The following is a 288,358-nucleotide window of genomic DNA, read 5'->3' as shown; positions in this document are numbered from 1 at the left end:
GTGCAGAAAAGAAAACTATCATCAGAGTTTATATAAGCCACAAACAAATAAAACCATTTGCTCCTTAATTAGTGCAAAAATTGCATTTTTATTCAGGAACAGTCACTTCCCAAATATATGACTACTTATATCAGATAATCTGCAGTGCAGACAGGCTGGAATACCTTCTTTTATGCAAAGTTAAACTATGAAGTCAACCAGCACCTGATAATTTATATTTACCTTCTCACAACCTGGCTTTAGCATGATCTTCATTATAGCTTTAAAGTAGCTATTTCCAATAAATACACTCCAAACATACATGGATGTAAACAGAAGACTAGACCTGGCCCTTGCTGTGTCTTGGTGTCTTGGAGTACCTGTAAGGACCTATGCTCAACACAGAGGTTGAAGGACCATTGTTTTCCCTATGATCCCCTGCTGTTGGAGTTTCTAGAAAGGCTCTGTAGAGCAACATTACTTTCTGTGCTGATCAACACTAAATCTAGAAATTCAGTCACTTGGAGAGTCATCTACAACAGATTCCTCTCAGTATTTCACATCCAAATGTACACCTGACAGTCATTTTTTGTGTCCATTTAGATTTTCTTCCTCACACTTCAGAGAGAAAAAAAAAAAAATAAATGACCAAGTTGAAAAACCAGCACCATCATTGTGTTAGTGACACAGAATATGCCAGGAGGAAAAATATTTTTTTTCTGTCCAAACTAGATCCAACTTAAACCAAGAAAAAACCCACACATTTTGAGGAAGTGTCACCCATCACTGTTTACTGCCTTTGTGACACAGACAGCTGATAGAGCAAATTGCTTTAGTGCTTCCTGGTCTCCTCCAGCATTAAGTCACCAGGGCGAGCAGTGAAGTTCCAGCCGAGGCAGCGAACCGCTGTGCTGCATCAGACCGGCATCAGGCACTCAGCTGCAGAGGCAAGCTATAATAAGAGTTATAATTCTAACCATACCCACAAAACCACATCTGACACATGACAAGACAAAAATGCGAAGTTATAACATAGACCCTCAAAAAATATCAGCAAAACCAACTTGCTACCTTCTGCTGACCACAAAAGGCCTTATAGTTACTGGAAAACAACAACAAAAAAAAAATTATCTCGGTGCTTTCTTCAGAAAGGAGCATCAAGACAGAACAACCAAACCATTGAATCTCCCCTGCTGCTGCTGCAGGAAAAGGACAAAATGCCAGAAGCCAACAGACTTATCTAGGCAAAAGATTCACTCAGCTCATGTTGTGCCATCCCTCATCCTACACATCTATAAACTAAGGAGAGGTGACCTTCTTTGGCCAAGGAGATCTTTTCTTTCCCATACTTTTCACACACACTGCCCCCCCCCCCCCCCCCCAAAAAAAAAAAAAAAAAAAAAGATAAAATATAGAGGACCAAAGTGGAGAGCTTGGGAGGCTTGAGAAAGCCGCATACAAAACCACAACTGTGAAACACCTTACTTGGCCTCATTTTCCTGGAGCACATGCAAGGCAAAGAGAAACTACAGCCGCTTGCTCTGCTCCTACACACAGGCATTCAAGGAGAACTGCAGGTTCCTAAAGCACTCGCACTGGGGTCTCTAACAGAATACTCTGTAGACAAGTAATTGTGCAGTAATTGCAAACAGCAACTGCATCAGAGAGCTCTGCCTTCTCTCTGTAGTCAGGTAAGTTGCTTTGCAAAGCCTTTAACAAATAATAATGTGATGCGGATACAGTCTCAATCTTCAGAATGACAAATAACTGCAAAGAAAAAAGCTTCGCAGATCCATAGTCCCTGTGCAGATATACTTTGATCACTATTTGATTAAACTGAGAAACATGTCATCCCCCCTCAGAAAAGTTTATGAAGCACAGATGATATCAACATCATCCTAGGTACATTTCATTTTGTAGTCTAATAATGCCTTAAGTACGAAATCCCTGTACAAAGAATACTAGTCAGTACCTGAGCTCAGAGGAAAATGGACTGATGTCATAAAACGTTTCTACTATCAATTTGTACTCTTTGTCCTACCTACCTTGAAAACAAAATGCCCTGTTTGGGCCATTTCCAATTTTAGCATAAGCAATTTAGTAAGTTATCAAAATATGAAGATAAATTGCTTGCTTCCCCCAAAATTCCGAGCACTTCTGTGCTCTTCCTACAGCTATCTCATATTGATCCTTGCTATAAAAGGACCGAAAGCCAGGCAGTATGCTAATAGAGCACTGCTATATACTCCAACATGATTTAAGATGCGCTGCTTCTGGACACAAAGTCCAGAAAACCTCTCCCACATCAAATGTTATGTGCTCGTATGGATCCTTTCTCTACTTTTCTACCTCGATTAATTAAAAAAACCCAACAACCACCAAACAAAAAAAAAATTCTGGCTGGAACATCCAGGGTTCTTCTCAAGTCCTCCAAAAGTACCAAAATATATTTGAACTTCAGGTAAATGGCTAAAAGGCATCTTGTTTGTGATTTATCAGACATACTGCAAACACCTCAGGGGTTCTATTTACATTGAATGCTACCAATTGCTGAAAACATCCACAACAAGAAGAGACAAATATCCCTCATGGCTTAGTAAAACAAGGAAAGCATTCCTTAAAATGAAGGTGCCACCCTTGAAGCTCCCAGTGGTCTAACTAATGTACTGCAAATAAGAAAAAAACACGTGCAAATAGCTAATCCCGAGTATTTACATAATCGGTGCTATAACCATGGGCAGGTAGGTAGATATCTGAGAGCCTAAATAACTCATACCATCGAGACATGAAACCACGGAGGTAATTGTGAGACGCCTCCACAAACATGGGTGGAGGGTGCTACTCCAGAACTACCCATTTAGCATTTCAGTGGGAATCCCAAGGGAAGTCCATGAAGCGACACACCAGCGTCTTCCTTTTTGAAACCAATCACATAAACAAGGAAAAGATAAACACCACAGTAAAGGCTGCAGGAGATTTATAAAGCAGAAGTAATTGCATAAATCGCCTTTTTGCTGCAAAAACAAGATCAATGGTCCAGATCATTTCAAGCAGAAAGGAGGCTGCCAGCAGGTTGCCGAAAGCAGTCCATCACTCCCCCACAGCAAGTGCTTCTGCTGAAAGTGTGCTCTGAGCCGCAAATGAAGCCCAATAGGGCACGGAGGGCTGGTAAACAGTGAAATCCATCTTTTCATGGGAAACAGTCTTCATACTATGCAATACTCCTCATTTTTGCCTTAAATTGTTTCCTTAAATATTGGGGGGAAAAATTAAGTCAATTGAAGAAAACTATTTAACATACCTGAAATAAAGGGAGAAAAAGAACTGTAAATTAAACCATAATTTAGTTTGAAATGTCCAATTCTGGAACTTTAAAATACTCAGAATCACACTATTCAAAGACTTTAAATCATTTCCACCTAGTTTATATAATGAAGCAAACTGATTACAAAAAGAGTAAAAATACACTAAATAGTTCCCTGTTTTACAGTTACATTGTTTGTCATGTCACTTACCCATGCTTCGTGCCACACATCTCCTTTTCTTTTCCTTTGCCCTTCTCTTTTATTTTTTCTTTCTCTCTGCCTTTACGCCGCTCTCTTTCACGAGACCCGCTATGAGTTCTCCTATGACTGGATCTTTCACTACTTCGACTATAAGAACGTTGACGAGGTCTTGATCGTGATCTACACAAAATCCATAGTATTAAAATTTAGCAGTCAGGCATTTTTCACTGTCACCGTATGTTAGGTTTGTTATACAGTCCAACTATTTTAAACACATTTTGAAATCATTTAGTAGCTTAATACTTTTTAAATAAAAAACTACCCATTTATCAAAAGAACTGTGAAAAAGAAAGCAGTGCTTCTACTCTGAAGAACGCAAAATAAATTAAACCAAACTATGCAGCATCCACCCTCCACCAACATAATCTGGCATTACCAAAGGACTCCTTGGAGCTATTTGATGAGGAAAGGAAGGACATTTTTTCTTGAACATTAAATTTTAAATTCTTAAGTTCCGATCAATTTAACTTGGCAGATAATCAAAGAATTTGCAGATGCTACTAAACGCTTGTATTTACATATTAAATACTTCACTAACAATGACATACCAATAAAAACCAGAAGAGCCAGCAGTGACGTGTCCAAACCCCTACGTCCTGCCTGCAGAGCTGCTACTTGCGCACAGCTTCTTAATATCAAAATCAGATTTGAAATACAGTTTGCAGAAAACCCATAAATAGGCCAACCCTACAGGCCCAATAATGCAAGAAACAGCATACGGGTGCAAGCATTTGCACATGTATTTGGTTCTTGGTTACAAGTTCCTACAAGGCTATAGGATATTCTGGTCTCTATCGTGTTACCCATTCCTCTGTAATAAATGTATGTTGTTACTGATCTACTTGAATGAAAAAAGATCAAGAAGTATTACAGCATGACTGTTACTCTGGGTACCCAAAGAAAACTTTTCATTATTTCTTGTAGATAGTTTTCCAAATTTTAATTTATAATTTATCAGGGATCGCTACATCTTTTCTATGGTACACGAGTAGCTATAGACAACAAACCCCTAGGAAAGCAGCAGTTGAAGTTTGCATTAGTTTCTTTTACAATGTACATCTTCATAAAAGGTCTGACAGCACCTCATTGAAAAGTTTCATTAAGTACTAAGAGGGCTAGAGGGAAGGGCATTTTTCAAAAGAGCATAAAAAAATTATTTAGCACCTCTTGGAGCGCAAAACTCCAAAGGCCTTTAAAGGCAAAATCACATACAAAAGATCACTCCATTTAAAAGGTAACAACTGTTTTATAAAACTCAACAACAGAATAAGCAAAAGAAAATACTACATCCAGATGAAGCTATAAATTACATTTAGGAAGAATGTTGTTACCAAGTCTGGAACTTGTCCAGCAAGCTGGGGTTAACATATCTATTCTTGCCGTCGAGCCTTTCAGACTAGCGCTAGAGGTCAGAACCTCCGTTTTACGTTTCATTCAGCAGATGGCATCTCTTGCAACACAATATCTCCTATTATCAGTCACACTATTAGCAGTAATACGACAGATCAAATTACCACTTAAGTGGTGTATTATGAACTATAGAACGTTTTCTGTCTCAAAATGGATTTTTATTATGTCATCACAAATTAAAAAGCATTCATCCATTCTTCTTCTCAGGCAGAGGAAGTTTTGACCTAAAAGAGTACTCTGGACATTAGAACTATATTTTGGTTGGCACAAAGACACTGGTTTTACAAGCATCATGATGAGGCGGGCACAGATTTACAGACCACTTACAGACATACACTATTCAAAGGCAACCTTGATTTCTGAGAACTCTGCAGGTAAGATGCAAAGCCAGAAACAGAAAAAAAAAAAAATAAACAAAGAAAACCTCTGTAGCAACACAAACCACCTTCATTTGATGCAAGGCCTCTCCTTACCTAAGGGTGTAGTCCTTCAAACGGAAATAACTGAGGAATCTAAAGTATTTATTGCTAGAGAGCTTACTTGCTCTGCTCAAATTTGAACTTGATTTCACATCTACATTTCACAGGTGCAAATAACAGCAAATTCAGTTCAGATTAGCTGGATGCTCAAATCCTAGATTTCTAGCCATTTGCATGTCTTAAGTAGAACAAACATCAGGTATAATCGATATACAGAAGAGCCGCTTTTAAAAATTAAAAGTAGACTTGTCACATCAAATCTGTAATAATGTACTTATAACAGCATTGACAAACTGATAACATTTGCTTTACAGAAGCTGTCCCTGTTCTTTCATTTGCAGGCTTTTACATCCACAAAATTTATTAGCCTAGAGTGATCACCAATCATAGCTTATCCTTTGGGGTTTACGGTTATAGAAAATAGCTGATACAGCTCATCTTCCCTGTCCCAGTCCCGCAGGTGAGGCAGGCAGATGACTATCAATGGGATATTGCAGTGAAGACCTTAACAAAAATGTTAAGTTCTACTCCACAGAATCCATCTCTGCAGGACACATGAGTTCAGTCAATCCTTCAATTACCAGAGAAGTTGATCGGGGCTGCAGATAAGCCCAGAGCACAGATGCAGGCAATCCAGAATTGGCTTCATGCAGAGACAACTTCACTCTGGTCAGACTTGTTAGCTCGGATAACAAGTTAGCACATTTAGAAGGGTCTTCAGGGCAGTTCAGGTGTGAAGTCTGGCTGCCTCCATGGGTTGCAGGCTCCAGCCTAACCCCAACTGACTGCGATGCCCTATTTAGGGGATCTACAGAGAGAACAGTGCAGAGAAACAGTTGCAAGGCGGATCTAGTGTATTCTGCTGCACCTGAATCCCCTTGCAGGGTCTCTCCTGTACATTTGCTCTCCAGTAGCTAAGACGTACACAGGGTTTATTTGCTTGGTACAGGACTGAGCAGCCAAGGCAGGAGCGCTGAGAGCAAGAGACAAGCATGCCCTAACAGAGCCCCTTGGTGCAGCACCAGGTAAACATCAGCCACACTGACCTGGATCCACACAGAGACATAGCACGACCTCCAAAGATTAATTTTCCTGGGTTTTCCGTCATTGTACAAAGTTCTTTGCAAATATTTTTCATTATTTTCCCTTAATGCTTCAGAGCTACAGCCCTCCCAAATAAAACTAACTCTGCCTGCTAAGTTCCTTGTATTTATATTGATCACAAACAGTATTTATAAAGCACAAATAAAGCAACACAACTCCAGAAATACAGAAAGATGCCCTAAGCCCAGCCATGAACAGTTGGACTTGATGTTCTTAAAGGTCTTTTCCAACCTGAATGATTCTATGAATAGGGGTGAAGTAAGTAACGAAAACCAAGGCAAAGAAAAAAGGAACAGTCTAACATTAATGCTCCCTTCAATTTCCAAATGCTAGTGACACTTAGATTCTGTTAATTATCTTTAAACCGGGGTAACTACTGTGTTCCCAGTGTTGTGCAGCAACGAGTATTTTTTATAAAAGCTTACCTGGTATTAACCTTTCTCCTTCACAATCTATCCAAAGTCATAGTAATGGAGGACTATTAGAAAAACCACTAGGCAACCACAATCCACAGTTTTATTAACAAAGTTAAGTTGAACTTCAACTCTTAAGTGTACTAGTAGGCTGAAAAAAAAAAATCTTAGGAACTTCTCACACAAGTAAAAGCATGAAAATTTTAAAATGTATTTGCTTAACTATCTAAGTAACAGCTTCGTATATTATGAGTTAAGACACATTGTGTAGTTTTACCACACTTCGATGAAACAAAGGAAGCACAGAGACTAAATACTTCAATATACAGCCTTAAGATGCCAAAAATAACAAACTCTGCAGTATAATTCTCTAGAACAATTTCATCTTACATGATAAAGTTCTGCCAGCAATACTGCCAAAACTGAACCGGAATTAACAAGAAGCCAGCAATAAACCATGTAAGAACTGCTGGGCTCAAGCAGGTAAGACCACAATCTTCTTGATCTCTGCTACTGTGTGCACTCTTAAGAGAGCTCTCAGTTTCTGTGAAGTGCCATAGGAAATGATGATTAACTACGACTGAAGCAAAAGCCACAATTATACTGATACACTGCATGAACACTGCATCTCTTCTAGAGCGCATGAAACTGTAGCTCTTTAGGCCATGCCACAGGGCAAGCACCAAGATGGATAGGGACCCTGCACCACAAGTCTCACCGGCACAAGCGGGAACTGCAAAACACTCAGGAAAACAAACAGACAATGGGTTTTGCCTACAGATTTTCCGGGCCTTCCAAAAAAAAAAAAAAAACACCCTAAGACTTCTTGCTCCCCAAACCGAAAAGCTTAAGGAAGGGATAGACCAAAACAATAAGCAAAGAAGAGACTCGCTTTATCTTTTAAAAATGGCATAAAATGTAATCTTGGGGGGGTGTGGGGGGGGTGTCAAGCATTTCGAACATGAGAACAAAAATGAAATAATTGATTCAATGAAATTAAGAAAACTTAAATAACTTAAGATAATGCAATTAGATTCACAGCAAGAAGGAAGTGAAAGGTATACACCACCATATACTGACCAAAAATATGTGTTCAGAAAGCAAAGAAATTATACGAAAACATTTTAAAAATACAAAGAAGGAAAAAGCACAGCTTTCCACAAAATATGCAAAAGGATATGCTGTGTTTCATATATACAAGCAGATGTTACTACTCTTCCTGAGTTTTTATTTATTTGTAAGTACGCCCAAAAAACCTGCTACTTAAATCTTCCCTCTTAACATACAACTGTTCCAAGACCTCAGAATCTAAAACCGGTCTAATTTCCCCCAGCTCTGAGGGAAGCTCCAATCTCTCTTACACCCCAAGCTAATACAATTCGAGACTAATTCTGCACCACCACGCACAAGTTCCAACAGACCAGGTGACAAGAGGACTACTCAATGGAGAAGCCACGATTCCCCATGTAGCTTGGCCTTGTCCGAAACCTCCACGTAACAGTAAGTGACTGTGAACACATACCTTCCTACAGACATCAGCACGAAATTAAGACAATATTTAAAAGCAAGTCTGGAATGCTGTAAGCTTCAAGTCTTTGACTTTGCAATCCAAACAGCTTTCTCCTCTTATTTTCTATGCTGTTTCTTCCCCCTCTCTTTCTTTTAAAGAAAGAGGTAACATTCAATCTCTAGTATCTGCTTTTCTGTGGCAACTGCAGAATTTGAACAATGAAACCTTAGAAATTTAGATCACACAAGGCTACTGACCCTTCTCTAGTACACCAAATTAATTTATTAAGACCAAGACCAACAAGAAAAACGATGCTTCATATTGCCTGAAATACACCCCGTACCCAGCGGCCACAAGCCCCGCCAGCACGGCTGGGTTCACGGGCACAGCCTCCCGGTGGCGGGTGACGAGCGAGGGCTAACCCCGACCCAGAGCACCGCCAGCACCGTCACAGTGCCAGGCTTAAGCACACTGAAAAGCTGCACTTAAAGCCACAGAACTTCACTTGAAAGTACGTTACCATTTTAATGAGATAGCTTTTTCTAGGAAAGGACTTTTTTCCTTGCCTGTAAGCCCAAAATCCTAAAATATTTGTCTTAAGAACACTTTATGCAAACTTCTGTTAAGACCTACATTAAATCCAAAATGCACAATAGGCTCGTGACACTGGAAGACAATTTCATAAAGTGAAAATCAAAGTATACTAGATTTGCTACTCCGTGTATAACAAGCTACGGTACCTTTCCATTTGTAGCATAAATGAATTCACCTGTACGTTACCATGAATTACTATTAAAATATCTTATGACAAATACAGAAAGAAAATATACAATTTCATGAAATGGAGCTACAAGAAGTCATCCGTGCCAAAATTCATCAGTAAGCAAGAACAAACATCCACAGATCTAGCAGAGAAATAAGGGGGTTTTTATTTTATTACTGTTGAAAAATAGATACAATCCCGGTTATTCCTATTAAAGCAAGTCCCAAAGTGTCCAAATTATAGAACTACTGGAGGGGAGAGAAAAAAAAAATAAAAAAAAATCAAGCTCGAGAGTCGACTGCCAGCATGCACACCCCCTTCCCCCCAAACCAACACACACAAAACACCCACCCACCATGCCAAAGGTTAAGTCATTTAGTCAAGTTCAAAGATCTTCAAAGAGTTCTTAGATCCAGATAAGCCCATATGTTACCAAAATTCTGTGAAAAGCTATTACTTTCCAATCTGCTTTTCATGTCTAAGTTACAGAACACACAGATGCTTGGCATCACTCAGTATCCCTAAATTCTCACACCAGATAATCAAGGCTCACCAATAACTTTCCTATCTAAAATCCTAAGAAATGTCTTTATTCCATCAACACTTAGTCCACTTGTAAAAATTGAAAGTATCCATAAAAGCCCATTCAGTTACTGCACAATAAGTGATAATTTGCTAATTTCTTCACAGGTAATCAATTAAAATGTAAAATATTGGATAAAATTAGTTGCACTAAATTTAACAGCTGCTCCATAAGCATAATTAGTTTCACAAGGGCCATATGTATTCTGAGCAGAGACAGAGTTGAAACAAATAAGCAGATTTTAAAACAAGTTTGAGGAAATCTGCATTTAATTAGCAGGTGGGCGCTACAACTGCATAATGTTTTTATACATTTATATTTATGAAGTGACAGAAGATCTAAAGGCTTTTTAAAATGGCGTTTATTGTTTGAATGGGAACTGTTTTGCTGCATGCTAAAGTGATTTAAATCCTTATAGCTCTGCTTTGAAAAAATCATAAATGGTGAAAGAAAACATGTGGAAAACTGTAAAACTAGAAAGAATTTGCGACAAAAAGCAGATACACATACCATAACCAAAAGGAAACTACACTTAATTAAATGTACACTACATCTGGAATATCAGCCTAATAAAACGTGAAACTATTAATTTTCATTGTTCTAAAGGAAATGAGGTCAGTGTCGTTTAGTATTTCCCCAATTATATTGCTCTAAAGCATTGAACTATATCTTATAGGTACAATCTAATCTTTTCAAAACACTACAATTTGAAAACAGTCACTGATATAGACTTTTTTAAATGGAAAAAGGAATTAAGAGTACAAGAACAAGACAGCTCAAACAGAAGAAAACAAGCGCTCTTTCAGTGAAAAGTAAGTTCTTGAAAAAATAAGTTGTTCTGTTGGCAAACAGCAACCACCGCTCAAATGAAAGTTTTGGAGATGTCAGGTTCCTCCTTGGCATTCTTCTAAGCATCTCTCAGCTGATACAATTCCTATTAGATTATTGTTAGCTCAATAGCCACAAATTCATGCCTCTCTAATACTTCAGCAATAAATCAAAAGTCTGAGAAAGAACAGTGGAACACAACTGCGTTGCATCAAACCTGGATACTCATATTGGTAATAAAGACACAGTGCAAATGCACAAAGAATTGCAGCAAAATGACATGTTCTCTTTCAAACCATATTAGGAGAAAGTTTCTTGTTTAACTCAGCTTCACTAACAGGGAAAAAAAATAAAAAATAAAAAAAACCCACAGTACAAGTTCCTGGGGAAGGTAAAATAATTTCAAACATCAATTGCAAGTGTTTGGTGTAGAAATTATCTACTTTTTTTTAAAAAAAATGCAAATATGGATACATTTCAGGTCACCATCAGCTTGCAATTTGAAAATGCATGCATTTGAGGAGGTTAAATATAGATAACATGTACAGTTTGTTTATTTATTATTAAATACAAGGTAAGTGAAAATAAAACTAAGCAGCAGAGTCAGCTTTTTAGTCTGAAACGAGACTGGTGCCAGGAGGAAGGAAGTTCTTTCAAGCCAGCAGTTTGGTAAGTGATAAAATAGAGGAATATTAATATTATCCATAGTGCCAGAGAAAAACAAGGTGAAATATAAACAATAACCAGGACAACTGAGAACCCCGTTCACAGAACTGAGAAAACAGATTCACCAGATACAGGCATCAACTTAGGTCAGCAACAAACAATTCTCCCCCTATAAATTATTTATATAATCAAACATTTGAGGAAATAATACTCAAAATTCCAAGGTGCTGTAATTAAAAAAAAAAAAAAAAAAAAAGATTGCAGTTACTGAAAACTTGGCATGAACAGCCCATAAACGCAGCCGGGCAGAAGAACAGCTAGAGAAGATGCTACTTTTAGGTTTTGTTTATTCTCAAGCAGCCCAGCACAGATTTAGTTCTCCAGACTACAGCCTTCTTTGGAAGCAAGGAGAAGTGCCACTGTTGCCTAGACCAGCCTACAACGAGCCCGCTCGCAGCAGCTAAAGATTGCAGACCCAGTGCCGCCACGGACAGCGTATCCCCCGTTCAGCACGCCGACACCACCACAAAGGGGCCGGAAAACCTACAGGACATCAACAACAGGCTGAAAAAGAACTGACTCTAAAAATACAGAAAGTTGATGCAAATTGAGCTTTTGTGTCAGCAGCCCTTTACTCCAAGACTTGCTCCTCGTGGAGCTGGGGCAGAACGCCTTGCCTACAGAATGAGCGATGGAAGAGAAGCTGACTACGTCCCCATCAGCTGCAGGAGCTCTTCCACAAAGGCCTTCATGGAAAGCTAAAACCAGAAAACAGACTTTACTAAGTATTATCTGAACACCAGAAATAGAAATCATAGATTCAACAGCTGCTATTCGAGCATGGAGATAAACCATTTGGTTTTGCTGACGTGCTTGTACAAAATGCCCAAAGCAGCCAGTTGCACTAACCTGTACGTAACCGTTGCGCGCCTCCTTCACCAAACGGCTCACTTGAGGAGCATTGCCTCACATGCCTCACAGAAGTGAGAGCTGCTCCAGAAGGCCAGATGCACGTTACACATACGTATGTAAGTACATAAACTAACTGCAGTGTTATTGGATACACATTATTTTTGCATTTGGCACAGAAAACTATATGTACTATTTTTCAACAGGCTTTTTTTATGCAGAGGCAGGATTGCGGGAGCAGCTGTGGCCAAAGTAAGCGCAATGAAGTGTGCTGGCTGGGATTTGGGAAGGGAGAACAGCTGTGTGAACAGCTCCCACTGATCTACTGGAATTGCGAACTGCTCTGCTCCGTTAGTGATGGCAGGAGGGGATTCTCTCCCCATTTCGTTCCTTCAGCTCACACAGAGGTCACTAATTGTCCTTGATATAACTGGTCCAAAGGAGCTGAGGATCTCTGGCCTCATCTTTACTGGGGAAAAAGATGCTGCATCATTCATTTCCCTTGGTAATCTGTGTGAAGACTCTGAACTGCCTCTCTTTGCTTGGATTTCACCTCAAATTAGGACCATCAGTTTAAGAACACATCTGTTGTTATATGAAGTGAATTCCTCTCACACCTTTCTTTTCTTAGAGACTGCCTCAAAACAGGAATTTTTTCTAACCCTATATTCACATAGCTATCTCATGACTGAGCAGAAAAAAGCTAAAATTTAATTCTAACAACTTTAGGTAATAAAATAACAAAGGAACAGAAGTTGGTACGCTGCTCTGGCTATTAAATAAACCAAGAAATATTAAATAAACCAAGAAAAAAGCCAGCCCTCCGATTCCCTGTCCCTTCTCATTCAAAGCAATCTTGAAGTTCTTGACTTCAAGGGCATAAAACCACACACCTACCTACACAGATGTATGTAACGCCCAGCTGTGTGTATACTATATATAAATTTCCACATAAAAACAAAGTTAAAGTTGATAAGAGAAGTAATTATTATTCCAGTAATCCACTAACAAAAAAATAATAAAAAAATAAAAAGAAAGCTCAAACGAGTTGAGAATACCCAGCTTGCCTTCTGCTCATACAAGAGTTTAAAAGCTGCTCAACTGCAAGGTGAGGCAAGAGCAGAACAGTTGTTCGTTCGCCACACAAAGATACCAGCAAGGAGGATTCCTCCGGCTCCTAAGCAAATTCCAGAGCTGCCACTGCTTAGGCTGAAGAAAAAACAACCAGGAAGAAAATGTGCCGTATGAAACTTCTGTCCTTTAGATTGTACAATCCTCTAGGAAAGACATTCTGTATCTTTTTTACGTCCTTTAAAAAAAATAATGGAAAAACATAAATTCTACATGAATGAATAAGGTAACGTACTATTAGCAAGTACATTCACCAGACTTTGTAATTAATGTACACATACACATGCAGTTATTCTGTTCTTGATACAGCTGGAATCTATTTTAAAAAAACAAGGGTCTATCTTGTTTTTTAATACTCTTTTTTTATACACTTTGGTTTTTTATACACTTTGTTTTTTAATACAAATTATTTGTTTCTACATCATGCAGGCATCAGTGACCCTGCAGCTGCTATTACAGGAAGATCTGGATGTATCACACAGCAGTGAAAAAGGGTCGAATTCATTTTCCAGATGGAATCACTATCTGGGTAATTATTTGTTGTAAATTTGACAACACCTCCAATATTATGTTAAAACGCTAAGGAACATAAATGAGAGATTTCAAGGCTGAATTTTTCACTTCCCTGGGGCTGTTGAGACATTCAAATTAGCTATAGGTAAGAGCTCCTCTTCTGTCTCTCTGACTGGGCCACTGTTTTATTTTTTGTGACTGTAAATCATCTAAGACTGAGGCCCCAATCATGGTTTGAGCTTAAACATGCTATAATATTTATGTATACTTACATCTGCAAAGAGATACTAGACAGCTGAAAGAAATTACCTAAACAGATGCTTGAAATCAACTTACACCAGGGGATACTAACTGTTCTCATAAGCTAAAAAAAAAAACAACAAAACAAAACAAAAAAAAAACACCCCACAAAAACCCCAATCCAGAGCATTACAGCACTGTCAACACGAGGCACTCAAACTGGCACGCACCACCAGCATGGACCCAAAACTGAACTAACAGAAAACATGTCAACATTCCTCATTCTTCAACAATGCAGCAAGCTGCAGAACCCTCTAAAAGGTAAAAAAAAAAAAAACAACACAAAACAAAACAAAAAACCCAGAAAAAAAACACACCAAAAAACCCAAACCCTGCTTAAAGACTGGAACTATTGAGACAGACTCGATTCCCGTGATGAACAGGGGTCTCAAATGACGCTGTGTGAAAAGCTGTGTGCCTACTTTTACTTGACTGGTAACAAACTAAACTATTACTCTGACCTCACAATTAAGAAAAATGGAAACATTTTTCTTTAATTCAGTCACAACTAGCCACTTAGGTTTAAATTTTGAGATGTAAGAAGTTTGAGGTATTCCACCTATATTTTTTACTTCATAGGTTTATGAAGAAGATAGAAAGATTTTTAGAACACTATCTTCTTTCGCCAAGTTAAAAAAAAAATATCACCACAACAACAACAAAACACAACACAAAAACACAACCACACCACACTAAATACATTCAATGAAAATAGCCATAACTTGACTACAGGATCAAGTCTCTGAAAATCAAGTCATAAAACGGCTTTAGAAACGCCTAAAGTGCACACACAAAAAAAAGCAAAAACATATGATGCCATACTGTCAAAGTCTTTTAAGTCTTTTGAAGACACAACATAAACAGTTTGTATATTTTATGACTATCTTCCAACACACAGTCTATAAATGCAAAGATAATTTTTTAATTTACACATAAGTTAGATGCACCTTACTTTAATATTTTATATTTTCCAAACACAAAGTAGACAGAGGAAAGCATGGTATTTTTTTAATATTCTCCTAGGTGAACATTGAACAGCTTATTTGCTGGAGACTGATGAATACGTAGCGGACAGGCTTATCAGCTGCAGAATCTACTTTACTGGAAGTTGTCAACTATAAACCCTGGTGTGTCTTTCCCAACCCCCAACTCTAATGACTAATTACAAACTCCAAGGAAGGGAGCAGAAAAACTCTGGCATTTTCACTTCGTATTCCTCACTGTTTTCTGAGGAATACTCTCTCTAAGGAGAGTTTTCCTCATGGAACCTGCAATTGTTACATAAAATATTGCAAAATAATACACACCAAAAAGAAACAACAAAATCTGGGTTATTTTAAAAAAATACATAAAGCAATACAGCTACTTGATTATTATACTTCAAAATGTATTATAACTGTTCTGATCAATCGATAATACTGATTGCAGACTAACTGATATTGGTCCCAATTTAAACAGACAATAAAGCTCTATCACCATGTGAGTTTTGCATACCTACGCCTTTGTGTATAAAAAGATTCTCAGTTTTACAATGGAATTTTCTTCTAAGCTTTGCTTCTCATTTAAAACATAAAATAAGAAAACCTCACAAAACCACAGCAGAAACATGAAATAATTACAGACCAGCTTTGCACAGCCTTCCCAAATCTGCAAGAAGCCTGCAATGGCAGCTATTACATACTATCCTCATCTCAATTTTGAAACCTGAAGGCCAGAATTAAAATGTAAACTGTATTATTTCCATCACTGAGAATATTACCAAAATTGTGCAGTTAAACCAACTCCAAAAATAAAACACTACCTACTGCATCCCCCAAACAGCAATTACCTTCCCAACAGCTACATCATGACTCCTAGAAAATTAACACCATTATAGGGAGTTGGAAGAGGGGGAACTGGAACATAGTGAGATTTCAGAACTGAAAGGTGTAATATATGTATGTTAACAATGTACTAAGCAAGGAAATCCTGCCTGCCACCCTTCTGGTACCTTCAAATGCTTTTTCAGTAGTCACTGATATCCCCATGCCTGCGATGACACTGCTACCTGCCCACAGCCCACCGTGCTGGCAGGCAGTTGTGCTGTTGTGCATCTGTCCTCTCTCTCCAACTTTGTTTTTTCCCCACACCTATTCTTTCCTGCTGCTAATCGAACTACCAACTCTTTAGGGCTGAAATTCTGTTTTGAATACTCATCGATACTGCAGACAGCACACAGAGCTTGATCCCTGCCTGGCACTTTCCTATTATAAGTAACATAAGGGTACGTTGACTAACCACAGGCAATCAAGGTATTATCATCTCATCTGAGGGATGGTATCATCTCTAAATCTATTGCACTTCACAGTTGCAATGCATAAGAAACTTGATAACTTTGGTTACCAAGCTTCAGTTTTCTAAGATGCACCAGTCCTTGTGATCATATTGGATTACTCTAAGATACGTGCCAAAATAAGGTCAAGACTTCCTTGTATTATTCAGATAATTTGATCTTTTTAATGTAGCTGAACTTGGGAATACTCCATAATTCAGATACTTTACCACAGTCTTCAGGAAAGCTCTCACCAGAATACTCTAGATCTTTCTTTGTCCTGTTGCCAGCTGCGCAACATTCAGACTTCTCGTGCTCCTTCCAGGCTAGGGGTGAGCAACAACACACCCCAACAGCCCCCAGTGAGGCTCTACTGACTTGGATTTAAGATTAGAGTTGCCACCTAAGGCACTTTCGCAGTCTGCAGCTAGCAATCCGTTAATACACTCTGATCTTCGCAAATACTTGCTCAGTGGATCTAGTAGATCTGACAACCCAAGGCGCAAGGCAGGTAGCACGCAGATGGTTTGTCTTTATTCTGCAGATCAGATACAGCTTTGGACTCGTCAGGACAGGTCGCCGTTTGTCCTCCTCGGCGCAGCTGAGCCCTGGAACGGCACCGACGCACACGCTTGCCTGCCTTCGTGCTCATGCTGACCCTACTGCCTAGCTCGCTTTCGGTTACAAGGTTTTCACAAGTAAATTTAATGATAGACTGGAATCATGAAAAAAAGGACCCTCATTCTGATTTGATAGTTAAAATTCCTGATGTCAGAGACTTAAGGAAGAACAACCAGCACACCTGAAATTAATAATGGAAAATAAACAGGTAATTTAAGTTGAAGGCTTGCTTGAAATTCCCATTTCTCAGATACACTTTCTCTTCACTCTTCCAGTGCCCTGTCCAGCAGCTGTTGTTTGCCTACCCATTGGAAAATAAGACACAAAGTAACATTACAAATAAAAACACCTAAACTTTCAGTATATTCAGGCTTTTGAGAAACTGACATGTTTTAAAAAAAAAAAAACACTTTCAAACTTTTCACAGACAAACAAAACAAAAGATTAAGGGCAAGAATAGCAATAACAACTTTTTGATTGTTTGTTCTACCATTTGTTTATTCTATCATTTATTTGTAAGTGGTAGCATATAGCAAAACACTCGGAAAGGACTGAGCATAAGCAGCAGCAGTGGGAAACAGTACAACTTTGCCATTTTTCATTCATTTTCTGAGGTGAAAAACCAAACAAACGAAGAGCTATTTAACATTCCCTGATTCAAACCTTAAGGAAAATAAATTTATATCAATACCTTGGCAACAAGTTTCTCCGAGTGGACAGCTCAGCCCACAGGGACCTCCGGCCAAGCCAAAGCCAAGGGAGATGAGCCGTGAGCAGCGCGGGATGCAGACTGACACCGTCCCCAGTGCCACCTGCAGCAGTATCAGCTGAAGAGGGACAGGACATTTGCCACGTTCATCTGATTCCTCTAACTGGTGGAAGGAGCGTGACCAGTTTGCTCAGTGTGTGAAATTTATATTTTTTATTTTCTGCTTCTGTTTAGCCATCTACTTGAAAAATATGAAATTTTCTCTTCTCTGGTTTAGGAGTCAGGTCCAGATAGATTTCAGATGCTTCCCCTAGAAAGGGAACAGCTCTACATAAAATGAAACAAAGTTGTTTATTTAATTCTTTTGTAAGGTGCACTTAATTTTAAAATATGCCAAAAAAAGATTTGTAACATCCCGACTAAAAATCCTTTCCCAACACACCTTCTTGGTCTGTAGTCCTCAGCTGCCATAACAGTACAATCTTTAATTGTACACAATATTTTTATTATAGGATAAAGCATCTTTACTTAAACTGTCAAAATACAGTGCGTTAAAAGGATCACAAAAGATTCATGACTTCTAACTAGCAAAAACTGCTTTTTGTTGGTCAAAAATGAGATACAAATTTATAAACTACGTGTCAATGAAAACAGGTCGTCATATTTTCTCCCAACACAGAAAAAACCCAAAATTTTACCTAGATCACATTTGCTGTGAATTCCACATGGCGTAACCCTATCCACCAGTGCCCCAGTGGTGGGTAGTCCACAGAGAAATAGCACAACATCAATACCGGGTAATAAATTCAAGTTACACTAGAAAAGATGCCTGTTTTAGACAAAGAAAAGTCCAGAGGAATGGGAAGCACTGGCCAAAGCTGCTCATCGTTCAAAGCATGCTGAAGGTCCCCACCAGCAGTACTGTAACAAAGCCTCACGGAACACAAGCTGATGTTCCAAAGCAAATCCTGGGACAGCAGAAAGGACCTCCTGTTGTCAGGGAGGAGGACATTCAGTACAAGGAGAGACTTTATAGAGCAAGGTTGGTGATGGCGTCCACCCAGAACCCCAAATTCAACACAAAAGTGTTTATGCTGAAATTTGGTAGTTCCATAAATGTATGTTTAAAGTTCTCACTGTGAACAGTTTTTGTAACTAACATGACATCTATACTTGGGTGGGTCCCATTGTACTGCTATATTACATCAATGAGAAAGATACTCGTCAGGAGTTACAATTTTGACTATCACCAGAATTTCCAATGCAACCAATCCAAAAGTTCAAAGGTAGATTAACACTGTCATTCTGCCCTAAAATATATTTCCTAGTAATAGCTTTGATAATCTACAGAGCAGCATTTCCATTACCACCTATTTGATGGGACTTTCATAAAATAAAATTCCTAATGACTATCAATAAGAGAGGCTATTCGTATTTTACACAGCTTTTCTGTCTTGCATATTTGTTTACAAACGTGATCTCTTCTCAAAGACTACAATTACAAAAGTGTCAAAATTAAAACAATTCAAAAAAATTGAAGGAGTTCTGCAGCTTACCTTATGGATTAGTTTATATTTTACTTTACGCTACCACACTTCACTTGCTTTAGCCCCTTATCTGTTACTTGAACTAGTATTTCATGAATAAATGATATTTTTTGCTTTTTAAAAATTAGGAACTATTTTCAATCTTACACTTTAATCATAATTTGAACAATGTTTTTAACTTACGTTTTAATATTAAATTACTAGAACCACATTTTTTGTAGTAAAAATGGCAAAGCTGACCTTTATTTTATTAGCCTACAATTTGCTCACCAGTGTTTTCTTAAGCTATATGAATGGCTTATGTATGCTGACAACATCCCACAGATGGTTATGATTATGTTCAACAGGACAACGCACCCACTTGAAAACTTCCACAGACGCTTACCTAATGGGATGTCACATTAAATCTGACATAGTAAGATAAAATAAGTACATACTAATTATATCATCTCAAAAAGGTCATTTTCAAATGATAAGTCGCAACATTTCTAATGTAATTATTGAGAGAACCGCTGCACTAACGTTCATCTAAGAATAAGTTTCTAAGCAAGTGTGATTATTGGACAGCTTTCTTCTGCCAGAAGATGTCCTTGAATATACATAGCTGTCAACATCTTGGAAATAGATGCCCCTAACTACAAAACTCTGGTAAACGTCAGGATTCGATTTGACTACTACTTGCTTCCTCTCTTAATGCTTAATGACTAATCCCTCAGAGATACCCTTAAAAGCCCTAAAATGTTGTCCTTGGGTAGAAACTTTCACTCAGCAATCAATCGGGAGCAAATTAGATGATTGTGTTGAAATGTACTGCACTGTTTAAGCTAACAAATGAATGAAGAAAGGTAGTATATCGGAACATATGCCACTACACTGAAGTTGCTAAAAGGGTCTGTTGGAAGAATATTTGGTTTCCAGTGAAGCTAATATGCTATAAGAAGGGACAGTGATGAAAGAATACCAAGTCATATGGAAATCCAAATATAGTGACAGACACAATTATTTTACTAATTGCTAATGAATACAGTCAAGTGGCTTCAAAAAGCAAAACTTTGCTTGGACTACTTCAGGTTTTGACCTCTGCATGAGCAAATGCATTTCAAACTGAAGCCCACCAAAATTGATTAACGGCGCCAGCCAAGGCCAGCATGTAGTTGAAGCTTTTTTCCATCTATCACATGGCCCCAAGGATAGTTAAATGAACCTTAAAATGGCTACAAACAGCTCAATGACTACACAGACTACTGCCAATTAGAAATAATTAGGCAGTCATTTTGGTGGTAAGTCTTTTTAAGTGCATACATAATGATGCAATGATGCTTATTAGCGATCTCATATGAGCTATGCTCAAACAGCCTGGAATAATTATGCAACTATCACAAAGCCTTGCACATCTCTGTACTTCACCTTAATGCATTTAAAAATCCACTTCATTACCTCCAGTAATTAATCCTCCATTAATTGCAGGAAAAGCCCAGTTTACCGTGCTTCGTTTCTAATTATCTTATAAATAGTTATGGTTCTAATTAATGTGTTCATTAAGCTGAATATCTTTCTCAAAGCCACGCTCAGAGCAAAGGTTCTGCTTTTGAGAAAAAAAGCCTAACTAGCCATAAGGTGAGGCCATTTTGGTTGTATTTGCTTTTATTTTAGTATATTCAACCTCCTAATTGGCATTTAAAATCTAATTTGGAAGAACTTCAAGAAGACTATATAGTAGAAAAATAGCGAGAGGATTTTTTTTTTTTTTTTTTTACTCATTCTCCAATCAAGAAGCTTAGAGCTTTAACAGGAAAACTTTTAGCATATCTTTTTGATATAGACTGGTAACAGATTTTCAGTGCTATGCCACAGATTAATTTAAATTCTATTACAATTTAGCTTACCCCTGCACGTTTCCATATAAGAGAAGCAAAAACTATAGAAGAAAGCTAGATATCTAACAATACACACATAATTTAAACAAAACATACTGCTGCCCTTGCCTTTATTTCTAGGATATAAATCAGGGTTACAGAATTAAAAAAAACAACAACCGTTATTCAAGCTGAGCATAACATAACTCTTTAAAGTCAATGACAGTTTTTCAGTTTGCCTTACTAGGAGCTGATATGATCCTACAAGAACTGCAACTGAAGAATATCTTAAAATAATATTTACGGATAAGGAAACTCCATATTGAAAGCATATGTTTCACAGTATTTTGGAGGTATACATATAAGAATTGGCAGAAAATGTAACGATTTAAAATTAAAAAAAAATCTACAAAAGTATAATCACAATATTTAGGTTACAGTTAGTATTAAGGTATAAATATTAACCTATCTTTTCCTAGATTTTAACTTTTTAAATATGCATTATATTGAAATACATCTCTCCCCAGCTATACTATGCAAAAACAAATAGAAATTCTCACATTTTTTCCTTATGTGATCACATATTTAACAGAAAGGATTGTGCTCAGATAGTTACTTAAACACTATTTTAACAGTAAAAGGACAAAGGCTTTACATATGCCTGAAATAAATTTTTTTGGCAATCTTTTCCTCCTGTAACATCACACCTCAGTAAAATCTGGAATCACTGAAGTCAAGTGCAGGTTTGCCATTGTCTCCGACAGGGCCAAAGCTTTATACCAATAAACCTATATTAGGCCCAGATGAAACATTATCATCTGTACATACTCTTGCATTTCTGGGAGACCCAGTGTCTTGCCTTGGAAACTGGCAACATTCCCCGTTTGCAGTGCCTTATTCTAGCTTTCAAATCGCCTCCCACCTGATCTCAACTTGAATGACCCATGCTCGACCCTTTTTTCCCCAGGCCACAGCCTCCATACGTGGGCACCTCACCCTCTTCTCTTGCGCCTTGCTAGAAGAGAGCACGAGCGAGCTTTCAGACGGAGCAGCACACCGAACCATCCCAAAGCAGAGATGTGGGAGAAGAACAGGCACTAAAGGACGAAAGGACAGTCAGGAAAGCATCACAGTACCCCAGCTTTAATCAGCTTAATCTGGACTCACCCCCAAAGCACACTCTGGTCATAGTATCAACAAAAACTGGCAGCTGCCCATCTGGATCTTGAAACACAATTGATTTATATGGGCTCAAATGTGTTTGTACAACGGTACCGAAACTGCTGCCCGCAGCCGCTACTGTTCTACTCACAAAGACAGCAACGCCCTGCCATGGAGCAGTGACTTCAGCTGAACTCTGGGACAAAAACAGTGAACAAAGAATTCCAGGGCTTGTATGCCAATTTATACAGAAGAACGATCATCTCTAAAAAACAAGACAACAAAAATCCTCTAAACCACAAGTCAGCAACTACAGCCTTTGCCACAAAGATGGATTCTGCAGCACAGCTAGGAGCAGAGAGCCATCATACCTTGAGAAAAATAGTAAGAAAGGCAGTGGTCCCCAGGTCCTGGCTCCCACAAAGTTCCAGACCAGCTTTCAGCAACAGAGACAAGATATTACCAATGAATGTCTTATTACTTATAAATAGTATTAATTTCTCCTGATCTATTTCTAGCAACATATTTAACCTCTAGTTTGCAAAAAGCATAGCATCAGGCACAGCAGACTCCATATGTTGCTGACCCCTGATCCAAGGTGCCTGGTTAAAAGAACAGCCTTGTTACAACTGCCCCTCACGTAACTGGAATAAAATAACGTAAGACTAATATACAAAGACAACTGAGGAGGACTATGGTAACCAATCTATAAATACGTAAAGTAAACACGGCAAGGACTCTGTGGAAGAAACAGTACTCCATCATTACAACTATTACGAAGAGGGAAGCCAAATTAGTGTTGTACATGTACTTTTAACACTGGTACACACAACTCCAGCAAAGTTGGTTTAGGTACATTCAACAAAACTCAAATTTTTGAAATACATGGGATATTTCGCTTGTATTCCACAGAGCAACTGTCACTCTTGCTAGGGCTCTTTACATTCTGATGAGTCTCATGGAAAACAGTAGTAAAACACTTTTTTCAGCACAAATACATGGTTTTTTCCTGCATCTTTTTAAACTAGATTCTGTTACTGTTATACATTACTAGAACCAGAAAGAATGAAAGATGGGAATAAACAACAGCAAAATGTTTCTACCAAATTTACAACTTCGCGTTTCACTTTTTGATAATCACATTCTAGAAATTAACGCTAGAAAAAGTAGCAATTTACATATCAAACAATGAAGGTCTTATATTACCAATGCATCTTTAAGACAGCTGCTGTATGTTGGTTTGCATAGCTGCCTCTACAAACATGAGCTCTGCAGCAAAAAATAACAGATTATTTCATGGCCAGAGCTTTGGTAACAGAGAAAAAGAAGATGTAAAAAAAAAAAAAAAAAAAAAATCAAAATACATAGTAGTTTAGAATGTAGACACATCAAAATCAAAAAGCCAATTCTCCACTAAGGGGAAATCATATTCTTCTTCTTGTCTTCTTGAGTATCTTTTCCCAAACAGAAAACTGAATCATTAAAAAAAACCACCACACCCCCAAAAAAACACCAACCTGCAAATATACCCTTTCCTAAAGGGAGAAATAAAAGTTTTTAGAAAAATAAGAAGCTGTACTTAAAATACATTGTGTCCATAACACCGGGACTGCCTTAGAAAAAAAAAAGTTTACATGTAATTAGACTCGATACTTAGCTCTAAATGAACAACACTTATGCATTTTTGTCTTTAAGGCTTTTTTTTTCCCCCCCCTCTTTTACCAATGAAAGGCATCAAAGCAACTGTCACTAGCAGCTATCTGGCCTTATTGATAACTTAAGGGCCCTTGGCGTTGCCTTATGAAGTTTAATTTCCCAAAGTGGTCAATTAGATCTCAGTACTGTGCTCGTTGGTGGGTTATTGCTCTAGGACATCTTCAGTGCTACTGTTTCACCTCTGTATTTTTTCCAGTATAGTCATGTAGACAAACTGTTAAGTTCATTTCCAAAAAAGTCAGTTACTTTAGCTCAAAAATGTTTTTAGGAACTATTGGTGGTATAACCTGTAATGCAGCAAAATCCTAGATAAAAACCTGCAGGTTTTGATTTACTGGGGGGGGGTGGGGGGGGGGGGGTGTGGGGGGAAGAGTATGATCCGACATTACCATCCACAGAACAACTCAAGATCACATAAGCAAACTCAGCAATCTGAATTTCAACCAGTTCTTCCCTGCCCCAAGCGTTTATTTCAAATTTAAGGAAGGAAATACAATATCTTAATTAAACATACATTCTAATGGATCATGGACTCCAAACTTCCCCCTCCCCACCAGTAGCAAGAGAGACAAACATGGAATATTTACATTGATTCCCTACATAATTATGTGGGTCTGTACAGCTAGTTGCATGTAAGTGCATTAATTTGTGCAGCAAGGACAGAAGAAAAAATATCCTAGGCAGCAGATCAAAACTTTAAAAGAATAATAATTCCAGTAGCTATTACCAGGCAAAAAAAAACAACAAACCAAAACCAAGAACAACCAGAAGTAATGAAACATTTCAAAATAAATATTCTGATTAAGTAGCATTGCTTGATTCCTTATAGAACTTTCAACTGCTTCTCTTTGGAAAATTCTTGGATCCATTTCCATAGGAGGTATTTCCAAAGCATTTTTATAGATTAAGACACCTTTTCAATACTGTCTGAAAATACGTGTCCAACCTTGTTCTTCACAATTATCCTGTCATTTCTTGGGTTTTTTACAGCAGATACACAGAACGAGCCATGTTTGTACCCTCTCCCCCAGATTGCTCCAAGCCAGTACTGCTATTGTTACTCAGACGACACTTCCTAATTCCTTCCATCTCCTTCCCATCAGACCATAACACTCACATTGCCTGATGTCTGCAGGACGGTCAATTCAGAAAACCTCCACTTTCTTCCCCAAGCCCTTCCTTTCCCCCAGAACAGCTAACATCACCTATGTTAATGCTTACTCCTGTATGCAAGACCTCTACTCTTCAACTGAAACCAACTTCAACTTCAATCCATACATCTGCATCACATTTCAATTTAGTCTTTCTTCACAACATTCTTAGAAAAAAAAAAAAAATCAGTCTTCCAAGTCCATACAACTGTAATTCATCTTATTTGTGTGATGATCTTTGCTCATTACTTGAGCCATTCCATTCTCCTTTTCCCCTTTTTTTTTTTTTAAATTAATCTCTCCTCTACCTCCTCTTGTTCCCCCATAAACTCTCAGTCTAATTTGCAAGGCCACTCACAATTTTGTTCTTTGTTTTTCTGCCATTAACTCTTCCACTAGATATTGCTGCTAACAAAACGTGCGTCCCTTTTATCTTCCTCTCTCCTAAGAGCCTTTATTTTCTTTTCAGGCCAATGCTGTTCAAAAAAATTCTTCCTGAAATTCTTTATAATTAAAACTCTACATTGTAATCTATTAGAAGCAATCCATTAGTGTGGGCTAATCAGAATGGCCAGATACAGCCTGTAACTAAAAGCAAGTTTTGAACACAAGTTAGTACAGATTGTGTCTCGATCCAACACTTGCTATCGGCTGTAAGATCTGACAGGCCAGGGTGTTTATTTGGAAAGACTCTAACACATTAATACTACCACAGTAAAACAATATAATGCATGAAAAAAAGAGACTAACTGCAGATCAAACCATTCCTATTCAGCATTTCAAGTAATGCAAATACAAAAGCATTCAGTGATAAGACTTTTCAAAGATATAGACAGTATTACAAACAACATTTGACTGTGCAATATCAACTCTTCACCAAAATATTTCCTAGCAATGGTTGTATTCTTAAGAAGATACTAAAAAAGAAAATTCTCAAAGACCAAAAAAAACCAACCCTCGGGCAAAAGATGATTGACCCTTGCCAGTACTAAAAACTGAAACCCACAAAAACCTTAAGATCTTCCCTATACAGTTGCATGCTATAAAGAACACAGGTAAACAACTGATACATAGCAAGGATTTACAGCTTTCCCCAACCACGAATAAATGTCTGAATGAAGCTATGACCTTTTTTGAGAACAGATCAAACCCAATGGCAAGAATCTCCAACTTCAGGGTAAGCGTTGTCTAGTGTTGTATTTGTGTTTGAAGCAGCAGCGTTGAAAATTCATCTAGAAAGGGGTGGTGGGGAATTCTTTTCTTGTAATTCCATCATCACTCTATCATGAACCAGGTAATGCAAATTACACTGCCTTTAGAGATCACTAAATCTGTGAACCTGCCTATTCAGTATGTATACCAACACAGTCCTATATTAAAGAAATTAGTGGGGGTTTACTATTATTTATTTCACGACCCCTTTCACATTGCACTTCTCTGCATGACTACAGGACTCTATTTTTAAATATTACAAACTGTAAGTGCTAAAGACAAAGAATTCTGGCAAGCTATGAGGGTTGAATGTAAGCTAATTCTCGTTTACAGTGCTAGGATAATGGCAACTTCAGTCAACAAGCTGCTTTTTCATACCAAAAAACAAGTCTATTCCAAAGGCACCCATAAGAAGTAGGTCATGCTGCCACTGGACTGCAATAATATTGCATTTCAATATTAAATCAATTAGACTGGAAGAATGATAAAGAAATATCATTGTATCCATGTACCCCCCACACACACACAAACTGGGGTAAAAAAACCACACTGATCAAATGCTTCCTTCACTGACAGTCCAAAGGCATCAATTCCACAAACAGGATCACTTTACACACAATATTTTCTCTCCTTTGATATGTATAGATAGATGTACTAGCTGTTATTGTGTCAGTCTAAGTTGAACTGTCTTAAAGATATTTCAAGGCAGCAGTTTTCAGTTTAACAAAGAAAAAGCCAAAAAACACTTGGCAGACAATAAAAACAAACTTGCATATTTAAAGGCAATTATAGTTAAACACTGTATAATCACAGAATTGTATGAAATCAAGGAATAAAGGTTAACATATTTTGGTTACTTCTATTTAAAGCTACATGAATTAAAAGATTTGTGTTACATGTTCTGATGCAGAGGAAGTATTTCCATATACAATTAACTTGCAGAACAATTGAAGCGAAAACTCTAAAAATATTAACAAGACTCTATCCACATAGAAATTATATGAAATCCGAGTTTCTCCATTCCAGAGAAGCATAATATTCTAATAAGAACTATCCTAATCTTCACCCAGCAATAATTTCAAGATTATATTATTATTCTCATTTCCTTGAATAATATCCATACTCCAGGGCCATTTTCCTTCTCATATTCAATATCATGCATGCTTGTATCAAGATTCCTTTCTTCATATCCTGTCACAGTATCAATCACTGCCTCCTGTCCACTCAATCCACTTTTGATTTATCAGCCGCCGTCTTTCTGGACTCCATAACTCGACCCAAACCATTTTAGCAAGACATTGACAAATAGCACCCAGTATCACATCAACCTGTTCCACTTAGTAAACTAAGAAACAGTAACTGTGACATCTCTGCATAAGTATTCCATTCTATTCCCCAGACTGATGTATATTAATGAGATGGTATTTGAAATGCTTCTTCCACATCAGCATCTAATATGATCAAATTAGGAAATGGGATGATTTATTAAATTTCGTAGAGCTGAAATATTTCTTTATATCACTATATGTGTGGTTTCAGAAAGTGAGCTGTTGCTTTCAATTTTTCTACTGAGGATGTGCCTGCATTTCACAGACGAATTATTGTCTTTAAAAAGATTGCAAGAAGGCAAAATGTTATTAAGCAAATGCTCAGTAAAACAAACTAAATCGGTTTTAAAATTCCTAATTTAATGTAAATCTTGGTTGTTTTGCTGAAATTCAGTTTGTGATCTTATTAAGTCTTATTTGCATTGTACTATCTTGCTGTAGGACAGCTTTAAATTTATAGTATTACTAGGAAGCCCCACTTTTTTGACTCTAAAAAAATGCATCTAAAATAAAATAGTTATAATATGCACAAGTTTTCTTATCTTCCAAAATAAAGTTTTTTTAAAAAAGAATTGCTTTAGCTTACAAACAATACCTACTCAAAGTATTTTTAGAACATGTCATTATGAAAATCTAACTTTTCAAATTAAAACTTGTATTTCAGTATTTTACATAGTGTGAGATCTGCAAATCATTCATCGAAATAAAACACCTATGTTAAAGAAGTATTAAAAAAAATTACACTGCAGTCACATATACTTTTACCAACATTTTCACCACCTTGAAAAACAACGTATCTTAATCTGATGGGGGACTGTGGGGAGAAAAGACACTATATAAAAATACAGAATTCGTGCCATCTGCATGACTTACACCAAAAACAAATCCAGTGATTTAAAGATACCAGATGTTAACTTTCAATATCAAACTAGTTTTCTCATGCCAGTCCCATTCCCTTGGGGCAGAGGGGCAAGAAATCACAGTTGCTCAAGTCCTAAAGGTGGTACTGGGAAGGTACAACTGTAATGGTCCACATACGAGTAGTGCAGAGATTATCATCACTTTACTGCTGTATCTCATATTGCTGCTTTTCAGGTGGGTCAGTAAATTTTACTCCCTGCCACTGGCAATTCAGAAGTTGGAGATTAACAAGAATACTTCAGTGGGTAACAACACACTCTTTACTACACTAATACAAGGTGGCTGTCCAATTACTTCTGATCATTTTATTAGCTAGTTTACATATGTGTTTTCTTCAGCACTTACCTTTAGAAGTCATATGAAAATAAGCTGCCGCACCCCAAGCAAAAAAATTAATGAATTACAGATGCCAAATTCTTATGAAAATTCCCCTTCAGCGCTACAAATACATACGTTTCCTAAGACAAATATTGTCTCTTTACATTTAACAGTGCTGAACGGATTTTTCTTGTCTGACTGCTTTTTTAATTAATTTCAACTTCTGTTACCCACAACCTCCAACAGCAAGGGCTTCCACAGCTTAATTATGTGATACGCAAGAACCACCTCCTTTTGTTAGGCCAGGATCTGCCACCAGCTGACTTCACTTCATGCCTGCTGCCCAGGTCTTACACTGGAGGAGACAGGAAACACTCATTCCTTAAATCATCTTCTCACACTATTCATTTTTATTTTCTTTTTATACCTCTCCATCATATTCCCTCTTCTCCCACAATCTCTTTCCCAGCCTGAAGAAGCATAACATATTCAGTCCTCTTAGGAAAGCTGCTCATACCTTCGATCGAGTGCACGAGAGATTTTGAGATAGCAAAGAAAGGAGCTATGTGGCATTGCTGCAACCACCTCCAAGTTAACAGGGAAAACACAGGCCTCCAGAAGCAGCTTTCAGCAACCTGTTTAACTCTTCTCCAGAAATATGACTAATCGATGGCTTCGCCATGTAACATTACAGCAGAGAGCAGACTTAGAAAAAATTACAGTAAACGATTCAGTCCATCCTGTTGGTTTTAGGTTTATGCTTTTAACATGCTAAAAACCTATTCTGTTACATTTTAGGATGTTATTTCTAAATATTTTCCCTGAAGAACCATGCCTGTGAATAGTAACATAATTTAAAGCGACATGCAGCTATACCTTCATAGCTATAGTGCTGAAAAGCTAGTATCTTTTATACATTAAAATATTTTAGACACAGCATTTTGCAGCACAAATTGAAACAAACATTGGTCATGTTTCTGAAGTTTTTAGGTGCATAATTTCCATATATTGTAATGACAATTAACATCAGTAAACCCCTTGGTAAAAATGACAATTAGACTATGTCTAATGAGATCTGCAATTTATACTTGTTACAATAAAAACAGATCTTTAACAAGTTACATATTTCCTAATGCTGAGTAACTGACACACTGAAAAACACCTTCATTTTCACCTTATTCTTTTGATATTCTATTGTTTTTAAACTGATTTTGCTAGCAAAACAGTAGGTATTTACAGGAGTATTTCTACACACAGCGCAGCAGCTTATCAGGAGTCTACAGCTCAGATGGCAAGTATACTCACGGAGAGATCAGACAGTTTAAATAACCAAATTGCTACTACAAAGACACTATAGCAATAAGTGTCCAGGCAACTATTATAATGAACAGCTGTGAATAAGTCATGAGACAATACAAATAAGAGAAACTGAAACATTCACATCTTTCAACAACAATTTTTCAACATTGAGAGGCAACAGCTCTACTGATTTGGTCTACAAAAATAACATGTTTTACTAAATTCTTAGTGCAGGTACACAAAATTATCTGGCTGAAGATCTGTAAACACATACCATACAAGCTTTGATCTGCCTGATGTACTCAATAATTAATTTAAATTCAACAGAAAATGCTAACAGTAATTCCGATACCCAGGGATACACTTTATTTAAACTTTTCAATTGAAAAATACACACACACCAGAACTGAGCTTCTTTTAATTACAAAAGCATGAAGCAGGTTTTATAATACAATTTGCAACATCTGATTAAGATTTAAATTATGTTTATTATTGAAAATATTAATCTGTCACAATCTAAAGTTTATGAAAACTTTCAGCACCATAGATATCTTTAAATATTAAGAAAAATTTGCATAACTAAATACTCATCTCTTTCCGAGGGAAATACAGATGAGATAAGAAAATAACAGTTTAGTCTGATCTTCAGGGAGCCAATGTTGTGCATGGGAGTTATGGAAATCAGTAATCAAAAAAACTTCACAAGTTTTCAGACAATTACAGTTAAACCAAGGTGACTTTAATAACGTTTTTTGCACTTGGTCAAACGCAAAATATCTAACTTATCTTCAAACCCAACTGCTCCACCAGTGTAATTTAAACATTCAGTACATCAAAAGCACTGCACTGAGATTTCAAATTAGGAAGAGTTTCAAATGGCATTGTTTAGACAATCACTTGCAACCATTATTTCTAGTATATTACAAATTCAGTAACTACATGGAGATTTTAAAGTAATGGTTTTTATGTTAGAAATAATAATTATTTTTCCTAGAAAATAGTCTTACCTTCTTGTCCTACTTTTTGATCTCGATCTTTGAGACTTGTAGGATTTGCCTCTGCCCCTTGATCGGCTACGACTGCGTTTTCTTCTGGAACCATACGAAGAACTACTGCTCGATCTGTGTCTGCGTCTAAAACAAAACCATACTATTAGTACACTACTGCTCCTAAAAAAAACAAAAACAAACAAAGAAAACCAGGAACAAAACCCCTAACACTTTACTCTAAAGGGGACATACAAACCTGTCTTTATTTTTATTATGCTGTAGAAGCTTCAAATACCACTATTACACTGTAATAAATAATTCACATACATGTGGGCAATGTCCATCTTAAACAGCTTATATTCCAAAATATAAATCCCAGGACAGAAAAAGGGTAGACAGAGAAACAGAAGTTAACCAATTTGCCTAGCATCATGCAACACTTCAAGGGCAAAGCCAGGAACACAGCCCAGTTCTCAATGGTGTTTAGTCCCATGACCTGCTCGTTGGAACTCTCTGCCTCTTAGCCAAATCTAAGGTTGAAGAAACATTTAAAACCTACATTCTCAGCAGGATTTACACCATATGGGATAGAGGACTACAACTCCAGCACTAAAAAATGAAATTCATAACATGCTAACTTCTGCATTGCTACTCTATACAATTATTTCTAGTCATACTATGTACCCACATAAAATGTAGATATTAAAATGTAGACATTAAAATGTATTTAAAGTACACAGACCTAAAAATATTTCAGGTGTGTATATATAACCTTACAGATTTCTTATCTCAGTGTTTGTAACACACAATCTTTGTTCTGCTCCAATGCTGACAGATCTTTGCCCCCCCCCCTTTTCTTTTTTAGTACTATTAGTAATCCAATAATCAGTGTTAATTTATTCCATTTGAGCTTGGAAGTTTCCTCCCGAGTTCAGTCAGGAGCCAGAAAGGTATCTTCCTCTTCCTCTCCCACCCAACCTTCCCGTTTCATTTAGTCAAAGAATAGATTTTTATGCACAAAGGAGAAAGGTGAATGAATAGACACTAAATACATAAATTAAACCAACTAATCCCAAAACTGGGGGGAGGGATACCTTCCCTCCTTAAGTCTTAATCTTAAGATTTCCTCTCTATCTCCATCTGCCTAACAGCTAACTAAATATCAATTCAAAACCTTACGAGAAGCTCCATATTTTTGGCCTTTATTATGTTTGATTCATATTAAAATGTAACACCACACAGAAACACTTCTGTAATTCAGGGATGCAGCCAACGTGATACGTGCTTACCCAGCATAAGGGAAAGGTGCTGCACTACGTACAAGTAGCACTGCAGTAGTCCAAACTGGAAAAAGATATATATAGGTTAACTACTAAAGAACAGGTCTTCATCTGAAAAAGGAATGCAATGTTCCTGCTAAACAAAGATGAAGAACAGTAATCTCAGAGGCTGCTGCTTTTGATTCTTAAGGGTCAGGGATAAATCCAGCAGGACCCCAGCATGTAACAGTGACTTAACTGCCAGGAGCAAATGCCCTAAACTAAGGGCAAAGCAAAGGTGCCAGCCAGATCCTAAAAGCAGACACTTTCGTCTTTTCTGGATTCAATATAAGTCAACTGGGCTTCGTCCAGACTCTAATCTCCCTTCAAGCTCTGTTTTTATCTGTGAGATAGCCATGCCTGCACTGGACTAAAGAGATTCATAAAGCTGCATGTCATCAGCATATTGTTGGCATCGAAGCCCATGTTATCTTGTTGTGTCCCCTAAGGGCTGTATGTAGATGCTAAGAAGGAACAGAAGAAAGGGGGGATGGAAGTAAACAAATAAGAAACCCCCCACAACCAGCCAACTTGCCCCTTGTTGACACACTCTTCTGCCAACTAAAGAAAGGGTTGTCAGGAGCAGTTTCTAATATATTTACAAGGCAGCTACACATGAGTATTTTCCAGCTCCGCTTACTAATAAACAAACCACCACCTGTTCAGCCTGACTCCAGGATCACTGCAAGTCAGGCAGAGACAACCAAGATAGCGTACCTGATCTAAAACGGTCAGGTACCGAAAGAGGCCTCTGGTGAAGGAGTGTTAGGTCAAGGGAAAAAAAAAAAAAAAAAATTACCCTAAGCCTTTCAATTGAGAAAGTCAATCTTGTGTTCTGGAAAGACCCACTTGGTTTATTACAACAGAAAAAAAGTAACGAAGAATAGTCTATAACTAGTGGAATGAAACTACTTCACAAACAGGTAACAACGTATGAACTATTATATTTCCAAAAACAACAAATCTGGAATATTTTTAGGAGGAGGAGCAAGAAAAAGTTAGCTTAATTGGATGGGTTTTGTCTGTTTTAATAAGGAAGTTACCTTTGGATCTGCACATACACTGGTTTTGTATTCACGGAGGAGGAAAAGCGGTTTGGGTTTTTTGGTGGTGGTGTAGTTTTGGTTTTTTTCCTTTAAATGTAAGTGAAAATATTGCCACATCTTCCAAAATTCAGAGCAAACTTTGCTATAAAATTCCAACCTAGAATTGACTACCCACTGGATTCAAACACTTATAGCTTTCTACCATAATATGGAAGAGCTCTATCTGCAAACAACTGCAACAAACAGTAAATTACTACAAATGCACCTTTTCTCATAAGAATGTGAACGAGACTGGAGATCTCGAGACCGTGACCTTGACCTTGATTTCCTTCCAGACTTTTTACGGCTGTATGTTCTGCTGTCTGAGGAGCTACTTGAAGATGAACGCCTGCGGTGTTTCTTTTTCCTTCTGCTTCTGTTTTCTTCTTCTGTGTCCGAGGAACGACGTCCCATTTTTAAACTATGTAAAAACAAAAATTCTAAACTGTAAGGAAGTCCCAGATCTACATTATGCTGTTATATATATATACACATAATAAAATACATAGTGTCTGCTCGTATATAAACAAATATATCTATACCATTTGGAAAGTCATCAGGTGGACAGAAAATTTTGTTTTCATGCAAAAATAAAAATCAAGATTTTAACACAAGACATCAGCAAATTCACGTTACCAAGTACCTTGACATTTACACTGTCAGGAAAGTTGAAATAATTTATTATGGTATCAACTATTTGCTGCAAATTTTCACAACCATTTAAATAGATAAATGCACTGATGAAGTAATTTCTACATCAGAACACATTTTTATTTTTGCCTTAGATGTTAATTTTTTCAGAAATGTGGGAAGTAACATATAAGATACTTCTAACATCTGGTATTTCACTTTAAAGATGCTATGCAATTACTAGTACAGCATCTTTAACATGTCAAATTTACAATTATAAATTAAGATCCATAATACTTACACAATCAATAGAATGCAGACTATCAGCTACTGATGTGACTCACTTTGCACATTTTTAGGTTGTGCAATTAAAATAATGTACATCTTTGTCCTATTTGTCATAATTAAAATTGTCAAGAAAATTCAAGGAAATTATTTTTATATTAATTTAAGCTAGAGTTTGGTTCTCAGTTTAGACCTTTATTATAAAATCAGACCTATAAATACTAAATTCCAGAAATGTTTCTCGATTGCCACTGTGCTTACTTGGACAAAGTTTACAGACTTTGATAACAGATTTGAGAAAAAAAAGAAAAACACCAAATATGGGTGTGGGGAACCCCACCATTTATTAATTGTTGCAAAGAATATCATCTTCATTTGCAACTCCCAAGAGATCAGTTTCCTTGCTTCACGATTAAAGAACTGCTATATTTCTTGACTATCCAGGCTGTAAGAAGTGCATAAAGTTTTAAAACTATTTTTATGTCCCAGCAGTAACAGCCCCATCCACCCAAGACTTCAACACCTCTCTTCTCACACTCTTCAGCTAACGGTTAGTAACAACCCCTCTTCCCAGCAACAAAGTTGCTCCCTACCTACTTCTGCACTGGGAAAACAAGAAGTCATAATCCTTTAACATTCCTATCAACAATTAGATCACAGATATATTTTATATCACGGATAGGTTTTCCCACAATATCACCTGTCTTTAACCCACACTGAAATATTCCAGGTCCTTGTGTTTCTAGCATAAACAGGTTGAACTTGGTTCATTTTCTGCATACAAACTTTTGCCCTTCCTCACACCTTTTATCACCTAGGCAGCTGATCCTAATGTCCAGGGTAGAGACTGAAAACAGGAGAGAAATTCACCATTAAGTATGTTTATGCTTAAATTCACAAAATGTTTACACGCAAATACAAGTCTTGATTACGCAAGGCCTTTCAGTCAAAATACACTATTGAGAGTAAAAAAACAACAACACGCGTTTAGTTCCATAGAAAAAGTATCTTAAAACTTACTTTTTCATCCTCAAGTTCCCAAGGCAGCTCAAACTGTTTTGCATGCAATCATACTGGCTACAGCCCTGTATCTAAGCTCCCAGGCAGGTGTGGGACTTGCAAAGTCCATGCGCCATGCCCAACTTCCCCAAGGGAGCCTTTCAGGTAGCTACATTCAAAGTACAATAAATATACAGACAATGCTGTGTTTGACACAATTTGAAGACTATGTCAGAGAGGTAGGTTTGCTTGTCAAACTGAGACGTGTTCCTTCCACGCTGCTGAAGCTCGTCCCAAGGACTGCCAGAGACCTGGAGCACAGGCAAGGACGCTGGAGCAAGCACCAGCCAAGAGCCAAAGGGCCATCTTCCTGGAACGTGCCAAGTTCTTGGACCTAGCATCTACTTCAAGGAGAGTTTCCATATTTTACCCAACAGTTGTTTAATGCAAAATACAAGACAGTCCCTTAAGTATCTGGATTTTCCTTGATGTTCACTAGAGTTCACTCACTGCCACAATCAAAACAGTAGCTACGTAAACTCATTCCTATGTAGCCAAATCTCTGTGGATTGCAGACAGCTCTTCGGCAGGCAACTCTGAGCAATCAGTTCCGCTCCTGCAGCCAGGAGTGCCTACAAATTAGCCATTACTAAGCTTTGCTGCAGTAAATCCCTCTATATATTTACTTCACTTCTCAGTAGTTCCCATTTTCAGCACTGTAGAACTGGTCCTTCAGCCTACAATCTAAACAAAGCATTTTTTAAATATTCAACCTAAAACAGCAAATCTCTATGCACCTAAACCAGCAAAATTTTAGGAGGATGAACTGCTATGCAAGAGATTATTTTTTTTAAAATGAAGTTATTTCTGCCATCTTATTAAAGTTATTCCAAAGAGATTTTGAAAGAGAGAGGCAGTACTTTACAGACTATTTTACCTGATTCAAGGAACTATGACTTTAATTTACAATTCTGCAGAGGAATGCCAATTTATATCAACACACCATCTTGTGCAGTCATTTTATTTTTTCCCCCCCTTTGTAATAAAAGATTTACAGAGCTCCAAGGTATAACAGTTATTGAACAGTAAAATAAGGGTCTTCAAATATATACTGATAGAACAATCTTCAAACGAACATGAACCTGAATCTCAAACTTAACATTAAGTAGAACTGCCCAGAAAGATGAAACTACAATGCACAGATTTTAAAGTTAAAAGCTGACAGACCACAGCTCATGACAGCAAGATTAACAAAAAAGACGAGAGAAAGAGCAGAAAAAACTTTTCTGCTGAGATACTTGCCACTTGATGTGGATATCATTACGAACCAGAACACTACACTTCAATGTATGTATCGCCTGTTGTTTAACTTCCTTTTTTTTTTTTTGCCATCAGCTTTCTTCTCCATTTGCACATTTAACTGGATCAAGCAGCACACAAAACTAGTGAAACATACTATGTAAATCACAATTTTGTGTCTTCAGGACCAAAGAAGAACTGCATGCCATGGCCCTTCTCTGTTACAGGACAAGCCCTACAGCATATGTGCACGTACTTGAGCCTCAGGAGCTCCAAGAGCACTGGGTTTACTGGACAAGAGCTACAGGACAAGGGCGCATGGGTGACTGATGCCCTGCCCGTTGCAGAGTTTCCACTGGAAAAGAGGTTGCCAGAAACAGACTGTTGATCCTGGAACAATTTTTGCAGCTGAGTCCTAGTAGCCCTCTCCTACGAGGATACCTTGGAAGTACACAGGCGACAGACAACTTTGACAGGCACTACCTTTCACTGGGGTCTTTAAGAACATCCCTTCAGTACATGACACACATTTTCCTGCAAGGACACCTCATATAAACACAGCACTTGAGAGCAGTCAACATCAAGACCTGTAACAGGTCAGTATTCTTCCTAACTACTGCCTACTCCCTCCATATCCCTGAAGAGACCTGGGAAAAGGGATTGCCAGCACTGATTGATCACACCAGCAGAAGCCTGATGGATGGAAGAGTTGTTCTGGTGAGTCAGCAGCAGTCCATACAAGATTTCCACACACAGGACTGTAAAATAGCACCTACAGATTGCAGAGGAAAACTAAGATCACTCAGGGAACCTTATTTAGCAAAACAACGAGGGAAGGAAGGAAAGACAAACAGAAAAAAAAAATGAGAGCCATTCCACAGTATCATGTGCTGAATCTCATGGGGTTTTCCTACCTGTTTCCATACAAAGGCTACAGATCCACCACAAAGACTTGTGCCAGAGAGTTAACAGTGATGTAAGCACAGTTTGGCCTTATAGCTATGGGGTGTCCCATTTTCAGGGCTCTTTACCCTTACAGCTTAGGCAGAAGCATTAAGCCATAGGTACTGGCAATAGGAGACATGCTTCTACCAACCCCTCTTTATGTGCAGGCACTGTGGAAGATATAGCTTCCAATGCCTGGCAAGACTCAGGAGGCTTTTATCCTGACTATAGAGCAATACTAGGAGGAGGAGGAAGGAAAAGTGCCTTAACAAGCACCAGCAGCAAATTAACGATTTCAGATGAACCTAGAACCTGGCTTACATCTCAGCAGCTCATGGGAACACAGACTCCTGCCCATCGCATCAGTGAGGCTCATTCTCTTCCACCACCCAGCCCCAACCTTCCCCCACGTGATCCTCAACCACTCAGCATATTCCCTCACCCACTCTGAATTTAGATCAAACTATTCCGGTCAAACAGCAAAGAAACACTGAGAATTCAGAAGGTGCTGTCTCAAGATACAAAAATCCACAGTAGCTACATGAAAACTCATGCTGAAGCCTGAACTGGAACATATAATCATCAAATTAATTGGCTACTTAATTATTTTTGACGGTTCTAGTGAACGTCCATGAGCTTCAACATTCTGAACACTTGCAGTTTGTGTGAAATTGAGCAGCCTTTCAGTAGAATGACTAACAGCTGGGCCTGATAAATTTTAAGTCCTCATTCCAGAGCACAGGCATGCTGGAGGATCTAAAAGACAGGTCTGCAGGCCTTTGTTTTTTTAATAGGTAATTTTCATTTAAGTCTTTCTGAAAACCGATGCTGCAACACTGGCTGAAATGAAAACAAAGTACATACTTTCACACAGGTGTTTTTCCAAGACAAACCAACATCAAAAATTTCAAACCAACTATTTGTATTTGGCAAAATTATAAACAGTGCTATCAAGTTCACCTGTGAACAGCTAAGTAACCTCCCACCCTGCATTTAAAAATGTAAAGAAAACATAGATGGCATAGGAAACTGACAGACTTCCCTGGAAAATCTATTCCAAGAGAGTAAGGTATACTTTAAAATGTGGTAAGAAGCATACACTCAAGATTGAACAAGGTCAGATCAATATTTCAGGGATGTTGAGGAATTCTTTCCAGCATACAATACCTGATTTTTCAAACATGAGTTTCAAACTATTACTGTATTTACTGTAGGTTGTAAGAAAATAACATCCTTTGGTTGGTTTTAATCAGAGGCTGTTATCCAGCAAACATTACTGCAGCAGACTACATCTTGAGCACAGCATCCAATTAAACAATACAATCTTCAGTTACCATAATCAGCCAGAAGTGATGACAACAAAATAACCTCCACATTTGTTAAATATCAAATCCAAATTATTTAGGTTTGTTAGTTACCAAGAGGCTTTGATTATAACTGGCTTGCAATAATCACTAACCACCTGCTCTGTTTATGTAGCATCTCTACAAACAAGATCCTTTAAAAAATTATAACCATTTAGAAGGGTGTTGATGGAAAATATACCGCAACCATCTCAGAATCCCCTTCTTTCCTGCTGAACTGTGCGAGTCCATCTACAGGAGAGAATCAACAAGTCAGGATGAGATGCTACTTGAGCTTCAGCCAGGAAATAAGGCTAATGGAAGTAAAATTTATACTAAGTCCTCAACAAACATGCTCACTAGTAAGAGTTGCAGTGTTACTAATGGCAGCCCTGCTCCCCAAAGAAGGGAAACCACAAACAGGCAGAGGGCAGAAGTCAGTCAATCTGGGTGCATACAGATCAACGAGTGCCTTTGTATCTACCTCAACCAAGCTTGTAGTTAAGTGGAAACTGCCCCTGCTCTCCAATTCAGAAAAACCGCTCTCAGTAGAGGAAGGGATTTGTTTAGAAAGGACAATATGGTGGCCGTTCTTATAAGGGCACCAACCTGAATCATCACCCTTGATTCTTACATACTTACTCAATGGTGCCTCTTTCCCTTAGCCAAGTTTCCAGATCACTACAGGAAATCGCAGTGACCAAGCTACCATAACTGGTTACATCAGAAGAAAAGTCCACAGATCAAAGAATCACAGGAACTGTTACTTACTTACAATCTCTCCCCTAGACACCAGAATCCACACACACCAAACACAGCAGAACACTGTTTCCTGATCACATAACAGATGTCCCCTTTGATGATTACATTAACAGTATTTTTCAAAATCAGTAAAATTTAACTTGGAAGAAAGTCTGCCTGAACACAAAACCATGAATGAACACTTTATTTATAATAACAACAGTCCTTAATTCAGCTTCAAATCTTTAGATTTCAAAGTGTGGGGAAAACTAGGCTCAAGGAGACAATGCACGTGCATCCAGGACACCAACAGCAGAGGATGGAATGCAGATCTCAAACTCTAGTATGATGCTCACCTAACTAAGAGACCGCCTCTACAAGCCACCTTTTGCTCAATAATTCTTAATTCTACAAACTGGCCTTCCACCACATAATTTTCTGAACCTGAATGCAGTGAGAACTAAAAAACATTCCTATTTTAGATCAACCCAAATTCACTAAGGGCATCAATTAATCAGCATTTCTTCTAAGTAACCAACTTTCAGAACACGCTTACAGATCAGCTACATTTATCTGAACTTTACAATGCAGCTTTTGGGTTTTGTTTGTTTGGTTTTTTTTAATCAAGTTCTAAATACCTTCCTCCCTCAGGGGGTACAGGATCATGCTCAACATGAAACAACATGTCTAGATTTTGTCCAAAATCATTAGAACACATAAACTGTTCAAAAAATGTTTCCTTCATTGCAGAGAGGGGAGCAGCACTAGCTACATTTGGCTGAAATATACAAGGAAAATGACTGCTGCTAGGAGCAGTGCATCAGGTGCAGAAAAACCCAATCACACACCTTCTTTACCCATGCTTTCACAGACAAGAGGTGGGAAAATAAGATTATACACAAATGATTCCCTCTTATCTTATGAATCAAAATATAAAGTGAATTCCAAGGGCTGATGCCAGGGACAGTAACATCCATCACAGATACTGTGTGCTCCCCACTCACGCCAGCTGGGCGCTGCTAGATGAAACAGAAACTGGAAAAGCCGGGGAAGAGAGCAGCTCCCAGGGCTCCTGCCCGTCTCCACCAGGAAACCCGAACGGAGTCTGGAGCCCCGGGCCCGGCTGGGCTCCCCGGCCGGCTACTGGCCGCCGAGCCTTGCCCGCAGCCCCCCACGGCACCGGGCAGCCGCGTCCCTCCCCGGCGCAGCCCCCGCGGCCGGGGGGGGCCCGCAGTCTGTGCAGGCCTGAGGCCGCAGGACCCGTCGGCCAAGCCCCGCAGCCCGCCGGGAGCCCGCCCTGGGGCTCCGCCGCAGCCCCGGGAGGCCAGGCCGCGGCTCGGCACGGCCACACCGGGCAGGCCCAGGCCGGCGCGGCCCCACGCCGCCGTTCCCACCCCCGACCCTGACGCCGGCCCCGGGCCACAACGGGGTCCCGTGCGGCCCTGGGCAGAGAGCAGCAGGCCGCAGGGCCCGCCCAGCCCCCGCGGCGATGGCCCGCGGCGCACTGCCGTACCCCTGCCGGGGGTGGGCTCGCCGCCCGGCCCCACCACGTTACCTGAGCGGCGGAGCAGTCAGGCTGGGCCGGGCCGCGGGAGCGCAGGCGGCGGCGGCGGGCCGCGGCTGCCGGTTTGAGCTCAGCGCCTTCCTGGGCGGCGGGCAGGCAGCAGCAAGCCAGCGCCGAGCTCATCCAGGCGGCCAGGCAGCGCCGCCGAGCGCCGAGGAATCGATGTAGCGCGCTCGCCGCCCCGGCGGGGCGAGCCCCCCACGCGTGATGGGCAGCGAGGGGCGCAGGGCCGGTCCTGGTCTGCCCGCGGGTGGCTGCAGCCGCCCACGTCGCGCTGCTCCACACCGGGGGCAGCGCGGTGACAAGCCACAACGACTTACCGGCACGTTGCCGTAGCACGCCGCCGTCCGCCTCCCCCGTGGGTGACGGGCTGCGCGGCGGGGCGAGGCGCGGGACGGCGGCGCGGGGGCTTCCTCGTTTCAGCACGAAGTGACTAACGAGGGTCGGTGCTTCCTGGCCCCGACGGCCGCCCCCGTGGCCGAAAGGGCCGTTCCCCCCGCGGCGTGGGCAGCGCGACGGGGCCGGACGAGCCCCCGGCGCGGGGTGAGCGTGCCCCGGGCCGAGCTCAGCCTCCGCCGGGCGACCGCGAGAAACGCGAGGGAACGCGTTGATAACCGTTACGCTTAGCGCTGTCTTTGGGCGGATTTGGTTAGTTTAACGCGAGTTTCCGAGCACGCGCTCCCCGCCACGGGAATCGCGAAATGTTGCGGGAGGATAATCGAAACGTGAGGATGGAGGAGCCGCTGGTCATCACCTCCCCGGCAGGGCTGTCCCCGTGGGGACCCGCGTGTCCGACCCCCGCCTTGCCCCCCCCGGGACCGAGACTGCCTCGCGGGGCGGAGCGGGGCCAAGCGGGACCGGGTCACGGGCGGCGGGACCGGCTTTGCCGCCCGAAACGGAGCCACGGGAACTGGTTGCCGATCGCGGCTGCGGCGTGTATAATTGGATCTGAAGAAATGCTAATTCCATCCTCGATACCATTACCTGCTCGAGTAAATAAACGCTCTTTTATGTAAAGTCATCTTTCCAGAGGTCAAATGAGAAATCAATACATACGCAAGAGTTAAACAATTTTGAATAATTTATTAGGGTTCTAGCAAAGGTGTAAAAGAGACGGCTTCTGTCAACAAAAGTACTCTCTTAATGGGATTTAAACAACAAAGGAAAAACAATATTAGCAATAAATAGCGTAATTCGCTCTAATCTGATGCCTCAATTCGCCGTATGAGAAAACGTTAATGATACGGCTGTATTTGTCACTGTCAATTAGCCGGTAATTTATTTGCTGGATTTGGGCGTCCACGGAGGAACTTTTCCGGCTCCCCCGGGGCCGGTCCCACGCTGCCGCCGCTCCGCGCACCGGGCCGGCTCCCGGCGGGGTGTGGGGGAGCGCCCCTCGCCTCTGGCCCCGCGGGGCTGCGCGGGGGGCGGCTCCGCACCCCCCGAGTCCCGCGGGGCGGTGCGCGGGTGCGGAGCCTGCGCACCCCCCTCCGCTCCTCCCGCCTTGGCCACTCCCCCGCAGCTCCGGCCCCTCTCCCGCGCCGCGCTCGCCCGGGACCTGGCGCACGGGCCCGCGCCTAATTAAATTAATTAGGGCGCAGCGCGCGGAGGGCGGCGGGCGGGCGGGCTGGCGGTGCCCTGTCCGCAGAGCCCCGCGGCGGGCGGCGCGGTCGGGCGGCGGAGAAGGGGTCCATTCAGAGCTCCGAGGGGAGGTAATTCGCCGGGAACAAGGGGCAGGCGTTGCAAAGTATAAATAGTGCCACTTCAATCGCGGCGTCGCTATCAGACCCCGAGAGCCCTACACGTCGGGCGGCACGGCACGGCGCGGCTGGGCTCGGCACGGCACGGCCCGGGGCGCCGCCGCCACCCCGCCCCGTGGATGCCCGCCCGGGGAGCCGGGGCAGCGCGCCCCTGAGCCGCGGCCATGGAGGAGCTGACGGCGTTTGTCTCCAAGTCGTTTGATCCCAAAGCGAAGGAGAAGAAGGAGCTCATCACCTACCGCGAGGTGCTGGAGAGCGGGCCCCTGCGCGCCGGCGGACCGCGGGAGAGCGGCGGCACCGCGGCCGAACCGGGCCGAGACGACGCGGGCAGTCCCGCGGCGCGGGCGGGCGGCGGGCCGTCGCCGCCGCGGGAGCCCGACGCCGCCGCCGCCGCCGACAGAGCCGCCGAGGCGGCCACCCCCAAGCTCAGCGACGGTAACGGCGGCACCGGGCAGTCCCCCTGCTTCCCGTCCCCTTCCCCTCCTTCCCCCCGTCGGGCTCGGGAGGCGCGGAGCGGCGGCGGGAGCGGGCGGTGGCCGCGCACCGGGCGAGGCAGACCGCGGTCGCGGGTGGAAGGGGCTCGGCAGCGGCCGCGTTCGTGGGGAGGCTGCGACAGGCGCCCACGGGCGGCTTTCCGCCCGCTCCCAATTGCGGGGAATACGCGGCCAGCCTCCAAGTTTATATTAAAATATTTAAAGAAGCGTTTAAGTTGTTGGCAGCGCGAGCGGGTCCCGGTCAGCATCCCGCGGGAAGCCGCACTGCCAACGGGGGCACGCGGGCCCGGTGGTTCCCCCGCGAGTCTCGGCTCCGCGGACACGTGTGGGGCCGGGCTGTGCTGCCGGCGCTCGGCCCAAGCTCCGCGCGGCTTCCGCGCCCAGGCCCTGCCGGGCGCCTTTCTCTTCCAAACGCCCCGTGGTTTTTCCGCGCCTTTTCCGCGCCGGGGCGATGGCCGCGGGGCCGGGGCCGTTCTCGGCGGCTGCGGGGAGGCGGCCGGGCCGCGCCGGCGGACCAACAGCGCGGGGGGCTCCTCGCCCGCCTGCGGGGCAGGGCCGGTGCCTGTCGCTGCGCGGGGACCCGCGGTGGACGGCCGCCCTTTTGTTCGGGCGAGCGGTGCCGGCGGAGCGCGACGCGGCTGGAGCATCCCCGCAAAGGGGCTAATAAACAAATTCGCGCTAAGGAGCGGCGGTGGGCGGGCAGGGCCGGGCGCCGGGGGTTCCGCAGGGGTCCCGCGTCGCTGGCAGAAAATTAAAACAACAAAACCAAAAAAACCTAGGAGAGAGCGGGCTCGGCCGCGGGGCGCGGAGGGGCCGCGCTGCTTAGTGGAGCGCACCGGGGACCTGTTGCTGCGCTTCTCCCGGGCGGGCAGCGGGGTCAGAGGCGCCCCCACCGCGGGCCGGTACCCCGCCCCGCCCCCCCCACCCCCACCCCCCCCCCCCGCTGCGGGTGGCCGCCGGGCCCCGTTCCCCGCCGCCAGTCGCTACCGGAGCCGAGCGCCGGGGCCCGGAAAGGCGGCGGGCCTAACGCGGCCGGGGAGCACAGGCCCCGGGGAGCGGCGGGGGCTTCTTCCCCGTGTCCCCCACCCCGGGTGCCGGTGCGGCGGAGGGGAGCTGCGGGCCAGGGTGGCGAGGCCGGTAGTCTCGCTGCCTCCCTGCAGCCTCCCGTCCCGGCCGCCCCGCCTGTCTGAGTGCCCGTGTCGTGCCCAGTCTCCCCAGAGCTGAAGGAGCGCAAGGAGGATGCGAAAGCGATGGAAGACGAAGGGCAGACGAAAATCAAGCAGAGGAGGAGCCGGACGAATTTCACCCTGGAGCAGCTGAACGAGCTGGAAAGGCTTTTCGACGAGACCCACTACCCGGACGCCTTCATGCGGGAGGAGCTGAGCCAGCGGCTGGGGCTGTCCGAGGCCAGGGTGCAGGTAGCCGGGGCTGCGCGGGGGTGCGCAGGCTGCGCGGGACCAGCTCGGGTAAAGCCCGGTCGTGCCCCGTCCCCGCCGCTCCTGACACGGGTTGGCAGAGCCCCCGCGCCGAATTGCACTCAGCGAATCTAAAAAGCCACCCTCCCCGGGCTGTCCCCTGATTTGCCCCCTCGCAAGTCCCCTGCCCCTCGCTCTGTCGCGTTTTATTTCATGTCCGCGTTTATTTCATCCCTCTCTCGGCGAGAGCTACAATGGCTATTTTGTTGGCGTGGGCTGCGGTCCCTCTCCGGGCTGCTCCTGGCTCAGGGCTCACCGGGCGGACGTACCAATTAACTTTATAGATGTAGTGACCGTAAACTAAATTAGGAACTGCTAAACGCAAAAAGAAAAAAAAAATTTACAGGCCATTTCTCTTCGTAGTTGTTAAATCTTGAGGGAAGCGGCACGAAAACTGAGCGGAGTGCACAGACAGGCTTTGTTCGGGTTTATGAAATAAAAAGTCTGGGATAAAACCAGGCTATTTTAAGTGTTCTCCTGTAGCGAGAAGCCACAGCTTCCTTTGATTTAACCTGCGCGTTTAACCTCGGGCTGCCCTTCCAAAGTTTTTCAAAACCGGTTCCTGGGCTGGTTGCTGCGAGTTTTCTTGGGATGAGATGAAGAAGTGAGGAGGGGTCCGGGCTCTGCCCGACCGGGGAGGAAGGTAACTCCTCAGATGCGAACAAATGTAGCTGCTCCGGTGTATTTCCGTCGTGATAATAAAAGAAAAGAAAATGATGGTCATTATTTATTTGAACACATGGAGTAGTTTTAGGCCCCGAACATCTGCAGCTGTTAGAAAGTACTGCTGTAACAGATACTCCCCCTCAATCTTTGTGCTCGTAGGCCACCATCTGCACCCAACTATGCGTGCAATCCTTGTGGGGTTTCCCTGCATCTTTGTAGTAGGGACAGAAACAGAGCTGTCGCGATGGACCGAAAAAGTAATAATAAGCAGCTTTTGTAATTAAAAAAAAAAAAAAAGCAAACAAAAAAAACCCCAACACCCAAGCCAAAACCAAGAGGCTTCGTTTTCCCGCTTCCCCCGTTTTTCCGCCGAGGTGGGCGGCCAGTTATGCCCAGCAAATCTTAACAAAACCAAACAAAGTTGCTGGGCTTCAACTTGGGTATGAAAAATGTAAAAGGGAGGTGCTTCCTTCTGCTGGCTGTTTGCTCGACAAAGAACGCGGCGGCTGCGGCGCATAATCCGCGCTCCCATTATGCCAAATCTCAGGGTGCATAATAACTTTTGGAGATTTACATAGATTTAAACCCGTTCCTTTTTAAATCGTTCCGGAAAACGCTTTGCAATAATATTTTGCCTCGCATCTGCACTAATTTGTAAATTATGGAATGTGCATTTCCACGGGAGGCTGAGGACGAACATGGCTGTTGGGCAGATTTTGCTTAGCTGAAGTAAATGGCAGAGTGGGGGAAATTCACATTTGTATTTGTCTCTTCAAGTAAGACCTTAAAAAATAATTTTGTTTTTGGGTTTTTTTTTTGTTTATTTGTTTGTTGGCGGTGGGGAAAGGATTGCTTGGTCGCTGTGGCTTCTGAGATGCGGTGCAGAGGTCTGTCTTTAAACAGGAATGTTTTAAGACGCACTCTCCCTCCCTCCTTCCCTCCCTCCCCTCTCCTCTAAACCAGTAGAACTTTATTCTGGTAATTTATTTCAACAATTCCATTTCCAATATTAAAAGTATGTTCTTGTCTAACGTGCAGCAGCCCTTTCTGTGGAAGCAAATTAGATTATCATGATAATGAGACAATTATTCCGCTTCTGTGCTACACTCCACTGCACAGAGGAACAGAGAAATTCTAAACTTCTTTGTAGCGAAGCTTTTATGACAGTAATTACCCACCTCCCCCTGAAGAAAAAAAAAAAAAAAAAAAGACTTGTTAAACTCCGGTGTTTAGTATTTCTTGAAGATAAAGCTAATCAATTTATTTATTAATGAGCACGATCTTCTCAGGCCTGACGGTGCAAACATCAAACCCCGTTATCGCCAGTTAGTATTAAATATCAGGGGGCGATTTAGGTCTTTGGGGACCCTGATGCAGAAAGACGAAGCCCGGGCTCAGGCAGTAGTGTCTCTGGAGCGAGCACTCTGCGGATGCAGGTTTTCTCTATATTTTCTTTTTTTTATTTCCCTTTGCCTTTTGCGTTTTGGAGCTCAGGAGCGAGGGCTGCCCGGGAGGAGGGAGCCCAGCCCGTGCAGCAGTCAGGTTTCTTTGTCTGCCGCTTGTTTTTCTTTTTTAATTGTCGCTGGGTTTAGAATTTATTTTTTTTTTTCCACGGCGGTGGCAGCGCGCCCGTTACACCCGTGTGTGTGTCGTGTGTGTCTGTGTCGTGCCCCTCTCCCCCCCCCCCCCCCCCCCCCCCCGCTTCTCCCCGCAGGTCTGGTTCCAGAACCGAAGAGCCAAATGCCGAAAGCAAGAAAACCAGCTCCACAAAGGTAGAGGAGAGGGGTGCCGCGGGTGGGTCGACCGCGCGTGGGGGGGCTCTCCGCGTTGACCTCCTGCCGTTGCCTCCCGCAGGGGTGCTGATCGGCGCCGCCAGCCAGTTCGAAGCCTGCCGGGTGGCCCCGTACGTGAACGTGGGCGCGCTGCGGATGCCCTTCCAGCAGGCAAGTGGGCGGCGGGACGCGAGTGGGTGGGCGGCGGGGCCACGCGGGTGGGTCGCTGCCACGCACTGCCCTTGTCCCGGCAGGTTCAGGCGCAGCTGCAGCTGGACAGCGCCGTGGCCCACGCGCATCACCACCTCCACCCGCACCTGGCCCACGCACCCTACATGATGTTCCCCGCTCCCCCCTTCGGGCTACCGCTGGCCACCCTGGCCGAGTCCGCCTCTGCCGCCTCCGTGGTGGCGGCCGCCGCCGCCGCCAAGACCACCAGCAAGAACTCCAGCATCGCCGACCTCCGCCTCAAGGCCAAGAAACACGCCGCCGCCCTGGGGCTGTGACCGGCCCGCCAGCGGGGGCTTTTTTTTTTTTTAAATAAAAAGGGGGAAAAAAGGAAAAAATAATAATAAAAAAAAGACGAGGGAGAGGAGAAACTGACGGGAGATATATACTTATTTAAAGAATTAGAGGAACTAGACGCGCAGCTGGGAAGTTCACAGGTTTTGAAACTGACCTTTTTCTGCGAAGTTCACTTTAATACAAGAAATTTGATAAGAGAGGCGGGCCTCCTTTCACGTTGCATCAGATACTTGAGTTTAACAACCATGTCTGGAATAGCGACAAAAAGAAGAGAGAAAGACGACGACGAAGAGGGGGGAAAAAAAGTTTTAAAAAAAGACAATGATTTCTCTGCGAATTTCTAATGGGAAACTGTCCGGGATACTTCCTCCAGCAGCATTCCGGGTTGCATGTATTTGTATTTCATTGATGGAGTCCTTTGATTCACTTGCACTTCACCCTCATCTTTAGTAGAAAAAACAAAACAAAACAAACAAACTGGGTTTGGCTGGGTTCTTTCTCTTTTAATCTTGGAGGGAAGCAGAAAGACAGAGGGAGATCAAGCACTACCTTTTCCACTCTTAAATCTTTGTTGGTCGTTTGCTGTCCCACCTCTGAAATAAAAGGGAGCGGAAAGCATCAGGACAGCGGAGCGTGCCTCCCTTTGCCGGGTCTCTCTTGTCCTGAGGGCAAAAACAAAAGGAAAAAAAGAAGGAAAAAAAAAAAGTATTTAATTCCCAACCACCACTTTACACAGCGGCGAATTCCAATAAGAGATACTGGGTACATGTAAAATATGTTGATACACACGAACAAAGTTTATTTTGGCTATAACTTGTGAATTGATAGTTGACTGTCAAACATTTACATTTTATCTCATAAAGGTGTATCTATTCACGTAATCTTGTGATTTTTTCCTTATTTTTTTTTAATTTTTATTTGAAAGACGTATAGCTATTTAACCTGGGGTACCTTGCAGTCGGTGATTGTTATCCCAGTTTGTCATCAGACCCTCACGCTTATTGCCAAGAGAGAGGGAAAGCTCTTCTACGCGAACTTTGGTATGGACGGGCTTTGTATCTATTTGTTCTCCATGAAAACAAAATTATTTATATTGACCATATTTTTTCTAGTGTATTTTAAGTTATTTAAAAAAAGAAAAAAAAAGAAAACAAGATGCTGTTATTTCATTACATTTGTTGTCAGTACAATATATTTTGTTTCACTCAGGTTTGCTTCACCTTTTTTAATCCATTTTCGACGTCACGATTCTCAATAAGTGCCAAGTAATGAATTTAAGACACTTTGCGACCTATTGACTGAAAAGAGTAACGTTTCGGCGGACGGTTTCACGTCACCTCTGGTACTGTTAATATTAAATCATCAGTGATATTCTTTCTTTTCTGTGTTGACATCTTCTGTAGAGCTCGCACGTTTCTTTCTGCTCCGTAGATATCGCGACAGGCAGATAGCGCCCAGCACGGCGCGGAAGCACCGCTCACCTCCGCGCATCTTTTCGTTACCACTTTATATGAGTTTTCCTGAGTGTTCGGCTTCGCAAAACTGAACGCGGCGTTTTGGTTTGGCTTCCTTTGGAAGGAAAAATAGACCGGTGGAAGTTTATAGCAATTGTGTCTTTACAAGTTCTGTCAAGTTCCCTCAGGTAATAAAATCGAGGAAAGCGTCATGGCTCCCGGTATCTTCCACGGAGGGAACGGGGGGGTCGCGCCGCACCGCCCCGGCACCGCCCGCCGCGCTGCCCCCGCCCGCTCCGCCGCCCCGGCTCTGCCCGCTGCGCTGCTGCCCGGGGCTCCGCGGGCGCCGGTGTGAGGGGCAAGGCGCCCACCATGGGGGTCCCTCTGAGGGGACAGCGCCCGCCATGGGAGTCCCTGCGAGGGGGAAGAGCCTGCTATGGGATTCCTTTGAGAGAAAGCGCCCGCCATGGGGTCCCTGTGAGGGAAAGGCGCCCGCCATGGAATCCTCTGAGGGAAAGCGTCCACCATGGGGGTCCCTCTGAGGGGAAAGCGCCTGCCATTGGGGGTCCCTGCGAGGGGAAAGTGCCTGCTATGGGATTCCTTTGAGGGAAAGTGCCCGCTGTGGGGGTCCCTCTGAAGGAAAGGCGACCGCCATGGGGTCCCTCTGAGGGGAAAGCGCCCGCCATGTGGGTCCCTCTGAGGGACAGCGCCTGCCATGGGCGTCCCTGTGACGGGAAAGCGCCGGCCATGGGGGTCCCTGTGACGGGAAAGCGCTGGCTATAGGTGTCCCTGTGAGGGAAAGTGCCCGCCATGGGGGTGCCTGCGAAAGAAGGCGCCTGCCATAGGGGTCCCTGAGAGGGAAAGGCGCCCCCATGGAATTCCTCTGAGGCAAAGGCACCCGCCGTGGGCGTCTCTGCGAGGGGAAAGCGCCCGCCATGGGGGTGACTGTGAGGGAAAGGCGCCCGCCATGGGGTTCCTCTGAGGGGAAAGAGCCCGCCATGATATTCTTGTGAGGGAAAACGCCTGCCACGGGGTTCCCTCTGAGGGAAAGTTGTCCGCAATGGGGGTCCCTCTGAGGGGAACGCACCCGCCGTGGGGGCGCCTGTGAGGGGAAAGGCGCCTGCCATGAGATTCTTGTGAGGGAAAGGCGTCTGCAGTGGGGGTCCCTCTGAGGTGAAAGCGCCCGCCATGGGGGTGCCTGTGAGGGGAAAGCGCCCCCCCTGAGATTCCTGTGAGGGAAAGTGCCTGCCACGGGGGTTCCTCTGAGGGAAGGTCGCCTGCAGTGGGAGTCCCTTTGAGGGGAAAGCGTTCGCCATGGGGGTCCCTGTGAGGCAAAGGCGCCCGCCGTGAGATTCTTGTGAAGGAAATGCGCCCGACATGGGGGTCCCTCTGAGAGAAAGCGCCCGCGCGGTGACCCCAGCGCCCAGTCCCGGCGTCCGGGCAGCGCCTGCGGGAATGCACTCGCCTCGGCGCGGCGGCGGTGGTAGCCAGGCGCTGGCCGGTCGGTCCCCTGTCGGGGCGCGTAGGCGGATGAGGTGCAGCCCCCGGAGCTCCCTCAGCCCTGCCGGGCCCTTGGCTGGGCAAGCGGCGGCCCGTGGTGAGCCGTGCCCACTGCCCATGGGGGAGGGCGGCCCCAGGAGGGCCGGCGGCGCCGCGGGGCTCCGCGGGGTCCCGCGCAGGCCGGGCGGGTGGCGGGAGTGAGCCCCGGCTGCCCCTGCGCTGCACAGCGGCGGGGCGACCGCGGAGGTCCACGCCCGGAGAGGCCTGCCAGTAGCTAGGGCGAAATCAGCCCGGCTGCTTGTGTGCTAATAACGGGCTGGAAATGATAGGTTTGTGTTAGGTAAAACGGCTTTATTCAAGCAAAAAGTAAGATACTGCTAATTATAAGGTCAATAAAACTAACGGTGGTGTCGATTGATCCCCGAATAAAGAAGTTAATTAATATGTGTACCAGCCGCTAATACTGCAGCCTGGCCACTGTGACTCTGCAGATCACATCCTGGGCATGAATCTTCTCAGCCTGCTCCAAATAAACTTGTCACAACTTACCCGCTCTATTTAAAATACAACTAGTTTAAATATAGTTGCCTAACAGTCTTGTGTGGGTTATTGATGTGGTAACGTAAACTGTGATGGATACGTGTGATGTGAACTTAAAATCTTTACAATATGCTCAGATATCGGCATGTCTGTCTTCAAGATGATTGTAATAAAAGACATGAAAAATGTGCTTTCATCGTAACAGGGAAAGATGATTGGATGGTGTAAGAGAACTATGTATCTTTTAGTGCAGCTGTGATTAAAACAAAATCATCTTAATGGGATATTTTTGGACAGGAATACTTACATTCCTGGTTTCCTTGGACTGGAATAGCCAATAAGTGTATAGGCCAACAGGAGTTGGCCAGAGCTCTTCTGTTTCTATTTTATTTCTTAGAGTGTCTGAACCTATGTAAAAACTCATAGGTTTCCTGCAATTTAATTACAGGTGTTTTGTGAGCCAATCAGTGCACATACAATATATGCTTTCAGTAGATAAAATTTTAGCGTGGGATGTACATGGAGATGTGCTGGCCTGAGAAGGGAATTTAGGGAAGAGACCAAATAAATCATGTAGGAAGGAGTAAACACCTGTTTCTGCCCTTGCAGAGCCAATAGCGTGTTCGCGGCAGGAACTTAGCACAGGTTCCCATTCAGTGAAGTAGTAGTTTCCACATTCTGTTCGCTCTGTGCAGCAACACAGTGTTAGGTGAGCAGCGCAGGGCGACGGCAGCCAGATGTCTTACAGCGAACTCCAGACACCACCTCGCTAACTCCTACTATGGATTTCAGTTCTCCATACAAGAACATGAAAAAGGAGAGAGAAAGAAAACACTAGTTTTGCCCAGCACATAAAAGTACACAAAAGTGCGCTAAATACTGTGTATGGAATTGATGTCTTGTACTGTTCATTGGCAGCTCAGCTTTATTCCAGGCAAAGCTTTTAACCAGAGCACTTAAACTTGCCTTTCAGAAAAGCAGCATCAGAAGAGCCCTTGAGCCTCTGTGGCATTCAGCCGATGGTTCTGTGCAACAGCAGTTTGCCCTTGTGAGTACAGCGGTCCTTTGGGTGAGCTGCGGCTGAATACTCAAGGAATAAATAATGTTTTGTGTAACAGTACACACTGTACTAACTCCTGCCCAGTAAATATTGATACTTGTCCAATTTTGTGGCTGTTCCCATTTCATTTGCCCTTGAATTTTTGGTTTCTCACAACTTCTGAGCCTGTTCACCCTTGCTGTGAAGCACCAGCAGGTGAACCTGCACCTTAAAGGTCATCTGCTACATATATTTAAAAATTAAAAGAAGCAGATCTGTATCACTTTTGTGTTTTTGAGATGGGCAACAAAATTCTGAAAGGAACTGGAAAAATCGTGCTTATTTTTAACCTTTCCTATATTCAACTGCAACTGCCCCTGCCCCTGGTTTTGATGGAGGATATAGTAAGTGTTCTCAGAAATGTGAGTTATCACTACTCACACTTTTTACATGAGTGGCCAGTCTTCTTTCCAGATGTTCTTTAGGCAATTAAGTTTGTGTGAATGAAGGAAATTCTGTGAATTTTCTATACCATGAATCTTGCTGGTGCGGTTGCAGAGCGTGGCTTTGAGCATGTATTTACGCTGTTTTGCCAGTTATTACTAATTTTACTGACTCAGCAAAAGCTAAATTCCTGATGGAAGAACCAGCAGAGCCCTCAATGCCTCAGTTACCTTTCTTGGCAGCATGGTAACAGTGTGCCTTTTGACAAAGTAATGAGCAAGACAAACCCAACACCTCCCCAGTTTGAGACTGATTTTGTTTTCAGCTGGCAGGTGCCTGTAAAGGCCCCCCCGAAGGTGGTTTCACCCTCTGCAGGCAGCCCACTAGGAGGGGAAGGCTGCGGGTCCTGCCTGCGGATCTGTAGGGATCTGCTCTATCGTTCGTGTCATGTCACCCCTGCTTTGCACAAACCAAGGCAGTGCCGACATAGGGCTCTTGTTTTGTGCTGCAGAAGGCATGCTCTTCTTCAACAATAATGTTTTGCGCTCATGTAAGAGCTTTAGCTTTTCCTAGAGAGGGAAGGTATGCTAAAAGAATAAAAAAGGGAAAACTGCTGCTTTGCTGCAGTGGCTAATGCTTCATAACCAGCCCACTGCTGTGGTCTCAGAAGGTAGGTAATTTGGACTCTGGTGTCATTTTTTCTGTCACCCTGGCCCCCAGTTGCTAGCTCTTTCTGTAAGATGATGGAAAAAAACACATATGCAAAGGAGATTTGCATTATGTTCTGCAAGCCTGTCTGCTTAGCCCTCCTTTGCCCTGTGTTAAACTTTTTAAAACTGCGCCTATGAGAGATGTTTGAGAATGTTTTCCTTCATAAAAAAGGTTTTATGGCTTTTGCACATCAGACATGCTGTTCATTAAATACTGATGTGCTGTTAACAGTCTCCTTTTACACAGGGAAAAATCACCCTGGGAAAAATTCTGGGAGAGAATTCTGAAATGGGGAGGTACAAAATGCACTCGTCATGGGCCAGTGCTCCGGCCAAGGGGCAGTTTGACCTTATCAGCAGCTACAGCCATCCTGAAACCACCGAGGATGTGAACCTGTGGTTGACGAAAGACAGTACCAGAGCAGTGTAATCTTTTATGAACATCTTCCTCGAGTTAATTTAGAGAAGGAAGATAACAATTTTAATAATGCATTAAGAAAATTCAGCTGCATTACTGTTCAGGCTGACATTCCACATGTTACAGACTAATTTCCGTGCTGGTGCTCCATGCTTGACCGTGATCTACAGGTCCTTAACGGTGCATGCGGGTGGCTGTAGGCTCCATCAGCAGGTGACTAAGCTTCCTCCTCCCTCTGCTGGCGCTGGTGCCTCTGTGCTTTGCTCTTTGAAAATGTCACCCTGAATTCTGCATGTTCTGGAAAAGGCAGCAGGCTAGTCAGTGGTCCCATATGTCCAGTTGCCAAGCTGGTCAGCAGTTGTTTGTGTCCAGCCTTCAGTGTTTTGAATGCAGAAGTTCAACTGTCCCCTGCACCTATAGCATCACTCAAGCTTTTTGGCTTCCTGGGTCTGCACAAAGTGATCTTGTATCACTGTGAAACGGTAAACACTGGCCATTTTCCTTGGAACTTAATGTCTGTGGGGTCATACTGACTTCACAGCTCCTGCACTCTGTGAAACCCAGCTATTTCAATTCTCCAGACAGTGCCTTTGACTAGCACCTTCACTGCTGTAGTCACACACTCTAGCAAGATGTTAACATGCTCTGCACTCTGTAACGGGGGAAACATTTCGTCACTCCAATGTTAGGCAGCCACTGCTGCCATTCTTATTTCCCTAAGAACAGTTTAGACACACTATTTGCTTTTCCTCACAGGAGGAGAACATGTCCCGGTGGTCACCACTGATGAGAACACCAGACACAGCTTATACAAGATGGTGGTTTTAACCCATGTTTGAATAGCTCATGCTAGAAAGAGTGTTTGAAAAAAAGAATTAGCCATTTTATTAGAAAGCATCTACATTTTGGTTGCAACCAGAAAGAGACACAAGAGCTCTTTTGGAGATCATTTTAGTTTAGTGACTAAAATAGCTCTGGTGAGAGCTGGCACAAAGCACTTGCTCCTCTCAGCATGCTGGAGGATCGTAGAGGGTGCTTCAGCCCTTAGACTGTGCGCTGTACAGGGCAAAGAAGACTGTGCAAACTGTTAGTATTAACAGCAACACGGTTATGAATCTCTCAGTTGTCCTTTGGGTAAATATTTAAGCAGCAGAAACTTGTCTAGCACTTAGTAAGATTGGTAATCTGCTGAAAATTAAGATACTGCCTGTAGCTCATTACAAAATATCTGTGAATACCCACAATGTCTTTTATGCCACTCCTCTACTTAATGTGTATACATTATTTATTATGCAGATTTCTTTTTCTGAAATATTTAGATTTGGAAGTGTTTTGACATGTGGTAATCTTTAGGAAGAAGGTAAACTATTCTTTTTTAAAGAAAATGTAAATAAAGTATTCCCCCAAAATATCTTTGAGGGGTTAAATGCAGGACGATGGAAACCACATGTAAATGCCACTGCTGTCCCTGTGCAGGAACATTCCTAGTTATCTGTGTCTCCGTTGCCTTTGTGGACTGCAGCAGAAATTCTGCTTGGGTAAATACCACATTACCAAAATCATAAGAAAAAAGATAATGATAAGCTAATGAATTAGCTGGGCTTTGATATATTTTAAATATCTGGTTTAGATTATCGTAATTATTCAAACAGCTGTTAATTTAGAGAAATACTATTGCTACAATGCTCGTCCTTGCTAAGGAATGTTAACTAACCTGTATGATTTCTGGTGATTTTTAAAATAATTTCTCTCCTTGTCCAGTACCTGTGGGTGGGATTTTGGTTATTCTTATACTGCTGCAACTGCAGGGCTGCAGGAGAGGATTCCTTGTTGGCTGTAGAGACAAGATTCTTACCTGGTGTAAACAGTGGTAGCTCTGTCTTATGCTCATTGCATCAGGAAAAGATGTGACGCTTAGTGGGTTTTGTCCTTTCATGTAGCTGAGAAACAGCTTTATAATATGAAGCAGATGAAGATTTTTACATATGCAATCAGTTTAATTATAGAAATAGTTTACAATATTTTCCTACCTAGGTAAAGGATTTTGTATGATTTATGTAATGTAACCATAGTAATACTTCCAAAGGAAAGATAAACATTTGCAATTCATACATTATTTTATGTTCAGATGTAATTAATTTAGATTAATTTCTAATGGACTCATTTTCCTTGTAATCAAGAACTTATTTTCTTGGGCCGAGGAAATGCCTGTGAATTTTCTCTCTGAGCTTTCTTTCATAACATCTGCACTGAGACTTCTCAGTTAAACAATGGAAAGGCAGGATTTACAGAGTGTCAGCTCGCTGTTCTGCTCCTCGAGAAAGATGAATTAAGCCTTCTGTTATAAATGGAACATATATACTTCAAAACAATTGTTATTAGCCAAGATATGTCCAAGGTCAGGCCAAGTTACGTACAATGTATTCCTATGAGTAATTTATCTTTATGACTCTTTAAAGTGTGAATACATTTAAAAAAATGTCAAGCTTTTGCATGAGTTTTGTAAGTGTCCTGCTTAGTTTTCAGAAAAATAAAAATTAACGCTAGCCAGGTATTACATTTGTTTTTAACTGTTTCCTGTGCACTCATACAATCACTGTTCATTACCACGGGGAAACATGTGGTGGTTCAGTGTACATCAAGTGTCGTCAATAAGGAAACGGTAAATTTGGTCTTGTCTAAATTCAGAAAACTTGAAGCAATGACTTGCAGATACACTGATTAATGTTAGGGGCTCAAGCATGTGAGGATAATAACTGGAGCAGAAAGCAGAATTTTAGTTCTACCATTAGTAATCAAAAACGCCACTTGGGTTTAAAAATGCTTGCACTTCTGTGTTTTAACATCTATAAAATCGGGTTAGTCATAATTTAAATAGGGAATTGAATTAGCAAAAACTTAGACAACTTAAATTCTGAAAGCTGTCCTCAAATCTGCATTGGCTTCTTCTTGCTTTGCATGTCTCTATGGGCAGTACCACTACTATGCCTGTGCTCTCATTTCTGTACTGCAGTTTTCCTCTCACACACTGGTCTGGACCCTGTGTGCTGGATATACACTGTACTACTTCTGACTTCAGGGATGCCTACCTGGCACTTGGGAAACAACCTTTTATTTTAAAAGTACTAATTCTCTTCTGCACACATTGCTTATTTCCTCAAAGTTCTCTGTAATAAAGCTAAAGAACAGCTAAAAAAAAAAATCTACACAATACCCTATAGCCACATTTACCATCCTCCAAGCTCCTTGGGCCATCACTGTGCCCAGATGGGTGGCCAGGAAGCTTATGATAAGCTTTGGTGAGTTTTGAAGTCATGAGATCAGTTTTAAAATCCTCCAGCTCATGTAACTAAGAGTGAATGGGCTTAAATAACCTTATGGGAGAACCTTCCTACCCCTGGTCTCTGGGTGTCTTGAGGGGAACGGCAGCGCAGCTGAAGCCTCTCCATGTTGTACCTCATGTAACCGTTCCTCATCTCTCACCTGGTTCCGTGTGTCATTTTCCCATCTCCATGCTGACTTTCATTTCTCTTCCCTGCCATTATCTCTTACATTATCCTGGTCTCCCTCCAAAATACCATTGGTCTCTTGCTCTGTCTTTCCTCTTGCCTACCAGTCTGTCTGATGTGTTCCTGTGGCATCACTTGCCTCTTTCTGATAGCCCTTCCCTGTGCTCCTCACCCCAGCCCTCCAAAGACTTTTTTTCTTGTCCTTGTTTCTCTCCACTGGCAGTCCTTTTTCCTGGATGCAGCCTTAAGCCTGTTTAAGATGCCGTAGGGAACCAAGTGAGCTGGTCTGAGGGTGGCTGGAGAGCAGCAAGAGGCACCAGCTAGGTTTAGTAAGGAAAAAAACCCCACATGAAAAGGACCGAGCTCCTCTGACATCACATCAACTATGTAAAAAAAGCCCTCAAAATCCCCGGTACTGTCTCAGCTGCCTCTGGCAGGGTTGTTTGAAAGAGTTTTGCACTGACGAGCAGCACAGTCTGGGTGCCCAGAAGTGTCACACTAGCCCCAGTGTTATGGTCCTGCCAGACCCTGCAAGGAGAAACGTTCCCATCTACACACCGTGTCCTCCTTGGGGTTGAGAGCACGACATGATGGAGAGGTGCAGGGGACGCCTGCACACTGCATCATGTCTTCTTTTGAAAAACCAAGGGCTGGGATCCGTGGGTATCCTTTCTCTTTCTCCTCTTCTACCAAGAGGCTTGTTCCTGCTCACAGCTGCTGGGCAAGTGGCAGGAGACAGCAGAAGGCAGCCTTGCTGGTGGAGGGAGACAGGCTCTTGTTTTGAGCAGGAGCAGGCACCTTGACAACCCATGTGTGGGAGGGATGGCAGTGTGAGCATCTTCATCTCGCCAGAGGTGGATGGACAAGGCAGGAGAGGGTCCCAGGCTGGTGTGGAGAACCAGCAGCTGCTGCTGGGGAGGTCAAGGTGAGGGCTGCAGGCGAGGTGGGCAGCTCTTCTCCATCCCTCCCTCCCTAAGGCATGTGAACATTACTGCTCCTCCGTCACATTCCCCTCCCTTACAGACCTCATTTTCTCCCTCAATAGAAAAGGAGATAAGACACAATGAGAACCTGAGTATGTTTTACAGCTAACCCATGTCTTTACAAAGGGTGGGTGCTGTGGTGAGCACTATTCTGTCTCACATCTTAAGCTGCTGCCTGCAGCAGCTAGTGCTCTTCTGCTTTCTTCCACTGCTGGGGTTGCTGCTCACAGCATCATTTTCCTGGGAAGATGTGAGAGCTCCCTGGGGACAGTCAGAGACCTGGGAAAAATACCTGTTCCTTGTGTGTCCTTAGGAGGCAAAATCCTGTGCACTCACAAACATCCCAGAACCATCAATAACACTGGGAAAATACAGCAAGATGGCATGTTTGTAAATTTAATTTGTCCAGCCAGAATACTGTGGTCCCAGGACATCTCTCTGTAAGGTCACAGCGGGGCAGGAACGCTGGCAGCTGGAGATAAGGGAGCTCCAGCCACCCTGCTCCTGGGGTCCAAGCCCACATGCTCATGGTCTTGCTGTTTGCAAGGGGAGTTGTGGCAAATCTTTGTTGCCAACACAGCCCTTTGAAGCAGGGGCTTTGCAGTTTCTACTGCCAGAGGGGAGCACACAGCCGTGTCTCCTGGAGGATGCTAGAAGGAAGGCCGCAAGCCAGGCTTTCCACAAAAGGTCCTGCAAAATGCAAATGGAGAAAAAAATAAATCAGGTTTGTGTCCAGAAGAAATGGAATTGTCCACAAATTGCATTTTTCCTTGATTTCTTCTGTACAGCTATTGAGCAGGTACAACTTTGTTTAGCTTAAAAGACCTAAGAAAATTATAACCTAGGGCTCTTGGCTAGAGTCTTGAGCATTGCTTTAATCATTGAAGTCCTGGGGAACAATTTAAGACCAAATGCCCATCACAACTCTCTTATTCAATACTACTGACAGCTTGCCCTGGGACGCCAAGGCAGGCATGTAGATGGGCTTTAGAACAGACTCACGTAAAAAATGTATAAGGTTATTAAATACAGCTACAGATCTTGCAGAGAAGCACCAAGGCTGCAATACTGCTTGTTTTCAAGTGGTCACAAGTACTAATGTGAAAAGTATTGGATCTCCATAAAACTAGACTAGATCAGACAAATAAATAAAGTGAAAAACACCTCTTTGAAGCAAACTGCCATTGACCTCTGAAATACAACTTCCAGGCTATAGCAACATTAGTTAATTCTATAAAGCAATCTTCTCTCTAGGTACCTGCGTGCATGTTGTGCAGTAGCAGCGTCGGGTCCAGTGATATTGAAGGTGGTGGATGCAATAACCAAGCTTCGCTGCAGCTGGGCGTAGGAAACAATTGAGCCTCCTTATGTAACAAGATGGCCAAAACAGTAGAAGCCATTCCCTAAATGCAGGCAGAAACCGAGATGAGTCACAGATTAGGAGTGTGTGGGTGGAGAGTGTTCTCGTGGTGTGAGGACAGGCACAGAGGAGAGATCTGGCTGCTGCACTGTGCCTCTGCATGTGCATTGCAGGGAAAGCGGGAGAGAAGCAGAGAGGAGGAGGGAGAGGAGGCGAAGTACCCAGAGCAGAGTCCAGTGTCAGGGAGAGGCACAGATTGTTTACCATGACTGCCGAGAGAGGATGGGAACCATGGACAAAGAAAGGAGCATTTCCTGGTCAGCTGGCTGCCTGTCCAGGGAAACTGGACTTGGTGCATTGGTTGTAAATGAACACTGATGTACTTGTGGAGTACGTTACCCACTCATCAATTTATTTCCCTAAATTAAACAACCTGAAAGAGCCTGGGCAGTAAGTTTACAGCGCACAGGCGAACAGTACTTTCCCTCTGGCCAGATCTGCTGTGATGACTGCATGAATTCAGAAGGAAAAGGATGGGAGGGAAATATCCACAGTTTGGCCCTTGAAATATCATTATCTCATGCACGTTTATGTCCCTACAGAAAGACCAGAATCATAGAGTATAACCAGGAAATTAAATTTTCTGATATCCATTAATCCATCATCCATTAATGGCCACTGTCTCCATAATTCCCAGTGGCAGGGAAACCAAAACGCCTTTGGGGGAGCTGGAGGCTGCCTGTGCAGCCAGGAGGCAGAAGGGAGTACCACCAGGTGAAGGGCATGGTGCTAATCCCCCTCCTCACTAAATATCCTTCTGGCCTCATACCTGCTGGGAACAAGGTACTTCTTGGTACGAGGATGATGTGTTACCTTGCTGGGAAGGATATGTGCAGTGATGAAAAGGACAGAAGACTATTAAGCTTTACGTAATATATTTTCCCTCCACTGGATTTTGTACAAATAGACAAGTGAATAACCAATCTCATCTTTCTATTCTTTAAATACAATTAATGCGAAATATCATTTAATTATAACTGACTTCCCTTACTTGCAACATATGGATAATATTTCAATGGGTTGTGACTAAATGGAAAATCTCACACGCCAGTACCCTCTGTGGATCAGTTGGCATGAATGTAACTTCACAAAGTATAACTTTTTCTTTGAGACTCATTTTAAAGAAAATCTAAATCTCGGTAACAACTTATGCCTAAGTTCTCAGAAAAGTCATTTGGTACCCAAAAAATAAACTGTTATTTAACATTTCTTTGTATACAAAACCCTATGCATTTCTTTGTATAGAAAGCAGCTGAATCCCAGTTTACATGTGAAACTCAATCTGGCCGTAAGCAGAGAGCTGTGAAAACTGCCTCCCTGGGTATTTAAATAGCATGTGTTAGCATGCAGCTCTGCAGCCAAATAATCTGAGTGCCCTTGGCTCCTGGGGCCCGCAGCCCGCACTGCCTTTGGAGGCTGAAATTGGGTTTCAGAGGGGAAAACATTCTTCAATTAGTCATTTTTCAATGTCTTTATTTTATACTCAAAGTGTACAGCAACGAAACAGATTCTGTTAAAACTGATTTAAAGAGGTTTCCAGCTGAGATGATGTGTTGTGATCTCAAGCCTAGCACTGGAGCAGCTTCTCACTGGTGGGCTGCGAGAGGGTATGCAGGGCTGGCTGCGCAGCACAGCACCCAGCGTGCGCTCCTGGCTTGGCCTGCGTCACTCTGCCGCCTCTTCTTCTGATAGAAGAGAGCAGAGAGCTTCCATGTTTCCAAGGGGATCTCTACCTGCACCCTCTGACCTTCCGCAGCATTTTTCCCAACCCATCACTTGGGAGCAAGCCATGAGCTTCATAAGGAAATAAAAGTTAACGCTGCTTGTGCATGTAAATCCTGGCAGTGCTGGAATTTAGCGTGTACCAGGACTGCAAGAGCAGACTACTTTTCTAAACTGAATCAAAATTGTCTCGTGTTCTCAAGACACTCCCCGCTGGTTAGATACTTGGCACATTTGATGTAAGGTTAACGGTATTCAATGACGTATCTTTAGAGTGAAAAATAGTTCAGTATCAGAGAGAAAAGGATGACTAATCAGGTTACATTTCTATGATCTCTTCTATCAACATTTTTAGTAAGATTTATTATTTGGATTCAAAAAAATTGGGCTGCCAGAAAAAAACCCCAACCACTACCTTCTTAAGGAGGGCTGTTGCATGGTAGATTTTAGCTGATGTATCTTTATGCTCCAATGAGAATAGAGCAAATTATTGACAGTTTTTGTGTGATATCGGGTTGATCTTTCAAACATGTACTTCATCGGGTGTTTTGTCTTTTCCCGTGCCTGCTGTCTGCAAATGCTTTAGCAGACACAGATATATGTGGGAATACTGACCACAACAGCATATTTTATTTGTTGAAAATCAGTTTTGTATTGTAATAAAGGATATTTGCTATGGCAGCCTGGGTTTTTTTTGGAGACTGATTTATACCTGTCCAGACAGCTAAAGAAAAATGCCATAAGACTTAAATGCACAATCACATTACCCTAAGTATTGACTATCAAATTCTGATAGTGAACTGACTGTGAATTCCTAGATTAAAACTGAATTCTGATTAATTTAACATAACAAAGAAACAAAAGGAAAACTGTGAGCTGTGCCACTGTCTGACATACTGGAAGGAGGGGGTCTGGCAGGGGTGCGGGGTTGAACCCATACAAACAGATGGGGTGGAAGCAGCGTGGCATCTGTGGCAGAGCTGACCTGGCTTCCCTGGCAGGTGGAGTCAAGGTCTGATAAGGCAAGAAGGAAAGCCTCTGGTGATATCATGGAAATCTTCTTCCTAAATTGTTGTCTGGAAGATATTTCTACTGCAAGGTGGTCTACAAGTCTATAATTAGGAGTTCCACTAGCTTCCATGGCTAGGCCTGGCCTGGTGAGGAGAAGCAGATATGCCAAATATAATAGCATAAGGAGAAGGTGGTGGGAGGGACAGGCATTTATGAATGGAGTTGTGGATGGGAAAAAGACAGAGGCAAGGGGGAAATGAAGGAACAAATGAAAAGCAAGAAATGACTAAGTTTGGAAACATTCTTTTATTTATATTCTTTGGCAGATGGTTAACTTTCTGATGATACTTTCTTCTTTTATCTGTCTGACCGGGACCCATTTGCTAACTATCACCAATTTTTCCCACTGAAGTAGTGCTATTTATACCACGTTTTGGTTGGGTTTGTAATCGGCAGCTTAGCAGGCTGGACTCGGACCAAGTTAACCCGTTATAGACGCAATGTGGTTGATACTAGCTCAACTTTCCTAGTGGTGAAAAATATAATGTAAAAGAAGCCAAGTACTGCCTGAGGAGGAGCCTCTGCCTTGGCTGGCTCAAGTCCAAGCCAAAAAGTGCCCAGGAATTGTGACATCCAGTCTCCTCTGCTAACCATACACAGCCCTCGCTTCCCTTGAGCTCCTGATACTCGCCTGCCCGCGCCCGTGATGCTGGCGGTGTGATGTCAGGCGTGGGAGCCGTGGCGGGGTGTGGGTGCAGGGATGGAGGTTCTTATGAGGCTGGTACCTGTGCTGAAAAATCACTGCACTCAACCGGTGCGGTTGGGTTAGTCACTTAAGTAAAGAAACATACAAGTAAGGAAAGGAACAATGATCAATTATACATTAAACGCAGAAAAACATTAAAAGCACACATGACCCTGGACACAGCCTGTATTAACTGCCAATTTTTTGTCACCCCCTTTTTTCCTTACCTTATTTCTAATGAAGGTGATATGGGGAAAACTGGTGGAAATTGAAAAACATGACTCACACAGGCAACACTCATTACAAAACAGCCCTCAAAACCTGTTTGTTTAACTTTTTTTTTTAATTTCTAATTCTTTAATATAAACTAGTCATTTCTAATTATTTTAGATACAACCAGATGCATTTTTTTTCTGATTTAAAACAGTTATAAATACAATTTTTGCAAACTGAATGAGTGCCTAAAGCAGTTCCAGATGCCAGACATGTAACATTCCTACTGGAGAAATAACTTTCGATATTTAATCAAAAGAAACAAGTTTAACAAACAATACACTAACACAGGAAAAGATAACATGGTGAGAAAAAAAAATCTAGGCTATAAAATCTAGATGAAACTTTTCCAACTTGTAAAGGGGGTTTTACAAACTAACCAATGGTAAGGCTCAGAAATTAAGCCTGAAAAAGTATGAAATAACTGACTCGAGGAGAAGATAATAAAATGGAAGGGAGAGGAAATGGAATAGAATAAAACCAGTCAGCAGACAAATGGGGACTTAAAATGCAAAGAAGGAAAGAAGAAAAGCAAAAGAAATTGGAAAGAATATTTTCAACAGGACAGGATTAATAAATTGAGTTGTATGAGAAAAAGTGCAAGAAATACCATGAGTTACAATATTCTGAAGAAAACAAAACTGTGAAAATACACAGGGGAAAAGAGAAAATATGAAACCCCTCATTTTGTATTAATTGTGTTCCCCTTATAACAACACATTTCAATGCTGGAAAAACTCCTGTGATTAGATTATTGTTTACAGCAGGTTATTACTCAACTGGTTCCTATTTAGGCTGTCCGTATTTGATCTAATTCTGTCAAACCTTACAGTGAAGCCATTGAGTTGTTACCTGAAAATAAAGACTTAATCATATGAACGTATTTGGAACAAAAATTCTCATTATAACACCATTTTTCCTAAAGGCCTTGTGTGATAGAAGCATGATTACGCAAAGCTCAGGCTGCAGCTCTGCTACTTATAGCGAATAACAAAATATTGACATTTAGATGGCCGGGTTATTTCTTGACCTTGAGTAGCTTAGTAGGTGGTGTAGGAATCACCAAGAATTTCACCTTCAGTGCAATGCCAAGAAATACAAACAGCATAACTGATTAGGTACAGTCCAAGTATTGCTACACAGCCATAAAGTCCAATCCATTATGTAGGCTGTTGATAATTTTCTGCCCTCACAGGATGGCAGATCACTGTATTGTGGGGGAAAAGAACACTGGAAAATAGTCATAAAAACCCAAACAGGCTATGAGATCTACCTAAATAATCACAGCAATGCACCAAATGAGCAAGTGGAAAATGTTATATGTAGATGTTGTTACAGGGGAAAACTGTTTTATTATCATGTGTTTTAAACAACTAGGTTACCATGTTTTTCGTGTTATGCACTATTGTATCAGACACTAAAATCGGATTTTAACCTACTTTTAAATGTTCTTCCTTCCCCTTCACTCCAAGGGTTTGAAACTGCCATTTGTGCAACTGGTCTCTTGGCTTCCACTGTTTCTTTTAACTTTTAACTACTCAGCAATTATAATAGCTTGCTAATAGATATCATTGATAAACTTCCTCGTTAAGAAGAACCCAGGACAAAAAATGATCCTGGTTCTTTAAAAGTTTATCCCTATGGCACCATCATGTAAGCATACATATGGGACAGTAAAAATGGAAGACGACACATTAAATGACATTATTATAAAATGCAATACTCTTGGAATGATCCCTTATTAAATTAGGCTCTATGATCTGAGATGAATTTCCCCGATCCCTAATCCATCACTAGAGAAATATTAAAAGATAGGTCTCAACTGGTATTAGAATCGCACTCAGTCTCTACTTTCATTATTTTGAATTAGGGTGCTACTGGGGGGAAGCCTCTTAATGAGAATTAGAGTGATTCACTGGCCTTCTTTTGGATTTTGACAAGTAAAATATTAACTCTTCAGTCACAGCTGTCGGAATTAAAATACTTGGCAGCCACAGATGCACAAATTAAATTGGCCTTTATGTTTCCATATTGCTGACCTCCTTAGAGGCAAAAACATCAAACCCAACAATAACAGAAACCCCACAGTATGTCATTTCTTGGAAGAAAATATATTTATTGAAGTTTTTATATTTGTTTCAGTTTTTAACACATAATTGAACAAATACAGAACATTTTTACAGAAGGCTATTATTTTAATTTTACATTTGGTAAAACTTCAGCTACAAATCAGTCCCTCTGAACCATTAATCAGGCAATAAAATAATAAATGAAGTTATTTTGGGGATTTCTTAACTGTTTAAACCAACATAAATCAGATTTACGTGCAGTGCATCACTGAAAACATCTTAATGGCTTTGACTGGCATTTTTTTAGGGCTGTTTCTCTCTAAATAATAGATTGACTTTCATTGAAACAATATATGAAAATGCATAATTACTGCAGAAAGACAAGACTTTTTATTACTGGAGTTCCAGTTTGTAACAGTAAAACAAGATTTTAGCAATGTCGAGGAAACATCATTTCTGATCTTTTCCCCCCTTTTTTAATTTACTGCTATGGTAGTGGTGGTGGAATTTCAATTATTCTCAATTAAGTGTATCTCAATTAAGTGTATTTCAATTATAATAAGTGTTTCTGAAGTAGAACTTGTAGCATGTAAAACTCTCAAATAAAGGAATGATGCAGAAGTGGCTTTTTGTTGTTGTTGTTGTAAAGCTGTGCTTAAATTATATGAACCATCATCTCCAAGCCAGCATTAGGGGTTTGTTATTCTTTTATCTGACTCTGGTCACCTCCAGCATCTCTCCCTCCTCCCTAACGATCACTCATTGATCTCAACTTGTGATCGGTTGAGAACTACTTGGAGAGGGACATTGATGGATGTGTTTTAACCATTTTACCCTTCGCATCCAATACTGCGATGAACTCCCCGGATCCGTGGCACGGTTACATGGCGGGGGGGGGGAGAACTGGGGGCTGTGGACATTGCAGGTGGCTGGGGAATGAGATTTGGCTCCAGCTGAGATTCTTGGAAGACACTCTTTTTGCACATAGGTGATTGCAAACCAGCTCCATGTAATTTCTTATAATACACATCAGAATCTTTTGCATGCTGATGTGGAACAGAGAGACTGTAATGTCGACATGATGCAGCACATTATATGAGGAAATAGAGTTTGTTACCCACTTTCTGTTTCTTCTTTTTTTTTACTTATAGATAAACAACAAAACTATACTTTGCAACTGGAAAGCTATGCCTTTTCTGTTCATGACAATGGAGTTTTAGGGCTGATAACATAGCGTAATTGCATAGCTAAAATAATCCAGCACTGGAGCCTTAATAGTTTGAAATATCTTGTTATTCACTGGCAGGGATCTTGTCGGACACATTTGCACTGCAGCACACTTGTCACCCCTCTCAGCAGGCTGCCGCGAGGCAGCAGCAGGAATGGGCACATCTTGTTAGTGACATCTGAGGCAGAGTTTCTGCACTTGGTTCAAATCCCTGAGCTCCCAGCACTACTCACTGGTCTTCTCCAGGAGGAGCTGCCCCCGAAGCTGGCTTTGGGAAGCCTTTGCTCCCGCAAAGGGAGGGGGTTGGGGACAGCGAGGTTGTCGTGATGGCCGTGATGATTTTGGACTGTGACATTCAACCCTGTGTGGCACAGAGGCACGGTCACCCTCAGCCTTGCTGGGGAGGCATGCGGCATCATCCCACGTTGACTAGCCCCAGGCTGGGGGTCCCCGTGCTGTTCTCTGCGGTGTTTCGCCTTTCCCAGTGTGCAGAGCGACGCCCTGCGTGTGGGGAAAGCATTCCGTGCAGTAAAGTGAGAGTTTCCTGGAACCACTTCTGCATTATTTTTATCCTTTTTATTATGTTATCTTAGCTATGCAAACAGCTTGTTGCATGGGATTAAGGGTCTTCCTATGAGCGCTTACTCCGTCCTTCCTCCTGGCTGCATCCCTGTTTGGTGGTGAAGCAGCACCCCAGCAGCCCTTCCTCCCTTGGAGCACAGCATCAGCTCCCGTCTCAGCTGGGATTTCCCCATCTGGACTGGGGCTGCTGACCCGCACAGACAGTTTTCCAGGCTTTGCTGTTTGTTCTCCAGTTCTTTGGCTGGCTGGACGCTGGCTGGATCCGGCAACGCCACAGCATTATGCAGGTGGACAGCGGGCGCAGCCAGCTCAGCGTGTGAATTAGTTCTGTGCAGAAGTACTTAATACATCTTTCCTGGAATTAAATGTGCGCAGAGAGCTGCCATAGGGCAAGCCGTGGGGTGGTTTAATTTCTTTTTTAGAAGACATTAGCAGAACTCGATAAAGGGTCAAGTAATTTCATCCAAGTTGCCACTAGTTAGTTAAGAGAAAGCGACAGGGCTGGAGCCTGACGTTGTTACATTCCCGCAAATATATTTTATAAAACAGGAGTTTTAAAATTTCATTTTTTTTGCCAAAAGAATGATTACCGGAGGAACGCTTCTTAGCTTTAAAAGATTACCTGTCTGATAGCTAAATAGGGCGTTTTGATTAATATTTGCTATTTGGCGAGCGGGCTGAGACCCGAAATGAGATGGTTACTTCTGCGACAGGAGCGCCTTTGGTGCGAGGCTCGCCGAGCTCCCGGGGAGGCTGCCCGGGGAGTAATTTCGGCGAATTGTAAGCGGACAGTGAGTCCGCGGGGAGCGCTGGCAATCATGGCGGAAACAATGTTTGCATCGATCAGCTGTCATGGTGATTTATGGCTTCATTTTGCTGTAATGGAGAATTAGTGGAAAGATTATCAGGGACTCAACACTTTGGCTTGTTACCCATGTCCAGACGAGCAATTTGTCTCCCTGAAGCAGTGAAATACTTGTGACAGCTCCAACACTTGCCCTAATTCAATCAAGAGAAAATGTTGGAATTAATTTGTTACAAGAAAATTTAAATATGTTCAGCAAGCAGTAACCGCAGAGCAGCAGGCTGATTTATTGTGCTCGGCAAGATATCGATCCGCTTCGATCTGGCCCATGTTGAGGTTTTAATGTGTAATAATTTCCAATTTAAAGCTCCTTTTCAAGATCACGGGTTTAAAGAGAGGGCAGGCTAGGTCTCAAGACCTGATTAGGAGCCTGTTGCAATGGCTTTGTCAAAAGCCTGTTTGAATGTAAATTCATAGTTATCTTTTGCACTATCTTTAATATTCTTGACATGGATTTTATTGTGTGTCAAACCTCAGGCCAGCTGCCTGCCACAACCATTAATGAAACATCTTAGGAAATAAATCTCAGTCTTTATACAATATTTTTAAAAACCTGAAACATTAGGTGTCAGCGAAAAAGGTTTAACAGCATCCTTTTTTTTCCCCCGCACAGTAAACCATCAGAGATATAGCAGTTTTACAGCTTGCCTACACAATTAGATTGAATTATTGTGCAAATGCTATTATGCCATAAGCTTAAATTCCAAAGTCTGCATGAATATTTTAGGTATTTGTACAAATCTGTTATCTTCATTGAAGGTGTGACAGCTTATTCTACCTATACACATATATATAATTTTTAAGGTTCTTATCTATTAAAATGTGCTTCTCTAACGCATGTAGGATAACACCACTCAAGAAGGTGGCCAGGGCATTAGAAATTTAGCCCCTTATAATTCACAGAGCAGCCATGGTGGTCTGCAGGGCTGTGTAGCTCTGCACCGGGCTCCTCTGCCACCCAGCTACAGCAGAACGGTGTGCAAAATGAAGTGTGCTCATTAGTCCTTTAAACCAAATTATTATGATTGATTAAAAGGGAAATCCTGGCCTCCAGTGCTAAAAAGCTTGTATAATAACCTCCCATGTAGCTCCAATCGCAAGTTTTCTCTGACATTTTTAGAGCGTCAGTGGCTCACATAATTAGAGAGCAATCCTGTTCAACCTAATCAATAAAAAGTCATCACCCACCATTGGAGACAGCCATACCAAGGTATTTTTTTGCTCATTAGTAGAACTCAAGTGTTAGTTTACTTTAGTTATTCTTAGTTTTCCTGCCATACCCTTAGAAAAAGCACTGGAAAATAACCTCTCTTTATCAAAATGGTGTTTTTGAAAAACTTTCTAATAACATCCAGGCCATCAGACGTAGGGTTTCGGTATCACCATGCGGTCAGCAGTGCTATGGAAGTGTGGGTAGCACTGTGGTCCAGTGGCACGAGGCCTCTCAGGTCCTCTGAGAAGAACCCACACTGGACACTTGAATTTTTCTGAAATGGCTTTGGAGTCATCTGCTGGGTGGGGGGAGAGGTGTTGCCAACACCTCAACCCCATCTATAATCCCAGAGGAGCTTTGCACCTTCCTAGTACTAGAGGAAGGACCAGTGTGACTGAAGCCATGGAGAACCAGAGCTTGTTAACCACCCTGGACATCCAACTAACCTAACAGTAAATATCTCTACCCATAGGTGTATTTAAAACATTGTTTTGGAGCATGAATATTATCCTGTAAAACATTAGCTTCTTGAGTGGCAGCTGGAGTCATAGGAGCTGCTTTCTGAACTCTTGGCTTTGAGGGCTTTGGAGGGACCATTGCAGAAGCAAAATTTGGCTCTGTAGGAACCCTTGGAGACAAAGTGTGAAAAACTCCTGGCCCTACACTCAATTCTGAGTGGACATAATCAACAAGATGTCAAACCAGGATGACATTTTCTCATTTGGTAACAGATTAAAAATGAGGCAAATCTGGATAGAACAACGACACATTGCTCCCTGGAGAAACTGGTGGAGAGGTGATGAGCTCTGTGCAGTGTTTTGGTGGCCTGGCAGCATGGTGTCCCTTGTCAGTGTCCCCCGTGAGGGATCAGGATGCTGGCCATGGAGTGAACATGGTTGCTGTGGTGGGACACATGACTCAGTGTGTCAGTGAATAAACACCTTGCCCCTGCCTGGGCTTCTTGAAAGGCCAGACTCTGCAGAGCTGTCTGCTGTGTCCTCTGCTATCACATTTGCCAATGAGCCCTTTCACCAGCTCCGCCGCAGAAGGGATCATCTTTCAAAAAGTCAAAGGACCACATTGATCTCTGTTGGTGTCTCTGGTCCATGGTCTCTAAGCCTGGACTTAATGTTGCAGACTTTGCTTGGTGGGCACTTTCCCATCTCACTCTGGATGAAATCTAACATCTTTTCCCCTTTCTGAGACATTCTCTATATATCCTTTCACATGTGTGCACTCACATGCCTTTGGAAAAGTAAATAGAATTTTATTAAATTTTTTGCATGAGTTGGATCATAAAAAAAGGGATTCTGGACATGTTGTATAAGCTTTATGAAGTGAGGTGTCCCTGTATTGTCAAGATGCGCATTGACTGGGGGCTTTAGTATTGGGAATTAGCATTTTTTTGCAAATACTGTGTTGATATTGTACTCTCACTTCTGCAAATCCATAATTATAATTCAGTTTCTCATTACAAACTATAAACGTAAATATTTCTGTGGTCATTGATGGAATTTAACTTCTGCAGCGAATAACATCTACACATATGTTTCCTATCTTGTTCTTAACCGTATAATACCATGCATGCTACAGCTAGTAAAATATTATTATAAAACTCCCTTTGCTGCAAATCTTGACCAAAAAGTACAGACCTTGCTATCAAACATATGTTCCTGGGAGTTCAGGGGAGCCAGCAGAGTTCACATGGGAAGAAGGGCCAGGGCAGCCAGGGTGTGCAGGAGCAACACGCTGACCTGCAACCTTGTCCTTGCATAGCCACGTCTTCAGCTGGTGTCAATGGGGCATCCCATCAACAGGCTCCATCACTTTGCACCAGGCGCCTGCATACCTCCTTTTCCCCCCTGACCTGGGGGAAGCCAGGCTGGTGCTGGCTGGCTTTGCGAGCTGGGGCTCTCCCAAGGCTGCTGAACCCCTCAGCCCCAGCGCAGAGCAGGGCTGAGCATCCCAGGGCTCTGCAGTCCAGTAGGGACCTCGGCAGGAGGGAGGGCTGACACCATTTTAATGTGAATTGGAGGAGAATCAGTCCTTGACATTTAAAACTGAATTAGACTGATATTTAAAACTGAGATAAACTGACATTTAAAATAGTCCCATGCTCTGTTGTTTCATTTTTATTCTTTTTTTTTTTTTTCTTTCATTTTTCACGGATCAAGGCTCCACCACATTAGAAATTGCTTGTAGGGGGTCTGGTGCTGGATTGTGACCTGCGGGGACCCTGTGGCTGAGGTCTTGCTGTTACTTTGCCAGCACTTGCAAGCAAGAAGAAGCCTCCTTGCTGGTTTCAGTGAGATGCAGTACATCCTCACCCGTTAATGTGTCAAAATAACAACACCAAACCAGCTTGTGATAGGAGTCAGGGAAAAAGTCAATGTTCCCAAGCCGTCAGGAGCAGTGCCAGGTTAGATTGTGTTTAGAACAACCACTATGTTGGTTAACAGTGCTAAAAGGCAGTACTGTAGATTAATAATACCAAGAGAAATCTAGAAACCTCATCTAATTTTTGGAGCTGCGCACTTTGTTTTCTTTTCTCATTCTCTTCTTGAACAGCCAAGAACTGGTTTGGTTCACTTCTGCGCCTCAGTGTGCTCGGACAAATGCACTTTTCCAGCTCCCACTCATCAGCGTGGTCCTGTAGCTGTGGGCTGCAAATCCTGCTGCGGGATGCTTATTTGTTTTTTAAAAAGTCCTATCAGAATTTGGATCTGCTTTCTGCAATTGTCTTTATTGCTCAAATAAAAGTTATGGGGCTGTTCACGACTGCAAATGTAAATGTTGGTAGAGGTCTGAAAGAATGGCATTCCTTTCAAGTTAGGTTTGCACAAAGCAAAAAAAATCCAAAGAAAAATAATCTTTAAATAAGTTACCAATTGCAAACTTTGTAATGGTGCCAGCTATTGACAATAGACCCTTTTGGGGTGGGTTTTTTTTCCCTTCCCATAACAATTTTTTCTTTCTACAAGGTCATTTTAGGTCTTCAGTCTCAATAATAATTTGCCCTGCGAGCCATTGTAGACAGAGCTGTCTTCAGCCTCTCAGCTCAGAGGGAGAAATCCAATTGCGCCGTGGGATCCTTCCTAAATCTCTGCCAACAAAAATGTCTTTATTTTGCTCAGAATGAGGAGGCTGGTGGGCTGGGGCGGCTCCGTCAGGCTCTGGCACCTCCCGGGCACCACGTCCTGCTCAATGCAGGGTTGCAGCCTGGGAGCCAGTGGGAAGAAGCGTGCTTTTCCTTCGGGATGGAGCCCTGGCCGGGTTTTCCCAGAGTTCCCATTGTTGTACAGCTGAATCCAATCACCGCTATTTGTTTTTCAAAACAGGGCTCAGCTCCCTGTTGCTGGATGATATTTTCATCCACTGACATTTAATCAAACTATTTCAAAATGAGCTGAGAATGTTTCTAGAATTCCTTTATTTTTAAAGTTTTATATAAATCAGCTTTTAATTGTCTGTTAGGAAATATTGTTAGTAAACAGCTCCATTTGCAGAGATTTGCACCAGGCCTGTGCCTGCTCCAGAGGCCATGTGCTCACCCAGCTTGTGAAAACCAGCTATAAACTGCTCTACAGGTCACCCATTTTGGGAAACATTATTTTTCCAAAACCACACAGCAATCAGATAACATTCAAGCCCGCATGCTGCATCTCAGACAATGTGTCTGTGATTAACCATTTCCTCCAGCTTCTGAATCGTGGTTTCATTCTAGAATAAAGGTAGAGCAAAGCTATCGAAAAAAAGAAATAGCCTCTTCTTTGGAAAATCAGCAGTGGGGCTCTCCTGCCTGCGGCAGCTCCCAGCAGGAGGAGATTTCAGGAATTTCCAAGCATCCTGTTGTCATAGAGGGACATTATGTGGGATGTATTTTATGAAGATTGGGAAATTACTTTTGTTTGATTATAGTTATGACTTTCTTGAAATGATCTGCCAGGACCTCAAAATGCCAAGGAAGAAAGGGGGTAAGAAATTAAGATCTTCAAAACATAATTTTGGCCTGCTGTGCTGTTGTGTCTCCCTGCCCCCGCCACAAAGGGCTACCAGATGCCGCTCGTTCGGTTTCAGTGTTTCATTAATTTACATTCTCACGAAAATGAGAAGTCAAAAGACTGTGCTTGACTCACGTCTGCCATGGCCGCGGGCCGTGCCAGCTTGCCCAGAATCATCGCCACACTCAGCCCTACAATGACTGACTAATCATAATTAATTTTCAGCAAGTCAGCAGAGTGGAGTTTAGTCCTTAACATCTGTAATGTCAATTCACAATTCATTTAATTCACTCCCAACCTAATCCAGACTTGACTCTGGTGTCGACTGGCTCTGGAGCATTTCTCATTTGAAGAAGACAGCCTGTGCACCTGGGCCAGAGGAAAGGCTTGCCAAAACCTTCCTGAGGTTCCTCATAGTACTGGAATCTGCAGGAGCGATGTTCAGTGAAGCCTCAGTCCATATCCCAGCAGCAGGGCTCAGATGAGGTGGTACCATTTGTATAGTTGTTTTCCAATGATTAAATAAGTTTTGAAACGATCATGACCTCGGGAGAAGTGAGGTATGCAGCTTTCCTGGCCATGGCATCTCAGCATTGCAAAGCTTTTAGCATTTTTTCAAAGAATTCTTCAGGAATTTGGCTATCCTGATACCAAGTACACATTTAGAAGTAAGATGGCTGTTTAACCCCTGTCTGGCAGAGCCAAGCTAATCAATTTACCTTATCAAGCTCCAGCGTCTAATTAGAGGCTCTCCTGACATCACTCCCAAGGTGGGTTCAGCTCGTCCTGGAGGCAGCGTAGCCTTTTTATTACTTTCTACAACTTAATCACTCTGTTTTAAAGACATTTTCTCTGAATTGCTCAAAGGTTAGCCCCTCTGTCAATTTAAGTCAATATCCTCTTCTTTTCAAAATTAATTGCTATTAATTAATCACCATCTGAAGCAGTTTATTGGTATTGATTTGCTCCCTTTTGTATGTTTCTATGAGATCTCTTATTGGTCTTCCTCACTGCATTTTTTTTTTCACCCAAGCTACAAAGCCCATATCAATGAGCACTGGTTGACAGCCAGGTCCAGATGAACATCCAAATCTCAATAATAATGTTTCTGTCAAAGGATGTCCATGGTGTATCTGTCTCTGACTTTTGTGATATTTTTATTTTCTGAACTTCCTGATTCACTTAAAACCAGAATAGCACAGCCATTATCTCAGACCTATTCTTAGCGTTTTCAACATGAGCCCCGGCTTCAGCTTCCTGGCATCATTTTTCCTGTGTGCATGCAACTGAGGAGCCCCGTCGGCTGTCCTTGCACCCACATTTCACTGCTCTGACCTTCAGGCATGTCAGACCAGAGCACAGATTTTAAGTATTTATACAAGACCAGACGGTGTTGGTAGCGATAACACACCTTTCCCTCCTTCATGTGCAGTAAGAGGAAGCAGTCAGAAGGAGAAGACATCGCTGAACATCTTCTCTGCATGATGCTCTGTTTCCCATTGCTCTTCCATGCTGGCGGGAGGTGAAATTGTGGTGGTGGAAAAGCATTAATTTGCTTTCAAGTTTTGCACCTTTATTGGCATTTTCTGTCCGACCTTTTTCCTAGTGTAATCAAATGGCTACGATCAATACATTAAAAGCCAGATTTTCTTATTAGCTTCTGCACACAGCCAACAGCGGTCAACACACAGTGATCAGTGCGGCATCCTCTTCTGAATCAATGTCAGGGGCCTGGCTGGTGGGGAAGGCCAGCAGGAGTGAGGGTGGCGGCATGGGAAGGGGTCGCAAGCGGAAGCAGATCCTGCAGAATAATGTGCTTCTTACAGTCTGCTCGAGGACACAGGACAAGGATTCGTTTCGTCTTGAGATGAGCCTTATTCTAGCAGACTAGGCAGTAGTACGACGGGGATGTGTCAGGCTCATCTGCTGGTCTTGCAGCACCCTTAGGACAGTTTAGGCATCGCAGCTCTTCCACCTGAGAGGAGAAGCGAGCCACATTTCTCGCCCAGCTGGCAAGACCCACTTCATTACTTTCCACGAGGATGAAGGAGGAGCGCTGTCTAAAGCGGAGCTTCCCACCAGCTTCTCCCGGGCCGTTGCGCTTCCGTTACATGGAAAATGTAATGTTTTCACATTGCGCTTCCATGACATGGAAATGAAGTTTTTCATCACTTCCTTGTCCCTCCAGTCGGTGACACCGCATGGCATCAGCACCATCACACTGTGTTTGATCTGGTACTCCATGAGATGTGTTGCAGGCTGCTGAGGGCTGTCATTTTTCAGCCTCTGAAAAGATGTAATTTCTCCTCTCGAAAGCTTCAGGAGGTCCCTGGGGATGTTGTCAGCTGCTTTCACTGCCTTGAAAAAAAAAGTCATTTTTCTTTTTAAAGAGTGCTACAATTATTATCACCAGGCCTCGGGGCACTTCACCCCAAATCACACAGTGCTATTTCGGGTCTCTCTTTTACAGCAAATGTTCAAAACCAGCTGCTTAAATCCGGTTTTCAAAAGTGAATTGGGCATTTAGCAGCTCAAGAGTCTCCTGGTGTCTCTGAGACACTGCAGTGGCTCTCTGGCCAGCCAGGAGCACCCAGAGGCTTTGTCCTGAGGCCATGGACCACATCGGGTTCTGGGGTCCTTTGGGGCAAGGAGGGTTTGCTGCACTTTGGGATGCCCAGATGTGAGCGAGCAGGACCCAGCTGTGCAGTGCCTGGTCAGGCACGGTTGTGCTCACTTGCCGGCTCATTTCCCCAGAAAAAAATGGATTATATTTTGTATATAAGGCTTTGTGGGATTAAACATTGCTGAATTTGAAAGGCTAATTACTTCTCGGACAGAGCCTAGAGGATTTTTTTCCCTCTGAAGTCTCTAATGACCGTGTTTATGGATAAGTTTCCCTGAGTACCTCCAAGACTGAAAGCTTTTTTTATGAGACAGATGGAGATGTTCTTTCCAAGAGTGAGTAATATTTAACCTTAAGCACTTTCAAATCCGGCCTCAGGAATATTGAGATGAAAGCCTCGTGGCACTAAGCTTCTTTCAAATGGATATTACAGAAAAGCTGCCTGGACATTTGTCTCCCCGAACCTCCGCTCTGTTTAGCATGCTGATGGTGTGCCTGTTTTCCTCAAGGAGGTCCGAGCAGAATAAATACTTGTCTTTTGGATTTAATCTTCAGCGGCGGCTCTGCTTTTGCTATTGTATTTCTTTTGAGCATCATTTATTGGATCTGAAGTTGCTGATAGTGTCAGCGAGGGTGTGGCGAGGTGCCTTCACCCTCTCCCCACCGGCAGAGAGGGCAGCTCCTGTGGCTGGGAATGGGTGCCAGTACCGGGACAGGTGACACAGCCCTGACACCTCAGCATCACCATGAGATCAGTCACCAGCACGGTGACTGCATTGCTCACATGGGAAGCAGATTTGTCACACCAGTGCCTGTTGAAGGGAAACTTGCTCTGGTGCCGTTCCCAGAAGCCCCAGCCTCAGCTGAAGTGAAGCAGAATCTGGGGTTTCCCCCCTCAAATTTTCAAGTATTTAAATACAAAGCAAAGATTGTCTAGTGCCGTGCTTGGCATCTCCTCATTTCACTCACTGAAACAAAACCTAAAGTATTTTAAACTGCATCAGATTACTTGTATACATTTTGAAATAGCAATGTTCAATCAATAATCATAGAATCATATAGAATGGTTTGGGCTGGAGAATAATAGTCGGACAAAAATGAAATAGGAAGTACAAATAAATTTTCAAGAGCTTTTACTTCTTTTCTCTCCCGGATGATTTGATTCTTTACATGTGAATCCACATCTCAGGAGAGTTACGCACTGGGCAGTGGTGGGGGCAGCTCTCTCCCTTGCTGCACAGAACACTGGCACTTTGCAGTTTTTCTTAACATTTCGCAAAACCTCAGAGTGCTGGAGGGAACCTCTCTGCAGCTTCATCCTCCTGCGGCAGTAGGTACGTGGCCCTGTAGCCTGTATGCAATCTGTATTTGTCTTGATCAGGATATTAAACTACAATTGTGCACAAAGCAGTGAGGTCCCTCTGCACTACTGTTGAACTAAGAAATCATTATCATCAGACAGAAGAGAAGTATGGATGATGGATAATGGGTCTCTCTGCTACCCAGCGATCATTATGCTCCTGCCGATGAGGCAGCAACTGTTTTAAGTCCCATTAGCGGATGATGGGCTGTCTGGAAGAGGATCCTCGTACCTGAGCAGGCAGCTTGCTCTGGCTGTGCTGCGTTAATCCTGGCGTGATGGGACTGTTCCCATCCCGGCATGGTGCCACTGGCCAAGCCCCTGGGATGCAAGAAGGGATGAAATGGTGTGTAGCCATCGGCACATGAGGCAGAAAAATGCAGAAACTGAAAAACTACAGGTGAAAGGCAAACTGCTGCTTCCTGAAGGTACTGTTGGGCAAGAAACACATTTAGGGAAGTGTTAATGTAACCCTGACATGAATTTGAGAGTTTATAAAGGAGAGTCATCTGCTGGTAGCTTTGTCATCTGCTTAGCCCGGTGTGGGTTGAACTCCTCCTGTATCCGTGGTCTGAAGCATCTATGGACACGCTGAGTTTGGTGGAGCACAGGGAGCAGAGATAGCAGTCGTCCCCATGGATGTTCATAACTCATGCCGAAATGACTTGGGGCTGTCTCTTTTGTGGGTGGTGGTCAGCAAAATTTGAACAATCTGGACAGCAAAATTGCTCCTGCAGAGAAGAGGAGGTGATGTGGGCACCAGCAGCCCTCCAGTGCCCCAGTAACGCAGCCTGAACCATAAATACTCTCCCCAATTTACTCTGATTTTACAAAACCTGGACACCAGCTGTGGGTGACACCTCCAGAGTGCAGGGTCCTTGTTTGAATTAAACGCCACATTTGCTCATGTTGTTCGCCCTGCCCAAGTCTGCCCACACGCAGGCAGAAGGGAGTGCAGGTCCCAGCTGGCGCTGGCAGGGCTGACCTTAAGGAAAGTTTAGGGCATTTACTTTTAGGCATGAAAGATATTATCTATGGCCATGGAGAGGACGCTAATGTGAACTGAAGCTCTGTGAGGCCGCATCACTTCAATGAGTCTCTCCCGAGGTGGTCACACAAGTCACAGCTGCGCTGAGTAGTCATGGAGTAAAATAGCCTGAGAAATAAGTGAGGATGGATGTACAGTTGGAGACTGTTAGCCAGCGTATTAACCTGCGTTTCTCCCTGAGTCCAGCTAAGTGCACTGCCAACATGCCACAAATGCTGTTTTGAGATACTGTTTATGGTCCTCCGTGTAATATATGACTCTCCCGGGGTGCCTGCATGCATGGCTTGTGCATTTGCTTTTGCTAGCAGGTGGAGGTTGCAGTAAGCATGGGAGCAGCTGTACAGAGAGAGTTATAACAGTAGGAGCACGACATGCCAGCCAGGAGGGATGGAGCACTGGGAGGCAACGATGCTGCTGGGTTTGGGGGAACAGCTCTCTGGGAGGTTTGACAAACCTGTGGGCTCCTGGCACCCGTTGTCAATGCTGGCTGAAAAATGCCATGGGAAGGGCACGGGTAGCTCCCGAGTCTTCAGGCTCGGAGAGGGCTCTCTGTCATCCCTGTTCGTTTTCAGTGAAGGCCTCTCCTATTGCTGTGTGCTCCCTAAGCTGTGCAGCTCTGGGTGTTACGGGAGAGTTCACAGCTCTTAATGCCACAGCTCTGTATAAAAGCATTCATGAATCTGAGTGATTTTAAGTAAACTTTGAGAAATTGAATTTAAGTCATATCTAAATCAGATACATCACCGGTCTGTGACCTGGCTACAGGGTAATGAACAAACAGTATCCATCGGTCCTGCTGGGTCTCCCGGGGGAGCAGATCTTCCCGTGGCAGCTTTGTTTTACATTACACAGCCACAACTGTGTCTCCCTCGGTGTGATTCATCCTGACGTGATCCTCCGGTGATGAGAACAGAGGACAGGAACCTGTGTTTAGCTGGAAATACGTTTAAAAATGCATTCTGGAGGGTTTTCTTTAAATTATTAAAGAAGAGTAATTCACCTTTTAAACTTCTGAAGATGTAAAGCACTTTATGGACTATCTTTCAAATTGTTTTGAAAATCTTCAGATCCCTCTCTAGGAGCTCTCATAACTATTTAGTAAAACAATAATAAAACCAAAACCGATACAAATGTTATCTGTTGTTTAGAGAAGTAAATATCCTTGGTAAGTCTTAGCAAAGCACTTACAACAAAGTGGTTTGGATGTAGTCCAGAGTGTTCAACAGTTAATATATTATTCATATTAATAAAATAATGTTTGGAAAGGCACCAAGAGTCTTAATATGTGTATTAAGACTTGGGTTTTAGTAGTTAGTTGACAATTAGTTACTGGCTGAGGATTTCCCACATTTATCTGAAATTTATTAGAGTATAAAAAGGTCGATTTCAACCCACATCGCTTGCACGACCCCGACATATTTGACACTGTGAGTGTCCAAACCAAGCTCCTCCGTGGACCCTTGAGCAAGGGGGGTCAGCTTTCCCCCTGGGGACTGGAAACCTTGGGGAGGGGCTCTATTAATTGCGTGTGGGTGGGAGACAGGTTGCAGCCAAATCAGGGGGAAGGACGGTGCCCAGCAAAGCCCGGGCAGCAGAAGCAGCAGTGCTGGGGTGGCTCATCAGACCTCAGCTGGGCGCTGGGCAGCACATAAAGTTTGCAAACTTCAATGGGTCCCCTCGACGGGGCCCCCCCGCACACCCCTCACCCTAGCCAAAGCCCTCTCCGTGCTGTGCCGCAGTGGCTCTTTGAGGAGCTGAAGCCTTCTTGCCAGAGCAGCAGAAAACAAATGAGCTATTTGTAACCCTTAATTTAAACAGCTACCGAAGTAATAGTATAAATAGTATAATGCAATTGTAATGGATAATGAATTATGCATACAGCCTCTTCCCTCTTTGAATATGCATGAGGCAGGAAATCACGAAGTGGCACAATATTGCTGCTTTATTGCTTACTTAGAGCCTGGTCCTACAGGGGGGCTCTGGGGACGTGGAGCCCGGGGTCTGCCCCATCCCCTGTCCTCATGGTTATCACAGTATTGCTCCAAACACCCTGACAAAGATCCTCTGGCTTTGGACAAAGCCGGCACCAAACCGTTACTCTTCCGAACATGAGTAAGCCAGCTACAAACACCAGAGCTGGTTCCGGCTTTTCTACCTTAAAAATCAGGAAAATATCAAACTAGTTCTAGAAGCTGAAGCAAATAAATTAATTTCAGTGACAGGAATAAAGTGGATCTAATTAGAAGTCCCTCTGCAGTGCCTCATTAGTGTGGCTGGTAAGTAAATGAAATTTCAGCAGTAGTGAGTTAGACTATTTGTCTTTGGTTATTTTTAGGATTTACAAAATGCCAACAACCGGGTTTCCTCGCAGAAAATTTTCTTCCTTAGATGTCTAGAGGCCTTTTTCATAGACCATGGCACAGCCACTTCATTTACATTCCTTGGGCACTTCCTTCGCTCTCTGCAGCTCATTCATAAATTGAAACAAATCAAAGCAATTTTGGGAGACAAATGGATTTTACCTGTCTTATTGCATGTATGTAACTCCACAGAGTAATGTGCTGCCGTTATATCAGAATACTTTATAAACTTAATTCTGCACCACCTCCCCCCCCAGTGAATAAATGACTATTTTTTTTCTTTCTGCGGGTGCCACCATCCCTCAGCATGGGAGAAACCCACATGCCGCATGATAATTTTATTACAGCCTTGTCCAGGGAGCAGGAGGACTAATTTGTCAGTCATATTCAACTTGAGTCAGCTGTTGGTAACCTGCACTCTCCGGCAATCCCAAATTGTCAGTCAGCAATGATTTTGCTTGACTTTCAGTGCTTATAAAGTCATACACGGTGGTAATTTAATGAGTGGGAGATAAAAATTCTGGTCATACTCATCCAGTAACGGTCCTGACATATCATTTAGTGAGAAACCCTCCTTCCAGGACAGAGCCCTCTGATTGAAACGGCAAAGTTATTCCCATTAATTATGTCCTCAACATATTAGAAACCCCAAACAACGGTAATTCATGCAGTTTCAGTTTTTGGATGTGTTGCCACCTATGATCCTGCTGTTATTACCATACCACAAGCTATGGATGTTGGGAATTTAGTCAAATTAATGGCAATTCCATTCCGGAGCTGCAGCTGAGGGACACATATCGTTAGCAGGGAGCAGCCTCCAGCCCAGATGAAGAGCTCCACTTCTTGTTGGAGGGAAGCTGGGAGACCCCAATAGCTTTGCACGTTCTTTGCAGTTTCCCAGGGTTTGTTTGTTATGCAAAAGGAGGGTTTTTGTGCATAAAAGTTAAGATTGCTGCAAGGAAAACATGCGGTTTTGCAGCAAGCCCCGTCGCCAGCAGCTTGCATCTCTGGGTGAAGGCACTTGGGTGCTTTCTGCCTGGGCTTGCCACCGGCACGTGCTCACGGCCTCCCCCGATGAGAATGGGGGAGAAATGGCAATAACAGGGAATAAGAGGGGAGAAGCTTCCCAAGAGCTTCCATTTCCATTTGTAGCACTGGGATAAAAACCTGCATGGGCTTTTTTACCCCATTTGCAGCCTGAAATTTGCTATCTAACCACTAACCACAGCCCCTCACTGCTTAGAAAACATTTGGATCGGGATTTAGGCGTTCAGCTTCCACCTCCAGAAAAGCTTTGAATTTAAACATTAATTTTGTGGCAGATTTTAAGCCTGATTTTAATATAAGCAGGAGCCTTAAAGAGCTAGCACAGACATGGGCACTACATGTTGCAATTAGTTGTAACAAGAACATCTGTTTGAACTGGGTTGGGTTAGCTGTATAGACTGCATAGGATTGGACATACAAATTAGTATAAAGTTCTTAACAGGTTTTAAGCCAATGGCTAAGATTAGCATCTTTATTTAAAAATATTACAAGGATTAAATTCAGACGCCGTGTACTTCCATTCTGTTCCGCAGTATTACTGACTAGAAATTGGCCACACAGGATGATTCATAAAGTTTAGATACCAGAATAACATCTTAAGGCAAGAATAATTTGATTTTTTTTCTCCTTAAATGTGTTTCCATAGATTTTCCTAAATGTTTTACAAACAGTTATTAAAAGCACATTAAGAATCTGAATTCCCTGTGGGCAAAATGTTTTTGTACTTAACTTTCATTTAATTCAAAAAAAATCACATCTGGTTGGAGTTGCAGCAAAACATGGGAAAATCGTACCCAGCTATCACAACAGCAGCGAGGCGAGCCCGCGGATTGCTCATGGCCACCTTCCCTCATCCCCGAGCCATGTGGGGGGCTCAGCTGTGGGACCCCCCTCCTGGGGACAGCTCTGCTGGCAGCGGCCAAGCCAAGGAAAGGCTTTGGAGGGGCTCAGTCGTTAACCCCTGCCCAATGTGGGCTTTGGCAGCATCCCTGCAGCGTTCCACCAGGAGCATCCCCGGCCCACTGGGGACTTGCACGGTGGTGGCTCTGCCTGGACAACTTGTACTGAACAACAGGAAAGTGCTGTGGGGGCTGGCACACCTTTCTTACAGCAACCAGCCGAAGACATAAAGAATATTCCATCATTAATTTTTTGCGCCCGTGTTAAAAGTTTTAAAAAATGCATTTATCAGCTTTTGGTATTAAATAGTCCATAACTGAGTAAATATATGTCAATTAAAAAAAAAATACAGAATCCAACACCCCCTTTCAAATCTCCCTTCCCTTAACGGCACTGTAAATTTCAATGTCATATTCCTGTGCGTCACTGCCCTTAATCTGACAGTGTCAGAGGGATCTATCTTCATTTTCTCACTCTTTTCATAATCTAATCCTCAGCTCTAACATGCAATTAGTGCCCTCCTCGCCCTCCGCATATCAAGCAGGCTGATTGCTACAGCTTTCACTGTGCAATCCATTTAGCCATGCGACTCATAATGAATATGTACATTTTGAGGACCTTGCCGAGGAGGGTCACAGGCAATCAACCTTGAATTCAATTACGCGAGTCAAGGTTAATGACTCGGCGCAGTGGTCAGAGGCATTCAGCCTCCTGCAGATTAAATCAGGCTGTCACAGCTGACAATGCCACGGCTCGTGCAAGGAGCGGGGGATCGCGCCGAGAGAAGATGGTGTCACTCTGCGAGGGGCTCTCCCTGGCAAATCTGATTGTCGGGCTCCCCCTGACCCATAATATGATTAGGCAGCAGAGAGGCACAGCCAGCCGGGAGCACAGGTTGCCCGTGCCCTGCTGATGCTCGCCTCGGTGCGCTAGGAGGATGGTGCCGCCTGGGAAAGGAGCATTTGACCAAACATTTCCCACCATCAGTGCAAGTGCTTTTACTCTTAGTGCTGCTCTTGGGTGGATAGGGAAAAAGTATGAGCAACCCCAAACTCTGGTGCTTTTGCATCCCACGGGGCCCAGCCCTCCAGGCACCTGAGCAGCACGGGTTCTTCAGCACGCCTCGGGTCCCAGCTGGGCGGTAGCCCTGCCAGCGTGCCCTCACTGGGCAGCCCTGGGCTCGGCACAATGCGAAGGATGCTGTGAGGTTCCCCAGCCCGTGGTGGGACCAGCCAAGAGGGGTGCGCAGCCTTCTCCTGTTCTGGCACCCAGTGGGACGCCCCAAGGACTGTGCTCCACCTCTCCAAGGACAGATCATGGTCTTCTAGGACAACTTGACAGCTGATATTTAAATAGCACCTATTTCTTTTTTTTTTTCCTTTTTGCTGCTTCTTCATGAAGCTCCTCCAGGGGCTCTATTTTTAGCTGTGCTCTAGGTGTAATGACATGGTGCTAGAGGGCTTAGAATAGGCTTGAAGGTGGAGCTTTAATGGTGGACTGCAAATACTTTATTACATGTTTCATAGCCATGAGGGCTAAATTGCACTCCTGACAGCTGCTGCCTGGCTCCAGGGGTGTCCCAGCCAACAGTGGGGTTTTGGCAGGTCTGCCTTTGGTTCAGGGGAAAAAAGGTTTTCTGTAACGTGTTCATCCCAAACAAAGCCAACATCCACAGAAATCCCTTCTTGAAAGTCCATCTGTGGGAGCTGCCCCACAATGGGACACTGAGACCAGCGTCGACTGTGATGCCAGAGGGAGCCTGGCCAATGCAGGAGACACTCAAAGCCAGCTGGTTTTTGGGTCTTGGGACAGCCTTGGTGTGTTTTGGCTCCATTAAAAGCTGGTGCAGTACCTTGTACCCTGGTCCTCAGGAGCAGGATAACGGGCTGGGGCCAGGGCTGCCATCCCCATCAGTGGCTCCAGCTCCAGTGATGTGACATTCATGATGAAGAGCTGCTCATCAGTGCCAACGGCTCATGATACACGATGTCAAACCTCCACTTATTAAAACCTCTGTACCATAGATCAATCTTTTGTCCCTGGCACTGGCTGTGTCTGAGATGCCTGTGGGCCTTCCCTTGTTTCACAAGCAGCGCCGAGCCCCTCTCTGCAGGCGTGCCGTTCGCCCATGCTTCAAGTCTCTCGCCGGTTTGCCAAGCTGTGGCTGAAGGTGTGGTGTTGGGTTGCCCTCCTCGGGCGATGCTTTGCTGCGATGGGCCTTGGCGACCCCGGCAGCAGCAGCCTCACCAACACCCACCGCCGGTGGGCTCCCGCCTGACTGCTTGTGGCATATTTCAACCTAAAAATATCAGTTTGTCGAATACCAGCTTGCACAGAGGAGCAGAGATGTTCAGTACTTGCAGCTTTGGCTGTTCCTGCGGCTCCCTGGGTGTGCTCCTGCCTGGGTACGGTGGGCTTTTGGGCCACCAGGGACTTGGGCCACGGGCAGACCCCCTGGAGCAGCCAGCACCTGTGGGCGACAAGGCCCTGGGGTCTCGCTTTGCCTGACGAAGCTTCACGATGGGGCTGCATGCCAAGGAAGGAGTTATTTAGTAGTGCGGACAAATTAAAAACATAAATAACATTCAACTGTCTGAATCTTTTCAATAAAAACAAATTATGAGGTTTGTGTATGTAAAGCAGTATCACTTGGTGTGAAGAATCTTTTACATGTGATTTATACTGTTATTAAATATGGGGCAATTTTTAGGACCAAATCACTGCTGTAATTTCAGGACCATTACACTGTATTTAACACAAATTCATGATGAATGTAGTTTTCAAAATATCTCCCCAATGCATAGTCTATGGGTAGCTTTTAAAATGCAAACCCCTTTCTTTAAAAAACATTATTTTGTAGATTTTGTCTTCTTTTCCTGCCTTTCCACTGAAAGAAAAAAATTTGGAGAGGCCAAACGGGCAGCTTCAGTTCCCATAACTCAGCTTGCCAGAGATGCAGGCTGACGCCAAGCAGAATGTTGTAAATATATACAAATACATCATTTCTTAGCATGAAATGTTTCCTCTGCTAGGGCTGACATCCATGCCCCCCCGGCAGGTGCCCATCACCTCTCCACATGCCCAGTGCGTGAGCAAGGACGTGCCTTGGGCGCTGACACTCTGAAATGTGCTCACCACGTTCCTGCTCCTCGATAAACACTGACAGATCTGCTGGGTTTCAGGTTTGGTTTTTTTGGTGTCTTTATGACTGGTGCTCAGGACTCGGATGTGCAGGGCTTGGGGGGCACGACCACCCCAGGACAACCCTGGGAAATGAGTCCCAGGAAGAAAAGCATCTTTATATTTATATCCAAAGCCCGAGGTACACCAGCTTTCTGCTCTGCCCACCGCTGCAGGAGCAGGGGCAGGGGTGCAGCCCCACCAGTCCATATGCGTACAGAAATGGGGGCTCTGGGCTGGGGCTGCTCCATCACCTCCTCTGTGCCCCTATGGCCAGAGACCACTGTGGACCCGCTGCCGTGCTCCTCACCCTCAACGTGCATCTGGAAGAACTGTGGGGTGTTTGTAACTGTATTGGTCATCAATGCAATAGTTATGAATGGTTTGCTACCATTAGTGATAAAAAGAGGATAAAATATGGATATACAGGCTTATGATCCCTTCCTGTTGCTTAGAAACTGGAGAAAGTTTCTGGAGATCCATTTGGCTCTTCCATCATCAATTAAACATTCCAAAAAACAGCTCTCCTGGGCAATAGAAAAGCGCTTTTAAGTGCTCAGCCCTGAAACCTTGAGACAGACTTAAACTTTCAGTACGTTAAATCTACCACTTGTAAGAGGCACCGTGGTCTCTGCCCGTGCCGAGGGATGCCGTCACTGGATAAAGCGAGGATGAATCTCCCGGAGGGGGACGGTGCCAGCCCTTACAGGGACTGGGGCAATGCAGCAGCCGGGCAGGGGAATGGGTGACATGCAGTGAAACCCAGAGCAACCTTTGTCTGTGGGGCTGGTGCCTACACAAGCCGCAGAAGGCAGAGCGTGCCACCAGCTCTCACCCGCAGCCGCGTTTGAAGCCACCAGCTCGGCTGCTGGCCCACGGGGCAGTGCTGCCAGAAAGTGGGAACTGTGGAAAATCCCGGGGACTGTCCCCAAACAAGAGCAGTTTGTGGAGGTGGGCTGATGGAAACTTTAGAATAAAGATTAAATAGGAGAAAAATATGAAACTGCTGGCGGCGTTTCTCATCAGAGTGGAGGAAAACTTGGGGGAGCGCAGGGGGAGGTGACAGCAAGCGTTAAGGGAAATGTTTGTTGTTGTCCAATGTGATTTGTCTGACGTACAGATTTCTTAATATCTCACAGTGACACATTTCAGGTGTTACAAAAATTTGCATGTGTTTGTTTAGTGGTCGGGGGGAGCCACTGACAAGAATTCATAAATCCTCTGCTCTGACTTGTAGCTGGCTGAAGCCTTCTTTTATTTAAGCTCCTTAAATGCAATTTTGGCAAAACCATAACATCAGATTAGAAACAAACAGAAAATTGAAGCTTGTTTGAGAGGGGTAGCATGACAAGCAGCAAAACGAAAACTCATGAACTGCTGGCGCAGGCCCCGCCACTGCTGCCCCATCTCGGAGCAGCAGACCTGCATGCTGAGGGTTTTCGAGCTGCACAAAATTACTGCCTGCCACCGGTATATTGACATTGTGGAGAATTCCCACTGCTGCATAAACTGCCCAGCCACTTGGCTGTCCTAATCCCAAACATTTCAGAGATTGGAGAATGGAATATTTTTAGGATTATCTGATTAGAGGCATTTACTTAGAATTGTTCTAATTAGATTACTGAATATTACAGCCACAGAGGATGCTGTTGGGATGAATTAGCTACCTAAAGAGTAGATGATCTACCTGTGGAAACTTTTAATTGACCTAACAAGTTTTCATACCAGAGCATGTGATCACATCTTCCAGGTTTTATTTCAGTTTCCTCCAAGTACCTACAAAGTCTCACAGGGGCTGTCAGGAGCTCCCAGGAAAAGCAAACGGGCTGCTTTTCCACACTGTACCCCAAGTCTAATCGGTTTGCAGCGAAAGGGCTCGGAGGGAGAATTGGGAAAACAAGCTGGCATGTAGGTGATACACAGGTGACTGATACCGGTGTCTTTACATTTCCAAAATATATTCAGGTGTAGTGAAAGAGCTGTGGGATTAGATGGTCTGAAGCAATGTCATTGTTATACACAGCTGTATTAAATCACACTTTCGTATTAATAAAAGGCACCCCCAGACCCAGACTTTCATCACGAAATGGGGTGCCTTTCTGGGTGCATCCACAGCTGTCTTGATGAGCACTGCAAGTTAAATAAAGCTTTCAAAAGGATTTATCAGGTAAATGTTATGGATTGCTGTGATTTAATTTATGGGATTAGTTTGACTTTCAATTACCAGGCTTCACACTGAATCACTTCATATTTTGAGCTCTGTAACTTGCACTCCTTACACTCGATCTTTCATTTAGAGAAGGATTATCAATAATTAGACACCATGGCCTTATTGATCAAGTAATCAATAACCACATTAATCATCAGCAGCCTGAAAACAATTCACTCTTTGCATTAAAAGGAATCACTGCAATCAAATTAGCATCCTTTGCTGCACGCCCATTGCAGGTGGTATCTTTGTGATAGATGTAATTTCTGAACCCTTTACTGCAGAGCTAGAAAGTGTTTTCTCTTTCTTCGAACTTCTTAATTAAGCTTGAGTCATGGTTGCTTAATTGTCTGTGGCTTATTTCCCACGAACAATAATTTTTTGTTCACAAAAATGTATTGGATTCAGAGACTGAGTCTCCAAAGGTGCCGGTTTATCCATGCATGTACAATACAGAAGACACGCAAAGCTCCCAGTTGTGAGCCCCGGGGTCTGGCTGCTGCCTGCACCCACATTGCCCCACGGCTCAGTGGAGGCAAGGTGGTGCTGCCCCCTGAGCCAGATGCTTTACACGAATGCGTCTCTCTGATTTTTTTCCCCTTAATCACTTAAAATTTTTCAAGGCATTAGAAATTGATACCTTCATATTATCCAAGTTACATGGGGTTTGCCTAATCCAGAGTGGAACACCTGATTAAGTTCGCATTTGCTGTTACTCAGCCATAAAAAGCATTTATAGCCATCCCTCTCCATCAATCAGGTGAGACTATTAGGAAAACAACAAACTGCCCAATAAATTATCCTAATCTGTTGTAAAACTGATCTTAGTAATTCATTTAGTCAATGGTATTTAACCAGTTGGAAAGTAGCCTAAATAATGTAATCACATTGGGTATTTCATGGAATAGAACCCGAGGAAGCCATAAAAATCATTCAGAATGACACGGAACTATCATTTTGTTTGTCAGTGTCATGCGGGGCTGTGGCTCAGGTGGGCAGGTGGTCTCGGGTACAGCTGTAAGTTGCTTTTGCGGGGGGTCTGTAGGCTGGGCGGTAGCTGGGGGGAGAGCGCAGTGCGAGGCTGCTGGCACTGCTGATCCACGCCGGCGTCCAGCTCTTCCCCTCCAGGGGCGGGGGGACCCTGCTTCACCGAGACCCCAGGACAGGCCTCAAAGCAGTGGCTCACCAGTGCCACTTCTTACCCCCCTGGCTAAGGGAGAGCAGATGTAAACTGACATTTTTCACAGGGGTCAAGCTCGGTGACTTTGGTGAGAGTTTTGCTCATTGAGAGTTAAACAGCAGTTCTCCATCAGGCTGCAGCAGGGGATGTGCCAGGTCTTTTTGTGTGCTCAGTGGTTCCCCCGATTTGCCCCTAGCATGGCTGTGAAGGTGCCCTGGCCACCAGTGCGTGAAGCCCTGTTTCTGGTGGCTGGGAGTGTCCGAAGGAGGAGGGGGACTGGCACAGGCTCAGCTGCAGGGGCTGGGATGATGGAAACCAACCCCACACCCTCTGAGAGCACAGTTCTGCTGAAAGGGCGGTGCCCGTCGCCAGGGTCTTCTCAGAGCACCTCAGCATGGGTTGCGATCTTCCGTCCTGTTTCATCAGTGATGTATCTTTAACAAAGAGCGAGGAGACTTGTGCTTGGTCAACCCCATCCAACATGTGGAGAGTTAGCAATGGAAAAATACAAAATTAACAGAAAGTATCATAGAAGTGCACAAAGGTTCGCATTGAATTCAGTTTGCAGGTGGCTCGTTTAGTTGCAAGAATTGCCCAAGTCAAGATTATTAATAGGGCTGCAGGGTCCAAACCACAGAACTAGTAGTGGCAAACTTGAGCTTTCTGATAATGTTTGTGCATCCAACTTGCAGAGAAATCATTGGAATGTGCATATTCTGATGGGAAGGACCCATTTGTTTCCTTCCTCTAAACAGATGCGTGCCTTTGCTCCCCATATTGGGGTCCGATGATAGACCTAGAAATTCCAGCAGGCTAATGGCATCTTCACGTATAATTCAGGTGAAATACATGTACTGCAGTGTCTCACATTAACACCTGTCATGCCTCGGCCAGGGAGGAAGAGTTTTACACAACAAACACTAAAAACGTGATACCAGTGGGACGAATGTCGGGGCGGGGGGACGCAGCACAAAGCCGTGCACAGCCGTGATGCGAGGGTGCACAAGGATGCCTCGCTCTGCCAGCGCGGGGTTCATCATCAGGAACCACATCCCTGGTGCTCTGCTGGAAGATCAGCTGTGCGGGCTGGCAGACACGCAGGGAGCACCCGCAGGCGGCTGGGTCTTGCTCCTTGCCAGGTGCATTATAATTTTTTAAAATGATAAAACCACTTCTTAATCACATCTTTTCATTCTTTGAATTAATGAAGGACTTGATCAACGCTCTCCTCTCCAAAAAAAGCAATCAAAAAACTGGCAAAGCAGAAGCGGCAGCGTGTGTTTCCCTGCCGCTGTCACCCGAGACCTTTGACTGATGGCGAGTGAAGCTTTTGTGTTTAACCCGTGTAGCATTAAACCTTGCAGCACGGGCAGTACGTGGGAACAACAGCGCACGCTGTTTTGTTTGATGTAACAGTATGTGCCACCGTTACGAGAGGCTTAAACTGTCAGTGTGGAATATTTTAACATTGATGCATCCTGTGCTAGAAGGAGAAGATTTTAGCTGTGAAGCAGCGGGGGATGTGGCAGGAGGGCTGCTCCTCACCCGGTGTGGGAGTGAGGCTGCTGCTGGGGGACAAGGCTCGCCGTCCCTGCATGGGCTCGTCCTCTGCAATGCAGCTGAGACCAGCGAGCCCCCTCCCAAGGCAATTAGTATGAATGAATGAGGTGGTCTGTGCATGGGTAATAATAGTTGTTGCAATAGCATAATACATTCAAATGTGTATGTCAATATCCATATCCATGCAACCCTGATTTCTTTGCTGGTGACTATGAAGTGAGAAGCCACCGCTGCCCAACCTACGGCACCCTGGCAGTTCCTTCTGCTCAGTGCATATCACCTTCCAATGCTGTTAAAACAGTAAAATAAAAGAGAAACCAGTCAGACCTTGCATTTGGAGATGCTTAGAAAACAAACCGGGGGGCTCAGCCCCAGGATGCTGGAGCTGCTCGTGGTGCTGGTCCCCACTGCAAACCTTGCTGTGGGGATGCTTTCCGCTGGTTATTCTGGTTTGGGCTGGGTTTTTGAGCTTTTTAAAGCTCTTCACTTAGAAACGGTTTGAAACTTCACTCGAAACAGGATACACAAGTGCTCAAAGGCGGTGCTTGCTGTAGAGTTTGGTACTACAGCAACTCATAGGTTATTACACTACTCACAGCTCCCTTTCTTATTTTATTTAGTGACTTCATGTTTTGGCTTAGTCAGTAATTCTATTCCTCATCCCAACAGCAGCAAAAAAAAGAGCTGGATGGAGCACATTGGGCAGGGTCCTGCTTCCCAGCCACGCCGGCATCCAGGTGACAGGATTTCATTCACTCTGCCATAGCACCAGCAAGAGATTTTGGCTATAGACGTTAGATCTGCAGGCGGTGACCCAGAGGGATGAAGGCCTGCAGCGAGCTGACTCCTTTGCTAAGCACTGTCCTTATCATCCAAGCCTACCTGAACTAGGGTCAGCACTGCCGAATCCAATGCTGCATTCAGGCTCCTTTTTCCCCGTTTAGTGTGTTGTGATCCATGAGCATGCAGTGCGGCAAGCGGGTTGCTCTCGGCGTGGGCAGGGGAGCGCTGCAGCACGAGGTGGCAGGTCTTCCCAGCCCCTGCTTTGGCTGCGTCCCTGCCCCGCGCATCGCAGCTGCCCCTCTGCAGAAGGGCGGCAGCTCGGCCCCACCATCCTGCCGACGTGCAGCGTGCCGTGGCCACGTCTCCAGCAGCATCCCTCCCTCCATCCTGCCCTTTGCAGGTGGGACCCCGCGGCGCACATACTGGGGCTCATGGGGGAGCCCCCTGGGGTCGGCAACCCCCGCCTCTGTGCCCAGGGTGACTTCTCGCTGCAAAGAGCGCCGCACAATAAAGCCTGGCTTAAAAGACCAATAAAAATAGCAATTATAAGACATGAAGTGATCTGAGGAAGGGCTGGCGCAGAGAGGCCTCCCTCCTTTGATGTTTATTGCCACAGCGGAGCAAATAGGAACAATGCTGGTTTTCATGAACACTTCTTAGCATTCAGTATTTCACATTTGTTTCCAATTTTAACAGTTAACATTGTATGCTTTCATTATGCCATTGTCTCAGGAATCACTCAGGCTGTAGTGGCTGTAATTTATCTTTTGTGCTACGTAATTTGGAGCAGTCCAGGCCAGAAAGGAACATCTGTATTGAGGGACCGGCATCCGCGTGCCCTGCACTTCTGCACCGGGACGTGTTAGAAGGTCACTTTCCTCATAAACTTCGTTATCGCTGTTGGTTTTATTCATTATATTTGACATATTAAGCTTCTGTATCTTGGCATAAAGGACACAATATTGCAGCATATTGGCAAGCTCATTTGCTTTTCACAGCTAGTGTTGTGTCCAAATATCAGTCCCCGGGGAGCAACACGTGTATATAGACTGCAGGAAAATGAGCCTCAGCAGCAGGTGGCCTTTTGCAGCCTAATGAACATGGCAATCTGTTACTAGCACGGCAAGGCTTTTCACCAGACAATTAGGCAACTAAGCATGTAATTATTCAGGCCAACAAGAAGAGGCTCTTCTCTAATTTCATCTTTTCATTGCTGTTTACTCACCCACACTCCCCTCATTAATGAGAGATTTTCCAGTCTATGCTAATTGGTTTCAATAACATTCATTTCAGTTGAAAGGGAACGATTCTGTTAATTGAGAATCGAAAGCACCTTTTCATTTCGAGTGCGTCCTGCTATGGAAATCTGAACACTCTCAACAGGTTCGAGCTAATGAAATTAAGTTACACAGCCACCAGTGGTGTAATAGAAATAAAGTAATTTATTTTCACTGAAGCATGTGCTATAGGTCCTGAACAATTAATCCAGCTCGTTCAGGAGAGCCATCGGAGAAGGCGATCCTGAATAAACAAGGCTGCCTGCTTCAGATCTGCCGCTGTAATTCTCAGGGTGGTTTAACTGCTAAGCTTTCCAGCACAACCTGAAAATGTTTAATGAGAATGAGTCGCATTTACAGAAACACTAATTCTTTAATAGCTGTTTGGGAAAAAAAAAAGAGCACACAGCTTGCCAGCCTGCCAAGCACAAGGGTGGGTTAAAGTGTTGTAAAATAAATAAATGGGTGGTTCCCGGCTCCAAAGTTGGAGACCACCCCGTGGCACGTGATGCTGAGGGCTGTGGAGCTGTAATCCTATTTCTTCAGTATTCAGGACCTGGAAAGCAAGAGGGAACCAAAGCCCAAGAGGCAAATGTGTGTGTGTTTTTTTTCCCTTGACCACAAGTGCTAGGAACTATTTTTAAGAAAAACTGAGATTCTCAGCTATCGGCGTAGCTTCTAGCATTCAGGCTTTAAGGAAAACTTTGGCTGCCACAAAATAAACATTAGCACATCTGCAGGCAGCCCCCCGGGGAGAAGGCAGCTCGGAGGTGCTGAGCATCCTGCTGGGGGGAGCAGTACTGCGGGGACTCCCCCCCCCCCCCCCCCCCCCCCCCCCATCCCTGCCTTTTCCCTGTCCTTGTCCTTACAACTGACCTTGCAGTGGGTGATCACAGCTGCTGTAGGTCAGTGCAGTGGCCATTAATTAACCAAAAATAAATGTGCAGACTCAGAACTGTAGTGTCCTGGCAGTGCCAGCACAAAGGCATGGCTTTCTGTATGGGACAAAACTGGAAACTTCAAAAACTTTGGTGCTCCAGTGTGGAGGAGGTTAAAGCTGGAGCGTGCATGACCACTTTCTGTGTTAGGTACAAGCCCCTGTGCACAAGCACTTGGAAAGTCTCTACAACACGTGTAATTATTTGTTGTTTGAGTACGATGCAGTATATATTTAAAGCATCTTACAGTCATCCAAAATACTTATGTAAATAATTGAATAAAAAGACCCAAACCCCAAACCATATGTTTTCTTGACTTCACCAATCTTTAAGGGAGACTTCCAGCTTTTCCTACCTTTGGTATTAAACCCCCCTGCTGAATGTACTTTAACACAAGTGAAACTACAGCACGTAACTTTTGGTTTTATCCAATTTGATGATGGAATGTACTGTTTCAAATCTATCTGGGTAGTCCTTCCTCTGTGCGGTTCTTCCAGCTCGAGTATTTGCAAGGTGGGGGATGCCCTTCTCACCATTAAGAAGAACCTGGCGTTGCTGCAGTTGCTGGTTGTGTTTCACGTCCCCTTTATTTGTAAGCATTTATGCAGGCATGGGGTATGCAAATGCTAATTTATTTTTTTTTTAAAGCTGGCTTCCAAAATGCATAATAGGCAGAGACTTATAAAATAATACACTGAAGACTGTTACGAATATTTCAAAGAATTATTTCTTTATTTTGTGCATAGCTCATCGCGCTGACATTTGATTCATAGCTGCACAAATGTACCTGGGGTTGCTAAGGTTACCCAATTTCATTCACCCATAGATAGTTGAGATCTACATAATCCCATCAGATCATCCGCTGCATTTCAAAGTGATATTGATAAATGGAGCCTTGCTCAGATGATATGTCCATTTACATGTGATATATCTCACGATTCCTGTCTTCTAAAATATTGTGGCTGATGAAATTTCACATTATGTGCATATACAGAAAGCAGAGGTATGCGTCTTTATTTGCAGTTTGTAAAAGCACCAGAACTGGGAGCCAAGGGGAGGGGTGGGGTGTTTTGTGCTTGAAGCTCACTTTTTCTGCAGAAATTGAGAATAATGTGACTCTAATATCAGACTTTGGTTTTGTCACAAGAGCATGGAGAAGCACCCAGTTTTCTGCAGCGGCACCATCTCCTGGGTGCCATCAGAAAGGCCCAGCACCTTGCCTCGCCTTGCCAGAGCTTGCTGGTAGCATCCTCAGCACCTTTCAATGCAGAATATCCCGTGAAAGCTGAATAGTTTTTCTGGCAGAAGCATTAGACTGGAGGATGGCCCAGGCTGGGCATCACGGCTCTCAGTGTGGCAGCACGTGGTGGCGAGGCAGGCAGGGACCTCTGGGGAAGGTGGGGAGATGCATGGCAGAACCGTGGCCACGACTGTGGCCGTGCCTGTGGCCGTTTCTACCTGGCGAGCCCCGGGGCTGCAGGTGAGCAGCACGGCTGGGGGGTGGGCGTTGCAACAGCAAAGCCCACACTGTGGGCACTATCTCAGGAAAGCCGGTGGGCATGTAGTGCTTGCTCTGCCGCTCACTTTGCATTCATTTTTGTCATAGCAAGCAGTTACCTTGGAGCAGGGGCGAGAGCCAGGCCAGGTGCCCAGGGCACCAGCACAGCGTTGCCCTCCTGCAGGGATGCTTGACTCCTCTGAAGAGAAAGAAAACACAGCGGAGGGAGATTGTGTCCCATCAGGAGCCCCCTGGGGACAGCCTGTGCAAAGGAGCCCCAAACCCCCCCCCATGGTCTTTGGTAGCAAGGTGCCAGTACAGCCTGGCTGTTGCACAGCACTGCCCTCCACTTCCCACACCAAAAGGATATATATTATACACAATATATATTAATCTCTATGTTATAAACCACAGCTGAGCCGTAGGCGCCCTTCTATTTGAATTTACTGAAGCGCAGTAGCAGCCGTCGGCTGCTGAGTGTTCGGGGACAGGGAGGATGTTAACTCCATCAACCGGCAAAATCCAGACCGAAGCAAGCCCCTCTCCCTGCGCCCCCCTTTTCCTCAGAAACCCAGCCCAAACCACATCACACAGGGCTGGGAAGCAGTGGAGCTGTGGTCTCAGTGGGATGGAGGCGAGGCTGGGGGGCTGGTGGTCCCCCCGAGAGCCGCCAGCCAGCCCTAAGGATGGCTGCAGCCGGGGCGGTTGTCCCAGGCGAGCATCCCTCACCGCTCTAGGGCACCATTGACCCTGCCAGCAGCCAGGGGGGCAGCACCCCTGTTTGCATAAAATGGATGAAAATCAAACAAATTCGGTGAGAGCAAACGTGGCGCAGGAGCAAGGCAAGGACCGAATTTACCAGGTCATTTATTCACGACGGATTATGCGGGCAGATGTAGTTAGCATCTTATTTCCAAGCCGAGAGATGTTTTTAACAAATCTCCTCAGAGATACATTTGTAAGTGAAATGAAGAAACTGTTATTGAAGCAATATGAAGCCGGAGCCTGTGCAGTCCTGAAAACCTACGCTATATTTCATCCTTTAAAAGCTATCATTTTACTTAGCAAGCTGCTTACTACAATTATACAATGTTTTTCTTGGCCCCCAGCTACATTAAACATCCATTTTATAGTGTTCACTGTATTACCCTGCAAGTCTGGCTCCCGAGGAGGGGGTTATAAAGGGTTATACTGTAAAAAAGTACACGGTTTCCTCATTAACTTTATAGCTTTACTGCCTTGTTTTGGGGCACCTTCCCTTCCTCCCCTCTGCGGCCGCTGGGGCTGAGCACAGTTCCTTTCCCTGAGCGCATTGAGCTGGGGACGTTTTCCAACAGCATCCTCACCTCTTGGCTGCAAAGCCCCTCCTAACGCGGCTGCCGAGCCCCTCCTAGCAAAGCCCCCGCGCCGATCTACCCGCCTCTCCCAGGGTTTACCCCACGATGGGTCCTTTGCTATCAAAAATAAGGCACCTCCATGGCGGCGCCGGCACAGCCCGCCCGGCAGTTCTGTTTCCCACACGTTCCCAGGCCAGCTGGACTTTTTTACACCCATGCACATTACCGAGATAGTCAGGCCGGCCGATTAAATCATGTTTGAACGTACATAAAAATCTGTTATCATTCCTGTACAGCCTGGACGATCGCACTCTGTCACACAAACGGGGTTTGACTGCTGCTAATTATAGGCAGATAAAAAATGCCGGGCTCTACAGAGGCCTCCCGAAGCAGACGACGTCTATAGCTGTTGATTATTAAGGCCTATTATATATTGATAGGTTAGGATTTATTACTGAAAGCGGAACCCGATTGCTGGGGATTGGCTGGTAGTGGGGCGCTGGGGAATAGGTGTGGGGCTGTTAGCCCCGGGTAATCTATCAGCAGGAGGAGGAGCATGCTGGAGCAATTAGGGAGCCAGCAATCCCACCGATGCGCTATCGGCAGCCTAATAGAGATAATGGGTTTTACTGGACAGGACGGGTACAGCGCTGCTGGGGAAATGGTGACATTAGATAAATAGAAAAATGGCTCATTAAAACATGATGATGGCTGCTGCGAAGCAATGCAACCGAAGGGCGTGAGGCACCAGAGTGTCTAGCTGGAGCAGATCCTCCCGATACCGGCGGATGTTGCAGGGAAACCTATATGGCTCCACGTTTAAGGGCATACATTAAGCTGGTGTTTGTGACAGAATTAAGTTATTTCCATCTGAACGTGTTTCTTATTACATTCCCCCTCCCCATGATACTATTTTTACTGCCTCAGTGCCTGCACTGTGAGCTGCACTTCCTCCCCTCCCCCCCCAAGTTGTTTGTAACCCGGCCTTAAATATCCATCCTGCCCTGGGGATGTGGTGCTGCCAGATCCTCCCCGAAACCTGCCTGCTGCCGGGTGCCCGCGCTGGCTGCCGAGGCGGTGGCAAGGGGCACTTCAAAGCTGTAGAAACCCTCCCCTGCGAGAGAGCATCTTCTCGTGGGAGCCAAACCCTCCGTGACCCACCAACAGCGTACGGGAATGGTGAGAAACCCTCTGTACCCGCTTCTCCATATCTCTTACAGTCTTGCTAAACTGTTCTGATCCAGCAAGGATGGGAAATCGGCTTCGAGCACAGTAATCTGGACTTCATTAACGTGCACAATCCGTTCATGTGCAAGGAGGTCCGGACCATCGCCGCTCCTAGAAGCAGCGAGCGGATCTTGGGAGAAGCAGCTCTCCAGAACAAGAACGTTTTTTACCTTTGCAATTAGAGTTTCACTATGAAGCGAAGACCCTGGATGTTGTAATTAATATCTTATGATGCCACAGGTGAATTACAAAGGTACTATTTCACAGGAATAAATGAATAGTTTTACTATAAATCCATGAAAGATGTGCAGGCAGCAAAGTGTAGAGGTTAATAAAGTGTTCAATAATAAATAAATTAAGATACCAGTAATAAATTATCTGGTTTTGTCATCATCCAATTTGTGAACCACAGTGTATCAGAGAAAAAATTCATATTGGATTTGTGCTGCCTGAATTAACAGGGGATGGGCACTGGAAAAGGTTGTTTGCTGTGAGGACCGAGGCACAGAGGTGAGCATTGCTAGCTGGCAAATTGCACACGCATCCCTCTCTCTTCTGAAAGGAGGAAAGAAAGAGCACAGCTTGAAGATTTTCTCCTTCTGAATATTTCAGTTTAGCTGAATATAAATAAATCAGGCACTTCCAGACTCAGCAGGATCCTATCTCCTGCAATATTGCTCTGTCATCCTATTCCTGCCCGGGCTTCCTTCGGCATCGTCCTGGCTGCATCTTTTATTAGCTGTGTGCTCACGACCGGCCATGGTCAGCATCCAGTTACAGTAAAACCCAACAGCAATTGTGAGGTTCCATCCACTGGTTTGTCTTACCAGTGCAGAAGGAAAGCCAGACGGCATTGGACTGGGAGTGAGCCCATCTGCCCTGCTTTCTGGGGGGCTTCCCACGGCAGCACCCCGGCACCCGCTCCCCCCGCCCCGGCAGTGAGACTGGGTCCCTCGGGAGCCCTGGGGCAGGTGTCTGTGCGTGGCCAGACGGCACAGACCATGGCCCTGGTGCAGGGCTTCCACACCTGGCTTGTACAAAATCCCACGCTCCCCAAGCAGCTGGGTTTGCGCTGGATTCACTCTCCTCCTCCACAAGGTGTGCCATGTGGCACATTGCCGGCACAACCTGGGAATAATCCAGCCCTTCCCAATGTGGCCGGTTATTTTTCTCATCAGTGAACACTGAAGGAATAACTCGTGAATGCCGAGCAGGTAAATGAATTGTGCACACTGACCTGCAGCAGCGCGACCAGTATGGGTCAGGGTTGATGGCAAACAGGCTCCGCAGCCACAGCTGGCTTAGCGCTCGGTGCATCCCTGCACCCTCGGCTGTGGCCACCAGTGACCAGCCGGCCACCTCCTACACCAGGGAAAGCTCCTGAATGCATATTGCTTGTCAGGGCGGGTTTCGTTATAAAAGAGATTTAATAACCATTAGGCAGCATGCTGGGGTACTCCCTTTACACTTGGCATGACTTTTCCATGAGCCTCCTGCAAGAAGCATCTGTGCGGAGAGGCTGGGCCATGGGCCTTGGTGTCTGCGGAGCGGTGCTGCCCCGCGCCAGCACTTCAGCCCCTGTGGCCTCCCCCGCCGCCTCCCCGGGCCCAGGTGCTGCCACGGCCGGCTGCCGGGCTGTCAAGAAGCTCAGCACTGTCCCGCTTGTCCCTGAAGAGACAATGGGCTGAGACATGCTGCAGTGTGCTAGGATGTACTGGGATCATCTGGGGCACGCTGGGATGTGCTGGGACATTGTGGGATGAACTAGGAGGTGCTGGGATGAGTTAGGACATGCTGGGACGAGCTGGGGTATGCACCACCACGCTCAGCTCCCTGGTCAAGATCCACAGCAAGGGTGCTGTGAAGGACAGGGGCACTGCTCTCCCCAGGCATCCACCTTTTCCTGCCGCTGCTTTATTCCTATTCCTGTTTCCCAGCAGCACGCACAGGCAGCAGGACGTGACTGCTGCTCACAGATACCAGACAAAGGCAGGGAAGCAGAAATTTGGCAGAGCGCCTTCATTTTGGAAACTCTTACATCACTGTCGAACGCGGTACATGAAACATTGTGAACTTCACGGCAAAGGCAAGCTAAATTATTTCCAAGGACATGCCTTAAGGTTTTCCATGAATTTCTCTGAAGATTCATGAGATTAGGCTATTTTACGGAAGCAAGCTGAGTTTTACTGACACGGTCTGCTCAGAAAATGACCAAATCCGATAGTGATAGTCCGAACGGATGTATTGATCTTCAGCTCTGATAGTGCCGTGGCTCCTGGTGGAGGAGTGCATGCAAAACGCAGATTGATTTAAGAAAGAACTGCCAGGAAGAGCTGGGGTAGCTGCAGAGGTAGCAGAGGCACCTGGTTCACTCCTCAAAGCTGATGTCGTCCGCAACGTGGCTGGAGGAGCACAGCTCCCAGGAGAGGGGCGAGACTGGGAGACCTGGGTGAGACGCGTGGCCTGAGCATCCGTGGTGGTGATGGGATGGAAGGCACATGCAGCCTCCAAGGAGGGAATTGGTTGATTTCGCATGGCTTGTGGCTGTTTGGTGGGGTTGGCGCATCCTCCTACCCCTCTTTAGGGTCTCCTAACCCCATACCTGATAATGCAGGTCTGAGCCGCATTAAACCCCCCTCACTACCCAATTCCCACTCTTCTCCAGGGCCTGATCTTCGCTTTCTCTTCCTGACACGGACACCGAAGACATTCCCAGGGAGGCAGCATGGAGCAGAGGCCATATGAGATCCGGGCTTTGTGAACTGCAGCAGTGCGAACCCTAATCCTGGCCCATACCTCCTTTTGCCGCAAGCTCATTACACTTAATTTGCATGTGGTAATTTCCAGTGCCCGCAGCAGACGTGGTGAGCAGGGCTCCCTGAAAGCCCAAGTCCTCATCCTGGCTTACGCCAACTCTCCCTGGGCTGCTGGGACCAGTCCTCCCGGCTAAGGGGGCTGGAGGACCACGGGCCAGGGCTGGCATGGCCACCAAAACCCAAGGGAATCAACAGAAAAAGCCATGGCAGTTGTTAAAAATGTCTTGTGTTTCTTTCCTGCGTGAGGGAAACTATTTAAACTGGCACAAAATAAATTTAAGGAGCATATTCTTGGAATTACATAGAAAAATACCCTGTACGTTTTGGCAGCAGCTAAACATATCCTTAATAGAATTCATATGGGGCCTGGAGTGATCACAATGTTTGGAGAGGAGCCAGATAGTAAGTAATTTAAACATCACAGGAAATTAAATTTTAGAATTCAATTTTGCATAAAGTTTTCTGTAATGAAAATGTCACACATAAATTATGAAGTCTGATTATATTCTTTTTTGACTTTTTAATAAAATAATAGAGGCACTTGACAGTCAAGAACAAATGCATATTTTATGTGAGGAGCATTACGTTAAACTAACGTCCTCTGGAAATAATGGAACAGATGTTAACACTGCTATATCAGTTATCAGGTGCTCTGTTAAACAGCTTCAAACACAAGTATTTATTAAAAATGCTAACAGGATTGTCTCTCAGGGTTATCTAATTGTAGGTTTAAAATGTAGATGTTTAATGTAATTAATTATATGTGTAGAATTATATAGTTAGGCCATAATTTATTGTATATGTCCACATATAAATTATATGCTGCTGTTAATATATAATTAATTTAGTCCAGGCAAGGAGAATGACTTTGGTGAAAACACAAACTTGTTCATAATAGAGTGATAAATCAAAACTAAACCAAATTTCCCCTTCGTTTTGATGTTTCGGGGTGCTTCTCAAACTTCATCCACCCCAGGGACTGCTGAGCCCCCCGAACTGGGGCTGAGACCCTGGGAGGGACACAGAGAGAGCCCCAAGCCCCCCCTCCGTGCTGCCCCAGGTCCCTCTGGCACGGCAGACATCACAGTGGGCATCGTGCCAGTCGTGGCGGTGGCATCGTGGTGGGCATCGCAGCAGGCATTGCAGCAGGCAGCATGTCCCAAACGTGCAAAACCAGCCCTGCAAGAGCCACCAGGAACGGATTTAGATCAGCAAAACTTTATTGATTATCAACAAACATGATTTTTGGCCAAGGGCATTACTCTGCAGCCTTTCCATAATAATACCAGCTCTTGGCTTTGCGGGTTTTTTTAACATCCTGACAGAGCCCTTGGTGGGTCTCTCTGCCCAGCGTGCAGCAGGCAGGCACTGGGGCTGGAGGCAGGCAGCTGGGGCTGCCCACAGGCAGTGGGCAGGATGGGACCCCTCTCCTCCCTGGCGGCTCAGGATGCCGTTGGCTTCCCTTGGGGTAAGAGGGATACAAAGCCCCAGCTGAGAGTGTCTGGAGGCATCAGGATGTGACCCCCGTGCTGGCTGCATCCCAAAAATTATCTTTGCATGGAGCAGACAGAGGGATATCTTCACTCCTAGCACAGAGATGTCAAAAAGCTACATCCCTTTGATAGCGGACGTTAAAAAAAGCCTTTAAAAAAAAAGCTGCCAGAGCTGAACCAGCCCCGAGGGTGGCCGGAGCTGCTGGAGGTCTGTGCTGGGGAAAGTCCCCAGCATTTCCTATTTCAGCCCAGTCCCCAAGCGTTCCTGGCCCTATAATACATTATAAAGTGCAAAGCACAGGCTGGAGTAAGTGAAATAAATCAGTGGTTTTGCAGTTTGTGCTCATACGTGGCACCCGGTCCCCTGCCCCTCGCTCCATCCCAGCTGGGAGCAGGACAGGGGGATGGGCGGTGGGACCGGGGGTGCCTGAGGCAGTTTGGGGAGCGGGAGCCACGCAGATGGCTGTCCTGGGGAGCTCAGGCATGGGCTGGGTTGTGGAGGGCTGCCAGGGGACAGGGATGTGCTGGGGAGGGACCTTTGCTCCTCCTGGAGATGTCTTGGGGATGCCTTGCCCTCTCTTTGGGGACATGCCTGGTGCGGTGCCCTTGGGCACAGAAATGCCCCTGGGCAGGGGCTCCTCTTGGGGTGCAGGGGGGTCCCCAGCATGAACCGGCACCGCAGGCTGACCAAGCCCCACTCCTGGGGCTGGTAGGAGATGCATTTTGCCCCTGTGAGAGGGATGTGACCCCCTTCTTGCTCCCTTGGCACAACCACACTGGGTGTCCCCAGTTTTGAGACTGGTGTCTGCTGTGGTGGCAGCTGGGGCCACCCCCGTGCTGAACTCATCCTGCCAGAGAAACCAGGGTCGAGGAGAAACCCGCGGCACATGTGGCATGTCCCTGGTGCACGTCCCCACCGCTGTCCCCACGAGGGGACCTTGTTTCCCATGAGGAGCATCATGGGCTGTGCCGCTCTGCATCCACAGCTCCCGCAAAAACACGTCTGCAACAGGCTGCAGCCCCTTCAAAATATAACGCTTTAAACAGCTTTGAAAAATAAAGTCAGATTTGTTTCCTTGGATTTAAATTGGTAAATTATTTGAATTTCTCCACCCCTAGGTGAATGATTTAGATGGCCTTGACCCCAGTCTGACTGCAGGGATTAATGTGGTATAATGATTGCTGAGGCTATCATTGCAGCAGGCATCATTAATTATCCTTATTGATTGTAGCTTTCAAAGATAAAGCATTATGCTGACTGGAAAATACCCTCTTCCTGCAAGGTCAAGGCTAAAATAGGGCAGCTAAATAATTGCATTAACAAACAAAGAAATAAAAATAACCTCTCGGAGAGCTGTGTAATTAAGATCCAATTACAGCGTTTGGCCCTGCTGGCTGAGCAGCATTGCCTCGTGCAGGGTGGGATGTGGGATGTGGGATGTGGGATAGAGGATGGGAAGCCTGTGGGAGGATGGCTCCTGCCGTGCTCACCTGCAGCGCTGCCAGGGCCTGGAGGGACCACTCTGAAAATACTCATGGTATGTTAAATGAAATGGGTCAGATGGAGGAAGCGATAATTGGCCTCAAATCCTGTTATATGACTTTTGGATCTATACTGGGGTTTAAAGCTGTCCCGGGGATGTTGCTGTTGATGTCTCTCACTCCCCCTTCTCCCTCCTGCAGCCTTTCTGGCCGCACAGAGCACCCAGGTGCTACGGGGAGACTCGGCTGCAGTTTGCTCCTGCGCACCATCAGCAAGTTGTGCGTCCTGTGTCACCGGCCACCCCAGCACCAGCGTTTCAAAAGAAGAAGGTGCCTTTAGAAATACAGAGAAGAAAAGCACAGTGCAGAAAGGAATGCAGGCTGCTTACATTTATTTCCCTTAATAGAACAGCAGCCAGGGAAGCCAGCACCAACGACATGTTCTCAAGCACCCAAACCCCATCTTTAAAACCACCTTAGGCGGGAGGAGAGCAAGCCCCAGGCTCTGCTTTCCTGTGTGCTGGGTGAGAGCGATGATCCCCATCTCCTCCAGCCCACGTGGGGTTTGCACATGCATTAGCACTTGCAGAGAGCTAGGAGAGGCAAAGCACTGTACATATACGTTAGCTCAGTATTATTGAAGCCCCGATAGTGCCTTTCATTTGGGTGCAGGTGACAGCTGGCCCTGCTGCACCGCCAAGCACAGGCGGCACGGTGCACGCGGCTGGGGAATTGCCACTGCGTCTTTGAGGAGAATTTGCCTAAAGGTCTCAGTTTATTTGCTGTTTCGTCATGTGGTCCACCGCCTGATAGGATGTGATGTGAGGTTGTGAAGTGCGTTTCGAACTGAAGCATTTTTTTGACATCCATTTAATTATAATTATTTTAATTAAAACATTTGTCATTAAGGACCAGATGATCTGGCATGCCGATTCAACGGTCCGCTTGCTCTTCATCATTGGGAATTTTTAAACCAATACAAGAATTTATTTAAACATGAATACCACTTTCCATTTCAGCAATTACACAACTTGATTTCTAGCTGAGGGAGCCCAGTCCATATCACCAGGAAAGATCACCTTCCATCTCTGGGAACCGCTCCCCCCTGGGGTTATTTACCCCTTACGGTGGGTGTGCATCCTGGAGGATGCAAGCAGCATCCTGCTGCTGGGGCAGGAGGTTGGGATGCTGCTGCGGGGAGGCTTCCCAGGAGTAGGGCCAACAGCAGAAATATCCTGGCTCCCTGGGATGTTTTCCCCCTGCTGGAAAGGCACTGGGTGGGAAACCTGAGCACAGGGCACTGGAAATAACCGGTGTGCTGATGCTGCCCTTCCCCAGGCAGGGACCTGCTCCTGCCCATCCTCTGCCCACAGCATGGGCATAGCCTGGCACCCAGGTAAGGGATCCTGCTTCTATCCCTGGCACAACATTAAATTTATTCCAGCCTCCATATATGGCGTCTTCCCTAGAGCCCTAGGAAACCATAAGCCCCATATGCTGGGAGGATCAGTGCTCTTCGGGTGCTCCCATTGCAGGTTCGACCTCAAGGAATTAATAGATAAAGCCAAAGGGGTTTGCATTTCAGCTGGTTTTCTGCTGAGGTGGTCCAGAAGATCTGGATGTGACGTGGTGATGCCGGGAGGTACCAGGGCTGGATCCTGCTCCTGTACTACCGGGGGATTGCTGGCTTGGGCTGGGAATAGCTGGCGCTGTGCTGGATGTGGGCCAGCACCTGCGGCGGGGCAGCATCGGCACCATGCCTGCCCCTGACAGCTTCATTAGCCAGAGACAAATCTTTGCAGAGCTAGGGATGTCACATCAGGTAATTAATAATGTCCCCCAGATATGCAGATTTTCCTGTGCTTTTCAGGCAGAATAACCTGGCAAGCGGCGTAGTATGAGCCAGCGGTGGAAAATCTCTTGCAGAATTGTGCGGTTCTTTAGAGTGATCACTCATAATAGGTTGCAAAAGGGGGGGAAAAAATGTGAAAAGGCAACTACAGAAGCAAAAAGAGTTTGCATTATTGTTCGCCCTGTGAAAAAGCAAGGTGGAGATGTAAAGCGCTTGGGGAAAGCCACCAACAATAGACCCCGTAGCAACAACAACTTCTAAGGGGGAGCGGGCGGCGCGTGGCTGCTGCAGATCCCACTGCCCACCCCTTGATCTCGGCGTGCCTGCCCTGGGAGCCAGGCAGCCCCGCAGGGACAAAGGCCCCCCGCCGCCCCACCGCACAAAGGCAGCTCCTTCTTCCCGGCACACACCGGGGTAGCGGCGAGGGGCTGGAAAACTGCGCTCCCACCCCCTGACCCCCCTGAGCCCCTACACAGCTGAACCCCTATGGGGTGCACAGTAAGTGTCAGGGTACAAGTGAGCCCATCGGGGTCCCATCCTGCCCCAGCTGGCATGGACCATGGCTGGCATCTTGGGGACATCTTCGGCAGTACCCCGTGCCAAGGCACACTGGCTTCCCTGCTCACCCGTCCCCAGGCTACCACCTGCTCCTCCACTGCCCTCACCCTGTGGGAACTATTCCTGGCTTTGGGGGGCTGCTGCTGCCTTTCCCCGCCTTTGTCACCGAATGCAACCCCCTGGGTTCCAACCGTGTTTCTCTAGTTGCATTAGCAAAAGCTGGAGTCATTTTGACTCAATTTTTACATGCAAAGGTCACCATTAAAAACTCATAATTCAGCACCGCACCGAGGGCTGGGTCCTGCCGGCACGGCCATTAGAGCAGAATTTAAGGAGGTTCTGCCTGAAATGAGTTGGTATTTTTAGCTAACAGCATCAGGCTGTGGGGGGTTGGGGGCTGGGCAGATAACGGCATGGTTTAGATTTCTGCCTTTACGCTCACTGTCACATTAAAAAAATAAATCGTAATTTTGATTTTCCACGTCCCTGGAGGAGAGATTGACAAGAGCATCCAGTCCTCGTAATTGGATCATTCCTCTGGGAAAGTTGGCTGCTCTGCTGAAATCCTTACATGCTCTAAGGAAAATTGCTCTCAACATTATTGAAAATATTTTAGGAGACTGAAGATTCTGGGACCTTTCCAATTCAAGTGCTCCAGTCGGTCATGCCAAAGGGAGACAATAATGGGAACCAAATCCGGAGAGCATTGCGCTTAATTGGAGCCCGATCCTGCAAGCCTGGAAGGCGCACGTCCCCCGCCAGGGCTCCGGACCCTCCTTTGATAGGGACTTGCAGGAAGGAGCCGTTAGGATGCGTTCCAAAATAGATGCCTGAAATGAATTATTTAAGATGTTTGGGGTTTTTTTTTGATAATGAAAAATGCAAGTGTTTTGACATGGGTAAGCTGCAAGAGGCCTATACAAAGACTCTCCTGCACTTTTCCCCGCTGCTGTGGGGCTGTTAATGTATTGGAGACAAACTTTTGGGATGCATGCTCAGGATGCTGAGGTCCCTCACAGAGATGCTCTGCCATCCCCACCCTCTGTCACAGCTGGAGACTGATGGCTGGCGGGTGGCAGGAGGTAGTGTGGGACCAGAGAGGGCGGCGAGGTTGACTTGTCCTTCCCATCATACACATTACTGCACTTTTTTGGATAAAATTTGGCCCCACATGGAATTTGCCAGCGGTAGGAGATATTAAAGATGGAAACTTTCCATAATGCCAGGCCTTGGCAGAGGAGGGCTTTGGGGAGCTCCTGCTGAATTGGCTGTACACGACGGCACGCATGTGTGAGCCACCTCATTGCTTCCCGGTGGCAAGAGATTATGCCATTTAGAGCAGATGCCGTCTGTCGGCACCCGGTGGGGTGACGGGCGCCTTGGAGGGTGGTGCTGGAGACTTTCCATCATTGCACATCATGTGAAAACGCTGATGCTGTGCATCCACGGCATGAACGGCTCCTCCAGATCGCTTGTGGAGGATAGCGTTAAAATGGAAGGGTTTTGGTGAGATATAGCCTTCCCTTCTTTCCACATAAATTAATTGTACAGTTTAATAAACTAACAGGTGGTTCCACTTCAGACTGAGCAGATGTTAGCCTGAATGAGCTGAGTCCCCTCTCACCATCCCGTCGTCCCCCAGCTATTTCTTCCTTTATATCTTCCCCTTTCTCTTCACCTCTTCCCTTTTCCCCCTTCTTCTCTCTCTGATTTATGAGCAGCTACAATATAAAATGTTTTGTCTGTGCTATATGAATATTGATGTGGGGTAGTGTTGATTTTAGCTGTATTCATAACTTTTTGTGCTTCCTGGAAGCATCCCTCCTTGCACGCAGCGGTGATGCTCTTACGTCCCTATTTATTTCACGGACCACATTTTCAGAAGGCAGCCCCATTTGTTAAGCCTGCATCTTGCATGCACATTTGTCTTCGATTATCTTCTAAGGAGAAGACGATAAGTACTTACATAAACCTACGAAGAAATTAAACACACAAAACAAATGAGGCTGGTGTGTTCACATTCTTTCATTTCCAGGGATAATGCCCAGGAGGAAACGCTTGCGTGACCGCAGATGGAGGATGGGTTGAAATCCCCGGGAGGATTTGGGCTACCTTCTTTAGAGGAAAGCTCTCTTGTATTTCCCATGTGGAGAGGAAAAATGACAGGACTACTAATGGCTGGTGCATGGCAGTGCACCAAAGGGAAGGAGGAGGTAGCTGGGGATGCAGGAAAGGCTGAAAAATAATAATGGGAAATGTTTTGATAAGAAACGTTGTGGTCTTATACAAATATTCAAAAACTTCTGGAGCCCATTTATCACTAGATTGAAGCCAGATGATAGCAAGCTTTTCGTAGGGGCTGGAATGTGCCTCCAAGTGGCTCTGCGGACACCCCGGTTCCCGCGCTGGGGACCCGGGGGGGGGAACGCAGGGTGGGAGCACCCGTGGCCTTGGGTGGCTGTCACACCCCTCATCTCCTCCAGGGCTCAAAATGTCCATCCTGAGCACAGCTGGGCAGTTCTGCATGCCTGGGACCTGCCTGCAGTCAGTTGCACCCTTTCCTCAGGCCAAGGGAGAGGCTTCAAACGGGGGCACAATCCTGAAAGCAATGTGAATTGCATGTGAAAAGCTCCGTAAGCTTTTCAAAGGCCCAGGAGGGCAGGTCAGTGCCCAGCCCACATCAAAAGCCAAAAGCAGTCTGGCACATACCTGAGCCTTTGAGAATGTCTAAAACACTTGCAGTAAATGAGCATTTACACCTCCCACTTGTCCAGCCTTCCTTTTTCCTCCTCTTTCTCCAGCAGGCACCTCTATTTTAATTTCCTCTATATCCTTCCTAAGCTTCTTATGATGTTCAGGAACAAGTGGCAATAAAAAGTGTTAAACCCGAATTGGAATTCCTGCTGGAATTCAATTGGCTTTTGAATTTTCAAAAGTTTGAATTTTGAATTGAATTGACTTTCCTGCTGGAAGCTCTGTAAGCGTCACCCCGTGTTTCCTATGTTCCCTGGTGCAGACGTGGGGCCAGGAGCATCCACCCCTGCGCTTGAAGGGTCGCAGCACCAGTCACTGCCAGTGTTTGGCTCCTTACCTTGGTGTGGGCAATGTTTGTAACTTGTAGTTTTATTACAAAAGTCAGTGAGAAAATCTGATGTCACCAAATAAGATCTCTTCCTTCGCCAGCTGTCAGCACTGGTTTCTGACATCAGCCTCCATAAGGCATTTTGGAAGGACGAGCTCTAAACACTGGAGCCCTCTGGATGCTTCTATGCTCCTTCCAGCACACCCCATGTCTATAGGATCCCACCTCCACCCTCATAGCTACATAGGGGGCCCCCCAAAACCCGCATGGAGGCATCCTGACACCCCTCACGAAGCCCCTTGGAGGGGGTTGGGTCACTGAGGACCCATCGCAGCCCATCCCACCCCCCCAGTGCAGCAGGAGCCTCCCGTGACACTTCTCCCCCACAGCCTGAGCGATGAGCTCCTTTCCTAGGAAGGCTGTCCTGCCCGCCGCGATGGATGCACGTTTCTTGGGCTGGTGTTGGCCCCCGGAGGCCTGGGCTCATTTGCACCAGCAGCGCATTGGCTAACACAGAGCAGCTCCTGGAGAGCATCCGATAGCAATCAGATAGCAAAAGGAACAATAGCAGAAAGGAACCCGGGATGTGTAATTCCCGTCAAGCAGGAATAATCTTCAAAGTCCTCCTGGGGCGCTTTTTGGACGACAGCACAGTTTTCCCTGCTGTAAGTGGGATGCGAAAGAATTAACTGAAGTTGGAATGTTATTGTTTGTGTCAGACTCTGTTAACCACGTTAAAACTATATATAATACTTCCATTTCCTATGTAAAAACTCTTTAATGGGCAATACTCAGAAATCAAAGTCTCATGTAGCGGTTAATCTTCTGCACGGACAACGCCAAGTTTAAATCCAGTCCAAATGCCACTTCTCAGTCACAGCTTTAAAGGATTATAAACGATTATAATGGTATTTGTCTACTCGCCTGATACATAAGTTCATGTCAATGTTATCTTGAAAATTGACATTCGGTTTCATCTTTGAGGTGAGAGAATAAACTGTTGACTACCAGCTTCAGAGAGGAAAATGGATTAGCTATAATGTAATTAGAGCTCTATTCACAAATGATTATTTTAGTCCAGCGCACAAAACGGGGTGATAAGGAGCACATTCAGCAGGGGCGAGCTGAGGAAGGCTTTCGCTGGTATTTGCTCTTTATTCTGCGCAGGGCGACGCGCTCTCTGCACGCTGCTGCTCTGTAAGAAACACGGAATTCTTGTGCAGAGCGGGTGAAAGGCAGCGTGTGCTCAAACACTCAGTCCATCGCTCTGGCTGTGCGCGTTAACCGCAACAAAGGTGCTGCCACTCTCCCTCCTGCCATGGGCTGGCTCACGTCGAAGGGATGCCCGACTGCAATGTGTCCCTGTCCCCTGGCCACAGCCAGCGCCAGGGCCAGCGAGGTGGCCTCCTCCAGCTCTTGGGCTTTAACTTCTCCCAGCACTCTGAAACCCAAGACAACCAAAACCGCTGTGACTTTTTAATGCGTTATTTGTCTACGTGCCTCTTTAGCTCTTAAAAAATACATGAAAGAATAAGGATTGTCCCGGAGGATGAAGGAACAATGGGAAGCAGTGATAGTTTAACAAAAATAAATAAATTAATCTGTATACACTGGTGCTAATACAAATGCTTTGTGAACGGCATGAAAGATTTTGCATTATTTTCAAAAAAGCACAAAAATCTTTTCTTTTGCATTATAAATTCAATTTAATTTTAAGTAACATGATAAATAATGGCAAATTGAACTTTATTATGTATTCATGAATGCAGCTTAACACAATTGTTATTTCTGGTGTTTGTGGTTTAAAGATATTCCGTTGTGATTCCGTGTTATTTTTTAATGCGCAAATTCAGAGCTCCTGACCCGTGGTTTCCTCGCCCATGGGTGCGCTGCCTGCGGGGGTGCGGGGCACAGGGCCGCGGTGCCGGCAGAGCAGGGCTGCCCGTGTGGCACGGCACGCTTTGTCAGCATCAGCTCTGCACAGCGGCTTCTGCGAGCCACGCTGCCCTCCCCGTCCCCTGGCTCGGCGGGAAAGACCCGCAACTGAAAAACTATGGGGGAATTGTGGAGCGGAGATAATTTTCTGAAGACAATGCAAACTCCGAGGCATGAAAGTCACTCCAGCGAAACCCCCACGCCAAGCCTTCGCCTTGGCAGCTCCGCCACAGCAGGCAGCCCGGGGAGCCAGCCAGCGTGCCAGCCCTGCCGCGCCTGCGCCAGGCTCCGCGCACCAGCCAGGGGCCCCAAGGCGCCTCACGTTGGGAGCGGGATTGTCCTGTTCCTGCAGCGGTCTGGCCAAGTCCTCCTTGCCCCCGCGGCAAGGGGAGTCCCAAGGACGTGGCTGCGGGGCTCACCCCCCTGCCCCGCGTGGGGGAAGCTGCTGCCCAGCGTCTCCACTGCCGAGCTGCCGGAGGAGGTTACATTTGCACATCCGATGCTCACCTGCCATAAAGAATATGAAAACACCCGCTTGTTTGGATGATTAACGATAGCCGTCACGCTGGCTTTTTGATGGAAGTGGATTTATAAAAATTATTTCAATCACGACGGGGATTAAATATACATGTGCAAACAACAGAAGTGCAATTTGCAGATGAAAATCCTTATGTACACTTTGGGTTTTTACACAGGCAGAGCAGACGAGGGTTTGTGCCTGCGGAAAAAGGATGCACAATCCTGAATGCACTACAGCTTCAGCCTTGGGCTGAGATTTCTTGCCGAGGGACTTTGGCAGAAAAATAACCACAGTTACTTAGAAAAAGTTTTCCTCTTCTTGCTGGGTACCCCTTAAATTTAGAATAATTTCAGATGGACAAATTAAAAAGTACATTTGAAATAAAATACACAGTCAGACGTAGATTTAAACTCCAGATCTAACTCCAAAACCACTTGCAGTTTGACACGGTGCAATGATTTACTGCATTGCATGATTATATCCTGTAGGTAGCAGCTCTGCAAGTAGGAAATAATTCAGCCAGGGATGTGGAAAAGAAATAACTTTTCTTCTGAGAGCAGGACTTCAAGAGGAGCCGCGCAAAGCCAAAGGCCCACAGTTTCCGAGGGGAAGGTGCTGTGCCTCCCTACCGGCAGCACCCATGGGACGTGGGGATGGAGATGCAGGCTGTGAGATGGGGATGGGGGTCCCCCATCGCATCCCACCAGCTCCTGGGCTGAAACCTCTGCTTAGCGATTGTAGGGTGTTACAGAACCAACCGGCAGCAGTGCAGGGCTGTTAGCATGAGCATTTGAGATCCTGGCCCGTAAGTGAGCTTTTTCCTATTGTGCTCTGTGAAAGCGATACAGCCATGCATCAGATAAACTCTTCTGCCCCCTTCCCCTATGCACGAGGTAATGTTCTCTGAAGGCCCTTCGTAAACACCCTGTTACACCTTCCCAGATTTAATTATAAAAATACTTGAAATACAATAGTCCTTCACGTCCAGGTCTCATTTTCTAATTGAGTTTTGATACAGATATGCACCCAGGAGACCCCAGGCTGACGCACACCAGATGGAGGGACCGAGCCCCCTCTCTCCCTGAAGCAAAGCCGCAGCAGGAGGACGTGTCAGATGTCCAGGCTCATCCCTCGCATCCTCCATCCCCTCCTGCCCAGCAGAGATGGGGCTCACTCGGGTGCAGCACTTTGGCCCCGAAATGTCCCCACAGTGGCCAAGGGGGGACCTGGGGGCAGGGCAGGGGCTCCCACTCCTCCCCAGGAAGGATATCCTTAAGCCTTCCCAGAGCTGCCTGCCTCCCTGTGAGCAGTCTGTCACCGACACTTCCCCAGCCAGTTAGATTATCTTGGCAAAATTAATTCTGAAAAAAAGGTTTAAACATGAAATTAGAAGTGGTTACGGCTGAGCCACATGAAGCAAGGACTTCCCAGCTTGCGCGCCGGCACGGTGCTGGTGGGCAGTACATCAAGGGAGGGATGACACCCCGGTGATGAATTACTCGTTTCTGTAACGTTGCCCAGCTGGAGTGGCTGGAGCAAGCCTTAATTTACTATTTATAAACCTCTCCAGCTGTATTTTCCTAGGCAGAGCAGCTGGCTCCTTGCGGGAGTGTGAAGGAGAGGATGTTAACAGGTTGGCTGGCTGGACTCCGGAGAGCGTTTTTGGTGGCGCATGGGAAGGGGTTCACATGCAGGACAGCACTGAAAATCCTCCGCCAGCCAGGGCCGGGCTGCAACCCCCCCCAGGATGGGCTGGCAAGGAGGATCTGGCTATTTACTCATTAAAAGATGATATTACTCCAACGATCACTGCCAAGGGAACGGGTCAGAAAGGCAGAGCCAAGGGCCGGTGGCAGCCAGCCTGGTACCCACCATGTGAAGTGGTGAAAAAAATCCTTATTTACCTTTTCACCCTCACTGCACTGCTGATCCCCCAGCCTGGGCAGCATCCCCCCCATCCCATTCCCACTTCCCCAGCTCCCCCCTAGAGCACCCATCCCCAGCAGCACGGGCTGAGCACCTAGGGGAGCGTGTGCTCTGACCCATGGGAATGGGGGGCTCCTCCCACCTTGGCTGCCCCACTGGGGGAAAACCAGCAGCAAATGGTGCCCATGGGGGCATACACCACTTACACACCTTCCTCATGTCAGACGCCATCCGAGGGTTTCTGTAATTCTTGCGCTTTGTGCTGGGTGACACATCCCCACCGCTCTGCATAGGCTTCTTCCACCGCTGCTAATGCAAACATTTAATTTTGATGATTTATAGCATGGCTATAAAAAAAACTCTGGATTACACTTTGGAGTCAAGGTCTCAGCTCGAGAGCACATTTTTATAGAGTCAGCATCTCTGTTTTTAAAAGTTACACTTCAATATTAAATATGACTTTTTTTCAGCAAGTCAATAAAATCCCTTTAGACCAGATAATAAACTCATTTCTTCTGGGCTGGCTATTGTTTCTGCACTGGGTCATATCCTGCAGCCCGTAACACTGCTGTCCTTTAGCCTCTCTGATTAGGATTTTTGCCTTAAATCCCTCTCAGACGTGTGCCCAAGCACGGCTGTTGCCCCGTGGTGTAGGCAGTGACCCACAAACCAGCCTGACCAAGTTGTCCCTCACACAAACGATATTCTTCAACACAACACGGTTTACAGAAGAGATCACCGAGGCTTGTCATAGTAAATTAGTTTAATCTAATCATGCCAGCTCTCTGGGTGGAGGGAGAGAAATCTTTGCACTATCTTTGAGATACGCATGCAGGAGAAAGGCTACATTCACAACAAATGCTCAAATATTTAAGTTTCTTAAGTGAGGGAGGGAATAAATCCTATAGTATTTCTACATATATGCTGTATTCTACAAAAAGCTGCACAACCTTAACAGCAAATAGCTCTTCTTACAAAGCTTTTTACAGACATTAATGACTTCAGTTTGATTCCTCGAGTTGCAGCCGAGGGACAGCTTTGGTAGTATGAGTCCCCCTTTGACATCCAAATAAGCTTTGAATAATTTTTAGGGTTCCCTCCGCCGTTTGCACTGAACCCACCAGGATGGAAGCTTCCCATGGGAAGTGGATGCGGTGGCTGGCAGGGTTTGGCACAGTGAGCGTCCCCCGCCAGCTGGAGAGCCACGGGGATGGGCGAAGCGAGTGCTCCAAGCCCTGACCCCTCTCCCGTGGCTGCTCCCGCACCCAAAATCCCATCTAGCCTAAGGGGAAGCAAAAGAGATGTAGTTATGGCTCCTGGGTCTCACGTGGTCCTGCCTTGGCTGGGCTGAGCCTTCCGCTGCAGGTGCTGGTGCTCATCCTCATCCTGGTGTATTTTGTCCCCAGCACACCCCCATCCCACCCCTGTCCCTGATGCATCCTGGTGAAAATCCTCCTCCCATGCCTGTCCCCATCTCATCTTCATCCCATCTCCTACCCAGTGCTTCCCCATCCCCACTGTGCCTGGCCGGGCTGAGGATGGGTGGCCCAAAGCTTGCTATGCTGGGGCTGTGGTGCAGGATCAGGCCCGTACTTGGACGCTGGCAGGTGGCTGAAAGGAGGAGATGCCTGTGGTGGGGGACCTGGTGGCATCAGTCAGTGCAGAAGGCAATCCAATACCACGGCACAGATGGCATTGCTATTGAAATGTACAACAAAATGTGACTTCTGCATTTGAAGGAAGACAAGTGTTTTACGTTTTTAGAGCTCTCAGAATTACCCTGTAATCTTATTTACTTTCTAATACAAGTTTCTGTGGAAAAGGGTATCATAAGATAAATAGAAATTAACTGATTATGAGGATTGCCACTCTTTAAGTACATATTTATCAGGCCATTTGCTCATTCTCTTCTAATATCTTGACATAAGAGTGTCAAATTAAACGCTAGCCAGATTATGATAATACTCAGCACTTTTGTAGCTTTCCTATCTGATTTGAAAAGCTTTCTTCTTCGCAAATGCACTTGAAGTTGGTGCTTTATAGGGCTTGATAGAATTCATTTCAGGATTAATAAGCCTTCTCTGAACCATTTAACAAAATCTCTGCAGCATCCTATTCTTGAATAGGGAATAGATTCCGAATACCAAAGAGCGGTTTAATTAATTTGTCTAATTGAGGGAAATTGAAGTTATTTCTTTTCTGCAAATTGTTTCATGTTAACAGCAGCAAATGTCAGCTGAATTACACAGGCGATAGAGCCCTGGCTCCTGCGGAACACAAGGTTATCGGGGTGGTGTTTTAGCGGTACATGAAATTTGATGTCTGCGACCATCCGGGGCCAGCCGCCCATGCAAGTCTATAATTACTTTTGCCACTCTGCTTTTGTGGAGTCATTCATTATGAGCCCATTCTTATCTTGTCATACCTCCGTGTCATTAGCAATGTTTGAATGCATTAGTGACCAAAGGCAGGTTTAGCAGGCAGCGATTAGAGCGGCGGGGCTGCCAGCTGCCTGAGTGATGTTTGAAATATTGGAATTGTTCTGCTCATTTCTATCCAAACAGGAGAGCGAGGCGTTGGCGGTGAACCCGGTGCTGCTCCGAGGGGGGAAATGCTGCGCTCCATTATCGCCATGCCATCGCTGTCACAATTAACCTCATATTAAGTGGGCTCTGAAGCCACGGTGTCCACTGAAACAGGACACTCGGTGCCATAGCTGCAAAGGTTTGTTTAAACAAGCAGCGCTCTTGGGAAAACAGCGTCTCACCCCCCCACGGCTCCTTAAAAGCTGCTTCTGCTGATCCCAGATTACATACACACTCATGTGCATCTCTAAATATCCAGGCGGTTGCAGCCTCGCCATATGGGTGTGTGATATATGTGCCACCAGCCTCACCAGAACGGGACCTCCAGCCTGTCAGGGGGAGGTTTAACTGGGCTGAGCCCCAGCCCCCAGGAAAGCCCCTGCAAGGGGGGAGCAGGGGGTCCCGCTGCTCCCCGGCTTCCCATCCCCACCCGTCAGCCTCTCTGGAGAGCACAGCACCTCTCCCCCCTGGACCTGGTGCCAGCCCCGGGTTTCCCGCGCACCGCTTTCATCTTCGTAACACCCAGAATATTGATCTTCCAACAATGAACTAAACACCAAAATTATTTCCATTTATGAACCGCAAATTCAGTTCTTTATTAAAAAGCCCAACTGCACCCCCCTGGAGTCAAATGTTACGGCTCAGGTTTTAAAAGCGACTGTCTGTGTTGCAGATGCAATTAACTGCGGGCTAGATCAGTGCCGCCTAGTCACTGGTGCGTACAGCCACCTAGGGAGGCACCCACGGTGGGGCAATTTCTGAAGCCCTTAAGACACCCAAGGTGTCATATATTTCTAATAAAGGCAATTTTATATGCACACCGCTCCTGCGCTCTGGCAACACATCTGTTGTACTTTCTCTTCCTGGAAAACAGCAGCAGGCTTTACTCTGCAGCAGAAGCAAACAATTTTTATGGAAATAAGAGAAAGTTTTACTAGGTACACCCTTGCAAATCAGCTCTAGTATTTACTAGAGGAGTCGAGCATTTTCAAAAAGGCTTTGAATGATTATGCCATGTGATGTTAGGATATATGAAATTACCAGCACAGCTTTTGCACTCTGCTTAATTTCAAAAGCAGGAGAAATGTCCTTTGATTGCTTAAATTTATTTGCCCTTAATTTCATCGCATGAACTCTTTCTCATCACCTGACAGTTAGCCGATAACACAGAAATAAAGCTTGATTACTTTTTTTCTTTGTTGCTTTGCCATATGTAAAACTGCTCCAGTTTTTCCCTTTGCAAGCCCCCAGCACTCATGCTTGTGGAAGCGCTCCTAGGTGCCCTGTCTCCACCATCCCTCCCTGAGGCCGTGGAAGGGGGGCAGGTTATCCCCCCTCCAGCATGGGGGACAAGCCAGCACAGAGGACTGCAGGGACTTGTAGCAAACCCTCCATGTGATACAAAATTATCATAGCACAAAAAATTCATAACTTACTGCTAAGAAGAGATAGAGGAAAAAACCTAATATAGGCAACTGCAGATGTTTGTTGTACCTTCCATAGCATGCAAGGCTTTGGGCACTGTTTGATAAGAAGAATATGTAATGGATGTTAGGAAATACGTGGATTACACAAAAGTAAATGGATATTACAAAAAAATGTGCCCCACCTTTACCAGTAAGAAACACGATCCCTCTCACCAAGCACATGCCTTTCTTGGTGAGGTAAGTGGTTTGCCTGACACAGAACATGGGTTAAGTGTGCTCAGTGCACACTGCCACACACACCTGATGTGGTGCCACAGAAGAGCCTGGTTAAACCAGAGGATGGAGGCCTTTACTGGGAGGAAGGCCTTCTCCAAGGGGACCTGGCTGGGCTGGACCAGGGGACTGTCACTGTGCAGCATGCACAAACAAACCAGTAGACTGCAACAAGGTTTTCACCATCAAAGTCTACTGTCCATGCTGTTGGACACACCACACCACACTGCTATTTAACTACTTAGCAGGAACGAGCTACAGCTGCACATCATCCATGTCAATCAACCCGCTGCCGTTGAAGCAAGGCCACAGCTGCATGTTATCAATGTTAATTAACCCACTGCTTTCATTCCTCTACAGTGCATGAAGGACCAACACCATGACTGCAAGGTGACTATGGGCCACCAGCCTGGTGTGGCCATGAAGGGAGGCAAGTGGGCGTCTAGGTGGCTCCCCAGGGACACATCCAGACCTGCCGCAGGACCTCCATAGAGCTATGGCAAGCCCTGCTCAGCTAGGTATCACGTTCAAGAGATGTCAACTCTGCCTGGCCAGCCACGGCGGAGGAGGCGGCGGAGGAGGAGGCATGAAGAGCTGAGCATGGGTGGGAGCCCAGGGAAGCCATGCTAGCTGCACAACCCCATGAGGAAAAGGAGCTGCACAGGCTGAAGGACATCATTGGCCCAAGAATAAAATGCCTGTGAACTGTCTGAGAGGTAATTGGCTTGGGAATGGGGCTTCTGCTTTTCTGTTTTCTGCGGTGAGAAGAGTGACGTTCTGCGGTAGTGTTACACGCAGGCGGTGCAGGGGGAGTGTGGGAGGAGGAAAGGGAAGCAGCCTAAGGGGGGTGGGTTGGTCTTGTCAAATTTATGGAAGGAATTATATCCCGCGGTTGCCTATGTACATAGCATTTTCTTCCCCTGAACTCAAACTGAAAACCCTTAAGCAGAGATTGTATGCCCCTTTCTGGCTCCAACGGCAAATTAAATCAAATACTTGGACAATTAGTACAATCGTCATGTCAAGGGAACAGCCTCAAGACACAGTAAACACACTGTACACCAAGTGAATGTTTGATATATCTAAAAAATCTTTATAGTCAAGATATTTTACACTAAGCCGCATTAATTTCCAGTCAATTTTTATATATCAGTGTATGTAATACTGGTTCAGCAAAAAATACAATAAATACTAGAAGCGATATATCCAAATGGCATATAGCAGACATTTTGCAGTAACTCAGTTCATAGCCTCATCATAAATAAATCAAAATGAAAACAAAAGCCAGCACATAAATCCCATGTACAATGTACACCCTTACTGAGATGTAAAATACAGGGGAAAAATACAGCTGGATGGTGCAAGGCATTTCTGCTGGGCAAGCCGCACATCTGGCAGCCGGGACCCCGGCTCTCCTCGCTTATCTGAGAATTTGCTTTTCTCCTTTCATTAAATTTTGCAAACATATTACAGCGTTTCATCTGTCAGTCCTAATACTGAAAGACCATATTAGCCTACATATTACCTAGTTCCTGTCTCCTGAAACTTTGATAAGACCAGGCAGAAATAGCTCCAAAAAGCCGCATAATCATTTTGCTCTCTAAACCTGGCTTTATGGAAATGGATAGAAGGAGCTGGGAAGGGGGAACGGCAGGGCTGGAAATTAAAACTGCGGAGTGAAGCCCTGAAAATCAGCAGGCGGTAATGGGAGGGGCGGGGAGCGGAGGTGACGCGGGCATATGCCCGAACCGGGCTGAATGAGGAGCAGCGGCTGCTTGGTTCATTTTGCTTAGAAGGGGATAATTTACTAATTGGGATTGATACTCAGCAAAGCCCGCAGGGAGAGATGCGGAGGAGGAGGAGCCCCGTCCCCGTGGCATCACATCCCTGTCCCCAAGCCGGGGATGCCGGCTGGCAGCACACCTCCCAGGCTCCCAAGCCAACGCATCCCTTTATTTTAAAGTAAGGTTTCTTTTGGAGAGCTGCAGAAATATAAGGCAAGAATAAAATAGTCTGCAAAATGGCTAAGGTATTACCAGGAAGAAACTTTTCTGATGTTAATCTACCTGAAGTGAATGGCACCTGCGTATCCCAGGGCAGAGCTGGGCAGATTGCTCACGTCAGTGAAGGTCAGGTTTAGGGGCCAGAAAAAATAGTTTCCTTTTTTTTGAGAGGACACTGAACGGGTATTGTACAACACTCACATTTTTGCAAATACATCACATTTCACTGTATATATATATTCACACACACATATATATGTCAATAAGATTAGAAGAAACACTGGATTTCATTAGCAGCTGTGGTAGCTGGTCAATACATTGTGTCTTATCAGAGCTCCGTGGAAGAGTTGTGTTTTGCAATGCAATTAGGGCTCGGTCTCTTTTGCACTGACGTGCTTATGTCTCATTTACTGGGGGCTCTTCGTCCCCTCTCTGCCTGATCTAACACCCTGCTCTTGTGTGTCCAAGCCTGTACAACCACCACTTCATGAGGAGGATTTCCATTTATTGGTATTTTCAATGCAACGGAATATTAATTTTGAAATCTATGCTTAGCTGCTTAATTCGTGTGAAGGTGGTGTATTTTAGTTGAGTGAGTTTAAAACCTCCATATTCAGGGTTTCATGTAAACCCTTGTAATATTTAAGATGTTGCAGATGTGTCCTGATAGCAGATACTAAAGCTCCTACAGTGTTCTGCAGCTGTGCATGGAAGTTGCTTTTTACAATTGATTTTTTTAGTTAATTTAAAATAGCAAGACAAACAGCCCGTGCACTAAATTCTGTATAAGCTTGCATACTTTAAAATGGGGTTAAAGCAATTTTAGCTAGAGATATTTCTTCAGTCTGCCTGTAGGAAAAAAAAAAAAAATCAATCCTAACTTAATTGGAGGCCACAAACCAACTTCCACATTCACTGCTTGCTATGAGGAGCACAAGTGGCTGTATTTACAAACAGGATTTGGAGCAGGGAGCCTGATCAGCCTGTTGCATATCAAGCAAGTTTAATTTCTGCCGCTTGAAAAAGCCCGATGGCTGCAGTGCTCCCACAAGTTCGGGGGGGCCAGCAGAGCCAGTCGCTATTGCAGGGCTCTGATTATGAGCAGCAATGCTTATAGACCCCCCGAGACTCCCTAAAAGCCCCGTGGAAGTGCAAAAGTTTATTAGTATTGGATCAATGCTCGTATATCTCCTCCCTGCCGTGTTTATTGGGCAGCTGCTGCTGCGGCACCCATGGGAATCAGGTACCGGACCAATGGGTCAATCCTGCCCGCCCGGCACCGCCACCGCCTCTCAACGAGCATCTCTCCCCAGGCTCGGCCGACACCTCGGGGGTTCTGAGCAGGGCTTTGCACCCTGAGCCACACACCGGCAGCCAGGACCCTGGCTCAGGAACCCTTTGAGGGTTTGCAGCCCCTGCAGCCCAGTAGTGAAGGCAGGGGTGGGGTGGGGGAATGACTTTCTCCCCCTCTTCAGAAAAACCGAGTATTTTCTTTCCCAGTTCTCCTGAATGTGGGAAGTTTCTTGCTAAGTGTTTTATTCACACCTGCAAGGAGGAAGGCTTCATCCTCTTCACATCCTCCAGATGTTACTGCAGCAGGAAGCGGCAGCAGGGCTGCTGGGCACTGGGCACAGACAGCTGATGCTGGGCTTATTTCCTCAGCAAAATAAACCCAAATGGAGATTAACAGTATATTGCATGAAAAACTAAGTCCAAGAGGCAAAACTTTCCACCTCATTATATCCACTGTTCCAGACATTATGTTTCAGTTTGTGGAGCAAGAAGTGGGACAAGGTTTCTCCTTTTCTCTGGAGGAGAGCAGGGCCAGCAGCGCCGCAGCCCGGCTTTTCTCCGGTAATGAGGAGCAGCGGCACCGCACTGTGTCCATCAAAATGCTTTTTGAAATGAAACTTACAATATAAGTGCAAAAAACCAACAGGCTAAGAAAAAAAAAAAAACCCAGAGAATAAAAATCATATTACTGCTGGAAATTCAACTTTCTACTTTTCTTCCTATACCAGAATTTAATAAACCCAAAGCCAGTCCCAGCACTGCTGAAAGCCACGCGAGCCCCAAGCAAGCAATCTCGCGGGCAACTGCACCACGCAGACGCCACATCAAGTCTTTATTAAACCCAGTCCTAGGAAAAAAAATGTATTTCTGCAAAACTGAGTAACCAAACAGGAGACTCGGAAGCTACAAACAAAACCTCTCCAGAGATGGAGCTTTTTTAGCTGAAGTCACATCTGCTTACGCGCAGCTCGGAGGGAAGGCGAGAGGAGGTGCGGGCGGGAGGCAGCAGCAGCAGCCGGAGGTTGGGCAGAGCATCCCTGGCCAGTTGGCCCGGTGGTTTCAGGGTGGAACTGGGAAAAGGGACCAAAAACTAGAGACTACTCCAACAGGGTGCATGTCAGCGATGCTAAAATTCAGCTTTAAAGACAAGCAACCCTCTTTTTGCTCTTGAGGGAAATTCATCAATTGTTAGTTTTTTTGCTTTGTGTTTTAAGCTGGTCCAGGTGTTTATGAGGGTTTAATGAGAGACACATGTTCTCCTGCTGCTGCCAGCAGCCCTGCCCTGATGTGCTGGGCTGAGGGCAGGGGGCTGCTGCCACGGAGCCCCCCCAGGGCCCAGCACAGTCCTCTGGGAGGAGAAGCCCAGCAGAAGGTCCCTTTGCATGGTGCCCCTGCGCAGCACATCACCCTGCGGGCGGCTGAGAGCAGCATCGGTGCTGTCTGGGTTGTCCGTTGGCTGCACAAAGCTGGGGTGTGTGGGAGCGGGGGATGGGATGCTGCGGGCCAGGGGCAGGCTGCACCCACTGGTTCCTCCCTGCTGCAAAACACACAGCCACGTCGGCATTAATACAGCCGCATCTTTCCAAAGTGTTGTCGCAATGGGGCACCCCAGAGTCGCCATGGGGTGCCCTTGGGCTCGGCATTGCCTGGGATCCCCACACTCGGGGTACGCTGGGCTGGAGCAGGCTGGGTTTGAGGCTGGGTTGGGATTTGGGCTGGGTTAGGTTCAGGTTTGGTTTGGGGAGGGCTTTGCTTGTGCTGGGTTTGGTTTGGGCTGCGTTCAGATTTGGGTTTGGATTGGGTTCAGGCTCAGGTCTCGGTTCACGTTTGGCTTTGGGTTTGGGTTGGGTTCAGGTTTGGGCTTGGTTTTGACTTCAGGTTTGGGTTTGAGTTCATGGGAGGTTTTGGTTCAAGTTCATGTTCGGGTCCCAGTCCGAGTTCGGGGTCAGGGTTCAGGCCCCGACCCAGGGCTGCCCCCCAGCTGAGGTGGGTCTGGAGCACAGAGCCGTGGCAAGGAGCCGCCTGCACTAGCCAAGGGCTGAGAATCCCAAATCTTATTAGGATGAAAGGTGTTTGCTATCAGAGCAGAACTTTCCCAGGGCACTTCTGAAGCAGTGCCTGTAGGAGGATGAGTTTTCTAAATGACTTTTCTAACTTCTTTTTTGGCTCACATTGGTAATTGGTTCATTTCCAGGTACTAGCAAGAATGTAAATATGGAATGAATCAACTTTTTCCACATTTTCTTTAGCAGCCCTTTTATGAAGAACAGATTTTCCACAGAGGAAATTAAAAAGTACATAAAACTGAGAAACCATGGTGTTGTTGAGAACAGCATCAGCTTTCAATGTCACTTTATAACTGGCAGCACATACTGTATTCGAATGGCATTAATATAAAGTACAAAGTTTGTTTCAATTAGCTTCATTTTTCTTTCAGAAAAGGAATTATCATAAATCCCTGAAATAAAATTTGTCCAAAAGAGATGTGTATCATTACTTTAGAAATCTTTTATGTCTGTTTTTAAATTACACTTCCTTGTAAAAATGACTATACATTTATTTAATAAATATACTTGATTTGTGTATATTGCTTAAATTAAAAAAAGACGCGACATAACTCCGATTTCCTGTACAAGACTGTCAAATAGTTTTTTCTGCAGTAAATTCAGCGGGAAGGCTCTTGCCATGTTGTTCTGTGTACGGGCACGTTAGCGAAGGAGAAGGAAGAGATTGCATTAGCATTTGGTTCGTATTTCATTCTGGGCAGAATTCTTTTGAGCAACTTCTAAAATAATCTTCCTTCCCGGTGCATACGGAGGCGCCTGCGGCCGGGGGGCGGCCGGGCGGGCGGCGGGTGCGGACAGCTGGGGAGCGGGGCTGGGTGTGGGGCGGCTGGGCTGCTGGCACAGCCCCCACGGCCACGCTGGAGGGTCCTGCTGGTGGTGGGGCTGCAGAGACCCGCACCTGCGCCCCAGCCTCGGGGACATAGCCACCTCTGTGCCTGTGCGCATACGTATGTGTAAACGTGGAGAGATGTATGTGCATATACATGTGTGCTGGGAGAGAGAGAAGGATGAGGTGGTTTATATATGTATACGTATATATACATGTAAATATTTATGCATACACATGTATAATATATATGTAAACACACACACATAGGTGTGTATGCGTATGCATTTAGATACCTAAACACAGTCCCTTTTCTCTTACTCTCTTTGCAGTGATATGCAGAGGTGAGGCTTCGGTGAGTCAGGGAGCTGCAGATGTCCCCTGCCCTCGGCAGCCCCTCCACCGTCCCAAATGAACATCAGCCTTCTCCGGTTTTCTGGAAAGCTTTCCTGGCTCAGCCTGCTCGCTGCTGAAGCAGCATTTATGCATGCACAGGTCCCAGAGCTGCATGCCGGCGGGTGCCTGGGCACTACAGCACTCCTCCATCATGCTGCTGCCTTTAAGCTTTCGTAAACCTACCGATTTAATACATTTTAAGATATTTTTCACCACGGCACACCACATCCCCTAATGCTTTGGGTGCCACGCACAGCTCTTAGCAAATCCTGGGGAGGAAGAGATGCTCCATGCTGCCAGTGGGCTGGTGGATGTTCCTCCCCGCACCAGGGGGAGCAGGGACGGTGGTGGCAGGTGGCCCGTACCAGGCTTGGGGCCGTGGCAGTGGTGCACAGCCATCACTGCCAGAGGGCAGGGAGCTGATCTGGGAGAAGCTCTCAGCCAAGCGTGCCCCAAACTCAGCATCCTCCTGATACCTTCGAAGTCTGGAGGAACCTGGACCCAAACCTCATAAACCCCCATCTATCTCATAAAACATTATCCACCTCAGAAACTCTGTGAGTTGCTCGTGAGTCCATCCCCACGCCAGTGTCCATCTCCAGAGCAGCGCCCGGTGTCCTGCAGTCGCTCCGGGTGTGGGACCTGGCCTGTCCTCGCAGAGGGAGAGGCACCCAGGGCTGTCCCTGCCCCAGCACCCGCCAAAGGGGTGATTGCACACAGACCCCAAACCCTGGCTCCAGGAAAGCCCTGGGGAAGGGCTGGGGCAGGAGGGATAGAGTATGAGCCACGGGCTCGGGGCTTGGTATTGCCTCTCCCCGCTTTTGTGTAGTCGCTTATGAGCATCACCAAAGAAACGAGTAATACAAAAATCCAGGTTCTCTTGTGCACCCCTTACAGCAGCATGTTCGCAAGAGATGCTCTGTAAATTTTAATTAACGTGAGAGCTAGGTGTCTTGCATGACAGCCAGTGCACACCTACAAAATCATCTTGTCTCGTGAGCATTTTTACTGAAATCCAGGCTAATCCCGGCAGATTGTTTACATTAGTATCTAAAAATATTTGTCCTCTCCTTGCCAGCATGACACATGCCTTGGCTCTCCATGTCTCAACAATAACAGTTTTCTGAACCAGACAAGCTGCATCATAGTTAATATGTACGGCTCATCATTGCATCATGCAATGCAAATTGCAGGACATGCTGCTTTATCGGCTAAGCCGTATTTTAATGTTACTGTCACATTAAATATTTGTTGCTTCGAGTCAGTAAATGACAGAGTCATAAAGTGCTGTGATAGCCAGCATCTTAAGTGTTTTTGATGCTTAATGTGGATCCTGATATTGAAAATAAACCACACGCATTTAGCACTAATTATATGCAAGCTATGATAACAGATTTATTTTACAAGTGCTGAACTGTGATCCACAGCTGTAATAACAAGCTGTGGGGAAAAATTGCCGAGATGATAAGTATGGAGTCGTGAAGGTGAACTGAACTTTTGCTTGGCACTGGTTTGGGTCGTTTGGGTAGCTGGGGGGCAGTTCCTGCGGTTTTGGGCCTCATGAAGAGATTAAGGAGCAAGAGGCTGCTAACATGGAAGGCCAAAAATGTGAGGGGTCTCAGCTACGCCCCGCGGTTACGCTGGGCATGGTTAAGCTGATGAATCTACAAAGTCATCCAGCTGACTCGTATTGCAGTGTCATGCGTGGGTTAATACAGGGTCAGCGAAATGTGAGCAACTGGTGTTCAAAAATGTCCCTTTTGGAGAGTCTCTGTTGTCCTCTGATTGCACATGGGTCATCGAGATCAGCACCTGCAGTAGGACAGAACGGATCTGTGTGTCGGGAGAGCAGGACACCTCTCTGGTGTTTCACAACATCTTTCCAGTTGTCTACCTCACCCCACACATCTGGGGCTGGATGTTTTAATGTGTGGCCCAAGAGAGAACGTTTTTCCTTTGACATACACCATTGCAGGCGTTTTACCTGTTTATTGGAATTGAACTGTTGAACTTTGAGCTGGAAGTAGCACTCCTTTAAGAGTATAAACAAAACTAACTTTCCTTTGGATTCCACGTTTGGTAGAAAATGGCAGTTTATTTGACCAGTTAAAGGTCATTTTTACGTAGGCTCATTATATCCATCGTGGTGATGCGTTACAGGCAGCTTTAACAGGAGCCACACCCTCCCAGAGCGTTGCCCAGCACATCCAAAATATTGCATATGCTTTCATGGTCCGGTGTCACACGAAACAAATACAGGTACTAATTTTCGGTGTGCATGAGGTAAACATCAAACATATGTGGCGAGGGAAGGGGATCCCATGGTGCAGTTGTTGTGTTGATGGCAGCACTGCTGGCTGCCAGCTCCTCGCTGCAGCTTTGGTGGAGATGCACGTTGGGTTGAGAGAGTGGCTTTAATTAAAATATCACCAAGGTCTACACATGCAGCTGAAAACTGCATATAATTTGCCTTGTCAGCTCTCCCCATATCAGAAATGTATTCTTTGAAGTAATAGTAACAATAATAATAATAATCACCCCTGACTACAATGTGAAGCAGGTTCTCACTGCTCCCCTGCCTGCTGGGTGGCCGTCAGCTGTGCCACAGGCTGTGATCACTTCATATGTCCATCTGCCCCAGGGAAGGGAAGGAGGAAAGGTCATCACTGGGAAAACCAGAGGAGCAATGCCCAAACCCGGCAGTTTCAGGGACTGGTGAGGCTGGTGCTCGCCAGCTGTGCCAACACAGGGATGGTGCAGGCTGGTCTCTCTGCCATGCATGAGCCCACGGTGTTTGGGGATGGAGTTTGCAGCCAGGCTGAGCGTGGGGCTGGGTACCAGCCCTGTGCCCTGCAAGGATGCAGCCCTGCCCCCGCCCCTCGGCAGCGCACGGAGGGCAGCAATGCAGCGAAAGATGCAGCTTTGCACGGACAAAGCAGTTTTGCCTTTGCCAGAAGGAGGTGGGTATGGAGAGCAGGGAGGGCTTCAGCCGGCAGTGGTGGCCAAACCCCAACCCTGTCACGATGCAGCAGAGTGGTGGTGGCCGCACTGGACCTGCTCCAAGGCCAGCTCAGGTTCCCTCTGCCGATGAAACACGGTGTTTGTTCATGCATTTCCCCATCATACAACCATGCACCTGCCAGGGGAGTCCAGCACCCTTGTGCCCAAAGGGAAGGACAGGATTGGCCCTCCCAGAAGACCAGAGCAGAAGCATAACTTGCAAAACTTAGTGCCGGCGTTTCTGTGACATGCCAGCCCTGTGGCCAGCCCGGCTGGTGGAGCAGCACCGGCCCTGGCTGAGGCAGGACCAAGCAGCCCGTGGGACGCCCGCTATGGATCACCCAGCTGCCGCTTCCAGGGAGCCACGTCATATTTCTGCTCCAGGAAAAAGTGACTTTCTTAGGTATTTTGTGACTTTTTTTCAGGAGTCCATCCCATATTCTGTTGGCCTGTGCTTACCATCCTGGATCATCCTGCCCCACACCAAAGTGCTCTGGGGAAAAGAGGGAGAATCATACATTTGCAGGAATTACACAGGACAAAGACAACTGCAGCACGAAGTGGACCTGATCCTGTCTATTCCCCAGATTATCTTTCCTATTTCACTTTTGCATACCCTTCCAAGTATGTCTTATATGTAAAGTACTGGAGGCAGTATGGCAAAGGAACAGCAACCGGCCACCCCCACCTTCACCCGGGAGCAAAAGGAAAATCTCAGGAAGGCATCTCCAAAACCCAGCCACTTGGTTTTGGTTTTGCTTCCTTTACAGCGGAAGAAGACAAACACCTCCCTTTGTTAGTGCCTCTAGAAAGTTTTAGAATTAAAATGCCGATCAAACTTCCAGACTTCATCTCCAGTGGGAGGACGAGCCCTGCGGGGCCCTTGGGCTGGGTTTCACAGGGGCTTGGCCAGAAACAGCCCCAGTCCGTCCCCCCTTTCTCTGGCTCCGTCGCCCCCTCCCCACTCCGGCTCCAGTGCCGATCACAATTATCATGCAAACCAGCACCTTGCAGCCTCGTTAATGCCTTTCAAACCTGAAGTTCCTTGAAGTTCTGAGGATTTTAAAGTACTGATACCCATTAGCAGCTTGATTTCCAGTGACACAAATGCACGTTGCAGGCTTGAACGTGCTGGAAACAACAACAAACGCCGCGTCAGGAGTGTTTACATGGCCGTTGTGAAAAACGCCGCCGTGCTAATATATGCCTGTTCCTTAAATTCTGTTAGCAGTTGTAAGACAGTCGGATCCCACCCATGGGAGCGTGTGCCCTCATGAAACACAATTACAATGAGAATATCTCATTATCTCATTGGCTTTAGCTTACTCTTCTGTTACCATGGTTTCAAATACACAGAGGAGCCTGAAACTAAGAGCGCTGCTAACAAAGAACATCTCCTTGTACAATGACATCAGATCGTGTTAGACAGAATAGACTTAATTAAATACCCCCCAACGTAGGGCAAAATACAGAAGTTGCGGGTACTTTTAAAAATGGCATCTCCCGGGTGGTGTGCGCAGCTGGAAAGCTCTGCCCAGGACCAGCCCGCCGGCTCCTGATGGTACCGAGAGGCGGCAAACACCAGGACCAAAAAATTTATGGTGATAAAATTGTTTATGGAATCATCTCTCTCTCAACCATGAGCACTCTCCCACGTCTCTGCGCCCCTCCCCTCCTCCCACCCGTGGCACTGTCCCAGCCCGTGTGTGCGTGATGCTGAGTGACTTTGGACGATGCTCTGTGGAGGGTGGCAGGACGTGAGTGCCATTGACCCGGCCAGGCTCTGCGCCGCCCCAGCCCCGTGCTTGGTTGACCTTTTTCCCCCTCGTTTTTGCACCAGCAGCGATTTGGTCCCCGGGGAAGGGCAGAGATGCACCGTTCTCGGATCCCCTGGCCGGCCGGTCCCACCACCCATGCAGCTCAGCTTTGGGTTTCCAGCAGCAGCATTAAAAATTCCACAAATCATTTATTTACCCTGGAGTATATCTGGTGACATAATGTGACAATAATGACATCCCTAGTGGTGTTAATTGATTTTGTCCTGGTAGAGAAGGTAATTTGGCGTCCACAGCAGCTTCTAGATCATGGACTTACTGATTGCCTTCCTAGGTAATATTACTGTTAATGAAGAGAAAACATGCTTTCCTCTTTAAAAGACAGTATGCTAATTATGACAGACAATAGAGAGTCAGGGGTCATTCATTATTTTTAAACAGAGAGTTAATGCTAAATGACCGGCATGGAAGTGCAAAACGACTGTAAATTAGTAAAGTGCAATTCCTAGCTCATAAAATCCAGTGTCGCTATTAAATAAAAAGAAGAGCATTCATGAAATATTCTAACCGTCTGAATACTTGAAGGTGTGAATAATTAACAACCAGAAGTTAACATCCACTTGCTTGTAAAAGGTCTGATTAAAAGCAGTGTTCATCATCCACTGAGCTATCCCAGCTCATTGGGTCAACATCTAATTAGTGATTTCTTATTAGAGAGATAAAATGTATTTTCTCAGAATAATTATTTTTTTAAAGGAAGGCCTGTTTTCAATGTAATGTGTGGAATAATTAAACTCATTTAATGGGGATGAGGCTCACTGGGTTTCTAAGGGAGATGCTGATGTGGGCACCGGTGGCTGCTGTGTTGCTCCACTGGGTGTTTGCAAGGTCCCTGGGCAGATGGTTCACCTGAGTCTCCTACTCAGAGCTCACTTCTGCTAAAACCCATCCCCAAAAGCCCATATTTTCACCTTTCCCAGAAAAAAAACCCTCAGCAGCCCCCAAGCTAGCAACCAGCTCTAGCAGCAACCTCTTCCCCGGTCTCCCTCTACGGGTGCCCCAAACAGGCCACAGGGAGGGAGAGGACATCCATTGCATTTCACTTCAGTTCCCAGTTTCTATCCAAACCTTCTGATGGCAGAAGCTGGTGGAGATAACGTGCCACATGTCTTCCACCGTGGTGCAACACAGGGAGCTGCTCTTTGGCAGCAGATTGAGGATTTGTGGGCCGAGAAGCGGTGTGGAAAGCTGCTGGTGAGGTCTCATTGCAAGGCAGGGGCTGGGATGAACCACACTGATGTTCAGGAGATGCCATGGGGAGGTAGTATGTGGTGTAATCATCCTCTGGTTCCACTTATTTAAGTTGCCATCACAAAACCATACACTTCTAGAGACTATCTCAAAAGCATGATTCTGAGTATTAGATCAGGATAAGAGATCAGGCAACCTAGATGCCAGCAGCAACCGAACACATACAGACTTGTCTCTTTTGCTATATGCATGTAATTTCAATTGGTATTAATAAAGTATTAGCTGAATTCAGTGGAAGGGAGCTGACCTTTATTGCTCTTTGTTGGAAAACTTTAAAAAATTCATTATAGGCCATCATCGGATGTGTCACTCTAACCTTCATCTTACTCTGCCTCTCCTGTTCCCGTCTCATCTTGGCTGGTGTTTTATGTGCAAAACCGGAGCTCACCTGGTGCTGCTGGCTCCAGCCCTCGCAGAATCGGGGCTCCCACCACCCCACATTCACAAGACTGTTTTTTTAGCTAGAGTAATTTAAAAACCAAAATGTCCATATGTTTTATTTGAATTTTAGAAGACATCCTGGGTGCTTTTTTAACCATTTTACAGCTCTTATTTGTAGGAATGAAGGACACTTTCTCTGATCTGTTTTAACCTCCACAGCTGAATTTAACCTCCACACCAGGAACGGTGACTTTTTGCACTCACTTCACCTGCAAGATTCACAACAGTATACAGAATCCGCATCACTTCAGACTCGGGACCACCACTGAGATGCTGTTTTCTTGGCTTCTGCTCCTCATGCAGCTACATTAATATGAATAATGTTTTTTCCAAAATAATTCTGTTATTTGCTTCACGAACAGCTTTAGTGTTTGGGACCTGTGTTTAACGATAGCAGTTATAACACTGTGCAATGTACCCTTGATGCAGAAATAGCACATTTTTTAAAAATGAAGAAAACATCTCTGGAAGGGTGAAAACAGCACCCTATAAATAAGGAGCATGGGCCACTGGGTTACTATGAACCACACCAATCTGCATGTTGAAGTGCGGGGACAAATATTCTTTCAGTGCATTAAAAATCATCACAGGTTGAGTAAATAGAACTCCCACAGAAGAGGAAGACTGTGTCCTATTTAACCCCTCCTTGGGTTACAGGGCAATTGTAATCCTGTAAATACCTAACTTGGAGAGAGGGACTGAGACTGGTGCCAACAATCCTGCTGCCCCCATGAAAGGGGAGACGTCACTGGGGTTGTAAAGGTGCTGTGGGGGCGACCAAAAAGCTTCTCTGCTTTGGGACATGAATTATGAAGAAAGCTGGAGACACCCATGTCTGGTTAATCTAACAAAAGGGAGAGTAAAAGGGTAATCTCCGAGAGATACACAGTGTCCTGAAAGGGACGGAATTAATGCGGATGAGATGTCAAAGACAGTTAATAATTTAAAAGCCATAGGTAATGGGCTGACAGTATTTTCTGGGGACAGATCAGCCGACACAGGCATGGCAGGAGCAGCCTGGGGTTTTGAAGGGACTGGGCTCGCTTGTTGGCATTGCTTTGCCTACTCTGTTCTTGGCGACAGGGGTTAGTGCTGGAAGTGGGACAGATGCCCCATTCCAGTGCTCCCAGCGCATCCATCCTTCCTGGTACCTGGTGTTTCCCCTGTCATTTCCATCGATGCACACAGCGTGGTGGCTCCACAAAATGTGTCTGCTCCAGGGGTCATTGCTGGGAGGAATAGCAAAAAAGCAAAACGCCCGATGAGCCTGCATCCATTGGGTTGGGCGAGCAAACAGGAGTGGGGCGAGCTGCCGCTGGCATGGCCACGGGAGCCTGGACATCATGACCTCGGGGAGGTCCCCCTTGCTGGGCCAGGAGAGGAAAACCAAGAGGATTTCACCTGGGGAGCACCCGCACCAGTGGCTTTTGCCGTACGCTCACACCAGCCAGTGTCACCCATAATCCGTACTGGAGCAAGCAACTGGAGGAAAATTAATTGTGGCAGACCTGGTAATTCAGAATTCAGGTCTGAACCCCTTCGTGAGGGGGTGGGGGGGGTGGGGGGGGGGTGGGGTGGCGGGGCAGGGAGGTGCTGGTTTTATTGCAGTCCTGGTGCCATGTAAACAGCAACACAGAACTCTGGTGACAGCACAGTCCCTAAGGTTTGGGGGTTTGGTTCTTAATTCACTTTTTGCACTCCGATTTCTAAGCAGTTACCTGCATTAAAAGCATCTCCTGGTGCTCATTTGCATTTAAAGAAGGGAGGTTCAAGCTCTTAAAAGTCTTAAGTTCTGCATGGAGTGGGAGCTGATGAACCAATATTTACACTAGACTCATTTTGGTGACTAAATGGCACTTTAGCTCTTGTTATAACGAGGCAGCACTGCGCATGCCACCTTGCTGTTTTTGACTTGCTCTAATGATCTGGAGGTGTGGCTATGCTTTAATGATATGCTTTAATAATTTATCAATAGAGTTTGTAAGTGCTAATTTGCACTTTTAGGTGCATATTCTCCTTTTGAAGCTGTCGCACAGCCCCCTATTAATGTTAATGGGAATTGTGCTCACATTAAAAGGAGATTATACCCCTTAGGTGTTTAACATCTGACTTATCTAGGTCTTAAATTGCATTGCTGAATGTCACTTCTTTCATTTATTAAGATGGCTTTTTGTTGCGCTGTCACCACACAAGTGCAAAAGCAACGACCACTTCAAGCGAGAAAAAACACTGGGACGTGGTAAGTCAGTGCACTAGCCGTGACTTCTTAGTCTTGGGTTTAGATCCAATTGCAGTGCAAGGTGAAGCAAGGCTGGCGATAGATCAGCTCCACTGAGACGTTTGCCACCGAAGGAGCTGGCATAACTCACCATGGTCGCCACGTGGCCGCAGGAGCTACCGAGATGTACGCAGGAGGTTAATTTATGCCCAGGAAAAAGGAGAAGACCGATAGTCTGGAAGACAGATTCCCTCCACCAGCTAAGTGTTTAAGAGAGACTCTAATCACTTCTGGGGGCAATTTTTGCGATAGCATCAAATGCCAGCATTTATGAATTGACATCTAATTAACGGGAAGTAGGTGAAGGCCCATATTTATCTCCTGACTGAACAAATCACTTAAGCAGAAATTTAAACCTTATTTACTTCACTGAAATTAATTGGGTTAAACTACACATTTAAAGATCAATGCAGCAAGTTCTCACCTCTTAACCCTTTACTAAGCCCTCACCTACTAATAACTGGGATTTTGGAAGATAAATTGAGAGACAGGGAGTTGCTTGGGTGCAAGAGCAAGGTGGCCCAATTGCCTGCATAGGGATGCGCTGGCTGGTGCAGGGCGGGTGTGCAGCCCGCGGGGGTGGGGGACAGACACGTTAGTTACTGAAACCCACCTTCCTCAGGAACACACCGGGACCGCTAGCCTGCGTCACCCTGCTGCAGCCTTCAGATGCACTTTTCATTCCTTTGGTGGATTTTTGTGAGGGAGAAAATGATATTTTAAAGCAGATTTGGTGTGAGCAGAGTGATTGCCCACCTGTCACCTTGCGAGCCAGGGCTCCGAGGAGCATCCTGGCTCACACGCCACCTCCTTTCGAAGCCCCCATTGTGCATTCAGATCACGTAGTACATGAGAGCAAGTGAGCACATGTCAAAAATTCTTATGTGCCTACAGAAAAAGCTCTTCTTAAGGTACAGCTCGGTGTTGCCTGGCTGGCGGGTGCACCTTGGGGATGGGGCTGAGGAGGGTACTCCTGCTGTGTCCCTGCAAACACCCTTCTTTGGGTTGCTCCGCTTGACATTTTTTTCCCCAAAAAATACTAGATGGGTGGACAATTGGGCATCCCTGAGACAGCACTTGACCCGCACATACCCTACTAACCTGCCAGAAATGAAGGCAGAGCTTCACGCCTTGTAAGGATGGTAAGATGGCAAAAAGCAAGATGTTTCTGCTATGGATGTGGTGGTTCGTGTCGGCACTGGAGATCTGGGTGCAGCTCATGGGCTTCACGAGCAAGCTACAAGCCGAGTCTTTCGTGAGCTAGATTGTATGCAGCATCCTATTTCATGGGCAGCATCACTCGCCTCCAGCCCCGGGGGCTGCTCAGCAGCCTGCTTGTGGACACAGTGTTATTTCATGCCCACTGAATCATACCTTTAGGATGTAAACATAAAAATGTTTATATTTTGGCAATAGATCAGTGTGGGTAAAGAAAATACTGGTAGCATATTTTGTTCTCAATTAGGGCCACACAGGAGGCAGCAGAGCAAGACAGGTGCAACAGTCCAAAACAGTGGAAGGTCTGGTTTTGTTATTATTATTATTATGATGATGTCTGGTTTCTACTACAAGGACTACTTGTTTCTACTACTAAGGACTGTGAGGACCCTAAGAAGATCCAGTGGATGTTGGAAACAGCTTGATAAACAGGGAGTTTCACAGGTGGGCCAGGGCTGGTGAAGCCTGTGCAGCTGGGAGGGCAGGTGCAGAAGGACGAGGGTCACTGATGCTCAAGGGTCTTGCAGCTTGACGTTATCAGCGTCTGCCTTTGTGCGTTGAGCTTTTGGAAGGCAAAGATGGACAAATGTGTCCTTCGCATGTCAGAGATGTAATGGATGAGGAGGAAGATCCATTAGCAGGGGAAGAGGTTAATTTTGCCTGAGAAAGCAGAGAATAACAAAGTGGTTGTGTCAGTCCTGCTGCGGGATCTCTCGGTGATGGCTGTAGCGGCAGCCCGGCAGGCAGGGAGCTGAACTTCGGCACCGGCTTTAATCCAAACCAGATTAGGATTTGGTGTGCGAGGCCCAGGCTTACACAAAGTCAGGGAGCACGGTCCCCGGTGACCACCGCTCGGTGGGGACCCACAGGGGAGTGCTGCCACGGGGAGCCCTCCTGAAGCCCTGGGGCCATGTGAGGCCGATGTGCAGGTCTCCTCGCTGCATACTGCTCTTACCTTGGGTGTCCCATCACCGTGGATGCTCCTTTAGGGATTTGGCTTCCTGCAAGCTTGAAGCTGTGCTTCTTTCCACCTCAGCTCACCCCGGACCTCTGCTGCGTTTGTTCGAGTTACTTTGGAAAGCAGAAGCAGGTGCGTGGCACTGGAGAACCTCACCGCTGAGGCCAGTTGCTTCCTAAGGGGTGAAAACCAAGCCGGCATCTAAGTACCATGCAGCCGCTCCCCTGCTCCCCCCTCAGTCCCCTGCTGGGGTGGGGAGAAAAAGTGGAAAAAGGTAAAACCCATGGGCTGGGATAAGAGCAATTTAATAGAAAGTAAAATATAGTAATAACAATAACAGTAACAGTAACAATAACAATAATGAAAAGGGAGACAACAACAAGAGAGAAAGACATAAAACCCAAAACCCCAAGTTGTGCACCACCAGCTGCTCCCCCCGCTGAGCGATGCCCAGCCAGCCCCCAGCAGCGATCGGCCCCTCCCGGCCACCTCCCCCCGCTTATATACCGAGCGTGACGCCCTATGGTATGGAACAGCCCCTGGGCTAGCTGGCGTCAGCTGTCCCGGCTGTGTCCCCTCCCAGCTCCTCGTGCTGGGGAAACTGGGAAGCCCTTGGCTTCGAGTGAGCCCGGCTCAGCCCCAGCTAACCCATCGGTGTGTCATCAACAGGATTCTCACCCTGCACCCAAACCACAGCCCGTACCGGCTGCTGGGCAGAAAATTAACGCTGTCCCAGCCAAAAGGAGGACAGAGGTGTATTTATAAAAAACTACGCTTTTCAGTATTGGCCATGGGCTGCCGGAGGAGGAGTGGAGATGGACAAGCACATTCTTCCCAGGGTATACCCCACGCACCCAGTACACCCAGTACCCCCAGCATTCCCAGTACCCCCAGCACCCTAGTACCCCTACCACCCCCAGTACCCTCAGCACCCCCAGCACCCAAGGCGGCTGATGCCTGTGGCTGGGCGGGTGGGAGCCTGGGCTGGGAGCTCCCACACTGCTCACAGAACCTCCTGCAGAAGCAAAGGACCAGTCTGAGAAATGAGGGAGAGCAGAAAATTCATATTTTTAAAGAAATCGATGATCGGAGGCAGAAGGAGGGGACCAGGCTTCTAAGGAGCAGAGCATATTTCATCTCCACTCCCCATCCCAGTCCCTGCAGGACCCACGCCGGCTGCGGCTTCCCACAAACCAGCGGTTTCAATCACAGCCACGCCGCATCTGCCGGCACCACGTTTGAAGATGTCATGGGAGAATGGGGCTCTCTGTGAAGCCCGAGTTTCAAGAAAATACACTGTTCCCCACCCCCGTTCAGAGATGAGCTCTTTAAAGCCTTCAGAAACTCCACCGTATCAGCATCACTCCCCTTCCCGAGAGCACTGGCGTCCCGCTGCACCGTGCCTGCTCTCACCTACTCAGCTTTATGCTTCAGCAGAGCAAGGAAGTGGTGGTAAGGAGGCTCAAAAGCCTGTAGGAGCACTTAAATAAACCTTTTCCTGCTTTCTTCCTATTTAAATGAATAAGAAGAAAACAAAAAGAGAACTCCTTCCCTTTTTTCTGACAATGTATTGAAAGCTGTCGCAGTATTTTCTGCAAGGCAGAAGCTCCAGCCTCCCCCAGGGTCTCCTCCTGCCCACCCGGGCAAGCCCTGGGCCAGCCCTGGGAAGGTCAGTGCTGGGCTGGGGGGGGTCCCGTGCGCTGACTGTGGGGCTGGCCAGGAGGTGAGCAACCTTCGCCTGAGCTGCCCCAATGCACAGCCAGCCCTGGAGAGGGGCATCTCCCACGGCACCCACGCTGCGGTGGGCAGGGTGCTTCTCCCAGTTTCATCCTGATCCCCTAGCAGTATCAAACCTCACTTATTTTCTTATATATATTTTTTTCTTCAGAACAGTAGAAGAAATCATTTGCGAAGCTCATTAGGGTGAAAGTATGAGTTGGCTGTCAGAGTCTCCTCTGGGGAGATCACACCAGCTGTGGAGCATCGATGGCAAGTGTGCAACCACACATCCATAAACCCTGCACCGCGTGGTTGGTTTCTTTCCTAATGACTCCAAAGTTACCAACGCTTTCCCATGCAGGATGCTTTTGATGCATTAATTAACTTTCACAGCCGATGGGGATGCTTTTGCAGCTCTGGCCCTGGCCTGTGGGTGCAGGCTGCGTTTGGCAGCCAGGGTGGAAGCTGTCCAGGGAGATACCCTGGTCTTACTTTGGCTCAGATACTTACGATGGGGAGAGGAGGGAGTTTTACTGAACCTAAATGAAGGAGACTTTGTGTCAAACTTCCTAAAGAAAGCAGATGCAAAATTTTGCTGGAAAATTTGCTACCCATGAATATTTTTTTGCTATCCATTGATTTTTGCAGACATGCATCTATGGCATTGGTGAGTAAAAGGCATTTAATATCATATAATGAAATTAGATCGGAGACAATAGTTGCCCTGAGCTCTTGAGAAGACAGCAGCCGTGCTGGGGTTCCCAGGCTCTGTCTTCCCACAGCTGCCACTGCTGGGGCCAAGGGCAAAGGTACCATGTCCTTCACTTTCCCCACTCCATGTCAGCCCAGTGCCCGGAACCTGGAAAATATTTACATGAAGGTCTCAGCAGTGGAACAACTTTAGCAAAGGGCTGTGGTTAAAGGCTACTGAAGCTCGACTGAAACAATCCCCACCCCTGGCAGCCCAGGGAGGCTCTGCGGCCGTGCAATGAGGCCAGCAAGCAGGAAAAGTCCTTCCTGAGTACTGGAGGTGTCCCATGACTGGCGTGGGGTCTATATTCACTGTGTATTCACGATATTCACAATGGGTTCAATACGCACTAATAGCGAACCCCTCTGCACTCTGGCTTGTGGAGATTTGAAACGGAATAAGAAAACGGTGGGAAAAACACCTGAGAGGCTGAGCAGCATCGCTGTGCAGGGAAAAACCTTTACAAACCATCCAGACCCCAGGAAGGACTGATGGGTTTGTTCTATTGGCACAGACTGGTTTGGGGAATATATAATTTTCTTTTGATTTTCTTTGCTTTTAATCAAGACGTCGTACCTTGCTCTTCTTTCCCCGGTCCGGGAGCACCTGCTGGGGGTTGCCGCATCCCCTGCATCCTGCGGCCGGCGGCACCCCAGACTCGCGGGTTTCGGATGGCTGCTGCTGCAGACGGGCTCAGAGCTGGCATTTGGAGCTACTCAGTATTCAGTGACACGGCTTACCTGATGCACACAGATTTAATTCATTTCTGATTGATCCCATAATTACAAAATTTGTTTAAAGCTGTTATATTATCTCCTTATTTGACACAATATGGCACAATTTTGTTATAGTATTGAAAACCAAATAAGACAACTGCAGTTGGTAGCATTTCAAAGAAATATTCCCTTTAAGATGAAATCAATCCTGTTTCAAGTTTATTCCCTTGCTTTATGATTGAGGCTCTAGGGGTGTATTTTGCTGAAAAATGTCTTTTTGATTTTTCAGAAATTCTTTAGATTAATATGCAGCTGTCATTGCAAGGCAAATCCAGACCTGCTTTCATGTGCCTCCTCTCTCCCCAGGCTGCGGCGAGTGCCCACCCCTGCCAGGGAGGCAGCGCTGTGCCGGCGGGCAGCACCGGGCATGGCCACCCCGGCCCCGGCGCGCCCCTCGCCCACCGCGTCCGTTCTGCCCCGCTTCCCGCTCAGCACCCGTTTTAAAGCAGGCTTAAAGTGCGACCCCACGACAATATAAAGAGAGTTTCGTCCTTTGTGTTCCCCTCGGTGTGCCTTTTGAAAAGTTGTTTGACTTGCAGATCATGTCGAATAAACTTTCTAAGGGGATACTTTTGAGTAAATAGATGCTGAAGACTGTAAGTGAAGTTTAAGTATTTATATCAATATTTAACCACTTATTCTTTCGGCGGCATCAGTCAGCGCAGCGGGGAGGACACATCCACCTCCCTGTTTATTCAAACCGGCTCCTGTGCACGGAGCTGCACGCCCGGCTGCAGTGATGCCAGGGATGAACAGCAAGCATTGCTGCCCGTTAGCGTCGATGGCACATGTGCCCTGTGGCTGCTGCTCTCCTGGTGCCGGCGGCAGCAGCGGTGCCCATCACCAGTGACTGGGGAAGGATTTGGGCAGCTGAAGCAGGTTTTCCTCATTGGAAATGCAAATACCGACCCAACGTGGCAGTGTGGCAGTGGCAGTTGTTGGTGCAGGGTATTATTATTGCATTATTCCAAATGGTTAAAGGATGGATTGGTGTGCCTTTAGCCACATTAGATGGAAAATCTCTTCCCGGCTAGCTCTGTTAAAGCAAATTATCAGCCAAACCCCAGCAGGGAGGGCAAGCCCCGCATGAGAGGAGCCGCAGGCAGGAGCCCTGCCCGCACCCATGCTGCGTTGGCTGGGGAGCATCCCTGAGATGCTGAGAATCTCCTGACAATTTACCTTAGGATTTTTAAATTTATACCAAAATACAATTTGTCAAATCAGCAGGCCAGTGACAAACGCAGTCCTGCCTGCTGGTTTGTGGCCAGATCGCATCTCCGACCCCGGTGAGGTTTGTGCCGTTGCTCCCAGCAGGTGTGTGGCAAAGGCATTACCTATAAAGCCATATTGGTCAATAGCAGGACTGATAGAAACCTACGAGATATGGTTCTGGTGCATCATAGAGATTATTTCAAGGAAATACATCTAAAACAGTGTCACTGTTTTAATGGAAAGCTGTTTGACTTCTCCACAGTGAGATCCTGCCCATCCGCTGCTGCCCTGTCTGCTCAGTGAGCAGCTACCCAGAGATGCCACGTGGGGCCGCACGGCTCCTGGCATTTAATTACTTGTTAATTAAGTTCTTATGCAAATGAGGCACCAAGGCCCCCTCTACCTGTGATGGCAGCGGGTACATGGGGCACAGGGTCAGCTTGGGGAGCCCTGCCCCAGACCTGCAGGGAGAGGGGACCCGGGTGCTGCACAGAGAGGGAGTGGATCCCGGGCAGTGCAAGCAATGTGCCAAATCACCCTGCACAGGTTTCCATGACATTTCACCAGAGAGTAATAAAAACTATTATTTGGAAGAGCTTTTGCATATTTTATTTTCTTATCTAAACTGTAGCATTCTAAATCAGGCATTTCTGCTGTTTCAAAGAATGAGAAACGCTGTCAGGGAATAATACATTAATAGCCAAGATGCTACACACACTTGCTTTACTAAGGCTGTTTCCACACTACTTGAATAAATCTGTTGATTCCTCCACTTTAACATAAAATTTGTATTTGAACTGTTTTCTCAGAAGCCTTCTGCCACAGCTGGAGTTATTATAGGATGAGTCAAAACAAGAATATATGAACACAGAGAGCACAGGAGCGGGAGTATTGTGAGCACAAGTGCTCATCTCTGCCTAAAATTTGGCTCTTCATTTCTTTGTACTCTCTTTGATTTCCCTTTTTCCATATTTCCGTTTTCCTTCAGGGCAACCTCAAAGAGTTCGGCTGGGGCAGCGTTTGTATCAAGTACCAGGAGCCCAACTTTAGCGCGGTCAGAAAGCGCAAAACCCATTTGCTCTTTCTGAAATATCGGCAGAGTGCACCATCAGGTGCTGAGAAATTTTGCAAAAAAACCCTCATAACAACATTTCATGACAAGTCTGAACCCAGAGCTCAAAACCATTTATCTCATGGCCGCTTCTGCTTCAACAGAGAAGGGGTGGAGGGGCAGATCCTGGCTCGGCTTGACCTTCCTGACAGCTCCACATTCGGGCTGGTTTCTGGGCTGGTGTTGCCCCCCGCCAGCCCGGCAGAGCAGGGACCGAGCCCCGGGGTGAGCGCTGCAGCCCTGCCCACAGGCACGGTGCCCTTCTGTCCCCTGTAGAAGACCTTATATCCTGGCCAGATGTACAGCTGTGGCCCTCTGAGCCCACGGCACTGCCTGCCTGAGGAGCGGCAGAAATAAATATAGACCCTCTCCTAAATGCATTTCTAACGGCACCCTCCATCCTGGGCAAACCCCAGAATCCTCCTGTAGATGTGGAGGGACCGAGCGAGCACCGTACCCCAACAGCAACACCAGCAGCACCACACGAAGGAGTGATTCTCAGAGCTGCTGGAAATGTAATGTATATCAAGACCCAAAATTTTTCTTTTCTTTTTCTTTTTTTTTTTTTTTTTTTTTTTTTTTGGAAAGCTTTGAATAGTTTTCCCTTTCCAGGACAGTATCATAGAAAATTTCTTACTGGAAGGTACCACATATGACACACACAAGATGTGCCTGCACTCCCAGACCCTATAATTGCTCCTGCCTAATACGAGTTGTCTTACATAAGCAACCATCCAGAAGGGGCAAGGGTGAGAGGAGCTTTGGGATGCTGATTTGTGGTAACTAAGCACAGACTAACTGAAACTTAAGAAAAAGAAATTAAAATGACTGTTTCCTGTGCTGACACCCCCTGGCAGCCAGCCAGGCTCCGGGCAGCGGCGGTCAGTGCGGTGGGGCCCTGTCCCACGCAGGGCTGGGCAGGTGGCAGCGGGGACATTGCCAGCACCACGGACTGCTCGCCGTGCCGCAAACCTCGCGGCGGGTAACTCTGTGAGGTGCTGGATCTTTTCCAAAGGGATTTCCAAAGCTCCTCCTCCACCATGTGTCTTATTGACTGTGGTCTTATTAATTAAAATGATTTATGATGAATTTTGGCTGATGTTCCTCCCTCAGCAACACTTTATAAAAAAGTAATAATTACTCCAAAGACAAACCTGGGTTCCAAACAGCGACTGCCACTTGTGAGCGCTGCGGGCTGCAACCCCTCTCCTCTGGCTGACGGCTCCGTCTCACTGCATTGCCTCATGGCACATCACCGTTTTCAGTGAATAAATTGCAATTTGAAGTAAATTCATATTTGGAGTGCTCCTGAGGTGGGGTATCAGTAAGTGGAAAATACTCAGAGGATGCCAGTTGGGAGGCAGCGAGGCTTACCTGCCAGAGAGGAAGCCTTAGCAAACCAGACTTGGTCTCTAGTAAACTGGTTTGGGGTACAGGTGTGGACGGAGATCTGACTGTGTCCTTATTTAATGCAGATTGAAAACACGAGCGGCGTTTCAGCATTCATGTGCTGCTTGTCTGCACTTTTGTTTGCTGCTGGGAGCGCGGGAATGCTGGTGATTTACACATGTTTCAGATGAAGGATAGTCACGTGCGTCTTGTGCTTACAACGTTTTACATTACTCTAGATTATACATCTGTCATGTTAGTTATTAAGTCGCTGCGGATTACATTGCATTACCACTTAACAAGGAGATGTATTGCAGAGCAGAGGAATGTCATGCCTCTTCCAGCAAAGGACATTGTTTTCCCATATTTCTCTAGAAAGATAACACATTATAATAGCTCTATACAGTATACCATGTAAAATCATCCCCATTTATTTCAAACAATAGATACTGTGTCATTTAATTAATTTAGACTAAGGAGGAATGATCAGCATTCACTAACAACTTTACCTTCGGGACTGTAAATGAAAAACTCTCATTCTGCACAGCATCCAGAGCCAGGAGAGCACTCCTGGCAAGGTCTGCGCAGAGAGGAAAACTGCCTCTGCACCCCTTTATTTCCCCCCAAAATATATAATGAATTTATAAAATTGATCTAATGCATCTAGTGGCCACGAAAGCCACAGCACCGCATGGTAACAGGACTGACCCGCAGAAGGAATGCCAACGACTTCAGGAAAACACGCACAAAGCACAGCCGGGCACAGGAGGAACCCGGCCTGACGGACAGCAGAACCGGTACCAGCAGTGCTGCTTTCTTTTCCTAATACTGGTACTTTTTTAAGTTTGGGGGGGGGTTTTGTTCTTAAATAAAGTACGATAGGAAAGTATAAAGGTGCACCTCTAATGATGATGTTCATGGTGTGTGGAGCACCACACCAGTGGCTGCCTGCAGGGGTGATGCCGCCTTTTAGCATTCCTGTCCCTGCAGAATCCATTTCTATATTATGGAGATTTCTGCAGACCTTAGGCCATGAGTATTGAACAGCCCTCACCTCTCACAGCTTCTCATTGACCCAGAGTACAATACAAGCTTTTTTGAACATAAAAGCATCATTGACAACCCCTACATTACTCCAAGATATTGTTTACCCATGTGCTAGAGGAGACTTTTAAACTTGCCGCTAATTAGAAGTACGTTTTGAGGCCGAGCCCCAAGTTCACCATCACAGCTCCTTGCTTGCCGCTCCCGTTGGCGGCACTCTCCAAGCCGTGCTTGCGCTGGCTGTGATGGGTGCTGAGGTACCACCTGTGTTTTGTTTGCTGTTTATTTTATTTGATTTTTGTTTGCTGTTTATTCTGCCCGGGGCACATCGCCTGCCCTGCACAAGGGGGTTGACACCACCAGCAGACCCCAAGCCACGACTGCAAACCTTTGGTGAACCCTATGCCTCACTCTCAGTTTCTCCGCTCACATTTATAGCCCCGTGCACTTACTGCAAGCACTATTTTCAGTGCACATTAAGTGAACTATTTTAATCACAAGGAGCAGAGCTTCTCACTCCAAAACAATTTTTCTTGGGCGAGATGATGTGCGCTGCAGGCCTGGGGTAGCCTCCGCGATGCTCCTCAGTAAATTAGCTGTGGAAAAGTCTTTCATTGCAGCCTTTAGCAGTTGGAGTATTTAAATATAACCACACAGCTTTCATTGGATGTAATAAAAGATTCGCATCTGTATTACTGGGTTCGATATAAGTGGTTTGCCTCTCAAATGTATTATAGTTCATTTCATATTTAGTGATACGGTAATAGCTTAAATTGTGCATTGAGGTCAAGGACAGACATTGATCCATTTAAACTAATACTGCTATTAATTAGAGGTGGGCTTGCACTGAAATACCTGGCCTTTGTGGGACACTTCAGGCACCCCCAAGGCACTGGCACTGGCACTGGCCAGTGTTTTCCTGATGACTCTGTTGATGAAGGGCTGATCCCTGGAAGGTGAAGCCGCACACCCTAATCGCAGGATGAGGAGTGGTTGGGATCCTTCTGGGCTCCCCTGCTCTCCCCACCCTGCCACGGTCTCCGCTTCCTTTCTTCCTTTAATGGAGAGCAGCAGGCAGAGAAGTTTCCCAGAAATTAATTTTTTTTTAATTTGCCAGCATTTCGTTATTAGTGCTAGGCTGTGCGAAAGGAAGCCTTGCTGTGTCCACAGGCAACGAGCAGGGATGTGCCACCCTGCGAGGGCGGGGAGCAGGAGAGAGGTCGCGGTAACGAGCCACCGCAGCACTAATCACTGCAGCTGTACCAGAGGATGCTCAAACTCTTTGGTCTGAGCCACAGCTCATGCATGTCTTCTCTGGCGTGTCCAACCGCGCTGCTGTCACCTGCGGGGCTGGGCTGCCCTGTGCTGCTGGCTCCGCTCCTGCCCCAGAGCCCACAGCGGGCCAAGGGTAACAACCCCCAGGGCAACCTCAAGGCTAAGACCTGCCCAGCGCCTTCACTCCACTCCCCATCAGTCCTCTTCCCACATCTTTTTCTTCCTCCCTTTTTAAAGCTGTTGCCTAGCCAATTCCTTTTAAGTGAAGAAGATTTTACAAAGTCTCATGGGCCATTTCCCACGTCTATAAACATGTTATTACTTGGGCAATATGGCCAAAGCGCTCACTTGTCTCCTCTCCAAGACCTCAAACACAACAAAACAGCTCCCCTAAATCCTCATTCCCGAGTGCACACGCATTTCCTTGCTACCACCAGATCACCTTAATGAAATCAATGAGTTTATACAAGTAATATTAAGCTGTCAGGAAAAGTCTTTCTACATTAGAGCAGTGATTTTATTAAAACATTTCAAGCAAAGACAAACAAAGAACTTAGATCTGGGGAGGAAAAAAAGTCATGGACAAGACATGCAAAGCCCTGCAGTATCAGACCCACAGCTGCAAAGACCAGGGGTGCAAGGGATGTCTTGGTGAGGTCTGCTCTTTACCTAAAGGTGTTTGCCTGCAAGCAACAGGCCCCTGAAAGGTTTTGCTACTCCCAGTGTCATTTGCAAACCGTTTGCTCTGACACACACATAGCCTTGTTGACAAATAGCTCCTACGCTGTGAGCTCCCAGCCTTCTCTTACCCAAATTCACTTGTGAGAGCAAATAATTGCCCAGCCGGGGTGTCTCAGTACTTTGCCGTGCAGTTTCAGGGGCTCTGCCTGGGAGCTTTGGGGCTGGGAGGCTGCAGGGAAAGCGCACACCTCCAGCAGCCACCCTGCCGGCCCTGCCTGCCCTGCCTGCGCTGCCTGCGCTGCCTGCACTGCCTGTGGCAAAGGCTAAGCGTAGCCCCAAGTGAAAAACCTGACACAAACAAAGCAATGGCAGGATAAACCAAACGTGCAGCTGAGAAGTTGCAGAGGTTATCCATCATTGTCAAGGCTCCCTTTACAGTATAAGCCATCAGAGCAATTCAGAATACCAGCAGCTATAGCTGTTCTGTATCTTAAGGAAATCTTTTTCAGAAGACATCAGTAACAGCAACAACAGCAACAACAACAAAAATCCCTCTTTTTAAGGGTCTCATCGCGCTGAAAACTTGCTTGGGTTTGTGACAACACTTTTACATAAAGATAAAAGAATTCAGAGTTTCCCCGTGATGTGGTACCAAAAATCACATTAGCAGATAGTTGAGAGAGAAGATGAACATTTAATATGTCCTGATCATATACCTGGTTTTAAGTATAAGATGAAATATTGAATGAAGAAGGTTTAAAATAAAACCTGTCTCCAGCTCTGTGCCTGGGGCATCTTCATGCAGTGGTGGCAACCACCAGGATTGCGTTATATTTGTTGTCGCTTATGTTGGGTTTCAAGGCACAACTAAAATAATTTGTCTGCCATAGGTAGGGAGATTGAGCTGATACATGTTGGCACGAGCAAGATTAGGAGAAAAGGCATGCTCTAAAGCTTAACACATCTGGAATGTATATTATAATCTATTCTAAATAAAACATTGCATGTGTGCAGCAATTGGAGTTGGCACCGAAGATCTGTAGACCTCGGTGCAATGCAGTCCCCCTTCCAAGCCCCTTTAGCTCATATGGTTTCTAAATTGAGCCAGACATAGTGTACAGCATGGAGCAGGGGCACACAGCGGTGATCTGGGCTCAATGCAGCATGACTTGCATCAAAAAAAATCTCATTTTCTTTCCATAAGATGTGGATTTTACCCAGGGCGCAGAGGGGCTGTGCTCTTTGGGCAGCAGGCGCTGGCAGAGCACGGTCATGGCTCACCACGAGATGCTCTGCCAGGGGGAAAGCTGCTCGGCAGGGGTGTGACAGATGGAAGCACCTGTGCCACAGCTTGGGGTTGCACTGAGCAGCAAGGTTTGTGCTTTAGCAGCACCTAGATCTCTACTCTGGTGCCCGAGCAGCATGGTAGGAGCCTGGGAGTGCCTATGCCTGCCTGCCCTGCCTGCTGCCACGCTCCCACGGCAGCACCAGGAAAAGGCAGCAAACAGGCACAGGACAGTCAATGCACAAGAAACACGTGGGTTTCAAGGCCAACAGCATCTTTTTGTGGGGGTCTTACATAGCAGCAGCAGCTGGACATCCAAACTACTGTAAATGTTTGGCTGAGACTTGTCTCCCAGGTCAAGCCACGGCTCCTGCCCTGCCGCCGGCTGGCTCAGCTGCTCTGAGGGCACACTTTGCAGAAGTTACTGTAGTTTTATAGGCACAAATGGGCAAAAGATATTGGTTTCCTTTGGAAAGAGTTTACCCTGTCCCATCCCTCCAGGCCCCGGCCAAGAGTGCTGCCGGCTCCCCGGCACTGCCCACCATCCCTCAGCTGGTCCCCACAGCCCCACCAGGAAAAGGACGAAGGACATTGTCCACCGGGAGAGAGGGGGCAGCATCCACTTCTGTGCAGGGAGAGAATGCAATAAATAACAAATGAGATTTGATTATATAACATAATATTACTTTCAACGTAGAAATGAATTACGCTACATGCAATAATAAATCAAACCTTTACGTTTCACCAGCACGGAGCAAGTTCTGAACTGCAACATCTGGAGCTCAGGCTGAGCCTTCCAGCTTTTGGGGGTACCCAGACCCCAAGCTTCATCTCTAGCAGATTAGATGAAAAACTTGAGCCTGATGACCAGGAAAGTACCTGCATGCAGGAGGAAGGCATTGCCAGTACATGGCAATATGCAACGCTTGTAAGAAGGCCAGATGGGTTGGAAAGAATTTTTTTAAAGCAATAGCAAAACAAAGTCAAGAAGCCCTAAGCCTGGTGATTTGAACAGGTTTCCTACTCCCATGGCAGCAGCATATGAAGGTACCGGTCAGTGATATGTGTGGGGCCAACATCATGGGTTGTTCTCCTGGGGAGCACCTCTCTGCAGCCAGGGCTGGGGGAAAACCGCCTGCTTTCCTTCACAGGGCAGGTGCTGGATCCATGAGGAGCAAGGGCATGGGGTGGGATTCAGGGCAAAGTGCAGATGTGATGGATAAGCTCAGCGCTGATGTTTTTCCTGGCCCTCACACAGCCCCAGTGAGTGACCAGGCTGTTGCCGAACATGCTGGGGGCAGGCAAGTGTGGCATGGCACCACCAGCATCCCGCTGCTGGGGGACACCAGTCACCCTGGCAGCTCCTCTCTCCCATACAGAGACCAGCTTCTCAGCAAAATTTGGGTAACGAGGGCTTAAAAACCCTGCTGCAGTTTGGCATCAAAATAGTTTTGCAAGTGTATGGCCACCACAGACCCTCTGAGGCAGCGGCTGGTTATTCAGCACATTGCCTGGGTATCCTTACCCGCCTGCTGCAGCCCTGGGGAACTGGGCCAAACACCAGAGACGCCCCACACAGGGACACTTTGCTCACACCACATTGTCAGTGGCACCCATGGAGCCAAAGCACAACTTGGTCTGATGCAGGATGAGCTGCCAGCTCTGTGCACGGGGGTTGCCGTGCCCCGGCCGGTGGCTGCCGGCGCTGGGCTGCCGGGAGGGGGACTGCTGCAAGGGCAGCACGCTGCCTGCTCCCACCTGGCACAGCACACCCCCATCCACGGCTAGGTCGCATTTTACTTTTAAGTGTTGCATGGATTTTAAGCATCTGTTTGGTGTTTTAGCCAAACCTGGTGAAAAGAGACAGTGTGCTAAAAAGACACCAGTCCCCGGTGCCTGGCCTGTACTGCAAACAGCAAAGTCAGAAAAAACATGGACAGAGGCTTGGACACGCTCAAAAAGTGAGGAGCTGCCAAAAAACAAAGCAAGGGACCAGAACAGAGGCAGGGCTTCAGCTTGGCTCTCTCGGCTCTGTGTCTTCTGTTCCAGATTTACACCCGGGGAGCAAAGAGGATGTCAGCCAGGGCACTTCTCAGGCACTGTGCGAGGATGCGCTGCAGGGTGCCTCCTCGGGCCGGGGGATGCAGCCCCTCGGGGTCCGCAGGGTTTGGGGTCTGACCGCTCCGCAGCACTGGAACGGCAACTGCTCCATCTGGTGGGAACGGCTCCGCCCGGAGTGGGGCCGTGGGCTGGCATCACCCCACCGCGCGGGACCGCGGGGCTGCCCTCCGCCACCGCGGGGCCATCGCCCGCTCGAGGCTCCGGGCCCCTGACCCGACGCGGCAAGGACAGGGAAGGGGAAGGCACTCGCCGACAAGGGACACGCATAAAAGAGGAGCAGAGCACCGAGGACCGACCGAGGATGACCATTCGCCCCGCATTTGTGCTCATATCTTACAAACAAGACCAGCCGTGCTGGAGAGCAGCACCCCGGTGTGAGCACCTGGTGCGAGCACCCCGGTGTGAGCGGCCGCATCCAAGGGCGTCTGAAGGACACGGCCAGCACACAGCCAGCACGACCACGGCAGCTTGGTGAAACAGGCGGCTTCAGCGAACGAAGCCCCGGCGCTATGGACATGTATCCTTAAATGAACCCGGGGCTGAGCCGGGGCTGGCTCGCTTCTGGGGTAAGGGTGACCCCGCAAAGGTTTGAAAGGCTGCACGGGAGCGTGGCTCAGCCCGGCGCTGCGGCACAGGGCACGGGCAGGGGCAGCAGCACAGCACAAGTCGGGCTCTGCCCACCTCTGCAGGCAGGTGCTCTGCTGGTCGGTTGGACAATCTTTTTATTTAGGAAAAAAAGCCATAAGCAGAGATAAAAGCAGGAGGAACTGCTTCTGGCTTTCACGACAGCTTTGGTTCAACACCACAGCCCAGCTGCGAGGCAGTGGTGTGGTCTGGCTGAGCACAGCCGGGTCCGGCTCAGCTTAGCAGCAGCTCTGCCCCTGCAGCTGCCAGGAATTCAACAGCCTGTTACCATTTCATCCTACATCAAACAGCTCTTGCTCCTTCACTATAAATATATAAACAAGAGAGGACCGCAGCACCCTAGGACTTGTAGAAAGCTTCCAGCTTTCATACTCTAAAAAACAGACACAGAAATGCAGAAAAAATTTCTGTGTTCAGCATTTAAACTTCCCTTCCTTATGAGTTTTCACCAGCTCACAACCCAAGGAAAGTGCTGAGAGATGAGGCTGTACTGCAGGACTCATCTCCAAATTAATGATCATAGATGTGCTTAGACATCACTGATCCCATAGATTTGTCCAGGACCAACTCAAATGAGCCCATGCCACGACAGGGGTCAAAACATCCAGCTCTAGGTCCTCAGATGTGCGATGGGAGAGGTACCCAAGCCCAGCCCCGCTGGCCCCGTGGCTGGGGGCTCGCAGTGGGTTTCTGTACTACCCAACCCGCCTGATGTGATGTACAGAGGCAGGCAAACAAGCAGAGATGCTGGAAGAAGAGGGAAGAAATACTTGCTTGTTTTCCAAGCGTGGCACTTTTGTATCTCAGTGAATTGGCGTAACTACAGCTAGCAGTCCTTATTTTAAAATATGGGCATTTCTCTGCTGGAAATGCTATCCTCCACTGTTTTCTTGATCTGAAAGCTGCAAATGTCAATACATCAGCACTGAAGTCTGCTGAGTGCCTAGAAATAAGGCAATATCATTTCCAAAAGTAAGTGACCACCAGGCTGCCATTAGCTCTGCCAGCGCAGGGGGAGAGATGGCTTTTTGCAACTTTGATTTACTCGAAATTGTTGGAAAAGAAGCAAGCAAGAAATGAAAACCCAATATTTCCATTACAGTTTACTTAATAAAAAAATATTGTAGGAAAGTCAGATATCATAAAATGCCCATCTTCTCTCTATATTTACAGGATCATACAAAAACTCGAGCCAGACCAGCAATCAGTTTCAAAAAGCCCTTTGCAGCTGAAGGCAGGGACAAGTGAGGGTTCGATATCCCCGTCACAAACCAGCAGCCACACTTCACCAGCACACCCCGAATACGGCCAGGCTGCATTACCGTATTTCTAAGAAGCAGTTTTGAACATCGAGCAATTTCTCTTCCAACGTGCCAAGAACTCTTCTGCATCATCTATTCTCCCCAGTTGCAAAACACCTTCTCTCGTTGATATGGAGGGTATTTTTAACATCAAGCTCCCGTGTTATGGCCAATCCATCAGGCAGCAAGTGCTGCCTATGGCAAAAAAAGATCAATCCCAACTAGGTGGTTTCTTCTGCCCTTCACACACACACCTCCCTCTCCTCTCCCCTAGCATTACACCCCCTTCCATGGCTGCTTCTGGTCCTTTCCATTATCTTAACTTACTACTGGTCTTGCAAAAGCCTTTGGTTTTGCTGTAGATACTATGACCTCAGTGCTCGGGGATGGTCCCAGAGGAGACGGGCTGCCAAGGACCACGTCACAATGCCCAGCTCCTGCACTCCAGTGCTGCCCCACACCACGGGCTGTGGTGCTTGGGGGACACCCCAGCCTTCCCTCAACCTGCACCGGTTTCAGCTTGGTGTCCCACCTCCTGCTGAGCCAATGTCCCTAAGGAGACAGCACTAGACCATGCGAGATGCCTGGCCCACAGGCTGGTGAGTTTAGGGCTGCCTCCGGTCCACTACGCTCCTCCTCAGACACCAAGGCTTTGCTCGTGCTGCGGTTGCAGCAAGTAACTCAGGCAGCTCGGCACTCCGTGCTGTGGGGGTGGGAGGCGCTGGCCCAGGCTGCCCAGAGCAGCTGTGGGTGCCCCGTCCCTGGCAGGGCTCAAGGCCAGGCTGGACGGGGCTCTGGGCAACCTGGGCTGGGGGGAGGTGGCCCTGCCCGGGGCAGGGGGCTGGGGCTAGGTGGGCTTTAAGGGCCCTGCCGACACAAACCGTTCTGTGAATCTGTATGTTCAGCTTCGTCAGAAGAACTGAGTCATTTCACGTATGAGTCACCTCGGGCCGTACCTACAAGAACTTCCCTTAAGGGAGCAAGCTCAGGCTGCTGCTGGAAGAAATGCCAAGAGTGGCTGAGGTTGCACTGAGAAGTAACCGCTCGTTTCCCAGTGAGGGCCATTCCCTCTCCGTTCATAAGACCCTGGGAGCCATCCCTCAGCCAAGCAGTGGTTTGGGCTCCAGGCACGAGCGGAGACAAGCCTGTGGCCCCCCAGCAAGCCAGACAAAATGACGCAATGCTGCTTTCTTCCCAAAGCCTGCAACCTGACCTCCGAAGACATTTAAAGATAAAATGTGCTGTTACGGTAGGTGCTGATGTTGATGCTCATGAAGAACAGCAAGTGGTATCAGCCTGAACCTCCACGTGGCAGCAAGAAGTTCCAGGGAGCGGGAGGGTCACTGCTTGTAAAGTCAAACCAGCACTTCTGCTGGAGTCACCCAGTGTTTCTTATTTCTCAGTCAATAGTTTAATCTATTTTAATGATTATCAATACTGATGTTGAGTGTAATCACCTTGTCTGATACAATTGCTAGGATCTAAAAGGCAACTTGATTTTAATGGTTTATCATTAGGAGTATTATTTAGTCGGATTAAAATGGTCTTAATTCCTCAGCAGTCATCATTTAAAAGCTGTTTGGAGCTCATTACAGAGACCCCCCTCATCATGATATGAATCAATGCCCTGTCTCCATACCATATATTTTCAGCAGCACTTAGCAAGCAGCCACATGGACAGGCACCGAAGTACGACAAGCGATTGATATTCATAAATTGTCCCCACCACCAGTAGAATTTCCCTAACACACAGGACAGCAGCAGTTGCATTTACCTCTCTGACAGGGCCCATTAACCCCCGACTGCCAGGAAAATGGCTGGGAAATGCTCATGAACTGGGATTTGGAGGAGAAGCTGGAGCAGCCCCTGCTTTCAGGGGACAGATCCCCACCCACGGTGCTGCTCACCCAGCAGCAGCTGCTGCTCACCCCAGTGTGGGCCGCAGCGGCTGGGCTCTGCCGGCAGCAGGGACGCTGCCCCGACTCTCCCTGAGCCCAGGGAGCATCCCGGCTGCACAGCCACCATAGGGAGCAAGGGCACGTCCACAGCCAAGAGAGCTGTACTAGTGGCTTTTGGAACAAAACCTCTGGATCTCACCCAGCCCGTGGCCCGGCAACGGGAAGCAGCTGCAGACCGAGCAGGGCTGCATCGCTCCTCCTTTCCCAGCTGGGTACCAAAGCCACCTCTCTCCCCCGTCCGCAGCTGGTTCACAGGGACCAGCAGGGACCCTGACCCACAGGACTGATGTCCTTCATGTGCACAGCCTGAATTTCCCAACCTTCTGCCATTAGGACACCAGGGGAAGTGCTCGTGCCGCTGCGTGGCTTGCTGGTGCTCACTCTGGGAAGCGGGCACCGCCGGCACCGGCTGCACGGACCCGCGACACATTGCCTCGGTGTTGTGGCATGAGCTCACTGCAGCTGCTGGCCCAAGCGTTCCCCATGTCTTTTCCTTGTCGTCCATGAAGTTGTCTTTGTTGCCCATTACCCAAGTCTGAGTACGCATCGTTAGAAGGACCCAAGCCCTGGATGTGGGCAACAATTTCTTACGGTTCCCTCAGTTAAAGCTTTGATTAACTTAAACCTGCAGCTTCTCACCCATGATGCCACACAGATGTTTAACTCTTCACTTAAACACCCACAAACTTAAAACGTCATGGATGTAAGTCACACAAGGAGGCAGCAACAAAGCAGTGCCCAAGGCACAGCTGCCATTTTTCTCCAGCACAAACATTGCTCTGTTAGGAAAAAGCCATTTCTGATCCATAATAACTGCTACTTTAACAGACAACAGCTTTCTCTTGCATCTCTGAGGTTACAGAGGAACAAGTAAGCAAATCACGATGAGGTAATTAGAACAAGGTGGCTGTTGTCCAGTTTTGGATATTATTCTCTGAAATTTTTCTATCTAAAGATAAAGCAGCAACCTCGCACGAGTCTAACCATAGCACTGATGGCAGAGACATGTCGTTGGCTTCTGCTCTTTGAACCTGAAAACAAACTTGGTTTTCTTTGTTGTACTTTTGGCACAGCTGTAAACAGCCCCCTCTCAATGGTATTGTACTAAAAACCTTGTGGGAGCATCTTTTCTTGCTTCCACAAGATGCCGCAGACTTTAAAAGCTCGTTAGTGGAAAACAGAGGGAATGAGATCCCGGAGCAGCCAACAGTGGTAGCTTTTGCTCCATGCTGCTTACTAGACGAACCAGCTTTTTCCTTTACACCAATACTGCAGGTTTTGACAGTGAGAATACAAGCATAAATTTCAAAAAACACTTAAATTCCAAGAGACAGCCAGAAGTGGCAAATCAAATACTTATTTTTCTTACCGAAACAAGTGATCAAAACCAATGTGTAATGGCCAGGAGTAACTCCATTCCTGGAAGAATCTTCTGTAGACAATGGGGAAATATGTTAGCTAAATTATTTTATTAATCTGTATAAAAACAAAGCCCTGAAGACATTTCAGATGTTTCCTTTAGTTAATGAGATTTCCATGATAGTTAAAAAAATAAAATTAGAAAACAATGTCGTTAATCTTGGATTACATGCAGCACGAGGGAAGAATTAGTAGCATAAAGTAAGATTAAGACACTTTGCTTTCCAACAAAGTAGCTGTGATAGAAGCCACATGCTGCATTTTCCCTCTCTGACATTAACGAAGAGGTGATCAGGATCTGCCCTTTAGTCTCTGACCTGGTATATTTGGGCACGGCTCTACCTTCTCCTCCTGACATGGCAGGGTCTGCTCCTGAGAAAGTAATCATGGGCTGAGCAAGGGGATGGCAAAGACCTTACATCCTAATAGGCAAAAGGAACAGCAAGGACAAGCACGTGCATTTGATCAGCTTTTGCAGTGCAATAGCTAATTGGAAATAACTTTTTCTCAAGTGTAAGTATTCACTTAACCCATATACTAAGTATTACATATATATGAACTATTAATAAATGTCATTGCTTCACATTTTAAAAGTTACATTATTTTCCATTAAGAGCCTCAAATTAAATCACAGTACTTTATATACCTCTTATTTGGCTGTTCTAATAAACTGCAGCATGAAATGGGGATAAAAAGCCATCCCAAAATAGGATTACGTATAGCAATAAAAGGGGAAATAATCTTTGAAGAAATGATGTAAGAACAAATTTTAATTGCATTAAAGAGTAACCAGTCATGGTTTCAATCACCAGCCAGGCAAGAGTTTGATAAACTCCTGTGTACAGAGTATAAATCTGCAAGTACGACAAATTGCATTTTAATTTATGTACTGAAAAGGTTAATTTCTAATACCCTCTCCTCCCTTCAGAAACCAGGGAAAACACGTTCGCCTAAGTACACGCTGAGACTAATAAAGTAACCGAGTTCACCAGGTAGATCCCGCACAAACCCTCAGCATCTCGCAGAGCTGTAAAACGTTTCAGAAGTACTTGGCTTTTCACACGATGTCTTAGCAAAGCCCTTTTTCTCAGCTACTGCAGCACTGCCTAAACCACCACCACCACTGACGGGGGTTACCGAGCAGCGCTTTCAGCGGGCGGCAGGACCGTAAGCCACCCGGACCCCCCTTCGGAGCCGCCGGAACGGGTCTGTCCTTCCGCCGCACGCTGTGCCACCAGCACCTAATCCACCAGCTCACTGTAGCCACCACTTGGCAGGACCCAATCCACCTCCAGCAAGAGGAGGGAATTCAGCTGCTCATCTACATTAGTGCTGCAACAGAAGCTGAAATTAAATTTCCAGATACAGCAGTAGGAACAAGGTTGCCCCCCCCACCACCACTCCAGCCTCCCCAACCCCCTTTCATGGGGTTTTTGTCTGCGCTGCATGAAGTCCTACAGAAGTTCATAGAGCAAAATGCTTCACTTCTAGTTTGGCAGCAGCTTAGCTATGATCAATTGTACTCATCAGTGTCTTCTTATTTAAAACCAAATTATTATTTATTAGATTTTATTATTTAAAAACAAAATGTAAATTGTGTCCCTTTAACAGTTAACTGAAATCAAAGGGAAGGTGCTTTGCTATAAGCCACACATATATACATATATATAAACAATGCTCATATTGACCTTTTTGAAAAAACAGCCTTTTTGTTCACAAACTTACTTATGGAAGAGTGAATCATTATACATCTATTCAATGAAATATTAACAAGAAGTTTACTTTTTGAGATAATTTTATTAAAGTTTTCTTCAAACACAACACAGTATTGCAAAAAATCTGCTACTGCCAGGTACAGTCTCTTCAGCTTCCAATTTATTTTTTTTCCTCTGTGGTACTTATTTAAACCAGAAGCTTGCAAACAAAATGCATGTTGTACAAAAACACTATATGAGGCATATGATGACATACATTAATTATATTCCTTGGAACACACAGGTATTGATGTATAAATGCTTTAACTCTTAAAATAAAATGCGTAATGATACTCGGCAACGAGCTGTACATGAGGCTCCTACCAACTTACACCAGGACTCTGCTTTGGCATCAATAACAGAACCTCTGCACTGAAATTAATTATAGGATGTTTTTAATTCTGAGGCATACAATACTGAGTATGAATAAAAAAGGCCAAATCTTACGAGACGATGCAACTGGACCAAGCTGTCTGTAACTGCAGGTTGGGTTCAAGACACAGAGGTAATTTCACCATTGGTTTTAAACCAGCCACATTACTGCTAACTAGATGTATGTGTTCATCCGAAAAGATGCACTGTATCATGATCAATATATCTACAGCACCTCTTGCTGTGACTCCATATCACACTAGAGAGAAACAGCCAAAATCAGAGCACGGGGGGGAATCGGGAAAGAAAATTCTATTTATCCTGAAACAACACAGTAAATATTAAATATTTTATTACTGGCATGTCACTTGTAAATAAGTAATGACAAATTAATGATAAAATAAATAACAAAAAATAAGCAATAAATTTGGTCCCTAAGCAACTGCAGTCTTAACTGTCTGTCAAAGTCATCCAAGAGCAAAATCCAATGAAACCAGAGGCGGAATGCAGCCTGACACTAGGCAGCCTCCTCATTCACCAGCAATGGTTCCACTTCCAGTGCTACTAAACCAGATTCTCTTTCCTTGTGCTGGCGATACAGAATGAATTGCGCAGTCACCTGTTATTTTTGGGTAAGGAAGTAATTAACTAGGATACAGAGGTAGCATTTGCAGTACTTGCTTTCAATTAAAACCAGAATAAGCTGTACAGAATAAAAGCAGCCATCCATTTAGTTCTGGCACAGCCTCTGAATACCATAGTCCACAGAGGAAAGCTTAAAACTTGCTGTATCTAATTCAAGTACTGTAGTGTAAGTATTATCCATTTATTTAATCCCAACTGTGGAATTTTCTACATTAGCATATAACCTTTTCCAAATCCTACTTAACGCTCATTCTGAGTACTTCTTTATGGCAAAAAGTTTAATCATATTTAATTGCAACACTAGAAAAGAGAATATACAGAAAAATCCTAACTCAAAACTTCAGATCTCCTTGGTTACATGGCTCAAATACACCCAAAAATATCCTTTACTACCTCGTGCTTGCAAGGGTCCTAAGTGTGAAATTCACTAGTAGCACAACATGAACAAGGCTCATCTGGAAAAATGTGGAATCAAACATATTGCCCTGTACTACTCCAGCCTCAGTTGTCTAAATACTGCGGGCTGGACTGAGGGTGGATGCTCGTAAGGAGGGGAAGTTATTAAAACATTTTCTTAGCAATAGATCAGCAAGACCTGATTAGAAAACAAAACTCTCATTTCCTGCAAAATTCTAGCTGGTTAGATATTTACAGGGACTGACATGCAGACAACACTGTGACTCAGTATTTAACACTGTCTTCAACACAGGCTTGTGCAATTATTATTTCTATTGTAAAATAGACTATTAGAAATCCTGCTAATCTAGAAAGAATTAACAAGTACGTACTTGTTCTTTTTCTTGATGGTTCCAGCTCTCAGACAATATTATTGACTTTGAGCATAGGTAGCCTTTAAATAAATAAAAAAATAATCAGGGGTGCACATATAGAATGAACAGGTAAGATTTCTTACTCTTCAGAATTTTTGCTAGTTGAGGAGTTTTATACGTGGAATACTGAACTTTGGACAGAGAACACTTTGTTTTCTGATAGAGATACCATTTTAAGATATAAAGGCATCATACAAACCTAGCCAGCTATGCCCTTCCTTTATGTATTCTTCTCTACTCCATGCTAAGAAATATGCATAGCATCTCACAAAGCAAAGATTTCCACAGTAAATCGATGTGCAAAGTAGCAGGTACCAGAAGACTGTCTTCACAAAGGTAAACCACCACCAGCCAGCAACGCGGCAATACCTGGCTGGTAGACAATGGTTGTGAGAAATTTAAGGCCAATATATGTAATTACTTATAAAAATGGCGGGGGGAAAGCTTTCTGGGAGGCCTGGATGAATGGAGAGGAAATTCTTTACATCTTAGGCAGAGCCCCAAGAATTATCCCACCTTCCCAAAGCTTTCCAGCATCCCACCTCTGAGGCCCCCCTGCTAAAGACTAGACAGGATTTCCTTCAGAGACAGCAGGTCAGCACTCCCTTTTTCGTATCTGTATAGTATTAGGTGGGGAACGCTTTCTTCTTAGAGCTTAGCAAATTAGTTTTATAGCACATATAACTACCACTTAAATTTCCTGCCTTTTTCTTTTTTTTTGGTTCTAATAGGCCTTACTGTACTTGCAGCTGAGCACCTCCCCAAGTCTTAATAGTTGCACTGGTGGAAAAAGAAATGGTGAACCGGGAATCAAAATTCACTGAAATCATACTGTGGGCATACAGCCTGGGCTGTAGCACTGTGCACTAGCACTCTTAGCCACCAAGCTGGCAACAGCAACAGAGCTTTTAAGGAGGAGTAAATTATAAACACAAGTTATGTGGAGCTTATCTAACAGTATTTCCAGAATATGTTTTTGTAGCACGTGTACTCAGCTGCTTACATTTTTTAAATGATGCTAAACTGCCAGGACTACTTAATATAGAAACTAACTTGCTGCTCAAGTCTGACTTTCTACGGGAAACTGAAGACCTACGCGCGCAGGCAGCCCGAAGTGGAAGAGACAACCAAACTGACTGCTCCGAGTAACATTTATGACAGTCGCTGAGCTAGTATATCAACTTTGTTTCATTCAATTAAACAATTTAATGACAATTCAAAAAACAAAATAGTTTTGAGACAAAAGTGGGCATTTACAGGAGTGCAGGAAGTTGTTTGTTTGCCTGGGAAACTCTCCTGGCTGAACTGTCACGTCAGCCTTAACATTCTTTGCACAGTGTAATTAAATTACAAAGCATGATGTTTGGTAGAAGTATATAATGGATTCCAAGTGGTTGCTCTGCAAATCACAAAAGGTGCAAGCAAAGAGTCTGTGTACAACAGCTTGGCTCTTGCTGAATATACTCTGGCTATCTAGTAACAACCTGGCTACACTTAATGAAAGGAAGTACATGTGGACGATCTGAACACAGTTCTCTGACAATAGGGTGATGTCAAATAAAAAATAAAAAAAAATAAAAAAAGGCAAAAGTCTTGGTAAAGGGCTTTGTCTGAACTAAACACAGAGTTGTTTAGTTTTGGTAGGAGCAGGGGAGGAAGGAAGCAGAGTGAAAGAGGGCAGCAGACTTACAGAAAAGGACAAAGTTTTCTGGAAAAACTTGCAGTGGATTCAGTCTTTTAGAAACTTGGTGATGGCTGCTGCTACAAGTCTAAGGGCAGAACTACTCATCAACCGATTTAGTATTTTAAAATACATAGTATTGCATCCTTGTGTACAAGTGGCAAATTAAGTAATCATGCACATAAAATAAAGCTCTAACAAGGTCCACCACGGAACCCTACAGCAGGCAAACTCAGACTGAGCGTCGTGACTGACAAGGTGCCCTCTCAGGCCCATTTAAACCCCGAGCTTCATGGTTTCTTGAGAAACTCCAACCACCTGCCACTGCAAAATGGCAACTGGAAGGAAATATTTTACTGGAAAATAGAATTGTGTCCAATTTATAATTCAAATGTGTAATGCTAAAAGATTCCCCTTAAAATGAAAAGGAGGACAATTCATAATTTACAATTGGACACTTCCATTATTTATTGGAAATAACTGGCTTATTGTGCAACCAAGTAACTTTCAACTGTAGACACTAAAGAAAGGATGACCGTGTTATTCTGTTAAACCAAGGTGAAACAACTCCAGTGTAATCCTGCAGTAAGTAATGCTGGAGCTGCTGTTCCAGCGATGATCAGGACTCCATTTGTTTCTAAAAATAGTAAACCCCAGCCATGTCAGATGGAAACAAAAGAATACTGCAGCAGACACAGAGTAAGTGAACTCTTAATCCTGGCTTGGACCTTGAGAAATGAGAGTTTATTTTCCACCTAATGAAACTCCCGGCACTATCACGAATAAAGTCTACTAGAATTAGGCAATTTCTGCAACTACACCTCAGAACAGAGACTGACCAATTACACAACACCTCTCTCTCAGAAATTAAGACCTTTTGGTTTAAATTCCTCTGTTTTCCAAACCCAGGTGATCCTGTTCTTCGTTTTCTGGTCTAACATGACGTATCAGTTTGCTAGATTCTCTATTTTCTTGCTTGGCAAGAGACAGTAATGAAGCTCTCTTTTTAAAAGCATTGACTTCCTTACCTTCAGGGCTTCTCAAAGCAGGAGGTCTGCTTTTGTTTTCTCTTGATTACAAATACTTCATACATTTTCAACTAACACTATATACTCGACTAGATTCCTATAAGCTCCTCAACCTGATTTGGAAGCATCTGTTTTCAATATAATTTGAACTGCAGGACTATTAGCAAGATTGGATTCAGACTCCAATCAAGAGAGAACCCAGAAATGAATGTCATGTGCACACTGGCACTGCAATCCTGGGGCAGGGCTCAGAGAGGGGGGAGGTTTGTGGCCAATATAAAAGTTCCTTTTCAGAGTACATCATAGAAAGGCATCTGCAAATATGCACATAACATACAGTAAGGGTCATCAAGATCAAGTTTTAGGGTTTTTTGGTAAATAAATACTGGCTGGTTTACATTTCCAGCTGGGAGAAGAAGAAAGAGTCACTACTTCATTCATGGAACAAAAGGACTGAGCGCTCAAACCAGCCACGTGGGCTTAGCAACCCTGACTGCCTACAGCCTGCTCACGCAAAACAAACTGCACTGTCTCACAAAGATAAAACTACAGTCTATTTCAGAACAGGCCATGAACCACAGTTCAGTCTCACCGCTGTGGTGGAGCATTAGCGTTCCCACGATGCAGAATGTTTTACCGAACTGCCCGCTTAAATTGCCATGGCTGGAGATGCAAAACACACAGATGGCTCTTCTGAATGACAGTATAATTTAACAGTCCATCCAAAGGGCAGGGTCGACTATCACATCGCTAGTCTAATTGGAGTGGCTTATGAAATTACTTTAATCAGAAGTATAAAGACTGATGCCTGGGAATCATAACTTCTGGAACTGTTCCAGGTAAATCTGGTAAAGAACTTCCTTTTAATATGGAACGGATTAACAGAATATGCTTCAGCATGGTCCTGAAATCACTCTTCATTTTATCCTGTTTTGTAGTTTGGGTTCATGGAGCTAACTCCCAAGATGTTCTCAGACACAAACCTAAAATTCTTACTTCAGGAAAAATCAGAAAATCTCCCCTCTATACTCTTTCAAGTGAAAATACAAGCTACAGTAACAAGACAGGTGACTATAAAACTATAGTGAACAGCAAGACCAGGTACCACCACATTACTGTTCACTAGACTTCTGAACAAAAAGTATAGTATTACTCTATAAACATTTTGCTTTTAATTTCTTGATCACAAAACACTAATGCTAAACTAGAAAGAGCATGACTAACAATAATTAATATACTTTGGGCATCTTACGTATGACCCCTGAATATTCAAATAAAAAATTATAGTGTTTTAAGTTTGCTCTGGATTGTCAAGAAACTGGCACACTAGGTAACTGGGAGTTGGTTAGCCCTTAGCATGACTTAATGAGCACAGCTGCTGGTTTTCAGATGCACTCAGTGTCTCAATGTATCTGATTTTGCCCCAAATTACGCACTGAAGGGTAGCTGCAGTATTTCTTTGTTAAGTCCTATTTTCTGAAACTAAGTTTGCCAGATCCTTGCTGTTTGTCTCTGACGTCAACACAATCTTGCAATAACACAATTTAACCAAATTCTCAAAGCTATAATTCTACAATTACATTTAAAAACAAGCAGGTTTAGGGTTTGTTTTGTTTGTTTGTTTAGGGATTTTTTATTTTTTTTTTTTACATTTAACAGACAGCAAACCTAAGAAAAACAGTCTAATGTGCAAACCTTCCCCTCAACTTTTAGTATACTATGTATTGGCTACAAGATATAAATTAGCCTGAGCAATGTAGCTTTAATGTAGGTATTTTCTATAAACTTGTCGTTCTTATCAAGAAATATTACCATAAAAAGCATACAAATTATTGTTCAGAAAGAAGATTTTATGGTCAAGTTAGAATCATAGCAAAAATTTTGGTTTTAAAAAAAAATCCACTTGATTTCTGATGTACTTACTAACAAGACTATTCTGAGAAACTCCAGCTGTAACAGGAAAAGGATACAAAAATGTCTAGAAACAAAACTCCAAAGCTCCCAATGAGCCATGGAAGATGGTGTAAGAAGTAGAGTGCCCGGAAGGATTCAGTAGCTGGCATCTTTAAAACAAGGCTCAGTCCATAGGTACAGTTTCCCACCATGGCTAATGCAAACAGCAGGTAAGAGGTGCCTTCTGTTGATCTTCTTTGGAACTAAATACAAAGAAGTTTTTACAAATACAAAGAGATGTTAAAACAAGTATCACAGTAGCCAGATATAGGTAATTTTGGCATTTTGTACTGTAACACATCCAAAGACTTTCAGTCATTCTTGGCCATTTCTTCCTAAGCCCTGAATCCTTTGAGCTTAGTAGTCAGCACGTACCACTGAAACCTACAGAAACTGTCACAGTTCTTAGAAGCAGCTCCAGTTAATATAATTTTTATGTAAGTGCAAAGCAGCAAGGATAATCTGCTTCCACATGATATTTAGTTCTTAAGAAACCTGCTGCTTTAACAGTCTATTTAGCAGACCTTTTTGAAAATATTGTGGCATTCCAGCTGTGAAGGAAAACGTAGAGGGGGAATATGAATAGCTTTGGAAATGAACTAATAGTTTCCATAACAAATTAAAATGCCTGTACACAATTGACAACATAAAACCTTCTGGTCTTTTGTTGTGTTTGGGTTTTGTTTTTAACATATTGATAGTGAAGAGGCTGTGGGGGAAAAAAAAACCCGTCAGTAACGGCATCTTTGTGAAAAGGGGCTACAATTCAAAACTACTTTTCCTCTAATTCTAACTTTCAGTCCCATGGTTGATTACTTAAGGTAGAATACTTTGGAGAAATAAATGGGGAGATCACTTGCTCGTGACAACAATCACACAAAGCATGTTTTTGCTCCTATCTGATAAATCCAACCGTAAGAATTTCAATTCCCTTTCCGCTGCCAATCCAACTTCTTCCATCAATCAAAGACCATAATTTTCCTAAACTTCTCACCATCCTCCTCTGAATGTGAAAAGAAAACCATTTCTTTTTTCTTTACCATTTTAGACAATCACAAAAGCAAAGTAGGCTTTCAAGTTCAAGAGGGCTCACTGTGAGGGAGAATCCAACATCTAAAGCAATAGATAGTATTTTGTAAAATATGCAACTATACTTAGCCAAAAACCTACTTACATTTTTATACAGCTGCGGAAATCTACTTCCCAAGTAAAACACACAGGATATATAACCACAAATGAAGCCTGACATTTCAATCATATCAAGAGAGGTCTGAAAAAGAAAGGTACATCTATTTTGGCAAGAATGTTTTCAGGCATTTCAGGGGATTAAACTGAGAGTTCACTGGCTGATTTTCTGGACAGAACTCCTTTCAAAGCAGTTCAGCGCTGCTCTTCAAATGACCAAAGAGGGCTAGAAAGGGTTTAATCTTTATCTCACAACAATGCGAACTGCTGTGTCATAGCCACGACCAAGATCAAAACTAGTGCCAGGCTTTAGGATACGACACTAATATCAATCCAGTCCTTCTGCTAAAAAAAATCCGGGGCACAATAATTCAAATCAAAACTAAGAACTGTAGCTAGGGCCACCAAAAAAATGAATCATCCTGTCTGGCGAAAGCAAAATACTCATTTTTCACAGTTTAAGAGTTGTTAGTTTTCTCACTCTAGCTGTGTTTTGAAAATAAGCTGCTTCCCTGCTGGGCAATGTTGCTGCATTACAATTATTTTACTGGTGTTAGTATGAAGGCCATCAAATTGGAAGAATAGCCTGTGAACTTTCCTGCTGAAATGACAGCAGCTGCAGGTACAATTGCAATCTTCCACTTCTACTGATTTCACTTGTTACCGTGTAGCCGCTACATGGATGTCTACAGTATTTAACACAAGCAGAAACACAACACGTATACATGTTATTTCGCAGTGTCACATCCTAACGACCCAAGGGACAGAATAAGCCCAAAACACGGGAAGATGCTAAAAGAAGAAATTTTGTAACTTCTTTATTTTGGGATGTGGTCCATAACTGAAACATCCACATAATGCCACATTTGATTTCTAAATCATTGTTTAAAATGCCATCCAAATTTCTTCAAAGCTCAGAGCACATAATCCTTTCAAGACACTTCCAGGTGGGATTTTTTTGGAATGGAAGCAGCTAAAAACTTACATTACTTCTTTCAATTACTGTACTCTGGTCTTTGTTTCTTAGTAGCAGCTGACAGAGTAAGGTAACACACAGTGCTATACACACCACGATCCAGGTTATACAGAAACTCTTCAGGCTTTTGCTGCCTAGAATGACATACAAATAAATTAGCTGAAAAATAACATCTGCTGTTGATTTGAGGTTACTTTCTGTTTGCAATATAAACATGTAAATTTAAAGGTACAATTTCATCTATCTTTTTCTTGGTAGCAGTGTAAGCGCACCTCTTTCTTCTGGACTCCATGTCCACCCCTGCTCACTATCATAGTTGGGCTGCATCTTCGTGCAGCAACTGAGGGTAGCAGGCCAGGAACAGGAGGGGAACTCCTTAAAGGGGCATTGCTACCAAGAGAAAAATCTTCATACTCAGCTTATCTCTTCTATTAACTCCTAATAGTTTGCTATTAAATAACAGCTGATAAACAGAAAACTGCTAAGAAGAATAGAGTGTAACAGTTTCTTTCAACATACTTTGATTAAAAACTGCCAAAGCAAAGATATTTGAAATTTAAGTTAACAAAAATATCTTTATAGATAAAAATGTAATTTAAGTGCTGTGCTGGACCAGTCTCTATGTCTATGGTTAGCTAGATATCGAGCCTTACCAAGTCTCCACAGACACCTACAAGTCAACCAGAAACCGGCAGGCAATCCTCCAGAACTCTGGAGCTACAGTACCTTTTGTGTCATGACAATAAAGTCCTGCAGTCCCTGTTACCAATGGAGCAACTGCTGTGTGGCTTTAGCAAGCCAGCCCTGAAGACCTGTAGTCTAAACAACAGACAGTAATGCTGTTCCACAGGCAGCACTTTGAGGTGCAAAACTGACCAACAGGTCTAGGGTAACTGCTCCAGAACTGGGTATTGAAAAGTGCTCTTCTGCAGCTTTAATCATGGTGCCATTCCTCCCTCTCCAGCTATGCAAACCATCGAGCTGAAACAGACACTGGCAGTTAAAACGTACAAAAGCCTGTGTTTGTTTTCAAGAGCAGGCAGCAGGAAGGAAATATCTTCAGCACTGACCTATCTCCAGGTTTATTATCAGTTCCATATTGAATGAATCTGCTTTATCCCTATTTAGTCTGCTGAGCAAGCATCTGTTTCACTTCAGCTTTTTGTTACCTCTGGTGTACCATGAATTTTCTTTGATACATTTTTTTTTTTAAATTGATGAGTTAATGTTTTTGATTTGATACAATGTGAACAGAGCTTTCTGTCTTCCATTTCAGTCAAAACAGTAGTCCACTGGTAGGCTGAATACTACAACTACTGCCAGGATTTTATGAAGCACAATTCAAGTAACTTCGTTCCCCTTGAATATGTTTTTTAACCGTATGTATTGAAACAGAACACATGAAGATGTCAAGATATTTTATGCTATAAGCAAATAAAGTCCGGTTTCAATCAACATGGAGGAAACTATCTGAACCACACAAAGAAATAATGCTTGCTTTCAACTTATACATGTATTTAGATAGCTGTAATAGCAAAACCATGGAGTAAGTGAAAATGTGGAACCAGATTCCACAAAACTACTGCTTTTTTTATGTCTCTATAAACTGAAAGTACTACGTGGAAAATACAGTATTATGTGGGTAACAAAAGAGAAAGGCAGAAAGGAAGAGAAGAGAAAGGGTAGGATTTTCACAAGAGACTGAGAAAACTGGAAGCAATAGGCCTAAGAACTTCAACCAGAATTTGTGTGCTCTATTTTTTGATCCCTCTGAAAAAAATTTATTTAAATGCTGTAGAAAATATCAAAGTAAAGAGTGCGCTACATTATGAACATTCGGATCGTTGAAAAATCTTACATTTTGTCGTCTTCTGATTCTTGAGCTTATAGTAGACAAATTGTGAAATCATAATTATATCCATGTTAACATAAAAAATGGCAGTGACAATCTGAAAGAGAAGATACATTTGCTTATTCAGTATACAAACATTCAAAATACCTTAACTGCATGGAAATTTTGCTTCATAATCATAATGTGAATGACAAATACCAAAACACTGCCAAAAAAAATAAAAAGGAAAAAAAAAAAGAAAAAAGAGAAAGAAAGCGTTTCCAGTACAAAACAAGTTAGACCACTGCAGATGAATGCGGTGTAAACCTTATGCAACACGAACTTGCTGACACAATCTCAATACTTGTTTTATTTTACAGAAGGCATAACACAAACTCCTACCTGGGCAGACTGCTAAATCCTTCCTGCCCAGAAGCTTAAGCCTGCTCCACCTAGTCTCCCAGCACTTCAGAAGCTACTAATCTTGCTCAGTGCCTCTTATCTCAGTAAGACATTCTTTCTTCCCCTTTTCATAATGGGGAGATGGAACAGTTAGCGCCACACCTTAAGTTCTAAAAGAGAGGACAGATCTGTCCACCCTTGGGTCCATCTCCAGCTTGTGAAAGCTTCTGCAGGTGGCTGACACATAACTCTTTCTCTCCAAATTAAGAGACAAAAATAAAAACCACAGATAAGAAAGTTTCAGACACAATTAACATATAGTTGAAAACGACAGCTCCTTTCAAAGAAACCCTCCCCTTAACGAAGAAAATATATATTCAAATTAGTCAGACATTAACAGCTTTGAACTAGTATTTTCCTGTTAATAAAAAAAATAATAATCAAAAAGGAAGTTTAAAGAGTAGCTGCACCTAAACAGCTTGTTATTACAAGCTAAACACAACTTCCTTCCAGCCCCACTTGTTCCACAAGCTTACTGTAAAGCTGAAGCTCAACTGAAATTTCCTCACTTCATTCATCACTGAGTAACAACCATAAGTCTCTTTGAATGTTAATTACAAGTGTGAAATGGTTCCTATAACACACAACAGGATGAATGTAAATATTTAGGAAATTATGACCTGTTTTATAGATGGTAGATCAGTGGACAGAATACAAAACTATTTTCTTTTCCAGTATGTACTTTGCTGTGCAGTATGAAGTTATCCTAAAGTTTAAAGAGACAGTTTGAAAAGGATAAATCACAAAGTAGGAATATTGACAGGTTACCTGAATTGGCAGTTGATTTGTTAAATAGCAGCCTATGAAATTTGTAAGATCTCCAGCTATCCATCCCAGCAGAAAGCCCAAAGACAGCGCTTGATCCACTCTTCCATTCTGACAGGCAACGTAAATTTGACTGGCACAAATTCCAGAAATAATTGTAAAATAGCATAAGCAAAAAACGTTTAATAAGCTCAGAAGTACATTTTTCAAAATCTGAATAAAGAAAGATTAAAACTCTAGCCACACAGGAGACCTATCACAGCTATACTCCACTTACCTTTTGAAGAACAACTCAGTATCACTATAGCTCACCATGTCTTACTCTAACATAACAAAAGACTCAAATCACAACCTCATTATTGCTTGCATGCGTTCCTTTTTTGTGGCCTGCACTGAAATACCATTTTCTGGTCACCAGAACTGTGTTGTAGGCATTTTATAGTCATCTGCTGTAAATACCAGCCTTTACAATACTGAAATAAGAAAAATCACTGTTATTTAACATAGAAGGGCTAAGAATGAAGAATGAACAAAGCTGCTAAAAGAGTTGACAACTTCACTTATGCCTCTAAATCAGAGAATGATTATTCAGATTCGCAATGGGGACTATGAAGCAATCCCAAATGTGAGTCCATTAGAGATATCTTGATGAATTCCATGCTCACTAACATGACAGTTTTAATGTACAGCCCCCTTTCAACTAATATTTCAACTAGTATTTCTGAAGCTCAACAGCCTACCAAGACTGGTTTTATTTTGCTTGATTTCCATAGTCCTTTTACTAGCTCAGTAAATTACATCCTCCTTATGGAGCCAGACTTTGGAGTCAATCTCATTTTGTTTCAGACATTTTCACCTGCTGGGAGTATTTCTACTTTTCCTTTATCATCTCCTACCTACATACTTGAAACCTTAACCCAGTGCCATCGACCAAACAACAAATGATTTAGCACTACTGAAGTGTTAACTCATGTGCTGCTTCTGACCTTTTCTGCATCCAAATTTAATCGGCAGGAGCCAGCACAACTGTACTGGTGACATGGCATGTGGTTTAAATAAACATGGAGCCAGCTTCTGCTGCAAGTGTGCCTGCGTGTGCACACACATCTCAGGGTGGAGAAGATAAGAGAGAAGAGGTGATTTATTCTCATTTACTCTAAGTGGCAGAGATTAGTGTCAAGTCAGTACAACAGAACAGTACATCAAGCTCATTTGTCAACCACCAAATATTTTTGCAAACATGAACAACATGCTTCTCTGGCATATTATATCTGTATTATGCAGACAGAGAAACATATCCAAGATAAAATAAAAAAAAAAAAAAAAAGGCAGCTTTTGAAAAAGGCTTCAGGCAAGATTACTCATGTTTGAATCTGAAGGACTGCTTAAGACTTTAAACTTACGGTAGTGCAGCAAACAGAAAACAGACAATGGAAATCAGTCCTATGACAACGCTCCAATACTCCCACGCATTCTCGACACATTCTTCTAGGAGATGCCAAATCCATGGTGTTCCATTTATGCACAATCTCCTATCCTCTATTGGGGAGATATTGAAAGCATGTGTATACAGCTGAGAAGCCATCGTTCCTGGACCGAGATTCAATTTCAGAAGTTTATTTCTGCCTCCATTTTTACCCCATGTAAATCCGCAAATCCGTTTACCAATGCTGAATATCCTCTGTGAAAAGACCTCTGCATCCAGACGGATGCTTGATATCACAGTTATTTCCAATCCCATAAACGAACCTGCCAAATTCAAAGAAATAAACATAGCCAGTGTGAATAAGACATTAACCGTACAATGCTTGCTTATATTTATTGCTTACAGAGAAGAAGTTAGACTTCTAAGAAAGAAAAATATTGTGGTCCATCGCATTCATTAGCTCTTGAAAAATATGCAACACTCCAGATTTATATTGGTATAACATTTTAGTCTGAGCTTGTGTTAGACTGAGACTGCCAGATGCACTGAGGTGCCCAGCAATCTGCTACCAGGTAAAGTAAAGCAAGTAATCTATTTGCACTTAAGACTGAAACTTATTTTCATGTTCAACGTTATGCCAATAAAGTTACAGTACTTTCTTCAATGATACTACTCCAGAGTCTCAACACTCTACTCACAAAACATAAATACACTGTTGCTCTCTATGCAACCAATTTCAGGATAATGATATGAAAAAGAAGTCACTTACAACTCAGATTCCAGATGAGCTCTAAGGTCTACTTTAACCTAGCTAGCCCATCAGACCAACTAGTGATTCAACATAGTCTCAGTCTGCATTATTTAACACTCCAAAGGAAAGATGGAAAGCATATGAAACTCGCAGAAGGCAAACATAGGGTACTCATCTCCCCAGAATCCCCAGAATGAAACTTAACAGGACAGTATGGCTTAAATTTTGAAGCAAGGGAGGGTTGGGTTTGACCTTTAAAAATATTTTCTTGTTGCCAATTATAATAATTCTAGATATTCTTTGCTCCTGCTGAAATATCCATCCTATTTGGATTTTTAATATTTACTTAGAAGGCTAGCCACTGCAAAACTGAAGGAAAATTAAACAAAAATGAAGAATTAGCTGTTACGGTTCTTTGAAACTTCCTGCTGAACAAAAATCGGCTGATATCCTACTCATTCTGATAATTTAAGTCCTCTGAAGGTTAATGATTCCTCATATAGAAGAGTCTAAAATTAATGAGCTACTAAGGAAAAAAGCCAGAGCAAATGCACTGTTTAAAAAAACCCAAAACAACGAAGTAAGTAATATACTAGTAGGTTCACCTGTCTAGTGTTTAAAGCCAGACGTAGAACCAGTAACAAGCTGATAAAAATTTTTAAGACCATTTGGAACACCTCAGATGCACAGTGAATTCAGGAAAGAGGAAGGAGTAATACTGAGGTATAAGAGCATCCCTCCAGAAGTGAATAACATCATGCAGCATCTCACAGACAACAGACCCCAGACACCTGATGTTCATGGCTGGGATTTTTGACGTACTTCAGTCCATGTACACGGGGACAGGGTTTGAAGGGCTGACAACACACCCTTTCTGCAACGTAATAGGTTGCAGCCACCCTCATTATGCATCAGACTACTCTCAAATCTTGATGAAGTTCCACAAAGTTCGTTTTCATAGAATAGCATTCACTGTAAAGTTAGGACTCACTTTGCCAGTCATCGCAAAACCTGCTTTTTCTTTTCATGAGACTTCAGGCATCTGTAGCATTAAATACTAGAACAAGTCTTCTGCATAAACTCGCTGCCTTGCAAGCCAACTGTCATCGTTGGACCTAAACCAATTAAATGATAAAAAAAGAACATGTATTCATACACCAAGAATTCACTTTAGCCTATTAGATACATTCAGCTTATACCACTGAAGTTATTAGACTTTGTAGCCATCTTTGAAGAATTTTTAAAGCTTAAAAAAAAAAAAAAAAAAAAAAGCTGAGCAATGTTTCAGGTAAGCTTTTGCATTCTGGTACTCTGCAGTTGAGCAGGATTTTACCACCCATTAAAAAGGGAGAAGCATCAAAGCACACATACTACTTAGGAGGCAGGTTTTAGGCATGAACTTTCAACCACTCGTAAATATTGTAACAAAAATCTTACACATTTTATTATTTATTTTTCATCCAAAAATGCCCATTTCAAGATAAGCAAAATGTCAGATATAAAAAAAAAAAGGAAAAATAAAAAAAATTTTAAAGTATTTAAAGTATTTAAAGGGTATTTTAAAGCCATGTCTGAAAAATTAGGTTTAACATGGTATTTAAAACTATGTCTGAGTATCGTAACTGCACTTGGACTCATGCATGCCAATGTTCTCTTACAAGATCAAGGACTATGCAGCAGCAAGTCTAAACAAAGCGATTCAGACTCAACCACCTGATCTTATGCTATACTCTGCTCCAAACCCCTGCAGCTCTTACAGAAAACCAAACAGTTTAAAAAGTGGTAGGAATTAGACAGGCCACTTACACTTCCCAGATGACTGAAGACTTGAGCTTTGGCCTCCTGCCACACAACACACCTAACGCATTTAAAGCATGTGGATATTCCTGGGTTGTTATTACTTAACAGTTATGCAGCAGAATAACGTTTGTGTTGCCAGTCCTTGTGACCATATTTTTAATCATACAATAATTGCCATCTTTCTTAAATCCCCAGCAAGATACTCTGTCCCAGTAAGAGCCTTATCACCAAAACCACCAATTCCACCAGTGGCTAGAATAACTGGATACCGCCAACTAAATGTATCGGCCACAACACCTGAGCTCCTCCTGCCATTGCTGGGAAGGCAAAAGGCAATGGTGTCGGTGTTCGATCTTGAGTTATCTTCACACCTGGACTAGGTGTGCCATACTAGGATATACCCTTCACCGAAAAAGCTATGTCTTCTGACACTGAAGTATTTCATAACTACACTGGCAGCTCAAAAGAATAATGGGGTTTGAGCTAGACCAATACAGATGGTCCCGCCCAACACATACAGTCTTGCAGAGATATTTGAATTTTTCCTCAACATTTAAAAAAAAAGCTTTCCTTTGTTGCATTAAATGCTTTCCACCTGAAAAGAAGATAAGAGACTGCTATGACATTTTTTCCTATAGTATTTAAGTTGCCAACAGTAAGAAAATAATATTAAAAGGTGATTTATGTACCTATAACAACTCATTGCCTGCAATCTCATATTCTTTCTTAGATTACTGCCCAAATACTATTATTACTACTTGGAAAAGTTACAGTAAAGGTATTATTTTCTGTGGACCCCTTGACATCATGCCTTTCTGAAAGGTTTAGTGCTTGTCTAGCTAGACATGAAACTGTTATGATGTAAGATATTTAGTGATAAGGAATCAGTAGCTTGAGAGTCATGTTTAGACACTCCTTTTTCTTATTTGAATACCTTACTCTGGAGTGAAAATGTGCAAACAGAAAGATGGCTTAAAACGGCTTGAAAGTGAAATCATTAAGAACAGCTTCACAGTGCAGGCGAGGAAAAGCAAGCTTTCCCTGGAACTTGGGAGACTTGCCACAGATTCTCTCTCTCCAGCTGCCAGCATCCACGTGCTCTGGCTGCTGCGTCCTTCTGGATGTCAAATAACGAGACACGGCTAGTAATGTGTAAAGAGGTCAGATATGTGTGCTTGGCAGATTTGCCAGATCTCTAAATAGCTGCTAATAAAAGCCTGAAATCCAAAAGGCCGTTCAGCTGTACGGTATTCATAACGTGGAGCTAAGCTAAGGAGTAATTCAGGGCTTCTGCAAACATCCCAGTGTTAACCTGGCCATCGCGTTCCGTCTCCAGCGGTTCTCTACGCACGTTCCTACGCGCAGCCGGCGGCGAGCGCTGCCTCCCCAGGGCTGGCCACAAGGCACGGCCAAGCTCGACCCAGAGCCCAAGCCCAGCTCCGCGGCACGCTGCCGGCTCAGCTCCCGAAACGCCGGGCCCCGCGGCAGCGCCTGTGCCCGGGGGGGCCGGGAAGGCAGGGCGGGCCCGGAGCTCCATCCCCGGCGGGGGGGCGGCCCCGAGGGGCAGCAGCGGCAGGGCCGGGGGGCCCCGGCGGCCCGTCCCCCCGCGCCCAGGTGCTGACCGCGGTGGCCAGCAGCGGCGGGGGCACGGGCGGCCCAGCCGAGGGCGGCCCAGCCGAGGGCGGCCCTAAGGACGGGCAGCGGCTCTCCGGCCCCGCGCACGAGGCCAAGCCGCTCGGCAGGGGGGGCTCGGCGCCGGGGGGAGGGGCGGGCCCCTCCGGGGGGGGCGAAGACACGCACCCGAGCGGGGCGGGCACCGACCTGGCGAGGCTGCTGCTGCTCCGGGGATCCGGCTGGCCGCGGCGGGCCCGCCCGGCGCCGCGCAAGCTCTCCCCGCGCCGCCGCCGCCACCGGAGGGCGGTTTCGCCGCACGGAAGACCCTGCGGACGGGAAGGGGTTACGCTCCCACCCCCCGGCACCCACCCGGCCCGCGGCGGGGAGGCGGGAGGAGAGAGGGCCGGGCCGCCCGCCCGCCGCACCTCCCCTTACCCCGGCCGCCGCGCCGCGCCCGCCGCCGCCATGAGCCACCACAGCGGCGGGGCGCGGGCGCCCTCTGCGGGCGGGCGGTGGCGGCAGGGCCGCCCTCAGCCCGGTCCCCCCAGGTCACCCTCCTCGGTCCGGTCCGCCCCTCGGCCCGGTCCCCCCGGTCCCGTACCCCTCTCACCCCGGTCCGCCCCTCGGCCCTGTCCCCCTGGTCCCGTCCGTCCCCCCCCCCAACCCCGGTCCTCCCCTCAGTCCGGTCCCCCCCGAGCCCGGCCGCAGCCCCGCGCAGGTGAAGGTGCCTGAAGCGGTGCCTGTGCCGAGGGGACACACAACCGTCGTGTTTTGTGGGGGTCGGCCTCTTCTCCCAGGTAACAAGCAACAGGAGGAGAGGAAACAGCCTCAGACTGCGCCAGGGGAAGTTTAGGTTAGGGAAAATTCCATCACCAAAAGGACACCAAGCACTGGAACAGACTGCCCGTGGACATGGCGGAGTCACCATCCCTGGAGGTGTTTAAACAACACGTAGTTGTGGTGCTTAGGGACATGGCTTGGTGGCCTTGGCAGTGCTGGGTTAATGGCTGGACCTGATGACCTTAAAAGTGTTTTCCACCCTGAACACTTCTATGATTTTTAAGACGCAGGCAGTCAGGCCCGTGGTGCTACCCCTCTGTTACACAAAGCGGTGGCCTTCGGGCCGCATAGTGCCGGTGTGCAGAGTGGCCGTGGGGAGCGAGAGCAGCGAGGGTTTGCGTCAGGAGCCGCTCGGCCATCTCCCACGCTGCCATCCCTACGGGGGACAGCAGCGTGCCCTCTGCCAGCCCGGCCTCGGCGCTGGGTGCCCGGTGAGCACCATGGTGACCTTTGCACGGTGGCATGAGTGCCTGCGTGCTGAGCCTTGGCGTCTCCTAAATGCCACCTTTTAATCTGATTGGTAATGGCAGTTAGTGATCCGCAATATGAGGAAGTCTAATGAACAATCCTGGGATCTTTGTAGAATATGTACTTTTTCCTTGTGATTAACTTTATGTATTTTTATGAATTCATTCAAAGTCAACATATTGTAATTAATCAGCATACTTACCTTCATTTACTTCGTGGTAATGAATGGGTGGGGACATGAATATTTTAAAATATTTTGATAGGAAGGAGTGTTGTATAATTTACTGAATTTTTAATATAATTCTACTTTTCATTCTCATGTAGGCTCATCATTTCTGTAGTTACTGCAGCCTAGCTAATTAACACAGGGTTGGGAGAATGATTAAAGGAAGGCTCCGGGTATCTGCATTGTTTTAGTTTAATTGCTGCTCAAGTAAAGATTCAGTGTTGGGTTTGGCAGTTGGGCAGCATTTGTCTGGCACTGAAATTGCCTGTTCACATCCATGAGACCCATCTGTTGCTGAAGGGCAAAAGCATGCAGATTTGTAAAAATGTTAGTAGCTTACAGACTTGTGGAAGGAATAGGTTTTATTACATGCCTTACAACATTTTGGCTGAGGTGCTCAGGTGGTTCCTGTTGTTACAGAGCCTGCTAGCTGGAGTCTTCTCACCTGTGTAGACAGAATTGGGTCTCATGGCTGATGCAGAGCAGGCTGGAAGGAGCTGGGGCTGCACTGGCAGCAGAGGACTTATTTCCTACACCTCCCCATTGCCTAAAGAAAAGCCTTCTCAGTGTAAGGAACCCATGTGGTACCTAACCCAGAACTGGGTGTGAACATGAAGCATGCAAGGGCAGTAACTGGAGATGCCATACAGGTGACTGGAATGGATAAAATAATCTAGAAATGTTCCTCATAACTATGAAGGTGAACAAAATTTGAGACATGAATAATGGAACCTTGAAAGTGTCTGTGCTCTGAGGGCACTGATTGGCCTTGATGGTGCTGAGCAGCCTCACCTGGGGCCACCACCCACACCTGCCCTGGGGTCCCAGGTCAGCTGAAGCCGAGTCCCTCAGTCCTGGATAGACCTCAGACCGATGCTGTTAGCAGCTTGGCTCCTGGATGGACCCTTCATACAAGCATGTTACAGCTTGCATCTTGCTCCATTTCCTGGATGGATTTCAGACATGTGCTTTAGCCTTGTCACCAGTCCTGTCTCTGCCCTTGTTTCCTTTGCTTCTGGCTGGACTCCCTGGGTGTATCTGGGACTTGGTTCACTGCTTGATGCTCCTGGGACCATTAGTGGCCCGTGGTGCATGCACCCAGCTCTGCTGGGTACAGTCAGATGCTGCCAGCGAGGGTATTGCCTGTGCTGAGATGTCTCGCTGCTCATGGCTTGCCTTGCTCAAGGACACCAAGTAGGGAGGCTTGAATATTTTTACTATTTGAGTCAAAACTCCACGTACCACGAAGTAAATGAAGGTAAGTATGCTGATTAATTACAATATGTTGACTTTGAATGAATTCATGCATTTAAAAATACATAAAGTTAATCACAAGGAAAAAGGAGTAATGTAGCGATTTATATGTGAGAAAAACACTGTAAAGATGCCTCCAAGATCTTTCCAGCAAACTAGAAAACTTCATCAGAAACAGAGGTTGTCATTCACATGTTTATCCAAGCTAGCTTCTGTCTCTGTTCCTGAAATGAGCGCATCTTCTATGTCACGAACTGCATTTTATGACATCCACTTAAAAAAGTGAATAAAGAGAGGATAATGTGGTGAAAGACAGCCAATTATTTCATAAATGTAAACTACATTAAAAAGTGGTGTACAACATTATATATTTATGGATACAATTTTGTTCTACTGTCACATAACAAAATGAATAATACATTAGTCCAAGAACTTGTCATTAAGTGAATTTCTTTGTTGCCTTGCCATTAAAATAAGAAAGTCCTTAGTCTGTATATATGCATGACATTAACCCTTTTCTGGGAGCATAATGTAGGGTGGGTGAAGGTACTCTTAGACTGCAGATTTTAAGTAGATTTTATAATTTTTAAGGTGAAATAATGCTAGTGAAATTCATCAGAGGTTTGAGGACATTCAGGAAGGCTTTACACATTGGTGGAGGTTTTTTCTGTTAATGAGATGCAATAAATGGAACTGATATTGGATATAATTCAGACAAGAAAATGATGTTCGTTTAAAATCCTCTCTATTGTCAGAGTATCATTACGGTAACCAGTAGGAAAGAGTTTATTTGCAAGAATTAATGAGAATGTGGAATTGGAGATGATTTATTTAAGCATCAGAAAACTTCTAGGTAAGGCTGACCATTCTGTTTGATCAGTTTTAACTCTAGAATGCTGATCTTTTTCCTTTTGTCACTGTGTATTCCAATACCAGTATCACACTTGTCTTATTTGTTGTCACATCGTTGAGTCCAGCTGTGACAGCCATGACTTTTCTCTGTAGTGCCTGCTTATATTGTTCTAAAGCCTGATTCTCAAAAATGGTGGATGAAAACATTGGAAAACAATGTGTGGAAAGCTGAATCAGTGTCTACAGAAGTTTACAGATACAGAAGACTTTTGGTGGTGAGTGAGCCAGCAATGTGCTCTTGCAGCGGAGGCAGACAACAGAGCACTGGGCTGCCTTAGGCAGAGCATTGCCTGCTGTTCAAGGGAGGTGATCCTTCCTCTCTGCTCAGTACTGGTGAGATGTGTCTGGAGTGCTGGGTCCAATGCTGGGCTCCTCAGTACGAGAAATACAGGGATATACTGGAGTGAGTCCAGTGAAGAGGCATGAAGATGATTAGGGGGTGGTACAGAGAGAGAGGCTGAGAGAGCTGAGACTGCTTGCCCTGATGAAGAGGAGGCCTAGGGAGGTCTTACTGATATATATAAACACCTGACGGGGAAGAGTGAAGCAAGACTCCTCTTGGCAATATTCAGTGACAGGGCAGAAGGCAGTTGGTATGAGCAGAGATACAGGCAATTCTAGTTAAATGTAAGGAAAAACTTCTTTACTGTGGGGCAGGTCAAACACCGGAACAGATTGGCCAGAGAGGCTGTGCACTCTCTGTCCTTGGAGATGTTCAAAGTCCAACTGGAGACGGCCCTGACCAACCTACTCTGGCTCACCCTGCTTTGAGCAGGAGGTTAGTCTAGATAACTACTGGAGGTGCCTTCCCATCTCAGCCATGCTGGCATTCTCTGACTCTGTGAAATGGGCAATGAATAATTAAAAAGAATGAGACTGTTACTCGTATGGTTGAAGTTAAGTTCAAGAATCTGTTGACTTAAGATCTGATGCCTCCTAACAACATCTCCTAAGTTCATGGCATCTACCTCTTGTTTGTTTGGATTTCAATCTTTTTCCATGTCTTTTCTTTCTTTAATTCTTCTCGTTCTGAGAAGAGAGAGGAACAGCTATTTATAGTCTTGAGGGAGGCTAAAGGAGCAATCTGACTTGACAGTTAGGAGAAAATTACCTTTATGGTTAAAGTCAATTAGACTGGGTATGGGAATTTCAGATCCCAGCCTAAATTCTTTTCTTGTCCCATGAGTCCTGCTGAGAAGGAAAGAAAAAGGGAAACCCTAATACAGTTAGATGGTGATGTAACTGTTTTGGTGTTGAGCCTTGCAGGTGTTCTGCAGGGTTCTCCATGTAGATGTATGTGATGAGTTTGTACCTTTCAAAAGTAAGATTAAACTTATATGAAATACCATTCATCTCAGAATGTGTTAATCTGATTTTTTTTTTTTTTCTATTTTCTCCCTAGTGTAATTGACAGCAAAATTGAATCAGTTTACTACTGAGTTGGATTTGAAAGGTGAGCACTGAATTTTCTATTACTTGATTTAATGCAATGTGTACATTTCACTGTTTGGTAAATTCAGACTTGCTGGGGGAAAAAACTGAGAACAATATTTTGGACACAAAGGATCAGATGTTGTCTTATGTTGGAGACTATTGGTTTACATTTTTAGTTTATGAGAGGAAAGATGGTTTCTCTGCAATATGTTTTGAAAATTCAGGGAACTGGTTTCACACTGGAGCCACTGCTTAGCTGTGTGCCACATCTATGGAGCAGGAGGTTCTGAGGCTAGGGGGAATGCTTAAGGAAAAGACAACAGGTTATAGTGGTACCACCAAAACCCCAACCCTAACCCCACAAACAAACCCCAACTAACAACAAAAAAAAGCCCCAAACCAGAAAACACCCCACAAAAAAACTCCAAACCACAAAGAAACTGAGGAAATGAAAATGTTGTGAGGCAAATTTTGCTCAGGCCCTGGCCTGAGGTTAGGCCACATGAACAGGACATAGAAAAGCACGGGGCACGATGTGTGAAATTGCCAGATGTGACAGATTATGGTGTGAGAAGCTAACAAAAGTTACAGGTATGGGGGAAAGCTGGATTGCACAGCTGGATAAGAGGGGCCATTAGGGAAATGATCAAATCTCACAGATAATTTGGGGGAAGTACCAGCAGCCTTCTGGGGAGGGGACTTTTGCAAAGCCAGCTATATCCTGGCAACTGTGTCTGTAATACTATATAAAACTGAATTTACTTGGATAATGGTAATGGGAATTTTAGTTTTGTGACAAAGAGGCATACACAAGGCAGAGGAGGGGAGGTGAAGAGGATAGCCAAAACGGGACAGGGGGCTGATATACTGTGTGGGCTGGGGGGTACCTGTTGGCAGCCTTGTGCTTGATCGCTGTGGCTGGTGCAGGATAATAAACTAAACTGGTTGTATTGACCATGCCACAAGAATCAAAGCTTCTTTTGTGGCCAGGAGCTGGGGCAGGGAGGCTTCAGCTGTGCACCATCTCCCTGGGCAGGGAGACAGATTGGTTAGAGAGCATCATCGTACCCTGCTGGTGCCCAGCCCAGGCCTGTGGGCATAGCAGCGACCTGCTGCTCCCTGATGGCACAAGTACCCAGTAGGAGTAGGCTGAGAAATTCCAGAAAGGAGAATCCAGTGGAGATTCAAGGGGGTGTGTGGGGGGTGGAGGGGTGGGAAGAGGACAAGAAAATATAAGAGGAGTGGGAAGCTGAAAGAGATGTTTGCTCTGAAAGGAGGTGTTTGCAAGAGCAAAGAATCATGAAGTCAAACACTAACAAAACAGTGATTTGTTGTCCTCTGTTTCTAATGGGGTATGAAGAAGTCTTTGGCTACTGGGTATGTTCCTAATTATGAAGTGTTGAAAAGCTTTGCTTAGGGAAGCAAGATCAGAACAAACATCAGGTGTGCCTAGACCTGATAGCTCTTGCCTCAACATAAGGAGGTAGGTTAGGTAATCTCTTGATGATTTTCCAATCCTGCGTTTGTATGGTTTCCTGCTCACTTATTTATATAGAGACCCTCTTCTACAAATCTAGCAAGCAAAACTTTGTCCTGGAAAGGCATTTACATAGCCATATTAGTGCTGATATTAATTCACTCAAATAACTTGTCCCCTGAGGTGCTGCCTCTTCTGGTTTTTGTGTTGTGGTTTTTTTTGGTTTGGTTTTTTTTGGTTTTTTTTTTCCTGCTGACTGGTTTCCTTAAGCCTCCAAATAACTGCCACTACTTAGCTCTGATGCTGTTACTGAAATTAGAGTTTCTGGTGGAAGTACTATTCCTCTTGTTTGTCTTTCAAAGCGTTGCGCTCATCTGTGAAGTATAGTGTTAATGATGGTAAGCTTATTAAGCATCTGAACAGATGTTTTGGTGGTGTTTTTTTATGTACTGTCTGTTACTGTGGCATCTATCCATAGCCAAGAGGAGAACCTGTGCATAAGAAAGGCATGAGCACATTGTATCACATGTACTGCTTCTCTTTCTTGTAAGTTAGCATTAATGCCTGTATTAATTTTAAATGTGGCTCTATGGTACGGATTATCTGGTTTCATTAGTAGCTTCAGAGAGTAGGTGTTTAATATTAATCATCACTGTTAGCCTATAGACTTAATTAGGATGAGAAACAGCTGGATGCTGTGCAGAACCAGTCTTGGCTCCAGATGCTGTCTCTCTCTGCAGCAGGCATGCCCTGATTGCTGGGCTCTTAACTTGTGGCAGCTGAGAACAGCATGTCCTCATCGTTACTTATCAATACTGCCTTTCCTTCCTGCTTCTAGGACCCTTTTAAAGGTTTCTGGCTCTTAACCAGAAACTGGGAGTGTGAGCACCTCTTGGAACAGTCACTTGTAGTCAGGCAGTTTTTCTTGTGTGTGGGAGTAACTGCCTTTGCTCTCCTAGGGTAAGTTTCTTGACTTCTGCTCTCAGGGACAGAATACAAGGATTACTTGGGCTGTCATCAACAGTTTAATTAATTTGTCCTGGCCATCCTTAAAAAAACTTTTGCTTAAGCCAAATGCAGGTTTCAACCCATTTGGGAATTACAAAGTAGAAAAAACACAGAAATCTTAAGAAGTGAAAAATACAGCAGAACTGTTAAAGTACTCCTTAACTTGCAGAGCTTGTAATTCCAGTGGCACAAATCCAGCACTCGATATTCTGCTTGGTACAGTATATAAAAACTGAGCAGTGGAGTTATGCAGCTCAATTAGCACAGTTCATAAACTATGCAGCTCAATTAGAAAGCCTGGTATGTGGAAAACAAAGTGAATGGAAATAGATGCCTGAAGTAATAAAATATGCAGTTCAATTGGAAAATTATGCAGGTGGTTAATGAAAATGTTATCTGATATGCAAAAGATGAATGTGAGAGTGCATGTATGTGTATATGTAAAAAAGAGATTGGGCATGTTTGCAGTCTGGCCATTGCAGCAAGGGAGGCTGGGAAGCATCTGAAGTGCTGTCAGATGGACCTACAGTGACATTTGTTTGTTGCCTATGAGTATTTCGGAACTGTCTCCAAAACAGCAGTGGCTATAAAGAAAGGAGTATGCAAACTTTTTCAGATATACTTTATCAACGAGATGGCACCTAGATGCACAGCAGATGTTGTCTTTTGTGATGCAGATGAGCCTTTTGGAGCAGTGCAGCTGATAATGAGCTCTGTGTATTGTTACAAGATAGGGCTGCCAGGCAATAACCACCTACAAACCTGACTAACAGCTACGGTGCTGAGGCAGGGTCTAGCTCCTCTGAGACAATGGGTCAAATCTTGTAGTTTTTAGACTTCGTTTGGGGAAAACCTCTTTTAATTTCAGCAGGAGCTTTGACTTTGGTACACAGGATTTGGCCTTTAGAAATAAACAGCTATTCTAAAAGTGTCAAACGAGATTGCTGCAGTTTGCCAGTAATTGGAGTATAAGCAATACTTAGCATGGGGGGAAAAAACCCCCACACTTAGAACAGTTAGAAAATAGCTTTAATAATTAATATGGAATTTGATAGAAATGTTAGGTTGACATCTAACATTTTTTGTTTGGCAAGACAGCTTACAATCCTGAATAATCCACTTAGTGTATGAAACTATGCAAGTACACCAAGTATTGGGCTGCTGCCAGTCAAATGCATGGCCCAGATTAGTCCATATAGAAACCAAAGACTGCTTCATAAATGTCTGTGTCATTATTCACTTCTTTGTCTGAGACAGCGAATGGGTACAAGGTAACTTCAGGAAATACCTGCTGGGAGAACAAAAGGCTATAGAACCTTGTAATGACAATAAGAATCTCTCCATTAACTTCACGGGACTTTTGAGAGGCTCTGTTATTTCTGGGGTGAAACATTTCGTCCTCACGGAAAAAAGAAAAAAACAGGATACGTTATCTGAAGGGGAAAAAAAAAATCAAATTGGATATCTGCTATTATGCTAGAGGAAACATTGCTTCCAGGTCTAAAATTCTTGGATGAAATTCCTAATATGTATGTAAAAGATGTAGCTGTGAATTAGTGAGCTATATGGCATGTGACAGATAAAAATCTTGCTTACACGGGAAGCATTTTCATGGTCTTCAAGGTATTTGTATACTTGTTGATTCCATCAGAACCAGAGGAGTGTTGCCAGGTTTTTAAAATATGAGTGGGTTAGGGAAACATTCATCAGTGTCTTGCTTGGCAGGATTTTGAGAGGCATGAGTGCACATACTTAAAGGACAATAATAGGTGGTTCCCCATCCTGTGCTGAGTCTAACCTCTGACAGTGCCACCAGGTCCTACAACACAGAACAGCATTTTGCTATGTGAGCTTGTTATTTATTGCAATGCAGGCTTGAACTTCAAAATCGGATCATTACCAGTAAAACATGTAAACCATTTGGAGGTATGATCTGTGATTTTTATACTATCCTCCTTGGTTTTCCATGGCTGACTCTTGGCATAGAACAGATTTTTGGCATCGGGAAAGACTGCAGGGATGTAAACCTGTTTTTTAAACCTGTTTTTTCCATTAGCCTTTTATGTTAGTAGGTTGGGAGGGGGTTGGATCTTTATGAATACCCTAAATGAAAGAGACACCAGCCTGACTGTGAAATTAATAGAGCTATCAAAAAACCCACTGTCATTATACAACAATTGTTAATTATTTACAAGCAAACTTCTGCAAGAACAGTATTGTAGCTGTCAGCATTGTTGTTATTAAAATTAAAATGCTGTGTCTGGGTAGACGATAACATGACTCATTTAGGCTAAATGCAATGAATATGGAATATTCTGTTTCTCTTCACCAATTAGTTAGAGAGACAACAATAGCATGTCTCTTTCCTAACAAGATGTTTATTTTAAAAAGGCTAACAAAATAAATATTCTCAGTACTTTTTTTAAAAAGGACATGAATTCATTGTAGCTATTATAATGAAAGTTAAAACCAAGTTTTTTTCTAGCGTGACAAAACCTATTTTCATAAAGTAAATTCTCCTTTTTCAGATAGTGAAATGTACGTGAAAATCTTTTTGCCTTATTAGCACAATATCATGTTTTGCCTTATTGCAGCATACTGTTTACCACATGCATTATATGCTTTAGAGTTGTTCAAGTGCTCTTTGTTGTCTCTGATTGTGTTTCTCTTTCTAAGCAGTCCAGTGGTAATTTCTTGGTTCTCTGTGTAGTTGATGACAGTTTTTATAAACAGCAAGAGGAAAGTCAGAGAACTTTAAGACAACTGCACTGGGTGGCTTGAGTCAGTCTTCCTGCCATATTCTTTCACATGCCACCTTGCGTTAGCTAACATTTCATTGTCTTAGTGACATTAATGGTTTATAGCAATGAATCTGTCAATGAAAAAGCAGAAGCAAAAGAATTAAGGTATGACTATGTCAGGGTTGTAAAGGGTGATGCTAGCATGTCAAACCTCTGCAGGGAGTATACAGATCGGAAGGGATCGAAGTGCCTAGCTTGGAATGGGCCACATCAATGTCTTGCTCTATGGTAATGCCATCAGTTGTCTTTTCAAAGCTTGTTTGGGTCTCTCTCACTGATCCTTACTATGCTGCCTTATATTGCCCAGCCTGCTGTCTGTCTTGCTTTTCTTACTGACTATACAGATGATTCTGGGAGCAGAGGGCATTCACCTCAGAGTAAGAGTAACCCCTTTCTAATGTCCATTTCGTGACATTAAAAGAACAGGTTGTCTGAGAAGATGGTCAACACTGTTCTTGCCCTTTCAGCACAGTTATCAGAAAAGCTTTTTCATGTAAATCTTCTGAGGATTGTCATTAGCTACAACTGTAGTTATGTTTGAGTAAGTACAAAACCAGCTTGTGGTTCTATTTTTTCTTCCACATGAAAAATTTGAAGATTTTCAGACACTGCAGGGAAATGTAACTTTGGTTGCTATTAGAAGTCAAAAGTAGGCATGCAATGGGTGAAGGAGTAGACCTCGTAATTCCTGCTGTACAATGACTTAAGTAGTTAACAGATGCAGAAGTAAAATCCAAGACCCTCATTTATGCTCTCCTGGTTAGACCATGCTGCCTTTTGAAGAATATTTTTTTTAAAACTTCTTGTTTAGAAAATGAGTTTTAGAGTAAGAGTATTTATGTTTGCTGTCAGCTTGCAAGTTTTTTTACAGCCTTGTAGAGGTAGGAAAGAAGCAAGCTGTGTTCTTCATATATTCACTAAGTTATAAGGAAGATGTAGAGAACGCACAGTTGCATTTTATTTAAGAAAGTCATAGTTGTTTTTTAACATCAGTAAAAGTATGTTCACCCACCATTAATTTTGTGTGTGTTTGTAAAGGCCATGGTGGAATGAACAGGAGCAAAAAAAAGCTATTTGGAGGATTTGCCAACAAAATTGAGGACTCATATGACTGAATGTGTATTCTATGGAGCAGGTTTTTTTAAAACTGTATCATTTATAAACTCTTTCTGTGTTGCAAAAGGACAAAAGCCCTAACAAGAACGGTGCAAACATGCCTATTCATTATCTTTCAGCAAACAGTCTGTTTTTTCTTGCAGCAGCTGGTTAGGAGTGCTTGGCCTTACACTTTGCTGTTCTGTGTGTTGGTTCATTTGATATTACTTTGGCTGTTAATAAAAAAATGTCTGCTGGGACACTCCCAGTGTGGGTTTGCTCCTGTGCTCTCCTAGGAGAGGAGGTCATAGCCAGTATCAGTTCCATTAGGATCCTTCAGGTCGCTGCATAGGGTAGGATTTAGTTGTGGTTGATTTGTTGGAAAGGAAAGTTAAGGGGAAAAGTATACAGATGTGCTTAATGTGGAAGGAAAGCATGTTCAGCTTGCATGGAGAGTGCTGCCAGAATGATTTAGAAATCATTTCTCTGCTAGAGCTGCCAAGCTTTGGAGGTGTTCAGGTAGGTCTTGGGCACTGGTTCCACCTGGGCAGTTATGCTTTCTAAGGGCTGGCTGGAGCTCTACAATTTGGTGAGGTGCAACGGGTGTCAACTGAAAGGATGCATTTCCTCCAGTGTCCTTGATTTTTCTTTTGGCTAATCTTCCTGCAAAGACACTGAAAGGGTCCGGCCTTCTCACCAGCTTCTGAGAAGAGGCCCCATAAGTAATATTAACTTCTGCAATTTCCTCGTTACTCTTAAGCAAGTTATTAATTAACTGAATGTAACCACTGGCTGTTGATAAATCCTCTTAACTAATTCAAATTCCATATCAAGCTCCGAGCATTTTCACTCAAGCTGCTGCTGAAGTTAAGCTTTGTGAAGAATTAGTTCTGATCTGTTTTTGAGTGCTGGAGTTGGGGAAAATGGAGAGAAGATATTTGTTTGCTTGATTCCACATGACAACTCCAGGGTAACTGAATAGACTGTACGGTTGGTTTGACAAGGCTGTGCACTGAGCCAGCAGCCTCGCATACCAGAGACGGGGGATGGAAGGGGGACTGACAACTGTAATGGATTTTTATCAGAATTTCTCTAAAGAGCGACAATTTCCCTTCAATTATTAATGTTTTTCAGAGATTTTTCTTCTGAGAGGTATGAATAACTAACTTAAATATGCATTCATTTAACACTTTCAATAATGAATAAATTACTGCATGGAAAGAAGTTGAGTAGCAGATCCAAATATTAAATAATGGAAGAGGTTTTTGAGAGTGTAGGAAATGTAGTCATTAATAGTGCGACTGTTACTGGTTTTTCTGTGAATGCAGTGTGGTTATTATATGTATAAATGTATTACAGTTATGTTTGTGAAAAACATTCTAAGGTAGCTTGAAGTACCACAGAAAGAAAAAGCAGTGCTTGTGTATGTGGTGTGTGACAGCATGTACATTAATCCTGCAGTGTTCTTGATTCATCCTGGGGCATCAAATGCATTTCACTTTCCTCGCTGTGCTCAGGAGGCACTTTGTGCCCTGTGCTGTAGCATTATTGCCTTATGTTAGGGGAACTTTGAAAACGCCGGCAGGCTAGGGAACTGTTGGCCCTATTAAAATGTGCTGAAGAGAAACTAGAGAGAATTGCCAGGTACTTGGTCGGAACCTTAGGACGTTCAGTGATTGTTTGGTGACTGCTGTTTCAGGAGACTTTGAGGGACAGTGACTTTTGCATTCATTTATTGCTTCTAGCCCAATTTTTACTTCAAGTGGCATTCTTAGAGACCCTATCCTGTAGTCCCTCATGCTCTGTTCTGTTCAGTCTTTCATTGTCTTTAGGCAGAAATGCACATTTATATATTTTGTAAAATTTTATAACAAGTTCTTTTTCTGTAACATCACTACAGTCTTCACAATTTGTCAGAGATATGAAAGCTTGTTGAGCAACACTTGAAAATGACCAGCTTTTGACAGCATAACCATGACAATGAGTGCATTGGTATTTGTTATATGAAGCAGTTTATTCCATATTAGCAGTGCGGTGTTTGTTTTAGCATAATATTTTAATATCATGAAGATATTTAGAAATGTAATTCTTACAAAGCTGTCTCATTGATGTTAGAAAATACTGAGTCTTGTGAAGTGTTACAGCATTCGTGTGTTCTGAAACAACAGTCAGATATAAACCTTTGATTTGTCATGCACTGAAAATTGTAGAAAAATCTCTTGGCAGCACATAGGTTATCAGGTAGGTATATCTACATTGAAAAAAAATATGGTCAAGTTATAAACTCTTTGCAAAAGTAGCACTTTTCAAGTTCATAAGTACATTCTTGCCACTTTGCATCACTTAGGTTCTGCATGGACTGGTGCAGCCAAAATTGCCCTGGAGATCTGTGAAATCTCATTCATTTAAAGCAGCATCCGACCTATAAAACCTACTCAATAAGCCAATTTGTTGCAGGGGAGAATATTTACATGCTGGTTTTCAGTGTTCTTCCTAGACATGTACTTAATTCAAACTGCAGATAGTAGTATAGCCTTGCAGTTCTGGTAGAAGTGATGGATCTTAAAAAGAGCCTGTATAATTCCTCCGATTGTTTTGCAGTTGCTTCCAATAAGATTACTGCTTCCTTGTGTATAAGAACTGGATGTTGAGAGCAAGTCAGTTCACAGCTCCCAGGACTGCAGCAAGGTGTTTCACTAGCAAAAAAACATTTTTAACCCTAGTCTAATTAGTAGACTCCATAATTTATTGTTTCATCATCTGGTCCAGCTCAGCATCTATGGGATTTCTAGATGACATGAAGTGTGGAAACCTGTCATGACAGAAAAAAACAGAGAGGCTTGTAGGAAACAATGGCTGTCTTGTGGGAAGAGTTTAAATATATGCAGCTGATCCCATGGGAACTGCTGTAGTCTATTCACCCTGTGTGAAAATGATGCTCTTTCAATATAATCTTTAATCCTTTTCTTTCACTGAAAAATGTGAGAACTTAATTTAAAAGTTTTGAAAGAGTGCTCTATTTTACTGAGTAAATGCTTTTCAAACATAAAAATAAATCGAGTCATTAGTGTAACATGGAGGGGAAGGAAAAAGGTTCTCTGAAATATCTTGCAGTATTCTGTCCATAAATTGCATATGTGAATATTCTTGGGAAAGTTTCAGGCTGAAAATAACTAAGAAATGTATCTAGGCTTTCTTTTTCTTTTCCTGTATGAGCGCGTGTGGGGAAGGAAGAAGTATCCAGCAGTCCTGGAGATACTACAAACTTCAGTAACTGTTTGAGACATACTTTTTCTCATTCCACAAAACAGATGTTTCCTGTGAAATGGGGGAGAAGGATTTCAAGAAAAGGGAATCCTATCATATATGCACAGAATAGAAGTTTGCTTTGAAGTTAGTTCTAATCTTTTTCTTATTCATGGAAAAGTAAAATAAAGCTAAATATGCAGTTGTTGAAAAAATTTGTCCCCACCCCCAGAGAGAATGGAAATCTAAACCTTGCTTTGTTCAATCCATGCATGTGTGAATAATATCACAAACTCCCACAGGGTTTAGTAGAGCTGCTGTCCTGTTGGTTTTTTATGGGACCATGTCCTAAATATTAAACCCTGTTTTGTGAAATACACAATTGTATTCCTGGATGTATCATGCAGCATATATTTTATAGTCTGCACACAAGAGTGCTGAAAAGGCAGAGAGTTACTAATACTATTTTGCTTTCCTATAGTCTCTTTCATCCAAGGCATCCAAAGCACTTCATGCAACCCGGAGTATTAAGCATGGCAACATGTCTGCAAGGTAAGAATTTTTTTTTATTATTTTATTTTCCTTTTTATAGATAGAGTAGTCAAAGCATTGGGCTATGATTTGCCCAAGATTGGTGTGATAAAGCAAGACCTCTGGCCTCCCAGTCCTTTAACACAAGTGTCCCTGTTTAAGGACAATTCTCAGATGGCCTTCCTCTCCTGTGTCATTTTCTTGATACTTAAATCCAAGTTACTTTTTTGAACCGGGTGCTCAGTTTATAACTTTTAGATTTCTTTCTTTAATATTTCAGAAAATGAACGTTACCTTTTGTTATCAAAAAGCTGTGGTGCCTGTGGTAGTTTGGACCTTCAGTGCAGAATAAGAAACACCAGCTGGAAGTGCTCCAGCCAGGAGCTGTGCTGCAGCATTTGAGAGACATGCGTGGTGCCCATGGCAAACAGAGTGTTAGAGGAGAGCGGGGTCTGGGAAGTGCTAAATGAACCTTGGATTTGCTGGGGAGCCCTGGCTGTGTGCTGGGTTTGGAGTATCATCTGTCTTCAGTGTGACTCCAGCAAGAGGATTGTTTGTGCTTGCAGCCTGTTGTCTCCTAATGTATTCAACTGCAACTGGCCAGTGGCTTTGAGCATGCAGGGACCATCCCCGATAGCAGTGGGTTCTGTGTTTTGCTGCAGGGGGTGAGTTAGCTCAGGACTTACAGCGTTTCAGAAGGAGGTACTATTATGTAACTTCATGTACATGATCAGCTCAACAGTATAGTAAGGTTTTAATTGTGTCTTGCTTTGCAGTGAGCAAACTAGAAGATACTACGAGGTTCACTTAACATGAATTCTAGGTGGCTTGCATTTCCTAAAATTCCTTAAATATAGTGAGGGTTTTCTCGATTCGTGTTGCTTAGCATGGAACTAGATCAGCAATATTATTGCACCGTTCTTTGGGGGTTGCTTTTTTGGTTTCAGTGAGATAGCACCATCTGGTAAAATCAAGTAACCATACTTACATTTCAAGTCTTTTGAAAGTTAAGGAAATTATTCAAACTTCTTTAAATTTACAGTGAAGGAAATTCTACAAAATTTTTATCCTCTTTGATTTAACAGATTTTTTTTCTTTCTTTTTTCTTGTCCTTCTAATGTCATTCTGCAGAATCTGAGTTCCTGATAAACTGTAAGACTCGGTCTTTTAGCTCAAAGTTCAATTGGCTTTTGGATGCCCTTAGGTCCAACTGCCCTTTTACATGGAATTTTTATTGTTAATCTTCTATTATTGGGGGAATTATTTTGCAAACAAACCAATTCAATTGCTTCAAGCTCTGAAACCTGTCAGGCTAGCCTTTATTCTGATTGCTTCTGATAAGGAGCTTTGGTAAAAAATGCTGTGCCTCCAGCAAGTTGAGTTGGAGGGGAACAGCTTCAAGGTCCCGGGAACGTAGGGCTTTTCCGCTTTTCATGACAAGCTGAAACTAGGTGTTGAAAATCACAATCAAAACTTTGAATTAGGTGTGGGACTGCACTATGAACCAGTGGAAGTGGCCTGTGTTATAAGCTGTCGTCTTTTTTTCCCTTCATAATGGTGACTTGAAGTTGCTTACAAGAGCTGGAGTCACTGCTTTGTTTCTGACGTTTTTGACCATAGGAAGGTACGGGTTCCTGCTGTGAAGCCCCACAGACAGTGTGCCAGTGGGGAGCCTTGCAGGGTGTACAGGCTTTGGCGAGACCCTTTGCCTTTGTGCCATTGCTTGTGTACATGGGACACAAATAGAAGTCTGATCCATCTCAGGCACTGGTCTGACAGATACAGTAATCTATCTAAATCTACAATCCTATCTAAATGAAAAGATACTGATAGGTGATGTGGAGTCAAGGTCATAAGACATCTCAGGAACCATATTCTGAAGCAGTTTTATCATCCAACCTGACGTCTTTTTAAAAACAAATTTTAAATAAATGACATGTGTATCATGTTTTTCCTTTTTTCAGTGCCAGCTAGCTATTAGTAGGGAACAGTGCAATCTTGTAGTGAGCAAGGAGATGCTTAAGGGACAAGTCTTTCCTTTTAAGACCTATACAAGAAAAGTATTTTCAGCACTGTTACACAATGTAACTATTAAGAAGATTTGCTATAATTCCATTTCAAAGAGCTTATAGTAAGTAAATGTTTTTCTGTATTGTCATTAGTAATGTCTATAAAACTTAGGTGAAAAGTGTTCATCAGGTAGAGAACAGGGCCTTTCTGAGAAACTTTTTCTGCAGAAGCACATTGAACAGAATATAATTTTCAAAAGGCTAAGAAGGGGACACTGTATTTCAGCACAGCTGATCAAATGGAGGGTTCAGCTTCGTTCCTCAAGCGTTTTCCTAAATTTTGTGTGCAGAGTTTGTTGTGCTGCTTACGAGAGTAATGTCAAAAGCCAAAGCAAACTTCAGACCCTCTTTTGTATTAATGTAAAGTGTTACAGAATGATAGCATTTATTCCTCTGGACAGAAAATCTCTTCTGTAGCAAGTTCGCTCACTTGTCCTTTTTCTTTCAGCGTGAGCTTACTGAGGGTTTTTTTTTATGTTCTTCCCAGGGAAGGATAGCTTTCCACTAACACAGAGAGTTCTGTTTTTCTCTATTAAAAACAACTGCCCTCAAGTGGACTAGGCTTTGTATTTTGTCCTACAAACAGAGCATTTCATTCAGAGATAAGGCCTCTCTCCATTTAGGTTCCTTTAGTCACCTGACGAAGCCCTTGTAACTTTTAGGCTGCTTTAGTCTGCATTCCTGAAATGCCTTACTGCTGGCACTACAATTAACAGCTTCAGGTTCACTGCTTGCCACCCGATTCCCCAGCTTTCCACTTGCTGTGCCCTTGGATGCTGCCTGGGGTAGCAGGAGAGCAAAACAAATGGTCAGGCTTTGCTTCCCAAGAACACAAGCACCTGTAACCATCATTGAGGGTGTCATGGAATCGTGAACAGGTAAAAAAAATCAGCTTGTGTCTGTGGCTTTTTGAACTTGTATTTTGAATTTGAGAATTGCTGAGTATGGGTATGATGAGCCCAGTCTCCCTCATACTTAACAGTATCCCCTTCAGTTTGGTGCCTAGTGATTTATGCCACAGCAATTGTCAGGAAGATCTAGCCTTTTGTGCTTTGGGGTTTGCTATCTTACTAGCTCTTTTCTGCTCTTGTCTTGTTGCAAATTATCAAACTTAAGTCTGGTGTAGAAATATTGATAGATTTGGGGAAATTAAAAAAAAACAACCTACAACTGGACTTATTACAGGTTAAGTGCAAGGTGCTGTCTAGGTTATTAAAATAGAAGTTGTTTCATTGAGTCATTTCCAGAAGGTTCTCAGTGTTTTGCATTGGTTTGGCCTTTTATTTGACTTTTTGTGTTCCCCCTCCCTACCCTAAAAAAAAAGCATAAAAGAGTAACAGTGATTAAGGGTACTACGTATCTCAAAAAAGAAGTTTTACTGATCTAGTTTGTGACAATGTAGTACTTCATTCATCAGCTTGAGAGAAGAACCTACAGGAGCTGGCTGTAAATCCACGTGGGCCATCTAGAAGGTGTGCTTGGCAGATCTCTTCCTAGCCTCAAAATCGGTAAATATTCTGTATTAGATGAATAAATGAAGACAGAGGGGAAGTTTTTGTTTGTGACATAATGTATATTTTACTACATGTTCTCATGTCAAACTATGCCTGGGTTAGATACACATCTCACAGAGCTTCCTGCAGGCCACCACGTGCTCCAGCAGGCAGGCAGCAGCGGGCAGGAGCTCTTCTCTGCCTGACCCGATTGGCGTGTGCCATCGGGGTGGCTGTGGCTGTACACTTCTATAGCAGCTCCACCTAACGCAAGACTGTGTGGAAAAAGTGATGTTTGAGTCCTTAACTTTTCACACTTACTCAGCTTCTTATGCACTCTGTCCAGATTATGACTAGCCTATTTTTCATAAGATTCCCTTTTCCACTGTGCTTTACTTGAGCTAATATATGCCAAATCTGAGGCATTTCTCCTTCCTCTATGTAAAGCTACAGGGAAATTTTACTCACTGAAAACACAGACTAGATCATTTAAGCGATGTGCACAAAGGCAGACTGATCCAGTTCTAGCAACTGCTTTTCCAACATGTAATGTTTGAAGCCAACTCAAACTCTCGGATTAATGACTGTCATATTTAGTGTATGTGTACCTTAATGTCATAATTCTGTCAGCTGGGTAGTCATGGATCTGTTGTATTCCTGCAAAGACACGCACTAGTGGCTGAAACTTTCAGATCATTGCATACCTAAATGTGAAGGACATACATATATACACATACGTAAATGTAAAGGACATAAATATATGTTTACTTCAGAAAGACATTTTGATTCACGGAACAGCAACTAACGATAGACTACTGTGCAGTTGCTCTGACGCTGTGTTTGTCTCCACACGCTTCATTGTAGAGAAAATACTGGTGATGAGGAAGGTGTTGGTGTTGAAGCAGTGAGCATGTTCATTTGTGTACCAAAAGATTGCTAACACAGATGTAGTTAAAGCTCAAGGGAGCTTGAGGTGACCATTGAGCAGTGCTTGTTTGGTGTGAGGTTGTTGAGCTGTGCAGCAGCTTCCCGGGGCACAGAGGCATTCAAGTTTTTAACCTCTCCTTTCTTGTGCATCTGAGCTTACTCAGGGCCATGGCACTGTCTTTGCGTTCCCTTTGGCTGGCAGAAGCTCAGTATGCTTCTGGCCAGCGCGGCTGCTGAGTGCTGGTGAATGTCCTCTGTAGTTCCCCCCCTTTCTCAGTAGGGGCTTGCACAGCAGGCTGTTCTGTCGCCCCGCTTCCCTTGCAGCTCTGCCTGAAAGGCTAGCAGCCCATGGAGCTCTGCACTTAGAGACACATTTTGGGGCTGAGAAATTGTGGCTTGTGGGTTTCTTTGTCATTGTGACTAGTGTTGGTAGGAAAGGATGGAAGAAGTGCAGTGCAATTGGGAGCTGAGGGAGGAGGCATTGCCCTTGTTGTGTTCCTACTGGTAAGGGCCATCATGGAGACCCCTGGAAGACTCAAGGATAGACATTTTTCTTGGAAAAAATGGCAAAGTCCAGGGAGGGTGTCCAAGCCCTACGGGATGTTCTGGGCTTGAAGGATCCTGTGCTGTCGGTCCCTTTGTCATGTGCAATGAGGCTGGGCCTGAAGACCCTCACTTCAAAGGTATATGCAGCATATGACGCAAGTCCTGGCAGGCTTGGAATAACAAGTAGTGCTTCTGAAATGTGGAAGGAACAAACTTCTATAATTAAGGCAAATGTCTCTTCAGCAGATGCTTTAAACACCAGAGTTTTGGGGCACAAGGACAGGACTGTCCTCTTTCACGAGTGTGTGCGTGGTGCTGAGCCCAGCCCCACTTGACTCTGCTTCTATTAAATTCCCCAGCCAAGAAGTGCATAGTTTCAACTCAGCCAAGTGTTTGTTTTACATGAGTTGAAAAGACTGCAGGGATCATTTTGGCAACAAAACTGACTGTTTTTCTAAACAAAAATCATTATCTTCTTGATCTTGCTAGTAGTGTATTTCTGGAGTCAAGACACAACAACTCAGAAAACAAATGATGTGGCTTCACCCACCTCCTCTAGCTCTGCTCTGCTACTGACCACAGAAAAGCGGTTTGTAATCCTTATGAGTTAGTCCAGTCACCTTCCTGCTCAGGTAATATGCAGTGAAATGAGAAAAATGTGGGTTTATTTATTTAGTTATGTATTGTTTAGCTAATTTTAAGCTATTTAGTGTTTGAGGGCAAAAGGTCCTTCAACATGCAGTTTGTGGTACTTGCTTAAGGACATCCTTGGATCAGGGGATCCTGTATCTAAAAAATCTTAGTTAAACTGGAAGATGACGGTTAATGCATTTGCTAATTCTACTTCCCCCCCTGCCCCCCCTCCCTTTTTTTTTTTTTTTTTCATTTAGGTTGGTGCCAAGGAACTCTTGAAATATGCCCCGGATTTATTCTTTGTATTAAATTGATCACTAGTCTGCAGGACTGTTTCTATTCTGTCCACATCTGAGTTTTTCATGCACATGGTGCATGCAGAGGTTTGGCTGAGCAGCAGCAAACACAGCCATGCATCATCTGTTTGGGCTGGTTTTGGCACAGAAGGACCTTTCACGTGCAGGGGATCTTTTCTCCTTAGACGATGCTGAAATCGAAGGAAGCCTCTCAGAAGCTCTTGAACAAATAAGAGTAATTAGTTCGTCTGTGGTAAGTGAAACACTCTCCTTAATTTTTCATGAGATCAAATGTACTGTATAAATAAAATATTAAAAACAGGGGCATGCACAATAGAACTTTCTAAAAAACTCAAGAACACCAGGCAAAGTGTAAGATTTTAAAATTTGGTAATCAAATCTAGTTCCGACTATCTGGAATTCCTTTAAAGATATTGCAATTTCCTCTATCATATTTTTTTATTAAATAGATATTTAAGGCATATTAAAGATTAACAGGAGGTTACAGGTATGTTGTATGTATAGTGTGTATTCTGTTTGCAGCAAAAAGTTTTCTGTCTGCTGGTAGGCTCATGGGTTTTGGTAAAGTCCTTAAAAGTGCTGTCCAAGAAAAAAAAAACAACAAAACAAATCTCTTTAACTTTCTTGCTTCCAGTCTGCTGAAGGAAGGGAAAATATTTTTTGAGCCTTAGGATATTCAGTTAGCCACGCATATGTGTTCTCACAACCGCTTTTCTGGCACGTCATATAGCATGTGAATTTAGAAATCAGTTTTGGCAACATGCAAACCTCTGCCTCTCAGAGCATTCATCATGGCATTGCCGGTTGCATCAAGAACGGCCTCATCTATCAGGACAGCTGCTGTGCTGTGTGGCTTTTCTCTTTGGTCCATTTCTTTGACATCAATTACATTTGCAGTCTTTCAGAATATTAATCAAGATATTTTGGCCATTGCCACTGCTGTCTGGGATGTGCTTTGACTCGCCTAACTACAGATTATCAGGAATTTTACATAAATTCCCCCTAATACACTTTTTGAGAGAAAATGCCTGGATTTGCTACAAAATGTTTTATGAGCACACGGGTCTGTGTTGAGCAGCTAAAGCCGCGCCCTACTGCCGAGCAGCCGTTCCCACCAGAGGGCTCTAGAGATCGGGGAGCTGCTCCAGCGCTGCCCCGTTCCTGCTGTATGAACAGCCTGGATTTGATACGTTTTTCCTCAAATGTCAGGAGTTGCACAGCAGTGCGGGCAGGACCACTCTGTGCTCTGTGGCCATGCGCAGCCAGTGACCACGACTCTTGCCAGGGGTTTGTTCTTGTGCCATCCCAGCCAGTGGCTGTTAACTTGTTCACCTCTTCATCAATAGGTAACCTTATACAGAAGAGAAAGCATGTTTTCTTTTTTTATTAAGTGCGTGGATTATTCTGTCAGACCAAGCAAAGCTCATAGAGGGCTAGCTGTGCAGCAAGACAGAGAATTGCTTTGAGACAGACCTAAACGTCGTGGCTTCTGCCCGTGATACGCTGCCCCACCGTGCTGCAGCGCAGGGCCCCTGGGGCTAACTCTGGAGCTGCACTTCTGCAAGCTGGTGCTGAACTTGGCTCCAGCCTTTTAAAAATGTATGTGCCTCATCTAGCAAAACGAATGAATTTTGATTAATACTTCAGTCTGTCTTTCATCTTCATTACTTTTTAGGGTGGAACAGCGTAGGTTAGGCTGAGGGATGGTGATTGTGTATCGTGAATCTCTTAGTTACGGCAGAGTGCTGCCATTTCATATCCACCTGGCAACTGTGTCAGTAATTACAGGGGATTACAGGATTTTGTGATAAAGCCTATTTTAATTAACTTTTATTCACATTACACTGATACTAATTGAAACTAACTGTGTTTACAACAGGGACTCAACATGATGTGAAATATTTGGGATATAATGATTCCTGTTTCAGTTTTAGGATGGTTATGGGATAAGAGGACTGTGCAAGTGGTTCTAGGGCGTGTGGCTGCAATCTCTGGTCAAGAAGGCCATGCTTTGAGACAGACTACTAAAAATCATTTTATAACATAGTCCACACCTTGCAGTAATGAGATTGAGGACCTAAACCAGTGAATTCTCTATGGAATTATGAATTTCTGTGTTTTAATGATGCTAAGTGTTTGTTGTAAAGTTGGAAGTGAGAAAATGGACACCTGGCAGTTACAAAAACTTCAAGTCTCCCAGTAAATTTTGTGAAGTCCTTGAAAAGAGCGGGCATTCTTTGGCAAATGTCTTTTCATTTTAACCAGGACTACCAGACCAATGACAATGACCAGGCTGTGGTGGAAATCTGCATCACTCGCATCACCACTGCCATCAGGGAGACGGCGTCCATAGAAAAGCATGGGAAAGCCCTCGTGGCTCTCTGGGAGTCTTGTCTAGAGCACAACCTGAAGCCTTCTGGTAAAGATGAGGACACACCACATGCAAAAATTGCATCCGATATCATGAGCTGTATCTTGCAGGTGAGACTGAGCTGAAAGCAAGGCAGCGTAATTCATCCATTGGCTATTCAGTTTTGTTTTTTAAAATGTGGTTGTACTTTGTTTTCTGAGGGTGCACGAATGTGGCTGCATCTATTTAAAACCAAGAATATGACCCAAACGTTAATGTATATTATTACATGTACATGACATCCGCTGCAGTGAATCAAAAGTTTTGGCAGCTTCCTTATCTTTAGAAGTGTCTTGACTGTTTAGTGCCAGATTTCACTAATTCTCCATAAATTCCAAGTATTTGCATTTCATGTAAATATTAAAGTGGGAGACACAAGGCTATAATTCTCTGTGGTTACAGAAAGATTCATTTGAAAGCACTTAATACCAAGGCAGAGGTTGTTATTTCAAGTTTTTCTGGAAAACAGCAAAATGTCTAAGAGATTTTAATGATGTGAAATTTAGGTCAGTAGATATGCTGTCAGTAAGGAGGATCTCCCTTAACATTTCGATTGTAAAAGCTGGGTCCAGATACAACACAGAAAACTGACTTCTGAACTGAAATCCGATTGCTGCTACTCTAAATAGAGGATTAGAAAGAAGTTGTGCTCTGGCCAGGAGTGTAGGAATAATTTCTTAAAATAATTTACTACATGTTGGAGGCAGCAACAAGAAGATTAAAAAGATATTTGGGTCCCCAAAATATTAGCTAAAAGAACAGCTGAAGTTGGGTCCTATTTGTACTCAATAGTCTATGAATTATCACTCCCTGTGGATGCAAGATTAAGACAATGACATTTTAGTATATGACAGACTTTTGGGGATCAGAATGGGCTATTCCAAGACTTCCTAAGAAAGTAAGATGAGGGTGAAAAGCCATTTAAAGGGGAAAAGGAATCTGGTATTAAATCAGGGTAATTTTGGGGGTGGGGAGTGGGCAGTTCTGTTTGTTTCTTGGGTTTTTTTTAGCTGGGAGTGCAGGCAGTATCATTCCTTGTTGGGAGAGGAATATAATACACTGGAGAGACCCATAGAGAAACCTATGTGCACAGTTATCTAAGTGGAAGCAGAAATCAGGGTTGTTTCCAGGGTTTCAGCTGTGAGTACAATTCATGGGAACCAGCTCCATGTCAGGTGGAGAAACAGTTGCCATGAAGTTCCTTTCTGTACAGGCTGCGCTGGGGTGATGCTTGCGGTACCTCTATTTTGTAGTTCCTTTCTTTACCTCTGCCTCTTGAATCAGATGTGTGTGTGGTTTGATTTGGTGGGTTTTTTTTTTTTTAAGTTCTTGCATTATAAAAATTCAAACCATAGTGGCACAAGTAGGTCACTGTCCCATGGAAAGTACTACTTAGCCCCTTGTAGGATATATTGTTCCATAAACTTACTCAGATTCCTCATCTAGTTTGCCTTAAAGTGTTAAAAGTCCAAAGAGACAAAGAGTTTCAGAAAAAATATCATCAGTGCTGAATTTGCCTCAATGAAATTTTATTTTACAATCCTTTGGTATGGTCAGTTCTATTTACCCCCACTCTTTTACTCTGAAGACACACAAAAAAGAGTACATAGCAAATATTAAAAGAAGGAAAAATATCATTTTCTGAAGCCCAAGTTCTTGTTGATTTTGGTTTGGGAAACTGAGGTGTATTCTAGCCAGATGTTTGGTCAGGACTGTGGATGGACCTTAGAAAGACTTTTTTCTGTACTGCACAGGCATCCCTGAGCCATGAACCATAAGCTGCACGCCCGCGCAGGGCACAGTAACACATCCCGTGCAGGCCAGTGGTATCTTGGGGTTGTGTCCCCACTGCTTTTGGTAGGTGCCGTGCTTTCTGATAGGCAATGCGTTCCTGGAGATGCTGGTTATCTCCCTTTCTGTCTCATGTCCCTTCAGGTGGGACAGTAACTGGATTTGGATACTGATTACAGCACGGCTTAAACTTTCCAGACAAGAGGCTGTACATTGTAAAATCGTTTTTTGTCTCTGCGGTACTTTAGAAATCATATTTCATAAAAATACTAAAGTATGCAATGTCTTGTCTAAGCTTTCAGTTTGTGCTGTTGGCAACTGTGTACCTAAATCAAGCTAGCTCATATCCAGATGTTTTGGAGATTGCACTGTGTGGCAGATAACTTCAAGAAAAGAAAAGTTCATTGAAATGAGAAAGTTATAAAAGTACATTTACTGTTCCCAGAAACAGAGCTATTATCAGAAAGTTCCTTTGCATAAAAAAAGAAAGAAGGCATAAATGAGTTTTTGTACAATGCATGAGGGATAGTTGTAGTAGTAATGAATATCTGACAGATGGGTTGAATCTCACAGCGTGTTTCCGTTGATGTTAGCAGCAGGGAGGTCCCCTAGGTTTGCGGACATCACTATATTGTATTATTGAAATCTGTTTTTCACTGTCACCTTCACATTTTCATAAGTGTGCATTCATGCCCTGATACTTATAATGGAACAAATGAAAACTTTCTCTGTCCATCTGAATTCAAACCTTTTCTTAACTAAGTATTTTATCTTTATTGTAGCAAAAAAATAAATAAATTGTGCTTTGGTTGGAATTTTCTTTGATCTTTTAAATCCTATTTGGAGGGCCAGACCTTATCTTCCTATTCTTTCTGCGTGGAATCCTAGAGTATAATTTGGAGGCAGAATTTGGCTCCTACTCAGCCAAATATAATGAGGCATTATGTTGATGTAAACACGCAGCTGCATAAAGCTCTGTTCATTTTAAGGGCTTTTCTCATGGAAGATGCAGGTTTTTGTCATATGACAGTTGCCACAATGAGCCATCTTGACACCTAGGAGCTGCTGCAGCCCCATCTTCCTTAGAGGCTGGCAGAAAGGGACTGTCCTGAAGCAAGTGCAGAACTCTATTGCTTGGCAGGTCTCTGTTGCGAGGAAAAATCCTTATAGCCACTTAGCTTGGCTCATTTGTATTGGTTGAGTAGCATAATGCAACCTTAATTAGGGTCAGTCCTGCCCTCCGTGAGGCTGATGGCAAAGGCACTTACTGCTGATGGAGGCAGAGCTGGCCTAGGAGGCAACATGGCAGGGTATATGGCATAACAGATTTGTTATTTCTCAGGACTGAATATATTTTTTCAGTGCTGAACGAGAATGAGCATGTGTTAAGTACGGACTGCCTTTGCACTATTTTTTTGCTTTCTGAAACATCTGGGCTCCAGAGGTTGCTTGCGATTTCAGATGCTAATTAAATATAATCATATTGCAGGATTATTTTCAAAAACAATGATGTACTCTAGTTTCAAAGAGATGTTAAAAACTGAGTGAAGAAGAGAGAAAAGCACTGATTAAGGAAGCTTCAGAGAGAATGTAGGTCCTCAGTTACACATTAACATATCCTATTAGTTTCAAGGGCAGTTATGTCTGGGAATTTAATGTGCAATAGATGTGTACAGTCTCTGCACACAATTTCATGTATACAAATAGTTGCAGAAAACCTTTTTTGACCTTAATGTCGAAACGTAAGTGTACGTGCAGGTACCCCCAAGACTGGTGAAGCTTGGTGCCATTTTGAGGACAGAAGGTAGTGGTCCTGAAAAATTTCACTTGACCCTGGTTTTCAGAGAAATTGTCTGGAGTTTAAAAAAGGAGAACTTAATTATTACAGGAAAGTTGATGATGAATACTAAAGCTATTACCTGGTGAGCAAGTCTCCCAGTACATTTACTTATGTGTACGCTTTTCCTCATTTCACTGGTTTGCCTTTTGATTTAGTTCCAGTGGCTTAGCATGAGATCTGGTTCTGGGAACAGAGGAGTCCTTTCTTCATGTAGTCTCGGCCAGCACAAAGATAGGCTAAAACTCAAGCTTGTAACACGCTTCAGTTTAGAAGAGGGAAGCTGTGACTTCTGCTGGTGAAGGTTTACCCGTACTTGAAATTGTCTCCCTGAGCCTTGACTGTGCATTGGGCTGCCCTGCTTGGGGCTGGAGGTTGGCATGGGGCACGTTACTGTGGTGGAGGAATGAAAGGTGGCAATGCCTCTGTTACAGCAGGGAGCAGTGTTTACCAGTCAACAGCACTGAGTGACTCTTCCAAGGTGCTTCGTATGCTTTGGAATGAAAATTCTCTGTGTGGATAATGGATACGGCTTCTACCATCTTCTCTGAGCACCAAACAAAAAATGTCTTGTTAGAAATGTTACAGCAGTTAAATGTTAACTGGTACACTTCATGCCATGTGTTCTCCTCCTCTTGCAGAAGACAAAAATAGGTGCATTATTAGGATTTTGTGGTGCAGTAGTTTCAGATTTCCTTACTTGCTCTTTCTTTGAAGTCTGCCTTCAGTGGTGTTACCAAAACATAACCTTTCTTGACATGTTTTTCATGCTCCCTCCCCTTCCCCCGTTGTTTTGATTTTTTGTTTTTCTACTCTGATCAGCATGAGACTTTATTTTAATCATTTTTTTCAGCTGCTTATTTTTCAGTGCTTTTTCATGTTTTTTACAGAATTACAATCAACCTCCGGTAATGGCCCTAGCTGTTCCAGTGGCAGTGAAATTTCTTCAGAGGGGCAATAAGGAACTGTGCAGAAACATGTCAAGTTATCTATCCTTGGCTGCAATCGCTAAAGCAGATCTGCTGGCTGATCACACAGACACCATTGTCAAAAGTGTCCTTCAAGGTATGACCTTGCTGAGATTTTTTGATTTAGTCCTTCAGCGTGCCCACCATTAGATTAGTTAGGCTGTATTAGGCATATACACATACATCCTCATACATGTTTTTTATGTATAATGTAGTTGTTTGTATAAGGCAGACATATAGACTATCTATAAACATGTGATAAAACATGTGAGAGCCAATCTAACAATAGACTATATCAAAGAAGACCTTTCAAGAATATGGGAAGTTACTGAACCTTGTTGACTGTGGAAGTTTCTTTATAGATTGGATGACCCATGGGGCAGGAAATAATCTGTATTGCTAGTGTACCGCACTAATGGACTTCAAATTATAAGCCATGATAGGAGACACCAGTTACTGGGCTCTTAGCCTTTCTATTAGTGTTATTGGCCATACTCCAAAATATAAATGGGGATGAAATGAATCCCATTCTGTGGCAAAATAGTCAGATGTAAGATATAAAAGCTTTTGTAGTGGTTCTTTAATTTTGCCTACATTATTAGCTTTATATAGAATATTGTTGCTGAACTCTGTACAGTTTACTTTTGTGGTTTAAAAAGCCAGAAATATTCATACTTCTACAAAAAACCGTCCAATTTAGTTGAAGTAGTAAGGTTCACAGTATTTGTTGCAATAGAGCACTACTGCAGTAGTAAAATCACTGTTTTTCTTCAAGTAGGGGTAGCAGCATAAGTAGCAGTAGCTGTCTAATTATTCCAAGAACGTTGTTATGAAGATGTTAAGCCTTCAAATTAAATGTGTGCATTCTGTATTTATTAAAAAACATAGTGTATTATGGAGCAGCAGCTAAGATAGAAAGTAATTTTGTCCTTGAGACATTATGGAAAGGGTTTGCATATTTCAGTCTGCTTTGTTTAAGGAGGAATGTATAATAAACATGATAAATATGTATGAGGTATGTGATAACATTAATTGAGTAGAGTCCAAGAACAGAATATTGCTAACAACTTATAAAGCCACATGGATAATTCTTTTAAGACTTGTGACATTAGTGTTTATGTGTTAACATTGTGCATTACCACTTGTAACTCAGTACTGTTAATTAAAAGAAATAGATTGAAACAGATTTTATGGTATAGCCATAGGTTTTGGAGAAGTGATACGCACCCACAACTGAAGGTTTCATCGTGACTGTGCCTGAACAGTTTTGTGTATTTATGTTATTCTACCAGCAGATGTTGCTGTGGACATCAGGTTTGGAAATTGGAAGAGAGCACTCTGAATAGGCAAAGTGCTTTGCTCTGCATAGTGGCTTAATTGCACTGTAGTAATTTGTATTTCGGGCATAAAAAGGTTGGTTTGCAGCAGGCTAAGAACCACGCTTAAAGACTGTGTGTTTGCTGAAGGGAGAAGGGAAGCAAGAGGATAAGCTGCTAAGGATGAATTGACAAAGCAGCGTGCAGTCAAAGGGCCTTGTTCTGGTGCTGCACAGACAGGGCTCAGCCTAATGGCACCAGCGAGACTGACAGTAGACTTTGGCCTGTTGCCCGTGGGTGTTTGAGAGCTAACTGGATTTTTTGATTACTTGGGGCAACTGTTTGGCTGCATAATCGGTTTCTTATCTTATTAGTTAAAAAAGAGTTCTTCAGAAAGAGTGTTTAACTACTCTGTTCCAGTTAGTGTGAACTCAGCTTCTAAACATGCAAATGTCTGTACTGCGCCCTGATGCTGACAGGCGCCGTGCTGATACCTTCCATCAGCATAAGGGATCAGGCAAATTTATTCCAGTTTCCAGGGGACAGCAGCAAAACTACCCTGCAGTCATCTTTGTAATCTGAGAGTCCCATGGCTGCTCCACCTTCCAGAGGAGCTCAGGCAAGGGGTGTGGATGTTGCATTCGGCAGAGAGCAGAACTGGGCTCAGCAACTTCCTCCCAGCACGCATGCCTCGCACTTGCTCCTTCATTTCTACCTTTGTAGTGCAAGAGCAGTGGGTTTTCTGTAATTAGAGTCCGAACTTCCCCAAAACAGTGTTTACTTGGTGTTTTCCAAACAGGCAAAGTAACTGTTGACAAAGAAAAATATAGCTAAGCTGGGAAGGAAAGGGAGAAGCATGCTAATGGAGGTGACTTGTGGTGCTGGGCAGGAGGGGGACTAAGCTTTGCTAGTCCGCAGAGATGATAAATGAAGAGCAAAGCAGTTGGAGAGAGGAGAGTTTTTCAGCTGAGTCAGTGAGAATGAGAGGACTGGCTTTGTATTTGGTCACCTGCCAAACCAGAACAGAGATAGAAGAAAGTTACTTCCAAGACAAGGCATTTCAGGTATGAGGTATAGTAAGAAAAGTAGTCGGGGAGGACTTCTGGTAATCTTTTTGAGGATTTTGCTTTTTCTGCTGTGTTTCATAGACATTTGTTTTTATTTAATGGAGGGCACTGTATGGAAAGAGGATTTGAGAGTGGTTTTGCCCTTGCACGACGTTGGGACCTCAAGTGGTTTTTGTAAGTCTGAAGGTCTGTTTTCTGACTGACAGCAGAGGAACGGAGGTAATCTTTCATTGTTCTGTAGTTAAGGTTATTTGCAGATACTATCTAGTAAGGGATTTTTGTTGTGCTTACTACTAAGCATTTATAATTCAGATACATTTTTATTGCAGAGTAATAGGAGAAATTCCAGCAATTGGAGTGGTTATTTTTTACCTTAAATAAACAGTGTTGCCAAAACTTTGGAGCAGGTCATATAACTTTAGGTATGATGCACAACCCCCCTGAATGGCTTAGTAATGTGAAAATTACCTTGTTACAGATTTTTCTTACTACTTTTGTATTATGGAAGGATCTGGTAGTTGCATCATATTCAGGAATAAGCATGGCAGCAACATGTCAAGAAACTTTCCAAAGTGAGTTCTTAGGACGTCTGTAGAGAATGAGAAAGACAGAGAAACATGTGAATAGAGCAGAAGGGTGGGCTGCTTCCAGTGGAAATAAGAATTGCTTTGAACAAGATGTTTTTCACAATAACTTGTTCAGAAGCTTCATCAGGTAGTGAATAATTGTTCTTGTCATAAATGGTTACATATCCAGCAAATGACTGTTCATCATTGTCTACTTCTGCTCTGTTTTCCACACGCAAATCACCACCTGTGTCTTGGCTCAGTGCATATGCTTCTTATGCACTGTATCCAGCCCTATATTTTTGCTGGATTTCAGATAAGCTTGTGAACATGAGAAAAAGAAAGCTACTGCCGCTGAATATTCATCAATTCTGCCTTGTACAAACCTCCTTTTATCATCAAGCGAGTTGGTTACTTTGGATATCTAAAGGTATCTTAAAATGGAGTATGTTCTTCTCAGATGGCCAGCATTGAGCATGAGGTAGCGATTGATTTACTTTATTTTATTTGGGGATATTTCAAACCCAATCCTTCCTTCAGCCTCTAAGCGCTGTGCTAGCACAGCCTCAGGTCACTGCACATGTGTCAGCATGTCAAAGCATCTCTTCCGTACAAGTGACCGTGCCCTTGTGGGAGAACTCCTAGAGTGGCAGATCCTTGCACGTGGCAGCATTCACAAGAGGGATTGTTATCATGACAGGTCTTTATAGCTGTCTATGGCTAATGCTTGGATTTCAGTCCTCTGAGGGTCTCTCTGTTTGTATGAGATGTTGCTATTTATGTTCTTTTTCTTTTAGCAGCTAAAACTGCACGATTCAAACCACAGAAAATCCCCAATTGGTACTTTGAGTTTCAGTGCATGAGAAGTATGGAGAGTTTTAGTTTAGTAAAGTGTATCTTTATTTACAGAGCATCTTTACAAAAATAATTTCAATAAAATTATTACAAAGTCGATTTACAATATAATACAGCTGTGTTTTCTCCAAATGTAACATCAGATTATGATGGGGAATATTAATTTTATATGTTAGGTCAATCCATGGCATAAATAATGCTTTAAACAAGGAGCTAGTTTTGTTATAGTCTACAAATTGCTAACAACGATTAATAAACAGCACATTTCTTGGTTTATGTGGTTCCTCTGTACAATTCACATTAGCACTATGAAAACCAATGACTGGAGGAACCTGGCAGATGCGCAGCCTTACGTCTGTTCTGCAAAGACTGGTCAGCCGGAGAAGTTTGCTTCAGCAGGGATACCAGGAGCGCTGTTCAGCTCCGCAATGCCCACAGCGCCTTTCACTTTGATGCATCAGAAAACACGTGCTAGAGAGACAGTGGCCATCTGACCTCAGGAACAGGTTTTCCAAAATCATGCCTTGATGTGTGGAGTTGTGTGTGGGGGGGGCTTATTATTTTTCTCAGTGTTTTGCCAAAACAGCAGAGATCAAATCCTGTTTCCATAGTATCTCATTTTATAAACTTGCAACACTAATTTTCCTTGGGAATTCAAGAGACATGGGCTGCTACAGCTTTGTTTACTCGTATGTATTGGTATTCAGTCTTCGTGAAATACGTTCTCTACTTTAGAAACTGTCTTGCCAGAATTTAAGAAATGTACTGGGCTCCCCCGTACAGCAAAACTTCTGTGACTCCCCACCCGATGATGTTGCCCCTGGTACTGCATGCATCTTCTTCACTCTGTGCTGCTATCTCTTTGGCACTGAGCACTCTGTCCCACATGTTAAAGCCAGTTAATTTTCCAGAGAAGGCTAAAGCTTCATCAAATCCACCTCCAACACAGCACCCATTCCTTTCTTGACCAATCTGCAAAATCCCTCCATCTGGAATGGTGTGAGCATTGGCAATGTCCAAGGCACTGGCTGCAAGCTCTCCCTTCACCCACAGGGATGCAGATCCGTTCTCCGAGCTCCAGGAGCTGCAGAGATGGATCCACTTCCCAGGAACAACAATGCTTTTGACAGCTAACTTGTGTTGATCACCACCAACAACAAGCACCGCAGACTCCCGGCTGAGATAAAGCTGGATTTCATATGGATTTAACTTGGTTCCGTAGGAGAAGACAATAGTTTTGTCCAAAGCCTCGGTCACCTTGATCCAGATACAAGCAGTAAAGGAGTGAAGGTTCATTCCAGCAGTTGAGTGAACGCTCCCAAATATCTTTTTTGAACGCATGGGAAATAGAACCGCTGTTTCACACCCTGAAAAAGTTACAAAGATTGTTAGGTAAATAAAACCTAGTCTCTTTGTACATGCACAGTTAGGACCCTTGACATATGCTTGCTTCTGGGCTTCTCAAAGGGAGCCGAGAGCTCAGCTCATCCAGTGGGATGTAGGAACCCACCTATGGGGTGCTGTGAAGAAGCTTCCAGATCTGATGGATGAATTTGCCGAACACTATGGCAAAGGGGCTAAGGGCTAGTCAGGCTGCAGGAGCAAGGCTTGGCTCTTCTTGCACTGCAAATGTGTTGTATTCTGTAGTCTTGTGCTATGCGAAATGACGTTTAGGTTTAATGCTGCCTGTCCTCCCTGGTGCTTGCCATGGGAAATTGGGCTTCCCTGAGGGTCTGTGTGGGGCAGATGTCTTCTGTTCTGACATGCCTCCTGGGAGAGCTTCTCTTTTGCTGGGTTACCTAGAGAAATTAGTACTTTGTGTTGGGTAATTACATTGGGTAGTCCTCTCTGTTTCATTTAGGTCTTGTTTTAGCCTTGTCTCCTTTTTCAGTATGAAGTGATGGAAATGGTAATGTTATGATGGGAATGGGTTCAGTGATCTATCAAATGGCAGGTTTAGATACTGTGCCATTCCTGGGATAGCAGTGTGAAGCTGCTGCTGTGGCAGGAGAAACAGAGCTGCTGGGTAGCTGTCACGAGCAGTTAGGCAGTGTCCCACAGTTGTCTCATGGAGAACTGACTGGCAGAGGAGAAGGGGACAGGGGCTACTGCGAAGCAGGCACAGGGAGTGTTGACAGAAGCATGCTGGGATGTGTGTTTTCATTATCATGACTTCCTTTTCCAACTCTGCCTTTAGGGCTGTTGGTCGGTAACTTTCATGTGCACTGGTAAAGCATGGGAAATGTGTAAAAGACTGATATTTTTTTAAATGGTTCATCTCTCATCTGCAATTAATCAATATGTTGATATATAGAAATTAGTTAAAATCACTAACAGAACTTAATGAAACTTGGAAAAGTAACTGATGATCACTAGACCCAAGCCATTTTTGGTATTCTCTGTACTGTTCCCTAGTTGTATATAACTTAATATTCTAGGCGGTACAGGCGAAAAGGCAGCCCCCTTCTACAATTAAGCTGGTTCGCTTCCTGTTCAAACAAGTTAGAGGATCTAAAATGTCTAAACCGTGTGTGGAAATTTCTGCTTCAGTGCATGAAGGACTCTTTGTGTCCTCCAGGATTGTGCTGCTGTGTTATTTCATAGACTGCTTCCCTTCAACTTTGAGAAGATTTTACATTTCTTCTTTGGCTTTTTTGAGGAGGGGCGGGGGCAGCCAACAACTGTTGGGATACTCCTTAAAATGCTACTTGGGAACACTATTGTGAAAAAGCTTTTAATTAGCAAGCTTTCAGGCTTTATTATCAAGGCCTAAACAAAATTAAAAACAGCCTCACTGAAGAACAAAAAGTGTGATTAGGAAGTCCCTGAAGAGTATGGCTGGCAGTAATTCAAGATGTGAGAAATTGAAGTCAGTTGCTAAAAATTCCCTTGAAAAAAAAATTTCCAGAGACATGCTCTGGAAGTACTTTAAAATGTATCCCTTAAATTAAAAATAAGAATATTTGTATAAAAAGTCATGTAGGAACCAGTGGAAAGAATCTGGATTTCTACTGGTGAGACTGAGATCCTTAACGCTGATCAAGTTTGTTACTCTCATCTAGTGCAGAGTAGCTGACTGCAAGGCTGGCCGTGTTACAGGAGGGAGATAAAGAATGAGCTCATGCTTTCTGGAAGGCAAGATGCGTGTGTTTGAGAAAAAAGGGATATGCTGTAAGATCTACTCCTGTTACACAAAGATTACTGAAGTGTTATGACAAATAAAGGAGTAAAAGCAATTTACTTATAAAGCTGAATCCATGCCCTGCATGAAAGGATAGATTCACATTAGATTGTAAAATGCTTTGGTGTAAACTACTGTTGTGTTTGTATTGCAATAGGTTTGTGTATGTTGTTGCCTTTGCTTTAGCAATTATGAGAAGCACCCCTTGCTTACTTGAGTAAGAGCTCAGCGCTGGTGGTACTGCTAAGGGTTGCTGGCAAGGCTGGTGTAACTGCACCCCTAATTTCCTATTCACACACCCCTGCAGGATTCTGCAAGTGCAGATTTCTGTGGGGTTTTTAAGCTGCAGTAACTTAGATTTATGGAAAAAAATGGTCATTAAAGACATGTCAACATTTAGATGACATGTGGTGATAGCTACCTGGTAGGCAGAGTTGTATTCAAAGTAGTTATGTTGTGCATGTAGCAATTTTGCACCCCCACTTGAAATAGATGGGGGTATGATTTCCCTTCCCCAAGTTGCTGTAGCTGCTTTTTGGGTGTTATATTAAAGTGCACAGAAAAAAAAATTACATAAAATTTGGTACATGAACTCAGCTTTCTATGACCACCTCACTTGCTGACCAATGCAAACATTTTGGAAGGGCGGAAAAAGACCCAAAAAACAAAACACCACCACCACAGTGTTACTAATTTTTCCATGCTTGAGGAAATATTCTGTGCTGACAGTTGCATGCAGTGAATGTGCCCTCCCTGCTGCAGGAAGCATGCTTAGCTGGTTGACATCAGCAGTGTGTCCTTGGATTTAGATCTGCTCTTGGGCACTTGCAGTTGGTGAGACAATGTTTAGTTTAGGAAGAGGAAGGACACATGCATGAAGACAACAGGAGAGCTCAGTGGCTAGTACATAGGCATAGGAGTTACCAGCTGGGAAGGTAAAAGGTAAGCAAACATAAATTGTACATTTGCAATATGTTTGCTGCTCTCTGGCATTCATTTTGATGTGGGAGAGCCTGCAGGACGTGGGATCCTAGCTGCATTTGCCCTGTGTAAATGACTTTGAACACTTCTTTGATCCCACGCTGAAAAGTTTGGTGCCTGTTTTTTGAGATCAGTTAATGGGTTCCCTCCCTGTATGTACAGACTGCTCAAAGCTGCTTTGGATTTAGATTCATAAGATTGCTTTGGAGTTGCATGCAGAGGAAGGTGCTTAAGAGGGGTGTTTATAGGATGTCTGTTTGGACAGGCCCAAGGGAGCTCTCTGGTAAAGCATAGTGCACGTGGACTTACCTGCTGGCAGTAAGTGCTGAGCTGCCCATTTCTGCGATGCCTTCAGTTCAGCTCTGGTTTGCTGTAGCTCTTTCCACAGAGAGTTCAAAATGAGATTGTCTCCTCTGGTGGGACTGAATTTGTCCTGCTGAAAAGCTGTCTCCTGAGCCTCTGCCTCAGACCTCCTTAGCCAAGTGCTCTCCAGGCGGCTGAGCCTGCTGGACATGTTGTGGCTCAGCAGCAGAACATGCTCAAGAACCTTTCCTTGCTCAGACTCATGAAGCCGCTTGGCTTCTTCAGCTTGGTCACTGTTCCTCACAAGCACCTGCTCTACCTGTGACACGATGTGGGAGGTGACTTTTTCAACTGCAGCAGTGAAGGTGCCTGCGAGGTTGGTGGTGAGCTGGCTCAGCTCTGCTTTCAGGGTCTGCAGGTCCACCTTCAGGACCTCATCCATTGCCTGCAGCATCATGTTCTCTTTCATCTGCGAGTTCTCAAGCATGATGAAGAGCTTGTCCCATTTAGTGTGCTCTCGCTGGCAGTCGCATGAAACAGCTGGAATGGAAGATACAGATGTTGCTATTCCTTTGTTACTTACATTTTTAAACAGAAGTATTTGACAAAATCTTGCTCTGTGCAAAGCTTAAGTGCTCCAGACTGTCACTGTGTTTCCCTCTATTATCAAAACAAAAAAGTAAAATAATGTGTACAATAGCAATTCTAAAACTGTGATCATCAGTCTCTTGCAGGAAGACTGAAAAATAAAGAGTATAAAGTAAATTCCAAGGCACACCATCCAAGTGCTTTAGCACTTGCTGTCAGTAATAATCTACTGGTGCAAGCACATGCTTCTTTGTCTGGAAAAAAAATATTGTTTGTAATAACTGCTTCAAGAGACAAGCAACAAGGAATGCAATTCTGCACTTAACACAAATTTAGTTTAAATCTACTTACTTTCCTCTGTACCAAGACCTGGACCTTCAATTTCATTATCCAGATTCACATACATGAGATCATAGTCATCATCTTCATCCAGAACAGAAACAGAAGCCCTGAAAACACAGAACAGTGTAAGCAGCAAAAGTATTTCTTGGGGCAGCATTCTCTAGCTGCTTCCTGAAAACAGCTGGGCTGTCTGGAGCTCAAGTCTAAGTCAGACTTCAGCAGAGACAAGACTGCGAGTGAGATGCAGTGAGCCCCTAATAAATGCTCCGAGTGCCTCGGCTTGAATGAATGAGCAATGCTAGTGCCAGTGTTGTAATAAGAGCACTTCTGACTGTTGGTTTTGGCCGGGAGGAGAAGGGGGCGTGCAGCTTGCTCAATTCCAGCCTTCCAGGTTTGCACTGGGGGAGATGTGCTGACTCGTGGAGGGGAAGAAATGGGGAAAGCTGCTCTTGCGAGCTGCCGCTTCCCCTCCCAGAGCAGATTGCTGTAACGTGCAGCAATGCGAGGGTGAGAGCGGGGGATGAAAATCACTTGGAGTTCACAAGCCTACAAGCGCAGACTGCATCAGTTATGTTATTTTTGTGTTGTTTCTGGGAAGGGAAGTGTTCTCTGCAAACTAATTTTGTAGTTGGTATGTGCCAGGGCTCTGGAGGGGACTGGTAGAAAAATAAATATACCTGGAGTTGGTTTGGATACACTTGTGTAGTTTAACCTAAATATTGTAGCTTTTTTTGATAGTGATACGTAAAACCTTCTATTATATGCAAACAGCTTACTGCTTTAAGCAATAAAGGAGAACTTGTAAAGACAGCTTGTTAAAAGTTTTGCTTTTCTAGCCCTAATTACCAGTAACAACATCATAACTATGTGGATAATATGTTACTGCTACTATCTTGTTTCAAGAGCACATAGATTAGCAGCTGCATGATTAACTTTCTGTTAACTTTGAAAGAACAAAACAAGGCACTTTGGGATTAGACATTAATCTAGTGCCAAGTATTATTGTTATTGGTGTTAATCTGTTTTAAATTCTGGAAAGTTTATCAGTTCAATGGGCCATTAATTATTTCAGAGATGTATTGCTTAAGTGAGATTAGGGGTAATATGATGCAAGTTATATAAAGACTATGAAATATTCAGAGAATACTACCAAACCCCCACATAATTGTATGTAACTCGTAATCCGTGTTCCCTTTCCATGTGAGACTCTGGTTTAGCCCCTTATTATTGCATGGGAGTGTGTAAAGAGAGCCCAGCATTTCTGTTCTGTCTCATTCTGTTTCTGACACCTGGGCCACGAGCGGGAGGTGCAGCTGCACGCGGCAGCAGAGGCAGCGTGCGTGGCCTCAGCCATCGCCCTTTCTGCGGTGGGGACCAGGAGGGGCTTTGCAGGTGTCACCTTTTCCCGAGGAGGCAGGTAGGGCTGGAGCTGCCTGCCCTGGGGGTGCGGAAGGCTGCTGTGCTGCTGCACCAGATGCCTCCCAGCACCCAGCCTTGGGGTGCAAACCTCTGAGCTACCTGTGTGCTGGGCTGCTGGCCACGGGACTGTGCTGTTCCTGTGGGCCAAGCTGTCTCACCGTTTCACCCTGTGGGTATACGGTGTTCCAACTGCTCTCTTGCAAATGCAAATAATATATTGGTTCAACATTACTATTTATTAGAAACCTCAAAAGTTTGGTGAAGTAGAAGTGAACGTTTTCGGGGAGATACGTGCCTAACTTGACTCATTCCAGGGAAAAAAAATAAGTCTTGGTGCACAAACTTTTATCTTTGAATACTCAGTTTGTAGTGAATGTCAAAACGCTGCTGTATATAGCTTCGAGAGCTCCTTGTTGGTTGCAGTGTTGTTGTGGTTTAACCCCAGCTGACAACTAAGTACAAAATTATATCTGTCCTAAGCCGAAACCAGGACAAGTGTGCTACCAGGCTCATTGTTTTTTACAAGCCCTCTGCACTGCTGGGTTGGGCAGAGCAGAGACTGAGCACAAGGGAACTTCTGCAATTCGCATGTGCGGGGAATGTGGCCAAAGTGTGCCCGGGGCACAGTCCTGGGGCAGCTGGGTGGGCTGGCACCATCGCAGCACACTGAGGTGCTTCCTCTTGCTGTCCATGCCTCCTGCCTCCTCCCTGCCTGGCTTGCAGCCAAGGGTGCAAAGCCATGGAGTGTCCCCAGCTGTACGTTACTTTCTGCCTGAGTTGCATAATTCCCAGTGTGTGGTCTGCTTGGAAAGTCTGAGAAAATCTAATCTGGAAAGTATTGGGGGTAAGGGTGGTAGGGGAAGGAAGAGGGAAAGAAGGTAATTGAGGAGTTGAGTATAATGTTTTTTCCATTCTCAGACAACAAACATACTTTTCAGGCTCTTAGTTTAGACTGAGACAGATGAAGCAAGATGGAAAAAAGTGAATTACTTGGGAATGGGCACAATAATCACTTCTGCCTGCCTGAGCTCTAAGAATCAGAAGGTTGGTGAGCTGCATGTGTAAAGCTGCATGTAAATCCCTTAGAAACTGAAAAGGTGTGACTAACAAATGGCAAGAGTTTTATTCAATTAAAAGCAGTTCCATGATAGTGAGTTCACTTGAATATCACTCCAAAGTGATGGGGTTGCTTCTAAATTGCCTTTGATTTTCATTTATCTTGGTTAATGAATATAAAGCTGGCAATGTTTGCTGTAGGGAACTGCCCAATTTGCATTTGTACAAAGTATTTTTATGCAGAGAAGTTTCATGGCTGTTATCCATCATGTTGTGTCAAGTCAAATTGCATCACTCCTCTAGTGCATCCGATACTTAAAATGCTTGTTTTCTCAGATTGCATAATTAGTCTTACTTTCTAGATACCTGTGACAGGAATCCTGGTTTAGGCAATAGCGTGTCTCAGATTAGTGGCTGTCTTTTGTTGTTTAAAGCTGTTAGTTTTTGTTAATCTCTGCTGAATTCCTTCCCTCTGCACTTTTACAGCTGAGATGATTTTGCCCATCCAGGAGCATGGGAATTTCTTCTTTTGCAATTGTTACCATTGCTGAAATTCAACTGGAGCTTAAGGGCTCTGTTCCATGTGGGCAGAAATCTTCCAGTGGAAGCTAAATGTGTGCAAGTGCAAAGAAAGGACTTATTTCTGTAAGCACTAAATTATCCTGAGAAGAAAGTAATTTTTAGTGTATTCGGTTACAAAATTTTTCAATTTCAAACTCTAATTAAAGTCTAGAGAAGTTCAGGTAAATGCATCCTCTCACAATTTTGGTCCTAACTTTGGGTGAATTGGTGCTTTGTATGAATCCCATGATATGTTAGTGACACTTGTAAAAGTGGTGGCACTTTTTATACATATTCACTTGTAACATCAGGAAGAGATTTGCACAAAGAATGTGGCTAGAAAATGGTCAGAACAGAAGAGCTTGCTAATCTGTTTAGGGTAATTAATCAGCAATTGTATTCCCTTTGCAACTGGCCTTTCTGCTTTGTCTAATAGCAAAGAACAAGACAGAAATTCACTGTGTCCATGGGAGTAGAGGTGGGCTCTGAACCTTGCCTTTAGCACTGCAGCAGCTGTACAGAGGGCTCAGAGCTGCCTTCAAGAAGCCAATGGTTCTTCAAGCAGAGTAAATGGTTCAGGATAAGGTTGCAGAAGTGTGGCTGGATGAATAGTGTGGAGGTGCTCTCTGAATCATAAAGACCCCTTAGGGATCGTTACAAGCTGGTCGACTAAAAGTTGTCTGAACGTGCAATGAATTATATCTTAGTTATTTGGCTCAGAGGTGATGTTGCAAAACCTGACAATATCTTGGGGTACGTTTTCATATCTGGCAAGAGCACGATGTGGTCCAGTCTGAACCATATATCCTTTTCCTACCATCCATGAAGTGACCTGCTTATCTTCCAAAATTACAAGGCTCATATTTAAATGGGAGAAAAAGCAGCAGGCCAGAGAGCTAGTTCCTATTGGAAACCAAATCCAAAGAGACCTTAAGGACTTTCGGGGGTTTACAAAAAAGAGCTGTGCTACATTGCAATAGGCAGATGTTTTCCATATGTTGTTCAAGTAAAACTTAAATATATTGAGGCAGGCATGTACAGCGATGTGAAGTTATATATTTTGGTATGAGCCTGGGTTTCAAATTGAATTTTGCACAGACATCTTAAGAAAATGTGTGAGAGAGTGTTTTGTATATCTTTGTCTGTCTGCAGTTGACTCTTTCTGGCTCCTTTCTATTCCTGGAAGTGGCATCCTTAACTATTTATGTTCAAATTTACTGTCATGCATATTTAGTTCTCTTAATAACCAACTATTCTTTCCATATGCTGCTTATTTAATTTGAAAGTCTGAATCTCAACAAAAGAGAAATATAGCTTTTACATGCTTTCTAGCTGCCTTTTTTTTTTCTTTTTGGTTAATTTAAATCACACTTGGATTGGTCTAGGATTCCACAGAGCATCATCCAAATCTGAAAGCTCATTAAGAAGCCTTGTACTTGAGAATGAACTATAATTAATGGGATTTTTTTTTTTTTTTACATCTACATTGTTATACTTGCCATGATTCATTCTTTTTAGGTTGTTTATTGGGCTTCTTGGCCCAGTATATATTTTTCTACAGTGTGTTTTAGGCCTCCCAGGTTTTGTACTGATGACTCTTCAAAACTGGTGTCTCCAGGTGTGTGCTGGTTTTCTAGGGCTCTCTCCAGCTGCAGGGTATTGCCCAGCAGTCAGTCACCAGTCTCTTATTTGCTCTGTTCTCAGGGAACTCGATGCTGCTGCGTGTCCTGCCTGCTCTGTACGAGAAGCAACCGCAGCTGATAAACCTCCATCTGAGGGAGCTGGTGGCACTGATGGCTCAGCTGGATCAAGCCGAACAGCACCATCTTCTCAGGCTCCTCCAGATTGTGGCTAGGAGAAAAGAACTTGGGGTAAAACAGTGTTTGGAATATCCTACTGTTAAATGCTGCATCTCCTTTTGGAGGAGTTTGTTTCAGATGATTTGGCTAAGCCTGTCCTCGAACAGTGAGGGGTCCAGTAACATGCATGACAGTGCTTTCCTATGTTATTTCCCCCTGAATTCTTTAATTCCATTCCAAATTCTCCATACATAAGATGAACCATAAAGAGAACATATCAATGACTCTGCTGGACCAGAAAGTTTTGTTAAATTGAAAATGTTTTTAACTTTTTTGGCTTTTCCTGTCAGCTGAGTATGAGTTCCTGTAACTATGTTACTGTTATTCCAACATATATATATGAACCGTATTAAATTACATATCAAGGAAAATGAAAATTGATTAGAAGTGAGCTGGAGATGAGTTATCTAAGGCAAAATATATCATGCTTTGGAAATTGCATGTCACTGACAGCACTCAGTGCGTTAGAACAAGGCACAAAGCTACCTGCTTTGTGAATTTATAAAATTCATAAAATCTTTGGAAAAGAAGAATCAACAGTAGTTAGTATTTTCCCCCAGGTAGCCAAGGAAATTTTGTTGAAATACAAACTCCCAGACGACCTAGAACTCGTTTCAGAAGCAAGGGCCTTGTCAGCTGGAGGGGCCTGGGGTGCACCGCTGGCTATTGCAGGGCTCCACGCTGGAGACAACATGTCTGAACTTGTTTTGTATTCTCATTATTACTATTATTATCATTTATTACTACTAACAATTGATTCAGCTACTCACCTGCAGTATTTTGCCAGAGCAGTAAGTATCAACTTGCTAAAACTGATAATCCTCATAAAAATAAGAGAATGGGTCATTTTATGCTCTGTTCCTGTGTTGGAATGTCTTTTAAACAGATGCAACAGTTTCACTGAATCAGAGGTACATTAGTGCGCAGTGTGTTTATACGAAAAAATAATTATTCAGTAGATAGTTGTATACTCTGCATCCTGTTTGTGAGATGATTTTAAGGACTACATCCTCAGCTTCTTGAAAATTATGTTGTTACAAGAAATGACAACTTGCCTACAGGATTTTTTTGTGCAATAAGGATGATGCCTTTTATTTTTTACTCTGTTCCAGCTATTAACCTGGTTACATTATTTAGTTTCCAGTGGAAACAAAAAATTTCTACTAGTACTTTAATTTGCTATATCATTGGGGAAGGCTAAGTCTTAGGTTGTTTTAATCAAGAAAGTATAGGACTGGCCCAGAGCAAGGGAAATATTTGGTGAGGTGATTGTTTTTTGTCTTTTTTTAACAATTGGGCATTTCCTTACTTATATATGCATAACTGCAATATTTCAAGGCTAGAGCTTACCCTTATTCCATATGTTGAACTGAACTTTGATTGACCTCAGCAATAGCTGTGTGCAAGGGTCAGCAAGGGTGGAAAACTATTTTACTGAATCGAAGTTGGGTGTTTTATTTTTATCGCTGTGATACACAGTACCTCTTTTGGTTATATATATTGTTTGCAATTTTTAAAATTATATTCACAAATTGTTTCTGTCTGACGTTTTAATAGGTGCTGAAAGAGTGTATACCACTTCTATTTGGCCACCTGAGAGACCCTAACCATGGTGACATTATTCTAAACATACTTATAGAAATATCTAGCTATGAACCAACAGCCTTAGCTGCTTTTCTTCCAATGTTGAAAGAAATTGGTGAGAGTTTTCCAAGTCTGATTGGGCAAACAGCAAAGATCTTTGGAGCTGTTGGACATATTGATGAGGTAAGCTTAAAAACTAAGTTAGTTGGTTGGTTTTGGGCTTGGATTGTTTGAGGTTGTGTTGTTTTGGTTTTTTTCCTAAATCTTGTGTGAAGTAATACATCTAAGTATTCCTTTCTTCATGAGTAACCAGACTGCCCTACCAGAACATATTCACAGTCACAAGACCATGGTAGGTCTAGACTATAATACCACCAACGTGGCTAGGAGAGCAAGTAGCGCAAAAATGAGACATGGTGTTTTAGTGACTGAGACCACCCTTCGGCCTCCTAACCAAGGAACAGGCACGTGGTGAACAGGTTACTGGGAAAGAAAGAAACTTTGTAGAAGAACTTAAGGTGCATGAAAAAGGTGAGTACTTACATTCTCATAACTGTAAAGATAAATATGTAAATTATTATTCTTTACTGTATAGCTCTTTCTGTGCCTGTATGGGTTCTGTTTATATGAATTATCCTTTTATGGATGGCCAAACCTCCCATCTGGTAAAAGCACAAGACTCCCGTTATTCCAGGGGCTTAGCTAAGCGAGGTTGCAGCATACCTATACGTGCAATGAAATGCAGAGAAAAGGAAAAATGTATTTTGCACACCCTTTGTATGTTATCTTATTTTAGATGCATATAGCCTTCAGGAAAGTTGTAATCATGTAGTGAAAGACAAAATTCTTCATGTAGTGTAATCCAGATACTTTGGCTTTGTAGCTGTAGTTAATTGTATACTTCTGACGAATGTCTTCATAAAGAAAATGCTCAGTGGTGATGCCGGGCTCAAGCTTCATCACAGGAACATCTTTGTTTGGGATCTGACCCAACGTGAACATTATGCCTAAAAAGGATTTACAGTGACAAACTCCTAAAAAAATTAAGGGAGTTTCATGGCAGTATAATGAATTTGCCCTGAAGTTTTTGCTTTAGTCATAACTGTGCCTGTCTGGATGCAGGAGCAACGTTCACATAATCCAGGTGCTGTGAACAGTCTCAAACACACTGTGTGTACAGAAAATGTCAGGCAGCTGTCAGGCCCCAGAGCCCTCTGCGCTCCCCAAATACCAGCTCTGATGAGCAGCCTAAGGATCCCTGTGTCCCCAGCAGCAAGGGATGCCACTCATGAAGATCCGATGTTACTCTGTCCTGCTGGGACAGGGACATGCCTTAGACCCCAAAAAGACCCAGCTTACCCTGCTGCTATCCCCAGTTCCTAAAAATACAGCCTGGAGGAGATTACCACCATGAGCTTCTAAACTACCCGATTGCTTGAGACCTTGGGTGTCCTGAGGACACCAAACTGATTAGACTTACTTATGACACATCATGATTTTTAATGAGATTTTATTGTCATTCCCAGGTATGAGCTTATGTGTCTTCCACCACTGTTAATAGACATTTTCTTTCCACCTCAAATCACAGTTCTGTAAAAACAAAAATAATGTTCTCCTGAGCTCAAAGAGTTTTCTGGTAAATAATTCAAATTTTTATGACTGTGACAAAACTCGATTATATAGCAGAAAATGAATCCCGTGTAATAAATCTATTTGCTGGAGTGTGGCACTGATGCCTGCCATACAGTAACCTGGATAATTTATTTTGGCAAAGAGCCGAATCCTGCAGTTTCTGTGTCCTTTCAGCAATCCTTGAGGCAAAACTTGCACTAAGTCAACTGGAGTTTGTCTGCATAAAGGCTAGATATTTTACTGTAGGTTTTGCCTTTGAGTCAGACTTTTTGGTTGTCCTTCCTTTGACTCTGCCAGAGGCCAGTTCAGAGGGAAAAGGGGAGAAGTTGCATTGTTTTGCTGTGCAGGGAAAAATCCTCCATATATTCATCTTCTGCCTTAAGATGATAGTTCTTCGATTTACTTCTGCAGATACAGATAACGATGTGCTCTCATCAATGATAGTGGTCATTGGAGAATCTCCAGAGAGGCTTTTGTCTCCAGAGAAAATAGCTTCTTCTGGCCCCTAACCAAAGTTAGTCCCTTAAATCTCGGGAGTGAGGGTTGTTGGGGGGGGATTAGGCTCTGTGCCTTGTGCTGCAGATTGCCAGCAGCTGTCAGTGCGTTTGGGCAACAGCTCTGCTGGGTGATGAAGGATCAGTGGTACAACTTGAAGCATATTGCCTGACCCAGTGTAGGCACATCAGGCAAACCCATCGCAGGTGTGTGTTGTGCCCTGCTACATGTTGCTGAAGGTAAAACAAGACACGTGAGAAATGCAAGGAAGTTTAAAGTGAAATTTCCCTTTGCACAACCTTTTTAATAATTCAGAATTGTTCTGGTAATACTCTTAGGTGAGAGAGTAGCGCTGATTTAAATGGATATTGTGGAGTTGGGGAGCCTGGTGGGAGGCAGGGAGAAGCCATGTGGGGCAGGAGCAGAGGGGCGGCAGCAGCCCCTCCACACTCCTGTTCACTGGTGCGGATGGGGTCCGTGCAAGCCTCGTTGCACTTGTTGCAATAAGGCCAATCCTTTCTCCTCTGCTGCTTAGTTTGGAGTGTGTATTGGCTGGGTGATGGATGTCTGATCGTTGTAGGTACTGCACAGGAAGACATATACTTGCTATTTCTACAGATCTTGAACTTGATATTCATTTTAAATGAAATTAATCTTGTAAGAATCAAAACCAGATTTGGTTTGACTTTATAAATCTGATTTCTGTTGTGGGGGTGGGGGGGTGGAGAAGCCAAAAATCACGTCGAAGACTGAGCCAAATTAAGCTGCTTGTTCTCTCCTTGTTTACTTACATCCCCCCCAGCAAGATTTACTTTTATAAGAACTGTAGGTGACCACGCTTAATTCTGCATTTAGTACTTAATAGTCAACATCTCCTAGAAGCTTTACAGCTTATAACTAGCTAATCCTCAAATGAGCACAGCTGGGATAAGAAGGATTTAATTTGGATTCTGTATTTTAGTGCGTTGAACCAGCTTTTCCCATGCGAGTGTCTCTGAAGCTCCTTTTCTGTGATACAAATTTATTTTGCCTTTTGTTGCTATTGTTTTATACTGATACCAAGAATAAGCAAGGAACCAACTGGACTTGTGGTGTTTCATATATTGTTGGAAATTACAGGCTATAGCAAAGTTCACAAAGAAATGACTTGCAGAGCATTTTCTCCTTCTATTTTTTTAAATCTATTGGCTTGTGCAGATGCACGTAGCTACCAAGTGTTACATATACAGCCTGGGCAAGCCTACATTGAATAATTAATCTCTAGTCTCTCTCGTAAGTGTTGAGTAACTGGCGTTGTGTCCTGTGTCATATGTCTTATTTTTCTAAGAAGCTGCAGGCTGCTGACTTAGCAGCAGACTGCATTCCAGCCCACTCTGTCGCCACGAGCGCTGCCTGTTTGCAGAGATGGCACGCTTTTCTTTTGTTTGTAGTGGGCTTTGCTTTAGTGACATCCGGGAGACCTTTCACCAGATACTCAAAAACATTGAAAAAAGCAACGCAGAAAGGGTGGTAGAGGTGAACTTGCCAATGTGAAACGAATGGCTGCTTTCCTCATCGTTTTGCTTTCTAAAAAGATAGAAAGCCGAATAATTCTGAATTACAGAAGATCTGTCCCGATTGAAGTGTCTAAGTAGTTATCAGTGCTCCTGTAACTTCATTTTATTTCTGTCTTTGAGCTGTATCAGTCCATGAGGCCCCTGACACCAGTGCCAGGCTTGCACAATGCTGTCACCTGGACGCAGGTTACGTGCCCTGTGAAACCTCGGCACTGGATCTTCTCCAGAGGGTTGTCCCCACACTGTTCTGTCTCCTTTGTGCTAGGCAGAGGAGCCAGGCTGGCAGAAAAAGGCTTGTCAACACTGTGCATCAAGCCAGGGAGAACATCTTGGTGAGAAAATGAAGGCAAGCTTTCCGGGTGAGGAGAGGTCCAAGCACAATATAGAGGAGCTTTGGGGCAGCCTGAGGAGCAAGTAGGTCTCGGGCACTGTCTGCAGTGCCCTGGCGTCCCAGCCCTGCCCATGAGTGGTCTGGCAGCTGCCTCTGCCCTGCCAGCACCACTGCTCTCTGCTAGAAAGGCTAAGTGCCTGCTGCCTTTCCTTGTGGGAAATGGTACATTTGTGTCACTGGTGCCCTCGAAGGGTTTGGACGTGCTTCTGGCAGTGCCATGCTGCCAGTTCAGTTATTCCCTCAGGAATATATGATGCAGAAAGAGCCTTAAAATGTGCTTGGGTGGTGACTGGGCATTGCATGCTGGAGCAAAGGCAAGTCACATTTTGGGTGCAAAACTTATGCTGCAGCAGGGGAGGCTTAAAAGTTTCCTGTTCGTCCTTGTGGAGTGCTTTTGTTTCATAGGGCTTTTGCCTCTTGTGATGTAGGATGCGGTCTGCTGCCCCACCTAACCTGGGCGTTTTCACATAGCAAGTTCCTTCTTCCTTCACAGACAATGTAACTGATGATCTCTCTCTCACTTTCTACTTGTGGATTTTGTCTTTTTACCTAAGGAATTACCTAAGGGGTTTTTATTTTATTTCAGGGAACCTGAGTGCTTTGTGACCTGCAGTTTTGTGGGGCTGTAAGAAGCTACTTTGGTGGGACATTCATTGGTCCACAATTGCCTGGGATTGCATCAGACCAGATGTGGTGACTGAAGGGTCCTTGTGGCTCTTGCGTGTTTAGCAACACTGTGGATCTCTCATAGCCCTCCTTTTCCCTTGTAAGGTTTTGTTTGCTTTACTCCATTGGTTCTTTGTACAGATTTTGCCCCCATCCTGTTGAAAGCCAAGAGATGGGTCGTGTCTCTGGATGCTCCCATGCAGGTCAAACTACTTGAAAGGAAAAAAAATGCCATAGGTTTCTCTGATGTATGGGGCATCACTGACAGCAGTGCAGACAATCAGCCTTCAGCCTGCAATAAAATAAGCAGAAACACATCTGGCATCATAAAAGCTGGATGGATCTTAAAGTCTTAGTATATAACGATGAATGCACCCACAAGAAAGAATTAAAATAATGCTCTGATCTATAAATTTAACTGCTAAGTTACAAGCATTACTGCAGCCAGTTAATTTATTTAGATCAGGTCCAAGTAGAAATGTGCAAGCAGCAAAAGGGTCCCTGCAGACATGTGCACTGCTGATGGTCTCATCTTGCAGCCCACTGCGGCAATGCCTTCCTGAAAACCGCTGTTGTCACTTCTCTCCCTTTTCCTGTAATGGAGCCATGCTACAGATATGCTGCTAGGTCTTAGTTAGATGTGAATCTGCATCCCCTTCCCGGCCAAGCAAAACAAATGGGAAATGAAACGACAATGGTAGTGTTGGAATTTTATTTGTCGATATTTTATTTCACTGGGAGGTTTACTTGGGGAAAAGAGGCAGCAAGGATTGAGGCTTGGCCCTTTATGGTATGGATTGTAGATATGAATAGAAAACCCTCTCTGCTGGCTTATAGAAGCAACCTCATATGCTTTCACTGAGCTGCTCTCTCCACCTTGGCAGTTCAGACAGCCCTCTGGAGAGACAAGAGGTTTGGTTGAAAACAGATCCCTTTATTTTAAAGGTTGCCCCCTTGTTTATACACGGCACTTCTGATGATGTCAGTGACAGTCTCACGGGTGAAGCTGAAATCAGAACTTGTCCCTCAACCGTAAATTTGTGCAAAGCAAAACACCATCTCAGGGCATAGGTCAGTTGAATGTTTTATTATTTTTTTCTCCCCCAATAACTGTAAGTTTTGGACCAACTGGAAATTGGAGTTACTTCTGAAAGCCTGTGATCTCTTTGTAGTTTTCTGAGCCTGATCTTAAGCTAAAGCAAAATACTTTGCCACACCTTATTGCTTGTATTTTAGATCTTCACCTACTGGCAGATGAAATGCCATAAAATGCAAGGGATGCTTATGAAAAAATATATGAATACATAAAATAAGCATTGTTAAAAATGACAATGGGTTATATACATCCAAATAGGCTTTCTGAAAATTTTTGGATAAAAATTGTGGCAGGGATAATGACTGCTTTCATGTTGAGCTATTTTGGTTTAATTTTGTTTTGTACAACAGTTACATATTATATTACTCAGTAGAGTTTATTGTTCTTTTACCTCACTCCAGGCGAGTAGCAGCATTTCAGCATGGCTGGAGACACTCCAGCTGGATCAAAGTGACATGAAAATGGTCAAAACTTCTCTTCCAGTTAGGTCTGCTGCACAGTTTGTTTAGGAAACAAAAATGTGTTTTAAATGTTAATTGAGCCTGTGTTTATCTCTTGGAGGGAGGATTGTCTTCCAAATAAACTAGTGAATATGCACCAAAAAGTCAACCCCTTTCAAGCCATTGAGGAAAATGCTCATTCCGTCACACCATCCAGCCCATCGAGGATGTAGCTGTAGTTTTTCCCCATATGGCTGAAGGGAAGCAATTTGTCTGATATGCTTTCCTCATTTATCTCTGTCATGGCACAGTATAGCAGATCCTCTTTTGTTTGAAATAAATTGACTTTTTCTTCAAAAATATCTTGCTTGTGATGCTCAGGCTGCATTCTGCTGAAGTCCCCAGTGTATTTTTATGGCCCAGCTGTATTTGGAATCAAACTTTCAGCAATTTTTTCTCTCCTGTTACGAGGTCCCAGAAGAGAAGAGGTAATAATCCTATTGCCCCACAGTGTTTGGAGTACGTGTGTGGCACACTACTTCCCCTCCTTTTCTGCTAACCCTTGGGAAGAAGGAAAGAACTTTTTATTTTTGCATTTGCTCGCATTTCTGCACAGGCTCTAAAAGCAAAATATCTCCCAATTTCTGTAACAATCTGCTGAGTACCAAGTGGGTTTCACTGAACAGAGCCGTACGTGGTTACCCCAGTGGAGGATCTGATAAGAGCTCCTGAGTTAATTGCCGCAATCTCTGCTGCTTTTCCCACTTAGATATTTTTAGGACTGTGGAATCTACTACACTTAGGATAATTATAATAAAACAGAGGAACCCTAATGCATTTCTTCACCTTTGGGGTTTCTGTTTTAGTATGTGGATTTGTACGTGTACATACAGAAATAGTTGGAACTGGAATTTTGTATCTTTGCCAAGCAGAGATGATAAAGTATCTGTGCTAGAAAATATTTGCATGTTTAATACTGTGATCTGAAACAGCCTCTTTAATCCTAATTTGTGGAGGATGTGATCTCGCTGAGAAATTGACGAGATCACATCCCCCTGAAGAACTGGCTAGCAAAAACTTTGGCTACAGAGGGCATGTCAGACTTCAGTGTGTAGGCAGTGATTGATACAGCTTGCCAGACAGCACCTTATCGTGTGTGATGAGATCTTAAAACAAAATCTCATTTCTCTTTGTTGCAATGTTAGTCATGGGTCTAATCTTAGTGTTGCTCCTAAATGAATCGCTATGAAAGGAGAGAAGCCCTGTGATTTACGAGGTGCTTTAACCTCCCACCACTAGTGAGAAGGGATGGTGATAGTCTCGCAGTGCCTCGCTCCTCTGCTGATGCTGTGCAAGAGGAGTGGCGCTCAGCCTGGGTAGCACCAGTGACGACAGGCTCTTAGGTGACACTGCTAAATATAGCACATCAGCAACACCCAACAGGTCCAGAAAGGAAGTTGTGACTAGGAAACGTTTTATGGTCTGAAAAATAGATCTTCACTCCTGGTAAAGTATTTGTGACAGCTAATGGCATGTGCAGAATTCACTGCAATTGCCTGGTGACCCTTGATTGTTTGCAGTTATGGAGTGGAGTGTGACATGGACAAAGCAAAATCAGGACATTAGCCCATGAACAAGACAAGGCTAATAAAGATGCACAACCGCAGTTGGTTGTGGGTCATGCAGTGCCTCATAGCAGTGCAGACCTGAGCCACAGGGTCTGTTGGCAGTTTATAACACGTTTGTGTCTGTGCTAATACCTGTGTGAGCTCGATGTGCAACGGGTTTGGGTACAGGCACGAGAAAGAGACCCTGTGTCCTGGAGCAGCATGAGTGATTTGTCACTTACAAGAGAGCTTACCTGCCACAAACAGCGCAGAATAAAGTCAAGAAAGGGCACAGAAACTGGGTGTAGGGAGGTGAAGCAGCTTGGTTAGTCCCATCAAAGATGAAAGGGGAGCTAGGTTTGCTGCTGGAGCTCTGGTTACTGAGCCAGGCTGATCTGCCACCCTAGAGCAATGCACAGGGCCCTTCAAAGAGGCATTAGGGACTCTGACTCTAGGATTTAGGAGACAAGCTGTGCTGAAGTTAGGCTGGGTTAAGTAATACCAAGAGGAAGAAAAGTAATGTCAATAGTACAGAAAAATAAACTCTGCATTTGATGCAGTTGCGTTTTTGTTAGTTATCACAGGGTAGTCACTATTCCCCAGTGACAATGTTTTAATCAGCAGCACACACGCAAACCTCCCTTGCACAAGCAAACAATGAATTAATTTGTTTGCAATTGTTCTTACCTCCTTGTGTTGTCTAGGAGCAAGCCAGAATATGCCTGATGTATTTGGTGAACCAGCTGGCCAACATGGAGCACTCATTTCACCATATTCTTTTGCTGGAAATTAAGAGTCTCACTGACACCTTCTTGAGCATCTTGGGTACCCAGAGCAGAGATATCTACCGCATGAGCAACAGTTTCACCACCATAGCCAAGCTCCTGGTCCGACAGCTAGAAAGCGACAACACGGCAGGAGCCAGGTAAAACTAGTTTTTGTACAATAAAGCCACAGTCATCTCCATGGCTGTGTGAGGCAGCATAAATTTATATTAAATACGTTCAAGTTACAATGAATGAACAATCAGCTGAAAGTAAGATGTACTGCAGTTCCTATAACTTGCTACACTGCCATTTTCATATCGATCTTGGATATCCCTCTTGTATCATTCCCGTATGTACTCACTCAGCCACTGGATTGTGTTATTTATAGAGTTAGGTAAGCACACGAAGCTGTTCACAGACACCTGATAGGCAACATCCCTACTTGTAGAAGTAACTTGCAGTATGTGTTTCAAATGCAAGCATAAGTATGATTGACACTAAGGCAGAAATCTGTAATTAAAGGGTGGCAGTAAGAGCTATAGGTGCACTGCAGGCACCAGATTCATGCTACTAGGCATGAATGATGTATGAATGTCATTCAATAGAAATTGCGTCATTTTGCACTGAAGAATAAAGAAGCTCTTAAAGTTTTAGCACTTAATGTATAGCAAGAAAGCCATGTCTCAGATAAGTAGACTAAGGCGACCTCAAAAGCTTCAGTTAAAAATACATTGGTGAAATCAGGCTACACAATCATCTTTGAGTTTATTCTAGACGATAACTGCTGAAGCTGATGAGAACAATGACTGGAGTAGCTCCCTGATAAAGGTTGCTAAAAAAAGTCTGAAAAAATTTTCTCAAGCTTGTACAAAAAGATGTTCTGCTCACTCAGCTTCTTTCAAATGTGTATCCTAAGGTTAAAGCATTGGGAGCATTGCTGCATTTGTCACAGCAAGAATGTAAGTGTTATTTAAACATATAGTGGTAGTCACTTTTAATTAGGGAGAGACTTATAATTAGCATTGTGTATACTAAAATAGGCCACGAGGGCACAAAGGAATAGTAATTATTTGAAAACAATTAATGCAGATGTCAGAAAACTCATAACCGTGAAGGACAACTGTGGAGACAGACTTGTAGGGTTGGAGCCAAAACATTGAAGTAATTCAAGAAACAATGGGTTGGTATCCTGGAGAGAGTTAAAAATTAAAATGGACAGGAACCCTGATATAGTCCCTTGTTTTACAACCAGGCCCCAAGAAATGTCCAAACTTCACCTGGTGGCAGAAACTTTAGCTGAAAAGGAGCCCCTCAGCACTTCTTTTATGAAAAGTTTCATTGAAGATAGTGAAAAAGCGTAAGTGGAGAGAGGAACATGAGCATGCAGTGACATACATGTCTTCCAAACCAGCCAGCTTCAGCTGTGAAGAAGAGCATGCCAGATGTCACTTAGTGAAGGGGACCAGAAGGATGTCACGTATTCTGGGAACTGCAGTGAAGCAGGACAGGGACTGAGGCTTCAGTAACAAAGCATAATAATTATTCACAGAGCCCATCATGGTCCCTTGCTTTACGGTAGAAAAATTACTTTATTTGCTAAAATGTTATGATGTTCCTATTCCTTATTATCTTCTGTGCTTAACGTTTATCTCTAGAGCTGATAAAAACCAGTAAACAACAAGAAAAGGTTTTCATTAAAGTGTTGTTGCTGTGTTTCCCCATTTCTCTCTGAAAGTCCCATTTGTTTTGCTGAGGAGCAGAAGCTTTGTTATCTGCATGAGTGTGGTTACAGATGCAAAATACTGTTTGGGTGGAGAGTCTGGGGGAGAAGAAGAGAGGAAATTATACTATTTTTTCAGTGGATTTTTCGGGAAATAACCTTATTTTCCTTCAGGAAAAAAACCTCTACTAATGATACTAGGCATGAAAGAAAAAGGCTTTGGCTGTTTGCTTGTTTAAGTTGTATTTGCTTCTGAGTGACAAGTTTGAACACAGCCATGCATATAAGCAAATGAAAATGCAACTGCTGTCTTCAGAGCATGAAAGGTGCCATGGGGTCAGGGGGCTAGACTCTGGAGGGTGGTAGAGGGGCGGGCCATGGAAACCTTATCCCAGGGCTGCAGTGGAGCCGCTCAGAGTTAATTTTGGTTTAAAGAAGGGCAGAGTCTGGTCTTATGTCTGCAGTGGAAGGAACTTAAAATAGACTTTTCTCCACACTATTTGTTTTGTTGTTACCAGCTTTTAACATTTCTGTGGATAAATTGATGCTTTCATGAGACAGGACAGTCCCTGTGATGCAGCTGTGCTCGCTGTGAGGCAGGCATGAGTGTAGCCAGAGGCGATGGGAAAGAAAACCTGTTCCTGATGCTCCTCTGGGTAAGGAACAGTGTCCTGGGACATGTCTGCTGCAGCGGGGTCTGCCTTGCACACAGCTGTCTTGAGCCAGTGGCAGGGCCTGGACCCTTTCAAACAAACCTTTCTGAAATTATTCCTTATTCTCCAACTGCTGCTTGATTTTTATGTTCTTAAATTTTTTAGAAAAAATTATTTTATTGCCCCTGCCTAATCCTCTGTGAACCTGGTTACTTGCAGTTGCCATCATCTTGTTATCTCAATGTAGCTGTGAGAGATCACAGCAAAACACTGATTTGATTTTTCACAATTATGCTTTTTTAGTTATTTGGTTTCACATTTCAGGCCTGTATCAAACAAATCATCAGCCAAATTGGACAAGAACAACTGTGGCACAGCAATTAAGGCTAAAATGAGCATTCTCCACTATTTAAGCAGAGTTTATTCTGACTTGTACTAGCATAAGTGGGACCAGTCCACTTGTCAACACGGAAATGCCCTCCTAGCTTCAGAGCTGCTGCTGTTACTGAACTGCAGTGTTTTTTGAAGAGCAGCAATCCAAAGTATTTGTTCTGTGAAAGGAAAATGGGATTTTTAAATGTGTGGCTGGATTATAACCATTCCTTCCAGAATCTTGTGTTTACATAAGAAGAAACTGATTTCTTTAGAGCGATAGCTGGCCTGGAGTTGTTTGACACAGGGAATTTTACATGCAGTTAGTGGAGAGTATAATTAAAACCATGTGATGCTCTGTTGCCCCTTACTGTCACTAAAACGCAAGTTATTTAGTCTCAGAGGTGTTTTTAAGAACACATACAGGGTTTTAATGGACTAGTCCAACCTAGAAGTATAGCATGGTCAGTTAAAAGAAGGCAAGAAAGTAAAGAAAGAAAATTTAATGACACTTCCAAGTCCTCATTCTGGGTAAGAACTGAGCATGACAGGCTATACCCGTGCTACTCATTTCAGTGTAGTGGCTGGATGAAATTCTTTTCTCCTTAAAGCAGAGAGTAGGTGTAGCACAAGACATCATTAAGCATTCCTTTACCATTCATTTTCTACAGTGTTTGTCCTTCTTTAAATCAACATTTTTAGTGGTGAAGAGAGCTATATTAGCCTCTAAGAATTTCCAATATTGGGAAGGGACTATAGCATGATTTAATTCAGTGCAGGCACCAAGAAGCCTGTCTGCGTGAAGTGTCCACTCCCCTTGCCACTCCACGTCCTGCCTGGCAGGCCAGGCAGCACACACCACTGCCTGCATCTGCCAGCATCACCTAGTAAAATGTTTTGTCCTCCACCATGGTGAGCGGCATGGCGTGTGAAGTGCTGGGGTGCAGCCTCCAGCTCCCTGTGGCACCTCAGCCTTGAATGTTACCTGGCTGATGATGTTTCCATGATTGTTCCTGGCAAGATTTGGAAGTTCTTGATGGCCTTCCCAACAGTGAGCCAGAGGTTTTGAGATCGCCATCTCGCTATCCACCACTTGCCTTTCAGACCTGCATGTCTGTTGTATTTGAGGAGGTGATTATATCTGTACACTGGCGAGCCACAAGGACAGAGTTGAAGCTCTGGAAGCAATCCCGTCTCAAGTGTATTTTTAGTAATTCCTATTCGTGTATGCTCTTTTTCCCACTTGAAGCACCTGACTGGTGATGTTGATAATGGTGCTGGTGGTCTGGAGAAAGGCTCTTCAAATTAATGTATCACTCTTGAATTGCTGACCTGTATATTTAGGTCTCTTTCTACAGAGAATTTAAAAGGAGCGAAGCGATGAGTAGCACAGCACCATCTTTGCAAGCCAGATCCTTATGATTTCTCAATAGGTTTGTGCATCCTTTTCCTCTTGAAAACAAGCCTGAGCTTTGGTGTAAGCTGATCCTGCTCCAGCAACCTCAGCAATGTGCCGAATGTCTCTTGCCAAGATTGCAAACAATAGTTTATTTTACTGTTGCTGGAAGGGGAGGGCAGCAGGAAGGCCTGCCAGGCATCCCGTTGGGTGTGGGGTGGAGGCTTCATTGAACGTTTCGCTTGGGGTATGTGCTTTTGGCTTCCTGGGAATTGATGCAAGCGCAAAGTGGGTACACGTGAGAGCGAGTGATCTGTGGGGGCATGCCCAGGGCCGAGTCCTCTGCCTCCCTCCCGCAGTGCTCGCAGTTGCTCTGAAATCCCAGGCACCAACAGGGTCAAGACTGAGGTGGTGGCTTGAGGAGCACCAGGCAGCGATAAGCCCTGTACACACTAACTTAGTGCTGCTTTTCGTACAGCAAATAGGATTTGTTAACATGTTTCTTTAGCAGAAGCGTTTTCTGGTATTGCCTTCATAAAGCCATCGGAGCTCAGCGAGAGCATGCTGGATGAAAAGGTGCAGTTACCAAAGGCCTCCAGACATCGCCAAGGCTTGCGGGTTTGGGTCTGTCATTCATAAACCTCATCAGTCCATAAATCCTTTCTGTAGCCATAGGGCTCTATATGTATTTACGTACGTAACAGACATTTTTCTCAGTGCTTAATTCCCACAATGGGAGCAGTGTTGAGAGTTACATTGGAGTGGCAGCTTCCTCATAAATTAAATCTTGTCTCACATCTCCAGGAAGATTTGTTAGTAAAGGTCATACCAAAGTTCTTTATTACAGAAGAATTTTTTTTTTCAAAGTCTTCCACAGCGTTATTATGAGATCTTGCCTAAATTAAAAACAAAGCAAGATAAAACTCGCCAACTCCCCTGAGAAATACCCTGAACTGCCTTTATCAAAACAAATGAAAACGTGCATTTTCTGATGCAGTATTTGTGGTTGGTTTTTTTAAACATCTTTTTTCTTCCCACAATTGGTAATTTGCAGGAGTTTGTGACAGGCTTCCCAACTGTGAGCATGACTTGTTGAGACTGCTGCTTTGAACATGCGATGTTAAAACTATCATTTGTGGCTTTCTGTATCCGTATTTTACAGATTTAGCTCTTCAGATGTTTGTCAGGAAAAGAAAACACAAAAAAAATGGTCAGAAGCAGAATGAGCTTGTTATAGAGCTGTGGGTAGAGCTTAGAAAGCAAATACTGTCAAATACCCCTTAATTCTGTAAGAAATTTCTGAGTGTCTTTGTACTGCCTTCATGATTTTTTGGTCCAGTTATGCTATAGTTGCAGGAGTAAATGGTAACATACAAATCCCCAGCAGAAGGCACCTCCCTCAAGAAGAGGGGAAGGAGCAGGAGTGCTTTTGCCACAGTTTGCTGGTGATTCCCTGGGAAATTCAGTCCTGCTCCTGGTGCATAAAGGCCAAGCAGCATCTTCAAGGGAGAGTACAGATACTCAAAGTTTAGTTTTTTGGCAAACGGCCCAATATTTGGAGGAGCTGAGTCTTGCTGTGAGCTGCGCAGAAACCCAGCAAACTATTTTCAGAAGCCCTGTTTTGGGGAATCCAGCACTTGGACAGCAAACTTTGGTCTAGGAAGCGTGGGTTTGAGCAGGGAAACAGCTGCACTAGGAGCGGGGTGTGACATCAGTGTGCCTCCCTTGCCCTGGGTGGTGCACCTTTCATCCTGGGACCTTCTGCATAAGGTTTCTGCTGTGCCCTAGGGCTTTGGTCTTAAAAATCAACAGCTTCCCTTCAATTTATTTTAAAGTTATCTTTGAATTTTGCATTAAAAGGTTACATATTCTAAGACTAACATAGCAATCAAATTTAAAACAAAACAGCTTTGTCCTGCAGCCCTCAGAGTTCATTTTAATTCTTCATTTTCTCTTTCTCTTTTGCTGAACTCCAGTCACGTTGCTTAGAACTTTTGCTGAGTCTGTTTCTGTCCATGTGCTGAGTTTTGAAAGATACTTTCTTACTCGGAGTACGGTCATTGGTGGGAACTGCATGTACTTTTGTCAAAACTTTAAAACCACAGACTTATATAAACTCTGAACTAGCTTGACCTTCGGTTTATGGAAAAAACGTTATAAGTTGCTGTTTAGCAAGCCTGAGAAAATGGTTTAAGTTCAGTTGAAAAACCTTTTGTCGTGAGACTATTGGGGAAAGAATTGGGTTTTGCTTATGCAGATACGGCACATAGTTTCTAATCCCATATTGTCAGAGATGTTCAATGTTTCTGATCCATCTGACAGAGACATTGGTCTAGATGATGTTTCTGAAAATGATTAGTCAAGCTCTAAGAGAATCTCTGCTGAAACGTAATTATTTTACTGAATATGTAATACAGGTCACAGGCAGAAATGCAGCATCAGCATCACTATGGACACAGTGTGCCAGAGTTAAATCTCTGCTTTCTGCTTCCTCAGAATGGAAAATGATGCTGAAACAGAATCCCCTGTACCACTGGATGATTTCAAATCTGTTATGAATGGAAATGAAGAAGATGAAAAACTTCAAGTTAAAATACAGGCTTTTGAAGAGAAAATAAATGTTGACAACAGTACTCCTGGCTCAGTGCGGAGATACAGTTTAGGCCAGGTTTCTAAAGAAGAAAGGAAGGATATGAGATTTAACAGGTATGGTTCTGTAAAATGTGTGAGTGATTTTCATGAATATCAGCTTTGTAATAAAGTTTTATCTAAGCATTGAGAATTTGGTTTGCTTCCATGATACCTATGGGCATCATAAGTCTAATTTTAGCCAAGTCTCATATCCATGCATTCAAAGGCTGGATAAGAACTTTCTAAATTATTTAATCTCTTCTGTGCCCTAAAACAGCACAAAGAATAGGAAAATATTTGCATACAGATATTACTGGAAAGGAAGATACAGAGACCTTTCTTGTGTATTGTTGCTAGCAAGACATATCAAATGCTTGAATCTGGTTTTGCCCGTGTGCTGTGTGAGATGAGTGCGCCTCTCCCGGGACCTGGGTGAGATAAGGGCTGAGGCAGCAACACGCACTCATGGTCCGCTTAGGCTGCCTGTGCACGGCAGAGTTTTTCTCTTCCTGCTCCAGTATTTGCCCTTGTCACTCCACTTCGACCTTTCTTCCTCTTCCAGAGGCTTAACTTCATCCTCGGCATATCGGTACAGGGCAGTGAAGAACTGGAGGCTGAATCTTGGTTCAGTTAAATGGCTGCTGGATGTCATTTTTATGATGTGATCAATAAAGCTTACACTCCAGTCCTGGGGTTATAAGTTTCTTGCAGATAGGTTGACTCGCTCCCTCCATGGCACGCAGATGTTGTGATACATGGATATTATTTAGTTTCATTTACTTATTAAATCTGCGGCTTGAGTTTTGCTTTTGACATGCGTATTTACCAAAAGGTACTTGCTTCGGGCTGAGTGAGTCCCATGCTCAGCTCTGAGCCAGCTGCACAGGGGTAACATGGAAGAGCACGCATTTGGGTGATTTTTGTGTCTTACCCCTATTCCAAAACATTTTTCCTTTCCTTCATCGCCTTCCAGGTCCAAAAGCCTCGCTTTGCATGCAGTCCGCATGAAGGGGGTTAACTCAGAGAGCGGCCAGGACGAGGAGAATGGGGAGATAACTGCTGGTATCTCCTTTACAGAGATCTACATTAGCCAAGAAAATGATAAATTGCCTTTTAGTGTTGATACTGAAGCAATGCAACTGGGAAATTCCGTGGTTTCACGCCAAAGTATCGATTACCCAGAATCAGCAAATCTGCCAGAATCTGCTAAAGAAAAGGCCCTCGAAGGAAGCCCGGAGGCAGTGACGAGCCCTGTGGAATACCAGGACAAGCTCTACTTGCACTTGAAGGAAAACCTGGGTAAAGTGAAAGCATATGTCACAGAGATGGGGAGGAAAATTCCTATCCCCGATCAGTGTGTTATTGAAGGTAAGAGGGCTGAGCCTTTCTGATTATGAGAAATTGAACACTACACGGGAAGTCCTCTCGGGGCTCAAGCAAATGGGTAGCAAAGATCCTCTAGTGCAGAGTTCGTGGATGGGGAGGAACGTTAATTTTATAAAACAATATAATTTACAAATTGCACTGTTTTGAAATCTCCTCGGGAAGTGACTGAGTCACCATACTCAGAGGTATTTAACAGGCATGTAGATGTGGAACTTAAGGACATGGTTTAGTGGTGGACTTGGCAGTCCTGGGTTAATGGTTGGATTCAATGATCTTAAAGGTCTTTTCCAACCGAACCAATTCTATGATTTTCCTTCAGGGATGTAGTACAGCCCTCACCCAGCCCAGACTCCCACGAAGGTTAAGGTGAGGATTGTCTGTCATGGGGAATGAACCCCGAGCTGTCTGGAAAAGGTCACGCTGGGCTGAAGGGATGTGGGTGTTGGCTAGGGCTGGCAGTTCCTCTGGCTGTGTCTGCAGGGCCGGCAGGCCAGGCGCATGTGGCCCAGCTCCAGGCTGTAAGTTACGGAGCTGCGTTAACAGTCGTGGAGCGTTGGGTGCAACAAAGCACACGTGCCACAGGTCGGACTCTGCCGTGCAAGCCTTTGGGTGAGCACGTGCTAATACCTAAGACTCTTTCTTAGCCTGCTGGGTTGGTCAAGGGCAGATCTGTGTCTCCTTCTTCATTATCATGATATTATTGCTTCAGTTGACTTACAAGATACACAAGGCCAGGACCCTCAGGTCAGCGTGTTCCAGTCTGGATGCAAAGCTCCTTGGAGGCACAACACAATGAGATCCCCAGTGCTCTGGGTGGGGTTGGATCCTATCTCACCTTTTCCCTGGGTTGTTTCATGTTTTCTGCTTTCATCAAGGGCGGGTATTTGTTTTCAAGTGCAAGAAAGCTGGTTTTGTGAGACTGTGGGGGAGGTGGGCGATACACTGCAAGATGGGTCTGATACTCCTCCTTGAAGTAAATATTTCAGGTTGGGTTGTGAGCCTCTTGCTTGCACTGAGCAGCTCCCTGTAACGTGAATTTGTGTGCCTCTAACTGCTTGCTGGTGGTCATGAGCTGTTTACAGCCCAGCCCTTCAGTGGGCCACTTTGATTCCAAGGAGTAGCTAACTGAATAAATTAATTTGCAGTCTCTTAAAATGTAATCTAATATTGTATAACTTCAGGTCCCTCAAATATCAACTTTTATTGATAAAATATTTGTTTACTTTTTCAGTGGTCAAGTAGTAGAAGTATCCACTCGTAAAAGGGATATAATTATATTATTTCCGAAATATTTTAAATTCCAGGTTTAATATTTGAAATAGTTATTTAGTAGAATTAATGATAAAACTTTAGTTTCATAAAATTACGTTGCAAACATGAGTGAACAATCTGGGTTTTGAAGTGCTGAATGCTGTGACCTTGCATTAATCAAATACAATATATTGAACGTTTTTTAATGTATTGCTCAGTTTCCTTTCTGAAGTAGTAATGATATGTTCAAGGATGTGACTATTTCTAAATTCATTCAAACTATTGTAATTTCCTGGAAATCCTCAACTAGCATTCTTGGGGAAATTCTTTGAGCAGGGACACATGTGCAGCACAGGAGATTTATGTGACTCATTCTAAATACACTGAAGAAATGCAGGCTGGCTCATTACGCAGGGGACAGCGTTGTTCATATTTCAGATATTACATAAACCTTGCAGTTATTGGACTTCTGTGATTCCTACACACTACAAAGGGCCCATTCAAATCTTATTTTTTCAAATGTGATGTTTTGAAAATAGTGGGAAAAGTTGGAAAATATTAATATACGTAGTTGGGAAATTTTATGTTAGTTATGTAGGCGTTGGAACTGGAAATTTAATATATAAAACATGGAAAATACGAAAAGATAGCTTTTCTTCAGAGCTACCTCTTCTTCAGAGCACTCTCCCATGACACAGAGTGCTTGAAGGAAATATGTTGCAAGAAAATTGTGCTGCAGTGTGTTAATAACGGACAGTGCAGAGTTCCCCACGTACCCTTTTGCCAGTCACACCTTTCCTGGGCTTTCAAGTGGCAGCTCACACACAGGTTAACAGTGTTAATGTCAGTTGTAAGAATTTCTAAGGAATGATGAGCCAACAACTGAAACAGAATTCAACCCCCTGCTCGCATTTCTAATGACAATGATATCTAACCTCTGGGCAGACTGTTTGTGAATGTGGTGAGCTCCTTAGTGCTTAAAACTGAGGCTGGGTGCACCTCCCCCCTGCCCCGCGCCCCCCGCCCCACCCCCCCCACCCCCCCCCAAGGATGCTGCAGTGGCATGCTGGTGAGGGCACAAGCAGCTTGCATGCCTTTGGTTACATCCAGAATTAGTGTGCATGCACAGCTCCTGCTAGGTCTGGGGGCATTAATACCAAGAGCAGTAGGAATGAAAGCAAGAGGCTGCAGACGGTTTTCCAAAGATGGAGTCACTACCTTGCAGAAAGACAGAGGGCATTCGCTTCAGTGCTCAGCAGCTGACAAAAAAAAAAAGCAAATCATGGAATCATTTAGGTTGGAAAAGACCTTTAAGATCATAGAGTCCAGCACTGTAGACAAGAGAAGAATTATCTCCCAAGAGAAGAAAAATAGATACAAGAAATGACATCGTTATGCCATTGTCTGCATTAATTGGATCCTGAGTGTTGAAGGAAAAAGGAGACAGGTGGCAGGAGTATGAGGATAATCAGAGACTTCCATATGAAGAAAAATGGACTGGGACTTCAGTCTGGAAAAGAGACAGCTCTAGAGATTTGCAATGTCATGAACGACTGAGAAGATTAATTGGGCGTGGTGGCTCACTCTGTCCTAATACAGGCACTAGAGGACACGTAATGAAGTCAGGAAGCAAATGCAAAATACACAAAATAGGCACCTCTTAAACGTAATTAGATATGTGCAATTAAATGGCGGAACTGATTTCTACAGTGCATTAAGTATGCTGAAAGAGTACCTGGTTTCAGAAGTGATGAGGTAAATTCATGGATTACAGCCATTCAAGGGTTATAAAAATAATACCACCCCTGACTCTGGAAATGCTGGGCCCACGGATGGAGGGCCCACGGGAGCAGGAGGGAAGTTACTGCTGTGTGCTTGTCTGCCCTTGCGCTCCTTGCTTACTGTTCTCCTACTCACCCTTTGTGAGCTAATACCAGGATAAGATACTGGTGGGACTTTCTGGCTTGAATCAGAGTTGCCATTCCAACATCCCTCAAAAGGATGAAAATTGGAAAATTTGGTTTCTTAACCAAAGTAGAATAAAACTGAAGCAGGACTTAATAACAATTTTCACCTGTGTGCAAGATGGTTAAGGGAACAGACCATACTGGACAAGGCAGGAAATAATGAGCTTAAATACCAGTAAAAAAATATTCAGCTTAAATAGTAGAAAAAGTTCTCTAGCTTGTGCTGGCAGAGGAGGTTGTGGAGGTTAAAAGCACATTAAAGAAACCTGGAAAGCTGGCCTGGGCAAGGCTGTGAGGTCTGACAGATCTGAAGAAGTGTTGGTGCTCCCTAAAACATTTCTGTTTTTTCCACGTACATCAGTTGATGTAATGTAAGATTTTTATTACTTCTGAAAGCTTGCCTTACACCACCAGCCGGTTGTACTGCTGCTACAGCTCCCAGTGGCACAGGCACTCTTGCCTCTGACTGTGGGTGAGGGGGCAGACCAGGTGACAGCTCCAGGTCCCCTGCATGCAATCCTCCTCTGCTCTGTAACATTGTGATTTGCAAGTTTTGTTTTTTGCCATTGAGTCAGGCATTTGCTGTGTAAGTCTTATCCCTCACAAAATATTTTTGCTTTATGGGGTGTTTATTTTTTCTGTCTCCTTGTTGACTTATAAGCTTATTTGATTTACACTCTTATGTCAACGTTTATGTAATATTAACTGAAGTGTTAGCTTTTACAGCTGTGAAGGGCTACAGTTTAAGAACTGTAAGGGTGGATCCATGATCTGTCTCTGACAGTTTGAAGATGCCTCCTATATGCATTGGAAAATTGACATGTCCTCAGCTCCTGTTATCTCATTTAGTTTTTACTATTTTTGGCTGTGTGTGCTTCAGGCAGGGTGATGATCCTGCAGCAGAAGCAGGGTTAAGACTGGGCTGTTGGCCAGAATACTTTATACTAAGAAAATGATCAAGTTGAGGGTGTTTTGAAGAACAGACAAGCTACAACAGCTTACCAGATGCATGTGCGTGTGTGCATAAGTGAATCTTATGGAACTACACTGCAGTCGTAGAGGGGATTTAAACAGGGGCAGAAAGAAGGCATTAGAAACCGCAAAAATCCATTTATTTTAGCTTGTTGCAGTTTGGGGTTGATGGTTTGGTTCAGTTCCTGCTTAGTTTGAACCACTTTGCCCAGATTCACATCTCTGCCATACCTTGAGCAATTTGAGGCATTCTTTTATGTCATGTTCGTCACTTTAAGCCTCTTAAGCCTATGGATCTTTTCCTCAAAAAAAAAAAAAAAAAAAAAAAAAGGGGGTGGGGTCGGGAAAGCCACCATATTTGTCAGGCGCTTTAGCTTTCTTGGAGCTAAGCAAAGTAGTTTTCATCAGCCCATATTTTTCCAGATGGTTTGTGATCTTACATCTTATTGGTACCTCCAGGATCTTGCAGATGGCAGTGGCCCAGACTTGTGCATCTAGAATTTCCTGAATGCTCCCAAGTTTGGTTATTGCTTTTCAGTGTATGCTGGGCAGGATTTCTGCTACCTTGATGTGGCTGGGGCCCCAGTGATTAAGAACAAGAGCCTACGTTCAAGATCCCTGTGTTGTATTTGCAGTTTCTTCACTGGCTGTGTGGGTGCTTTCTGAAAGGTCCTTCAGCCTTTCTGCTTTTCTAGGTCTCGTGTACCCTCCTGGGGAGACAAGGCTGGCAGTGGTTGGAGTAGGTTGCTTTGAAAGGCTTAGGTGAAAGATGGCATTCCTGTATCGGGCATTATTATTGGTGTTGGCTTTGGGAGTGCCACAACATCCAGCTGAGACCTGAGTCTGCCCTATTTTACCTGGTGTAGCCCCAGTTACCCCTGCATGCAGCACGGGGCTTTTGAGCAGTTGGCGGGCTCTGCCTGCTCTAGCCTTGCTGGGTCTCACCTTGAACCCTGCATGCTGGGTGATTTTTCACTTCTTGTTCTTCTAGTGTCCCAGACGTGTAGGGATGGTGGATCAAATGCATGGCCATGTGTATCCTGCCTCTGAAAGTGGCTGGTGTCAGATGGTTCCCAGACACGAGCCTGTGTGGCTGCTGGATTTGGTTATAACTTGAGGGCAGGTCCTTGTTTTCCACTCTAGTTCTACTTGCTTTTTAGATAATTGGGATAAAAATGCCGCCATTAACTTAGGTCTGAGCACTGAGTGTCAAGTGAGCTGTTGGAAAGAAAGCATTTGATAATATCTGTGTGTAGAGGATGCTGAAGGGTTTGCACATCTCCAGCCTGCCTAGTCTCCTTTTTAAAAGGATAGAGCCCAGGGAGATCTAGTGCATCATTCAATCCGTGGTCACTGAAGCCACATTCAAAATGCAATTCCATCCAATGAAAAATATTATAGCCATTTTATAGTAGTAAGTCACTGCTGGCTCCTTGGTGCCCTACAGAAGGAAACAAACAGCAAACATTTTGTGGGGTTAATGACAAAATGCTGGAAGAGGAGGAGGTGGCAGGGGAAACAGGTTGCAGTATGTTGGTCATAAATCTGGTTATTATTATGTTTTATGCTGTACTGAGAGATAATCGGTACCATATGACGGTGTAGATGGAAAAGCTTATTGCTCCCCTGCAGTGCTCACCCCTGCACCGGTCTGATAAATTCCAGCATTCCATAAGCCAAACATTGATTTGGAACAGATGGACCTCTAGTTCTTCAGTGGGATCACAAAGTTGCATAGGCTCAAGCCAGCGTTTCCAGAGATCAACTCTGTTGCTGCTAGGCCAAAAATAATATTAGCTGGCATTTTATTCTGCAGGACTGGTATTTCAAATGCATCCCAAATGTGAGGGCAGGCAGCGCGAATGGGAGTGCTAACTCCCAGGTTGGCCATCGTGCCCACGGTGATCTGCATCGTCAGACCGTGGAGAAACTCCCAGCATGACGGGGAGTGTAATAGGAACATGAACACGCTCATAACTTGCTGCCCTCACGTACGTGATAATAGCAAATCACGTGCGCTTTACACCTAGCCTGGAAGCATCGCTTGGAACAGGCTGGTCTCCACATGCGCTTTGCCTGGTAGCTGGGAGATTCCGGGTGGGGTGGTGTTATCCCTCTCCTGAGGGAGAAGCCAAACCAGGGGAACTTGACTTCTGGGTTGGACCAGGACAGGCCTAATGGTTCCTTGAGGAGGTGCCTGTGCCGCCGTGCAGGCGGGTGGGCCAGCAGCCCTCGGCCAGGCTGGGGATGCGGCCAGGACACGGAGGAGCCAGGCAGCAGCCGGAGTGGGATGATTTCCCCAGACCCTGCTTTGCTGCACACACTTTCTGGGCTTTTTGCATGTCAGTCATCGATACGGGCAGCGGAAGGGCCGATGCACCTTTGCTTCTGAAGATGGGACGATGTGGCGGAGAGATCTTACCATTGTACCTTCCCAAATGACATGGGCTTCTCATTGTCCCGATGGTAAAGGGAAGGAAGACAGAGGGTTTTGTAGAGCTAAGCTAATCTGTATGTTCTCAAATGTGGCTTTTGCACACAGATTTGGACTCTGTGTATTGAGTGCATTGTAGTGGCTCTCCAGACCCCATTATAATCATACATTCTCTCTTAATTTTTGTGTAACTTCCTGCAAGTTAAATCTGTTGGACTGAGTTATGGCATGCAGGCAAAGCTAGTAGTGTTAAAAAAATAAATAAATCAGCATCTCTTGAAGCTGGTTGCTTTAAAAATTACCCCTTTCTCCTATAAACATATTTATTGTTTGTATACCTACTTGTAATCCAAACTGAAGAGAACAAGCAAAGGAAAGTGAGGAAGCTGACAAAGGCTTAAAATTGAAATTTAAAAAGTTGCATCTATTTCTTATTCCCTGGTTTCATGTTTATGGTGGGTGGGTTTGATTCTTTTTGGGAGATTTATGAGCATACTTTTACTCCTATTAACAGTTTTTATTTAATAGTAAAGGATTACCAATGTAAATCAAATAATGCATTAATTGTTTCCAGAACCAGTGACTCTGTATCTACTTGCCTGTGTTTCTCCTGGTTTAGCCCAGCGTGTTAAGCTGGAATAAACAACAATTAACAACTCCACTGACATTCTTCTGTTTATGTTTTATTCTTTTTCCCCCGGCACAACTACTTGGTAGTGAACTTCACAATAGCAACATATATTCTCTTGTTTCTTGTAGGAAAAACAAGTTGTTGCTTATTCTCTTGCTGGAAGTTTGAGACTTGGCAACAGATGTGATCAGAAGTGTTTCTTGACTGGAGGAGCATTTGCTTGGGATCTTCACCGCTCTCTGCCTTCTGTGGCGTTTGGTGACCCTGTGGTGTTTTGTGCCTCACATATTCTTCATGTTTTAAAAATCCTTTTTTTGTGGTACTCGGATTCTCCTTCCAAGCTGAAGCCAGGCTGAGGAAGGAGGAGAACACATCCTTCTTTAAGGAGATGTGCCCAGGTGTGACCAGCTGCTGCTGCCCACGATGCAGGAGAGCAGGATGTAGCTGCAGCTGGGTATGGTGCCCAGGGGGATGCTGAGACGAGGAGCAGCTTGAGTGGAGGGATGCACAGACCCCTAAAGCGTCTTGGCTTAGGTTCGCTCTTCGGTGCTCATCAATAGGGGTAGTTCATAGCAACTGGATGAAACAAGCACTTGTTCCATCTGTTCAGTGTGTTACCCCACAGCAGCAGTAGATGTTGCTTTGCTGCTAATGAGATGAAGCAGAGCTATGAACTTTTCTCCTTTGTTGCTTTGTTTGCTGGTGCTTAGCCTAAACAAAACTCTCATCAACATACACAGACTTCTTACCTAATAAACCTGCTTTGCACCAGAGCTCACTGGCCTCTCCCTGAGTCTGCAGTAGTCTGCGGATGTGGGGTCATGGGCTGAGATCCCAAGTGTGGACAAATTGGTTTCTCTGCCATTACCAAAGGGAGCGCTGACAAGATGTACAAAATGTGCTGTAATTCTCTCTGAGAATGTCAGAGTGTGGCTCAGCCAACAGCAGCTCGCGGGTGCATGAGAAGCTGATTTTTCATGCAATAAAGCAGCAAGGTGGCTATGGGGGTGACTGGCGTTCAGACCACTGCACAGTGTACGTTCACCTGTGATCACCTATACTAAGTCAATGCCACAACAAAGATATACCCAGTGTCGTATCATTTTGTCCCTGAACTGTCCTCCTCGTGCACTACCTTTTGACATGTTGACACGTACAAGGGATTTTCCTGGCCCAAGCAAAATGATCATATCCATTGTGCAGCTCCAAGAGCTTAAATAGTCGTAAGACAAGTCTGTCTCTGGGGTTTTTTTCTTTTTCGTTTTCCACAAAGCCTCTATGACCCCGTGCAGTATTGAAGTGCTATTAGAGGCACCAATCTAGTGGTTGACATGGTGCTTCCATAAATCCTAATTTAGGTCAGATGAGACAGGTTACTCAGTGAAATAGAAGTTGGCATAAACACCCTGCTTCAAATTTGCTTTCCACATTTAGAAATGACAGTAGATTTTTAAAGTACTGGTTCTAGAGTCTGTAAATGTGTAGCTTAAATGTGACCAATGTAATAGGCTTAATGTCCTCAGGGAAATTTGTTAATTTTTTCCTTCCTCTCTCCCTTACATACTTTTGAACAATTATTTTAAAGAGTTGCAGATCCATCTTTGCCATAATTTGGACTTCATTGCTTTAAATCACATCAAAAAGACTTTAGTCAGCATTGGATTACCAGCACTCGCCAAGCTGTGCTGTGTGCTGAGCGAGCTGTTGCAGAGCAAGTAGGTTTTGTTGACAGGACTCTCCTGTGTGTTGTATCTTACTGATATCCTGGAATTTTCTTGGGGCTAAATTAATCTTTCTTTACCAGGCAAAGTCAGGGTGAGTGGTTACGTGTTTCCAGGCCTGGAATTACAAGAGATTCAGGGAACTAAGTTGTCCTCACCTTCGTAGGCTGAGACTGGTTTCTTTTCACCTTCAAAGTTTTTTGCTAAGTCAAGCCTGCAAGTTACTTAATTTTGTTGTTCTTAGCAAAAAAATTTTGTATGCTCCTCTTTCCTGGCTAAACCTACAGACCTGATCCCTGCTCACTCTGTCAGCTGCTGCGCATTGCCAAGTGCAAATGCCGTGAGCTGTGTTCCCTGGAAATGACTGCCTTCAGGTCTCGCAGGTGGGAATAGGTCTTGCTGCGTTGTATTATCTCTGCTGCAACTCTGAAATCCATTGGGATTACACAAGGTTGATACTTTGGTGTTTCATGTAACTTGCAATGACAGACTGGGAAAAGTATGCAACATAGTTTACTAAAAGCTCAGCCCATTTATTGACGTGTGTGTTTTAGGAAAGCCCAGAATGTATCTTCCTAAACTGCGTATCATACTGATTGCATAAGTACATGCAATTTGTAAATACTGCGATGACTTTAAAAGCACCTTTTTTCATTCTCAGAGTATGCCTAAGCACAAGTATGAACACAGATGTGTTACAGACATGCTTCACTCCTAAGTGATCCTGCCACACTTCTAACTTGTTCACAAAGTACAGCAAAGATGACCTACTGTGATGGACATTTTGAGGCTCAAATAATGGTTCTTTGAGATCCTTGAATAAGATATTACAAAAGTGCAATATTATGCTAGAAACAGCAAAACCCATGGTGAATGTTACTACCTCTGCTACAGCAGCACATGGTCAATCTGCATTGAACTTGCTACATGAGTGAGGAAATACCTGTAAAGAGTAGTAGTGTCACTTGTAGGAACGTTCAATGCTTTGGTCTGGCTTCTTCAAAATGTAAATGCGGCATACAAAAGTTAGTGTCCAACAGCTTCTGGGTGCTAAGATACCATTTGCCATATATAATACAGGCATTTGGGGGGTATTGTTTGAGCACAACAGACTCTGATAACCAGTTGAACAGTATTCACGTCATCTGCAATGTTTTTATATGGAACAGTAGTACAAGAGGACTCTACTGACATGGTTACATTTGAATAAGTGTTTAAACCTATTTTATTATTCATCATGCTGGAAAGAGAGAGCCATGGTGGTTAAAGACTTCTTGAATACTTTGGCCAGACACTTGAGCACTCGGTTACAGGTGAGCAGATGTGCACATTTGTGGGTGGCAAGTGCTCCAGTGAGCAGAACCGCAGGAAGGCAGTTGCTTTTAGTTCTGCTCCTTCATCTTCAGTGGATGCTGTCAAATTTGGAAGACTATGACTCAAACCATGGTTATTACAATTCATATTTTTAGTTAGAGGTCTGTCTCTGTACGGGAGTTAGTGATAAAACAGCCCACTGGCTATTCTGCAGTGTGTGTATACCCAGTGTGCCAATCTCACATTTGGTAGGTCAGTCTCTGATGGTACTATGAATTAAAATGATAACTTTTTTTCCCCCATTTTAAGCATTTTGTGAAACAGCACAATGTAAATACTTTTCTGACACTTCATTTTCTTGAAAATGTGCCCAGCTTCATTCTGGGCAGCTTCAATGTGCCCAGGTGATGACAAGAAACTAGTTTTGCCTTGCCTATCTATTTACATGTCTCCTGTGACCATAAAAATGAATTCCCATGGTACTGGCATGTTGGTTTGCACTTGAGTGAAATACAATGTAATAGTAGTGCTACATATGGATCGGGGTTATCTTAGCCTTCATCAGAACAGGTTGATTATTTAAATATTGCTTTCCTTTGACTTTGGGATAACTGAGCTTAGCTGTTATGTGTTGAAACTGGTAGTTCATTGCAAACTGTTGAAAACCACACGTAGTAAACCTTGGCTTGTTATCAGACATTGCCAAATCCAACACATCAAATGTAGCAGAAATAGCTATGAGTAATCGCTCATCCCATACCAGAGGTTTGAACATTGTCTGAGTAGGAGGCTTTTTTCACTTGATTTTGACAAAGGAATGCTGCTTTTTTCCAGGAACTAACGTTTTGCGCAGCCAGCATGGACTCCAGTGCCTGAGCTGACGTTTATTTTGGCATGTGTTATCAGCCTCGGTATTTTTCTGTGTGATCCACAATGTCTTGCTAAGCAGTTTGTTAGGTTTTTGTCTTTCCATATATACTTTACAATTTTTTTGTTCTGCAGCATTTAGGAATTTCCTTAATAGTCCCATCAAACGCAGTCCTACCTAGCACAGGGCTCCCTTTTGTAATTGCTAACCCAGGGGCTGGTATCCTGGAGCCCTGTCACCTTCTGCTCACAGCTCTGATGGCTTCTGTGGGAGGCTGCCCAGGGCTGCTTGATGTGGCCTTACTGTGGGTGACAAGGAGTCTGGCTGTGGGCTCTGGTGCCTTGCTCAGTTGTTTAATGCACTCCAGTGTTTGTCTGCAGCCTTTAAATGCCTCCCAGGTTCCTTGTCAATTCATACATTTGGAACTGAAAAAATAACCGCTGTACTCACTGAAGAGGAAGGCATTGACTGCTAGCTCTTTATCGCAGTGGCAGTACGTGGTTTATGGTCACTTTTAGCTGAGAGCGATTTCTCATAATGAAGCATTAAACTTTTCACACACGTTGGACCAAGGCCAAGCCTCTACTTCTGGTTGAGTGTATTGAAGTTCAGGTTTTGTTAGCATCTGTGATGCATAAACCGGGGGTCTTTAGTTTGGACCACGCTGTTGGAAAAGCATTCTGTCAACAACCTCCTTGGAGACATCATTTAGTTTTGTGCTTTAATATGTCCCAGGACTTAGGGTTGCTCTAATTAACCCTTTCCATTTCTCGACCTCCTTTATATTGAACATTGAACACTGGAAGGTTTGGGTATGAACCAGTAGATTTGGGTAACTAGGTTAAACTCAGATTTTCCCCATAGCCACTAATCCAAGAGTAGTGGATTTTGTGCCCATCTTTTTCCTGCTAAGGTGTATTGCTTATGGGCACGATGTATCTGTGGTCTCCAGCTAAGTTAGTTTTCAGAACTGTTAGATCTCAGTTTAGCAGCATTTCCATCTTTCTTGGTTTAACTTTAAGCCCTGGCTTTCTGCTGCTGAAAGCTTATGGTCTAATATTGTCCCGCTGTAGTTCTTAGAGTATGTTTGCGTTGGAGTGATTGACGTGACCCAGACAGCACCGCCACTTTCCACAGGATTCAGTCAGTGTTCACAAATCAATATCATCTTCTTCAAAGTGCAGTCTACAAATGCCCAATTCTTGACATCAAGCCACCACTTTGTGCAGATTCTTTCCTTCTTCGAGGCAACGTTCTCCTGTAATATATTCATTTTTTCAGGCCTACACAAGAGGAAACTCCATATTTCCTAACACCAGTGAGCACACCTCCTTTTTTTATATGCTTGGAGTAGCCAAGAGCAGTGGCCCCACTTCAGCTCCTCTTTCCATTGCTGCCTCAAAGCAAAGGAAATGTCTTCAAAGCTGTCCTCTGTTAATGCACTCTCTAGACACAAATACAGCTGGGTTTTCTTGTTGGCTCACCCATGGGTTAGGAGAGCCGGGGCTGGTCTAGGTCCTGCCTCTTTGGAGGGGAGTGATCTGCATGATGTTTGTAGTCTTGTTCAGTTCAACATCATTTTGACTTGGTTCATGAGCTCCCTCTCCAGGAGGAAAGCTCGCTGCCTGGTCTGACCCTCTGACCTCCTGGAGCCTGTGGCTTTCCTTCTGCTTTGGCCCCACATTGGCTTATTACCTGCCTCCGATTAAAGAGTAATGAACACCCCATTGGTTTCCAGATAATCCAAGCTTCATCTGCTATAACACTGCTGATCATACCGTGTAAGTGCTCTCTGAGGAAGGAGTGCTGTTGTCAGCCCTTACGCTGTGGTCGCTACAGTCTGGTTTGTTCTTGTGCTCGCTTCCAAATACTCTGCATTGCTTTGGCTGGTGTGTGTTTCCCCACAGTATGTGTAGTGACTCTACTGGTTTTTCTGAACCATAACTTTAATCTTCCCGTGCTGTTACATCTCAGGTCTCTTCTCCTGTGCTACAATGGAGTCTCAACGAGCTCTGCAGCCCCAGCTTGACACTGGTGACTTTCCTTTCTCAGCAAATTCAAACAGCTTTGTCAAAGGCTAATAAACTGGTTTCCACTTGCCAGCTTCTAAAGTTTTTTCTCCCAGCCATCTGGTCTCTCTGTAGCATCTTCAGCAGGTTCCAATATCCCAGTTTTAAATTTTCTGCATTTTCAGTGACAATCTGATCCATTGATGCTTTTGCTCTAGGGAAACTGGGGTTTTGTACCTCCAGTAAACTCTTTCCTCATACATCATGGTTTGCTGTGAAATACTGAATTTATTACATTTCTCTCCTATGCTTCCACATCTTGATTCGATGAAAAATGTTAAAACAATAAGTATTTCAAGATGATCTGTTGTTGGACAGAAAGGCTGCATTCTGATATCAGTCTTCCTTGTTGCTTCTGTTATCAGTCTTCCTTGTTGCTGGCTCCCGTTGTCATTAGATTCAGAAGGCTGTGCTATTTAAATTGTCCCGTTAGCTACATTTTCTAAAAAGCTACAAGTAATTTTTCCAGTTAGGGTATTTTCTTACAGCGTTTTTTATTCCTACACCTTCACCACAGGGTGACTCACCAGGATAGCACGCGACCTTGGGTGATGCTCCCTGCCCAGCTGGCCCGTGTCAGCCTCCTCAGCCGCACGGTTCATCCTGCGGGCATGGTGCGGCCAGACCTGGCCGGGTGACTGCTCCCTCCGCTTGGTGTGCTTTGGCTCTGACCCTGCAGGTGCTGGCATGCCAGGGCCTTGGGAAAGGGACAGCGGTGGCTTTGTGCATGGATCAGCCTAGCAGGCTCAGCAGCCACTGCTGGGCGCTTGTCTGTCTGTGCCATTTCTGCCTTTAGCTGGGAAACAAGCGCGGCGGCAGCAGCTGCTGGGACCGGTTGTTCCCCTCTCCCTTTCCAAGTTCAACTGTCCAGCTGGGTGAAGAGGGTGCAGCTCTCTCCCATCTTTGCATCAAGGTTATCATCTAAGGATCTCAGTCTTCTGTGTTCCATGCCTTTTTACCTCGGGTAGCCTCTTGTTCCCATTCAAAAGGGCTATAAAATGATACCACTATTTTAAGTTCATTAAGCAGCCTGATCAGGTTATGCCTAATGTGCTTTAGTCATTATGAGCAGTCATCCAAAGACAGAGAATGAGGGTTCAAGGTCAATATTTTGCAAAAACAGAATTGTGCATCTCAAGGGCTTCATTTCCAGTTCAAACCAGCACGGGAAGTTTGGAGTCAGGTAACATTACGCAGCATTTAGCTTTGTACAGAGCAGCTGACCCCAAAGGACACCTTCAGATTCCACATAACCTCTGCGGGATTTTTATCAACAGGTGATGCCATCACAGGTGGCATAAATGGTTGGTATTTGGTAGAGCAGCAAGACTTGGAGATGCTTTGTGTGTAGTACCCCAGAGCTGGGACAAAGAGTCAAACCGCGCTTTTGGTGAAAACCTGTGCACTAAGCAGGTGACACCAGGCACAGCTGTGAACTGACGTACCCTGCTGTTCCCGGCGTGCACCTGTGAGTGCGTTTGCAGTCTCTTGTCCAGCTGGACCTGCCGCTCCATACCTTTTCCTTCTCCCTGTGTTTTTTTGCTGCAAAGTCTGTGGCTGTGCCAGCAGTTGTGGCCCAGGAGCTCTGCCAGCAGCTGCCTGTGCATTGGCTTGCAGATTTGAGCAAGTCACTGTGTCACGTTGTTCCTTGCAGTATGGCAGCAGCAACGATTCCTGTCCCTTGTCTGTTGTGCCTCTCAGAGAATGTGGCAAGAGCTGCAGCTCCCTGGCTTAGTGTGTAAAAATCAGCTCAGAAGTGGGATCCGTAGGACCTGGAGCCCCTAAAGCCAGGCTGTAGCCAGAGCATCTGTGCACAGGCAGGCTCAGGTGGACTTGAGCTGTGGGGCTGCAGCTCCTGCGTGGACGGGGTGAGGAGCTGTGCTGGGAGCCTTCACGGTGGGGCAGGAGCCGCTACATCAGCTCCCCGCGGTGATGCAGGGCTCAGTGAATACTCACTGATACTCCTCTTTGAAACTGTGGTATTCCTGATGATGGATTTGTAAGATAGCCTGTACAGCAAACATGCTACGTGCACAGTAGCGTTGTAAATCGATTTATGCACCTTTTGGCTCCTGGAGAATCCACAGCAAAGGGGAAGTGCCGCAGCTTTCACCAGTGGCTGAAGGAGCTGCTCCTGGCTGGGAGCCGTGCGCCACACTCCTCCGTCCCTACAGACAGCAGCTTTCAGCCGCACAAGGTCTCGGCAAGGATTCCACAAATGACAGGCCCCCATATGGCTCTTTCCTAATATGGGATGTTTTTTCCAAGAAATTCTTTAAATAAAAATAAGTAATGCATGGTTTTGACAGATCTGTCTGGTTCAATAAGCCAAACAACGGTACCAAATGCATGAGAAAGCACGAAGGAGCTGAACATCCCGACTGTGTGCTGCATCGCGCCTTTTGCGTTTGGGAGCAGATGATTGCTACCAAAGATTTAAAGCACTGCAGACTAAATTTCTCCTGTACTGTCTGATGGCTTGTGTTTAATGTAAGGGTGCAGGCTCAGCACCGCCCTTCTGATGCCGCAGGGGCTGAGCCAGCCTGAGATTCCTGCGGAGTGGAAGTGCATGCCTAGGCGCTGCATGACTGCATGTGCACTGCTAACGGACACGTAGATTTCTGTCTTTTATGTACTTGACTTTAATAATCTGTATATTTATTTCTAGATACTGTTAGAAGTTGTGTCGCAAAGCTGTCTTTCAGCTGTCCCCTGAAGGGCCATTACTGCTTGTACAGTAAATCCAGTTTTACCCTCGTCAGCCGGCAGCCTCCGCTGTGGATCCATATCATGTTCCTCTTTCAGCAGGTGTGTGCAATACAAATTAGTGGCACCTCTATATTGTTCACGTTGTACCTGGAAAAAAGGTGTGTTAATGGTTCATCTCTTTAAATATGCTTCTAATCCACAGTACTTTGTAACCCTTATGGTTTCTCACAAAATCATTATAGTGGGTTGAAGTGATTTTGCAGCTTATAAGTTTTTATATTTCTATTAAATACAACAAATTCAAACTGTCTGGAGAGATTACAAAGTCTGGGGTTAAAAAAGTGGGATGAAACCTTATTGTCCTCTTTCAGGCAAAACTTCCAGTAAGTCCTAGGTGCCTTGCAAATGAACAGGAGCATAGCAGTGGATTTGCAGGGGAGCAGAATCAAGCCCGAGGCTGCAGGTGGAGGTTAGAGGTGCAGCAGCCACAGGGACTTTCTACTGCAGAAGTTTTGACTGAGCAGGATTTGCAAATCTCATCACTGCTGTTCTCTTACCAACCCTAAAGCTGTTTTTCTCATGTTTAATATGGTTTCCAAATATAGCCTAGCATTTGGACATATGTGGGATTTCCTAATAGGTTACAAGCAGTATGAAATTGTAAGAGAAAACCCTACATTCACACTTCAAGATGAAACAGATGGGGTTTTGCATTTAAATAGTAAGGTTCAGTTTCTTAACCTATGTAGAACTGTTCATTGCAGTTCATCCCACCCCAATGTAACCTTAGAAATACAAAGGATTTATCAGAAATTTAAAACAAGCACAGCGAGTTATGCTGTGAATCTAACAGTTCAAATTGCTCTTTGCTGTGTTTGTTCCTAGCAATAAATACAAAAAATGTTTTTCAAAAATGCAGGTCAGTAGGAGTGTCTGGGTGCGTCGTTGGTGGTACAAGTCGCGGGTCCTCTGGATCCGGAGGTGCCTGTGTGAGCGGTTTGTGGGGACAGGGCTTTGCTGTAGGTGAGGAAGGAGGATGGTCAGGGGCCAAGCTGAGGGTGGTCAGGGAAGGAGAGACAGTGACAGAGGAAAGCAATGGAAGCGAGGAAGAGCAGAGGCAAAAACAGCAATGAGGAGACAAGACGAAAGGGAGAATAAATAAAGAAGGTGACTGACTGTAAATGAAAACCTGAAGAAAGAGGCTGAATTTTAACTGGACCTAGAGAGAATAAATGAATTACGTTATAAATGTATCATTTTATTCTTGATGAGAGGAAAACAGGTGCTGAAAAATATGGGCTAAAGTTCTAAACTGCACAGAAACGAGGAAGGAGGAGCAGAAGCAGAGGAGCGAGCGGCAGGGCTGGCGTACCTCACCCGGCACTGCGCAGCCGCCGCCGGAGTTGAGCACAATGACCTCTGCTCTGCCTGTGCTTCATGGTTTGAATCAGTTGCACTGACAGTGTAATCACTGACTCCACCTTTATTCCCTCGTGCCTCGCCTTTTCCTGATACATTTTCCATTGAAACCCCCCTCCCTTTAACCCCTTCCCAGATTGCTCTGAATTTGGCCCTGCTAGTTCCACCTTCTGTCAGGACTATTGAGCTCACATAGTTCCCAGCTCACTGGGGCATATTATTTTGCTTCCCCTTTCCTCTGCACTCAGGTGCCCATTTTACCCCCCTTCCCCATCCCCACGTGGTCCTGCTGGGTCCGGCTTCCTTTGGATGCTGCCCCACACCTGCTGCCCCCATTTCCCGTGGCTTTCCCTGCCCCGGGCTGGCTAACTGCGTCTGTCCCACTCCACCTATCCTTTCCAAAACTTTATTTTTATTCCCAACGTTTTTTTCTAGTTTGCTCCAGCTGTGCCGGTGCATCCCCTGGCCCCAGGCAAGGAGTCCCCAGCAGACCCCCCCCACGCTGCCGGGGCCAGGCTCGAAGCAATGCGGTTTGGTTTGTGTCTTTGCAAACATGCTGTAAACCAAGCACTTAATATGCTTTTTTATGGGGGGCAAAAAAAAAAAAGTTCCTCTTGTATTGCACTGAGTGCTCATGTCTGCTGTACATCAGGATGGTGTTTCATGTCAGATAATTTATGGTTTTCTTTTGTTCGAAATCCTAAGGCCTTTAAGTACTGGATATATAACTATGAGTAAATTAAATACAGGGCACTAAATTCAGCCCTGGAATAACGTTATTTAAGCCTGTGAAATTGTACAAGAGATAAATTTGACATAAAATGTATTTATAGTGTGTTAATAATAAGTTAAATGAAAGGCTGGTGATAAAAATGTATTTTTCACCAAATCTGTCATAGATTCACAGACAGACAACTAATACATGGGTTCTGAAAGTTTCAATACTAGTTACCGTGGTTTTATTCCCTTTTTGCTAGTCGATCCATATTCCGTCTGACATTGCATTTTGGGAAAGTAAAAGCAAGACAGATTTTTTCACTCAGCTCTCCAGAACAGATCCTTAACTTCGTGACCCTGCTTTCTATTTAATTTTTAAAATATTAGTCAATAGTTCTGTCATGTTTCGAAACTCTCAGGTGGAAGTTGTGAAACACCAAATTATTCCTGCGGGGCAGCAGGAAGAGTAGCTGTCTTGCAGTTAAGTGATGATTAACAAAAGGAACAAAATTAGAGTAAGGGGTGGTGTTAAGCTATTCGATAGACAGGATGCTTGGTTTCACAGATTCATTCATTAAAATAATCCTTTAACGCTTTATGATTTAGAGTTTAATTTCCCTCATCAGGCGGGCCAGTGTCATGCCGCTGTGGTAGCACCAGCAAGCAAGGGGCTGCCTGGCACGTCCCTTCCTAACGCCTTCCCTACAGTTACTCATAAATTTGCCAAACACGAACTAATTGGGCTGCCATTTTCTCGTGCCAGGTGGCTGCCTGGAGCGGACTGCTTCTCCCTTTTAATTTGGGCAAAGCGATACAGTTGTTTCTGGGAAAAATGCATTGCCTCAGCCACAATAAAATTCCTTGAGTTGAGTCTTACAGAAATGTCTCTGTGTTGGTTGGGTGCCAGACTATGCGATTAGGGCTGTTGGGCTTCTGCTCAGAAAGAGGAGGAACATCCATCCAGGAAACCTACATTAAAAGGATATTGTTCATATTGCAAAATCAAATACTTGAAATATGGAAAATCAGATTTGTCTGTGCATTCTTAACTTGGTTCCTGCATGCGAGTGCATTTTTTAATTACAAGATCATGTAGTAGATGTACTAGAGGCAGAAATGCTAAGCTCTCTCAGCCACAGTAGTTCCTGTAACATTGACCTCATGTGCAGTTTAGACAATGAGAACTTCATGCTGCTGACTCCTAGAATAACTCAAGGCAGTGTAAGGCTGCGTCCTGGCTGTCCTTCGAAATAGGGAGCTTTGGAGGTGAGAGCACCCAACCCAACATGGGTTTCATCTTGTTTTGTGAATGTTCAGGGACTGAAAATTCCTCTACTCTGTCAGCAAAATCTGTGCTGAATGTGTTCTGTGGAGTTTCTTCTCTTGCATGTTGTCCTGTTCAGTGCAGTTGCAAACACCACGCTGTTATTCTTCCCCACATGAGGACCGAGAGCTGCAGTCAGGTCCAAATAAACACAGGCAAACCTGCAGCGGTGCCGAACATCTCTTCGCATTAACTGGCAAATGACATGTCTTTTCCAAAGAGATGCATGTCGCCGAGATCCATGCCTGGTCCACAGAGCCCGGTGCTGCTAACATTTGGATAAACTGGCATTTCAATGCAAAAATGACATGTGAGTTGTTGTGTGTAGCGGTGAGCCACAGACCTTAAAGTTGTGTAACGTAAAACAAAAACAAACAAAAAAAACCAAACCCCGAAGGAAATTAAATATTTGAAGATTTCTCTAGTTGTATGAATATTGATCCATCGTATCTCCTTGCAGAGAAATTAAATAATCCCTGGTTATTTGCACACTGTCCCACTGTAAGAACAAGTTGCTCTTTGTTAATGGCCAAGTAAAAAATGCTTGAAATCCTGTTTTCAACATTTTCTTCAGAGCTTGTTTGCAGAGCCTTTGTCCATACAGAGTAATTCTGTGCAAGTCCTTAAGGCCCTGTGGGAGAAGACACAGCTTAAGGGGACACACAGTTTTGAAACTGCCATGATCCAGTCTACGTTTCCACACCAAAAGGTAAGATTTTATTTTTCTCAGGAAAAAAAATTAGCAGAACAACTTTGCCCTGACTTTTAGAACAGCTGTACAAGGACCTTTACAATAGCTACAGCAAGTCTTTGCCGGGCTCAAATCGTGAAAAACAAACCCCCTTTCCCTGCCTCTTCCCCTTCTTTGCCTTGCTGACATGCCAAGTCCTCTTCTCCTGTCTGGGCACGCGGTGATGCAGAGTGCGTGCCTCTGACCTCCCTGTTATGTGAAGCACTCGGCTTGTGGGGAGGCTGGGACGTGTTTGCCAGCCGTGATATTTTCATCCTCCGCAGAGGGTCCGCACTGCTGTTTTGCGCTGTGCTTTGAAAGGTGTCCAGGCTTGTTCTCCACCCCCTGCTCCATGCTTCACGCGGATTGCTTCCGACGTGATGAAAACTGGTGATGCTACATATGGATATTTTTTTTCCTGCCTGCAGTTTCAAACTTTGGATTTAGATTAGCTGCCACTATGAACTTTTTGGCAGGCACTTGGAAATTCACCTAGTTAAACACAGACTTGGCTTTTATGGAAATGATCATTTGCACATGCAGCATTAGTTACCCCCATCAGTTTAAAAGATTACTCTTTCAAAGCTGTTTACTGTCTCTGGGATTTCAGCAAATGCTGTTTCAAAGCTATTAATCAGGCTTCTTGGAAAAGGATGCTGTAGGATTTTAAAACAAATATCTATTTATTCCTGAATGTCTCCATCCAGCTCAATTGGATGAAATGAATTGTCAAATGCGATTTTAAAATACTCGCTCTCAGAATATTGTACACATTAAGATGTCTGACTGAATAAGATTAATTTACTTAGGTTATGGCTGATTTAAAACCAGGAGTTTTGTTAGAAACAACTTCTGAACCCCCAGGATAACGTGGCACTGAAGTGGGAACTCCTGCTGCGCCTCGTGAGAGGAGCAGGGGCTCTCCACAGCTGAGACCCAGCTGATGGGCCAGTGCTACTCAGGCACAGTGGAGCTTGCGCTAAGTATTTTAGCTGCTGTTGAAATCCTGGCCTGACTCACCCCAAGGTACTAGAGCTGGTTTTCTGTTCGATACTGGCTTAACTTGAGTCCCTGCCAAGATCTAAGAGTCCAAAGTCAGAGCTGGTGGAGATGTAAAGGAGTTTGGGGTGAATAAAGAGCTTAGGAAAGAGCATGCCTTCATGGGTAGGATTAGATGTAGTGCATCATGCACACAAATTCGATAAAACATGTCCAACACCCTAGAAATATGATTAGTCTCAAGCGCATCCATCGCATAATCCTACTACTGCTCAGACGCTCGCATTTGGCCTGTTTGGGGAACTTTCATCACTCCATGACGGTGACTGTATCTCTGAGTTCCCAAAATAGCAGAGCTGGAAGATGAGATACTGATCTTCACTGCTTTAATGAATCAGGCAGTGGATTGAAGTTTGGGAAGTCCAGGAGCTGCGCGTTGTCTGACAGCCTTGGGAGGCTGAGGGCAGGCAGATGTGCCTGAAATGTCAAAGACTTCAGTGTTCAGCCCCGGGCTCCGCAGTGTGCTGCTGGATTTACCTTCCTCCTCTTGGGTTTGCTCATGAATGTGGAACCCGAGCTTGTTTCTAGCGCAGTTTCCTTCAGTTTAGTGAGAAAGTCCCATTGAGTTTTCTGGGAGCGAGAACTAGGTCTGCCGTAGGGAAGGTTTCCTTCAGCTTCTACATTCCCCAAAAATCTAGCCAGAGCATTCCCGGCATGACCTGGTACTTTGCTTGACAGACTAAGCTTCTGCTGTAATCTGAATTATTTTTTTCAGAAGGTCTTCCCGTTGCTAATAGAACTTCAAATATTGTGGACTATTTGACAAAGTTACAGTACTTGTTAATATTATTCCTCTTCCAGTAGTGCAGGAAGCAGCATTATGGGGCTGTGCTTGTTTCAATGAGTATGGCACCCTGCATTTGAAATGTTTTAACATCTGTTGACATAAATGCAGCATCAGCGTCACATATTGTACTTTATATTAAGTTTTATGCATCGTGCTATAGCTGTGTCTGAATGCTTTATCAGAACTGAGGGATTTCTGTGCTGTGGGCACGTGGGGAAGGTTCAGCCCCCAGACCCAAGCAAAGTCCGTGCTGCAGCACTGCTCTGCAGTTGCTCCCTGTTTTGTCTTGCAAATCCACGGCTAGTCCAGAGTAAATGAATTTAGACTTTGTTTTTTCAATATGCATTCTAAAAGATTTTCTCTAGGTTTGAAAAATGCATTACATCAATGGTTTATTCTAGAGTAAATTCTGAGAAATATTTTCAGATTTACATCACTGTAAGGCATTTCTGAGTTTGGCCCAGGATGCATGTGCAAGGAATTGCAGTGAATACCTGGCTTACAGAAAGCATGTTGTGTTTCACTGGGCAGCCTGTTCGTGCCACAAAAAATATTTATACAGCACAGCTTAAGATGTGCCAGGAGTAAAGCATTTCCAGATGTGCACCCTTACAGATTTCCGTTCAGTTGCTTCATAGTTCTTTATCAAAGTACAGGCAGGCCATATTACAGAAACTAAGCCGGTCTTGAGCTCGTTGCTGAATTCTTTGGGTTGACTCATGCTGTGTCAGAAGAGTGAGATGGTGACTACTTCACAAGCCCCGTGTGATGCCTTAAGAGAGAGTCTTTTGTTGAGCAGCCTTGCAAGAGAATAATTAACATTTGTAAGCCATTGTTAGTCCTGTTCTTCCCTTTCCTTCTTTGCTGTCTCAGTTTACGCAGCAGAAAGAAACGCCACGTTTTCACAATGGAGTCACTGAAGTTTTCAAGATGATGGAGCATGGGGATGAGATAAATCTCTCCTCTCTAATTAGGCTTTTTCCCCATGCTTCCCCTCCTGAAATAAGTGGTTTATAGCAGATTATTTCAAGTGCATGAGAGTACAGAGTGGAAAAAGATTGCTGCATTGATATTTCTGTGATATCTGTTCTCTTTCAGTCTAGAATTGGCCCATGGCAGCCACTAAAAGAGTTTTTTCACAGGCTGGAGATGCTCCTAGGCTTTCTGCTCAGTGTCATACACGTGCACAGACCTGCTGAAAGCAGTTCCATCGTTGTCTTGTTCCTCCCAGATGACACAGTGGGAGGAGGATCAGGGCACGTTGGGGCAGGGTGTGTTGCTGGCCATGCTCTGGCAGGGGCCATCTGCCCCTCCATCAGGAGCCCACCGTGGGGCGGACAGCCTGGGGGGCTGTGTGGTCTGTCCCTCCCAAGGACTCGGCTCCCCTTACCCAGGGAGGATCTGCTGGGCATCCCACACCACGCACGGAGTATCTGAAGGGAGGCAGGGAGGCGCGGACTGTCGGATCCACTGCCAGCCGAGCAGCTGGAGAAACATGGAGAGAAGCTGCGCAGTGCTCCTGCTGCACAGCACAGTAGCCAGCTAAATTCCTCGAACATATAGAATTTCTCTTTGGAGGAAAGTAAGAACTTCAGCAACATGTAAAGAGCTGGTACAGAGCAAAATAGTCATGTTTTACCCGCGATCCCCAGTCTGAGCGTGCTGGGGCAGGGCAGCTGGCTGTGCGGGGTGCGGGTGCAGCCCTGTCCCGGAGGACGGGCGCAGGAGGCACAAGGAACCGCACAGTGGAGCATTCCGGGGGAGCCCACCGAGGAGCCCGGGAGGGCAGGGGACCTCTCCGCTGCAGCCTGGCTGCTCGTCTCCCATGCGAGGATGGGGAGAGAAACCGAGCTGGGAGGCTGCAGCCCTGCAGCACCCTCTTGCAAACAAAGCCGACACGTGTCCGAGACCTTTGTGGTGTGACTGTTGCCTTCCCATGCGTTGTCAAGCCTATTTCTCTGCGTGTTCCTCTGGAAAAGGGAAGGCAACCTTTCTCATTTGGGGCTTCTCAGGTGGTGTGAGTCGTGCTCCCTGTTCTGCCTTGCCATCCTTAGAATCACAGAATCATTCAGATTGGAAAAGACCTTTGAGACCATCAAGTCCAGCTGTTAACACAAAACTTCCATCAGACAGCCTAAAATCCACCAGGAGATGGCCTCTGGCGTGCAGCAGGTGGGGGTACCCAAGAGCCCCCGTTAAGTTAAAACGTGACTTTTGGCTCAGCTGAGCCTGTTACCCAGGGCCATGGCCAGAGGTACGGAGTGCTCTCGGAGTGCTCTCGGCTGTTTCGGTTCTTATGGCCGTTTCCCAGGTTGAAGCAGGCTGAGAAGGAGAGGCCATGGTGCCGGGTCTCCCCGAGCCAGCCAGCCTCCTGCTCCCTCTCCTTCCCTAAAGCTTCTCTGGAAAGGCCGGGATCAGACAGCTGCATCCTTTGCACAGCCGTGGGCGCTGCGATGAGCGGCTGCCCCGCAAGGGCTGGTCGCCTCCCCGCAGGCTGCGTAAAGCTGTGCTGTCTTTGGGCGGCCGCGTGCTGCTGCAGCCTCGTGAAGGCTCCACACAAGCGACAGGAGTGTTTTCTGAGTGGTTCTAGAAATTCCTGTTGTGTTTGCAGTGAGTAACTTGGTTGCTGTTATTTAACACCAATGTTTGCTTAAGTGTGAGATCACCATCTGTTTTAAAATTGAGTAACGGGATTTAAAATACACTGAATTATACAGTGCTGTTAATTGCCTAAAAAAGAGCATCCTGTAGCTTCTCCTATACTCGGAGCTGCAAATGTACTTTCTGTAGGCTTACTTGATCGGGCCAGACATTCAGTTTACTTTGCAGATGCATAATCCTTACTTTCCTGGTTTGTCACTGACAGAATAACATCACATTCACCTGGGTTTTATGTGAGCTAAATCAGTCCTGTTGCTGCTGCATTTTTTGGAAACGTTCATATTAACATTCGTATTAAACATTCATATTAGTGCTTCTCACAGGGGGCTGGCTTCAGAGCCTCTATTAGTTCTTTAAAAAAAAAAAAAAATAGCAGTGCCCAGCCGCTAACTCCTGCTGTGACGGGGGACCCAGCAGGCCAGGAGGTTCCGCAGCACTGCAGTGTGTTAGCGGCGACCACTGCCTTCTGGATCATTGAAAAAAATCCTGAGAGAGGGCTGGAGGTAATAAAAATGGTTCAGCTGGTGGGAAATGTGCTGGGCAGGACTGCTGAGCACGCTGCTGGCAGCAGTGTTGAAGAGGCAAAAAAAATCCCAGACCAGTCTGCTGCCTCCCGCAGACTAATATGTAACATATATTAGCTGCTACTAATGATGGTAGAGAGAGATACGTCCTGCTTGGCGCCTTTGCCCTGGCGGGTCATTTGTCTGCAGGAGACATACGGAAAGGGATGCTCAGTGCCCGCTGTGCATCCCATCCCGCTGTGATTTTGGGTCATGAGCTGTTACCCATGCGGTGGTTCACCTTGTTGAGTGGTTTGGTTTTTCTCGTTATTGGCCTAGGACCTGGACCATGTGCAGATGCACCTGGAAGAAGTGAGGTTCTTTGATTTATTCGGCTACAGCGAGGAAGCAGGAGCTTGGCAGTGTTTCATGTGCAATAACCCTGAAAAGGCAACAGGTAAGCAGTCTGCCTTCGTTGCTGGTGGGCTGTACGTGCCAGTGGAGTTGCGGAGGGTGGAGAGTGGAGCGAAGCTCGCAGATAACACTGTGTCTGTGGTGATGATGGCAGGGGCTGGGGAAAAGGGCAAGCAAACTTTCCAGCATAGCACCGGCAGTGTCTATTATAATTGGAATTCTCCATTACACTCCTCTTGTCTGCTTTTCTGATGAGAGAGTCAGTCTAGCACAAGCTTTATTTGGTGCTGGACCACATCTCAGGTCGTCAGGGGACTGCACAGGTGCCATATGTCGGGGGACATCGGTATACATACTACACCTGATTCATGTCCTCTTCATTCTCAGAATTATTTCCTTTAATATAATTGAATCCATAGTACACACTTCCTAGGAACAAGGCGAGGCTGAAGAACAGCCATAATACTTCAGCTGTATTAGAAAACAGGGTGAGCAGAAAATACACTTTTTCCCAGGTAAAAGATCCTGGTGAGTTGTGGGGTTTTTTAAGCTTTCTGATACCCGTGTCTTTTAGATCAGTGCACTGAAATTCAGGGGAATGGCCTTTTTCTTAGATGCTTTTTGCCGCTCTGTAAAAATTGGCACAATTGTGGCCAAGAATTTTGACTGCTTTAGCCAAGCCTTTGAATAATGGGGTGTTTCAGCTTTTTATTTTAATAGCTAGCATGTCTTTGTATTTCATCAACCCTGAATTTAGTAAGTCTTGCAAGAGTGGCACAGCCTCTGCTGCAGGCAGGGCTGCCCATGCTCATTTCATGGGTGTTTGACCATCTTCCTCCTTCCACAACTCTCACGGGAGCCAATGACCATAAAGGAAATCGCCCTTTGAGCTGAAATTGCATCTCGGTACCATGGTCTCACTGTGGTTTGTCCATCACATCAGTGATAGGCCTATGTCAAGCTAAAGGAAAATGCATCTCTTAAAATTTCAAACCTTAATAAAATAGCCCAGAAAGGGGAGTGTTTGTAGCAGGCCGTTGGGTAGGCTGGTAAGGCAGCTGGGTTAGAGCCAGCAGAGTGGATGAAGGTGGGAAAAGGAATCCTTGGGGGTGACACGGGGCACCATTTCCTTGCTGATGCCATGGGTGTTGCTGATGCCACTAGTCTGGAGACATCGAAGGACAGCTGACACCTTGCTTCCCTGCTGCTTCTCCTGCCAAAATGTCGTGTCCTCTGAGGAGAGGTCTGAGAAGGGCTGGGAGTGGGACACAGTGCGGGGGGTCCGTGTGGCACAGCACCATGGCTCTGCTGCCAGGGATCCAGACGCCACCGGTACTACCAGTATAGAGCTGGTATTTTCAGATGGGTCTGAACTCAAGGCAAACAGCAATCACAGACCGTGACAGCAGGCGGCAGTTCCCAGTGAGCTCTCCAGTGCCCGTTGGTTACTACAAGAGCTGATAGAACCAGGACCGTCTGCACCACTGACAAGAGGCTCTTGAGCCACTTGAGCTGACATCTCGAGCAGGGTAAACAGAATTCTCTGCTTGACGCCAGCGGTGCTGGGGAAGCAGGAGCATGCTGCCTGCCGCGGCGGGGCTTGGGCACGCCGCCTCTCTCACTTACTCATCGTTGTTCCAGGCCAGCGAAAAATCACACGGCGCAGCGTTGTAGGTTGTAGATTTGGTGTCGCGATGTCCCACAGAGATGAGGGAGAAGGTCACATCTCTTCTAAGGGCTCACCCTCTCCCCTCGCTGCTGTGAAAAGGCTGCAATGAAACGCATGTGCTGACCTCACTTCCCAGGGTGTGTAAACACGGTTCTCCGCTTACACACTGATGTCAACAGAAGGGTTTAATGTATTCCAAGCTCTGCCCGCCAGCCTGAGCCGTGTCCACCCGGCAGCACAGCAGTTCTGTCCTTCCCAGCCAGCGCCAAGACCCGCTCTGCATGGAGGTGCTCAGGCACAGGAGCACTGTGGCTGGGGGCGGGGGCTGCCCTGGTCCAGCTCACCCAGCAGTCCCAGGAGAAATGAGACTTCCATTCCTATATGCTGGTACTTATGCAGGCCCTTGTAAATCCTATCACCTCTTCTAGGAGTAGAAAAGCAATTTTTTTCTTAATTTACCTTTTTTTTCTAGCTTGCATCTGCATGATGTCAACTAAAACCCAGTGGAAAAAATGCAAAAAATGCAAATACAGCATGAAGGTGTTAAGTGAGATGCTGCCTTCTCAGCAGCTGCAGTAATCTGAGGCTTTGTCTTCTTCTCCTCGAGTACCACAAGTACTCAGGAGCATGGAGGATGCCTGGACATTTGGGAGAAGGTTTTCCCTCCCCAGGCACTGAAGGCACCGAGGGTGGTGCCTGAGTTTGCAGGCTTACGGCTGCGCACAGCTCTGCCTGCCTCTCCCCCGCCAGGAGGGGTTTCCAGCCTGCCCCCCTCTACAAAATCACCAGTCACCCTGGGCTTTGGAGCCAGGGCTGAGAGTACAGGGATGCCTTTGAGGATGGTCAGGAACAGGAGGAACTGGGCGCAGAGTATTTTTGGACTGTAACTGTCCTTTTTATGAGCATTTACTCTCTTTGTCTCAGTTTGAAGAAAATTTTTTAAGAAAGGCCCATTGTGAATACCATGACTTGCTTCTCAGCTCTCAAAGCCTTTAGAAGAGCAAGAAAATAGTCCTGAATGGGTCATATGAAAGCTCAAGTGTAGGAAAGGAATGTGGAAGATAGTGCTTAATGGAATAAAAATCTGCAGGTGAGTGAGAAATTCACCTTTGTATTGGTGATGCAGAGCTGTGGCGGCTGGGAAGGGTCCTACCGGAGTGGGAGACACTCAGGGTCTTTCTGGGTTTATAAGACCTGACACAAGAAAGAGGAATCAGAGGTCTCCTTGAACCGGTGAAAAATGTAAAGGCTGTAAAACATCTTTTATTTTCATTCCGCAGTGGGACAGAACCTTTGAAATCTCACATACTTTTGAAAGACAAAGTAATTTCTTCCTCTCAGCAATGCTGTTTAGCAACCACATTCTTAAAGAAGGAATTCGGAGGCAAATTCTTTTTCTATTATTGTCTTTTGTTTTTTGTTAATGTTGGGTTTTGTTGCATTTTTTGGATGCCATGTTGCAAGATGCCGTTTATCCTCTGGAGTTAGGAAAGCATTATGCCTTAAAGGCTCAGTCTTGCCTTGGGGTGCCGGGTCAGTGCTGGCTTTTCCAGAGGTCACTGGGAGGGGGTTGGAGCTGGGCTGCTCTCGAGGCTGCGCTTGTGAGGCAAGAGGCAGTTCTGCTCAAGCAATGTGGTGGATGTACCCAAAGTGGCAATTAACCCAGGGAAAGTTTGACTATTTCTCATGCATTCTTCTGATCACAAAGCATTTCTTGTACAACCACACTCTTCCTGAAGTGCTATTAAATCATCCCAAATTATTTTTTCCTGCGACCAGGGAAGAGCATTCCCACAAATCCTGCTCATCTGCTCAAATACATGTTTGTGCCCTGACTGCGCAGCTGGTCTCGGAGCTAGGAAAACCAGGTTACACTTTTTTTTTTTTTTTTTCCCCCGCTTTTTTTCTAAATGACAACCATTCAAGCAGAGATACAAGGCATTTGAAATTTTGGAAAATGCAGTGTGTGCCTCTTGTTAGGAAGAGCTGGCCTTTATACCCTCATTTTAACATAACCTCCTGTATTAACAGTTGGCTTCACAAGCTCTTGCACAAAATAATTCAGTAAAACCACTTGATAGCTGGAGAGAGAATTGCAGTACATTCCCTATTCTGGAAGCTTACAAAGAAATTGCAGCAATCCCTGTGGGCTGCAGAAGAGACATTGTGCCCATGGGCAATGATTCGGGTAAAACTGAGGGGGGAGTTATGAATTCCTCTTTAAAAAAGCAATTCACTCAGAATAGCCTACACCATATTAACTTCTGAATACATTTATCTTTTGCTAGTAGTGGTGATTATCTAGTGATGTCTCAGCTATAATGCTTGCTTGAAAATTATAAAAAGTGGCATTCAGTAATGTGTTCTTTCCAGGTTTTCAACAAAACCAAATGTGATGATTAATGAGAGAGAGTGAATCCATATTCCCTTAGGTTAATTGCATTTATCTTTGTCTGGTTGCCACCCACACATTCCATTCTTTCAAGTTACTAGGAGTTTATTGTCATTGAGATCATTCATGATTGGACTCAATTTTTGTGGATGATTTTATGTTTCATCAAATGCAAGATTTAATGCTTTGGGTTTTATCTTTCTCAAGTTCATCTTGGAAGAGTTTGTAGGTTTTTTTACTCTTTATTCAGTGCCTAAACCACCTAAAGGTTGGTATGTTGTAGTTCTGCAAAGAAAGCAAGATACAGTTAATAGAAGATAATTCCAATGGACGCTTACATCAATGGGTACTATTCAGGGTTAAATCGGTTTTGGAGTTACTGTCTCTATTGAGATGGTTTAAGAAGCGATGGATATTGTAGTAAGTGATTTTTCATTTTGAATTTGAGTATTATTTTTAGCTTTATTGTCTGTTCTGCAGGAAAAAAAGTAATGGCACATATATAGTAAATATATGCTTTAGAATCCTTCAACTCCTTTTTCTAAGCTAAAGATCTCATCATATGTGTCAGCATATGACCACGTAGAGTGATCTGAAACCCAGAGATGATGTGATCACCGAGTTTGACCTTGTATAAAACAGGTCAAAGAATCTAGTCCAGTAATGCTTATATCAAAGAAACGTTCAGTCTTTGATCTGTGTTACTTTTGTGTATCTTTCTAAAGATGTCTAAACCAGACCTGATTTTTAAAAGTCAAGTGAAGGAAGGGCTTCAAGCCAACTGAGTTGTTGCTCAGGTATTTTAACCACTGTTAAAATATGGGTTTATTTCTAGTCTGTCTCTAAACACTGCATCGCATTATGCCCTTCCCTGCCATGCAGAAAATCTCTATTTGTAAACTTTATCATGTCACGTCTTGATCTTTGCTTGGGCAAATTAAGAATACGCTTCCTTAGTTTTCCGTGATACAAATAATCATAGGGAAGATCAGTCTGAAACCATTCTTCTATCACTTTTCTGAAGTCTTTTCATTAGTGCTTATTCATGCAAGGTGAAGAAATCAAAGCTAGACATAATCTTCCAATAATTAATATGTGTATAAGCAATGTGCACACTCTAGTTGGCAGCTGATTGCATTTTTTAAAGAATCTTCTAATTGTATTAGAAGCGTAGATGTGTCTTTCAAATAACCCTGCTCTACCGTGGAAAGAAGCAGGGGTCACCAGCTACTGCATTTGGTTTTGGGAAGAGTTCAGACAGAAGAGTAAAGCTCTGCATTTCTGAGGCAGTACGGAGTTACTCATGATGCCCCTTGCTAACAGAGCTCCGTGCTCTGTTAACCTACTCCTACTCTGCACACGGCAGGTATTGAATGTCCCAGTAAGGACTGGGACAGGCTCCACCAAGATGTTGGGGTGCTTGAAGCGCTTGCCCTGTGAAGAGAGGCAGAGGGACAAGGGCTGGTGCAGGCAGAGCTGAAGGGCAACTTTGTAGTAGTCTGCCCATAACTGCCAGGAGGTGGTTGAGGAGGTAGAGCCAAGCTCTTCTCGGTGGCGTGTGGTGGGAAGGCGAGAGACAACAGGCATAAACTGGCACAGGAGAGAGAGGTTCAGATGCCTGCAGGGGAGAACTTTCCCACCATGAGAACAATCAAGCATTGGAACAGCTTGCCTAGAGATGTTGTTGAGATTTTCAAGTCCCGGATGGATAAGTCCATGTGCAACCTAGTCTGACCCCATCGGTGACCCTGCTTTGAGCAGGAGGTGGGATGAAAGACCCCTTGCACTCTCTTCCAGCTGAATTATTCTGTGATTCTGTGAAGTTAAACCACAATGAAAATAAGCAAAAGGACTTAGAAAAATATTGGAAAAGAGCTTCATTCTTATCTTTCATGAATCTTTTCATTCTAATCAGACCCTCAGACATACTGGCATCAGATTCATTACGACGACTTTGGAAGCTGACGTCAGAGTTCCCCATGGACTTCTCTGTGGATGTGCACAAGAACTGCTCTGTTTGCTTTGTTTCCAGCCACCGGACACTAAGTGATCAGCGTTTCTTTAGTAAATCCTGGTGCTGAAAGATTTGGGCCATAAAACCCCACTTCAGGGCAAAATTGCACATTTGCTTCCTTTCTCATGTTGCATTCCTAAGCACCAACCATCTCAGTACCTTCTTGTCCCTGAACTTTTTGTGCTTTATACCTTCTTCATTTGGATTAAAGCATGTTCCTGCTGTGCTGGAATCAGTATCGAAGACATTCCTGTGAGACCAGGAGCTGGGCAGATGCACAAGACCCAACCACTGAGCAATTGTCCTTTCATATCAAGTCCTTCTTTTGCTGTATCTTGGTGTTTATATAGTTGTCATCATGCTCTGAAAGTCACTGTGCACGTTATTAATTTATAGTTATCAAGCAGGACTAAAAAAACTCTTTTCCTGTCCTATCTTTGCCATTTTTATTGAAGTTCTCTCCTCTTTCATGCACACTCCAGGAAAGCCAGCTACTTGGTGCTTGGCGTTTCTGCAGCACTCGGCCTTTGGCTGGCACAGCGGCTCTGACGCCATCCTGGGAGACGACGCAGTGCCGTGCCCTGTTGTTATCACCCACATGCTACTGAGATGCTGATTTCCTAACACCAAACGGCTTATTCCTGTGGTGACACGTCCTCCACCAAGAGAGTGTGCATGCAAATGGCAAATGATGGGAGGGACAGGGATATTACCCCGTCCATCATTAAGTTAGAAATTAGATGAGGCATTTGCACAATAAGCAAAATAGCAGCTTAGATCGTGTTTAATTATAAAAATTTAAAACTTTTTTGTCTGTTCCGACAGATCTGACAAATTATAAATGCTGATTGTATAAATGGGGAACAAAGTCACCAGAAGATGAAGTGGCTGGTACCAGAGCACGAGGACTTGTACTCAGACCTGCCAGACCACTGCTGGCCCTGGAGGTCTGTCCTTTTGCTCGGCTCCCAGAGGCCAGTGACTCTTAAGGATGACCGTTACGGGTATCCCAGCCAATCTCAGCCGCAGAAATGCCAGGTAATACCTGGTACAGCCTTAGAAAACCAGCCCTTCTGTTCCCAGTACGTGTTTCACCCACAAAGCTGCTGTCGGCAGATGGTGTCCCTCCTGCAGGATACCTACAGCTGCAGGCAGAAATGACCGCACGGTCCTGCTTGGGTGTAAAAGCCAAGGCTCACCTCGAGCCTGATGGTCCATGGACCTAGTTTGTTTGGAGAAGCAAATTTATCTGAAAAAAAAAGAACAGACCAGAAAACAAACAGCTTTTTCCTTCCTCAAAACAGATTATTATTTTCTCTAGTATTTTTTGTTCCATGGCATTTGACAATACTTTGTGTGCATCTTGTTGCCTGCGTGAGCTGGATGTCAGCTGCTTTCTGCTGTGTTTGAACTGCGTGAGTTGTTATTAGGGAACTTTGCCACAGGATGCTCTTTCTCTTGTCTAGAAAATGGGGAGCACGCCTATGCAGGATTTTTTTGCCATCAATTCATTGGCTGTTAATTCCACGTGTTTTATGTGAGTGTAAATTTAGTGTAGGCTGCACAGCACGAGGCTCCCTCACAAAGGCATCTGTGCTGGACCAGTGCTTCAGGAACCCACGTCAGGGAGCAGAGGGATGTACAGAGTTTGGGCTACCTGGTTTTGTTTTTCCCTGCCAAGTGAAAGCGTGTGTCTGTAGCAGTGCTGAGAACAATATTTAATGCATTTGCAAAGTTTTTGTTTAAGGGGCACACTGTAAAACGTGGTTCTGTCCCACTAAAGAGCGTGTTGTGAAATGAATGCAGCCTCAAACCAGCATCTCTATAAATCTGTGCCATTTTGCAGTGACAAAAATTATGCAGGGAGAAAGCCAGCTTCTGCTTTCTTTTGTCCCGTGCCAGGTTGGGTGGTGTAACACATTGGTGCTGGCATGAAAAGATACAGAAAAGAGCTGCTGCGTCGAGCTAGGGATGCGGTGGGCTGTGAGGAGCAGAGCGCGACCCGTTTTTGTTGTGGAAATCACAGCTTCGGTTCCCCATCAAAGCTGAAACCTAGCCACCCCCTGTTCGGTCCTGCTCCTTCCACAGGCCGCCTGTCTATAGAAACAGAAATATTTATAGTCTTTCACGAGGAAATTGCAACAGCTGAAGCACCCCAAAGTCTGCCTCTCTGCCAATATAAACAATGCTGGGGAAAAAATACCTTCTTTATATAGATGTGATGTGTTGTACTTGCATTGTTTTTTCCTCTACCAGACAGGAGGTAGTGAAGAGGGGTGTGTGCCCCAAAAGCTAGAAAGCCTCTGAAACCCCAGGTGCTACCTTTGGTGGCTGTGCTTGGCCACCCCGCTCCCCTCGCATCCTCAGCATCACACCAACCTGCTGCGGTTTGGGCTCTGAAAGGCTCGCGCACAGATGACAGCAAACACTTTCAAGAAAAAGCATTTCTGGATAAACTTTCATGCTAAGGTATGCAAGTACAGCCAGCCAGAGGATACACTGACCATCTGACAGATGCTGGGAAGGGCTCCAAGTCAAACATCACATCAAAAAAACATCCGTTCTCAGACTGCTTATGCCTTGGACTGCTCTTCAGTCTATCTGATCCATCATGTCCCATCTATCGGTGTCAAAATAGAAAGGAAAAAGAAACACAGCCGTGATATTAGAGAATTTTTAAATTGTTTGCTCCGTACGTGAAGGGCAGTGGCTTCAGGCTGCCCTGCGATCATGGTGTAAAGCCCAAGGTGATTCCCTTGGTTGCTGGGCTTTTCTCGTGCTGGAAAATTCCTTTTTGCAAGCAAGGTGTGGGAGCGCTCTTCCAGCCCCCCAAACCTCGCGTGCTTCCAGCCGAGGGAAGCGCCAGTGGATGCTGATCACAGGTGAGCACCGTGGTCATGGGGCTGGCAGCAGAGGTGGCCACGGCCTTATAAACATGCTGCAAATGAAAGCACAAGGCTTCCCAATATTCACCCAGGACTTTGAATTCTGAAAGCAATTTTAAATACAGCAATAATTTTGCAGTAAGAGAAAAAAAGGGTTTCTTTCCCTTTCCTAGGGTTTATTTTTAAGGGAATTGGTGGAAGGAACATCTATCGTGACAGACAAGTTACTTTTCTAAGGCAAGCTGAAGCCACTTCTCAGGCCGCTAGAGAAGGTGAAGGGGCTGGGAAGCGGCTGAGCGGAAGGCACGGCAGTGAGTGTGCCTGTTTCTGCTTCCGTGCTGGTTAGTCGTTACGGTTATTGAACTCTGCACTGTATGCTACGTATTTTTAATTACACTCCAGATTATTCTTGGGCAACACGCTGTAGCACAGGTCATCAGAGGGGACAGAAGCTTTTGTGTCTCTCCCTCTCCTCCTTCCTCACCCGTGGCTTGGGCAGAGTTACCCAACTTGTACTTGAAGACAGAGGCTCTGTGTGGTCAGCGGTTCGGCACACGCGTGGCAGGAATGCTGGTGTAGCTCCCAGGTACAGACGAGGCAGTGTTATTGGCCAGTGACACACTAGTAGTTCGCAAGTAAATTTTGCCACAAGATGATAAAAACATAGATGTCCTTGGTGGGTAACGTGATGCAAAGACCCTGGCTGTTTCCGAGGGAGGACAGGCAGCGGTCCCTGGGGGCTGCGCTCCAAGTTGCTCTGGCCTTTGCAGCGCAGCTGTCAGCATAAGTTGTGTTGGTTTAGAAATGCAAAAGTGATGGAAAATATCACGTTCCCAACTGGTCAGTGCTTTGAGATTTACAGGATGCAAGTAACTCTGGGTTTTCCATAAGGATTGTTTTTTACAAAGTGGATTGCTAACGTTAAATGACTTTTGAAATATCCCCAAAGAGAGAATTGTAAAAGATAATGAGGAAGTAACAGGGAGTGACCTCTACAAAATGCAGTGCCAGGTTTCTGCTCGAACAGGGGATAAGGGAGGGCTGATACCACATCCCTTTCCCGAGGGAAGGAGGAGTTGTGTCTTGGGAGGGTGAGGAAGGGAAGAGTCATGTCTGGGACAAAGCCCTTGGACCCACCGACCCCCTTCTCAGCAAAAAGTCACATTTCTAGGCTGGAATTACCTACGAGAGGTTGGCAGTTGTTCCAGTGGGATGGTGCCCAGTCACTCAGCCCCACATGGACGTCCCACTGCTGGCTCTTAATTCCTTCTCCATGGGGCTGCTGCGGCAATGAGGCAAGCTGCTGCAGCTAATGGGGGGCAATATCCTCAAAATATTCCTGTCCAAAGCACTGCACAGCAGGAATAAACCGCACTGAACTCGGCAGTGTGGGCTAAAGCCTCGGAGACAACATAAACGCCTACTTTCAGTTCTATGAAATTATAAATTATTATTGCAGGGCTGAGGAACAACAGGGAGGCGTAACGGTGGGGGTAAGGATGCGAGGGCTGAGGGAATAGGAGGCGTGGTGGCCAGAGGAGGTGATGTCCAGCTCCAGCTGCTGGGCCTCCCAGCAAAGCACGGCCAAGGGCTGAAACGTCTCTCTGAAGCGACAGCTGGATGCTTGTGGTCGGGAGGAATGTGAGCTTGGAGCTGATAGAGCTAAACTGCGAAAAACTTCTCTGCATCGCAGCAAAAGCCTGGCTTTCGGCTGGTGCAGAGGGAGGACAGAAATAACCCCCTTGTTGTGTGCTCACCTCCCTAGTTGTAAATCAGGATGGCCAACCTCTGATTGAAGGCAAGCTCAAAGAGAAGCAAGTCCGGTGGAAGTTTATCAAAAGGTGGAAAACTCGCTACTTCACTCTGGCTGGCAACCAGCTGCTTTTTCGGAAAGGAAAATCTGTAAGTCGGAAGACCCTCAATTTGATTTCTCTCTTTCCCTCCTTCCCAACACTGTTTCCCAGAGGTTTTTACCGCTCGGCTTTGTTCGTGGTCACTGTATGCCGCATGGCTGACCAGCCAAGGGGCTGCTCACCGGCTATAGTTATGTTTTTCTCTCTGGGTCAAGAGCACCAGGTTTTTGAGAGTACTCAGTGTCAGACTGGTGCTGCTCTTGTTCAGCTGACAAATACCCAGGGCTCAGCACCACGCTCAGTGATTTACGCCCTGCTAGCTGCTGAGCTGTGGCTGACCATCATCCACTCTGCCTCGAGGCATCCCAGGGTCACCTTGGATATTGCAAAAAACCCTGTTCCTGAAGGAATTACAAGTTAAGAAATAGTTTCCAGGCGTGCCCAGTGATTCTTGCTATTTCCTTGGATAAACACAAATTCAGTCAATTCTGCTCAGGTGAACATATTTTGTCCACTTGCAAAGCGCATGGCGTGGGACAGCACGGCGTGCAGCAGCCGAGACACCGTGCTGCGAGTGAGCTGGCATGTCGGGGTCCCCAGTTTTCACAGGACTAGCAGTGTCCGGGGGAGGGGGGGATGGTTATGTCAGGCCCTTCTGAACACCTCAGGGCAGTCTCCAAAATCAAGACACTCTTCACCTTTTCTGAAAGTCTAGCATGCTTTTGTGCATTAATAACCGTTGTTGAGATGAGAGCATTATAATTGGTGTTATTTGTGCAGGAAATACAAGTTTAAATACATGTTTATTATGCAGGAAATACATGTTTAAAGCAAGGTGGTGCTAAAATGCTTTTCTCCCAAAGGAATGGAGTTGTTGGGTTTTTTTTGCTTCACTGCTACCGTCATCTAAATTCAGGGAAATTCTGCTGAAATTTCTATTAAATTGTTTGAAATTTATACCAATAGGACTGAGCGACATGTGTGTCCCAGGGTACAGGAGAGCAGGTAATTGAATCTAGTCCTCATTAGTTGTTCTCATTTATTAGAAACTAATTTTCTTCAGCTTTTCACAATGAGAATTATCAAATACTGTGCGAAATAGTCTGGTTTTGTTACAAGAGCCCTCTTTTAGATAATAAAAAAATAGCAGCATCTGCCAAATACAGACAAACCTTAATATCTCTGGTAAATAACCTTTATTTTTACAGAAACCTAGTAAAGCTCTTTAAGCTTCTTAAATGGCTTCCTGAGCCCTTGCCTGTAAGAAATACAAGAGAGTGTCCTGCCTAAGGGGAACATGTGCCTTCGTGGGACAGTACAATCCTTCTGAAAGCCAGTAGTTCGAGAAACAGCCTTTCCCTTGCTTCCTAGTGATTATTTCTGACGTTCTGGCCGAGATTCTGAAGACAGTTTAATCCATACATGTACCACGTACAGCTCAGTACTGGCTGATGCTCACTTTTCAAAGAGTCTCAGAATAATTGTCATTTTTCAGCAAGTTGATTGGCTTATAGAAATATATTTAATGGAATGGCTCTAATTAGCTCTCCAAACAAGCCAGGTGTAAGGCACATCAGATACCTTGATTACTCCTGGGCTGCAATCGCCTCCTTAGATTTGCATTCTCAGTGCTCCTCTTGTTCCCCCGGGGGAACGTAGAATGCTTCGCAGGCGGGTGAAGCTGGCAGATGAGATTGTTGAATAGCCGATTTTGCTCAACAGCCTAATTCTTATAGATTAACTTCCCCTTTTTAACTGGCAAACTCAAGTCTGCTTTGCTTTTTTTAAAGTTGAACAGAAATACCCGAGTTGGTTCGTCAGCGGAGCAGGCTGGCGCCCAGCCCCCCGGGGACAGCAGCAGGGTTATTGCGCCTGGGTAATCAGTCTTTCAAGCTGGTGCGTTACATCCTGTTACTTCTACGTTTTTGGCCTAAATTCGAGAGTCAAGTCCTGCCATTAACCATGGCTTGGACTGCAGCTTGGAGCAACCCTGAGCCCACCAGTTGAGGTTGTACATGTGCCTGGGGCTGACTATGGCAGGCACCAAAGACAAAATTTTGAGTCCTTTAAGCGGGGCTGGAGGTATGAAGCATCACAGAAGTGGTTTGGACAATAAAAGTGTGATTTTTAGATTCCACCGGAGGTCCACTGCTGCGCACCTCTGGCAGCCAGCAGGAGCAGCAGCCCCATGCCTTGCTGGCCGGGCACCAGTGCCAAAAGCATTGCGAGATGCAGGGCTGCAGCCTGGCTGGCTAAAGCGGTGCTGGAGGCTCCTGCCCAGCTGCTTCTGCTGCTTGTTCCAGCCTTTGAAGCAGAATGGTCCTTGCCTGGCTGAGCACGACAGCTCTGCCCCGTCAGCTCTGGCGTCGCGGAGCAGGGCTGGGTGCTGTGTGGGTGTTTGGACTTTACACACTGCTCCACTTAAAAATACAAACCTAACACAGAGGAGGTATTGTGAGGGGGCCAGCTGGCTGTGCCTGCTTATTCCTGGAGCCCCACCATGAACCTTCCTTTCATCAGAGTAACCATGTGGACAATGTTCGCTCTGTGTAAGCAACCGTATGGCCAGTGGGTAAAGGGGAGGCAGGAGAAAACCAAAATCTAAGAGGTCTGAAAAAAGAAGCCACATCCTAAACTCCTGGAAAATTGCGGTAAATTCCTTCCACAGAAATGCGCCTAGGGTACAATCAGCTTGCTTTAGCAGCTGGAGGTCAAATGCTGTGTCGTAACGGAGGGAGTACATCATTTTTGCTAGTTAGGCTTCTAAGTGTAAGGGTCTGGCTCATGGGGTGCAAAGTTCTCAAGGCTATCGTTGCTTCGCATTTGCTGTGATAAACTGTTCACGTTTATCCCGGGTCAGATTTCAGTGCGGAGCCAGCCCAGTACTGCCGATACAGCCTTAGCCGGCGGCTGGGGAGGCAGGGGAGGGTGGGCCACGCTGCGTCCTGCAGTCACGCCGGGACATCAATGACAGCTCTGGAAACATGTGTTCCCCTGTGGAGCTGGAGGTGAACTTCATTGCTTATGAAAAGTCATTTGATCAGAACTGAACATTTAGCGGGGCAACTACCTGTTTAAAGAAAACCCTCAGGTCTGGAATAACGTCACTGATCTAAAAAAATGAACGAGACAGACAAGCAACTGCCCCGTGCCGGAACATGCAGCAGCAGTGCAGGGGGTAGAGGTGTGCCGGGAAGGTGATGGCTCTGTGCTGGTGCTGCCATTCCCGGCCCAGGGACCTCCTGTGTCCCAGAGGGGTCTGGCTGCCTGTCCTGGCGAGGGGTCCGTGCCAGCCTCTCCTGCTGGGGAGCTGCTCCGGGCAAGGGGTGGCCTTAAATGTTGCTTTGAGTCAGAAAGGAGGGGAATGCCCAGGGATTATGGTACTTAGGGGTGGAGGAGACCATGACTGCAAATAATATCTATGTGTGCAACAAAGAAGAACTCCAAAAGCTGGGGAACGCATCCTGGGCATTCACTGTGGATGTGGAAAATGGCAGATCAATGATAACGGCAGGGGACTATCAAATCTCTGAGAAGAATCACAGCCATTGGGCTTGGGCCTTCTTTTGGATGGTCTTTTCAGAAGAGCTTTTCCTTAGAATAGTAAAATGTTCCAGGTTCTTTCCCAGAAGGACTGAGACGTTACCGCAGGAGACTTGGCAGTGCTGGGTTAACGGTTGGACTCAATGATCTTCAAGATCTCCTCCAGCCTAAATGATTCTGTGATTCGAAGTCTCCCTGCCCAGCTGTGGTCCTGCAGTTTCAGACGTGGCCGGCCAGGAGAGCAGGTGGGACTGGGGCCGGCAGAGCGGCTCTGGAGACAGCAGCTCCCGCAGCGCCGCCTCTCCCGCATCCTGCTCGCTCCTGCAAGATCCTTAACCACCGGTTCTGGTGCAGAGCAGTCCAGACCTTTCCTGTGTGATAGCAGCAGAAAGCTTTTGGAAAATCTGCCTTACTCCTCTTGGTAAAAAGCATAAGCTCAACAGGAGGAACAAAAATATCCTTGAGGAATCAGGGCCTTGGGCTTAAATTCCTCACCAGGAGACCCAACTCATATATTTTTTATGAGCTCATGAATCTCTTCTTCCGCAGGAAACTTCCCTGATTTTGTACAACTATCTCTTATGCTCCCTGCATCACATTGCTTACAATGACACTAAGATTTTCTAGATGTACCTACTTTATATGTTTTCAAACAAAATTGCAGCTAAGCTGCCCGTGTTCTCCATTCCCTGCTGTGAAACGCCACCATTCCCCTCGTGCTCCTGGGCCAGACTCCAGGTGTCTGTTCTGTTTTCAAAACCAACAAAAGGAGTTGCTGCTTCTGGTTTTGGGTGGAGACTCTTAGGGGAACAACTTCACCGCTTAGGAGAAGAGAGCTTTGCTCAGTCCCGAGGGCGGGCTGACCTTTGTACCCACCATTTGCTGGTGGCACCAGTTGTGCCCGCCACCATTAACCGGGGTCACCGTTACAAAAAGCCAGGCAAAGGGCAGTCCAAACCTGTGCTAACAGCTGAGGCTGGAACTAAGAAGTGCAGATGCTGAGGGGGAAGAGCTCATTGATGCGGACCCTTGGTGCTGGGTGCAGCACACGGTGACAGCTCATGAACCCCAATGGTGCCCAGCAGGGGAGCACAGCACTGCGTGGGAGGGGGGCTATGACTCCCCGGAGGCTCTTCTGGGAAGTGCCCATCAGTGCGTTTGCCCGCACGAGCCATGTTTAGCAAGCCCAGCTCTAGAGACATCCACTGTTTATTAAGATGGTGGAAGCTCTACCAGATGAACTTGGTTCTGTCTTCCCTGTGTTTCAGAAAGACGACCCCGATGACTGCCCGATTGAGCTCAGCAAGGTGCAGAGTGTTAAAGTGGTGGCAAAGAAGCGCAGGGACCGCAGCCTGCCCCGGGCCTTTGAGATCTTCACCGACAGCAAAACCTATGTTTTCAAGGCCAAAGACAAGAAGAATGCTGAGGAGTGGCTTCAGTGCATCAACGTTGCTGTTGCACAGGCTAGAGAGCGGGAGAACCAAGAGGCCACCACCTACTTGTAGAGCTGCTGTCACCTCGGTGGCTGTACCAGCAAACCAAACGTGTCTGGTACCTCTCCAGCACAGAGCACCCCACTGCCGTACCGTGGACCTCTTTCACCTCCAAAAGCCCCGCTGGCTCCTGGAAAACTGTGGGGGAGATGGTGTGTTGGCGTGGGCCAGGGAGAGCTGTGTGCAGTGCAAGAGTCTAAGGCATCAGTAATGGCACGAGGTGAGGAGTGCCACCGTGCGGGAGCGCTCCCTGGCACTGGGACATTTGCTGGTGTAGAAGCAGCTTCCATGGCCACATGTGAAATGCAGGGTTTTTCTTCAGCCCAAAGGCCTGCAAGCCAGGAGACATAGCTAGAGACAAACCTGGACCCCAGGCCCCCAGCCGTTACTTCTGAGATGCACAAAGTTTGGGTGGAGTGTTCAAGCGCGTAAGGACTTTCTGCTCTTCTCAATCACTTTCTGCTTTTCTCAATCACTTTCTGTCTGTAAAAGGATCACTTCCCTTTTTATTTAATCTTGGTGTGCTTTATCCTTTTTTACTGTTTATATGTGTCTGTGCTGCTTTTTTCAGGTTTGAAATTGTGCAGTTTTAAAGATTTAATACTGCTGAAAAATAAAATATTTCACTGTTCTGATTTTCCCCTTCCCCCCCTGCTTTTTCTCCATTTTGAAACTGAATGTGATTTAAAAAAATGATTTTCTTTTCTTTTTTTAACTGTTCTGTACTTTTCAACATTCCTCCAAAACTGGAAAATTCCCAGTTTGTTTGATTTCCTTTGTCACACTCGAATGATTCCAAAGTGGAGGAAGCACAGAAAAGACTGAAAGCAAAAAAGGAAAAGGGGGGGGGGGGGGGGGGGAGGGGGGCGCGGGAAATGAATGTCCGCAAGTGAAGAAATTAACTCAGAGATCATTCAAGGCTAAGTAGAAATAAAATTTGAAATTTTCCAACCTAGAAAAACATCTTTTGCAAAAAGTTGTTGCCAAAAAGGGGGAGTTGGGGGGGGGGGTGGGCGTGAAAGAACTAACTGTAATGCTTTTTACTGTACCATGTATCTTCCACTCAGTGGCAGAGGGAGCCCGCAGCTTGTTTGAAAGTTCCTTGCAGAGTATGGCAATATAATCTGCTTTCTGAAGTATTCTCTTGTCGACCCTCCGTAGTGTTTGCTGGGTGCGTTTTGGCTTTGGTTTTGCAGACAGGAGGGCAGCAGGGGCTAGTGAGGGTGGCAGCAATGCTCGGGTGGCTGTGACGGCGGGGACCTGGAGAGCGGGGGGGGGGGGGGGGTGGGGGGGGAAGGGTAGCGAGGGGAATGACCTGGGACATAAATTCAGAGTAAAGCTAGTGCTGGGGCTGCTGAGTGAAGCCGGTTCTCAGCGGTCACCACAAGGTTTGTGTCTCATATCGCAGTTGTCTGTGCAGGTCGGATGACAGCACGCCTCTCGGTTTGCAGCCACCATCTGAAACATTCCCGACAATCTCGATTTCACTGGGGCTGCTGCTGGTCAGTGGCTCAGAAAACGGGGTCCAGGACAGCTCAGAAATGTTATTCCACCTGTGTTGAACTTCTCTCGCTTTGGGAAAAGGGGGCCACGCCAGCGGCTGGGGCAGGGCTGGCAGCAGGCTGGGGGGGGGATGCTGGGCTCCTCCGGGAAGCCCAGGCATGGGCAGGCCATCTCCCTTACCCTGTCCGTGCTGCGGTGGGCAAGAAGGTGGGCACGAAGCTGAGCAAGGGCTGGAAGAAGTGTGGAGGGTCTGGGAGCTGAGCGATTTAACTTGATAGTTTGGTGCCTCCTTCCATGTTGCAGTTGTTCAGTGGGGTTTCTGGCCCGAAGCTTGGAGTCTTGTCAGATGCCATATAAATATTTATCTTTGGAGTTTGATAACTTGAAGCACTGAGTGTTGCTGGTGTTTATCTCTCTGGCTGCCAGAACTCTGTAATTTGTTATATTGACAGGTAAGATGCTAACGTTTGGTAATAAGCATTTACTTGAATTAGAATGAGGAAAAAACCCGTATATGGTACCATAGGAGTGCCTGAGTTCTGCTGCCAGGTCAGAGCTGAGGGCTGCCTGGTCCCTCACAGCAGCCAGAGCTGGCAGTTCCAGAGGGGTATTTATCAACCTGATCCATCAAAGCACCATCAAACCTTTTGGGGAGAAAGTCCCTGGACCTTGGGGCACTACCAGCACAATGACTTTCCATTTACAGTGAAATGAAAATTAGGCTATTGAGAGGCTGTGTGCTATTTCTGTGTGCCCCTTTTTAGTTGCCTGCACATGTGGGGATGTCTCTGTTTCTTTGCTTGGGTTTTTTCCCATTATTTTCACTCATTTCCCAGACCCGACAATGATGTTTGTGGAGGCCCTGAGCGACAGCAGAGCGCCAGGGAATGGGAGAAAGATGCCGAGACCTTGTGCGGCTCTGCTGCAGCCAGGCATGGGCAGGGTGCAGGGATTGCAGGCTGGGAAATAAGACCAAACAAGCTCAATATTGCTTTGCGTCAGGATTAATCCGAGGTGACCAGGCTCCGATGGTGACCTTCTGGTGGCAGGGATGATCTGCCTGCCTGGTGCCACCATGCTACCCACGTGTAGTCCTGGTACCACCTTTCCAAACCACCCCTCCAGCCCAGAGAGAGGTCCCTGTCGCCTGGCCTGTGCCACCCAGCTGTCCTGGACCAATCCTGAATCACCTCTTTTCCAACTCTCCACGTTTTCCCCAACTCCTCTTGGAGAGAGTGAAACAAAACCAGTAATTCCTTCCTTATGCTCTTGCGCTCCTTCCCTGACTCCTGCAGGAGTTCACGTATGTTTGTTTTGCTTTGCTTGAGGGTCTTCAGTATTTCCTGAGACCTGTTCCTCCCAATGCTGATAGGCTGGAGCCCTCCTCCTGCGCCAGGGACCTCAGCAGCATGTCTTGGCCAGCGCTCCCGCCGGGGCTCCTAACACATGTCGAACAACTGACCTGGCACCCGTGCCCTGGAAGGTCAGCAAGCCCTGGCCTGAAAAGACAATATTTTATTTCCAACATTCCCATGCTGACAGGAGAAGGAAGTGCCGATAGATCAGACCACGCAGCCGGCAGCTGAGAACAAAGCGGTTGCTGAAGCATTCCTGGATGATGGAAAATCAGGGAAGGCTGTAAAACCAGCCCATAGGTTTATAGATCTAAAAGATAAATTTGCATTTCACCAGTGTTGTCAGTTGGGAAAGAGAAGACCTCTGTCAATGGCCCATGCAATACCTTAACCAGCTCCAGACTTCCCGATGCTCTCAGCACTCCGGAGAGATGCTGAAATGTTCAAATTTCTGAAAATTCCTGTAACACCTAAAATGTCGAGGCGTTAGATCATAGAATGTAGCAAAGTGATCAGAACGACTTTGTTAAAGCTAAATCTAGTTACAGAAAATACTGAAAGCCCATCTGGGACCAGTCTATCCGAGCAAGTCTTGGACATCTGCGCAGGTCACCTGGCTGGGCAGAGTCTGGCTCCCTGGTACAGAGCTCCGTCCCTCTCCCTGTCATTTACATGGAACCAGCTAATGTGTGCCTTATCCCAATAATACAATATTATTGGGACTTTACAACTTGTATTATGCTTCAAGCCTCTAAAACACATGAAGTCAAATCCAAACCTGATGTTGAAAACCAAAAGTGGGTGTTTTTTTCCAGGAAGATGTGCCTTTTTCATCTGCGACTCTTTACTGTTATCTCAGTGATATGGGATGGTTTGTTCAGGGTTGCTCATGCACAGAGGGTGAAGCAGGGTTGATGATGCAGACAGCCTGCACTCCAGGACATCATACAGCATGTAAGGAGTGGGGAGGAAATCTACAGTAAATTGTGAATTATGTCTGTACAAATAATGCAGGTCTGCAGACCGGACTGCTGCCACCTCCGCTGCCTCTGGATATAAATGAAGCTATGGAGCCAAACCTCGATTTAAAGGCAGAAGAGAAAGGGTAACAGAAGAGATACGATGGGAAATTTCCGTGGCCTCTCTGGCAGACAAGGAGATTCCAGTCATTTAATTTTCAATACCTGGACCAGTAAATCCTTACTTTACCCACAGGACTCACCATTGAGCCTAACAGGAATGAAGTTAATTCACAGGTGTGAACTCGTGGATTTAAGGTCTTAAGTTCCAGAACTACATCCTACACTAAACACTGGATTCAGCCACCAAGACATGTCACTGGAGTTCAATGGTACGGTAAGTGGGCCATTAAAACATTTTTTACAGACAAAACAGTCTGTATTTCTTAATCTTGATGCCAAGTTTCAGTCTGCCACTTATGCATTACATCATCAGTTTAATGCACACACTTATCCGCGTGCATATATGTGCGTACAAACGCATGTTGTCATCTACCTGACAGAGTATGGGGATGTGCAAAAAAAAAACTTCACCATTGAGTGATTTCCAGGTCTGAGTGAGAAACTTGCGTAGGGCAAAAACGCAGCTCTGCTTCACCTGCTGTCTCAAGGTTTGTCATCAGTCGCTTACATCCTCCCTTTCAATCTCAACGTGATTGAAACAATATGGAATGCATAGCTATGTAGTTAGAGAGGCTTTGGGTTCTGTGCCAAAAAATAATTGCATAAAGTAAGAAGCTTAGCCACACTTCTCCTGTCTTGAATTAAAACTTGGAATAAAACAAAAGAGAAATTCAGCTGGCAACTTATTCTAGTCATCTTCCTAAAAGGAGAAATGCAGAAATCATCAATCTAGTTATGATGAGAGCAGGGAGATTTAAAAAAAAATTTAAAAAAATCCCACTGTTGCAAATTTTTCTTCTCGAGCAAATATATAAATAGTTTTTATTGGTTCTTTTTAAAACAACATGTATTGAAACGCTCTAGATTTAAATAGCTGCTTCCCTCTGAACAGGGAACACGTTGGTAGTTCCTGTTGTGCTGCATTTTCTTGGTTTGTTTGCTTGTCTCTGGCAGGAACCACCCCAGCCCTCCACGAAGACACTGCGAGCTCGGCAGAGGGTCCCTGGGCACAGGGTGTGTGGCAGCGTGCTTGGAAAAAGGGGTGCAAACGCCCTCCCTGGCTGCAGTGCCAGGACTCTGCTGAGCGTCCACTCCTGCCAGGAGACCAGCTGCCTTCTCTCTTGCACAACTTTCAGTACAAAACATGCCATTGTCTCTGTGGGGGTAAGTTCACCTTTGCTAAAGAATCTTGTTATTTGGTCAGTGTTTGGTGGAGGAGAGGAGCCTCAGTCCTACGGCGAGAGGGCCAAGTCCCAACCCTGGCCGTGTGGGATGCTAAACCCACACAGTGTATCAGGTACCATGCTCCCCCTGCCCCCCATGGGCAGCAGTAGTGCCATTTCCTGGGGTCCATGAAAGCAGGCAAGCATCGCAGGGGTCCTGGCAGCAACGCTGGGGCTCAGCCAGCCGGTCCCTGCAGTGCAGTGAGGTGTCGCCTGCCGGAGCTGTGGCACAAGGTGGCCCAGAGCCCAGGCTGCCAGCAGGGAGAGCTCCCAGCCCAAACCAGCACCCTCCAGCCCTCTCTGCATACTGGGGGCACACAGCGAGCTTTAGCATCTAAACCCGAGCCCACAGCTAGAAAGCCAGACCAAAATACGGACCTGAAGACTCCCAAGTGCGAGCAAGTTCCAAACCTAACATGAGTTTTACAGATCAGCATAACTTCTCTAGGAAATACGCTTCTTCAAAGCATTGGCTCCAGCTTACATGAACATTTTTATGTATGGACAATAAACCACTTTTTTTCTGGAAAACTTGATGTCCACCATGATTTCTGTGCCACACTACATGTATCTTTCAGGAATCCAAGTCTGGGTGAGTGTGTGGCCTCACATTACACTCAAGAACAACTGGTACTTCAGCATCACTTCTTCACCGTTCTGACGATACCACAAAGGGGAACAATCCAATGGTTTTGGCACTGAAGAGCTGGCTCACACCTCTGGGGCTATGGACCAGCCTCATCATGTAGCACTTCTGCAGTGAGGACAGGAGCGTGGGTCCTGTCCGCGGGCTCACACGACGCTGGGACCAGCCCTCCCACTGGTGGGGTGGGGGCTGGCGAAGTTGGAGAAGAGCAGGGAGCCAGCAGCGGGATGAGCTGGCTCCCAGCTGTGTGCGGTGGCAATGGTCTGCAGTTGCTTAAAGCACTGGATTAGTGCAATCCACAGGGGTTCTAGTGGACCAAAGCCCTGCTGTGAATGGGAGTTGGACTGGACGACCTCCTGAGGCCTCTTCCAGCATAAATTATTCTGTGATCTATAGCAGTGCAAGAGGATTGCCAAAAATGTATCAGCAGCTACCATCACGTCTTCTAAAACACACTGCAAAGCACTGCTGCGGCACTGCACAGCCCCTGGCGCCTTGCTATGCCGTACGGGTGCAGCTGCGTGCATTTTTCCTCTTGTGATGCCTGCTAAGAGAAGAGCAAACAAAGCCTAGACTTCTCTGTAAGCAATGTAGCTAACGATGAGCTGCTGTGCAAAACTTTCTCATATGGAAAATCTCTTTCCCCTCCTTCCTTCAAAACTCTGCTGTCATAACCATCTTTCTTCCTGTGCTTGTTTTGGTTACAGCTGTTTGCATCTCTGTAAGCCCCAGATGAGTTTCTCCCGTGTGGACCCATGCGGGGACTCCCATCATTGAGCCATCCACCTGATCACGGGGATTGACTCGTGCCATGCCTGAGTCGGAGCAGGGGCCCTGCAAGCGCCCGTTTGCCAGCCATGCAGTGCTTGGGGCAACCTGAGATGTGCAAAGTGTGGGTCCCCTTCTGCTGCTGGCTCCCTTCCTCCTCTTCTCCTCTGATCTCCAGAACACAGGTATTACAGACTTCTTACCCTCCAATTTCCCACTCACGCCTCACGTGGTTTGACTGCCCATGGCTGCAGGAAGGGGAGCAGCGAGGACTGGTCTCTCCTGACCCACCTCTGCTGCATCCAGCCGTGGTCAGGGAGAGCAGGTGGCACAGTGGGTACAACACGAGGAGCTTACACTGGCACTTACAGCTGCCGCCCGGGCTGAGCTCCACCATGAGTAACACCACCACTTTTAACAGCTCAGGGGAACACAAAGAATGAGGTAGTTTAATGGTAAAAGCTTTGTAAGATAAATATGAAAATTATACTTAGCCAGGCAAATTATAAGTAATCATATCTTTAACAGATTTAACTACTTGATCTATTTTTCTGTTGCTCACAAGCAAAATGTTCTTTGTTTCAAGTACATTTTTTCTATTATTCCCTGAAAAATTCTTGTATTCCTTCCTGTGAAGTTTTTGCAAACGGCTGTTTCTGATCACTTGACACGTACACTGTGCTGGTCAGTTTTACTGCCCAAACGGTATTTCTGTGCCCAGATGGCAGGACCGTACCTTCTGGAGTCAGATGACAAACACCAGCGGTCTCCCACAAACCCCCTTATTACGTTGTTGTTTCTTCCCCAGTGCTAAACTGCCTGCTCTTGAAAATTCAACTTAAAATTTTGGACATTTTTGCTGTGTTTACTAAGTCTCAAGCGGATCATATTCTCAAACCCAACCAAACAACAATCCAAGGGAGGACTGCAGGAGCGTGCCGGCAGGGCTGGCCAGGCTGTAAGCTCTCCAAACTGTGGCCGCTTCCATGGGGCTATTAGTAGCTCCGCTTGACAGTATTTCCTAGAAATACAAATATAGGTTGTACACTGAAACTGCCTTCCCAGGGCTTGTTTATGAGAGCTGAGCCCAGTTCTGGGAAGTTTGCCAAGGAAATGTTACCCTACAGTTCCCTCCCACCTCCCCAAACAAAGCATTCCCCCAGTGTGTTTGACAGAAACAGAATAAAACAGGCGATAAATGCTTAGGTATTGCATACAGGCATTGCATGTGGGTATAAATGGAATAAGCTGAACATTATTTGTCCAGCTTTGCTGATTCTGAGCTCAGCAACCCATGGGAATAACCTTGCCTGCTTGTTGACAAGTCATCTAATTCATCTTGATACTGATGACTAATAGTCCTCGGGTAAAATCCTTGGCCTCACTGAGGTCAAATGCAAAACTACTATTAACTCTAATAGGGCCAGAGTTTTACTCCGCTCTCTGCCTGTTGTAGTGGTACCCTTACCGCTTCCTACGATCACTGGACTTGTCCAGCTGCAGAAACATGAGCCCTTCCCTCCCCAGCGACAAACCTCAGACACCAGGTTTGTAGTAAGGAGTATTTCAGCAAGAAAAGCTGTTTCTCTCACTTCTACCAGCATTGAGCATCACCTGTGCCTCCAGCAACACACACTGGGGCTTCCTCTCGTGGCAGCTGCTTCATGGGACCTGTGAGATGCGGCCACCCTGCAACGTTGCTTCTCCTGCTTTGGGGCAGTGATGGTACTCCAGCTGGCTTTTCATGGTGAAATGGTAGGAGGAAGCAGGAAATAAACAATTTTATGGGTTTTGTTTCTTTGTTTTTTTCATAGAAACAGGCCTGCACCAATTAGGAAGTATTTATATTGCACCTGTGAAGGAACAGGACATTGATCAATTAGATGTCAAATTACAGCAACATTGAGTTGGCTCAGTTATACCATAAATCTCCCTGTTGTCTAATTAGGTGAAGGAAAATCAGACTTGATTCATCTGACTGCTTCACTGAAATGACCTGGAGCTTTCTAAATTGTTTGTGTTTGGGATGGTTGTGTCAGGACCTGAATCTCCCTGGCCAGCCCCCCCTGGGACCCCCACCCTGCCCCACCCCAGGATCCCAGCCCAGGGCCTCCGTCCTGCCCCAGCGATGCTGCAGGAGCCGGTCCCAGCCCCACCAGGGGATCCCCCCTGGCCCCAGGGAGCCCTGGCAGGTTTCACGCAGCCTCAGGATATTGAAAGATTTATATTTATTTGCTTCTGTAAATGTGGATACTGTAATATAAATGTCCGTCCATCTTCTGTGGACATAAAGCATTCAACAGGTAATCCTGGCATTTAATTAACTGCAACTTTTAGTACACACTGAAATCCCTTGGCTTTTTTAGGACAGACGTACCAATATGTTTAAGTAATAAGTATTGTTTAAGAGCCAAGTTTTGCCTGCTGATCTCTGCCCTCCACCCCTGCCCTTCACTTCTTCCTCAACAGGGAAATCAACCTGGACATGCGATTTCTGTCTGCCTTGCAGGTAAAGCATGGGGAAACTGGAATCTGAGGAGGGCCTCACAAACCAGGCAATGCTCTGGCTGGCAGAAAGCCTCAGAGAAGATTGCTTATTGAGGTCGGTGGCATTGCAGCCCCCGGTCACCCCCCAGCTGGTGCTGAGCGGCTGCTTCTTCCCTGATTTCACTGTGCAGTGCATGGTTAAAGATCATTAAAAGAACGTGATCACAGAAAGGACGGCAACGCTCCCAGGTTAGGAGCAAAAAACCCTGTTTTCTAGTTACTGGCAGTTATTCATGGAAAATATGTGTGCCTGTAAGAGGGTCCTTTGTTTTTACATACTTTTTGTAAAAGATAACTTTGCCTTACCACATAACGCTCTTGTCAACAACTACAAACCTGTATTCTGTGGAATGAATCTTTATTTAAGAGTAAACAACAGTAGAAGGCCATGTGTCACAAGGTGCAAAACAGTTCTGCAACCAAAGGTCTCTGCCTGGTTGTGGTTTGGGGCTTCCAGCCCAAGGGAAAACATTCATGGCAAGTAGCGTTGTTTTTCCTTTGAAGAACACAAGTGTGAAGATCCTTTGCTTCAATGCAGGTGGTGTTTAGGCAACAGCAGACTGTTTTTCCAGCTGTCCATGACTGGGTCTGTTCTGACACAGAGAAGCCACCGCTGGGTCTCAGCTGGCCCAGTACCATGCCAAGGGCATTGCTGAATCCCAGCCACGCTCTCGCACAGCCTGCCAGGCTCCACTTTCCCATTTGGTGGATCATGCATGTTTTCCCCTCTACATGGTCTCAACCCCGCTCTCCTTGTTAGACCTTACTGATGTCTTGTTCCTGCTGCTGAAACATCCACAGTTCTGTGTTGGGTTTAATGTGTAGGAATCCACTTGTTTTATTTTCCTCGACTCATTAAGTTTCATTAAGACACGCAGTGCTCTGAGTGTCGGTGCTACCCTTGTTCAGTTACACAGCGGGGACGGCAGGCTGTGCCAGTGCCCCGCTCTTGTGCTGCCCCTCAGCAGCCCGGGAAGGCCGCTCTTCTCTTCTGAAGGAAAGAACTAATTCTAAAATAGATCAGGAATTCAGAGGGAAACAAAAAAAACCAGCGTCCCTTTCATTTTGGCCATGCTTTATTTAACCTGCTCTGGTCACTCGTTCAATGAAGTCCCTTTGCATCCCACTGACCAACGAGCAAGTGATCAGGACCAACATCAGCATCAAAGAAACAGTGGAAGCACATTTTCCACTAACACCTACAAGGTGTGTCTTTAAAAATCATCTAAAACCCACACTGCAAAGAATCAAAGGCGCTTTCTAAACACACCCCATGTGTGTACGGGACTGTGACTGCTCCGTTGGCTCTCTGCCGGAGGTTGTACAGTATTGGGCTCACTGTGTTTTCACCATGTGGCTTGCAGATCTGGATCCAGCACGATATGTCTCTCTGAGAACTGGGCCCAGCAAGTTTGACATGTCCATCAGTAGGACAAACAGACCTTCAGAGGAGCTCCACAGTTCTCCCACTCCATGGCTGGGAGTCCAGAGACTAGTCCTGGTGGCACTGCACCAGGAAGATGCCTTACATGAATAGAAGAGGTCAATTATTTGTCTAAAATACCACAAGACCCCTGACAAACCTCAGTTCTACCCCCAAGGCCCTTGGGGACTCCGAATGATACATGTCTATAATCCAAGCCCTGGTTTAGCTGCAAACCTCTGACTGTCCTGTCTGCCACACCACCGAGAATACTCCCTCAAAACAGGGCTGAGTCCTGAGCCCCTGGCAGAGCTCACTGACACATCGCTGAGGTGTCCCGCGGGGTTTACACCAAGGTGAGAGCCGTCTGAACCTTGCCGTGCTTCACAGGGCAGCGGCAGAAGGTTAGGGAGCACCTTGCTTCCTGCTACGTGGGAGCAGCAAGAAGGGGCCACAGGAGCTATCTGCATCTCGCTGCGTCAGCACAAGGCATTCAGGTGCTACGAGCATAGGCGGCTGGCAGAACTGCTCAGAGCCCAGTGCAGGGTACCTGCGACTACCCTGAGCATGTCCGATCATTTTAGGGGACAAATTACTTGACACTCTTCACTTTGTCAAACATACTACTGGCCACTGGTGGTTGCTTCTGCTTCCTGACAGGATGGCTGATGGTGACGGACAGGGGGAAAAGAAAAAGATAGTAAATGTTGGACAGGGAGAAAAATTTGTCCTGGGCAATGTTATTCAGCCAGAATTTATCAACAGCTTGATAAACACCTTGCAGTGTTTTTGTGATATGTTTGTGAATAATCAAAAAGCAGCAAATAGAATAGAAGCTGCATATTCAACTGTTCCAGTTCTGTTGAGTGCTTCACATCTGGTTGTATACTGGTCCACTTAATCACTAAAGAGGGTGCATGTGAAAAGCAGTTGCCCTCTTCAAAAAGCTTATTTCTGCTTTTGGGCTTCCCTTTCTGCTATCTATTAACTCTCCATACTCACAGCAGCTCACTTTCTCACTCGCAGCCTCCTGTTGCTCTGATTGTCTTTGACAAGGGCAATGCAATGGGGATGGGGAAGGATGATGGAAAACATTATGATTTATCAGCAGCCTGTTGTACATACTATTATGAAATGAGAAATAAAACCCATGTGTAAAATATCAGTATTGGTACTAAACTATAAAGCTCATAAGGCTGTTAACTGTAGGGAAGGCTGTGACGGGGTGGATCAATGGTCTCAGACGAAAGCCAGCTGCCCAGTATCTTGCCTCTGACAGCAGCCAGTAGCGGATGCTTAAGAAGAATGTAGGAGAAGACAAGTATCAAGTGACCCCCTCTCTGCACCATCCTCTTTGCTATCACCAGTAGACGCTTCAGGGAACTCCTAACACCAGATGCTTCTTCCTGAACACTACATTTAATAACGAGATTTTACCCAATCTTTTTTAAAGTCATCTGTACTCTTGGCCTCCACAACATCCTGTGGCTATGAGTTCCACTGTTTAATTATGTGTTGTTTGATCGTTTCAATGTCCTCATCTGCAAATCTAATAGCAGCACGAAGGCACTGGAAAACACCTAAGTAATTCAGTCGCCCAGCACTGAGGGCTCCAGCCTCCTTTTCCTTCCACATGAGCACAGCAGACACTGTGGAAGCTTTTTGGGGCATTCACAGCAAGTGCGGCAGGGCAATGGGAGCTGGTATGTGAGCTCCTTGACTCACGGCAGAAGAGTGAAAGGGAAGATGACTCGAGATCATGAGGCTTATCTGAAATCTGAAGTTGCATCTGAACACTTAAATGCAACAGGATCTTCAGGACTTTTCTATTGTTTATTTCTTCTGGCCCGTTCTGTCACAA

At 44.8% G+C, this 288,358-nt stretch overlaps 5 protein-coding genes across 12 annotated transcripts in view; 2 read left to right on the top strand and 3 right to left on the bottom strand.

Moving 5' to 3' along the window:
- The window catches only part of RSRC1 (arginine and serine rich coiled-coil 1), a 167,744-nt gene extending 126,119 nt beyond the window's left edge, over positions 1-41,625 (bottom strand). The window contains exons 1-4 of one of the 2 annotated variants that reach the window (XM_056358629.1): positions 41,495-41,625; positions 33,924-34,118; positions 31,312-31,437; positions 3,495-3,665 (exon numbers count right to left, since the gene is read on the bottom strand). In XM_056358629.1, the coding sequence (XP_056214604.1) occupies positions 3,495-3,665; positions 31,312-31,437; positions 33,924-34,111 (485 nt within the window). In that variant the 5' untranslated portion in view covers positions 34,112-34,118; positions 41,495-41,625. The remainder of the gene's footprint in view (positions 1-3,494; positions 3,666-31,311; positions 31,438-33,923; positions 34,119-41,494) is intronic. The other variant, XM_056358630.1, reaches the window with a different exon arrangement.
- A 1,546-nt stretch (positions 41,626-43,171) lies between these two features.
- On the top strand, positions 43,172-49,297 carry SHOX2 (short stature homeobox 2). The gene is made up of 5 exons (XM_056358742.1): positions 43,172-43,698; positions 44,967-45,175; positions 47,613-47,670; positions 47,753-47,845; positions 47,893-49,297. The coding sequence occupies exons 1-5, from the start codon at positions 43,428-43,430 to the stop codon at positions 48,174-48,176; spliced, it is 915 nt and encodes a 304-aa protein (XP_056214717.1). The 5' UTR covers positions 43,172-43,427; the 3' UTR covers positions 48,177-49,297.
- Positions 49,298-154,682: 105,385 nt separating this feature from the next.
- Positions 154,683-174,231, bottom strand: LOC130158199 (lysosomal amino acid transporter 1 homolog). Of its 5 annotated transcripts, none has more exons than XM_056358751.1 (10): positions 174,158-174,231; positions 173,930-174,048; positions 171,300-171,423; positions 169,535-169,880; positions 168,135-168,264; positions 166,932-167,022; positions 165,083-165,207; positions 164,087-164,182; positions 162,930-163,115; positions 156,427-157,394 (listed from the first exon to the last, which is right to left on the bottom strand). In XM_056358751.1, exons 3-10 carry the CDS (start codon positions 171,334-171,336, stop codon positions 157,293-157,295), a joined length of 1,113 nt encoding a protein of 370 aa, XP_056214726.1. In that variant the 5' UTR covers positions 171,337-171,423; positions 173,930-174,048; positions 174,158-174,231; the 3' UTR covers positions 156,427-157,292. The 5 variants fall into 5 exon arrangements, with proteins under 5 accessions (XP_056214727.1, XP_056214726.1, XP_056214728.1 ...); XM_056358753.1 differs by lacking the exon at positions 174,158-174,231 and having other exon boundaries at positions 169,535-169,670; positions 169,770-169,880; positions 173,930-174,138; XM_056358754.1 differs by lacking the exon at positions 174,158-174,231 and having other exon boundaries at positions 169,535-169,670; positions 169,797-169,880; positions 173,930-174,138.
- An 11,856-nt stretch (positions 174,232-186,087) lies between these two features.
- VEPH1 (ventricular zone expressed PH domain containing 1) lies at positions 186,088-288,087 on the top strand. Of its 3 annotated transcripts, none has more exons than XR_008825216.1 (17): positions 186,088-186,389; positions 188,965-189,035; positions 194,940-195,231; positions 197,265-197,480; positions 201,928-202,102; positions 215,945-216,111; positions 217,657-217,866; positions 226,271-226,491; positions 232,971-233,180; positions 234,079-234,473; positions 250,387-250,526; positions 254,462-254,596; positions 259,967-260,084; positions 270,767-270,903; positions 275,666-276,318; positions 279,763-284,282; positions 285,037-288,087. XR_008825216.1 is itself a non-coding variant. In XM_056358809.1 (15 exons), the coding sequence occupies exons 3-15, from the start codon at positions 195,094-195,096 to the stop codon at positions 275,900-275,902; spliced, it is 2,499 nt and encodes an 832-aa protein (XP_056214784.1). In that variant the 5' UTR covers positions 186,088-186,389; positions 188,965-189,035; positions 194,940-195,093; the 3' UTR covers positions 275,903-276,728. The 3 variants fall into 3 exon arrangements, 1 of the variants encoding a protein (XP_056214784.1); XR_008825217.1 differs by having other exon boundaries at positions 279,763-285,263; positions 286,439-288,087; XM_056358809.1 differs by lacking the exons at positions 279,763-284,282; positions 285,037-288,087 and having other exon boundaries at positions 275,666-276,728.
- On the bottom strand, positions 205,831-211,580 carry PTX3 (pentraxin 3). The gene is made up of 3 exons (XM_056358810.1): positions 211,214-211,580; positions 210,281-210,814; positions 205,831-207,176 (listed from the first exon to the last, which is right to left on the bottom strand). Exons 1-3 carry the CDS (start codon positions 211,359-211,361, stop codon positions 206,563-206,565), a joined length of 1,296 nt encoding a protein of 431 aa, XP_056214785.1. The 5' UTR covers positions 211,362-211,580; the 3' UTR covers positions 205,831-206,562.
- Positions 288,088-288,358: the final 271 nt, after the last annotated feature.

Source organism: Falco biarmicus, chromosome 13 (genome assembly GCF_023638135.1).
Source record: "Falco biarmicus isolate bFalBia1 chromosome 13, bFalBia1.pri, whole genome shotgun sequence".
Classification (NCBI taxonomy): domain Eukaryota; kingdom Metazoa; phylum Chordata; class Aves; order Falconiformes; family Falconidae; genus Falco; species Falco biarmicus.
The sequence above is the reverse complement of the archived record's forward strand: the minus strand, read 5'-3'. Positions and strand labels throughout refer to the sequence as shown.

Bases quoted from the DNA above. Each gene is read 5' to 3' on its own strand.
- SHOX2 (XM_056358742.1), top strand. From the start codon at position 43,428: ATGGAGGAGCTGACGGCGTTTGTCTCCAAGTCGTTTGATCCCAAAGCG. The intron at 43,699-44,966 runs GTAACGGCGGCA...TGTCGTGCCCAG, and splicing joins CACCCCCAAGCTCAGCGACG to TCTCCCCAGAGCTGAAGGAG. The intron at 45,176-47,612 runs GTAGCCGGGGCT...TTCTCCCCGCAG, and splicing joins TGTCCGAGGCCAGGGTGCAG to GTCTGGTTCCAGAACCGAAG.
- LOC130158199 (XM_056358751.1), bottom strand. From the start codon at position 171,336: ATGAAAAGAAAAAGCAGGTTTTGCGATGACTGGCAAA. The intron at 167,023-168,134 runs GTAACCTGTCAA...CTTCTCTTTCAG, and splicing joins CAAATCAACTGCCAATTCAG to ATTGTCACTGCCATTTTTTA. The intron at 164,183-165,082 runs GTAAGTTTTTAG...TTTCTTTTTCAG, and splicing joins CAGTAATTGAAAGAAGTAAT to ACCTCTCTTGATATGATTGA.
- VEPH1 (XM_056358809.1), top strand. From the start codon at position 195,094: ATGCATCATCTGTTTGGGCTGGTTTTGGCACAGAAGGACCTTTCACGT. The intron at 216,112-217,656 runs GTAAAACAGTGT...ACGTTTTAATAG, and splicing joins CTAGGAGAAAAGAACTTGGG to GTGCTGAAAGAGTGTATACC. The intron at 234,474-250,386 runs GTAAGAGGGCTG...ATTTATTTCTAG, and splicing joins CGATCAGTGTGTTATTGAAG to ATACTGTTAGAAGTTGTGTC.
- PTX3 (XM_056358810.1), bottom strand. From the start codon at position 211,361: ATGCTGCCCCAAGAAATACTTTTGCTGCTTACACTGTTCTGTGTTTTC. The intron at 210,815-211,213 runs GTAAGTAGATTT...CTTCCATTCCAG, and splicing joins AGGTCTTGGTACAGAGGAAA to CTGTTTCATGCGACTGCCAG. The intron at 207,177-210,280 runs GTAAGTCCACGT...TAACTTTTTCAG, and splicing joins TCAGCACTTACTGCCAGCAG to GGTGTGAAACAGCGGTTCTA.